At 37.9% G+C, this 279,841-nt stretch overlaps 36 protein-coding genes, 3 long non-coding RNA genes, 1 other non-coding gene and 3 pseudogenes across 61 annotated transcripts; 23 read left to right on the top strand and 20 right to left on the bottom strand.

Moving 5' to 3' along the window:
- The first annotated feature begins 7,636 nt into the window (after positions 1–7,636).
- Positions 7,637–10,708, top strand: LOC126782397 (uncharacterized). Its single transcript, XM_050507638.1, has 3 exons — positions 7,637–7,776; positions 8,833–9,330; positions 10,052–10,708. The coding sequence occupies exons 1-3, from the start codon at positions 7,704–7,706 to the stop codon at positions 10,582–10,584; spliced, it is 1,104 nt and encodes a 367-aa protein (XP_050363595.1). The 5' UTR covers positions 7,637–7,703; the 3' UTR covers positions 10,585–10,708.
- Positions 10,709–11,712: 1,004 nt separating this feature from the next.
- Positions 11,713–14,192, top strand: LOC126782399 (GTP-binding nuclear protein Ran1B). The gene is made up of 8 exons (XM_050507643.1): positions 11,713–11,805; positions 11,927–11,996; positions 12,552–12,608; positions 12,741–12,858; positions 13,025–13,114; positions 13,213–13,392; positions 13,470–13,547; positions 13,861–14,192. Exons 1-8 carry the CDS (start codon positions 11,803–11,805, stop codon positions 13,928–13,930), a joined length of 666 nt encoding a protein of 221 aa, XP_050363600.1. The 5' UTR covers positions 11,713–11,802; the 3' UTR covers positions 13,931–14,192.
- Positions 14,193–16,080: 1,888 nt separating this feature from the next.
- On the top strand, positions 16,081–18,424 carry LOC126782401 (GTP-binding nuclear protein Ran-1-like). Of its 2 annotated transcripts, none has more exons than XM_050507645.1 (8): positions 16,081–16,174; positions 16,266–16,335; positions 16,443–16,499; positions 16,593–16,692; positions 17,469–17,558; positions 17,658–17,837; positions 17,971–18,048; positions 18,187–18,424. In XM_050507645.1, the coding sequence occupies exons 1-8, from the start codon at positions 16,172–16,174 to the stop codon at positions 18,254–18,256; spliced, it is 648 nt and encodes a 215-aa protein (XP_050363602.1). In that variant the 5' UTR covers positions 16,081–16,171; the 3' UTR covers positions 18,257–18,424. The 2 variants fall into 2 exon arrangements, with proteins under 2 accessions (XP_050363602.1, XP_050363601.1); XM_050507644.1 differs by having other exon boundaries at positions 16,093–16,174; positions 16,575–16,692.
- Positions 18,425–18,847: 423 nt separating this feature from the next.
- LOC126782394 (uncharacterized) lies at positions 18,848–23,708 on the bottom strand. 3 transcript variants are annotated; one of them, XR_007670756.1, is made up of 4 exons: positions 23,446–23,708; positions 21,888–23,006; positions 19,181–21,005; positions 18,848–19,096 (listed from the first exon to the last, which is right to left on the bottom strand). XR_007670756.1 is itself a non-coding variant. In XM_050507635.1 (3 exons), the coding sequence occupies exons 2-3, from the start codon at positions 22,980–22,982 to the stop codon at positions 20,937–20,939; spliced, it is 1,164 nt and encodes a 387-aa protein (XP_050363592.1). In that variant the 5' UTR covers positions 22,983–23,006; positions 23,446–23,708; the 3' UTR covers positions 18,848–20,936. The 3 variants fall into 3 exon arrangements, 1 of the variants encoding a protein (XP_050363592.1); XR_007670757.1 differs by having other exon boundaries at positions 20,045–21,005; XM_050507635.1 differs by having other exon boundaries at positions 18,848–21,005.
- Positions 23,709–24,158: 450 nt separating this feature from the next.
- On the bottom strand, positions 24,159–28,400 carry LOC126782396 (tRNA (cytosine(38)-C(5))-methyltransferase 2). 2 transcript variants are annotated; one of them, XM_050507636.1, is made up of 10 exons: positions 28,254–28,400; positions 28,044–28,154; positions 27,478–27,571; positions 27,281–27,399; positions 27,061–27,183; positions 26,625–26,961; positions 26,240–26,334; positions 25,950–26,015; positions 25,797–25,861; positions 24,161–24,474 (listed from the first exon to the last, which is right to left on the bottom strand). In XM_050507636.1, the coding sequence occupies exons 1-10, from the start codon at positions 28,314–28,316 to the stop codon at positions 24,396–24,398; spliced, it is 1,152 nt and encodes a 383-aa protein (XP_050363593.1). In that variant the 5' UTR covers positions 28,317–28,400; the 3' UTR covers positions 24,161–24,395. The 2 variants fall into 2 exon arrangements, with proteins under 2 accessions (XP_050363594.1, XP_050363593.1); XM_050507637.1 differs by lacking the exon at positions 28,254–28,400 and having other exon boundaries at positions 24,159–24,474; positions 27,478–27,533.
- A 448-nt stretch (positions 28,401–28,848) lies between these two features.
- On the bottom strand, positions 28,849–35,301 carry LOC126782386 (pentatricopeptide repeat-containing protein At2g15690, mitochondrial-like). 2 transcript variants are annotated; one of them, XM_050507618.1, is made up of 12 exons: positions 35,157–35,301; positions 34,460–34,701; positions 32,035–34,345; positions 31,407–31,559; positions 31,110–31,159; positions 30,871–30,932; positions 30,682–30,747; positions 30,517–30,565; positions 30,259–30,418; positions 30,099–30,154; positions 29,270–29,624; positions 28,849–29,183 (listed from the first exon to the last, which is right to left on the bottom strand). In XM_050507618.1, the coding sequence occupies exons 2-4, from the start codon at positions 34,682–34,684 to the stop codon at positions 31,510–31,512; spliced, it is 2,586 nt and encodes an 861-aa protein (XP_050363575.1). In that variant the 5' UTR covers positions 34,685–34,701; positions 35,157–35,301; the 3' UTR covers positions 28,849–29,183; positions 29,270–29,624; positions 30,099–30,154; positions 30,259–30,418; positions 30,517–30,565; positions 30,682–30,747; positions 30,871–30,932; positions 31,110–31,159; positions 31,407–31,509. The 2 variants fall into 2 exon arrangements, with proteins under 2 accessions (XP_050363575.1, XP_050363574.1); XM_050507617.1 differs by having other exon boundaries at positions 30,259–30,425; positions 31,407–34,345.
- A 903-nt stretch (positions 35,302–36,204) lies between these two features.
- LOC126782392 (peptidyl-prolyl cis-trans isomerase CYP95) lies at positions 36,205–42,308 on the top strand. Of its 3 annotated transcripts, none has more exons than XM_050507632.1 (14): positions 36,205–36,248; positions 36,665–36,780; positions 36,898–36,952; positions 37,106–37,194; positions 37,463–37,487; positions 38,171–38,212; positions 38,623–38,740; positions 38,821–38,948; positions 39,085–39,433; positions 39,866–39,975; positions 40,370–40,553; positions 40,643–41,347; positions 41,428–41,496; positions 41,699–42,308. In XM_050507632.1, the coding sequence occupies exons 2-14, from the start codon at positions 36,703–36,705 to the stop codon at positions 42,006–42,008; spliced, it is 2,262 nt and encodes a 753-aa protein (XP_050363589.1). In that variant the 5' UTR covers positions 36,205–36,248; positions 36,665–36,702; the 3' UTR covers positions 42,009–42,308. The 3 variants fall into 3 exon arrangements, with proteins under 3 accessions (XP_050363589.1, XP_050363588.1, XP_050363590.1); XM_050507631.1 differs by having other exon boundaries at positions 40,346–40,553; XM_050507633.1 differs by lacking the exons at positions 36,205–36,248; positions 36,665–36,780; positions 36,898–36,952; positions 37,106–37,194 and adding an exon at positions 37,305–37,346 and having other exon boundaries at positions 40,346–40,553.
- Positions 42,309–43,663: 1,355 nt separating this feature from the next.
- LOC126784227 (cytochrome c oxidase subunit 5b-2, mitochondrial-like) lies at positions 43,664–44,832 on the top strand. Its single transcript, XM_050509708.1, has 4 exons — positions 43,664–43,883; positions 44,000–44,127; positions 44,323–44,389; positions 44,454–44,832. The coding sequence occupies exons 1-4, from the start codon at positions 43,664–43,666 to the stop codon at positions 44,543–44,545; spliced, it is 507 nt and encodes a 168-aa protein (XP_050365665.1). The 3' UTR covers positions 44,546–44,832.
- Positions 44,833–45,225: 393 nt separating this feature from the next.
- On the top strand, positions 45,226–46,185 carry LOC126784226 (U-box domain-containing protein 14-like). The gene has a single exon (XM_050509707.1). The coding sequence runs from the start codon at positions 45,226–45,228 to the stop codon at positions 46,183–46,185; it is 960 nt and encodes a 319-aa protein (XP_050365664.1).
- Positions 46,186–48,701: 2,516 nt separating this feature from the next.
- LOC126782393 (ammonium transporter 2 member 5-like) lies at positions 48,702–50,897 on the top strand. The gene is made up of 3 exons (XM_050507634.1): positions 48,702–49,313; positions 49,721–50,006; positions 50,193–50,897. The coding sequence occupies exons 1-3, from the start codon at positions 48,702–48,704 to the stop codon at positions 50,735–50,737; spliced, it is 1,443 nt and encodes a 480-aa protein (XP_050363591.1). The 3' UTR covers positions 50,738–50,897.
- Positions 50,898–58,022: 7,125 nt separating this feature from the next.
- On the top strand, positions 58,023–61,864 carry LOC126782398 (uncharacterized). 3 transcript variants are annotated; one of them, XM_050507640.1, is made up of 10 exons: positions 58,023–58,214; positions 58,410–58,486; positions 58,649–58,757; positions 59,492–59,528; positions 59,657–59,726; positions 59,870–59,974; positions 60,786–60,936; positions 61,044–61,141; positions 61,320–61,413; positions 61,490–61,864. In XM_050507640.1, the coding sequence occupies exons 2-10, from the start codon at positions 58,456–58,458 to the stop codon at positions 61,578–61,580; spliced, it is 786 nt and encodes a 261-aa protein (XP_050363597.1). In that variant the 5' UTR covers positions 58,023–58,214; positions 58,410–58,455; the 3' UTR covers positions 61,581–61,864. The 3 variants fall into 3 exon arrangements, with proteins under 3 accessions (XP_050363597.1, XP_050363599.1, XP_050363598.1); XM_050507642.1 differs by having other exon boundaries at positions 58,029–58,214; positions 61,059–61,141; positions 61,490–61,861; XM_050507641.1 differs by having other exon boundaries at positions 58,122–58,157.
- Positions 61,865–62,596: 732 nt separating this feature from the next.
- LOC126782389 (protein tesmin/TSO1-like CXC 2) lies at positions 62,597–67,559 on the bottom strand. 3 transcript variants are annotated; one of them, XM_050507625.1, is made up of 12 exons: positions 67,406–67,559; positions 66,842–66,996; positions 66,188–66,746; positions 65,948–66,094; positions 65,057–65,634; positions 64,892–64,966; positions 64,646–64,802; positions 64,467–64,565; positions 64,308–64,374; positions 63,617–63,785; positions 62,961–63,518; positions 62,597–62,874 (listed from the first exon to the last, which is right to left on the bottom strand). In XM_050507625.1, the coding sequence occupies exons 1-11, from the start codon at positions 67,472–67,474 to the stop codon at positions 62,990–62,992; spliced, it is 2,604 nt and encodes an 867-aa protein (XP_050363582.1). In that variant the 5' UTR covers positions 67,475–67,559; the 3' UTR covers positions 62,597–62,874; positions 62,961–62,989. The 3 variants fall into 3 exon arrangements, with proteins under 3 accessions (XP_050363582.1, XP_050363585.1, XP_050363583.1); XM_050507628.1 differs by having other exon boundaries at positions 62,961–63,491; XM_050507626.1 differs by having other exon boundaries at positions 66,188–66,719.
- A 699-nt stretch (positions 67,560–68,258) lies between these two features.
- On the top strand, positions 68,259–76,025 carry LOC126782390 (receptor-like serine/threonine-protein kinase SD1-8). Its single transcript, XM_050507629.1, has 9 exons — positions 68,259–68,682; positions 68,986–69,738; positions 70,666–70,776; positions 70,876–71,111; positions 71,294–71,504; positions 71,609–71,846; positions 71,948–72,101; positions 72,632–72,717; positions 75,696–76,025. The coding sequence occupies exons 1-9, from the start codon at positions 68,259–68,261 to the stop codon at positions 75,922–75,924; spliced, it is 2,442 nt and encodes an 813-aa protein (XP_050363586.1). The 3' UTR covers positions 75,925–76,025.
- A 21,547-nt stretch (positions 76,026–97,572) lies between these two features.
- LOC126782406 (uncharacterized) lies at positions 97,573–99,612 on the bottom strand. The gene is made up of 3 exons (XR_007670760.1): positions 99,511–99,612; positions 98,848–98,911; positions 97,573–97,609 (listed from the first exon to the last, which is right to left on the bottom strand). It is a non-coding gene; the product is annotated as an uncharacterized LOC126782406 (long non-coding RNA).
- A 1,570-nt stretch (positions 99,613–101,182) lies between these two features.
- Positions 101,183–118,468, top strand: LOC126782391 (receptor-like serine/threonine-protein kinase SD1-8). Its single transcript, XM_050507630.1, has 9 exons — positions 101,183–101,715; positions 101,949–102,677; positions 103,023–103,133; positions 103,312–103,544; positions 106,131–106,344; positions 106,455–106,692; positions 106,907–107,057; positions 107,147–107,664; positions 118,261–118,468. Exons 1-8 carry the CDS (start codon positions 101,292–101,294, stop codon positions 107,453–107,455), a joined length of 2,409 nt encoding a protein of 802 aa, XP_050363587.1. The 5' UTR covers positions 101,183–101,291; the 3' UTR covers positions 107,456–107,664; positions 118,261–118,468.
- Positions 118,469–122,906: 4,438 nt separating this feature from the next.
- LOC126782405 (uncharacterized) lies at positions 122,907–123,698 on the bottom strand. The gene is made up of 2 exons (XR_007670759.1): positions 123,540–123,698; positions 122,907–123,228 (listed from the first exon to the last, which is right to left on the bottom strand). It is a non-coding gene; the product is annotated as an uncharacterized LOC126782405 (long non-coding RNA).
- Positions 123,699–123,820: 122 nt separating this feature from the next.
- LOC126784224 (G-type lectin S-receptor-like serine/threonine-protein kinase SD1-1) lies at positions 123,821–126,816 on the top strand. The gene is made up of 8 exons (XM_050509706.1): positions 123,821–123,851; positions 123,992–124,720; positions 124,852–124,956; positions 125,217–125,359; positions 125,461–125,674; positions 125,766–126,003; positions 126,215–126,365; positions 126,457–126,816. The coding sequence occupies exons 1-8, from the start codon at positions 123,821–123,823 to the stop codon at positions 126,763–126,765; spliced, it is 1,920 nt and encodes a 639-aa protein (XP_050365663.1). The 3' UTR covers positions 126,766–126,816.
- Positions 126,817–132,752: 5,936 nt separating this feature from the next.
- On the top strand, positions 132,753–135,394 carry LOC126784223 (G-type lectin S-receptor-like serine/threonine-protein kinase At4g03230; annotated as a pseudogene).
- Positions 135,395–136,617: 1,223 nt separating this feature from the next.
- Positions 136,618–142,311, top strand: LOC126782387 (receptor-like serine/threonine-protein kinase SD1-8). Of its 6 annotated transcripts, XM_050507621.1 has the most exons (10): positions 136,618–136,942; positions 137,028–137,067; positions 137,470–138,549; positions 140,119–140,229; positions 140,464–140,693; positions 140,801–141,014; positions 141,120–141,185; positions 141,288–141,357; positions 141,602–141,752; positions 141,826–142,311. In XM_050507621.1, the coding sequence occupies exons 1-10, from the start codon at positions 136,706–136,708 to the stop codon at positions 142,129–142,131; spliced, it is 2,505 nt and encodes an 834-aa protein (XP_050363578.1). In that variant the 5' UTR covers positions 136,618–136,705; the 3' UTR covers positions 142,132–142,311. The 6 variants fall into 6 exon arrangements, with proteins under 6 accessions (XP_050363578.1, XP_050363577.1, XP_050363576.1 ...); XM_050507620.1 differs by having other exon boundaries at positions 140,467–140,693; positions 141,120–141,357; XM_050507619.1 differs by having other exon boundaries at positions 141,120–141,357.
- Positions 142,312–146,770: 4,459 nt separating this feature from the next.
- Positions 146,771–148,576, bottom strand: LOC126782403 (uncharacterized). The gene is made up of 2 exons (XR_007670758.1): positions 148,214–148,576; positions 146,771–146,976 (listed from the first exon to the last, which is right to left on the bottom strand). It is a non-coding gene; the product is annotated as an uncharacterized LOC126782403 (long non-coding RNA).
- A 987-nt stretch (positions 148,577–149,563) lies between these two features.
- LOC126784497 (transcription initiation factor TFIID subunit 15-like) lies at positions 149,564–150,777 on the top strand. 2 transcript variants are annotated; one of them, XM_050509959.1, is made up of 4 exons: positions 149,564–149,694; positions 149,817–150,232; positions 150,343–150,419; positions 150,529–150,777. In XM_050509959.1, the coding sequence occupies exons 2-4, from the start codon at positions 149,817–149,819 to the stop codon at positions 150,546–150,548; spliced, it is 513 nt and encodes a 170-aa protein (XP_050365916.1). In that variant the 5' UTR covers positions 149,564–149,694; the 3' UTR covers positions 150,549–150,777. The 2 variants fall into 2 exon arrangements, with proteins under 2 accessions (XP_050365916.1, XP_050365917.1); XM_050509960.1 differs by lacking the exon at positions 149,564–149,694 and having other exon boundaries at positions 149,714–150,232; positions 150,343–150,423; positions 150,533–150,777.
- Positions 150,778–157,096: 6,319 nt separating this feature from the next.
- On the top strand, positions 157,097–160,866 carry LOC126783661 (uncharacterized). 2 transcript variants are annotated; one of them, XM_050509165.1, is made up of 3 exons: positions 157,097–158,886; positions 159,023–159,082; positions 160,741–160,866. In XM_050509165.1, the coding sequence occupies exon 1, from the start codon at positions 157,298–157,300 to the stop codon at positions 158,552–158,554; it is 1,257 nt and encodes a 418-aa protein (XP_050365122.1). In that variant the 5' UTR covers positions 157,097–157,297; the 3' UTR covers positions 158,555–158,886; positions 159,023–159,082; positions 160,741–160,866. The 2 variants fall into 2 exon arrangements, with proteins under 2 accessions (XP_050365122.1, XP_050365121.1); XM_050509164.1 differs by having other exon boundaries at positions 157,097–159,082.
- Positions 160,661–161,941, top strand: LOC126784222 (putative UPF0481 protein At3g02645; annotated as a pseudogene).
- Positions 161,942–163,047: 1,106 nt separating this feature from the next.
- Positions 163,048–168,528, bottom strand: LOC126784221 (UPF0481 protein At3g47200-like; annotated as a pseudogene).
- Positions 168,529–169,586: 1,058 nt separating this feature from the next.
- Positions 169,587–172,481, bottom strand: LOC126783038 (alanine--glyoxylate aminotransferase 2 homolog 1, mitochondrial-like). Its single transcript, XM_050508419.1, has 9 exons — positions 172,069–172,481; positions 171,530–171,760; positions 171,262–171,432; positions 171,026–171,169; positions 170,747–170,926; positions 170,342–170,567; positions 170,107–170,220; positions 169,907–169,993; positions 169,587–169,751 (listed from the first exon to the last, which is right to left on the bottom strand). The coding sequence occupies exons 1-9, from the start codon at positions 172,270–172,272 to the stop codon at positions 169,708–169,710; spliced, it is 1,401 nt and encodes a 466-aa protein (XP_050364376.1). The 5' UTR covers positions 172,273–172,481; the 3' UTR covers positions 169,587–169,707.
- A 235-nt stretch (positions 172,482–172,716) lies between these two features.
- On the bottom strand, positions 172,717–173,876 carry LOC126784220 (UPF0481 protein At3g47200-like). Its single transcript, XM_050509705.1, has one exon. The coding sequence runs from the start codon at positions 173,874–173,876 to the stop codon at positions 172,977–172,979; it is 900 nt and encodes a 299-aa protein (XP_050365662.1). The 3' UTR covers positions 172,717–172,976.
- Positions 173,877–185,501: 11,625 nt separating this feature from the next.
- LOC126784431 (UPF0481 protein At3g47200-like) lies at positions 185,502–187,690 on the bottom strand. Its single transcript, XM_050509893.1, has 2 exons — positions 187,659–187,690; positions 185,502–186,986 (listed from the first exon to the last, which is right to left on the bottom strand). Exon 2 carries the CDS (start codon positions 186,942–186,944, stop codon positions 185,538–185,540), a length of 1,407 nt encoding a protein of 468 aa, XP_050365850.1. The 5' UTR covers positions 186,945–186,986; positions 187,659–187,690; the 3' UTR covers positions 185,502–185,537.
- Positions 187,691–189,095: 1,405 nt separating this feature from the next.
- Positions 189,096–191,248, bottom strand: LOC126782799 (UPF0481 protein At3g47200-like). Its single transcript, XM_050508117.1, has 2 exons — positions 191,099–191,248; positions 189,096–190,709 (listed from the first exon to the last, which is right to left on the bottom strand). Exon 2 carries the CDS (start codon positions 190,652–190,654, stop codon positions 189,296–189,298), a length of 1,359 nt encoding a protein of 452 aa, XP_050364074.1. The 5' UTR covers positions 190,655–190,709; positions 191,099–191,248; the 3' UTR covers positions 189,096–189,295.
- Positions 191,249–191,271: 23 nt separating this feature from the next.
- Positions 191,272–194,644, bottom strand: LOC126782798 (putative UPF0481 protein At3g02645). Of its 2 annotated transcripts, none has more exons than XM_050508114.1 (3): positions 194,227–194,644; positions 192,219–193,564; positions 191,272–191,493 (listed from the first exon to the last, which is right to left on the bottom strand). In XM_050508114.1, the coding sequence occupies exons 2-3, from the start codon at positions 193,526–193,528 to the stop codon at positions 191,406–191,408; spliced, it is 1,398 nt and encodes a 465-aa protein (XP_050364071.1). In that variant the 5' UTR covers positions 193,529–193,564; positions 194,227–194,644; the 3' UTR covers positions 191,272–191,405. The 2 variants fall into 2 exon arrangements, with proteins under 2 accessions (XP_050364071.1, XP_050364072.1); XM_050508115.1 differs by lacking the exon at positions 191,272–191,493 and adding an exon at positions 191,551–191,626.
- Positions 194,645–194,764: 120 nt separating this feature from the next.
- LOC126782800 (uncharacterized) lies at positions 194,765–196,596 on the bottom strand. Its single transcript, XM_050508118.1, has 3 exons — positions 196,428–196,596; positions 195,681–195,912; positions 194,765–195,194 (listed from the first exon to the last, which is right to left on the bottom strand). The coding sequence occupies exons 1-3, from the start codon at positions 196,544–196,546 to the stop codon at positions 194,898–194,900; spliced, it is 648 nt and encodes a 215-aa protein (XP_050364075.1). The 5' UTR covers positions 196,547–196,596; the 3' UTR covers positions 194,765–194,897.
- Positions 196,597–197,155: 559 nt separating this feature from the next.
- On the top strand, positions 197,156–199,325 carry LOC126783492 (protein OVEREXPRESSOR OF CATIONIC PEROXIDASE 3). Of its 2 annotated transcripts, XM_050508969.1 has the most exons (5): positions 197,156–197,499; positions 197,578–197,961; positions 198,148–198,456; positions 198,545–198,704; positions 199,193–199,325. In XM_050508969.1, exons 1-4 carry the CDS (start codon positions 197,314–197,316, stop codon positions 198,686–198,688), a joined length of 1,023 nt encoding a protein of 340 aa, XP_050364926.1. In that variant the 5' UTR covers positions 197,156–197,313; the 3' UTR covers positions 198,689–198,704; positions 199,193–199,325. The 2 variants fall into 2 exon arrangements, with proteins under 2 accessions (XP_050364926.1, XP_050364925.1); XM_050508968.1 differs by lacking the exon at positions 199,193–199,325 and having other exon boundaries at positions 198,545–198,773.
- Positions 199,326–204,299: 4,974 nt separating this feature from the next.
- Positions 204,300–206,684, top strand: LOC126783392 (transcription factor HY5). The gene is made up of 4 exons (XM_050508851.1): positions 204,300–204,499; positions 204,856–205,045; positions 205,145–205,301; positions 206,336–206,684. The coding sequence occupies exons 1-4, from the start codon at positions 204,400–204,402 to the stop codon at positions 206,396–206,398; spliced, it is 510 nt and encodes a 169-aa protein (XP_050364808.1). The 5' UTR covers positions 204,300–204,399; the 3' UTR covers positions 206,399–206,684.
- A 3,270-nt stretch (positions 206,685–209,954) lies between these two features.
- On the top strand, positions 209,955–216,139 carry LOC126783382 (cellulose synthase A catalytic subunit 1 [UDP-forming]). 2 transcript variants are annotated; one of them, XM_050508840.1, is made up of 14 exons: positions 209,955–210,122; positions 210,766–210,961; positions 211,046–211,227; positions 211,320–211,401; positions 211,488–211,674; positions 211,911–212,177; positions 212,293–212,638; positions 213,064–213,201; positions 213,289–213,414; positions 213,721–213,933; positions 214,023–214,287; positions 214,420–214,616; positions 214,753–215,103; positions 215,192–216,139. In XM_050508840.1, the coding sequence occupies exons 1-14, from the start codon at positions 210,042–210,044 to the stop codon at positions 215,777–215,779; spliced, it is 3,219 nt and encodes a 1,072-aa protein (XP_050364797.1). In that variant the 5' UTR covers positions 209,955–210,041; the 3' UTR covers positions 215,780–216,139. The 2 variants fall into 2 exon arrangements, with proteins under 2 accessions (XP_050364797.1, XP_050364796.1); XM_050508839.1 differs by having other exon boundaries at positions 211,311–211,401.
- A 564-nt stretch (positions 216,140–216,703) lies between these two features.
- Positions 216,704–218,153, top strand: LOC126783393 (uncharacterized protein At2g34160-like). Its single transcript, XM_050508852.1, has 5 exons — positions 216,704–216,915; positions 217,016–217,064; positions 217,151–217,213; positions 217,309–217,373; positions 217,853–218,153. The coding sequence occupies exons 1-5, from the start codon at positions 216,778–216,780 to the stop codon at positions 217,940–217,942; spliced, it is 405 nt and encodes a 134-aa protein (XP_050364809.1). The 5' UTR covers positions 216,704–216,777; the 3' UTR covers positions 217,943–218,153.
- Positions 218,154–218,287: 134 nt separating this feature from the next.
- Positions 218,288–221,244, bottom strand: LOC126783386 (adenine nucleotide transporter BT1, chloroplastic/mitochondrial). The gene is made up of 3 exons (XM_050508846.1): positions 220,377–221,244; positions 219,141–219,302; positions 218,288–219,064 (listed from the first exon to the last, which is right to left on the bottom strand). The coding sequence occupies exons 1-3, from the start codon at positions 220,917–220,919 to the stop codon at positions 218,594–218,596; spliced, it is 1,176 nt and encodes a 391-aa protein (XP_050364803.1). The 5' UTR covers positions 220,920–221,244; the 3' UTR covers positions 218,288–218,593.
- Positions 221,245–233,086: 11,842 nt separating this feature from the next.
- Positions 233,087–234,356, top strand: LOC126783390 (UPF0481 protein At3g47200-like). Its single transcript, XM_050508850.1, has one exon. The coding sequence runs from the start codon at positions 233,087–233,089 to the stop codon at positions 234,350–234,352; it is 1,266 nt and encodes a 421-aa protein (XP_050364807.1). The 3' UTR covers positions 234,353–234,356.
- A 3,570-nt stretch (positions 234,357–237,926) lies between these two features.
- LOC126783383 (uncharacterized) lies at positions 237,927–243,161 on the bottom strand. Its single transcript, XM_050508841.1, has 14 exons — positions 242,888–243,161; positions 242,670–242,806; positions 242,469–242,602; positions 242,208–242,353; positions 242,048–242,127; positions 241,654–241,911; positions 240,926–241,036; positions 240,534–240,662; positions 240,093–240,214; positions 239,919–239,988; positions 239,452–239,544; positions 238,946–239,073; positions 238,445–238,586; positions 237,927–238,221 (listed from the first exon to the last, which is right to left on the bottom strand). The coding sequence occupies exons 1-14, from the start codon at positions 243,012–243,014 to the stop codon at positions 238,096–238,098; spliced, it is 1,803 nt and encodes a 600-aa protein (XP_050364798.1). The 5' UTR covers positions 243,015–243,161; the 3' UTR covers positions 237,927–238,095.
- A 19-nt stretch (positions 243,162–243,180) lies between these two features.
- On the top strand, positions 243,181–244,993 carry LOC126783384 (pentatricopeptide repeat-containing protein At4g21065-like). Its single transcript, XM_050508843.1, has one exon. The coding sequence runs from the start codon at positions 243,227–243,229 to the stop codon at positions 244,991–244,993; it is 1,767 nt and encodes a 588-aa protein (XP_050364800.1). The 5' UTR covers positions 243,181–243,226.
- Positions 244,994–258,655: 13,662 nt separating this feature from the next.
- On the bottom strand, positions 258,656–259,792 carry LOC126783388 (probable sugar phosphate/phosphate translocator At5g25400). Its single transcript, XM_050508848.1, has one exon. The coding sequence runs from the start codon at positions 259,741–259,743 to the stop codon at positions 258,709–258,711; it is 1,035 nt and encodes a 344-aa protein (XP_050364805.1). The 5' UTR covers positions 259,744–259,792; the 3' UTR covers positions 258,656–258,708.
- Positions 259,793–268,726: 8,934 nt separating this feature from the next.
- TRNAG-UCC (transfer RNA glycine (anticodon UCC)) lies at positions 268,727–268,798 on the top strand. Its single transcript has one exon. It is a non-coding gene; the product is annotated as a tRNA-Gly (tRNA).
- A 117-nt stretch (positions 268,799–268,915) lies between these two features.
- Positions 268,916–271,101, bottom strand: LOC126784218 (probable L-type lectin-domain containing receptor kinase S.5). Its single transcript, XM_050509702.1, has 3 exons — positions 270,807–271,101; positions 269,930–270,679; positions 268,916–269,736 (listed from the first exon to the last, which is right to left on the bottom strand). Exons 1-3 carry the CDS (start codon positions 271,099–271,101, stop codon positions 268,916–268,918), a joined length of 1,866 nt encoding a protein of 621 aa, XP_050365659.1.
- Positions 271,102–272,273: 1,172 nt separating this feature from the next.
- On the bottom strand, positions 272,274–273,155 carry LOC126784217 (uncharacterized). The gene has a single exon (XM_050509701.1). The coding sequence runs from the start codon at positions 273,153–273,155 to the stop codon at positions 272,274–272,276; it is 882 nt and encodes a 293-aa protein (XP_050365658.1).
- Positions 273,156–276,972: 3,817 nt separating this feature from the next.
- Positions 276,973–277,555, bottom strand: LOC126784216 (probable polygalacturonase At2g43860). The gene is made up of 2 exons (XM_050509700.1): positions 277,433–277,555; positions 276,973–277,314 (listed from the first exon to the last, which is right to left on the bottom strand). The coding sequence occupies exons 1-2, from the start codon at positions 277,553–277,555 to the stop codon at positions 276,973–276,975; spliced, it is 465 nt and encodes a 154-aa protein (XP_050365657.1).
- Between the last annotated feature and the right edge of the window lie 2,286 nt (positions 277,556–279,841).

Below are 279,841 nucleotides of genomic sequence, written 5' to 3'. Positions count from 1 at the left end.
AACGGACACAAGGGTGTGCTCTTCTAATGCATATATTATACGTTGCATAAGATGTTTGTAATTCATGTGCATGCATTATCTATTTCCTACGGACTATGGTGGCAGTTGCATAAAATATGTTGTACTGTTGTAGGATCGTATTAGGGTTCCAAGTGTTTCATATAAGCATCTTGTAAAGAATTATCAGGATATATATATATATATACAATTCCTATCCAGAGTGAAGCTTCACTCTGAAATTTCAGAGTGAAGTTCCAATTTTGACACACTTTTCGGTCAAATTTTTTCAGCATAATCGATTCAATATTTAGGTATGCTATTCAAGATCATCTATACAAAATTTCATCCAATTTGACAATGATTTGAGCTTTCAAAATTGAGATTTACACGAACGGTTCACGTTGAACAGTTTTAATTCATTCATTGATTTAATCTAATTTCAATACCTTAACGATGTCCGAATTAGATGAAATTTTGTATAGATGATCTTGAATAGCATACCTAAATATTGAATCGCTTATGCTGAAAAAATTTGACCGAAAAGTGTGTCAAAATTGGAACTTCACTCTGAAATTTCAGAGTGAAACTTCACTCTAGATATGGACTATATATATATATATATGCATCAATTGGAAGCATAAGGGTCTGCATTTATATCCTTTCAAAAAAAAAGGTCTGCATTTATAATGTTTAATAGATGTGTAAGATAAGACTTTGGTTCGTCTGCTAGGGTGTGCAGTGTGAAGTTGCTGGCCTGTTGCATATTAGAAATACCATCTTTAGCACATTTACTCTTGATGTGTACGTAATTTGTAAGAATGCTCTGAGCCTCAAAGAATGCTCAAAGCCTCAAAGAATGCTCTAAGCCTCATCCATTGCAGAAGCTACCTCCAAGCCTCAAAGAATGCTCTGAGCTAGCTCCTATTCTCTGCTCCTTCTTTAGTAGTTGTTACGGGAGTTAAATCCGGGGGACCTAACCTAGTAGTCTTGTATTCCGATGTGTTAGATCAGTAGGACCTATACACAACGCAAGTCAAAGTCAAAGAGTCAGCGGTGCTCTGGCCTTTGGCCCTCCGAAGCTTAAGTTAGAATATGATACGGAATAAATTCGAGAGTTAAGGACTTAGGAATAAGGTACATCTTTTAAGTGGTTTAGGTGTCACATCCCGAAAAATAATGCAAGCATTATATTTGAGATAATTTAACGATTAACAAGCGTAATTCAAGTACTACACTCACTAAGATGATGAAAAACCTGTGAATAATTTTTTTTTACAAGAAAGATAAACGAAACTAACAACTGTAAACATTTCCGTGAATTCTACAAGTTTTCAGTTTACAAAACAAAGAGACGGAAGATGGTGATATGTCACTGGCCCAATTTTAAGCAAAATACAACAACAACAACCCAAATAGAGAATAACAAATACAAAATAGTGACAAAGTATTTTACACGCAACCTTGGAGAAAATTTAGGAATCTCGAAATTTCAAATTTATGGGCATCGTGAGGAGATTTTGAGATTCCGGCCGCCGTAGGCCGGCGTATAACCCGGCCAACACAGACAGGATCGCCGTGAGGAGGGGAGTACAGTTGTACTGGTCGGTGACGTCGTTGCGCGTCGCCAGTGGCATAAATCATCGAATTCGCACCGTACGGATGGTGAGAAATTTTGTATGTATATGTGAATGGTAAACATGTATTTAGCTATATATTTCTTTCAATGGAGCAGTTTAGAGCAGACTGGGCAGACCCACTTACACATATGATCGGTGGTGGCTCAGACTTCGCTTTCATGTATATATATACTAGCTACTCAATCCAAACTCTCATCCCTTTCCAAGTTTCAACAGAATCCTCAATCGATCTACATCCACAAAGCCCCCCAGCTCAATATACATTGTTATGTCTCCATAAATACGTCCATGTGCCCACGCCCCTCTTTGTTTCTTCTCCAAACAAGCACCAACTTTACTCTGCTGTCTTAACCAATACTATTGTATCCTCACAAATCCAAGGAAAACTCAGTCGATCCATGGTTCGATGTCGGTGCCGGAAATGACGATGATGATATGGAATAGAAAGCGAGATTCAGCTAATGACCCTTGTTACCTCCTTGCTTAATTAATCATCGATAGTCCAGATTTTCACCTTGTGGAATGCATGCAGAGAGTTATACAGAGACAACCGAGTAAAACCTACGTAAGTTATGATCACAAATTATGGAGTGATAACGAAAGCTCAATAGGATCTACTGAAAATTCTGTATACTGTTCAACATTCCATGTGATAGCATGAGCCCCATGCATGGCTCTGATTGAAGAATGACGTTGCAATATTAATAAGCTATCCTCCTCATTGTCCGTTGCTAGGGTTATATATCTTCACAAGGGTTCTTCCCAATCGATCTCTTTCTGTTTTGTCAATATCACCATGAGCTAATTGGCCTTTTGCATGTAGGCTCTTCGGCAAAAAACTGATTTCCCCCTCTTGCTATACGGAGAAACTCAATTACAGTGTATAATTAAAAGCATAGCCACATAGGTATTACATAAAATTAGGATATGGATAAAAATTGGTGTGATAAATCCATTTGGCGGGTCCATTAATTATTTCAAGTCATTGATCAAAAGTGGGGTTGTGTCTCATCTGCATGGATGTAGGTTGAAAAACTTAGATTTGCTGTGATCCATTGCAGATTCACTTCATATGTGTAGTTGCTTTTATCAAATTAAATTCAGAATCGATGTACAAGATACCCATGTATCTGTCTTCAATATTTTCGATTTGAATTCCCAAACCCAAAATGAAAGTGTACGTCATTTTCATGTTGAAGTTAATATATAAGATGTGTTGTCTGATGTATTGTTGCAATTTCACTTAGCATTTCATTTGGGATCTTCATCAATGGGAAAGATGATGAATCAAGTTCTCTAAGTTGAAGAAAACGCTACTGCTTGAAGTTACTTTGAACCCTAATTGCCAATGAAGTGATCAACATCATATGTTTCAATGGGGAGACAATGTTATAAATGCGGCCACGTGGAGGTTCGGCCGCCATCGGATCTGTCCCTTCAAAGTGCATAGGTTAGCATGTCATTTTCCACATGTAACATGAAGAAATGCATCCTTTTCAATTTAAACCTGAAAATGTATCCAGAACAAACTCGATCATATATATATATATATATAGACAACCCTTAGTGGCTAGGAAGGTCCGCACTACTGTTCTTGTGCGGATTTTTATTTTTTTACTATTTTTGATTGAATGTTTTCATCTCCACCGTCTAATATCTAGATAATATTGTGTAGATCATATCTGTAAAATTTCAGCCAGTTTGGTAATCGTTAAGACCCTCAAAATTGTGTTTTTCTGTTAAAACATGAACGGTTCATGTTTGACAGAATTCAGTCCGACCATTTGTTTTTCGATTTTGAGGACCTTAACGATCACCAAATTAACTGCAATTTTGCATAAATGATATACACAAATCTAGATATTAACCGGTGAATATGAGAAAATTCGACCGAAAATTGTTTAAAAATGGAAATTTGCATCAAAACTATTAATACAGACCTCCTTATTTGAAAAAATATGTATATATATATATATACACACACACATATAGTCATAGATCAACCACTGGCGGATTCAGCCAGGGCTTGTTTGGGGTGAAGCCCATGTAACATTTGTGGCTCCAATTTTTTTTCCTATATTAGTGTCAACAAAAAAAGTAAATATATATTATATATGTGTGTAAAATTAGACTTTTAGTATGCATTTTTTTCTACATGAAAGTATTTTTACGACATTAAAAATTATTAATTACAACTTTTCTAATTTTTTTTGTTACTCTACGTATTAAATCGAAAATTGCAAATATGAGTGATTAAGTTTGAATCTAATTAATTTGAGAGAAAAATTTATTCGGTATTTTAATTTGTCATTGATTTAAGAATATTCTTATATAATCATGAACACTTAATTTATTTTTAAAAGACTTATTAATGCCAAAAGGTTGCATGGTTATATACTTGTACTGACAACAATATTTTTGGCTTTCGGCCAAACTTGAAGCCTTCCTAAACTTCGAATCCTATATTCGCCACTGAGATCAACCATATCCATATGTAACTTCACAAAAAAAAAACCATATCCATACGTAGATCAAGGACAGAAGCCTGAAAATGCATCCCCATAAGAATTTAAGAACATGCAAATTAGGGGTTTACGTGCACGTACGTATGCAGTGCATATATACTTCCTGATTAACTTCATGTTCCTGAAACCATGCAAGAGCCCTAGGAAGTCCATCTCCGAATTCTTGGTTTTTCTAGCATGCTTAATCAGAGAGAACAAGGAGTATATATACTATATATAGTCACCTGAAATTATGGAGAAGCTAGAGTGAGCAAACGTGACCTTGTTATATATAGACTATGGAATCGAACATAAAATACCAAGTTTGCAGCTATCTGGTGAGTGTGTGACAACGACAGTGACTCACCATCATGAGCTTGGCTCCAAAGAACCGCCCAAAACGACACTGGAATAGCTGTCCTTTTGGGGAAAGGGTGATGTTTGATTATGTGAGAAATGTGAGATTCATTGGATATAATGGTTAGGGTTGTGTCACTTGTGTGTGCTTCAATGTCAATCTGTTAGGTGCAAATTAAAGCTAAATTGGCATTTTATTCAAGGGTGGAAGTTCCGAGTTCCTGCTTCTGTGCTTCATGTGCGTGTTTCGTATCTCATAAAATGCAGCTAAATCGTAAAATGAAACATTTGGACCTATTAAGACGTCCTAGCTTGTTCATGTTCACACTTTCCATCACCTCGTTATAATTAAATTAAGATTGTTTCAAAATAAGATTACTTATTAGTTGTTGATCGATCATTTTAATTGTGAGAATCGATCGTGATCTTAATGATTAATTCAAAGTTCAAGTACTTCTTAACTCCAGTTACATACAAAACCATCTAAGCTAGTCATAAGCTAGCTGAATTTGACTACCGAAAACTACTGTGTAAGAAAGGATTATGGTTTTGTGTAGGGTTGGATTTGTGATTGGTCACCCTTCTTATATCGGCCTAGCTAGGGAGCGTCAACATCGATAGATTTACTTCGAAGCAATACGCCAACTAGCTAGTTTATATTCATCCTAGCCAATGTAGGGCAGAATGAAATTTTTCTCGTCCACATTCTAAGTCTTGCTGTATTTGAGAGGTGATTGATTGGCAAACCTAATTCAAAGTAATAATCTGGTAATAATATGTTCACTTACGACATAAGGTTTCAAAGCTAGATTCTCTACTCTCGCTTATGGATTTTGAAAGATGTAAAAATCGAAAAGTCGGTAGTATAAGTTGTAGTATACTACGCTCGTCTATGATCATAATTTGTATAGAAATGAGGTGCTTTATGAGTAATATTGTCGATGTTTCGTACATATACAATCTCTTATACCAACCAAAAATTCACTTATGGTCAAATATTGTTACATGCAATGCATAGTGCAACGTTAGGGGGTGAAATTGTTAGGAAACCAATTAAGAACCTCCCATGTTCGAGAGAATCTCCATGTGAGATTACTACGATTGATGTTTTATATAATGATTTGACGTATAACCTAAATGCTTAGAAACTAAACAAGCACCACCCTCCTCCTCATTGACTCAAATTCACTTTTCTAAATTTAGTGATTTTCTCTGGAAAAAAGACTTGAAATTGTTACAATAAAGCCAAGAAGAGAAGGACCTAGGTTTCGAAAATGAAATTCCGAAGCAAATGACCAAATATTTTTCTCACAAAACAAGAAAATTAAATGGTTTTTTTTTTTTGGAAATGAAGAAAATTAAATGGTTGGTGGTCACTCAATCATGAAATTTGGGCAGCGTGAGCTAGTGCTGAGATAATTCCGAATCGAGGAAAGGACAGGTGTCCCTCGATACCCGTCTACTCTCGGTCGTCCACATGAGGACGATCAGTATGGATGAGGGTGAGGATGAAACTCGGCCCACTTCAGAAATTAACTCTATTTTAGATAAAAGGCCCACATGTTTCTCTCTTATGTCAAAGCCCAGAAACCAGCCGAGGATCATGGGGTGCTCTTCTCTGTTCCACCCTCTTAGATTGGGGTCGGCCAAGGGATTCAGGATCAATCTTGGCCCTTTCTTTTGCGGGTCCCATCTACATCACCGTCCCCACTCCCGCGTGATGTGTTCCCTTGGAGTTTTCCGGCGACCGAGCAGAAGAAGTTGCGGTGGTCATAGGGTTGTATTGGTCTTTTTGGCGATTCTAGGGGCGGTCAATGCTCGAATAATGTAGTGTTTAAGCTTAGGTAATAATACAATGTGAAATGTTGTCTGTACGTACGTAGTGAGAGTGAATTATGTTATGTGAATTATCGGAATTTGTGTCACTGATAAGGTTCGTTGCTTTTACCTTTAGAAGTTCGTAACTCGTTAAATTCAAGATGAGACATTGATTAGCATATTTGATCATGTGAAAATATGTTTGAGAGTTCAAAATCATGTTTTTGATTACAGGACCAACAATATTATCTCAATTAAATAGAGATCTAAACCACCCAAAAGCAATAGGCATTGTCAGTTGGAAGCATCACACAATAAATCATAATCTATATTTATTATATGAAAGCTATGATCTCAAATATTAACCTAGTTAGCTTGACCATCTTTGAAACTCATCATCCACAAGAACAATTAAAAAGAGACATAAAACACATGGAGAGCTCAATCTCAAAGTACCAGATTGACAGACCATGGAATCTCAACAAATTATACCTGCCTTTTTGGAGATCAGAGTTCTATTAAATATTCTGGTTAAAAATTCTTCAATAGATGATTCACTCATGTCGCTCATTAGTTTACAACAATAGTGAAAATTTAGAGCATAAGTTGCCATAATTCTCTCCATCACTCCACATGTTCTCCTCAATCTTTTAACAAACCAATAGAACCATGTATGTAATACTTAACACACATAGATTCAGTTTCTTCTTGTGGAAAATGTTTTGTTGACAAATAGTTGGGCAACATAAGATAACATGGATTAAAGTCGCAAGTGTTTAAAATTATTGGTGAATATGAGGTCACATGCATTGAATTTTTTGTGCAGCTATTATTATCATGTTCAACGATTCATATGACTATCTTGTTTTTAAAGTTGAATGGCTTTGTTTTTATTAACTTAACCGCTTTTAAAATTAATGAGTTTAATTCAATTAATTAAGTAATCCAAGCTATTATTTCAAGTTTTCGAGATAAGATGTTTGAAAAAACACACTTGAATTAGGGAAAGTGCGAGATTATATTGTAAATAAGGGAGAAGAGCATGATGTGAAAAGTGAAGCAATGGTGTCGTGGGCATGGCATGCTCTGCAGCAGCAAGGGGGAGTGAAACCATGTGATCTCGAACAGCTTTTGTCTTCAGTCCAAATCCCAGATTTAGTTCCAAAGAGTGAGACTAAATCCGTCATTTCGAAATCCCATGTGAGACGATAGAGCCAGCAGAATGGCACATTCGCAATATCTTCCAAATCCGAGGTCTCTTCAAGAGGTTGGCATGCATATAAACCAGTACTAGAGAGAAATGAAATCCCACTCTGCATTCTTCCGCATCATAAAAAAGAGAGAGAAAAAAAAGAACAGAAACCTCTACAGTTGAAGAGTTTCAAATATGAGAGGAGTTGCCTTATTGTTGGTGTTGCTACTCTGCGCCACTTGCCACCCAGCGCAGTCTGTTCTTGATGGTAAGCAAATTATATGCACAAGTCCCATACATACTGAAAGTTTAGATCAAAGATTGCATTTCTTTGAGGTTTCAGGCAAAACCCAGCTTAAATGTTGCATCTTTTTTCGTTTTCATGAGGTGGTTCTGTGATTTCTTCAAGTTGAACTTGCTCCTTTAGTTCATTGGCTTTGATGGTTATGACTTATGAGGTTCATTGCTTCAGTGTTTGACATGTCTTGCTTGTATTAGCCTAATGGTTCATGCCTTCATGGCTTATGGTTTATGTCATACCAATATGAACTCATCTTTATGCGTACTTAACTCATAGAAAGTGTGATCACTATTCGTATAAAAAAAAGTGTGATCACTGTAGTAAAGGTTCAGTCTTTCAGCCTTTGCTGTTGAACTTTCTGCATAGTTCTGCAGATGGGTTGGTGAAGCTGAACATGTTACTTACTCTTGTGCTTGAAAATTTGAATTCCATCAGGGGCATATAGGTCATTTGGAAGTTCTTCACCAATCTTTGTCACTTCTCACAGCTTTTGATGAGTTTAGCTTTTCTGCTCTAGAGGGTTTCTTGGAGATAAATATCATCCTAGCCATGTTATGGTAGGAGGCAAATAAATGGACCGTTGTGATTAATGATTTCTGGTGATACAATATTTAAGTAGATTTGCAGTGGTGCCCAGAAAACTCACATGGGTGACAAATGGTAGATAGGTACAAAAGTGTGATAAGATCAGATATTCGAATTTATTATCATCAGCTATTCTAAGTAAAGAAGTGTAACACGCATGTTAATTCCTTACAAAAATTCCTCTAGAAGGACCATCATTCTATTGCAAAGTTTTTCATATGAAATAAGGACAGTAAATATGTGTGGCCACTGGCCACACAATGACTAACATATTAGTACACTTTCGTTTTTAGCTCCATCTGTTTGTATGATGTTATTGTTTCCTTCCATGATTGAAATATTTGGCGTTTGTCTGTTCGGTCTACACAAATATGGTCTGAAAATTTACAGTGCGTTAGGCCTAGACATTAACTCTGTGTTACTTGATACCAAATTCAGGTTATCTTGAAAATGGAAATTTCGAGCTAGCACCAAAGCCCTCAGACATCAAGGGCACAGAAGTGATCGGCCGCTATGCCATTCCAAAGTGGGAGATTTCCGGGTTCGTGGAGTACATCAAGTCAGGCCAGAAGCAAGGGGACATGTTACTGGTTGTGCCTGAGGGTGCTTATGCAGTTAGGCTTGGAAATGAGGCCTCAATTAAGCAGAGGATCAATGTGACCAAGGGTATGTACTACTCCATTACATTTAGTGCAGCCAGGACTTGTGCTCAAGAGGAGCGCTTGAACGTCTCTGTGGCACCAGACTCTGGTGTGCTACCAATTCAGACAGTGTATAGCAGCAATGGGTGGGATTCATATGCTTGGGCCTTCCAAGCTGATTTCCCACAGATTGAGCTTGTTTTGCACAACCCTGGAGTAGAGGAAGACCCTGCTTGCGGTCCTCTCATCGATTCAATTGCCATCCGAACCTTGTATCCTCCTCGAGCAACCAACAGTAAGTCCTCTTACTTTACATGCCCTCAAATTTGTTCACTAAATGATGTGACCGTGTTTAAGATTCATCCTAAATACTATTTTGATGTTCCAAACATAATTAAGAATCATCGGATTTTCTAATAGGATTATGTATTTACTTGGACCTAGTGTGAGTGAGATACTGATCCTGATATCTATCCTAATATCAACTTTAGATTCTTCTTGTTGGACCACTCGCTTAGTTTTCTTGCTCAATTAGTGGCGAAAGTTGCAGGTCTATATACGGCAACAGTCTGCTTGTTAGTAAAATTATTAGGATCACTGAGTTTTCTTTTTTGCAGACAAAAATGCCATGATTGTTTTTGTTTAATTTTACCGACTCGATTTGGAGGTCATTGTCTAAATTTATATGGTCGAATTTTGTACTTGGGACCAACTACCACTCAAGCTGTGGCAAGCAAACCCAAAGAGTTAATGGAGCCTCATGCACTGCCTAATATTTAGGCCAGCGTCTTTGGGGCCAAATTTTCTTTCCCATTCCGTATTAAAATTGTGGGCTGTCCTGTCTCTCCTGCTTGTTCATAAATAAAGAAATCAATCAATCACCACCAAATCTAAATTTCACAGCTATGCAATCATTAAGAGTCGGATTATTATAGTTAGATACCAATCTTTGTGCTTAGCGGATATGTTATGTTGTCACGTTGTGATTAATATGTTTAACTTATGTGTTTGTGTAGAGAACTTGCTGAAGAACGCTGATTTTGAAGAAGGTCCATACATGTTTCCCAACGCATCATGGGGTGTTCTCATCCCACCAAACATCGAAGACGATCACTCTCTACCAGGATGGATGGTGGAGTCTCTCAAAGCAGTGAAGTACATAGACTCGGACCATTTCTCAGTCCCGGAAGGCAAACGGGCAGTGGAACTTGTAGCAGGCAAAGAAAGTGCAATTGCACAAGTTGCACGCACCATCCCCGGCAAGAGCTACGTGCTAACATTCTCCGTCGGAGATGCTAGCAACTCCTGTGAAGGGTCCATGATAGTGGAGGCATTTGCAGGGAAGGATACAGTGAAGGTTCCTTACCAGTCCAAAGGAAAAGGCGGGTTCAAGCGCGCCGTGCTCAAGTTCACGGCGGTTGGTACCCGCACTCGCATAATGTTCCTCAGCACATTCTACACCATGAGGAGTGACGACTTCTCTTCCCTGTGTGGACCTGTTCTTGATGATGTGAGGTTGTTAAGCATTCGCAGGCCACGAAGACTATGAGGACCTGATGCGAATTGGAGGGTTTAATATATGAATGTGAGGCTGTTTGATGAGGCCATTAAAACCAAGCTAATACAATGCGGGGTTGTTTGGATATGCATGTGAACATCTCGGTTCATGCTAAGGATATGGAAGGGGATGGGAAGGTAGTGTGGGTTTAGCATAATCCGAATAATAAGGACATGAATATATGTATACTTATGGGATCGGAGCATAGTGTATTATACTTTTGATTTTATTGAATGGCTAATGTACTTCCTACTTCATCATTGAGCAAAAATAAATGAGAGTGATTTCCAACAAAACCATGGAACTTTTACCTCAGGATTTTCTATCTTTCTATGGAATTTTCTTTGATCTCGGCCTATTATGAATGATCATTTCGGATTTCATGTCAAAGTAGACTATTGTAATCCTGTACCGCACCAACTACTACTTGAGCTCAATGTGCTTATTTCGAAGTTGTAGCCAACTTGTTGTGAAGATTTATAAACAATCATTTAATTAAGACAATCTGAAATTTTGTAGTAGTAATATGTATACAACTATTTTATTAGATAATTTGAATATAAGTGATTAACGATGTTATAATAGGATATATAATTTGTTTACTAAAAGAGTATTTCGTCCTTATTTGAGTTTCATATTTTTCAACCTCAAAATACGAATTCCTTATGTCCAATGGCATCAAATTGAGTTATGATTCTTTCGCATTAAACCCAATTCTCATGCAGATATGACAAACAATGTAGGATATTTCTTCTGTTACACAACCACAAGGTTTATTCTTATTTTTGTCATGCTATCTATTTCAGATCTTTCTAATTCAAAATCAATTATCAATTTTAGCACCTTCACCGGACTTGTAAATTCTCAAATAACAGAAACCGAAATACTTCACGTAACAATGACAACATGAGTTGTCAATTTCAAATGTACATCTAGTGAGAGTGACCAAACCCGATTTCGGGGCTCCAGCCCAAAAGCAAGCCCGGGAAGGAGACAGAACCCGTGTCACACTTTGCACCGTCATTAAAGACAACCACGTGTCACGCAAGAAGGAATCAGACGGTGGAGAATCCTGCGTTAGAGTGAAGCTAGCATAGAAAATACTAGGGTCTCTAGAAAGGCTCCGACTATATAAACCCTTGACAAATCTCGCAACCTTCCCTCTCTCTCTCTCTCTCCGCCACTCTCACTCGAGACCTGAACACAAACATGGTAAGTCTTCGCCTTCTTTTTCCTTGGCTCTTTTGATCTTCCTTTCATTGCTGACCAAATCGAATTTCTCTTTAGTTAATTTGTTGCTCTTTTGTTGTTGCTCTTGTTGTTGCATTTTTAGGCTTTGCCGAATCAGCAGACCGTGGAGTACCCTAGCTTCAAGCTTGTAATCGTTGGTGATGGTGGAACTGGTTCGTACTTTTCATCCCGATTTAGTTCTGTTCGTGATCTGTTTGATATTAGTGATTTTGTTTAAATATTGCTGTGGTTGAATTTTTTTTTTTAGCTGAAATGAGCCAAATAGAGCTCCATTTTGAATCTCTGCTGGAGAACTATAGTAACATGTTCTAAATAATTTTGAAAAAAAAGCTAATATTGGATCGAAGACAGATTTGAGCACTTTAATTTGTAGTCTTGTTTGGTGATCTTTTAGTATTAAGCAATGGAAATGAACTCCAATATAAGCAACTCGTTGTTGAGATTTAAGTTGTTGCTACTTATACATATGACATTGATGTTGAGGAATCTAGGACCTTGATACTGTTGTTTGTTGGTTTGCTCAGTAAGGACAAAGGAGGCATTTTTGTGTTTTCATAGTAATTTTGTAGGGGTGATTTATAGTGTTGAGATTGGAGTTTGAGGTTATACTTCCTTTACATTCTATTTTGTTCTTCGCAAATGCATTATTGTCATCTCTTGGCACTTTTATCATATAGCTTGTGGGAACTCACTATTTATTAATGCAGGGAAAACAACCTTCGTAAAGAGGCATCTTACTGGTGAATTCGAGAAGAAATATGAACGTAAGGCTTCGAAATCGTTTCTGAAGATCTGGTCTTTTTATTCTTTATATTTACTGATCGTCTCCCTACTTGAAAAGTAAAGATAACTATGAAAATAACTGATTAATTCACTGTCATTCTTTGTACTGACAGCTACTATTGGTGTTGAGGTCCATCCATTGGACTTCTTCACCAACTGTGGAAAAATTCGCTTCTACTGTTGGGATACTGCCGGGCAAGAGAAATTTGGTGGGCTCAGAGATGGATACTAGTGAGTATTCTTTCTGAAACAATATTGGCTGAATCTTATTTCCACATGCTGTATTTCTTATGCATTTTTTTTGTTATCTGGTTGCCGCACATATTTTGATCTATAGGTTATTTTCAGCATTATGTGGTTACTCTTTATAATATTTTTCAGTAACATCTCTGTGCAGTATCCATGGGCAATGTGCGATTATCATGTTTGATGTTACTGCCCGTTTAACATACAAGAATGTCCCAACATGGCACAGGGATCTTTGCAGGTCTGCCTTGGTTATGTTTCTTAGTATCCTCGAATAATTTTATATAAACTTTCAGGAGTTGGACTTACTCTTGTGCGCGCATGTGCTTTTTATTCCAGGGTCTGTGAAAACATACCAATTGTGCTGTGTGGAAACAAAGTTGACGTGAAGAACAGGCAGGTTAAGGCCAAGCAAGTCACTTTCCACAGGAAGAAGAATCTGCAGTATTATGAAATTTCAGCTAAGAGCAACTATAACTTTGAGAAGCCTTTCCTATACCTCGCCAGGAAGCTTGCTGGGTAAAATCTAGTAAAATGCTTATTGTTTCTCTTAAAGATTCCAGATCTTAGTTTAATTTAAGTGCTGCTTGTTCCAGGGATCCTAATCTGCACTTTGTTGAATCCCCTGCCCTGGCTCCTCCAGAAGTTCACATTGATTTGGCTGCACAGCAGCAGTAAGTCTTATTTCATACAGTAGTCTATGTTTAAACAGCTTTATCATCCTCTCTCCTTTTTGTTATGTATTATTATCTTATTCTTGTAGTCTTGTTCAAGTTGTATTGGTTTTAAAAGTCAAGTGCCGATTTCACTGAAAAGCCAAAGAATAGTTAATTTACTTATCTTTCTAGTGCTGTGACCGTATCTTTAAGTGGTGGGGATGTCTCGTTTCTTCTTTAACCACTTCAATTTCTATTTTATTCTTTTAAATCTCACTTATCATTTTCTATAATGAAATGTCCTTACAATGTTTTATTCTTGAATAAACAGGCACGAGGCTGAGCTTGCTGCAGCTGCTAGTCAGCCCCTCCCCGATGATGACGATGATGCATTTGAGTAGATGTGAAGATTGTCGGTGGGGTGTGTTGTGTGTGGGTTTCATTAGTAATATTTGTGGGTCTTTTGGGCTGTTTCTTCAAAGACGGAACTGCTGGTGTTGCTATTTGTAAGAGTTTCCTTGTGTTATTGAGGATGTGAATTTGCGGATGCCAAGTTCTATTGTTTTACTTGTTTGATTTCTATATTACAAATTGCCTTTGTATCAGCCTTTCTTAATGTTCACTACTGAATTGCTGGTATAATGAGTTCTGTGGTTCTCTCTACATATTGTGCTTTTAGCTGCAGAATTTATGCCCCTTCATGAAGAGCAGAAACAAATTGAAGGCATTCCAATGCTGATTGCCCTATTTTGTTCATACACTGAGCATCACTGTTCATGAGTGTATTGTCACCGACCTAGTCATCCGGTTGTCACATTTGGTCACTCCATCACTTAGGAGTTAGTCTTATCTAACGGGGTAATGCACTGGCTTCGCGACCCCGACCCGTTTGTGTAGAGCGGTCTATTCTTTTATTCGACGTTAAGTCCCTGATTAGTGACAAGTTCCTTAGATTTAACCAGGGCAGCATGTTTGAACCCTTAAGAAGGGCAACCACAATGCATCCACACTGATCGTGGAGCACTCACATATGTAGGGTTAGACTTTCTGACACCAAAAAAACCGAAACCAGTCATAATCGAACCGCACTGAAGCCGAGAAAGTGAAACCGGACGGAATTGCCGTGTCGGTGTTGGTGTCGGAAATCGAACCGAACCGAACGATTGATGTCGGTTATCGGTTTCATGTTTTCAAAAAATCGATGGAAACCGAACCGAATCGAGAATTCAAAGGTAAGATTATAACTTGTATTTGGTGAACATATATAATTGGGTGCTTATGTAAAGAATAGATTTGGTAATAAATATATATGTAGAGACAGTCCCTATCCAGAGTGAAGCTTCACTCTGAAATTACAGAGTGAAGTTCCAATTTTGCCACACTTTTCGGTTAAATTTGTTCACCACAAGCGATTCAATATTTAGGTATGGTATTCAAGATCATCTCTACAAAATTTAATCCAATTTGATAGAGACTGTATGTAGAGATATGTGATTTTGTACAAGGTAATATGTGATTTTGATTTTTGTATGTGTACGATCATGCATACAGAGATCTAATATAACGCTTGAGGATTTTGTCAACTAGTCCTCATGTTAAAACAAGTCTGAACATCTGGTGATGAAGCTCATGAGGTATAATATTTATTAGTTAACTTGTTGTGTTTCAGTAAAACATAATACATTTATTTAGTTAATATTAGAGTTCTTGATTATTTATTTGGTGAATGTAACTTTAATTAAAGTATTGAACATGTAGCTTATTCCTTCACTTTTAATCTTTTTATTTTCATTAGTTAAATACGAAATGTCAATAAGTATATTAGGTTTTGTAACCGAAACAAAACCGAAACCGAACCGAACTATAGGTTAATCGAAACCACAGTTTATATATATATTTTTCGGTTTCGGTTTTAGAAAACATAAAACCGAAAATTCGGTGTCGGTTTTCATTAATTCTCATAAACCGAACCGTCGACACCGAGTCCAGATCTACATATATGTATGAAGCTCATATAATCAGCGACTGACACTCTCGAAAACAGAAAGGGATAGTATGCTCTGAATTATACCTCAGCACAATTTAATTCTCGTGATAATCTTACTAAAAACGTCTCAATTGATCACTCTCACGCTCATAACCTTAGGAGTTTGGAATCCTTGATCAGCTAATAACATCTCATTGATCAGTCTCACTCAATTGATGGGGGTCATTGTACTTTCAGTGGCTTCACCGGGGAATAACTTCATCTTCACTGCCGCATGGAAGAATTGCACATTCAAACCTCATGGAAGAATGAGACATTCAAAACATAAGATTCCACTATTTTGAAATCAGGTAAAGCTCTGATATTTTTGGGTTGAAACTTATCGGGCCGGGAGTGGCTATAGAAAAGCCGGATTGCAAGTGCACGTGTAGGGTCTGAATTCAAGCGGGATTTTTAAAGCGGGACTTTGATCCGACGGCGCGAAACCTTGCGTTAAAACACAGACAATTTAGCTTGAAACTAAAGCCGGAGCTTGGGTCGGTGGCCCCTATAAATAAATACCACCAAGGCTCCAACTCGAACACTACTGTTCTTGTAAAATAGCAAATCTATCTTGAACCTTCGAATCCCGAAAACTCGAAATCTCGATCAAGCTATGGTAAATTATTCTCTCCTTGCTTCAGCTTCGGTAGGGTTTCGTCTCCATCTTCTTTCAATCACTGATCTCGTCATTGTTGTTATATATGCAGGCTCTTCCGAATCAGCCGACTGTGGATTACCCTAGCTTCAAGCTCGTCATCGTCGGCGACGGCGGAACAGGTACTTTTATGAAACTTCTCTCTGTCTTTATATCGCCGTGGTTGAGCTTTTGGTTATGTGATTTTGTTTCAAAACCCTAATGTTGAGAGTTTATTTATTTGGTGCAGGGAAGACTACTTTTGTGAAGCGACATCTCACTGGAGAGTTCGAGAAGAAATACGAACGTGAGGAATTCGACCTCTCTTTGCATTTTTGTGTGGTGAAACTTTTTTGTGAATTGTGGGTTTTGAATTTTACAGCGACGATCGGCGTTGAAGTTCATCCGTTGGATTTCCACACCAATTGTGGGAAGATAAGATTCTACTGCTGGGACACGGCTGGCCAGGAGAAGTTTGGTGGACTCAGAGATGGATACTAGTATGTGTTTTTTTATGCTGTAACTATCAATTTTGATTTGATTGATTTATTTTTTGTAGTGTATTAATATTCTGTGCGATTAGTTGTTTCGTGCTTGGAAGCTTATGATGTGAATGATCTGTTTTTGAATAGCGGAGTGTATATTCCTTTAGTTTCATTACAGATTACAATTTTAGCATCTAAATCCCAAGTTGTTTTTCAGGCCCGGGAAAAGAATGTTATGTTACTGGTACCAAAAACCTTAAGGGGAACCACAAAACCTTGAAATTAAGATCGATCTATTTCGATTCTCTGGCCGATAAAAGTTTGTTGTCTTTCTGTTGTAAGAATCAGAAGTCAATTTGTTTTATAATTCTATTCTCTGTTAATTTGGCTTTTGACTAATATTACTTCTAACAATTCGATCTGCCAACTCAAATTTATGAAACTTTAGTTCTTGTCTGTACTTATCTGCAACTTGCTTCAATAGAAACCAGGTCAGCCACTAAGAACTAAGAATCCTGAATACAAGTTAGATTGAATTTTGTAGCCATAGCTTTGTGTAACACACTCAATCCCACAGCTTCATGGAATCAAATTGTTTTTTGTTTGGTTTTGTTTCTTCCTTTCATGTGTTTTTTAACTTTTAAGATTTTCATAGTTCGTTGTTTTCCATAACATATCTTGATTACAAGTTACAATTGAGATGTCTATAGCCTTTTCTTGTGGAACATGCTCCTGGGGAGGGTGTGGTAGCATGCTGAGTTTGTTCTGACTTTGTATCTTTTCTTTTTCAGTATTCATGGACAGTGTGCCATTATCATGTTTGATGTGACTGCTCGTCTGACGTACAAGAATGTCCCAACTTGGCACCGTGATCTCTGCAGGTTTGTGTTACTTAAGTTTAGGGTTATTCTAATTTCTCTTGATGTAAGTCCGTATTTATTCTCAGTGGTATTCTAAATGGCTTTCGATCTTGCTTCCAGGGTGTGTGAGAACATTCCAATTGTGTTATGCGGTAACAAGGTGGATGTAAAGAATAGGCAGGTGAAAGCAAAGCAGGTCACCTTTCACAGGAAGAAAAATCTCCAGTACTATGAAATCTCTGCCAAGAGCAATTACAACTTTGAAAAACCTTTCTTGTACCTGGCCAGGAAGCTTGCAGGGTAATTTCTACAGCCTATATTACAGTACATTTACCCCTCTGAACACTTTGGTCTATCATTTCATCTGTTGCTTCTGTTAACTTTGTTATGAAAAGGTGTCAAATTTTAATGGCTTTTGTTTTGCTCCCTACAGAAATACGAATGTGGTCTTTGTTGAATCACCTGCTCTCGCTCCTCCAGAGGTTCACATTGACTTGGCTGAACAGAGAAAGTAAGTGATAGACAGTAGACTTATCAATTTCAATCACTTTGAATTCTTATGAGCAGATTTTACTATTTAGCATGGACACCTGTTTGTTCTAATGAATCTTCCGAGTTGTTAATTTATCTTATTACTGTGTGATCGTAGGATTGAAGAGGAAATGGACAGGGTTGTACACCAACCACTTCCAGATGACGATGATGATCTGTTTGAGTAGCTTGCTTGATGCTGCTTTCACAGTCAGCTAACCACCTTTTGTTAGTCGAGGGATGTTCTGGTGCTTTTGTAAAGGATGGAAATTAGTTGGTGTTAGCAGCGTCATATGTACTCGGCGTGTATGCATTTGTTTTGTGCACTCAAATATGAATGCAGTTTATGATTTCACTTTAATGCCTTGATATAAATTTCAGTTGGTTGTATCGAGCAAATTCATTGAAATTTAATTAGTTACGGTTTACAGTTAAGGTGATGTAACAAAAGATTTGCATACACTACAGCTTAGTGGAATAGAGTCCACTATACACTAAACAGTAAACAGCGGCAGAAAACAACCCAGCACTTCCTGGCTATAGTTTTGCAGAAATGAAGAAACTTCGAATACTGGTTAAATCTTCAGGCACCAAATACTCGTATTCTTATGTTTACTCTTCACATGCAAATACAGTATGGTTTACAATGAAATCACTTGTTTATGTTCTTAAAGATGACTGACTTATTACATGGAGAATTTGCAACAAGCTACGAAAGCTGAGATTAAAATGAAACAAAACAGTACGTACCACGCAATCCTCATTAACAACAAAGCTGAAGTTCCAAATAAATTTAATCGGTAATATCGAGCAAAATCATTGCCAATTGTATTATCTACTGTTTAAACCACCCCAACAATAGATTAGTACACACTACAGTATTTTGTTATCCAGGCTGTCACCAGAAGTACAGAAACAATGAACAAATCGAAACTTTCCTCAGTCTGGTTATGAATTTGCCTCAATTGGATTGCTCATAATTGTTTACTACTGCCTCTGAGCCTATTCTTCGTTCCTACAATTTGTCCCTACTCAAGTAAAAGTCAAGTTTAGCAAACACTGGTGGACTTGAGGGAGTAAATATTTCACAATAGAAATTTGCCGAGACACACCCATAACATCGTCGCTACATTTCCTTTAGGCAGAACAGAAAGGAATTGGTACCTTAAGCTTTCAAGATCCAAGGTTTGTGAAAAACATGGTCAGATGTAAAAACCAGATAGTAAACCCTGGTGGTGAAGGTGGAATAGCATAATCCAAAATCCCATTAAAATCAAACAAGACCAGAAATTATGCACCATTAGTCACAATGAGAACTTAATGATATTAGACCAGAACTTGCACTATTGGTCATGGTTGAAACCATATAAAGTAAGTAACCGAAATTTGAATTTATGACTAGATGCAATCATCCTGTTCCGGAATATATAGCAGCAGCCTTATTAATGAGCCTCAAACAAAAGAATCCTAGAATTGATTATTGTTTCTTAAAAGCACACAAGAAATCAAAGATCCCCACTCCCATTCAAGTTGCAACACCAGCAATCTAAGACCTATACACTTCTAAGATCAGTAAAACAATAAACTCAAATGTTCAATCCCATCAATGCTAATCCCACATCCGAGACTAGAGGACATGCTTCAAAGAATATATATGACAGCTAAGACTTGCATGGCTATGAGGGCATGTGACACTAAAATATTTCTCCCAACTATGGCACCCCGGACTATTTAGGGGCTTACTTGTGGTCAATGTTCTTCAGTACTTAATACTGCCCCACAAATCAGTTGGTAATAACCTGATTAACCTCTAAGAATCTCCTAATTCAGTTCATATGCATATGCCAAAAATCCAACGGAATCCACATCATGTTGTGTAGAAAACCAATCCCTTTAAGGGGAACAAATGAGATGTAGTGTCATTTTCTTACAAAACTGCAAACTGAGCCAAAATATTCAGAAAATTTGCATGTTACCTTAGTTAGATATGTTTATGCCGTTGAGACAAAGGCTTGGTTGAATTTGATGAACTAGCATTTGGCGAGCTGCAAGGTATCTCTCTTCCCTTCCTTTGGCAACACCATAACGCACATTCTTCTTCAACATAAATGTTAGCATTCCCCAGTTTAATGAGAGGCAAATAATACCACAATAAATTCCAACGTAGTATCACAAATACATCCAGGTATAAAAATTAACCACACAATTCCACCTGCTATCAACTATCCTGCTTTCCTGATACATGATCTACTTGAAAATTTCTTTAATGATTCACCTGAATCATGATGCACTTCTAAACCTCATATTTCAGCAACAAGTCTTGGAAAATTTGGCAGATGTTTTGAAAATACCTTTATAAGACCTAACCCCTGAACTGAACAGAGACTATAAATATAAAAAAGATTTTTCTGAACAACATGCTAAATAGCTTCAACCATTGACTGTACAATGCAATATTCAATGCGATGTTAAATGTAAGCGTGAAGATTTGTCTTTGTAACTTCCAAGATAGCTTCAAAATCAAGAAGCAGCCCACTGTATGTTTTTATTTATTTAAAAATTTTGATTTGGCAATCCAATTTAAAGATGCATGGAAATTGGAAATTAATCATAGGTCATAATCTAAACCAACATAAATTCCAAGAAAAACAATAGAATGGTTATTGGCAAGAGATATATCACTTAAAGGCATCAGATAAACTGCATGAAGTTTGTCTTGGACCCTTTTCCGAGTTCTCTTCTTTAATACAAGATGTGTCCACAGTCCCAGCAGACCTACATCAAAGAACCAGAGAAAACAACTCCAGAGTCCTGGTGATAGTTTTTCATAATTGAAGAAAATTGGAAATAGAAGTGGCACTGTAAACACTAAGATGGAATACCCCAGCCCCATCTTTTGACCTTTGGAAGCAAGGCAAGCAGCCTCCAACCTTGGCCCTGAAAATGCATCGAATTATCAATAAGATTTCTGAAATTGTACCAAGAATGCATCCACAGCATACCAAGGAAGAGAAGCTATCAACAAAAACATTGTTCATCAATCAAAAGAGGTAGAATGACAAGAAATTGAACACAGGAGCCAGAAAAGCACATTGCCAAAAAGCAAAAAGATAAAACAGCTAAAGAACACCCTTCTTAATGTATTATGTATGGAGTATGGTATACTTAGCTTCCAATACTTGTTTGCACCATTTCACTCGGCCAATAATGCAAGAAAGAACAGAAATGTGGTGCTTATCAATTAGCCAAAACCATTCGGGAACAAGTGTTCACAGGATAAAAAAATAATATGGAGCGTCAATAAATAAAATTAAGCCCCAATAGCATAATCATCCAATACAAAAGATAATCCAGTTATTCCACTACAAAGAACCACAAACCACATGGTCCAAATAAATTAGATGGTACAACAGCTGAAAAGAAAGCACCAAGATGAAGATGATACATGCAAAGCAAAATAACAATAATACTAGAGATCCCAAATCACAAATTTTACAGTTTAGCACAGCAGATCGCAACAAGAAGACTGAGCAATAACTCTGTTTCTTACAATGCATAAAGCTAAATATAAAGTACTAGTAGCAGATAAAAAAAACCATCGTGAACCTGGAAATATCCACTTCTCTATAAAGCTAAGTTACATAAATCCCAAATTACAAAGTTTTCATGTTTCGATCAGTACGGACTTGACAACTAAGCTGCAAGAAATCAATCTATGCTTTACAGTATAGAAAAGGCAGTAAAGCCAAGTATTGAGCATCCAAAAGATGAAAGTTAACTAACAGAAAGGTTTTTTCCAGCAGAAATTAAGTTCCTTACTTCCATCAAATGTTCATCATTTGAAATGTGCAAAGACATCCGGAGCGTTGTCAATAAGTCTTGTTGTTCCCAACTTAAGGACCCCGACGCATGCATCACCATCAGAGTCCGGCGATAAGCATCCAACTCTAACATATGGATTGCTGCTGCCGTATCGTGTTTCTGAAGAAGGAAAACATTTGCTGGCATATCTGCACCACTAGAAAAGGAGTCTGCATCACTAGAAAGGGTATCTGCTTCTTCACTATTACCTGCTAAACCATAACCAGATTTCTTACTTGAATTGTTACAAATAACACTACAACTACCAACAGACTCAATAGAGCATGCATCAGTATCACAATCACTAACTTCCGAGCTTCTTTCAAAACATGAGTTAGCACCACTTAAATTTCTGTTCTCCTTTTCAATATATCGAGTTGCAGGACAAACAAATGAAGTATGCATGTAGTTTTCATCCGGCTTTTCTCTTGGGTAAGCAACAGCATCTACCTTTTTGAGCAGTGAAGATGGAGACCTAGAAAGAGCTTGTTGGCGACCACACTCTCTCTCAGTAAGTCTCATCTTCCTGGGATATGCTTCAGTGTACAGACAATGTCTCTTTAATGATGGAGATGAAACAATATGGGAATCCTGACAACTTCTGTTTTCTACACAATCATTTCCCCACGACACCTTTATTCTTAAATTTATCTTTCCAACAACAATCCACTTATCATCTTTCAACAATTGACGCACCCTGATCCTAGATTTATGGATTCTAAACTCCTCCAATGATCCAAGTAGCCTAGCCAGGTAATAGTTTCCATCAAAATCCTTCACTACCCTGGCCATCTTCCAGAAACCAACATCAAAGACCTCAACAACATCGCCAACCCCCCAACTATCTTCACTATAAACAAGCGGAGGGCAAGGCCTAATAGCCTTTCTCCAGACTCTCTCCACAACCGCCTCACCTTCCACATCTGGAGACCAATCATACCTAACACTGTAAGTGTGCCCATTTCCCGAGACAATCACACCGCACTGCCATGCTCCTGAAGGCACCTCCTTCAAATTCAGCACTTCCACTTTGTCACCCTTCTTGAATCTCATGATGACTTTCTAAGATCGTAAAACCTGTAACAACAAAGAATTCAAATCTAATGAGTAAAACACGTCCATAAATATATATTACCGACAATCAGTACATTCAAATTTCAGATTTTAATATAACAAAACACAAGAACAAAAGAATGGGCTTTATTCACAGCAACTTGTATAGAAAACTATCAAAAGCAGAGACCAGACACAATTATACATCAAATTAACCACTAATCCTATACAAAGAACAAAACTTCAATCTAAACCATAATTATTGAAGTGAAAAACCAAGCTAAACCAAAAGCCCCAAAATTTAGTTCAAGATCACAATTGGATTTCTCGATCATGCTACAAACACTAAAATTGTTCAGAACCATGATCCGTTCGTATTCAATTTCACATCAAAGTAAGCAAACAAAGCAATAACGAAGGAAATCTGAAACCCTAGAAATCAAAATTGGGATATCAAACTGACCTGCTTTGCGATGGTACGGAATTCAAAAGCGCTTCAATAAGAAACTGAATCGAGAATCTGCTTCAATTGAGGATTCGGAGTCTCTGAGATTGAGACTTGCAAACTTCAAATTGGGAGGAAAAATTAAGAAAAGTTAGGGTTTGATAATGAGCAAAATAAATGGTTTTTATGAATTTATATGTTGGGCATCTTTTTTATTTTTCCCTAATGTAACTTTCAAGATCAGCTCTGGGCTTTTCTGGCAACTAAATTTAGGAGATTAAGTTTATCCTAAAATTAATTTTCTTATTATTTTTTCTTCTACAGACCAAGTGCTTATCTTGCTTCTCAAGTGTGTCCTATAGCTGTAATCTATAGGATAAGTTAATCATTATGTATAATTTTGTCATTTGGAAATTACACCACCTATAGACCGATATTGATTTATTTTTCTTCCTAATTTGACGCAATGAAGTAGCCAAACCAGGTAGAATGTGCTGGTTAAATCACCAACAATGTAACTGATTGTAGCCAACGCATTTGTTGATGAAATAATAGCATCATGAAACATACACAGGGTGTGTCGATTATTTTTAGCAACACACAATCTGTTTTTCTCTTCTTAATAGGGTAACGACTAATGACTAGCAAGTCAAGAATCACCCCCAACAAAATTCCAAAGGGTCGCTTGACTTCATCCATGCTGCATTTCAACCAAGTAAATAAATATGAGACCAAAAGAACGGATACTGATTTTAGTGCGTCAACTATGCAAAAACTTTCCCGTCTTCATTGGTAAACAACTGCCGGATCATAACAATTATGATACAAACTGGATATCGATAAGGATGAAAAGCCTAAAAAATCCAGTGGCACTATGATAATTGATACATTAAGGAACATTGTAGTTCATAGTACATGTCAGAGGTAAGGTAGTGAGTAACCAGAGTGACATATTTGTGTTGGAATAATCATGATGATTCAGCAAATAAATATCCGAGTAATGGAGCAACCACTGATATGCTCAAGCTGTTTCCCAGCAATGCGTACCTGCAGCGTAATAGAAACACACAAGATACATCAGTCTTGCATAACTACTACTGTTATAGTTGACATCAACACCACAAGGAAAGCATGAAGTTCATATTCATATCGGCATGCAATGAAGGCATACTAATTATTTGCGAGGAAAATTCACCAACAGTCTCTGAACTCATTTGGTAAAGACAGTTTGATCCCTGACCTTTAAAAATGATCAAAGAGATCTCTGAACTCTTATTCTGATATCAATAAGATACTTCTGTTAAAACTTTTGGAATATTCCGTTAAAATATTCTTTTTTCTGTTAATTTTGTCATTTTGTTAAAATTTTGACGGAGCATGGTGGACCTAATTCTTAAAATTTATTTTTCTAAGCAGTTTACTAATCTTTAAATCTACCTCTATACTCAAAGGTAAACAATTATTTTATCATCATAGCAATTATCATAGCTTCTAGACTTAGGCTTTTAGCGTTTGCTAAACTGTCTTTAAAAGAACTGCAACAAGAAAAAGAAAAATATAAAAAACTAATAAGAAATCAAGAAAGAACCTTCTAAGAAATACCAAAAATTATTGAGATATTATCTACAGAATACAGCGTAGAATCTACGCATACCAAGAAAATATCGAAGTTATTCAAGAAATTTTTGAAGAAGATCAGAAACCTCTTCACATTTTGAGCATCGGTTAGATTCGCCATAGCTGGTATCAGAGCTTGTTTCGCTCATAAACAAGTGAAGATCAGGCTTATGCCACAAAATTGGCTCATTTTATCCAATAAAAAAGAAGTCAGACCTAAAAATTACCAGTATTTTTTGTACTGAAAAAACTACTGATAAGTGTCAAGTGTGCTTTCATTCAAAACATATTCAAGAAAGTCAATACTCCATAGAATACGTTTGTAGAATATTAAATATCCTATACGACGAACATATTCATCTCCAAAAGGAGATTGGAGTAGCAGATATTGATCCGTTAAGATCTAGCCTGATTGAATTTCTAGATTATCTATATAGAGAAAAAGGCAATAACAAAATTGCAGAACAACTCGAAAGGTTTAATCTTCGATTAGATCTAACTCAAAGAAATAAATTTCCAACTAACAAATAACAAAATGACAAAATTAACAGAAAAAAAAATATTTTAACGGAATATTCCAAAAGTTTTAACAGAAGTACCTTATTGATATCAAAATAAGAGTTCAGGGATCTCTTTGATCTTTTTTAAAGGTCAGGGATCAAACTGTCCTTACCACATGAGTTCATGGGCTGTTGGTGAATTTTCCTCATTCTTTGCTAGTAGATAAAATCAATATATGTATATGCATTTACCGTTGTCTAAGGCTTATGTGCGGTGGAAACTGAAAGCTTTCCGGCAAAGAATGCAGATTAGCAACCTGCTTGGTTTTTGAGAAATGTATAAAATACATTAATAGAATAAGAACATGAAACCAAGAAGTGAAGCAGAGATGAAATTTAGCATACCTCCCTAGGGGTAAAGTATCTAAGGCTCTGTTCCTTCAGTGAAGATGCTTTATCCTTTATCTTTGGCTGCCCATTACAAATTTGGAAGTGTTAGGCAGTGACAATGTCATTGGATTTATAAGCATGAATGGAATGCGTAGGGAACTTGAAATAGAAGTGCAACATTCCAATCTACTATGTGCACGGAGCATACGGTTTCCTGAAGGATCAAAAGGGTGATCTTTTCAGATTTACTCATATGCCCAAATTTCCACACTATGACTTTCTGCATGTGTATATTGATGGCTTACCTGCCCAGTTGCCAAAAGGGAGCCAGTGCCCTTCACATATCGATAATAACTTTTTGTAAAACAACAACATCGCTTTGAATCAGGGTAGACAATATCTAAGCAGTATTAAGGATATCTTACCAGAGTTTCTAACAGAAAGAAAAAATAAAATCAAAGTATTATAGAATGATGCAGAAGCAGATCAAGGAGGCTAGTGTTCTATTCTAATAGGGCCGGACATTTCATTTTATATGAGAAATAGGAGCCTGCTTCATTGAATGAGTACTTGGACATTCATAATAGTTGTAAGTACTCACTCATAGATCCCACGGCTGGATTCCAGACCTAAGATACTCATGTAATTCCTATGAACAAATCAATCAAAAATATAAGAAAACAAGGATACCCATGGCACTTCCCCATCTCTCTATCAAGCTTGAGGGGACAGTGTACTGATCAAAGGTACAACACCCATTCTCTTCATCTTCCTCCAAAGCTCTGATGGTATCTGTAGGAACAGTGGTGCCATCCACAAAGTTGGGGAGATCACTGCAATTCTTGAATTCAAGAAAGCTTTCTATCGGTTGACAAGATTCAAGCAACTTATCTGAGCTTCCTTGTGGCTCATCAAGTTCACAGAGCACTTTGTCATCCACATTTGTATGCCCAAATAATGGCTCTGTGGACCAAAGAAGTTGATCATCAAAAACTTGACTTCGAAAGGTTGAGGGCTTCCTCTTTGCCTGTAAGAACATACAATTTATGATTAGTACATTTAAAATAGGACATGCGATCATTAAAGTTTCCTAGAACTTCTAAATAACTAGGAGGGATGAGACTACCAAACAAAAATAGCGTGGCCTGGAATATGGTACACCAAACTGCAAGGGACTCAATATGAACTCCTGTGTGATAAAATCACTGCTTCTCAATATCTCAATCATTTTTCCCTGTGTATCAGATGTCTGCATTCAAGAGGAGAAAATGAAAGCAAAGTAAAGCTAAATGATAAAAATCAATTTCTTTACTAGGATTAAGCATACACTTCCAAGAATAGACCACCTCAAATCCAACAACATTTTCCACAAATAGCATAGTTGGAGGTTGTGAAATGTGTGGTATCAACTCCAGAATCTGGAGAAATGAGAATGCCCGAGCATCACCAGATTGCTTTTGGAGACCTAACCATAAGTAGTTAGTGAAATTCATTGCAAATTAATGCTACGTATCTGCAAAATAGGACTTCAATATAAGCTAACCTTGTCTAGTGTAAGGTTGGCAAGGAGGAGACAGAAGCCATACATTTGCGCCATATCTATCAAGATCAGCAGCAGTAAGGCTTTGAATGTTACCCTATATGAACAAACGTATTCAGTAATGTACAAGATGAGCTCAAGTAGCCCTCATAAATACCGCGTCCCGGGACTTGAAAACACAAACATCAGTAACTCGAAAAACAAAAGCAGCTTAAAACCCAAGCAATGATTATCAGAAACATGAACGCACAGAATCCAATGTGGAAAACCATACAAAGATTCATACTTTTAATCCTTCACTGGTCAAATTCTCCACAAGCTATAAACTTGGATGTTTTATAAGTTATAGTAGTACAGTGAACAACTGACCGACTGTGAATCTGTGATACAAGTGCTCAAATTGGGAAGCACAAAAGACTTGAAAGCTGGATCCTTTACTAACCAAATTGAACTTCAACATGAGTCTTCAACTGGGTTACCATAAAGACTCAAACTTTTGATCTCTACCAGTCAAATTCACCGCAATCAAACACTAAACTGCAGTTGAAGTAAAGATGTTCTGTCCGAACCTGATAGGGACGATGTCCGAAGTTGTGCTGATAAACATCGTTAGCAGTGTCGTTGATGTCGAATGCTTCAACAACGTTGGCATTCACTGCCGCCTTCATTAACGAATACCTCTACCCAATTACAAATACACAGATAGACTTTGAGCGACTTGTGATGAAAGCTAAACGAAACAGAGGGTTTAGGGTTTAAGGTTATATGAGTATATTTACCATGCCACCGATACCACTGTAGAACTCGAGGACCCTCCATGGCTGCTCACAACCCTTCTCCATTGACACCCCGACTTGCACAAACTATCGTCGTGTATCGAGTGAGAGGCCGACCATAAGCTTTCATATGCAAACGACATGCGTTTTGTCTCAAATGTAAGTCTCTTCTTTATGCGTTTTGTTAGGAAAAAAGAGTCGGAAGACTTTTCTTCAGAAAACTTTTTATGATGAAAGTTTCTATGTTACGAACTTTCTTCATAAAACCCATTTATGCAAAAGTTCGCTGTGAACTTTCTTTAAAACCCATTTATGCGGAAAGTTCGCTATGAACTTCTTAACAAAATAAACTTTTTTTTTATTTTTCTCTAATTTCTAAATAATTAAACTTAAATACAATGACACCGGTGACATAGCTGCTTACAACTAACAATATAGTCTGTAATCGAACAAGTGATATTGCATGCATGTTCTCCAACGACCTTAAAAAATTTGAAATTAATGACGATTGACATTTTCTTAATAGCGGTGTACCGATACTTTTCATGCGGAACTAAGATATGAATATATAATTTTCATAAAATCTATTTATGCGGAAAGTTCGCCCTGAAGTGACTCAACAGCATCATTTATTTACAACAAATACAAACATGGCAGACTGCCATACATCATCAACTCATTTTCATTTAAAAGTACAAATCAATGATCATTAACTTTCAATTGAGATACAAAAAAGTAAAACTATAAAAGGGATGTTATTGGCATTCCAATCCTGTGTATCAGAAGAGTGCAAATGGCACAGCCCTGGCAAAATTTGCATTTGATATAATGTGGAATCAATAATCAGATCGTCTACTGCTGGCAGGATTTTTACCAGCAGCCGAGCGCAGACGCTTTAAAGCTTCTTCCTTGCGACCCACATTGGATAGAGCACTGAAACGGCAAGCTAGGATTAGTACACAGGTAGCTTATATAGATGCGTGATAGTTTCCTCAACTTTACTACTCTCATAACCATACCTATCAAAATAATGAGCCTTGTTCTTTGGTTTATCTGGCTCGTTCAATCCCTTCCGGGAATTTTCCCCAAGCAAGCACATGGGAAACACAAAATAAAGGTTTAGACTTCTTTGTTTTGAATCTACTGAACCAAGTACACTTCCATAGCTCAGTCAAGCGTAGAGAAGTTAAACACATTTAACAATGCTAATCATCTGTTCGGTACTTTTTCAATATTAGTAATGCTTTTGAAAATGAAAAACCAGTAAAGCAATGCTATCCTCACCTGCCGTATGTAAGCAACAGCAGTCCACCGGGATGTAAGAATTAGATTATCAATATCCTCCAGTTGTGTTGGGACACCAGTACTAACGATCTGATGAGAATATAAACAAGGGTCAGGTTGGTAAAATTCTTACATTAGCTTCTGATTAATGAGTGAATATGCAAAACTGATATAGAACATAGCACAGAAATTGACAAGCATGAGAGACTAATTAGTAACATGCCTCTGATGTATAATTTTCATTAACCTTTTTGTATTGCAGCAACACAGGTCTACACTCTACAGTGGATTCTAAAAATCTAATAATCACATATTGAGGTGCAACAGTAAATATTTACACCAAAAAATAACCCAATCATGAATGCCGGTATGAAAGCAAAAAATGAAAAATATTGACCTTAGTAAGAGCACGTTCCAAGTCTGACCAATTACTACAAGTGCTCGTACAAACTCAGGATTTTTCTTAAGAGCAAGTCTGTTTCAGTGAATCTATCATGACTGGTGCTGGAAATAACGATTTATAGCCAAGCAATATATGTAATTTGATGAGAAGAGGGAAACTACCTTAGCAAAGGAAGTGCTCTTTCTCTACCTCCTTCAGATAAGACTTGAACTGAAAGCTGTCAACAATAGGAGTGATCAAGATATGAAAATTACAAATAAATAGCTTGAAATGACATCTGACAAATACACAAATCAAAAGGTTCTAGTTCATAATACTTACATTAACAAGATCTTTAGGTAACAGGTTCTGTAAAGATATTTTCTTCATTTTAGTAGGAGAAGCTAAGGTGACATGCCCAACCTCTCAGAATTCACAGCTTTTGTGGGCTCATCATTGTCCAGCAAACCCAACTTTGCATGGATAGTAGGATCCTTCAGAGCTAATTGCTGAAAACACAGTGAGATAACATTATATATAAGAAAAGAAAAGAAAACAAAAAAGGGTTTAATATATATGTCTATATTGTTGCTAACACACCTGAATGACACTTAATGAGCTATTTGTAACCTAATAGACTTAGACTTCCCTACAAAAAAAATGTAGAAGAATAAGGACAATTTCCAAGACCACAATATTACACACATAATCCCTTATACCAAAGTCTATTTTCACATAATTTGATAAAAAATGAATGAGGTGTACGTGGGGAACATTGTAGCCAATAAAAAATAGAAAGAATGTTAGGAAATCCAGATAATGCTTGTAGTACTGCAGTAAGATAGAAAGATTTGATCAATTGTGTGAACAGAAAATGATTATAGCAATTAAATCATGTACTTTCACTCAACGACTCAAAAAACTCCAAAGATTTTCAGGGCTATGCAAATTCACTCGTGGTAATGTGCCACACTTGCCCTTCATTGTCTTCAGAGAAGATGTGTCTTGAAAGAAATCTGTTGTCAAAGATAAAAACATCAGCTACACGTGGGGCCATGGAGCATTTTTTATTCAGTTTTGAACATTCTTTGAACATATTTGACAATATAATTATCTAAAAAGTTCATATCAGCTCAAAACAGAAATAGGTAAATAATTCAAATCAGACAGAGACAAGAACATAAGCAAGTTACCTGAATATTGGTATAGTGCAAATAAGCAATCAGGAGAGGAAAGATGAGACCTGTAATACCGTGAGGTAATTCAGTCAAATTCTGGAACCACAGAGTACCACCCTGAAATGATATCACCGAAATCCATGTTCTTTTGCTTTTGGTACAAAATCAAAAACTGATTGAATGGTAGCAATTTTTCCAAACTTCATAACATAATTAAAATCTTGAAAGCAGTATATTATAGAAAGCATTCCAAAAGACATAAATAATTTAAACTATTCCAATAGCCAAGGAATAAACTGCATATGTTCTTACGCAATCAAAGCCAGGGATGATTATCCAGTGACATTCTGCGAAAGGTAGTCAACCACAGGAACGAAAGGTATCACTTATCAGGCATTCCAAAATCTTGAACTATTTATTCTACAAGATGATCATATTGTACAACATATCCGTCTGCCTTGTCTGCTAGAAGAGAAGTAGTTCAGAAAATAAATAGGAAAAGCATAGCAGTACACATGGAGGAGAACAGCAACCCCTCTGCAAAGAAGGTAACAACTAACAAGCTAAATTGGGAGAATTTATGCTAGGGGCCAGTAAGAATATATCTTATGCTCAACATTTGTAAGAGCTTTTTGAGCCTGCAGATAATTTCAAGGGTGTACATATCAGTGTCTTCTGTTTCACACAAACATTATATTCTTTGGAACTCTCAGTTAAAAGCAGGAAAGGCATTAAAAAAAATTACTCAATATTTCACTAGATCATGTAGAGGAAAGCGTTAAAGAGTTATTATTTTTCAGATGCAAGCTTAAACAGATCTGAATTATACATAAAATAAACAACAACTTAAATCCAGTTGTTCACCAGTAATCATTGCAAGAGCACTTGCCGTCTTTGAGATGGTGGAACCTCTTAGCATCTCGCATAATAAGTTCCCTACCTACAATTTTGGAGATGATCTTTAACGCAGAGTGGCAATCACCACATACACGAAGATTCTTGATTACCCTAATAGGTGAACGAGCTGAGCTGGCAAGGAGACCATCCGCAACAGCAAGTCTCTCACTATGGCTAAGCAAAGCATCTTCCTTGCCTTCCTGATCTATGTCATGCAACACAAATCTAGTCTCTGGGATGTAACCAGCCTCCTTCATTTGTTCCCTCAAACCCCTAAGTAGAGAGTAAAACTTCTCATTATCAGGATGAGATCTATCTCCTGCTCTATATTCGTGGACTCGACTTCTGACTTCTAAAAGATTTTTTGCGGCTATTTGTTTCTTCTCCTTCTTCTTAACAAGATCTGATTCACTCACAGGAATAAGGCCAGCCTTTGCTTGCTCATTTAAGCAAGAGGGATTCAGCTGATCAACTAGCTCAGCACAACGATCCCCAAGCTCTAAGAACCCATGAACTCTGCAATAATGCATCAAGGTTTTCCAAACATCAACATTGGGTTCCAATGTCATCTTTTCAATGAACTCCAAAGCCTCATCCAGCAAACCTATAGATCCGAGCATATCAACTACACTCACATAATGATCCGTGGTTGGGACAATCCCATAATCTTTCCTCATTGATTTAAAATGCAATAATCCTTCATTTGCATCTCCCACAATACTACAAGCATAGAAAACCCCAATAAACATTTGTCCATCGGGTTTCAGCCCTGCTTCCTTGAACTGAGTAAATAGATCAATGGCATCTTCCCCATGACCATTTTTAGCAGACCATGTTATCATAATGTCCCAAGACGTCAAATTGCGCTTCGGCATATTATCGAAAACCATTGATGCATCCTCCATGGAACCACATTTTGAATACATCTCTAAAATTCTGTTGTAGGTGCTCACTTCTAAAGGAGACAGTAACTTCATGTTTTCATGAACAGATTTTGCTTCTTCAAGAGCTTTAGCCTCCCCGCATGCATCCATCAACTGAATATACCGGTCCAAGTTCACATGCACATCCTGCCTCTGTAGCATGTCCAAGACCTTTAGAGCTTCCTTAACTTCCCCCTCCTTGCAAAACAAATCCAGCTCTTCAAGCGTACCCTTAACACTAGTAGGGTCACTATCAGAAGCCTCAGCTGGTTCTCCACCTTGTGGGCTTTGCTGATACTGTCCGACCTCCATAGCCTCCTTAACGTTCCCCTCCTTGCAAAACAAATCCAACTTTTCAAAAGTACCCTTAACACTATTAGGGTCACTATCAGAAGCCTCAGTTGGTTCTCCACCCCGTGGGCATTGCTGATACTGTCCAACCTGGGGGATTTGCTGATATTGTCCAATCTGGGGGCTTTTCTCATATTGTCTGACATGGGGGCTTTGCTGATACTGTCCAACCTGGGGGATTTTCTGATACTGTCCACTCTGGGGGATTTGCTCATATTGTCTGACATGGGGGCTTTGCTCATATTGTCTGACATGGGGGCTTTGCTCATATTGTCTGACCTGGGGGCTTTGTTCATATTGTCTGAACTGGGGGTATCTTTGATACTGTCGGACCTGGAAGCTTTTCTGATATTGTCCGACTTGGGGGCTTTGGTGATAGTGTCCGACCTGGGGGCTTTGCTGATATTGTTTGAACTGCAGCCTTTGGTGATAATGTCCAAACTGCGGCCTTTGGTGATAGTGTCCGACCTGGGGGCTTTGCTGATATTGTTCGAACTGCAGCCTTTGGTGATATTGTCCAACCTGTGGGCTTTGCTGATATCTTCTGGTATCAACACTGGGCTGGTGTAGTGCATTATTTCTGTAACAATCACTTAAAATTTGATTTTGTGCAGAAATGCTCCGTACATTATAATCAACCGTATTTTGCTGATATTCTGCAGAGTGTTGCATATAATTGTGGTTTATACTTCCCGGAGATCCTGAACTGCTTTGTGATTTAAAACCATGTGGCATCTGTACCAGTTCCCTCGGCTTTTCCTGGTGAGCCACATATGAATTTTGTTGGGTGGTTTGCTGCAACCTTCCATTTTCAGGCCCACAAAACCGGCTAAAGTTTTCACTTTGTTGAACTGGATTATTCACAATTTCAGTGTCTGTGCTTCCCTTGAAACCCCCACCGTAATTCTGACGAAACTGGTCCGAGCTCTGCCGGAGAGCCTTTAAACGATCTGGATGAATCTGGATAGGGTCCTGTATAAAATTCCAGTGATAATGTGGTATCTCCATAAACGACCATTTAATATTTTGACTGTGAAGCCCACTGTAATCTGCATTTTGCCCCAATGTATTGTTCCTTCCCTACATATAATGAAATGATACCTTTAAATAGCCTATTAATAAAAAATGATACTTCAAAACTAGTGAAGATTCTGGAAAAAGAAATAATAAACAGTATCAGTTTAAGCTGTTAACCTCAAGGTCAGATTGAACTTGGTCGTACTCGTGATTTATAGCAAATGCAGGTCTAGAAGAAAAAGCGATAGAAGCGTGAAATGATGACAGAGTAAATGACCCCTGAAACGGTTCCACTGCCAAGGAAGATGCTGAATAATTGAGGAACGGACGGGTGGATCTGCACGGGGCTGAGCCAAAAGCTTGACGCCTCCCTGGTGATGAGGGTACTAGTCTCCTCCACATGTTGTCGTGATCTCCTCCTGCCAACGCATAGATTACAAATTCATATAGGCACAACAAAAGACTGAGAATTTCCCATCTTGTAGTCATTAAAATCAAAACCATTCACTTTGCAGAACCCAACACAACACAAGAGCAAGCTGAAGTCATTCTAAACTGCTGGATCAAACTGGTTGGTAAATGCAAAACTATATGAACATTGTGTTCCAATAATGCTTTCCACAAAATAACTACAGAAAGGTGTTATCATTATCTTTCGGGTTTTCCTCACTGACCTCTGCAAACATGTGGACAACATAGTTCATACAAATATGTATGAATTGAAGTCACCAAAACACATAACTTGATGAGCGAAAACGATCAATACCCGGACATATTTCCTAGTAATAACGACGGACCCAAGAACCATCTGATTGAGAATTAACACCATTTATGTTCGTGCTATCGAAACAAGATCAGTAAAGAGAATACATACCGTCACAGTGAGCTGGGAAAGACAAAGCTTTCAACTTGTGTCAATTATCGGCAATTGAGTGGTGTGTCTTGCTCCGACGCAAATCTCAGAGCTCCGAGACCAAGGAGCGGCGGCAGAGAGAGAATGGAAAACCGGGTGGCTTTCGTTCTTTGTAGTCTCTACTATTCCGAGAGGAGCATTCTTTCTTTTAAGTTTTTAACTCCTATTTACCAAAAACCTCAAATCTTTTTCTTACTATTTTTATATTTAATCCCAATATTTCCATACCACATTCAATTATTCATATCATGTGTTTTCATGCTCGAAATCCAAAAGCAAAATTCCCCAAACAAATTATCATGTAATATTGTGTAACCAAAAAAAAAATTATCATGTAGTATTTTTTTTAAATCAATCGCCATATTGGGTGATTGTGGGTCCTCCGACACATGTATGTAGATGAATTTTGGTGGCCGAACAAACTACAAGTTGTTCAAATATTTCTTGTTCAAGATGGGAGGTTTAAACACATATTATACATTGAGCATTACCCTAATTACACCGCTTAGTAGATTCTATACAAGTATTGACGCTTGGTGGTGAGTCATGACTTGATATTTATCTAGGACAACTGACACCATGAAAATTATGAGTTCAAATCTCTTTACATATATAAGAGTGATTTGTGTTAAATAATTTATATTTGGAGCATTATAAAGACAATAAGTGTAAACTAGATTGATGGAGATTGGCGAGCATAAACAAAATTTACGAGATTGTCTATCATGACATTAACCTCATGCTTTGTATTCCAAAACATGATAGGACTAAAATAGTGAATCCTTTCACAAGTTGCCCGAGGTATAAAATGCATAAGCAACTCGATTTGCATACACATCGGTTATCGAGACAATAAAATGACGTCAGACGAAAACAAATAAATAATGGTTAAAAATACTTTCACCAGTAGGAGGGACAGTCCGGTAACTTCACTCAAGGGGTGAGTGTAATCAGCTGAGGCCCCGTATATATAAATGGGAGCTGCTGCTTAGGTATTCTTCGACCAACCTCACACTCTCTCTCATCTCGTCTCTGTGGCTCTGCGTTTCTCAGGTGAGCTCTCCCTCCCTTTAGGGTTTCTATACTGTTCATTTCTTCCTTTTCTCCATTTATCTTTTCCACTACTCTCGATTATTCTACTCCGCAATGTTTCAATCCTAAACCCTGTAGATTTTTATTATTTTTTTGCTTTAAATTTTGAGGACTGAAATTTTGAATCTCTCAAATTTGATGATGCAATCGTAACTATAGAGTTTTAAAAAAAGCTCAGATGCGCTGTTATTTCAGCTCGATGCTGTGATTTTCGTGTTCGACGCATGCATTTGGCCTTAGGGTTTGTGGATATATGACTAGGGTTTAAGGATTCCAGTGCATGATTTGGTTTTTGTGGCTCCAATAGTTTCGAGTGTCCGTATTCGTATGTACTTGTTGATCTGGCTACGATATTGAATTTGCGGAATTTGTATCAGTTGTTATGCTGGCTTGAGTTGTGTTTGAAGACGAAGGAATGTCGAAGAAGAAGAACCCCTTGGTGTTTATGGATGTGTGCATCGATGGAGATCCTGCTGAAAAAATGGTTTTTGAGGTATTGGTTCGAGATCTAGATTCTTTAGGGGGTATATGTTCTTAAAATGATGTCGTTCTTGTTATTTGTTTAATCTTGAAGTTTTCTGATGTGTCTTTGCTTGCTGATTGTTTGCAGCTTTTCTTTGACCGGGCTCCCAAGACTGCCGATAATTTCCGTGCTCTGTGTACTGGTAATGTAATTGTGTCATTGTCATTTGGCTCTTGAGTCATGACATTGCATCCTAATTTGTTCTGCAGGGTTAGTTGTACTTAATATTTAGGGAGTACAGTTCCACGATTTAGGATGTTGGGTTTCTGATATCGACTCTGTTTTGAATATTCAGGAGAAAAGGGAATCGGTCCAAAGAGTGGGAGACCTCTACACTACAAAGGGTCTTTCTTCCATCGCATTGTAAAAGGATATTACGCTCAGGTATGCCTCGTCTTACTCTTGATTTGCCTTTGTAGCGTGTTCTGGTTGAGCATGTCTTAGCACTGGTTTGTCTTTTAGCCAGTTACCCTTGTTTATGCTGTAGGATACAGGGCTGACGGTCACGACTGCTTTTCTTGTGATATAGTTTTAAGGTTGTACTTAGTTGTTTTTTCTTGAAATTTTACTATGCTTTGCCATGCTCAAACCAGTTTCGCCTACACATTCTTGCTTAACTGAGGAGGATTAATGACCAGTGTTCGTTTTGCAGGGTGGTGATTTTGTTAAAAGGAATGGTATGTATCATTACTTTTCTGCAGTCAATTTGATCGTCATTTCTTTCATCTGTATCTCCTGGTATATTTAGGCTGTTATTAGAAGATAGTATAGTTACTCTGTTCTCATGAAGCAATCCATTATTGAAGGGTGAAAATTTCTTTTGTGGACTAAGAATGATAACTTATATACTGATTTTATTTAGTTGTATATGGTATGAAGTCTAGAGAAATGGTGGTTCTAATGAACATTTGTTCTCAGTATCATTATTATTCTCAATTTTTGAAGCCTTGAATCCTAAACTGATTGAGAGGGTAGACTGGTTACTTAAAATTCATAGAAGGTACTGAAGATAACAGTTAAACTGATACCGACATAAGACAATACAATGACATCTGGAATAGTATAAATCCATTTGTGATGTATGCCTTTTGTCTCATTTCCAAGAATTTTCTTTTGAGTATAAAAATTGTTGTGGTGGAAGGTAGAAGGAATGATAGAATCCAATCACAACGTGCTGTTGTGAACCAATCATACGCTGTGGTTTTAGGATAGAATCCAATCTGACATGGTTAGTAAAATCAAGTAGTTAAACTAGATTGGCAGTTTGGATGGATCCGATAGTAATTTGAAAAACCCATGAGGTCCTTTTTTAACTTCACCTCAGCTTGAATTTTATTGGATTTGTATGCTTGACTTGCAGGCACTGGTGGGGAAAGCATTTACAGTGAGGAGGAGTTTCCAGGTAATTTATGCTCTCTCTCTCTCTCTCTCTCTCCTGTTTGGTGAAGGACTTAAGATCTGATGCTCACACAATTAGCACGTAATGAACTGCCTGTAAAATGATGACTTTCAATTTCTATACTTTTTATCCAGGTGGAATGGTGGATGATGACTTCCAATTTCCCGTTTGACTTCTATATATATATATATATATGTAGCTTAGTAAAATGACCATGTATGGTCTTTTTAAAAGTCAAAATTGAAAGATCTAATGTGCTGCTCTATTGTTTCTGGTCATGTTCTACTCAAACCTGAAACCTCTGATTGTGTTGACATGCCTAGTGTGTGAACTTGTAAAAATATATTTTGTGTTGGTATAATGGTATATGCTTGTAGTCATGCCTGATGATTGGTAGTTTTACTTTGATTCAGATGAGTCGTCCAAGCTAAAACACAATGAACCTGGACTTCTTTCTATGCCTGTTGCCACTCGTGACTCTTTAGGTTCTCAGTTTATCATCACCTTTGAAGCTAATCACAGTCTCGACAGGTTTGTTTTTTTACTTCTATTTCGCTGTTTCTATATGCTTGGTGCGTATTGTTTTTCACTACTGTATTTTTGGTGTGCAGAAAACATGTCATTTTTGGGAAGCTAAGACATGGATGGGACGTTTTGAAAAGAATAGAGAATGCAGGTGACATAGATGGGAATCCAACTGTGACAGTGAAAGTCATCAACTGTGGGGAATATAGTGAAGGTAGTTATTATGGTTCACTATTATCGATAATCTCAAGTTCTTGCGCAATACAAAACACTATTTCTCATTAGGGACTATCTAAAGCCAGAATATTCTATCTAAACTTGGCTTCTGGTTCTGATTTTTTGGTTTGCAGACAACAAGAAAGTAAAAGCAGTAAAGGAAGCTTCTTCAGATGCTAATAGTCTTGAAGTGAAACGTAAGGGAAAACACAAGAAATCTTCAAGAGATAGAAGGAAGAGGAGAAGGAGGAGATATGAATATGAATCATCAACATCTGAGAGTGACTCGGATTCTGAATCTGATAGTGATTCTGACTCTGATGTGTCCTCATCCTCTTATGGTAGCTCTTCAGATGATGACAGACGTAAGAAAAGAAAGAGGTCATATAAAAGAGACAAGTATAAACGTGTAAAAAGGAGGGATAAGGGACGGGACAATAAGCGCAGACGGCATGGTAAGAGATCTAAGATCAGATCAAGAAGGTAGATAGCTAAAACCTTCTCTGGTTCCAAATTCTGTTTGGCTTGCACCTCTTTTTACAGACATCATTTGTTTTTATATGTAGTTGTGCCTATGGTTGAAAACTTGCTTACGGACACTAGTGTAGTCGGTTTTTATGCTATCAAGCCTTATTATATTTGGTGTGTTGCGTGGTATGTCTTGAAAGTTGAATTGTTGCAAGTTTTGCTTGGTATAAGGTGCCGTGGAGTATAAACTTGATATAAGGTTCCATGGGGTATTACTTGTGTGTCTTTGTATTGTGTGAAATGTTTACATATCCTGTTTTTTTTGGTAGGGCTGTTTATAGGTGACACTGTCTTTATTGAGGAAATAATATTTTTAATATTTTTTTGTCATGATTTATGTTCGGAACTTAGGTTATGGTTGCTGACGTTTTGATTTATGTTCTGAAGGGCCTCGGACAGCCTTACAGATACTGAGGGTGACAGTAACCCTGAAGATGGTGGTCTTCATGCTGAGAGGAAGGATAAGAAGTCTAAAAAGGAGATATCTCAAAAAGCTGGTATTCTTTAGTCTTTTCTCTCTACACATAATAGTAGCAATTTGTAACATCTTGAGGGTGATTATGTTCCTTTAGAGTTCAAAATTTGTCACAATTGCAGTTTAATCTAATAAAAGATAAACTGCCTTATTTTTTCCAAAACCCTTTTTTGTACAAGCTCTTTAATTGCATCATCTGGAAGGTCTTTCCGGTGAACCCATAACAATTATTTATTATTTGTCTATTAAATAACTGGTTTTCAAAAGTTTACCATACGTATTGGCAGAATGAAACATGTATCTCTAAGCAGAACTGATTCAGAAAACACGGCTGATGTTTCTTGTATCCCTAGTGTCTGATTGTGCTGTCTTTCTCTTGGTAATGTCTAAAGCTGGGAACCAATCTTCTATTGCAGTGGATGGAGATGCTTTGTCAAATCACCACAACAACAGGGAGCAAGAAATTGTGCTCGAGAAAGAAAGTGAATTTCCCAAGGAGAATGGAGAGCAGCGGAGCAATGGCCTGCGAACAGAAGCTAAATCTGACAAAACTACAGATAGGCAACCGGACATAGTTGATGATCACCCAGGCAAATCTAGGTCTTCTTTTGATTCTTGTCACACCTCAGTTATTCTTTATGTTTTCCGATTCTTCCAGATCTGGACTTTTATTGTAAGTTGATGAGCAGGAGCCGAAGCTTGAGTCCTAAAAGGATCCTGAGTAAGAGTATGAGTATTAGTCCCAGGAGGAGTCCGGTCAAGAGTCCAAGTGTAAGTCCAAAGAGCCAGAGTTCAAGTGTTAGTAGAAGCCCTCCTCGCGCCTCTCAAAGGAGTAGAAGCTTCAGCAGGAGCCCTGTTAAGAGTGATAGCAGTAGAAGCCCAGCAAGAGATGTCAGCAGGAGTCCAGTGAAGAGTTGGAGGGGTAGAAGTGCAGTTAAATCCCGGTCTCAAAGAACTAACAGTGATAGTCCTGCATCCCTACCCAGACAAAGTGTTAGCCCAAGCCCTCCTAGAAAAGTATCTAAAAGATCAATGAGCAGAAGCCCTGTGAGAGCTTCAAGAAGCCAAAGCCCTGTTAGATCTTCTAGAAGGAGTGCAAGTAGGAGCTCCGGTAGGGTCACTAATAGGAAAAACATTAGCCAGAGTCCTGTCAGGCCTGTGAGTGGAAATCATCGCAGTTACTCAAGGAGTCGAAGCCCGGTGCGCCGAGCTAGAACTCCTCCATCTGATAGGGATAAGAGCTTGTCTAGAAGTGTTTCACCTGATGGCTCACCCAAGCGCATTAGAAGGGGACGGGGTTTCAGCCAGCGTTACTCTTATGCACGGCGGTACAGAACGCCTTCATTGTCTCCTGTGAGACCATATCGTTATGGAGGTCGAAGTGATCGGGACAGGTACTACATGCAGCAATTATTTTTTCTGTGTCTTGATTTTATAGTCCAATTCGCCAACTGCATGCCTTCTCCCTTTGTAGGTATTCAAGTTATAGAAGGTACTCTCCAAGGCGTTATAGAAGCCCACCAAGAGCAAGAACACCTCCAAGGTATGTGACCCACCTTGCTTAAATTTCTGTTCCTGAGCTGTTGTTTAATATAATTGTGGATATTTTCTAAGACCCTCATTTGAAATTCATATGGTACAAAGTGGTTTGGAAATGGTTAGGATTTGCACTTGCTTTTCGTTCTTTTTCGTTACTGCTTTTCCTGATATGCTTGTGGCTGATTCCTCATCATACTTGTCTGCAGATACAGGAGCAGAAGAACCAGGTCTCCCGTATCACGTAGCCCCCGTCGTGGTCGCCGCTACAGTAGGAGCCGTAGCCCCATCCGGAGCCGCAGTCCAATTCGAAGCCGCTCTCGTTCCCCAGTGGAGGTGGCTGCTCGGGTTGAGAGGCGCAGATCTCCTTCAAGAAGCAGGAGCCCATCAGCTTCAAGGTCCTCAGACTCACAATCTCCAAGGCTGGCGGGCAAGAACAAATCAAGGTCTTCATCAGAAAGTCCGAATGAGAAGAAGGGCCTGGTTTCTTATGGTAATGGTTCCCCAGACTCTGAGTGAAAGTTGACATTGCCGCAGCGGGAGATTTTTTTTCCACCGTTCCTGAAGCTAATGCTCAGTAATTTGGTTATCAGCCATAGCTTAGAATATTAATAATTGGCATGTTTGAGCGTATCTTTTGAGAAATGAATAACTTGGGTACTATGACTATATGAGTATGAGGCTGTGCGATAATGATGTGATATTATTGTAGCGGTTGGAATTTAGTTCTGAGAATGATGCATTGCAGGAATAGTCGTAATTCTATGTCTTTTGTAATTTGAGTTGCTTATATTAGACTCTGCAAGGTACTTTACAGAATGGTCTTTGGTGCTCATGTCCTCGTCTTTAGCAAAGGGTTGGTACTTTTATATGGCAATTGAAAGCAGTCTCCCAAGCTAGACTGATGTGTTCCTTTGAGTGCAATACTAAATTGTGATCTGATCTTTAGTTAACAGCTTAACACAAGCATTGAACAATGTTTTGTTCATTTTTTTTCCGGAGAATATTGAAACTGGATCGCAAAAGCTTCAAACCATTCCTGTGAAACTGTAGTATCAAAGATGCCGTTTGGCGCCTAACGCTTCAACCACCTCAGATTTGTTGACGATTGTTCGCTTCTCCTCTTGTTTGTGGCCAGAACAGATGGAGAGTTCTTGTCCATAACGAGCTAAGCTGCGCCTGTAAATGAAAGGAGCTATGCATTTGGTGGACACTATTAAAATTGTTGTAATACAAACTATGGGAACTATTTGGGGAATTTGCTCAATGTTATAAAAAAAAAAACTCCTAGCTTAAGAGGGTTAAGAACAACTCCAACAAGATAGTCAAATTTGACCGGAGTTGGAAATTTTGAAATTTGACCGTCATACCAAATCTACTCCAACATTACCGTCAAATCATATGTTTTAAAAAAAAATATTTGAAGTATGAGGAGGAAGAGAACACGAATCAGCCATAGAGAAAGAAAAGTGTAAAATCAATAAAATAATAAATGACTCTTTGCTTTGTCAAAGTCAAATTTGACATGAGATCCTAGAATGTCAATTACTCATGTAATTGACTACTTGGTTGGAGATGATTGAATGATGTCAATTATAGTCGTTTATTGTCCAGGTAGAATTTTGACTACATGAACAATAAATCGAGCGCTTAGGCAGAAGAATGAGTGCCCGGGCGGATGTTAGATGTTTTTTTGTTTATATATATATAAAGTCATCCAAACAGGGGCCTTATATTCATAACCCGACCCAAAAACACTAAATTTTGGTAAGAAAAGAAGAGCGAACGAACGCGCGTCACTGTGGCAAACGGGTCGAGCTGACCGTACATATTTTAAGCGGGTCAAAATTGTGCTCGTGATCGTGCCGTGCTCGAGCCGGTTTATTTATTTTTCATAACAATTCAGACCGGTCCATTTGATTGAATATTAAGTCCGACCCAGCTCACGGGCTGAGCTTGGGCCTATATCAGGCAAGCCCTGCCCATAAACATTGTAATTAGAATATTTATTTTTTATAATTATTTAAAATAATAAAAATAAATAAAATTATATAACACAGATAACCTTATTTAAACACAAACGTTGCGGACCGTTTTTTCGGCAACTTGCCACATCTAGTCGCTGGCGTCGCTGCAAATCGGTAACCAGTGGAAAAGTAGAGAGAAAGAAGAAAATGTGGAGGCGAGTGGTGTCTTCTTCGTCGGCGGCTCAGCTCCAAGCCCTAGCCGCATCTCGTTCTCTCACCCGTCGATTTCTTATCTCTTCAGCCTCCACGCCTTCCACCCCAATCTCGCCTCCACCTCCGGTGCCCCTCTCCTCCTCTTTCTTCTTTTCACATTTCAATTGCAGCTCATTGTTCTCTCGATCAGTATACAAACTGCGGATTAGAACGAGTGTGTTGAGATTTTCAATAAAATGAATAATCACAAACTGACATTTCTGAGGTTTGATTATGCATGAAGCTCTTAAAAATGAGGGAGGAAGGTGTTGATTGTGTGGATATGTGTAGGTCTGAAGAAGAAGGTGGAGGATATAATGCCCATTGCTGCGGGTCACGAGCGAGAGGAGCTTCAGGCTGAGCTTGAGGGGAGGGACATTCTTGAGATCGATTATCCAGTTGGTCCTTTTGGTACCAAGGTACACTCCTATTTGGGCTGCATTTTTGTTTTGATCTTGCCTATCATACACAAGTATGCCACATGGCTTTGGCTTTCGTTCTCATAGTACACACTACATATAAATTCCTGTATGCAGTTTGGTTTTAGATCATGTGTCAGTGTGTTTGATTTACGTTATCTTGTGAGTAAGGCTGTTGTGTTTTCTGTGCTGTAGGTTGCACCTGCTCTAGTCAAGTCCTACTTTGTCAAAAGAATAATTGGATGTCCTGGTGTTCAAGGAGGTAGACTCTTCCAGCATGAACTAACATCATTCCGCATCTGCATCTAACTGTAATATGTCTGCAGAGGAAGAGCACGATGTTGTGTGGTTTTGGCTGGAGAAAGGCAAGCCGCATGAATGCCCCGTCTGTTCCCAATATTTCAAGTCTGTATATTAGGATTGTCATTTTGTAGCCATCGATATGCATAGGTCTCTAATTAGTTGTCAATATCCTCCACAGCTGGAAGTTGTTGGCCCAGGAGGTCCTCCAGATGCTCATCATTGATGTAGCTGAGAACTTTTTTGGGGAAATAAGATTAAAGTCATGAGGAGTCAGTATGTTATACTGTGTAGCTTCACTAATTCTTTTGGCGAGTCTTAGTAATTCATAGATCGCTCTGCCAATGTTTGAGTTGGCGATAGTTTTGTTCGTTAGAATAGACAACTAGGTTCTTGCTGGCCTGGTTTATAAAGATGGATCCTATAAACATCAATAATGGATGGCAACTTTCTTCTTGCTTTGGCTGAAATTGATGTCCTTATGTACAATTACCACTGTTTAAGGTATTCTCCAAGTGTTCAACAAGATGAATCATTTTTGAATCCGAAATATGTTACAGCCAATTAGACACTGGCATTACCAATTGGTTCTATGGTTACAAGATAGTCCAGCATAGTATTTCTGAAACATGCTTCTAAACTTTTGTCATGGGACACCCGAAGACCAAATTTTGGAGTTTATTCCAAGAATCCGCAGCAAATGCATTGGAATCATCTACTACATGTTTGTCTTGGCTTGTGTGATCATCTTCTTGGTAAATTCATGACCACGTTTCTAACACCAAAGTCTGTCTAAGCATGGCAACCACTTCTCTGAAACCAGCGCCAGGAGCGATGTCAGCAGTTCGGATTCGTGAGTCTATTAGGGCATGCCTCTCTGATGCTCAGTCAGACTATGATGAGGTTCAGCAGAAAGCTCTTCAGACCTTAGCTTCCATCACCAAGGTGAGTCCCCAAAACAGAAACCTGCTTGCACAAACGGAAGGAGCCATCCCTGTCTTACTTGCCCTCTCAAAATCTCCATCCAGCATCATTCAGATTTTCGCATTGTCCATCCTCTTCAACCTTTCCTTGAATCTTGATCTAAAGCTATCGCTCGCAGATATAGAAACCATTTACCACCTCAATACCATTATCTCTAACCCGACAGAATCTGGCAAGTTAGCTTCCTCTTTGGTCTGCAGTTTAGCTATGCTTGACAAGAACAAAGCCAAGTTTGGTGTAGCAGGCACAATCCAATTACTTGTCAAGGCCATTTCAGGTCCCCGTGGTCCTGCTGCTCATCACGTCCTTAGCTCCCTAGCAGAGCTTGTTCGGTTCCATGGGAACTGCACTGTGGCAGTGAGAGAAGGAGCTGTGCCGGTGCTTCTCCAAGTGGTGGAAAGTAGTCAAAGTACTGATGATGAGGACCTAGCCGGAACATCTCTTCAGGTCCTAGGCCTTCTTGCAAGATTTGATGAAGGGCTGAGTGCTTTGAGCAAAACTGATCAGATTGTGAGTTCAATGGTACAAGTGTTGAAAGGGAAGTGCATGTTGAGCAAGGAAGGTGCAGCTGAACTTCTGCTTCTCCTCTTTGACGAGAGCGAGGGCTGTGTCAGAGATGCTCTGAGGCTTCATGACTTCTCCAGTTTGGTAGCTGATATTTCAGTCAGAGGATCAGCTAGAGCCAGAGAGAAGGCTGCTTTGCTGATGAAGAAGATGATGGATGCTGACATGGATTCTTATGTGGATGGAAACCCCATGTTTTCCCAGTGGTAACTGAACACCTTATTGTTCTAGCTTGTTTTACAGACTCTTTATGATGAATTTTTGCCTGGAAGAAATTAGTTTATTTATATAATTGTCGTTCATGACAATACTCCATACTTTTGTATCAAATATATTCCAGAGTGAAACATGAAGTAATAGTTAAAGTGTCTGTGTATAATCTTTGGCTAAAATGAGTGATCGGTACGGGGTAAAAGCAGCAAGAGCAATCTTGTTGAACAATGCTTCACCCTCGAAAGAGTGTGCTAGATTGATAAGGACATCTAAGCCTCCTTCGAACCAAAACCTGCTAATTTGTAATGGCTGAAACCAAAATCATAAGGGGTCTGACAAGGTTGCTAATCTCAAAAAATTAGTCTTATATAACCAAAATGGTTAGGAATGGGGATGAAACAAGCAATTCCACCAGTGACATTTCGTGTTTCATGTTGAGCACCAGTGACTTGATCAACTCCAGATTACTTGTTACTAGTCTGTTCTGCTTAGATTTCATCTACTCATAATGTCACACAAATATACTATCTGAATCGTCACAAGTCGAGTAATCCAAGAGAAACTATGATGGAGAACTACAAATATGTCGTCAGGACTCAGGAGAGCCACTGTGTACTGTGAATTTTTTTAATTTCATTTCTAACAAAATTAAAAACGGACTCTGAGGCAGTATGATCTTATAAAACTAATTTCTGTATAAATTCATCGAAATAATATTGTGTTCAGTTGCAAAGAAAGAACATAATTGATAGGCTGTGGCTGAATGTACTAATGATTTCTTTTAGAAACGAAAATTACGTAGAAAAAACAGAAGGTGTTCTTTTCTGACTGTATCATTCTCAATCGACCTCAGCAACAGCAGAAACATAACTCAAAGTCCCATTATAACCACGAACCATATGATATATCAAGTCTCTTCATCTCCTTAAACTAAATTACATTAAGCACAATATTCTTTTAACCCATTTTTGCTTTTGCATCTTGCTCAAGAGTTTCTGGACAACTTTTTTTTTTATACAAGTTTCTGGACAACTTTGTCTATATTCAACCCTCTAGTTTTCCGTCGATACTTTTACTTCCTTAACTATACACATAACTTTAATGGAAATGTTAGTTTCATGGGAATCCTATTTTCATAGGAATCTTATTCTAAGAATTGAGAATTCTTTGGTTTGGAAGCAAATTTGCCGACTACCTCATATTTGCCCACTCATACCCACCCACCTAGACTAACACCATGTGTCTTTTTTATTTATTATGGTTAGATTATAGTTATCTCTAAAAAATGAAATTTATTATTGATTTGTTTTAATCTTAAATTTAATAATTATAAATATATATTATATATATAAAGTTTAAGGTTTCGGGTTTCAGGTTTTAGGGTTTAGAGTTTTAGAATTTTTAGAGCTTATGATGATTAAAAAACTATAAACCCTAAACTTTAAACTATACATCCGAAAAATTGTAAGAAAAATTAAACTCTAAAAATTTAGTTAAATGTAAAATTAGAAAAATATTGAATTTATTATTAATAATTTATATGGATAACCATGGTTAATCTAGGACATGTGTCATTTATCTAGGTAGGTGGGCATGAGTATGGTCAAATAAAGGTGATTGATAAATTTTCTTCTTTTTTGTTTGGATACTATTCCCTATAATTTAAAAAATGGTTAAAATTGTATGTAAAAGATTGAGAATTGAAGATTAATGACACCTCTTTTTCATAGAAAATAAACAGGGAAACAAACTTCAAATTTCCCTTATCTTTTCCCATACAATTTGCACTTTCATAGAAATTTCACCCCAAACAGGATAAAGAATATCAAATTTCTGAAATTTAATTAAATTCTTCATTGTTTTCCTCTATCCAAACACAACATTAGGAAAGAAGGTTGCAATCCTAACTAATCTATCAAACCAATTTATCATATATTGTTGGATACATTCCAAAGTGCAGCATGTATTACTTGTTTGATACCTTTCAATTGTACAAACTAGACTTTGTTTGTCTTCTGGTGTTAGTAGTTTACCCCAAAATGTGATAGCTTTGGAGCTCCTTATGTCTTCCTGTCAAAGACAAGCTTCCATATTTTCTCTAATCCCTTCTGCATCTTACCTCATCCTTTCAAAATTCCATTACCAATATTGTATTCATGATTCTTTTCACCATTTTCTATGATGTGCTGCACAAATATGATTTGGAAGATATATACCTATTCGGCTGAAGATATATGATCCATGAATAACAAGTTAAGATTAAATGGTTGGAATACCCGCCAAAAGGTCCAGAACTATGTGTAATACAGTAGCAGTTGGTTGCCTAAGACAGAAACAACACATAGGAAGATCATAAATGGCAAATAATAACAAATACGTTGCAGCAAAGTGACAGCTTTTCGTGAGAATCAAAACCAAATCAACTAACATAAAAGCTTGATTGATGGGTGCTTGAGTCCACCACCATATCAAGCATTGCTTAGTTTGCAGTGCAAGTCAAGTTAGAGAAAAAAATGAGTAACACCACCTTTGCTCTTCCTCCTGGCCTCGCGTTCGATGAGGCCAGTCCAGATTGGATGAGCAAAGCTGACAACGCATGGCAACTGACTGCTGCAACTCTGGTTGGCATGCAAAGTGTTCCTGGCCTCATAATTCTATATGGTGGTGCGGTGAAGAAGAAATGGGCTGTGAACTCAGCTTTCATGGCATTCTATGCTTTTGCATGTGTTCTTGTGTGTTGGGTTGGTTGGGGATATCATATGTCTTTTGGGAGTCCACTCTTCTCATCAGCTCCATTTTGGGGGAAGGCAAATGTTGCATTGGAACAAAAGTTTCTTTTTGAACCAGCCTTTCTTGGGAAGTTTCCAAATGCCACAATGGTGTACTTTCAGTTTGTGTTTGCAGCAATCACTTTGATTTTGATTGCTGGAGCTCTTTTGGGAAGGATGAACTTTTATGCTTGGATGTTGTTTGTGCCACTCTGGATGACATTTTCATACACCATTGGAGCATATAGTATTTGGAGTCCAAAAGGGTGGCTTGCCTTGAAAGGAATTATTGATTATTCTGGTGGTTATGTCATCCATCTCTCTTCTGGAGTTGCTGGTTTCACAGCAGCCTACTGGGTAGGAGAAATTTTTTTTTTTTTTTACATTCATCTTTCTGTTTTTAGATTTTTTTTATATCTATTTCAAAATTAAAACTAACTTCAACCAAAACCACTTCCACCTCAAACTTTGAAGAGGGGTTTTCTCCCTCCAACAGACAAAACAGAATTGAAAACCTGCTTGCTTCAACTACCTAAACCGTTAGAGCTAATAATCTTACACACTACTTTTGCAACAAAGTTAAAATGTAAAAAAGGTTTCAGTGTCACCCTATTTTCTGTGTCACTAATCCACTTCTGGTATTTTACAATGAGTTTCTAGAAATTTGATTTCAGATTGCTCCTCTCTCTAGTAGTCAATTAGTACTAGACCCTCTAGCCTTATTGTTGAGCAACATGAACAGTTTTTGGTGCATTTGATGGCAGGTCGGTCCGCGTTCAACCAAGGACAGGGAAAGATTCCCCCCAAACAACATTCTTCTCATGATGACTGGAGCAGGGTTGCTCTGGATGGGATGGACAGGATTCAATGGAGGAGACCCTTATGTAGTCAGTATGGATGCTTCATTGGCCGTCTTGAACACTCATGTCTGCACTGCTACTAGCTTGCTCACTTGGCTAGCACTTGATGTCATCTTTTTCCGAAAGCCTTCTGTCATCGGAGCAGTTCAAGGCATGATCACTGGTTTGGTTTGCATCACCCCAGCTGCTGGTAAGTACTAATCACTAAGAGCTACAAAAACCAGCATAAATGTCTAAGGTTCTAAGCATTAAGATATTAGTACCAATGGTTATATCTTATATGCATCGTCTGCTAACAGTTACCGAACAGCTTAAGCTTAACATATCAGAGCTGGACTGAAATATTTACACTATCTTAACGTTTAACATCATGTAGGAGTTGTGCAAGGATGGGCTGCTATAATAATGGGGATTCTCTCCGGCTCAATCCCTTGGTACACAATGATGGTTGTCCATAAGAAATCTACTCTTCTTCAGAAAGTTGATGACACAATGGCTGTCCTACACACTCATGCCATTGCCGGAGCCCTTGGTGGACTCCTCACTGGTTGCTTTGCCCATCCAAAGCTCAATGACTTGTTCTATGGCTCCTATGGAACATATGTTGGTCTATTTTATGGTATTGACATGCGAAAGTACAAGGCTGGAGTTCGTCAAATAGGTATTCAACTTCTCGGGGTGCTCTTTATTGTCACACTTAATGTTGTGGTGACAAGCCTTGTATGCCTTTTGGTCCAACTCATTGTGCCTCTGAGAATGTCTGAAGAGGATATGGAGATTGGTGATGAAGCAGCTCATGGTGAAGAGGCTTATGCTATCTGGGGTCAAGGCGAAAAGCTTGACAATTCAAGGCATGGAGGATATGATATTGAATCATACACGAAGGGTGTAAAGTCTGCTGGAAATATTGAGATGGAATAAGGCCATCTACATTAGTGTCCTAGATGGTAATAAGCTCAAAGGAATTTGGGGGATAAAAGCTTTAACGCGTTTAGGTGAGCCAAGAACTTTGCACAATTTTCATTGAAATAATGTCTTAATACTGTAATTGAAATATCATCAAAGAAGAATTGACCTTTTATGATTATGCATGACAGTGCCTAGTAATGTTAGTCTTACTCTACTTTCTGAAGTTAAACTGAAATTGAGTATTTGCAATTACAGTATTTAAACCAAATAGCCAGAAAGAACATGTAACGACCCCAAAATTTCGAGCCTAAAAACTCAAAATCTCAAAGTCGTTAGAACACCAAAAACAATCTCAATGAAAATGAAATCATTTAACGTGCACAGCGGATCATCTCTGAGTTCCAAATACAACTCAGTCAAACCGATTATTACAAACCAAATTTATAATTCGACATTACATATGATGGAAAATGTAATAATCCTCACAAATAAAATCACTCCAATTCTCACACACAAAATCCACGCTAGAAATCTCACCACGAACGGACACGTACGACTTCAAATCTCCGGAGTCGTCACTCGATCTCCACTAATCAGTACCTGCGGAATTATCCCCTACACCATTGAATTGGTGCACCGGGATTGTAAACACAAACCCGGTAAGCTTATAGCTCGTATGAGTAAAATGACAATACAGTTCGCATATCAATATATACGAAAAATCACAATCAACAAATATAAATGCCCTCATGAGTCAATGGACGGCCCATCAGGTTGTCCCAAAGAAATATGAAAATAAAACGCTCATGAGAAATTAAGTAACCCTTCTGGTTACCCAAATGCATTTATAATACGGGTACCAAGAACGCTGGTACACATCTGTTACCCCTCTCGTAATACACCGCTGATATTGGATAGCCACCCGCTACCCAACATCCAAAACAATCTGAGTACCCATGAGCAGATAACCACCCGTTACCTCACATGCAGTACTACGCTAATATTGGGTAACCACCCGCTACCCAACATCCAAAACAATCTGAGTACTCATGAGTAGATAACCACCTGTTACCTCACATGAAGTACTATGCTGATATTGGGTAACCACCCGCTACCCAACATCCAAAACAATCTGAGTACTCATGAGTAGATAACCACCCGTTACCTCACATGAAGTACTATGGCTGACAGACTAGAGCTCTAACTGTATCGTAACTTTCGCTCGGCCAAAGGCTAGGTTCCGACTTGCCAAACACGTACAATAATCTCACATCATATTGTACCAAATCATGTCCGAAGACAAATCAACATTTTAACAATCTCAATGTTAAAATCACGTACAATAATCTCACATCATATTGTACAAATCAAAATCACATGCTCGATATATAAATCTCGTCATCAAAATGACATAAAACACGATAAAATCATAACAGTATATTATATAGCAAACTATATATATATGTACATATTTACCATTTATACAATATATATAATCCATTATATCATATACATGTCATATTTCATAACACGTCCGAAGACAAAACTCATTCGAAAACAAAACTCGTCCGAAGACAAAACGTTTTAACAAACACCATGTTAAAACCACGTACAATAATCACACCTCATATTGTATAAATTAAATCTCATGCTCAATATTTAATTCTCGTCATCGAAATGACAAATCCCAATGAATTTATAACAGTATATAATATAGCAAACTATATATATGTACTTATTACCATTTATACAATATATATATAATCCACTATATCGTATACATGTCGTAATTCAATATTAAAAACTCTTGTAAAATCTTGAATCTCCGCAAGGGTAGATTCATAAATATGTGAGATTTTACTCACCTTATTGACTTGAGCGTAATTCCACAATTCCCGATGATAATTCATTTTCCTGATTTAACGATCACCTTGAAAAGATAAGAAAAGAATTTAGAATCGTTTCGTAAACCTTTAAATGCCGAAACAGTAATAATCGGTTACTGTTCAGCAATTTTCGGTTTTACGAAGTTACTGTTCAGTGTTACTGTTCACTGGTACTATTCACGGTTACTGTACAAATACTCAAATAATACGTATTTCTGTACGTATAAGTACTATATACGTATTTCTGTACGTATAAATATTATATACGTATTTCTGTACGTATAAGTACTATATACGTATTTCTGTACGTATAAATATTATATACGTATTTCTGTACGTATAAATATTATATACGTATTTATGTACGTATAAATATTATATACGTATTTCTGTACGTATACGTACTGTTTAAATGTAAATACTATCTCAGTAAATAAAATTTACTAAATTACCCTTTTACAAATTACTTTTTACATTTACTGAAAGTAATTTATATTTACATTTACCGTAGTAAATAAAATTTACATTTACATTTAAGTAAATTACCAAAATACCTTTCTCGGAATCACTGTTCACGCGCCGCCGCACGTGGCGGCGCGTGGGGTACACGCGCCACCGCCGGCAGGCTGCGCGTGGGGCTCACTCGCCAACGCCAACCAAGGCGCGTGTGATGCCACCGCCGTGCCCAAACTCTCCCCCTCCTCCCCCTCTTTCTTTCTACGGCCTCCGACTACCCATAGGCTATCCCTAGCACCCTCACGCGCCGCCTCTAGGCGGCGGTAACCCTCTCCCCCATCCCACATCAAACTCCCACAAATCCATTCAAAAACCCAACAACATCATCACCACAACTCGATTCATTCATCCCTTACCTTGATTGAGCCGTGGGGAGCGCCGGAGTAGCTTGGCAGCGGCGGAGGGAATCTGCAGAAACTTTGCTGCGTCCTTGCGATCTCACGACGGCGAGGCACGAGCTAGTGGGCTGGAGGATGGCTGAGGGAGTCCTTGCGGCGACGTAGAGTGGGGCAGTGCACGTCACGGCGGCTCGGAGACGGCGAATCGAAGAGGAGGATTTCGGAGAAGGAGAAGAGAAGAAAATCGGGGAGAGAGAGAGTTGAGAGCGGCGGAAATGAAGAGAGAGAGAAGGGTTTCCTGAAATGGAAACCCTAATCACAAAAATGCCCTTTTATACTCGTTTTCAAAATCGGAAACTAACTTCCGACGTTAATAACTTTCACCTCCGACGTCCGATTCGGACGCGTCACATGTCCACGCACTCGTATCGCCGAGCTCTACAACTTTTGTGAAGAAAGTTTCCGCAACCGAGCGACGGAATAAAAGTCGATAATTCCGTTCGGAAACGTAACGTTTTTCTTATTAAACGTTCCGAAAACGTTTCCGTTTTTCGTTTCAAAGTATCGCAAACAATCAATTTCATTTAAACTGAAATTCATGTCTTTATAGAACTCAATTAATTCAAATAATGTGTTTGAAATTTAGGGTTATTACAGAACAAGTTTTATAAGCCTAAAAAAGGAACTGGCCTGGCTAGGCAGAAAAGCAGCTAGCAAAGGGAACAGAATCAACATATAGACCTAGCAAGAAACAAATCAAAATACCAAACAAGTAATAAGACACAAATGAAGCAGCTATATCAGTAAAATTAAAACATAAGGTCAAGGATCTCCATCAGCAGTAAGGAGGAAAAATCAAAGTGAAAACTTATACACAACAGTAAGTAAAGAAAAACTAAATGATCATATGATAACTCGCTTTTATAAAGTGATCTGAAGTTCACATTCAAAACTAATTGACAATAGATAGAAAGATCCAAATTCTTATAAATCCACATACAAAGTCTCAATTTTCAACTTGCAATGTATATTCTCAATAATGTGTACTTCTGCAACTTGCTCAAGCAGCACCCGCATGTTCAAATGTGCTTGTACTTTTCTATGATGGCTTTCACAAACTGGCATTTGGCACATGAATACGAGGATTTTTGGATCCTATGTTGGATACCCAAGTTTTTCCCTCGTTTTTCTTTGTTTAAACCTAATATTAAGAAGGAGAATAAAAATAGCACTCCATACATTACAGTACACTGTACACTGTTCTAGTGTGTTTTTTTATTACATTATAGTAGGCCACTAGGATAAAAACCAGAAAATAAAAGGGACTGCCAGAGAAATCAGAGAAGAGTGGTTCTATTTGCACATCAAAATTTACTATATATACCTCCGTAAATTTTTGTATGATTTTCATTACTATTTTATCCTTCCAACTATTCAATTAAAAAAAACTCAACGTACGTACATTTCATTTTATATTTTTATTCTTCTTCTTCCCTCTTCACTAGAAGATTTCTTCATAGATCCTTTTTAATTTCTCTTAAACACCCAGGTCGAAGTTCCAAAACTAATGAATATGTCATATATTTTCAATTGGTTTTGTGCTTATAGTTGCTGATAATTTTATTTGTTTTGTTTTAGTGAGATCTATCTGACCTTGATTTCTTGTTGTTGCTTTTCAAGGGTTTATGCTGTTGGAGATTTGGCGATGTTTACCAAGATGGAAGCTACTGTTGGTGTCTACATTGTTGGCTGAGTAGGACGATATATTTTGCACTCAGATTGGAGAAACTTGACCGATATGTCTTCATTGGAATGAAAAAAACATTTGGGTTGATTTGTTGTTGCTTGGACGAATCCAATATGATTTACTGGGTGAATGCTGATATATAGAGATATATACAATAGATGGAAAAGTGTGAAAAAAATTGAAGATATGAGATTCAGACTCAACGCCAAAGCAAAGAATATGCAACAATAACAAAATGGGCAAAATTGACAATTTGTGAGAAAAATAAAGATAGTGAGGTACACTTGGTAAAAATGGAGGTGCATCTAGAATCCCCATCAGAGAATCCATTTGCCGTTAAACCCTATAAAACCAGGTCTTGGAACTTGAATTAGACTAGTGGAGAACAGGTGGAATGTTTCAAGGATATAATTACTAGTATAATACCCGACAAGCAGAAATTGTATTCCTAAGAATCATTTAACTTTTGTCTAATCTCCATTTTGAGCCGTTCTTAAGCATTGATTACAATATTGAAGTGCTTACTAGATTAAATTAGAAAGGAATCAGCATATGGTGTTTGTATGCTTATTAGGCTAGAAATTAGTGAAAACTCTGTTCAAAGTACCATCCCATGTTTATTCTTAGGGAAAATTTTAAGAACGGTACATCAACTTTCTTTTATTAATAATTAAGCTTAACTTTCTCAAATAACACATTAGTACATGAAGTATCGATTCGATGTGTACATGACATTAACTCTTAACAGTGTTAAATGGAGGGTAAACTAGTATTTTGACTAATAATCTCATCATATTTAAGAGAATTCTACACGACATGTCAAACACCTTTCTCTTCTCTTCACTTTCAAACATGAATCTTCTCGTGAGCTTCATCTAGAAACTAGATATTGGAGAGAAAAACTTAAGGAAGAGAAGAAAACAAATTTGTGTAAAAGATTTAATTTAAAAAACTGTTAAGCTTAAAATTAAAATACTGGAGTTCTTTTCGATTTGATGGAGGTCCACAACCATATCCAGGCATGAAAAACATACTTTAGTTTTTCTGCTCCTTCCTTTTTTGTGGGTTTGTCTCTATACAGTATGCGGCATGCAAGATGATTTTTTTTTTTAGAATCTTTGAAAGTTTCATTGCAAAATTTGAGTTCTGAAATCTGAAGGGTGAGTATATATATTGTCATAGAACTGCGCGCTGCATATAATTTTCTGATGGGAAAATAATGTGGGTGGTTAATTGTGGTTTTGGAGGGAATTAAGAATAGAATGTAGGCTTGAAAAGTTTGAAGGACTTGTTTGTTTTGGAGGGAATTAATAAGATCAGGAGGAAAAAAGTTGTAAAAGTTTGAAAGACTAACTTATCTCTGAAAATATGAGATTTAACGAAAAATTTAATGGAGGAGTTAACGTCATGTACATAAATGATACCAAGAATGATACTTAAGTACTAACGCATTATTTTTAAAAGTTGAGAAACTTAAATTATTAGTGGAGCAAAGTTGACGTACCATTCTTAATATTTTTCCTTATTCTTAATGCAAAGATGATTGTGAACTAGTCAGTTTTGGGTATGAACAAACATTTCCTATAGAATATAGCATATTCTCCTTTGAATGTGGTGGGGAAGTAACAAAGAGTTGAAAACTTGAAAGCAACTCCTTAAGGTCATATGAAACCAAATCACAGAGTCTTTTAGGCCATTCTAAATTCTAAATGCATGTAATTGGATTAAGACTCTTGAATCACAACTGAAAAAACGCTAATGTAGCAAAAAGCAATAAACAAACACACAATCTTGATGATTTGTTTTTTCAAAAATAAAAAAGATTAAAGAAAGATTGTGCGCTTATTAAGAGTTTTTTTTTATATTTTTATTCCGTTGTGATGATTTAAATTTCAAATCTTTCATTTACTATTTTCATCACATTATTGTTCAAAATCACTTCAGAATATTATTGTTCAAAATGAAATGAGTGAAGTTGAAGTATCGACATGAAATACAATGAATGACACATGAGTTGAAGATTTGCCACTTCATAGAATCATCACAATTGTGAATACAGATGCCTGTAGCTAAATGATGACGCATGGGAGGGTTGGCATCATATATTGTTTGAACATAATGCAGTTGTGGAACTTCTTGAATTCACTATATTGTCCCCAACATCCGCAAAGGACATTCCTAGAGTTGGTAACATTACTGTTCTAAGTTCGTAGTGTAAAACATCACAGTGCTCTAAGATTTTTCAGATAGATGAAAATGGCAAGCAAGAGAATTTCTCCCTTTGGATATTTTCTTACAAAAGTTTTTACATTTTCCATAAAAAGGTTTAAACATTTTTACCATAGTGTACAGTAGTAGGTTAAAAAACAAGAAGGGCATTTTGGTCTGGGAAAGAAAGCCTGCAAGAAAATGATTAGTTTTCAGACCTTCTGACTTCTCCAGCCAAAAAAAGAAATAGAAATAGAAAAAGAAAAGAAAAAAAAGGAAAGAGCTTGAGGTTTTGTGGGTGGGTTCTGTGAAGTATGAACAAACCACAGAAAACAAGTGAGACTGAGAGTTGGAGAAAGTTGTGTGAAGCAGAAAAAGGCAAAACACAACACAGAGAGAGTAAGAGAGAGAAGAAAGACAAAAGCCCATATTCTTTTGAGTTTCTATTCCATACCAGGTTGGTACTAAAAGCTTAAACCCTCCCACTTCCGTTTCTCACTGGCAATATTCAATATTTTATACTTTTCCAGATCTTTTATATGTGCCTGAAATTTTCAATACCTCATAAAAAGATAAACTCTTTCTCAAACAATGCATTGTTTCCTTTGGAGGAAAAAATGGTTTCTTTGCAGAGAAAGATATATAATTTGTGATTGTATTCTGGGGTTGCTGTAGTTGAACTGCTTTACTTTACCTATTGGAGGCCACTAATATAGATTCTCAATTCCAGTCGTTGTGTGCGCATTGCAAACTCAAACTCTATCTTGGTTAAGTTTCTGCATTAGTTTGAGTTGGTATTAATGTGCCTTATGTGCTTATAAAGATTCCTAGCTTTTTCTGGGTGCCCTTCCCTTTCTGATAATCTTTTTTTTAAGGAGCTGTGTGCTAGATGTGACTTGTGCAGATTTATTGGCTTTATTACATTTTCATTACCACTCCCCACAGGGGTATAAATAGGTGTAGCCAATACTATTACTTTTCAATTGCAGGAAGTCATCTTGGGTGTGAATATCGGATATTGGGTGATCAAAGAGAATGAGCTACAATAATCCCAACACTGGTTCTGGTTAGTCATTGTTCAGTGCTGGTGTCTATGTTGCTTAGTTTATATTTATATAGAGTGTAAAGCTTTTTCTAAAGACTTCTTGCTTTGGTTCATGCTGGTGTCTTGGTAATTAAGTAGCTTAATGATTGTTGGTTTTGAATATTTGTTAGTTCAACTTGTTAGGTAGTAGAACTGGGAGATTGGAGTTTGGGAGGACCCATGTGGTCAGGCCAAAAGGAACTCACCAAGCAACTATAGTTTGGCTGCATGGCCTTGGTGATAAGGGATCAAGGTATTGCTATTCTTTTATCATATACGTTTGAAGATCTTTGTGCCGGTCACCATTGTCATTGTAGTATTGTACTTAGGTGAAACTTGTTCTTAACAAATTGATCAGGAGAACTGAAATTCATAGTATGATAATTGTACCTTGTCATGTCAAGTTCACGGTAGCAATACAGCTCTCATGTTTTACTCCCCTTGATTTTGTGGACGTCCATGTTTCAATAGTTATGACGGTGGAGTTATTAGCCCCCTTTGAGGATACGAGTTGTTTCCCTTCCCTTTTAAATGAGTATGACTGCAAGAGTAGGGAAGTTTTTTTTTTCTTTAACATGAAAAGTAAGATGGAGAAATGAAGAATGTCAAGGTTTTTGTCGTGTTATGGATAGGTCTGTTATTCAACTAGTCTTTTAGCCCTTTGCATTTGGAAGATTCTAACTCTAATTGAATGCGGATGCTACTGCCGTGAACCAAAGAAACAATTTCATAAATGTCCCTGTGATTCCTCTTTTGACATTCAAAGTCATGTTGGGGAGGTCTTGAATCAAGCATTTGAATATTCAGAGTCAACAATAGGGGACCATTTCATCACTAGCTTAGTTCCCCTTAGTTTTATCAATTTGAAACATATGGTTGGACAGAAATGTTGTGTTCTTCCAGATTTTTTTTTATGCTCAGTTGACAAGATAAATTAACCAGTAGTGGTCCTAAGCTCGATTTTCCACTTGGTTCTTTGTTTTGCAGTTGGTCCCAGCTCTTGGAAACCCTTCCTCTTCCAAATGTAAGGATAGTCATTTTAAGCTATAGTTTACTATCGTACTCATGCTTATGATTCTACCTGCACAATTAATCTTCTAATTAAGAGACTATAGTGCTAATTGTTTACATAAGTCACTGTCTAACTTACAGATCAAGTGGATATGCCCTACTGCTCCATCTCGGCCAGTAGCATTATTTGGTGGATTTCCTTGCACTGCTTGTAAGATTTATTGTTGTGGACCTATTCCCTTTGCTGAAAATCACCATCAAATTAAGGTGGTGTGAGTTTTAGGCATTTGGTTTATGATTATAATTTTTGTTGCTTATATCTTCAAGCTGATCTGTTTAAATGGTTCATGACAGGGTTTGACATGGGGGACATTTCAGAAGATGGTCCTGATGACATGGAGGGGTTAGATGCCTCAGCAGCGCATGTAGCCAACCTCTTGTCCACAGAGCCATCTAATAGTATGTTCCTTTATTGAAAGATTTCTGAACTCTTAAATCTGAGTTGTATTTTTCTGTTGCAAATGTTTTCAGCAAGTGTTCCTTTTTTTTTCAACAATGATTAGCGAAAGTGTTTAATACAGGATAAATTAGGGCCTGGTATTGTTTGATAGTGTGTAAAGAGGTATAAAGAGTTTTGGGCTAAAGGGTTCGGGATTCATGCAATTTCTACTTTTTAAATAAAAGGATTCAATTCAAAAGTGAAAATTCTCTGTGATTGGTACCTTTGCTTGTGCTCCACTGAATTGAAGTTATTTGCTTATTTCATTTATGCCTCTATTCAGTTTTCATGACTCATAATCTACTATAATAACTAATATTATGATCAATTAATGCTCCCTGTTATCTGTCGTCTTTTCTCATCAGGTATAGTGAACTTATTTTCCGTTCATGTAACTAATAGAAATTATAGTTAATGCTTCCTTTATACTCAATGCTCCGTTTTATCTGTAAATACAACATCAGACAACTTTAATTTTCATTTCATAATTGCGGCCTTCTGTGAATTGATTGACAGAACTCTCATTTGATCTTCAATATTGCTATAGAAATACCTAATTCTGTCAAGGTGTCAAGACTAGCAGATATATGAAATCCATAGTTCTTTTACAGCTAATTAGAAGAAAGATAATTGGTGATTCTGCATTGAAGTTGTGAATCACAGTATTCTTTCGAAAACATTGACTATGTAGGTGTTATTGACGTGATTTTTTTTATAGGAATTGTAGATGCTTTATATATTTGCTTAAGTAAATTGTGCTCTTTTGAACAGTAAAACTAGGTGTTGGAGGCTTCAGCATGGGTGCTGCAACTGCCCTTTACTCTGCCACATGTCGTGTTTTAGGACAATATGGAAATGGAAACCCATATCCAGTTAACCTTAGTGCAATTGTTGCTCTAAGTGGCTGGCTGCCATGTTCAAGGTTTAGCTTCTATCATGTGTGCACTGATATGGATTTGTTCATATGCACATCACATAACCCCCGCCACACACATCTATTGTTAATAATCATTCAACTCATGTCAGCAGCTATATTTCTTATAGGACCTTAAGGAACCGGATGGAGGGGTCATGCGAGGCTTCAAGGCATGCGGCATCTTTGCCCATTTTGCTGTGTCATGGCACAGGTAATCAAATTTTCTCATGTCCAGTATGATAATACACTTCTTCAGAAGTATGTTTGGAAACAGCGACACACTGTTACATTGTTTGTTTGGTTGATTATATTTATATTTTGCAATTTTAGAAACAAAAGGTATACGAAACACAGTTTAGTTAATCTGATGTTTTGGTTCTTCATTGCAGGTGATGACGTGGTTGCACATAAACACGGAGAGAAATCTGCACAAACCTTAAGTGCAGCTGGATTTCGAAATCTCATGTTTAGAACATACAATGGGTACGTGATTCTGTCATAAAGTTTCTTTATATTTTGTTCCTTTTTTTTTTTATAAATCCTACATTTGGCAATGCAGTCTAGGTCATTACACCATCCCTGAGGAAACCGATGAACTTTGTACTTGGCTGACTGTAAGTTTGGGGCTTCAGGGATCCCGATCGTACTAGTCAAAAAGCAATAAATGGTGAATGGTGAGATAGTATGCAAGGGGTTTACAAATATGGATCGGTTTATAGACAAAAAGGGACATGAAGAGGGCATACCGGCTAGAGTAGATGGTGGTTTGGGGATACATATATGTTAGTGGCAGTGTTCTTGATCGCTCTCTTTATTTTTCTTTTGCAAAATAATGTCTCAGCTATTGCAGTCGGGGGTGGGGGGAAATATGGTTCTCTTTGTTCACATTCACAGATATTTGTTGTTTTATAATGAAGTGTTTTTCACTGGCCAGAAAGAGAGATGATAATGAAGTGTTTTGTATTACTTCTCTAGTATTTATGTTATTCACTGTTCCAATTCATATCATATCAGTTCAAACACGATTACATGAACAAAAATAAATAAATCATTTGAACTGTGGAAACCGTAACAATGGCTGTGGTTCTCGTGTGATTGTAATCGGTGGTATACTTTCTACATTTCTAGCTATGAATGCGCTTATGATTCTGGACTTTCATGCTTGGGTGATGTACCACTATGGCTATCTCGAATAGTAAACCGTATCAACTGTGGATAAATCTGCTACTACTGTACTCCATATAAAGCGTCCCTAACTAGTGTATTGGAAAGTTGACCAGTGTTGGCAACAAGAAAAGGGCAGTACGCTTGGAGGCTGACGTTCGACATCAACAGTGTTCGCGTCTGCTGCCTAATAAGCTTTATGCTTTCGGCAACACCGTCTTTCTTCTCCGATATGCTGGCACTGCTCGGTGCTGTCGGCTGCTGACTGACCTAAAGTAGCTAGTATATCTGTATAAATCTGACTTGTATTCAATACAACTCTCTCAATAGTACTGGTATAACTCACTAGTATTTATATTTTTTATGACCAAAAAAGTAAAGAAACCGGCCATTGGAGAATTTTCCAATAATAATGACAAGGATTGAATTCATCCTCTAAAAGTTAAGAGTAAATATGTCAATGTAGGTATTTTTGTAGATTCAATTGAACAGTTGAGCAATGGAGGATTCAAATTAACAACGAAATGCAAACTATAATCATGAGGAAAAACATGAAGAAATGACTGCAAATAATGATGCAGTTATACTGTTTCCATTACAGAAACAAAGCCACATGGTACAGTAGTTAACTGTGAAAATCATACACGTAAGGAAAAGTTGTATACTTCAGACATTTGAGGATGTCACCATATTCGAACCTGACAACATTCGAACCACAGACCAATGTCTGGAAAAATCTTCTTTCTCAGCCTAAGTGCAACTATCAAAGACCATGGTTATCTGGAACAAGTAATATGCCAAAGGATTAGTAATGAAGCTTTAGTACTCTACTTTTAATAGCAAGTTGAGGAGCTGTAATGTCTCACCATGAATTCCAGTAGTCCCAATATTTCTTTTAATCCTTGTCTTGAAGGGGATCACTTATGTTCTGAATAGTTCTACCTTTTGAACCAATACAAGGGGTAAGAGGTGGAAAAGAAGGCACAGCCCTCAGTATGAACTTGCGACCACTTCTCAAGCTCCCTGAAGTGCTTGTACCAAGCTCAAGATTGAGGCTATGAGGAGGAGAAACACGCTTCTTATTTGGGGAACTCACTTTCACTGACTTAATGGGGTTTGAAGTGTCCTTCAATATCTCAGGTGTATCATCTTGCAAAACATCATGATGCCCCTTCTCAGAGTCAAAGCCCTGGAATGATTTCATCTCACCTAATGGATGCATCGGAGTGACTGGTGAACTACGCGAATGAAGAGAAATCCCTGACAGGCAGTGACTTGTGTCCATATGATTATCACTCTTCTCCGAGTTTCTCTGAGGAGATCTCGTTGATTTTTCGTAATGTGATATGATGGTAAGAGCAGATCGAGAGGATGAACAGCATATTGCCGGAAGGACCCTGGATTTTGATAAGTTATGTTTATCACTGAAAAAAAAAAGTATGTATCAAGAAATGAATAAGCAGGGATCAAACTATGAGATAGCATGTCAAGGTTACTGGGACTTCAAGATCTAGAATCTTACTCAAACCATTGCAATGATGGTGTCAACGGAGTGAGTTTGGGTGAATGAGCTGAATCTTTCCTTGTAGCCACAGTTTGCAGCTTCTTATCAAATATGCTTTCCCTTGTTTCCGTACCATCTTTTCCGGTGATCACTTCTCCAGCCACACCAGAATCCGCCTCAACAGACTCTATAACATATAAGCTTATGTTAGAAAAAAGATTAACTGATGTCAGGGGGTAAGAACACATTATGTAATGTTATTCCAAGAAATGCTACAAAGATTGAGTAGCTTCTTCCACCCAATACTGTGAAAGCATCCAACTTCACAGAATACTAATCTTTGTAGTGAAAAAAGCTAAATGGGAAGTGCCAGTAGTATCACCCTAAAATATAAGATAAACATCATAAACTACATAATATGGGATAATTTCCTATTCTGATAGTCTTGTGTGCTATGTTAACTAGATAGTGGTATTGGAAGATTGAGAGGAATCATGTCCGAAAGTGTGGTCCTGATTGCTGTTGATGAGTTAACGCAATAGCATACCAGAATATCTGGCAAGAAAATATTACTATAAGTTAACGCAATAGCATACCAGACTATCTGGCAAGAAAATGCTACTATTGAATATTACGCAAGTGCAAAGAATAAAATTAAAAATTTGTTGCACAAAAGTTGGAAGCATATTCTATTAGTGAAGAGGCTTACCTCCCCTCTTTCCGTAAGTGTTTTGACATCCTTCACACCGGCATCCATAGGAGCATCCTACATTAGCCTTCAAGAAAACACAGTTTGAGAATTTAGGATGAATTGAAATTAGCAAGATAGCAATAGTCAGCATAGAAATACAGAAACAATATTCAAGACCTGGTAACATTCACAATATTTTTTCAGACACATTGACTTTTTGCAATTGCACCCTCTTTTATGTCTGGCCGAGGCTGGTGTGACTTGTTTTTCGTCTTCCTGTCGTAGACACTCAAAAATAAATACTAAAAAATTTATTAATTCATAATTTAAAAATTTGATATAAAAGATACACTTACATGCTCTACAATCTTGGGAGCAAATGCAAGAGGGTTACGCAATTCTATTTTTTGTCTTGTCTCAAGAACCATATCTTCATACTGGGGTCTGTTAAAGCACTCTTGGCAAGCACAAGTTGTATCACAATAGATTCCAGCAGAAAAACAATCACAATAACTGCAAAAAGAGAAAAGAAGTGTATTACCAAGTGACATATATGTGCACTGCACTCATAGATTTTATTGGAAAAAGGTGGATTAACCTACAGTTTCAAGCATTTGGTCTTTTTGCATTTGCAGCGCTTACAGCCATCACTATCAATAGTTTTTGCCGCTCTTTTCCTGGAGACTCACAAACTAAAAGATGTTAATACCACAGATGAAAACAAAGAAAGAATTGTGCGACACCATACAAAAGAACATGACACAAACCTCTTTATGTATGGGCTAGATTGGTCGCACTCTTCGTTACTGTCTATACTGCGAGAATCAGATATCCTAACCTCATGCATAGACCCATGATGCTCATATTCCACAGAGTGGGGAGACTGGGTAGTAGCTGAACTTGCAGGAACTGAAGTCTCAGTTTCCTTCCTCCAATCTACTGCACCAACAGAATCTCTCTCAACCACATTCAATGAATTGGGACAGCGCCTTACACTAATAGATGCTGAGTTCATAACTTGCACACCAGTGTAGCGGTCTGCTAATCTTATGGTTTTTGCACCACTAACCACTGATGCAGCATTGACAATACTGTTTAGATGCAAGCCAATACCTGATGGCTTACAAACAGTTAAACAAGATTTTCCAGTACCCCGAGGTGGTAATGAAGTTTCCATTTGTCTCTTCGTAGAAGTTTCACTTAAGTTCACATGAGATGTTTCCACTATCTCAGATTCTACATTGCTGGTAGGTGGTTCTGAATTGCTAACCTCATTCGAAAGACTCAAAGACCTATCCCCTTCGGTACTAGCGTGAGGAACCTCTTCAAACCTAAGGCAACGTCTCTGCATGCCATATTGGTTATTACTTGAGTTGCCTGATTGATCTTATAACTATTCTAGTGTAATGAAAAGCATTCTTAACATACCAAACAAATGCCTTACTTTCAAAATATTGATAAAAAGCTTCATTCATACAAATAAATTAAAATAGATAAGGATGATGCAGCAATGATACTAACTAAAACACACATCTTGACATTTTTTTGAAAGATTATAGAGAAAAGGACGAGTTCAATAAAAGCTAATTCTTGAATCTAAAAAAGAGATCCATAAGAGACTGCAAGTTGGTGCACATAATTCAGGGGCATTTTCATACCTTAGGAGCATGCATTATAGCATTTTCAACCAGTCTGTTCGGAATTGAACCAGCATTCTCATCATCATACACCTGACCAATATGCAAAGCTCCAGCTAGAGATTGAGGGCTATAATCATAATCATGCTGAGATTCACCTCTTAGACCCTGTAATTAAAGCATGTGAACAGTCAAATCATTTTCTAATCAGATAAACTAAGTAATTTCACCCTACAATTAAAACAAACAAACACCGATTACCTGATCATGCAAATCTTGGTGATATTCACTCCTGAATGCATTATCAACAGGTAAACCAGATTCAATATTTTTGCATTTGTTAAATGGCAATTCATCACTCCTTTGATTTTCACTTGTACTCGGCTTTGCAATCAATGTTTCCTTTCCAAGATTGTACTCATGAGCCTGCTCAGATATCATACAAGGTGCCTGAGCTTCTGTTCTTGAGTTGGTTGCATCATCAATTTTGTTGCCAAGTGTTAATGTGAGTTCGTCGGACTTGCATAAGCCATATCTCGATGGCTCCAGCACACTGCTAGAATGTTCCAAACATGGATCAACGGATTGATCAGAATTCACACAGTCCCCATCAGCGGAATCAGCCAAGAACTCATCTACACACTCTGAGGAGCTAGAGGAATAAGTTTCGACAGATTTCTTAGTCCTGCAGTCTCCAGTGCCAGGGGTAATCAAGTGTGTCGAAGGCTTCACAGGGTCCACTGGACCATCAGCAAACTTCTTGCCTTCATCATGATCTTCAGTTAGTCCTGCACTGGATAATTCTGAGTGTTGATACCGCCTGATGAGAATCGCAAATTTCTAACGTTTTAAATACCAAGCAAACACAAATGATTCGATGAGATCATCATAACAAAACAGCAACTAAAGTCAGACCTCTTAAGGAAACTCGTTTCACTGTATGGATTGAGTCGCGGTGATGTAAACACAAGAGGCGGAGAGTTAAGTCCAGGGAACCCCGGTGCTATATGTGTAGCCTTCACAGTCTTTATTGGGGACAGATTGTTAATAAAACTAAATACCGGAGACTCCTGAGTCAATTAACCAAACAATAAATCAGCTATTTACAACAAGTTTTCGACAATGAAATCAATAGTCACAAATTCGACAGAATGACACTTCTCTACACTAAGGAAAAACAGTTACGCATGCAAGGCAAGCATTCAAGCTCTAACAACAAACACTTCCAGCCATTCATCTAAGCCAGTGAATCGAGTATCGCAATCACGAAAGCATTACTCATGATTCTAATTTCTAGAAATTACTACAAAGGACTCCAGTTCTCAAAACTCCAAACACCATAGAACAGTCGGATGCACAACCAAACTGAAACCCAGTCACAGAATTGCACAAGCATCACAGTTAAAAGTCTAAAATGGAAATAATCAGCAGGTAAAATTGGGATCGAATCGGAGAACTGAAGTGAAAGAGAGAGGTTACTTGGACAGGAGGAGAGTGGGAGGAGGGAGAGGGGGTGGGTTTGGGCTTGGGAGAATCAGGAGAGTTCATGGTGGTGTGAAGAAACCCTAACCGGCTGCATCTTCTGTAGTTAGTAATTTAAGCCTCTCTCCAGTGTTCTGGAACTGATGACTACGAAAATGAGATGAAAATAAATTTAGATTGTCAAAATGAAAATGAAAATGAATTTCTTTTTTGTTTGGGGATTTATAAGAGGGGGGACGTCAATTGGGAAGGGCGGGATTTTAAATCACAAGCGGGAAGTGTGTAATTTTATGGTGGGATGGACCACGTTTGGGCTGGGCTGATGTGGACATTTGGGCTGGGTTGTGTGAAATTGAGAGGTGCGTAGGCATTTGAGGAAGGCCGGGTTGACCAAGTTTCACAAGACCTAGTACAAGAGCATCTGCTTCCTGTACTCGGCTGCCTTCCAGCTAGGGGTTTTGCTTGACCAACTAAAAGAAAAATATGAATTATACGAAAACCATATATGTTACACGACAATATATCGATTGATCGATTCCCTGGAAAATCAAATACCTGGTTCTATCTGACTAGCTAGCCGACTTTATATACATTCTATTCTTTCATCCCTGAATAAATAACTGGCAAATACATAGTTGACTAACTTACATATATACACATGAACATTTATCAGGGTATAAATATATGTAAGAGGCTAGGGAATCCCTCACAATATTATATTGTATATATATATATATATATATATATAAAGTAGTACAAGAACTAGCAAGCTAGCTTGGTAGATCTTCTTCTTGATCATCTTCTATCTTGATCAGCTCATTTCCAGCTACATCAGAACTCTCTAATTGCAATGGCTCTTCCTCATATTATTATTAGCTTGATAATATTCTCAAGCTTCTTTCCATTTCCATTTCCATTTCCATGCCATGCAATCACAGACACGCTTACAATTTCAGAATCGTTGAGAGATAACCAAACGCTGGTTTCTGCCGGTGGTGTTTTCGTCCTCGGTTTCTTCATCGATAGCTCTTCAGGTAATCACTATCTGGGTATATGGTTGAAAGCTGATGCAAAGAGAGTTGTATGGGTTGCCTACCGTGAAATACCTATATTGGACTCTTCCGGCGTGCTTCAAATTCGGGCAGGGAATCTGGTTATCTCCGACCGCCGACAACTGCAGCTCATAGTCAACTCGGGAAACGTTGCCGCCACCACCAAAACAAGTGCAACACTTCTTGATACTGGAAATCTTGTGCTAAAGGATGAAAATACAGGTACATATACGTAGTATATAATTTACTTCCTGAACGACTTCGATCATCTCATGTTTTCAACTTCACATGCAATCACAAATTATCCGTCAGCAATAGAAGATAATTATCTATAATTGCAAGTTGTTATATATTGAGTTGACCCAAGTGACGAGCTACAAGGCTAATGGATGAGTTAGGGTTATATAAGATGGTCAGAAGTTCGGTCATTTCTCAAATTGGTATGTGTAAAAAAATAAAAAAAGAGCTAAATCTACAAATCCGCGATTATGTTTAAGATTCATTATTGATCTAACCGGATTGCAGGTAACGTAACATGGCAAAGTTTCGATGTACCGACTAATACATATCTTCCGGGGATGAAAATTGGGCTGTTTGACCTGAACACAACACAGCAAAGCTTTCAGATTCTCACTTCTTGGGCAAGCCCCCAAAACCCTAATCGTGGCGTCTTCACCTTATCAATAGACAGAATTGACTTCACTAAAATTGATGTTTGGCGAGGAGATGGACTCCAAATGCATATCGCTTTCTGGGACGGACATGATCTCCGGTTCATTTTCGAAAACACAACCGTAAACAATGACTACGACTTTAGCTACAAGTCAATTGATGGATATGAAGCCTACTACACTTTTAGCCACAGCAGGAAGTATGACCTCATGTGGTTTGTAATGGCTTCGACAGGAAATCTGGACCAGTACTTCATGGTGAATGGGAAGATTACTTCTGTGAGTCATGCCTTGTGTGAAGATTCAGGTGGTGGTAATAGTGGAAAATGCTTGACATCTCTACCGCCTATGTGTGGTGATACATTTAACGAGAGGAATGGTTCCACTGGTTCGTTGCCGTCTACGGTTGAGGTCGAGTCAATTGATATCGGGGCTAGTGATTGTGAGACCTTGTGCAAGAGCAATTGTTCTTGTACTGCTTATGTTTCAGTTCAGAGTGATCGATCGGTTTGTCAACTTTATTATGGGAGTCGACAGGAGTTGATGAAGATCATGGAGAAAGGGGGAGGGACTATTTATTATGTCCGTGGTTCTGCTAACACAAGTGGTATGTATCGATCCTTCAATCTCTTCAATCAAAATCACTGATTAATAATCCTTTTTTACGTGAAACCATTTCAAATATTTCAACTTAATTATATTTCTCTTTGGTTTAAAAGTTGAAATCTCTTGGAGTACTCTAGTCGACTGAAGCAGATTCACGACCAAAACTCATTTATTCGAATGCATCATTTCAAAAAAGATGCGGTATATATGATACGGTAAAAAAAAAACAAGTATTCTGCATATATTAAAGTATATTAGATTTTCCCATATATTCTAGTTTAGGTTGATATCTAATCACGTCAATGAAAGATACCCATTATTTTACTAGGTCTACATTCCTATTCTGAAATAAAACAGTGAAAGTGAGAGTTTTATATATCAAATGCAGTCATTTACTAAAATCAATGGTGACGATACACTACTGAATTCATATTCTTATCTCTCTGGTGTGTATAATTAGGTCAAACAGTACGTGAGTCAAGGTGCATATGTTATGTGCCTACAAATGAATAGCTTGTTTGATTTTAGATTTTTAATGACATTATGTGAATGAATATGCCCGTCTTATGTGCGACGACTATAGATAAACATTGCAACAAGAATTTGATTAACATGATTTATATGTATATACAAATTCTAGTTCAATAGCGTAGCTGCAGTTCTAATCTATTCTATATATCTATCTGAAAATACAGCGTGATGGCGGCCTCTCCATTTTATATATAAATTCGAAGTAATTAATCATAATATATATGCTCTCAAATAAAAATGGTCAACCAAAACTGTTAGGTCAACATTCAATTGATTCAAGACGTAGGGGTATTACAGTATATGCCTATTCCAAGTTATTACTTGACCTTTCTAATGAAGCAAGAAATTGTTACAATATTAACATACTGCACATTGTGCTGTTCGATCGATTCTTCAGGTGGTAAGAAGTGGAAAAGGTGGTTAACGGTCGTGCTCCCGGTGGTTTTCCTCTCGGCACTTATTTCAATCTTCTTATTCTGCTATCTACGTTGGAGAAGAGGACCTAAAGGTTTGAGTTTGAACATATCTTCAGTTCGGTTGATAAAGATCGATATTCTTAACTAATCTGTGTAATTAATGTATATATTTTTTTGCCATGATGTGACAGGAAGTAGACGAGAAGTGATAGTCATTTCGGATGAAGTGAGATTATTCCAAATTGGCTCCAGTAATGCTTCACCAATTCAGTTTGATCCAGCTAGGGTTGCAAATCTGATGGAATTAAACAGATCGCAGAAGGATCAGGAACTGCCATTCTTTACTTTCTCTGACATAAAAACTGCAACGAACGACTTTGCAAAGGCTAATAAACTTGGGGAAGGCGGATTCGGGCCTGTCTACAAGGTAATGCAAATTAGGAGAGTTGAACCCACCAAATCATATATGCATCTTTGTTCACTGACTTTGTGTATTTACTGGCATGCATGTATATCGTTTGGTGAACTAGTTTGTACGTATCACAGCTTTAGTGTGCAGTTTCTCAAAAAACTTAAGGACCAGGCTTATATATATAGTTGGCAATGCAGGGAAGGCTATTAGAAGGACAGAATGTCGCAGTGAAAAGGTTGTCCGAATTGTCGAGGCAAGGATTGGAGGAGTTCAAGAACGAGGTCTTAGTCATTTGTAAGCTCCAACACAGGAACCTGGTCAGGATTTTGGGGTGCTGCATTGAAGGAGAAGAAAGTATACTAGTTTATGAGTACATGCCCAACAAAAGCTTAGATTCCTTCATTTTTAGTATGTGAAAGTTCTCTTTTTAGGCTTTGAATCTCATATATCTTGCGTCTTGTTCTTGCATGCATTTCAATGTCATACATCTTTCTTCAATTGGGTGCATGCAGATTCTGCCAAACGGGCTCTTTTGGATTGGAAAAAGCGCATAAAAATTATTGAAGGGATTGCTCAAGGTCTTCTATATCTTCACAAGTACTCAAGATTACGAATCATTCACCGCGATCTAAAGACCAGTAACATTCTGCTGGACAGTGACATGAACCCGAAAATTTCTGATTTTGGCATGGCAAGGATTTTTGGGGACAATGACACTAAAGGAAAAACAAACCGGGTTGTTGGTACATTGTAAGTAAAATGTTTAGAAGCATGTATGTACTAGTATCTTTTTCGTATGGTCTTGTTTGATTCAGTATCTAATGCATATAGTACATGTTTCTGATTCGCAGTGGTTACATGTCTCCGGAATATGCCATGGGCGGCCTATTTTCTGAAAAGTCAGATGTGTTTAGCTTTGGGGTGATCATATTAGAGATCATTAGTGGGAAGAAGAACATTCCATATTTTGAGTCCGATCAAGATAGTCTAAACTTACTTGGCAATGTAAGCAATTAATCAATCGTAATAATCATTTTTCTTAACACAAGTGTGCATGCAGGGCCGGCCATGTGTATAAAGAGACTTAAGGCGGAAAATATTTTGAGGCTCTAAAATAGATACTTAAGAAAATCCTAAAAAAAATCATCTACTACATATTAATAACTCACAAGTTTAAATTTCAATAAATTACTATTATTTTATGATGTCTTATGTGTTTAGTAAAAATTTATGAATGAATAATGGTAACTCATTAGACTTATATATAAACACACTAATTTATAAAAAGTTAGACTTTATTTTATTTTAACCTCATGTTTGTTTAGTGGGTAACGCTAACTTTTCATTACTAAAAAATGGTAATTAGTCAATTTAACTCTCATTTTCTTTCTTTTTTTTCTTTAATTGAGGCCTCTTAAAATGTAGGGTCATAGGCTTGAGCCTACATGCTCTAGCCGCAGGGCCGGCAGTGTGTGCATATTTTGTCCTGTTACTTATTACGGTTTGTGAAATTGGTTTGTCATATATACTTTTAGGCCTGGAATTTATGGAATGAAGGCAAGAGCATGGAGTTATTAGATTCAACACTGGTTGCATCTTGTTCAAGTAGTGAAGTTACGAGGTGTAATAACCCCAAATTTCTCAAACGATATTTGATTTGAAGTAAATTCTATAAAGTTTTGAAATTCATTTAAATTGAATTTGATTGTTTGCATGTGTACGAAAACGGAAACGGAAACGTTCCGAGAACGTTTAATAAGAAAACGTTACGTTTCCGAACGAATTTATCGACTTTTATTCCGTTGCTCGGTTGTGAAAACTTCCTTCACGAAAGTTGTAGAGCTCGTCGATACGAGTTCGAGAGTATGTGACGCGTTCGAATCGGACGTCGGAGGTAAAAGTTATTAACGTCGGAACTTAGTTTCCGATTTGGAAACTAGTATAAATAGATAATTATGAGATTAGGGTTTCCATAATCAGAAACCCTTTCTCTCTCTTCTCTCTCACCCCGCCGCTCTCTCTTCTCTCTCCCTCTCTCGGGTTTTTCTCTCCTTCCCCGACTCACCCTCCCCTCCTCAGAAAACGCACGCCGATCTCCCTCACCGCTCCACCGTGTCGCCCACCGCCTATCTAGGAAGCATCACGCGACCCTTCTCTACCGACCCCAAGCTCGACACGCCGTTCACACAGCACCGGAGCTCCACCCGACCTTGGACTCGGCAGAAGAGACGTCCGCATCCTAAGCGCACCCCCGACGAAGCACGAGCACGGAGGAGGACTTCTCTACGCCGATCCTCGCTTGGTGCTCCCTGCCTTCATCTTGGAGACCATCGACGATCCAAGCCCTCCCGAGACCAAATCGGAGATTCAAACTTCGATCAAGGTATTAATGGATGTGTTGTTTGGTTTTGAGTGTGTGATGTTGAATTTGGGATAGTTTAGAATGATTGTGGAGTGAGAATCGGAGGAGGAGGAATTTTAGGAATACCGCCGCCTTAGGCGGCGCGTGGGGAGGCGTGGGGTGGTGTAGGGGCTGCTTAGGAGCGGAGGGAGGAAGAGGGGAGAAAGGAGGACGGTTTTGGGGTGGTGGTGGCGCCACACGCGCCGGTTTTGGGCTCGGCGCGTGGGCCCCACGCGCTGCCGGCCGGAGGTGGCGCGTGTGCCACACGCGCCGCCGTGTGAGGCGGAGTAAATAGTTTCGACTGAAAGGGTATTTTGGTAATTTACTGTGTAACGGTAAATGTAAATGTAAATTTTATTTACGTATGGTAAATGTAATTAAGTTTTACCTACGGTAAATGTAATTATAATTTACTTTCGGTAAATGTAAAAAGTAAATTGTAAAAAGGGTAATTTAGTAAATTTTATTTACTGAATTTGTATTTACATTAAATCGTACGTATACGTACAGAAATACGTATTAATATTTATACGTACAGAAATACGTATTAATATTTATACGTACAGAAATACGTATTAATATTTATACGTACAGAAATACGTAATTAATATTTATACGTACAGTAATACGTATTTAATATTTATACGTATAGAAATACGTATTAATATTTATACGTACAGTAATACGTATTTAATATATATACGTACAGAAATACGTATATAATATTTATACGTACAGAAATACGTATTAATTGAGTAGTGAACAGTAACTTCGTATAAACCAAAATTGCTGAACAGTAACCGTATATTACTGTTTTGGCATTTAAAGGTTTACGAAACGATTCTAAATTCTTTTCTTATTCTTTTAAGGTGATCGTTAAATCGAGGAAAGGAATTAGCATCGCGAATTGTGGAATTACGCTCAAGTCAATAAGGTGAGTAAAATCTCACTGAATTACGAATCTACCCTCTCGGTGATTCAACATTTTTGCAAGTGTGTTTATTAAATGAATTACAACATGTATATAATTTAGTGAGCTACATATATACAGTATAATGGTAATAAGTACATATATATATATAGTTCATTAAATTACTTACAGTTATTAATTCATTGAAAATAGTCATTTCGGTGACAGAAAAATTGTGCATGTGTATGTGATTTCAATGGTACGATATGATGTGAGATTATCGTACGTAATTTTTCAGGTGTTTATGAAATATGACATGTATAGGATATAGTGGACTATGTATATATTGTATAAATGGTAAATAAATACGAATATATATAGTTTGCTATATAATATACTGTTATGATTTTTATTGTGGATATATCGTGAAAGTTTTAAAACGTACAATATGATGTGCGATTATTGTACATGATTTTATCACGAAGAATGTGAAATATTGTGATTTGTCTTCGGACGTGATGTGTGGTACAATATGATGTGAGATTATTGTACCTGTGAGGCAAGTCGGAACCTAGCCTTTGGCCGGGCGAAAGTTACGATACAGTTAGAGCTCTAGTCTGTCTGCCATAGTACTGCATGAGGTAACGGGTGGTTATCTGATCATGGGTACTCAGCTTGTTTTGGATGTTGGGTGGCGGGTGGTTACCCAACATCAGCGGTACACTAAGTGAGAGGTAACAGATGTGTACCAGCGCTCATTAGTTACCATTTTGTGAAAGTATTAAAGTAACCAGATGGGTTGCTCGTTTTCTCATGACTTTCATTATACTGTGTTGATGTGGAGTTGTGTCTTTTATGAGACGAGAGTTATTTTAATATTTTACTCATACGAGCTGTAAAGCTTACCGGGTTTGTGTTGCAATCCCGGTGCACCAATTTCAATGGTGTAGGGGATACTTCCGCAGGTGCTGAGTAGTGGTGATTGAGTGACGACTCCGAAGACTCGAAGTCGATCGCATCCAGTCGTGGTGAGGTTCCAGCGTGGATTTTGTGTGTGATTTGGTGTGATTTTATTTGTGAGGTTGTTGTGAGGATTATACAATTCCATTTGTTATATGTTGAATTATCATTTGGGTTTGTAATAATCGGCTTGACTGAGTCATATTTTAAACTCAGATGTGATCCGCTGTTACGCTTTAATGATTTCGATTTATTTGAGATTATTTGGTGTTTAACGACTTTAGAATTTTGAGTTTTTAAGCTCGAAATTTTGGGGTCGTTACACGAGGTGCCTCCAGATGGGGCTTCTGTGCGTCCAAGAAAGAGCCATGGATCGACCAAACATGTCGAACGTGGCCGCAATGTTAAGCAATCAATCATTTCCTCTGCCTTTTCCTAACGAACCTGCATTTTGGAGCCAGCTAAGTTCTACTGATGCAGATACATCTTCAAGCAGGCAACGACATTACTCTACAATCGATTCAACTCTAACTATTTCAGAAGTGCATGCAAGGTAGTAATGTACGTAGAAAGCTCAAGCGTTGTAGGCATTGATCATTACCAAATCCATCATGCAAGTACTAGTACTGTAGTACTATGTTCCGTTTGTTGTGTGAGATAGTTGTGTAATAACCCTAAATTTCAAAACAATATTTGGTTTAATTTAAATTCTATTAAGTTGTGAAGTTCGATTAAAACGAATGTGATTGTTTGCGATGCTTTGAAACGAAAAACGGAAACGTTTTCGGAACGTTTAATAAGAAAAACGTTACGTTTCCGAACGAAATTATCGACTTTTATTCCGACGCTCGGTTGCGAAAACTTTCTTCACGAAAGTTATAGAGCGCGTCGATACGAGTTCGTGGATATGTGACGCGTTCTAATCGGACGATGTACGTAAAAGTTATTAACGTCGAAAGTTAGTTTCCGATTTGGAAACTAGTATAAATAGAGTATTTATGAGATTAGGGTTTCCATAATTGGAAAACCCTCTCTCTCTCTCTTCCCTCCGCCTCCATCATCTCTCTCTCTCTCTCTCTCGGTTCTCTCTCTCTCCCCTATCGTGCTCTCTCCCCGAGTCCCTCCCTCTCACCGATTCACTCTCTCCCTCTCCCTCTCACTGATTCACTCTCTCCCTCTCCCTCTCACCTGAAACTCTCTCTCCTTCACCTCAGAAATCGCCTACGTGCGATCTGCCTCCCTAGGCCGCTGTGACGTACACCGCCCATCTCTTCGACACCGCAAGGACCTCTACAGCCACCCTTCAGCCTGCCAGCCTGTACCTCGCCGCCGTGAGGACCCCCGACGTCGCCACAGTTTCTGCAAGTTTCAGCACCGATCTTCTTCGCCACCATCGAGCTCAAGGCGAGCTTTCCACCATCGAATCGAGGTGAGATACATGCTAGGAATGATTGTGTGATTGTTGTGATGATTTTTGGGGTGTTTGGAGTGAGATCGAAGTTTGATAGAGGGGAGGGTTACCGCCGCCTAGAGGCGGCGCGTGGGGGAGCGTGGGAGGAGTAGGAGGTGGTCTGAGACCGTAGGAAGGAAGAGGAGGAGGAGGAGAAGAGATTGGACCCGGCGGTGGCGTGATACGCGCCGTGTTTGGCATCGGCGCGTGTGCCCCACGCATTGCCACAGTGAGTGGCGCGTGAGCGCCACGCGCGGCCTGCCGGAGGTGGCGCGTGCACCCCACGCGCCGCCACGTGCGGCGGCGGTGTGAACAGTATTTCAGAAGGGTATTTTAGTAATTTACTTACGTATGGTAAATGTAAATTAAATTTTACGTACGGTAAATGTAAATATAAATTTTATTTACGTACGGTAAATGTAAATTAAATTTTACGTACGGTAAATGTAAATATAAATTACTTCAGTAATTGTAAAAAGTAATTTGTAAAAGGTAATTTAGTAAATTTTATTTACTGAGATTGTATTTACATTTGAATAGTATGTATACGTACAGAAATACGTAAACATTATGTATACGTACAGAAACAGTATGTATACGTACAGAAAATACGTAAATAGTATATATATGTACAGAAATACATAAACAGTATGTATACGTACAGAAATACGTATTATTTTGTGTATTTGTACAGTAATACATGAACAGTAACGTGAACATTAACCGTGAACAGTAACTTCGTAAAAACCAAAATTGCTGAACAGTAACAGTTTATTACTGTTTCGGCATTTAAAGGTTTACAAAACATTTCTAAATTCTTTTCTTATCTTTTCAAGGTGATCGATAAACCAAGGAAATGAATTATCTTCGGAAATTGTGGAATTACGCTCGAGTCGATAAGGTGAGTAAAATCTCACATATTTATGAATCAACCCTTGCGGTGATTTTAAGATTTTTGCAAGAGTTTTAAATATTGAAATACGACATGTATACAATATAGTATATTATATATATATTGTATAAATTGTAATAAGTACATATATATATGATTTGCTATAATATATACTGTTATGAATTCATTTGAAATAAGTCATTTTGATGACGAGCATGTGATTTTGATAGGGAGCATGTTAAACGTTTTGTCTTCGGACTTGTTTATAAATTATGACATGTGTATGATATAGTGGATTATATATATGTATTGTATAAATGGTAAATAAATACATATATATATATAGTTTGCTATATAATATACTGTTATGATTTTATCGCGATGATGTCATATTGATGACAAGATTTTATCGAGCATGTGATTTTGTTTGTACAATATGATGTGAGATTATTGTACGTGATTTAACATTGAGATTGTTAAAATGTGGATTTGTCTTCGGACGTGATTGGTACAATATGATGTGAGATTATTGTACGTGTTTGGCAAGTCGGAACCTAGCCTTTGGCCGGGCGAAAGTTACGATACAGTTAGAGCTCTAGTCTGTCTGCCTTAGTACTGCATGTGAGGTAACGGGTGGTTATCTGCTCAGGGGTACTCAGATTGTTTTGGATGTTGGGTAGCGGGTGGCTATCCAATATCGGCGGTGTATTACGAGAGGGGTAACAGATGTGTACCAGCGTTCTTGGTACCCGTATTATAAATGCATTTGGGTAACCAGAAGGGTTACGTAATTTTCTCATGAGCATTTCATTTCATATTCCTTTGGGACAACCAGATGGGCTGTCCATTGACTCATGAGGGCATTTATATTTGTCGATTTGTGATTTTTCGTATATTTTGATATGCGAATTATATTTTGATTTTACTCATACGAGCTATAAGCTTACCAGGTTTGTGTTTACAATCCCGGTGCACCAATTCGATGGTGTATGGGATAATTCCGCAGGTGCTGATTAGTGGAGATTGAGTGACGACTCCGGAGGCTCGAAGTCGTTCATATCCTGCTTGTGGTGAGGTTTCTAACTAGGATTTGTGTGCGAGAATTGATGTGGTTTTATTTGTGAGTTTTGTGAGAGATTGTGAGGATTATTACATTCCATCTTATGTAATGTTAAATTATAATTTTGGGTTGTAATAATTGGTTTTCTGAGTTGTATTGAGAACTCAGTGATGATCCGCTGTGCACTTAAATGATTTCGATTTCATTGAGATTGTTTTTGGTGTTCTAATAACTTTGGAATTTTGAGTTTTTAAGCTCGAAATTTTAGGGTCGTTACAAGTTGTCAAACAAATAACGTACGATAATTTTGTGGTTAAGCCAGAGAAGGTATCGTTAATTAACATGGCCTTTTTTGCAAACCACACTCCTTTGTAATTGTTTAATATTATTTCAATTTTCATTCTTAATTCACTTCCACAATTACCCTTAGTTCTGAGTCGTCTTCTCTCGCACCAAAAAATAACACCAATCACTTCAAGAACCCAGAAACTCCCACGAGACCTTTTCTTTGGCGTTGATTTTCTCCACACCACCAGTTTGAGTTCTTACAACTATCATACATAATCAAGCCAGGAACACGAGTGCCCAACCTTTAATTCGGATCTACCCCTTCGCTTGCCCTTCCGGCGTTGATTTCAGCCTAAGGACGAAGACTATTGCGGTGGTGAGGGTCCAAGTTCAGCCGATTAACCCAGATATTAGGAAAACCCAAGTGAAGGTTGTGGACATCGTGTAGTCTTTCAGCTCGCTAAGCCCCTCACTGCTTATTGCAGATGTTGTTAGAATTCGATTATCTTGTTTTTGAAACAGGATATGATTGAACCAAAATTGAACAATCAATCTCGTAGTAGCAAAATTAGTGTGAAGAACAAAATTATAGACTTGAAATAAAAACTGAACTTTGCAGTTGTTACAAATTCAGATATAAAATTCTCTTTATGACCTTACATATTGATCAAACATCTCTAGAGAAATTTTTATCAATCTAGGCAAAATTAAGTAGAATATATATACATATATAGGTAGGTTAGAGAACGGACGTCCGGATGGTGTGGATTCGCCCATTCCGGCAACTGGCGACGTGCAACGACAGCGCAGATGGTGCCCACCGCACTCTCCCTCCCAACGCTCTTCTCTGTGTCGGCCGGAGTTCCATCGCCAACTCACGGCAACTAGAATCTGCCCATTTCCAGAAATTTCAAGTTTTTAGGAAATATGCAGATTTCGGCCGTCGTAAATTGGCGATGGAGCTCCAGCCAAGCGCCGGGAGGGGGGAGTGCGACATGCACTATCCCCGCCATCATTGCGCGTTGCCGGTCGCCAGAACGGGCAACATCCGCACTTTTGGTGCACTACAGACGTCTGCTCTTGATCATCTCTCAATATATATAATAAGAAATTATAATGAACGTAATGTCAATCAATTGATCTAATCTAAAAATTATTTAGTAAGCACTAAATGTTATAATATCACATACGAAACCGGTAAACTCGAAAGCATATATAGTTGAATCAATTCAATCAAACGAACAAAGCATCGTCATTAAACATTGAATCTCAGACTAAAATATTTGCATCATAAGCAAATAACGCTAAAACAATAATGAAAAAGCTTAATATGATCAAATAGAGTTGAGACGTGTAGATTGAATCATGGTACATGATAGAACTAGAAAGCGAAATAGATCAATGAGGTTGGCGTCTCAAGCTCGAGGAGATCATTTAGAATTTTAGGGAGATCCTTTTTAATTTTTGCAAACCATGTAATCTAAAGATCTTGTGATAGAGCTTCTCTTTTGTCCTAAATACATTTGGGGTCGTTTCAAACTTTCAGTCTTGCTAGGACTGACCTTGCGTCCTTATTTTTCCGTTCCCTTATCCAATACGACGTTGTTAAACTTACATTAATTATAAACGACGTCATCTTGAGGTATAAGTGTATAACCACGAGAGAGAGAGAGAGAGAGAGAGAGAGAGAGAGAGAGAGAGAGAGAGAGAGAGAGAGAGAGAGAGAGAGAGAGAGAGAGAGAGAGAGAAAAGGACTCCTGCAACTCTGCATGTCATCTTCCTCCTCAAATTTTGCCCAATTCTGCCATTGAAATAATGCTTATCTGCAGTAAAACTACAAAATTCAAAGTGATAAACAAAAACTCTGCCTAGGCAGCTGCCTAGGCTTGCCCATGAATGGATCCGCCCCTGATCTCTTATATAGGAAGCAAATGAAATATTAAACCTACAAAATATTTAAAGAGAAGAATTCAACCTGAAATAAAATTACACAAAATATTTATTATTTTTAGTAGAGAATACAGTAAATACCCGTGGTGAAAAGTCTGATATTTTCACAGCATCAATTATCCTAGCTGCATCAGGAAAGCATTAACTTCACCACTCCCTCTTAATGCTTTGCTTCTTCACTTAGGGCTCGTCAACGGGCCAGGCCGAACTGGGCCTTAATACATTTAAATAAGTGACGAGTCATGCTGGGTATTTTCACATATATGAATATCAAAGTCCGCCCACCTAGAGCAGGTCTTCCGGGCTTTTGCGGGCTGGGTCTTGCGGGTTTTTACAGGCCAGGCATTGAGGACTTGTATTAGAAAAAAAACATAATACTCTCATTTAAGAATTTAGAACAATAAAAAAATTATTATAAAACATTCTAAAAAAACGTCACAAATAAATTCTAGTTTCGAAATATTATCGATCAATACCAGTAGATGTGATCGATATATATATTTGTGGACCCTGTAAAAATATCGTCCGTTTTGAACATGGTTTGACCGTCCGAACATACGGTCAACAAAAAAAAAGACGTTTTGACATAATAAAACCTCATTGACCGGGGCTTTGTCAAATGGGTTTTCTCGTTGCGACCACACACAATCAGTGACAAAAATTAGGTAATTTCAAATATGTAAACAACTTTCGACATTCGCATCTTGGTAATGGGTCCTCCCTTAGGGCATATTAGTGGTGTTTTTAATTTACCGGAAATTCCGAAGGTCAAATAAGATCCGAATTGAATGAAATTTTAAAATAGTTAATAAATATATATACCGATCACATTATATGGTGTCGATCGATTCTGAGAAATTTCCTTCATATAGTCGCTACATAATGCGATAGTTTTATTATAAACCTCATATAAAGGTTATGATACATTAGTGGACACTTCAGCGATCAACAACTCCTGTTTGAAATATGGTCAATCGACACCAGCAAATGTGATCGGTATATATATTTAGGGAACCTGTAAAAAATTATTCGTTTTGGACATGGTTTAACCGTCTGTACCTACGGTCAACAAAAAAAGAGGCGTTTTGACATATAAAAACCTCCATTAACCGGGGCTTTTCCACATGGGTTGCCTCGGTGCGATCGTGCATAGTCGGTGACAAAAATTAGGTGATTTCATATATACAAACGATTTTCGGTTTTCGCATCTTGGTAATTGGTCTTCCCTTAGGACATATTAGTGGTGTTTTTGGTTTACCGGAAATTCCGACAGTTAAACGAGGTCTGAATTGGATGAAATTTTTACAGGGTCACAAAATATATATACCGATCACATCGGCTAGTGTCAATTGATCCCAAGAAGTTTCCTTCATATAGTCGTTTTATAATGCGATAATTTTATTCTAAACCAAATATAAAAGTTATGATACATTAGTTGACACTTAGGCAATCGACAACCCTAGTTCGAAATATGGTTAATCGATATCAGTAGATGTGATCGGTATATAAATTTATGGACCCCGTAAAAATTCCGCACGTTTTGGACAAGATTTGACTGTTCGTACATATGGTCAACAAAAAAAAGATGTGTTTTGACATATTGAAACCTCATTGACCGAGGCTTTGTCAAATGGGGTTCCTCAGTGCGACTGCACACGATAGGTAACAAAAATTAGGTGATTTTAGATATGCAAACGGCTTTCCACGTTCGTATCTTTGTAATCGGTCCTCTCTTAGGGCATATTAGTGGTGTTTTCGGTTTATCGGAAATTTCGACGATCAAACGAGGTCCGAATTGAATGGAATTTTTATAAGGTCAATAAACATAAGTACCGATCACATCGGCTGCTGTCGATTAATCCAAAAACGTTTTTTTCATATAGTCACTTCATAATGCGATAGTTTTATGAAATGACTATATGACCGGGGCTTTGCCAACGGTTTTCAGTGTTCGCATCTTGGTAATTGGTTTTCTCTTAGGACATATTAGTGGTGTTTTTGGTTTACCGAAAATTCCGACGGTCAAACGAGGTCTGAATTAGATGAAATTTTTACAGGGTCACTAAATATATATACCGATCACATCGGCTAGTGTCAATTGATCCCGAGAAGTTTCCTTCATATAGTCGCTTCATAATGCGATAGTTTTATTCTAAACCAAATATAAAGGTTATGATACATTAGTTGATCGACAAATCTAGTTCAAAATATGGTTGATCGACACGAGCAAATGTGATCGGTATATATATCTAGGGACCCCGTAAAAATTTCGTCCATTTTGGACATGGTTTGACCGTTCGTACATACGGTCAACAAAAAAAGACGCATTTTGACATATTAAAACTCTATTGACCGTGACTTTGCCAAATGAGTTTTCTTGGTGCGACCGCGCACGATCAGTGACAAAAATTAGATGATTTCATATATGCAAATGACTTTCGAAGTTCGCATCCTAGTAATTAGTTCTCCCTTAAGGCATATTAGTGTTGTTTTCGGTTCACCGGAAATTATGACGGTGAGACGAGGTTTGAATTAGATGAAGTTTTAACAGGGTCCCTAAATATAAGTACCGATAACATCAGCTGGTGTCGATTAATCCCGAGAAGTTTACTTCATATAGTTGCTTCATAATGCTATAATTTAATTTTAAATCTAGTATAAAGTTATAATATAAATAAATATAAATTTTAAATCTAGTATTATTAACATATATAATATTTTTATGTATAATTATTACCAAAAAATACTTATAATTGATATATGTATAATATATTATATGCATGGATAATATTTTATTTTTTGGCGGGTTTTTACGGGTCGGTTCTTGCGGGCTTTTGACAGGCCGGGCCCACGAGCTGGGCCAGGTTTCACATCTCTAAACTAAGTCTGGCCCTCTACCCACGAAAGCAGGCTTTGGCGGGCTTTCTCGTGGGCCGGGTAAAAGCTCATCGGGCTTGCAGGCATCCGCGAGCTTTTCGGATCTGCGGGTTAAATGATGAGGCTTATCTTCACTCCAAGAAAACCTCTTAGATATTTGAACCTTTCTCTTGACAATGCCTTGGTGAAGATATCTACAACTTGGTCCTCAGTATTGCAATAAACCAACTCAACCGCATTCTCTTCAACTGTCATGGCAATGTGCTTGGCCATGTTGTGATAAACTGGATTCTTGCTCATAGAAATTGCAGACTTGTTATCACTAAGAATAGTTGTTGCAAACCCCTGCTTCTCACGAAAGTCCTTCATGACTCTTCTTAGCCAAATTGCATGTGAAGTAGAAATTGATGCATATACATACTCAGCTTCAGCTATAGATAACGCCACTGATTTTTGCTTATTTGAAGCCTAAGAGAATACACTAGTCCCAAGTGTGAAAGTATATCCAGATGTACTTTTCAAATCATCAACATTGCCTCCCCAATCACTATCACAGAAGCCAACGAGGTTTTGGTTCCACATTCCTTTCATACATAATTCCAAAATCCATATTACCTTGAATGTATCTCAAGATTCTCTTACCAGCTCCATAGTGAATCTTGGTAGGACTGTGCATAAATATGGACATCGAGCTTGTAGCATACATAATATATGCTCTTGTTGCAGTAAAGTATAGAAAGCTTCCCACTAGACTTCTGTATAAACTCTCATCTACACTACCACTTCCATCTTCTTTTGAAATTTTTTCATTGACAACTAGAGGAGTAGCCACATGATTACATCCTAGCATCTTAAATTTCTCTAAAATTGCCTTTGCATATTTTTTTCTGTGAGATAAAAATTCTTTCCATCTCTTGAACTATCTCTATTCCCAGAAAATAATGCAATATTCTCAAATCACTCATTTCATATTTCAACATCATATCAGACTTGAAATCAGAAATCATTTTTTCACAACTTCCAGTAAATACTAAATCATCAACATATAAGGAGACAATAAGTATACTTGAAGTACCTTTAGTTTTGGTGTGAAGAGCATACTCATTTTCACTTTTTTGAAAATCTCTCTATGTGAAATAGGAATCGATTTCATCATACCAAGCTCTTGGTGCTTATTCAGGCCATATAGAGCTTTATTCAACTTGTACACTTTCTGCTCTTTGCCCTTTTTGATGAAACCTTGCGGCTGTTCCACAAAAACTTCTTCTTTCTGCACTCCATTTAGAAATGCAAACTTGACATCTAACTGATGTAGATACCAGCCTTTTGTGAAGCAATTGAAATCATACCTCTTATAGTCTCATGCCTTACCACTGGTGCAAACGTTTCATTGAAATCAACTTCTGGTATATGTACATACCCTTTTGCCACCAAGCTTGCTTTATTTCTTTCCACATAACCATATGCATTCAGCTTGGTTTTATAAATCCATTTCAAACCAATGACATCCTTGTTGTCTGGTTTATCAACTAGCTCCCTAGTGTTGTTTTTCACAATCACATGTATTTCCTCCTTTATTGCTACTCTCCATTCATCTTCTTTCACTACATCTTCAAATTTTTCTGGCTCAAACAAGCAGCTATTACAGCTTGCATACACATCATTTAAGCTTCTCATCTTTATTGGTATTTAGCTTGGTGTAGATTGAGCCTCATAATTTGTAGGTTATGGTTGTTGAGGGCTGTGAGGTGGAGACAGTTGTGGTGGATCGGTCAAGTTCCAGCTCTTCTGTACCTTCTTGTTCATCTTCAAAAATTGCTTCTTTAACTCGGATTGTACCTTTTTCCAATCCCAAGATGAATTCTCACTGAAAACATCTTTTGCATCTATCAACTTTTCTTTTTCCAAACTGTAGAGTGTATAGCCCTTTGATTGTAAGTTGTACCCCATGAAAACACACTTTTTACTAGTCTCATCCAACTTGGTTGTCAATTTTTTAGGTATGTGAGCATAGCAGATAAATCCAAACACCTTCAAGTGATTTACACTTGGCTTTCTTCCACTCCATGCTTCAAATGGAGTCATGCCTTGCACATCCATTGTAAGATGTATGTCCATTAAATACAGAACAATATTAACTGCTTCACCCCAATACTCGAAAGGTACTCTCTTTTCAAATAGCATGGATTTGGTCATTTTCACAATTGTTCTATTTTTCCTCTCAGCAACTCCATTAGTCCATTTTGCTGAGTAACTCACTATAAGCTGCCTTTCCAAACAAATGTCTACACATAAATTCTTGAACTCATTTGATGTGTATTCACCACTTCTGTCTGATCTTAATTTCTTCAACTTCAACACATACTGTCTCTTCACCATAGCTTGAAACTTCTTTAAAATAGTGAATACATCACTCTTCAACCTAATGAATAAATCCAAGTCATTCTTGAGTAATCATCAATAAATGTCAAGAAATAGTTGTTACCTCCCTGTGTTGTTGTTTTCATTGGACCACAAACATCATAATGTACTAGCTCCAGTGGTGTTGTTGCTCTCCATGTCTTTCTCTATGGAAATGAGATAGTATGCATTTTCCTAAGTGCACAACCTTCACACACATCATTCACTTCTGTAATTTTTGGTAACCCCTTCACCGTTTCCTTTTCATGCAGTAGCTTGAGACTTTTGAAATTCAAATGTCCAAGCCTTTGATACCACAACCAGGGATCATCCTTCACTTCCATTCTTCTTGTTGTCTCAGCAGCATACTTGAGAGTTAGAGGAAAACTTATGTTCCTCTTCATATCTATATCCACCATGACTTTTTGTTATGCTCCCTCTCTCAAAAATTTGATAAGAGTCATCACCATAATGTAGATGATAACCATGCTCAATAAGCTGACTAACTGATAGGAGCACTTTATGCGACGTTCTTAACATATTTTTACCTCCAATTGTATTTTTCTTAGCTCTTATTGTTGTAGTATTGAGTCATTTAGTCAAATTATGAGTCTATGGTGGCGTTGGTTGCATTTTGGTGTTAAAACAGGTTGAAAACACATAAATTGTCTAGGATGATTATGTCTTTAAATGCATAGATGATGGTTTTGCATTCCATAAGAATTAATTTGTGAGTTTCATTGATAATGTGGATTTGGTATGAACATGTGAGATATAAATTGATTATAATATGACATACATGTTTGGTTAGTTTAAAGTTCATGACAACCTATGAGTTTTTGAGCCTATATGTATTTTCTTCATGAGATATAATAAGAAATTTCGTGGTTGTTTTTTAACCTCATTATTCTTTGCACATATTTAATAACTATGTGTCATACCTTTTAATGGACTCTAGAATTTACTATAACTCGCTTTGGTGATTGTTGAAACTTTTAAGTCATAAAATGCTATGACTTTTAAAGTGATTTATGGATCATTTCTAGGAATACCACCACTTTTGCCAAACAACCATGTGTCCCTATATGTGCCATGTTTATGACCCCTTAGTTGAACCCTAAGTAGCACGGACACGGACATGATTCCATACGTAGACACGACATATAGAAATTTTTTTGGACACAGACACGTGGTGGACACGTTAATTAAATATTATTTTTAATATATATATATATATATTTATTAAAAAATTATTTTATAAATTTGAAAGTATTTAGAATTTTAGATGTATATATATATATATGTGCCAAAGTGTGCATTAAAATAATGAAAACATAACTTGTTAGAATGGCTAAGGACTTGATAAGTACCTTGGATAACCAAGGTTCGAATCCCACCACAAGCATTCTTATTTTTATCACGAGTTTTTCTCCTTATATATATATATAAATATTAAAGTGTGCATAAATATAACAAAAACTAAATCTGTTGGAATTGTTGAGGAGTTGTTGAGCTCCTTGGATGACTAAGGTTCGATTCTCACCATAAACACTTTCACTTTTATTATGAGTTGGTGCGTATCCGTGTGTCTGATTCGGATACTTGCGTGTCCAGGCCGTGTCCAAAGTCAGTTTGCGTGTCCGTGTCGGACACGCAATACGGTGCCATGAGCACGTGTCCGTGCTACTTAGGTTGAACCTCATTTGAGCCCACATTGAGCATTTTCTTCCTTATCTATATTATCTTCATGCTTAGTATAGTAATTTCTACCTTATCCTATAGATTTGACAAAACTCGTTTTGAGATAATGTAGTGATGATGTATGAAATAAGTGTGGGGTGGAAGACATATGAAAAAGATCAAAAGCTTTTAAGCAAAGTGACGAAAAAAATGAAGGAAATTGAAAAAAAAATCGAAAAAAAATTTACTTTGTTTTTTTTTATTTTTGTAAAAGTGTAAAATGAAAAAATTAATAATACAATTAAGGGTAAATTCCTCCTATGGTACCTGATGTTTAGCTACTTGGACATTTTGGTACCTGATGTATGAAAACAGATAATTTGGTACCTAAAATTCTTAAATTTAGGCCATTTTGGTACTTATGTCAATTTTGACCATATTTTCAGGGTTATTTCGGTCATTCTATATCTAATTTATTTCATTTTTTCATAATACCTTCAAATTGCTTCTAAATTATCACTAAAAATTTGATAACTCATCCACTTAGTATTTGTGATGATTTACGTATATAATTTTTCATAATGTAGTTATCAATCGAAATTAATTTTAATTATATGTAAGTTAAAAATGTATTTAATAAAAATTTACAATTGCATAAAAACAATTTATTTTCCGTTGCAAAAATAATTAGGATACAATAAGTATATTAAGAAAAAAAATATTTTTGATATATGCAAAGTAGAGTAGATATATCAATTTAATTATCTCCAAAGAGAGTCAATTATAAGAAGAAATGAAGAAAAATGTGAATTTAATGAGTTTAGGGCTAGAATGACGAAAATAACCCTAAAAATATGATCAAAATTGATAAAGGTACCAAAATGGCTTACAAATGAGAACTTCATGTACCAAATTGTTCGTTTTCATACATCAGGTACCAAATTGTCCAAGTAGCCATACTTTAGGTACCATAGGAGGAATTAACCCTACAATTAAATTGTAAAAAAATATTATTATTTTTTATTTTTGTAAAGTGTAAAATGAAAAAAAATACAATTAAATTGTAAAAAAAAAGTTTCGTTATTATTTGCGTATACTTGTATTTCATTCTTTATACAACTACTAACATTTTTTTTATTTGTATAGTTTAGTTGTCAGTTGTGGATTTTAAAAAAAGAGTTGGAGAAATCTATAGTTAACAGTTGATTGAAACTCTCAATGAATTGGGAAGGACAACAAGAGTTACAAGAAGCGGAGTTCCACCACACTCTAACTTTTGATTCATGATTTGCAATTAATCTAACTCATACTAACTTTTACTTAATCATTAACATTTTACTAACTTATTCTTTAAGATCCTATCTCCAGTTTTCTAATTATCTTTTTTTATGCGATGCAGTTTAAGTATAGTGAACATGCATTGAGTGTTGATATAGTAAGGATGCCCAACTTGAATTTGGAGGTGTACAACTCCAAGTGGCGTCATTTAAAACTTGAAAAGAAGTGGAAGAGTTTAGGCTAAAGGACTATTGTCACGACCCCGAAATTTCGAGTATAAAACTCAAATTTCAAAGTCATGAAAAACTCTAAAACAATCTCAATAAATCAAAATCATTTTAATGTCACAGCGGATCATTACTGAGTTCATAGTACAACTCAGTCAAATTGATTATTACAAACCAAATTTATAATTCAACATTATATCAAATGGAAATGTAAAAATCCTCTCAAATCCTACTGTCACGATCCCAAAATTTCAAGTATGAAACTCAAATTTCAAAGTCATGAAAAACTCTAAAACAATCTCAATAAATCAAAATCATTTTAATCTCACATCGGATCATTACTGAGTTCATAGTACAACTCAGTCAAATTGATTACTACAAACCAAATTTATAATTTAACATTATATCAAATAGAAATGTAAAAATCCTCTCAAATCCTCACCACAAGAGAGAATAAAACAACTTAAGTCTTCAGAGTTGTCCGTCGATTTCCACTAATCCACACCTACGTAATTATGCCATACACCATCGAATAAGTGCACCGGGATTGTAAACACAAACCCGGTAAGTTTTGCAGCTCGTATGAGTAAAGCAACAATATAACTCGCATAAAAATATATACGAAAATCTACAAAGCATCAATTATAATTGCACTCATGAGTCATTTGACGGCCCATCTGGTTGTCCAATAATATATGAAAATATATATGCTCATGATAAATCGGGCAACCCCTCTGTTTACCCCAAATACATTTATAATACGGGTACTCATGAGCGCTGGTACACCTCTGTTACCCCTCATGTTAGTACGCCGCCGACATTGGGCAACCATTGCTACCCAATATCCAAAATATGGGTACTTATAAGCCGATAACCCATATGTTACCTCTCATGCAGTACACCGGTAGAAAAACTAGAGCTCTAACTGTATCGTAACTGTCGCCCGGCGAAGGCTAAGTTCCGACATGCCAACACGTCCGAAGACTGGTCTGAAGACAGAAAAACATGTCCGAAGACATAACACACGTCCGAAGACAGAAAAACACGTCCGATGACAGAAAACGTTTTAACAAAGCTCAATGTTAAAACCACGTACAATAACAATCCACTTATGTTATTGTACTACAACAAGCGACTCTTGGTCAAGTAAAATAAATATCAACGTTATAATGAACTCATTCACAAATGGAAATTATGACAATATATAATATAACAAACCATATATATGTACCTATTTTACCAATTATACACATACACAATCCACTATATCATATACATATCATAATTCATTTTTTTTAATTAAGCGTAATTATGAATCTCCGCAAGGGTAGATTCGTCACTATGAGATTTTTACTCATCTTATTTTCCTGAGCGTAAATTCCACGATTCCGAATCTCGAATCCTTAATTTGTTGTGTCGATCACCTAGAATAGATAAGAAGTGAATTTAGAATCGTTACGTAGAACCTTAAATGCCGAAATAGTAATAATATTTTATTGTTCAGTAATTTCTGGTTTTATGAAATTACTGTTCACGTAGTACTATTCACGTATTAATGTACAAATACATATAAATTACGTATTCCTATATAAGTATATACTATTTACATATTTCTGTACAAGTACATAGTACTTACGTATTTTTGTACATCCATGTACTATTCAATAATATATACTGATTCAGTAAATACTAATTACCGATTTACTATTCAGAAATTACTTTTACAATTAATGTACGTAATTTATATTTACATTTACCGTACATAGAATAAATTCACATTTACTGTACGTAAATTACTTTTTACATTCACCGTACGTAAAAACATTTTTACAAAAATTACTGTTGAAATCACTGTTCACGCGCCGCCGGTGAAACCGGCACGTAGCTTGCCACCACCACCCCAAAACCCTTTCTTTCTTCCTCCTCTACCCCTCCGCGGCCCAAGGCTGCCTCCAAACCTGCTCACGCTCCCACACCCGCCGCCGTAGGCGGTGGTACCTCCCTCCTCTCCTCTCCTCCTCCGAACTTCCCCTAATCACACCAAAACAACCACAAACAACCGCAATAATCATCCTAAGCTAACCCTCACCTTGATTGGATCTCGAAACGTCGAATTTGTCACCGGAGACACTTGAGAGGCCGGCGGTGTCGAATTGAGCAGAGGCGAGGGGCGAGCGGCGAATCGAGGTCTCAATCCTGTCGTAGATGGCTCCAGAGGTGAGGAGAGGTGAGGAGAAGTGGAGGCTAGCTTGCCTCAAGCACGGCGTCGCCGGAGGCGGAGTTCGGACGGCGGCAGGAGGCTCAGTTGATCATCCGGCTTCCCGGCAGCGAATGGGGATCTGTCGAGCTCGGGGTTGGTTACAGAGGACCATGCGAAGCTTCTAGGATCGGCGGTGAGGGACACGGACGGCCGGAGGTGGGAGATCGACGGCGAGTTTTTTTCTGAGGGGGGAGAGGTCGGGGAGAGAGAGAGAGAGAAGAGAGAAAAGGAGAAGGAGGCGGGGGTGAGGGGTTTCCGAAAATGGAAACCCTAATCCCTCAATTTTCCTTTTTATACCCTTTTCCAAATCGGAAACTAACTTACGTCGTTAATAACTTTCTCGTATGAAGTCCGATTAGAATGCATGATGCGTCCACGAACTCATATCGACGAGCTCTACAACTTTTGTGAAGGGAGTTTTCGCAAACGAACGACGGAGTAAAAGTCGACTCTCGTGTCGCGGAAACGTAACGTTTTTCTAATTAAGATTTCCGACGACGGTTCCGTTTTCGATTTGACAACGTCACAAAGCGAAACATTGTGGTTTATTAATAGTATGATGTTTATTAATTTCTACAAACTTAATTAAATCGATCCCGAAAAATCGGGTCATTACAATATCACTATGTGAGAATTATTCAGGATCCGATCAAGAGTTCAAAAGGTTCAGGGAAAAATGGTAATCCCAACAATAGCATTTTGTGGATGAAAGTCATGGCCATAATGTGCATCAAAAACATGGTTCGAAAGGATTATGTGTCCAGTCTTTTAGCTAGTGGAGAAAAAATCATAGTCACATGTTACAATCACCCTCCACCAGATGCTTGTGATTTGTTCTCTGACATCATGAGAAATGAAATAGATGAAACTCCAGAGATAACTGCATGACTAAAAAAGGTAGATAAAGAAAAAAGATACAAGATTCCTTATCTTTTTTCCTATGACTCAAATCTGGATGAAAAAGAAGACATAGAGTAAGAAAGTGACCATGAAGACTAAGATTCTTTGGCACATTATGACTGTGCAGATGAAGAATATTACAATGTCATAAACATGATGGACAAGTGAGCTGCCGACGCATCCAAACAAGGAACGTGTGCTGTCAACACATCCAAACAATAAAAATGTCTTTTTCTGTTTTTGTGAAATAGTTTGCCGACGCATAAGAACAGCTAGCTTTAAAAAAGAGAAGATTATATGTCGTCCATTTGCAAAAGCAAGTTCGGTTTGATGCTTAGAGTCTGAGCTCTATATAAGGAGGATGAACTTCTTTGGGAATACAGAAGTTGAGAGGAAGAAAAATCAGAATACTGTAGCATAAGTTTCAGAAAAGAATGGTGTCGTTATACTAAGAGTTCTGAGATTAAAAGAGATAGATAGTTTGAGTGAGAGTGTGCTTAATAATTGTGTAAAATATCATTTTGCTGTATAAATCCGGTGTGGAGTACATTTTTCAAGTAAGTTTGTATTTTAATTATGAGTAGCTAAACAGCTGTAACTGTTTACTTTACAGGAAGACTCTGAGTTTTATATTTGTATTTATGTTGAATAAATAAATTTTATCTAGTTTCCTAAAATCCGTCGCAAAAAATATTTAATTTTACTTAGATTTTTCTATCATTGCATAGGAGTATTTAAATTTTTCATCGGTGTTTATTCTGCTTTATTAGAACTCAGTTATTTGCTCTCTAAGACAATAGTGATTCTGCCAAAAAGTAACCGTTTAGACAATAAAGTCAATTATGTGAAAATAATTGACATGTTGAAAGCTAGTTCCTAAGAAAATAAAAATAGGTTCATAATAGAATAGTAATAAATTTTTACTATTCAATTTTTACATTTTTATCAACCGTTTATTTATTGTGTACGATTCAGTACTTTAGAATTTTCCCATTATTGAGTGGCAGTATTCTGGTGGGCAATATTTGCATGTGTGACACGTGGGCGGAGTCATTTCATCAAAAGACGTTTAGTAGCATTAACAAACAATCGCAGGAAAGCACTTTTGCTAAAGACTGTTTCAGAAATAAGTGCTTGACTCTTAAAGATGCTGTCTTTTGCGTTGGTTTCCCAGAAATTTTCCTCAATCGGAAGCTTCTTTAAAAATTGAGTGGGTGCTGCTAAAGAATAGCAAAGACTCCAAAGGAGAAGACGTTGAAATTTCAGATTTGGCGAATGATGGGTGTCTTTATCATTACCCTCTGCAATGGCAATATAGGGGGAATGGGGGATAGTTTGAACTGTGGAGATTCTTTCAAGCTTTCATCTTTACATCTGGGTTCTATCTCTTTTCAAAGGTAAAAAGCAATTTCTTTACTGTATAAATATTACATGACATATTTTTTAGTTTTGGATGTCCATTGTGTTGTGTAACTTGGCTCTAGGTAAATAGTTAGCTTTCAGAAGGACTGTCTCACTGTGATTTACATTTATGTTTATATAGTTTACTTGCCTGGATTTTACTGCACGTGTTCAGATAGTTAGTCTGGAAAGTGTGTCCAATTGTTTATAGACCTACTACATTACCGTGAGAAATTTTATGGTGCACCGCTACATGCGTGCAGCGCTTTTAATCCACCATTCATACATTTCACGAACTCCACATATATTTTAATACACCATCTATCCACTGTTGGATTCGATATGTATAATATGCAGCGCTACACCATAGACGAATCCCATCACCATACGTCCTATAAATCTTTCAGTGACATGTGTTTTTGATTCTCGAAGGGTTCTCTTATGACGGCTACCGTGGAAGATATGGTCATTTTCATCAGGAAAGATGTGATTAAGACTAAACTACTAGAGTATAATTGACTAAGGAACCTGCTGTGAATGCTATATTATGTCATTGGTCAATCTAGTCTTGCTTTAATCACTTGGACTTTTCACCTCTAATTTCAACTTCTTAATGAGCAAAATTGAGTTATGAAAAAAATTAACAACTCGATAGTTGGGACCCCTTAGTTCCACCAGTCTTTTGTAATTAAGCCATGTATAATTCATATTTGACTAACAATAGGCCCAAGGATCCACCGAACCAGCCATCTTTGACAAGTACACATGGGAAAATAAGAACCAGTTAAGCTCCATGCGGTTTTTTAAGGGGAGTAAATTTGTCAACCATATTTTTTGATTACTCATGTGGTCATGCCACTTACCTAGATGAAAACTACGTGTTTATTTATTTACTATAGTTATATCATAATTAACTCTTAAATTAATTATTGATTTATTTTTATCATGTGTTATTAATTTATATAAATAACCATAGTTATACCATAGTCAATCTAGGACACATGGTTTCATCTAAATGGGTGAACATGAGGGTGGTAAAAAAAATGGTCGGCAAATTTGTTTCCGTCTTTATATGGTATAGAGCTTGATTCAAATTGTGATCATCACTGCACTTGTGAGTTCTGAAGCCATGTTTGTTCTTCTAATTTGGTGGATATCATCATCTAGCTTCTTTACATTTTCATCTACAACAGACACTCTTACGAGAGCTTATTCAGGCACCAAGTTACACGTACACCACCCATGTGCAAGTCACGTGACCTAACAGATCTATTACCTATATTTAGTGTAAAATAAAATTTGACTGCAGTCAAAACCCAAAAAAAACATGCTTCCCTCTCCATCTCTCCAAACCCAGTCTCTCTATCTCTCTGAATCATCAGAACAATCTGCTAAAAACCCAGTTAAGATGGAGAACCCAACTAAGGACGAAGCGATGACGTCGGCGTTGTAGATGGCTGGAGTCGCGCAAATGACAATCAATACTACAAATTATAGATTCTCACTCTTCCCCTTATACTCCGAATCAATCAGATAAATCCTATAATTTAAGCTCGTCGGGTGGAAACTTAAGCCGTGACAGAGCTGCACCAATAGTGCGACTCCTGGAAATGGCCAAAATCGGAAGTGAAAATCGAGTCGGGTCGTGTTGTTTTGGATAGTGAAGACGGGTCTAAAGTTCTTAGATTTTGTTGTAGCGCTAGATCAATCACAGTACATTGCCGCCATCGCTAGAGGAAGAAGAACAAGTAAAAGTTAATTGAACTCAATGAAGAGATCCATAGAACAATAGTCATATGGGGACTGACGTGTTGGCAAATGAAAATAAAGATCTCTGCCTCCTTAGGCCATCTCAAATCCGAAAGGCTAAAATAGCCATAGAGCTAAAATTTTAGCCTTGAAAAGTTGAAATATTCATCGATGTGATATCACCGGTCTTAACTATCCAAATTATATATTAAGATTTGAGATTGTTATTATATGTTTAAGTAATATAATTTTGTATTAGATTATTATTTCAAGAAATTAAGTCATTTTCATAATTAAAAAATTAGTTCAAACATTTTATTATATATTAATTGAAATTATTATTGTTCCTCACTTCTCTCATTCAATCATATTTGACGTGTTAGTATATATTTAACAAAATAAAAATAAATGAAACAATGATACTGTGAATTCATCTACCTCTTATGTTGAATAACTTAAAGGCAAAAACGATCAATCAAGAGTGTTGTCAAATAGATAAATATAGTGAGGTTGATACACACACATGGATTATTTTCTTTAATTCATTCCTAATTTTAATCCTGAAAATAATAATTTATTATAGTAACTAATTTAAATTTAAATTAATTGTATTAATCATATAAAATAAAATAAAATAAATTTTATTAATCATATAAAATTAAAAGTAAAATTAATTATACTAATCAATTAAAATTAAAATTAATGGTACTAATTAACAAAAAATTCTATTAATCATCAAAAATAAAGTTAAATGTATTAATCATTAAATTGTAAATTAATTGTATTAATAAAAACTTATACTTAAAATTAAATGTAGTTGATAATGAGAATTAGATGTAGGGGTCATATTGAATAAACAAATAAAATAAAATCCCACTCAAAAGTCTAAAAGACATTACTAAGGGCTAAAATAGACTTTAACAATGTCTTTTAGCCATCTCATTATGACTTTTTAGATGAGTTGGAGAAATTAGAGCTAAATTTTAGCTTTTTAACATTTAACAAAAATGAGTTAGAGATGACCTTATATTCACCGTTCAATCATAGATCGAATGTTCTCCTGAAATATGGGTACTCGCGAGAGATGCACTCTCCAAATATCAATCAAGTAAAACAATAAATTAATTATATATTGATATGATGTCATGGGTTCGTCTATTATGCAGCACTGTATATGATGCAGATTAAATCATTACCATTCAATTTTCATCAAGTTGAATCTTGTGGTCCTTATTACACATTTTCTCTATTTGTTTGGTCTGTTTTTTTTTTCCACACACATAGAAATAGCACTGCATGTTAGAATTTTCCTGATGTCATGGGTTTTTACCATGTTTCACAGGTTTTTTGTTTCATTTTTCCTTAACGGTGTCAGTATGAGGTTAGATCGATTGAATGGCTGAGATTAGATATAAATTGTTGGTTCAGTAGCACGTTGGTGGCTAGAATAAGTTCCGCACTCTTACACCTATGGACTCATTGAGGGACGGTCAGGTGCTAGTTTCAACCGGTGGAGTATTTGTAACGACCCCAAAATTTCGAGTATAAAAACTCAAAATTTCAAAGTCGTTAAACACCAAACAATCTCGATGAAATCGAAATCATTTAAAATGCCACAGCGGATCATCTCTGAGTTCAAAATACAACTCAGTCAAACCGATTATTACAACCAAATTATAATTCAACATTATAACAAATGGAAATGTATAATCCTCACAACAACTTCACAAGATAGTCACACAAAATCCTCACATAAGCTGGAGATAAATAACTTCAAGTCCTCTGAGGGGTCCGTCAATTCCCGCTAATCCACACCTGCGGAGTTATCCACTACACCATCGAATTGGTGCATCGAGATTGTAAACACAAACCCGGTAAGCTTTACAGCTCGTATGAGTAAAATGAAAATATATAACTCGCATATCAATATATACGAAAATCCACAAATCAAACAAATATAAATGCACTCATGAGTCAGTGGACGGCCCATCTGGTTGTCCCAAAGAAAAAGAAGCGCTCATGAGAAATTAAGTAACCCTTCTGGTTACCCAAATGCATTTATAATACGGGTACCAAGAACGCTGGTACACATCTGTTACCCCTCTCGTAATACACCGCCGATATTGGATAGCCACCCGCTACCCAACATCCAAAACAATCTGAGTACCCATGAGCAGATAACCACCCGTTACCTCACATGCAGTACTAAGGCAGACAGACTAGAGCTCTAACTGTATCGTAACTTTTGCCCGGCCAAAGGCTAGGTTCCGACTTGCCAAACACGTACAATAATCTCATATCATATTGTACCAAATCACGTCCGAAGACAAATCAACATTTTAACAATCTCAATGTTAAAATCACGTACAATAATCTCACATCATATTGTACCAAATCACGTCCGAAGACAAATCAACATTTTAACAATCTCAATGTTAAAATCACGTACAATAATCTCACATCATATTGTACCAAAAATCAAGTCCGAAGACAAATCAACATTTTAACAATCTCCATGTTAAAATCACGTACAATAATCTCACATCATATTGTACAAATCAAAATCACATGCTCGATGTATAAATCTCGTCATCAAAATGACATAAAACACGATAAAATCATAACAGTATATTATATAGCAAACTATATATATATATATATATGTACATATTTACCATTTATACAATATATATATAATCCATTATATCATATACATGTCATATTTCATAAACACGTCCGAAGACAAAACTCATTCGAAAACAAAACTCGTCCGAAGACAAAACGTTTTAACAAACACCATGTTAAAACCACGTACAATAATCACACTCATATTGTACAAATTAAATCACATGCTCAATATTTAATTCTCGTCATCGAAATGACAAATCCCAATGAATTTATAACAGTATATAATATAGCAAACTATATATATATGTACTTATTACTATTTAAACAATATATATATAATCCACTATATCGTATACATGTCGTAATTCAATATTAAAAACTCTTGTAAAATCTTGAATCTCCACAAGGGTAGATTCGTAAATATGTGAGATTTTACTCACCTTCTTTCCTGCGTGCAACTTCCACGACCCTGAAAGTAATTTCCTCACTCGTTTCGTCAGTCACCTAATAGCACGATAAATGCTTAGAAAATGATACTTAAAATATCAGGTGACGAGTTCAGCACAGCTAAATGTTGTTCATAAAACATTGTTCACAGAACACTGTTCATGTTTACTATTCACTGTTTTTACTAAACCGCTGTTCACAATTACTGTTTTACCGAAACAATGTTCATAGTACTGTTTTATCACGCACTGTTCACATTTAATGTTACAGATCACTATTCACAGTTACTGTTACAAATCACTATTCACAGTACTGTTACATATCACTATTCACATTTACTGTTACAGATCACTATTCACAATAATGTTACAGATCACTATTCACAATAATGTTACAGATCACTATTCACAGTACTGCTACAGATCACTATTCATGCGGAGTTACTATTCACAGTTACTATTCATTCGGCGTTACTGTTCACCGACCGCCACCAATCATCACCAAATTTCACCACCACAACCTAAACAACATTTCCAACAACTTCCTAGTTGACACCAAGGTCTAAATCCGAGCCTAAATAGTCCAAACAACGAAGAACATAACATCGGCACTATTCACAAACCCTAGAAAATTGAAATTTTGATTCGGGTACTTACACTTCGATTTGGCTCGATTCCTTTTGTGGGAATGTTGCTGGGACTGAGACAAGCAAAACCCCCCAAGAATCTTGAGCCATGGTGGCCGGAGGAGGCGGCGCCACTACAGCAGTAACTTCCGGCGGTTGCTACACCGTGTGTGGTTGTCGCCGGAGTGCAAGGCGTAGCCCAAAAGATGGAGCTCGTCGAGCCCGTCAATTTGATAGGTGGCATGACACGAGGCGACGTCGGATGGTGGAGAAATCGGCCGGATAAGGTTTTTGAGTCGGGTGAACAGTACCCCGATCTGATTTTTAGAAAAAATCTGATTTTCTGATTTTTAATCTCATCTCATTCCTTTTATACTATTTCCAAAATCGGAAACGAACTTCCGACGTTAATAACTTTTGCATCCGACGTCCGATTCGAACGCATGACATGTCCACGAATTCGTATCGATGAGCTCTACGACTTTCGTGAAGGAAGTTTTTGTAACCGAGCGACGGAATAAAAGTCGATCTATACGTTGTGGTAACGTTACGTTTTCTAATTAAACGATCCGAGAATGTTTCCGTTTTTGTTTTGAAATGTCGCAAACCTCCAATTGTCGTCTTGAATTAATTTCACAAGTTTAACACTTAAAAAATACTCGACATTTAGTTTCTAAAAATTCGGGTTATTACAGTATTTGAGCTTGGTATTTTCAATGAAAGCTTTTCAGGCTATTACTATCTGGGATTTGGTTGAGAGCTGATGCAACCAAGGTTGTCTGGGTTGCTCGTGATAATCCAATAATAGATTCATCCGGTCTGCTTCAAATTCTGTCTGGGAATTTGGTTCTCAGTTCTCACAGACCGTCGACAAGTACAGTTGATAGTCAACTCAGGAAGTCTTGCCACGGCCACTTAAACCCATAAGAAAGGTTTCAACTCGGGTTGTTTTGATCCCATCCGGACTATGGAATTACCTACGCAAGCTCAAGAGGTACACACGACCTGCTCTGTTGGTCTCCCATTGTGTGTTTCCTCATCACTTTCATGTCATTTTCTCACTTCTGGATGTCAAAAATATACGCTTTCTTTGTCTCATCCAAGAGGTAAACTCATAGCTGCATTCATTAGCAATTTAGCATTCCGATCATTTACATAGTGGATTCTTAGTTGACTCAATTAGATTTAGATAATATGAATACTTGACTTTGACCATTAGGCTTCAGGAATTTTCGTTGAAATACATTTTTATAATCTATGTATTCATGGTTAGAGGATTCAACACGAAAGTGGGTGTTATAGACTAAAGAACTAGGAACTGGTGGCTATCAAACTTCATATTAATGAGAATTGATGGGCGTTGTTTCTCCTATATTAGATTTAGGCATATCTACAGATGGCTGATAAAATAGCTAATTTTAATTTATATGGGCGGTCAGCTGTTTTTGGCATAACTCCGAGTAATACCCTACCATTATGCGTTTATGCTCAAAGAGTTTCCATTACGTTCCAATGATATTTTATTTCTTGGAAGGATGGAATATCACAACACGTTACACAAAATAAATAAATAAATAAATAGTGGTCAATAAATTTGTTTCCAAATCTTTTCACACGTAGAACCAGTAAAGCACATCACAGTTGACTAACAAACAGAACATGTAGGATGTAGGATGCAGGAAAAACATATTATAATTTAAAAATCAAAGAAAGAGATACAGTTAGGTATCTCCCATCTGGTTGAGTCTTCATCTGGACATCTAGCCTGAATATTTATCAGCTTCGCTGTGCACATTGTCTCTGTTAAAGACAATGGCCAGCATCAAAAGAGAGTTTCTTCTTATTATTTGTTTGATATCATCCCGTACCTTCTTTTTGCTCTCATCTCATGCATTAACTGATACACTCACACCCGAAGAAACACTAACAAACAATCAAACCTTGGTTTCAGCTGGTAGGACTTTTGAGCTTGGCTTCTTCAGTGATGACTTTTCTGGCAATCATTATATCGGCATTTGGTTCAAAGCCGATAAGAACAATGTTGTCTGGGTTGGAAACCGTGAAATTCCCATGTCAGATTCCTCAGGTATTCTTCATATACGATCTGGGAATCTGGTTTACACGGATAGACGTCGAGTTCCTTGGCTACTCAATTCTGAAAGTGTTGCCACGGCCATAAACACAACTGCGACACTTCTTGATACTGGAAATTTTGTCCTTAAAGACGAAAAATCAGGTATGGTCTCAATTTTGATAATGTCTTAATAGTTTTTCTACTGTTTCTATTTCAAACTAGTATATTTTGATACAACATCTTCATGTTTACTTCAGAATATACATATATAAATTCTTCATGAACATCTTCATCTTCATGTTTACTACTCGGCAGAATATACATATATAAATTCTTTCGATTGCCATGACATGTTTACTTCAGACCTTCAACAGTTAAATGTCTTGTTTGTACAGGTATTGTTCTATGGCAAAGTTTTGATAATCCAACTGATACTTATCTTCCTGGGATGAAACTCGGTTGGTCTGCGCTAAACACTAACCAACCAAACTTTCACGCGTTTGTATCTTGGGTAGGCCCCCAAAACCCTGCTCGTGGCCTTTTCACCTTATCCACGGATAGGATCAATTTAACAACAATGCAGGTTTGGCGAGGAGATAATGTTCAAATGGATATTGGGTTTTGGAATGGACATGAACTGTGGTTTATTTTTGATAACTCATCAAGTGAAAATGACTACAATTTTAGTCGCCATTCAACTGCAGATGAAGCGTACTTTAATTTTAGTGGCAATAAGAAGTATGACCTGGTCTGGTTCGTGATGGCTTCCAGGGGAACGTTAGATCAGTATTTTATGGTGGATGGGAAGATTTCTTCTGTGAGTCATGCCCTGTGCGATAATTCAACAGGGAGGTGCTTGACATCCCTACCATCTATGTGTGAGGATGGTGATAGCTTTTCAGAAGTTAAGGGATCACTGCCTTCTACGTTTAACATTGGTGCCATTAATATGGGGGGTAGTGATTGTGAAACGTTTTGCAAGAGCAATTGTAGTTGCACTGCATTTGCTTCACAGCAAAGTGATCAAGAGTGCCAACTTTATTATGGGAGTAAGCAGGACCTATTGAAGACCATAGTAAAAGGGCCAGGGATTATTCACATCCGCGGTACTGTGGCTACAAATGGTATGTCAGTAAATAATTCTTTAAAAAAAACTTTGCAAATTTGCGAACAAAACTAAAGCTTTTTTCGGTAGCGTGGTTCTGGTTGTGAAGCCAATTAGTTGACTTTGGAAGAATTCTGGTTATGACCTCATCACTTGATTTGAAAAAAAAAAATTTGGTTGTTGTTCACGCAAATCCTTTTAATTTCTTAAATTTATTGTATTACTGAAACTTAGTACCTACAGCTCCTTCATGTGTTGTAACTAAAAAGATAGGTTATGTTTGTCAAAAAAAAAAAAAAAAGAAAGAAAGATAGGTTATATACAACTTACCAACAAAATGCTGGCCTCTTCTTCACTCTTTCAGGTAATAGGAAGTGGAAACTCGGGTTAGCTCTCGCAGTTCCTTTGGCTTTCCTCTTGGTTCTTATTGCAGTTTCCTTATGCTGCTATCTGCATTGGAGAAAGGGACACAAAGGTTAGAGTTAGTTTGATTGTTGGATCTAATGGGGAACTATTTGCACCCTCTTACAGAATTCATGTACACTATTGGATTCTAAAGAAAGTGTGCAGAGATCTCTCCTAAAATTGTCTGACACGTCATGCCTATCATTTTTTCCTATTGAAAAAGAGCAACCTCGTGTTAATGTCAACAGAAGATTCAGTACCAGAAGGCATTATCAATTTGGGACAAGTGAGCTTATTCCAAATGACAACTAATGTGTCACCAGTTCAACAGAATGCACTTAGAGGTGCACATAAAATGGAATTAGGCAGGCAGAAGGATCAAGATCTGCCCTTGTTTAGTTTTTCTACAATTCAGAATGCAACAAATTACTTTGCTGAGTCTAATAAACTTGGGGAAGGTGGATACGGGCCTGTCTATAAGAGCATCCGCAGCGGCGAGCAATTTTGCCGGCGTGCTCGAGCAGGAGGAGGGACCAGCCGGAGGAGCTCGAGCAGGAGAAGGGGAGGCTCGCACCGGCGAGCAGGAGGAGGCGAGCTGCTCGCCCAGTCAACCCAGCCGCGGTGCTCGTCCGATCGCTCGAGCAAATTTTGCTCCGGCGTTTGCTCGATCGCCTGGCGGAGCCCACCGCCCGTGGGTGACGTCAGGCGCGGGCGAATTTTTTTTATGTTAGGCGCGTGCAACGCACGCGCCAAAAAAAAAATCGAGCCAATGAATGGCTGCCACGTGTCAAGCAGATTGGCCAACGGTCCAATTGATCTGGGCCTTCCATTTTGAATCTGAAATTTCGATCCAACGGTCAGAATTAATTGGCAACGGCTACTATTTGATCATAACGGAAATAAACCCAAAAAATTGTAAAAAAATCCCCAAAATTTCAAAATTCTCCCAAAAAATTGCCTATAAATACTACTTCAATTTGTTATGAACTCACACCAATTTGTGCACAACAAATTTCACATCTTCCTCCATCTCCTCTCTCTTTTCGTATCTCCTCTCTCTTTTCGTTTAGCATTTTTTTCTCAAACAATGGGCACCCATTGGCTTCCTTCCGAAGATTTACAAATGTGCATTTCTTTTGTCCGTCATAGCATTGATGAATATGACGGTAACAAACAAAAGAGGGACAAATTGTGGGAGACAATTCATGGCGATTATATGCAAAATTGGGTGCTAGCACCGGGTGAGAAACCTCCGAAGGAGCCAAGGACCCGAATCGCGCTCGCTTCTCACTACAACAAGTTCAAGCTACTATTTTTTGCATCTAAGTTGATTTTTCTCCGTTTTAAGGTGTGTTATGGCCTTTAGAAATACTCTTTTTCAAGTTTAATACCCCCAGTAGAAGTTTACTACCTCTAGTAAACTTTAGTAAAAATTTTACTAACCCCAGTAAACTTTATTTTTTGCATCTAAGTTGATTTTTCTCCGTTTTAAGGTGTGTTATGGCCTTTAGAAATACTCTTTTTCAAGTTTAATACCCCCAGTAGAAGTTTACTACCTCTAGTAAACTTTAGTAAAAATTTTACTAACCCCAGTAAACTTTATTTTTTGCATCTAAGTTGATTTTTCTCCGTTTTAAGGTGTGTTATGGCCTTTAGAAATACTCTTTTTCAAGTTTAATACCCCCAGTAGAAGTTTACTACCTCTAGTAAACTTTAGTAAAAATTTTACTAACCCCAGTAAACTTTATTTTTTGCATCTAAGTTGATTTTTCTCCGTTTTAAGGTGTGTTATGGCCTTTAGAAATACTCTTTTTCAAGTTTAATACCCCCAGTAGAAGTTTACTACCTCTAGTAAACTTTAGTAAAAATTTTACTAACCCCAGTAAACTTTATTTTTTGCATCTAAGTTGATTTTTCTCCGTTTTAAGGTGTGTTATGGCCTTTAGAAATACTCTTTTTCAAGTTTAATACCCCCAGTAGAAGTTTACTACCTCTAGTAAACTTTAGTAAAAATTTTACTAACCCCAGTAAACTTTATTTTTTGCATCTAAGTTGATTTTTCTCCGTTTTAAGGTGTGTTATGGCCTTTAGAAATACTCTTTTTCAAGTTTAATACCCCCAGTAGAAGTTTACTACCTCTAGTAAACTTTAGTAAAAATTTTACTAACCCCAGTAAACTTTATTTTTTGCATCTAAGTTGATTTTTCTCCGTGTTGTGCTTCCGCCATGACCACCTGATTCACGAATGATTGCTCCATATCGTCATCCTCTTCTTGTTGACGTTGTCTCCGCCTGAAAAAATTGTGAAAGCTGAAAGGATTCATCAGAGTGATGAACAAGGAAATGTTGCTAAGTGTTTAGATTGAAGGATGAGTTATAATGAGTGATATTAGACGTTTTTATAGCAAATTGGTCGAAAATCTTATCAGAAATTTGGTCCAATTATTTTGCTGACAGTGACACGTGTCAATTCTCTACTAGTCGAAAATCTTATCGGAAATCTGCTCCAATTATTTTAGCGACAATGACACGTGGTAGTGACACGTGTCAATTATCTATTAGTCGAAAATCTTATCGGAAATTTTGAATAATATCGAGTCGATAATGACACGTGGCACATTATTATTGGTTGTAAATATATCTGATAAAAAAAATTAATTATTACACAACAAGACAAAATTGAATTGCTCAAACAAATTGTAAATGGGTGTGTGAAAAAATCGATTTGCTTGAGCAAAATATGAAATCGATTTGCTTGAAGCAAAATTTGCTTCTGGCCCTACCATTTGCTTGAGCAAATGCAATTTATGGGTGCGGATGCTCTAAGGCAAGGTTTCAGTTCTTCTTTTGTAAAGCTTTTTTTACCAGATAATGATCATGTTATGTTTTCTGAGATGTCAATCTGACACAATTTATACAAAAATGAGTTCACCAATCAATGACCAGAATGACATTGCAGCAATATTTATCACGGAAAAGTCTGTCAGGAAACAAATTCCCTGCACTTTATTTGTCGATGTGATTACATTTTCTTACCTCTAATATGTTTTTTACATTATGGAAACAGGGTAAGCTCCTAGTAGAAGGACAAGAAATTGCAGTGAAAAGACTGTCCAAAGTTTCCCGCCAAGGGTCAGTGGAATTCAAAAATGAAGTCTCAGTGATTTGTAAGCTCCAACACAGGAACTTGGTTAGGCTTTTGGGATGCTGCATAGAAGCAGAAGAAAGTATACTAGTTTACGAGTACATGCCCAACAAAAGCCTAGACTTTTTCATTTTTGGTTAGTACATGATCTCCTTTAGCATGCCACATGTACTATATGCTTCCTTTTCTTGTGATCCTCTTCCCATATGTTTGTTGAAGTTTACATTTTGGGAGGAATTTGTGCAGATTCAACCAAACGTTTAGTTTTGGACTGGAGAAAGCGCGTGCATATCGTGGAAGGGATAGCTCAAGGCCTTCTATATCTTCACAAATACTCCCGATTAAGGATCATTCACCGTGATTTAAAGACCAGCAATATCCTGTTGGACAGTGACATGAACCCAAAGATCTCTGATTTTGGCATGGCAAGGATTTTCGGAGACAATGACACTAGAGGCAAAACAAGCCGGATTGTTGGGACATTGTAAGTATATGGTTCTTGTATGTAAATTGTTCTGGAGACATACATACTCATATTGTTTGGTCTTAGTTTACAACAAAATCACCTCTACTGCATTTACCAACACATTACTGAGAGCGTCTCTATTTAAACTTGGATCCATCATAAGTTTAAAATTTTGTAAAATATATTAGTCCAACTTTCACTCCTTTTCTAATGCCTTTTGTCTGATTTTTAGTGGTTACATGTCACCGGAGTATGCCATGGATGGTCTCTTTTCTGAAAAATCCGATGTGTTTAGCTTCGGGGTGATCCTATTAGAAATTATAAGTGGCAAGAAGAATATTGCCTTCTTTGAAGCCGATCATACCCTGAACTTACTAGGCAAAGTAAGCAGTTCTTTTCCTGAACTTATCCATTCTCTAGTTCTGTGTTCATGCATTTATTTCTGAGACCCTTAGAAATTTGTTTATTTTAGGCTTGGACTTTGTGGAGAGAAGGTGCTGGCATGGAGTTGATGGATTCGACACTGCATGCTTCTTGTTCGAACAACGAAGTTATCAGATACATACAGATGGGTCTTCTGTGCGTGCAAGAAAGAGCTATCGATCGACCAACCATGTCTGATGTAGTTTCTCTGCTAAGCAATCAGTCATTTGCTCTGCCGTTTCCTAAAGAGCCTGCATTTCTGTGTCAGCTAAGTTCCACTGATGCAGATTCATCTGCAAGTAGGCAAAGACATTACTCTCAAAATGATTTGACCATTTCACAAGTGCATGCAAGGTAGCAATATTTAGACTTCACCCTAGTGAAGGCTTAATAGCTTGTTATCCTTATCTTAGAAAAAGAAAAGAGGTTGTTATCCTTGTACAGTAGAACTTGTAAGTTGTAACCAACACGAAAGAAAATGCATGACCTGAGAAGACGTTGAGATTTCAGATTTGCCGACTGATGTGTCTTTACTCTTTATCATTACCCTCTTCAATGGCAATATAGGTAGGTCTAGCAAAAATGAGCCAAACAAAACCGAACCAACCATTACTAGCCGAACCAACTAAGTTGGTTACCAAGTATATTGGTAACCGATATTTCGGTACGGTAATACCGAACCAACTTCCATAAGTTGGCACGGTAACGGTAATGATTTTGGCAAAAGTTGGTAATACCGTACCAACGAGTTTCTTATATTTAATTATTGTTTCAGGATGAAATAATTGTGTATTATTGAATGATATGGGGGCCTATATATAGGCATTACAAAACCACAATCCCGTAGGATTCGGAGTCCTTATCTATTACGGAGATGCTAATCTATCTCCTAACCGGAAACCTATTAGGCTAAGACACACACAAGGGTAGAATAGTAATTCTCCCAGAACACTCCCCCTTGTGTCGCATGCCTAGGTTGCATGGTGCACATATCGTTGCCTCGGTAAAAACCTTGTCAAGCAAAAAAAAAACCTCTTGGGTAAAAACAAAAGCTTGATCGAAGGGAAAAAGAGCACAACGCACCGTCTACATTTGATAGCATCATGTGAGCTAGACTCCCCCTGAAGTCTACAAAACAACTCCCCCTGATTAGTGCCATAATCATGGAGTACAAAGAACAACGTATACAACGTTCATTACATGCTTCTCAAACGTAGTCTTGGGCCAATGATTAATCATTAATCTAGCCACACATCCTTAGATCATACATGCTATACTTAGCCAAACTTAGATCTTAGGAAACAAGATTGCATAACAACTCAAAATGAGAGTTTGCAATGAAAATCAGATTCTCGGATAGAATGACCTTCACTCACTTAAATGGCCATAACTTCTTCGTCAAAATAGGTATTAGCGAACCATAAAATGTTCTGAAAAGTAGACACCCGTGGCTTTCCAGTGACATAAGATTCACAACCTCATCCGATCGGAGAAGTTCACAATACTCTGTTGAAATTGACTGACTTGCAAATTTCCGGACATGACTGTCCTACTTTGCTAAAACGGCCATAACTCACTCAATATGATAGCTATGAACGAAAGGTTGGTGTCCCTGGAAAGTAGACACATAGACCTTTCCAACGGTACCAATTTCACCATATTTCATTGAGAGAGCTGTCCTGTAGGTCTCGTTGAAGTTGACCTACGAAACTGGACAGATTCTGATTTGTCACATTTAATGTGTCTTTCGCGAAAAGAATGGGGGAATGGACCAATGAAGGACTGATTTTGGTCCAAGACGGAACCGTACGCATCCTCTACGCTACCAGTGTCGACTGCTATACCAAGGCGTACGTTGATGTTGCTGGAGCTGCTGGCGGCGTTGGTGCGGATAGGATTTGTGTTGGTTCATTAAGTGTAGAACTAAACCCATGTCAAAGAAGCAATGCAAGTCCAATGACAATGCATAGGCGCATAGTTAATCACGTCATAATGAAAGCAATAGTGTCCCAACAACACTAACATGTATGAATGTATAGCTCATTGAATCTCTTCATCATCTATACTTAGACGGAATAGAGAATCAAGAATTAGCTTTATATGAACACATATGGGTATGAGTTCTTGCAACCGATTGTACTACGTTCTCTCGAACGTCGCAATCTGATTACATAATCTCTCCGTGGTCTGAAGGCATTTAAAGTCCCTCGGGCACTCTCATATCTGCGTCAAGATCCCTTTACAGATATTCTATGACCACTATCATATGCTGCAAATCAGTTTTCATGGACACTACTACTGATCAATTAGCGGAAAGAAATTATGTCCATAACGAGAGAATATAACTCATCGTACTCAATACTAGGATAATGAGACAATCTTTGCGCCATAAGTCCTGCATATATTGCATGACCTCATCTTTCTCATTACACTTACGAACAACGACCAACATAACAAGTCTAGTTCAGCCTGTATTGATTCTTTCCACTTCGGTCAAGTTACTCATCGTTGATGATTTACAACGGAATAAGGGCATAAGCGAATACATCATCAATCATGGGAGATCAATACATTAAACAAGCGCGCGCGCTGTATACGATCAATTCGTGAGATTTCTATTCTTCTCTAACATCAACAAAAGGAGTCTGTAGCGTCCCACAGAAACTTAGTTGATACACATGTTTAGAGAATATCTCTTGATGATGGGCGAAATACTTGTGCCTACGCACTTCGCTTCTTTCTAGTTTTGATACCAGAGAATAATGGTCTCCCCCTCATCTAGGCAGGAGCCAAGACTGAAGCTATGACCCTTACTAGTCCATCTTTGTGTTTGCCGCCCTTGTTTTGTGGTACAATACCACGGGCGCCGACAACACCACAGCGTACGATGGTGCCATCGCCGGCTTCCTTCCCACTGTCAGGGATGGTGCCAACGGTGCTAGGACCAGGTCATATGAAATTCTCCCATATTCTGAGAGTCCCAACCTTACCGGTACATCACAACATTTATGTGCGATCTCGTCACTTTCGCAATATCAGTAAAGTCATTGAGCATCAAATTTTTGACTTTCTGGAGGTCGATAATGCGTTGCACATTTACTCACTTTGAGTAGTGCGGGATCTTAATGAGACATAGTGCCACACCACGTCAATTCCTGGTGTTAAAACCGGAATGGGAGCATTCCATATCTCCCCCTAACGACGGGAAGTATGTCTCATCAAAGTGACCGTCTGCTAATATCGCAGGATAGAGATCAACGGTTGTAGATTGGAAATAGCGGACAAGTGTTGGTGATTCATAAATCATAACCAACCAGAATACTTAATCGTTTCAAGTAGACCTATTGAGATAACTACAATAGAGGCACATAAACAACTTTAACCAAATAGGCGTTTAAGGAAAAGAACGTTGGGATCGTATCCAGTAACCATCTGGTACGCACTAAACGCTTGGCAAGTTGTGGGTCTAAAACGAATAAGTGTCGCTGCATGCAACATCATTACATATCTCCATGCAAAAATCGGCAGGTTAGTACCCATAACCAAGTCCGAGCTCTGCTAGATCGTGCAGTGAATGAACATGAGGAATAATATGTTCAACGACGATCCCAGTAGATATGCAAAACGAAATCATCAAAGTCGTGGAGGTGAACTCTCCAACGGTATCCAATCAAATAGATTTGAGAGGATGGGAAGGGTGGTGAGCCCTTAGTATGATGATCATAGCTAAAAACTTTAGCGAATGCAGCGTTTCTTGTGGAAAGAAAAGCGATGTGTGACCAAGAAATACGAGAAATTTTATAGACGACTTATGGCAAATAAAATTTTATAGACGACGTGTGACCAAGGCAAATAAAATTCTCACGAGTCAATCTTGTAAACAAGAAATACGAGAAATTTTATAGAATATGCCAATATTTAATACAACACAAACAAACTTCCAATTCCAATAGACGACTTAAGCTAAAGTCGAGCAATAATCATGGCAATGCCAACGTCATACTTGAAAAATAGTAAGCAGAAGACATAGTCAAAATAGATTGACTAATCAAAAGTCTGTAGCAACAAAATCTTGCATATCTGATTGGGCGGAGCCTTAGCCTGAGGCTCAAAAATGTGCTTACTTGAGAATGGAAGAATGTTACGTTTCCATCTCCAAAATTCCCTCAAGAAATAGATACAGGTGCCAATAAATGACATGTGTTTTTCGGATGTGGAGCATGTTTCAAGGTCAACTCTGGTAATACGTCGTCATAAACGTTCATTAAATCACTTTTAAGTGTGTCCCATAGAATTCGTTATTTTTGGGATCTTTTTGTCAACAAATAGTGCTGCATCAGAGTAATGAATCAACTCAAATAAATGAGTACGTAGACCTTGAGATTATCGTTTATAAACATGAGTTTAAGAAACTCAAACATTCAAATAACAGTCGCGATGACGACGCATCCATAAGAAACGAGGGTTGTATAGGTTTCGGATAATCGAAACTATTCAAGTATGTAACCGGAATTAGAAGGGTTGTGATGTATATGGTCACAAAATAATCGATGCATATCGGCGATTCTCATGATCGCACCCAAAACAGCGATGCACATAGGCGACTACACGAAATCGATATCTTCCTTTTTAAATAATAGCGTGACTCCCCCAGGACCGTTACACGAAAAACGTCGACCAAGAGGGGAATCATATCCCTCTTTGGTCTCATCGGCGTTATAAGAAAGGCCGGAAAAGAAGACATGAAAAAAAGGCTAATAGCGCCCGATAATTTATATATATATCTCTTCAAAAGCAGCAACTTTAAGAAAAACATACTTGTTGGTCTGCCAAATAGACCGCATATAATTAAATTGCACTGCAAATCGATTGTCATGCATGAAGTTGCTTGATGAATTCCTTTTCGATCTTCGTCCGATGACATAAAATCTTGGGAGGATACGATCAAAATCGTATGTAAATGACAAAAGTATCATCCATCTCGGCATGAATGTCATCACCATAGTACGACGAGTGATCACTTTTCCTATGCAAGCACGTGAAACATAGTTAGAAAACGAAAACGTGCAAATAAACGATTTAATAAGCAATAGGAAAATAAAAAGGAAAAAAGAGAAATAGTTTAAAGGCCCAAAAGGGTAGAGAAGACGGGAGTAGCTTCTCTTGAGCGAAGAGTTTGCTTGTGCAGTTCGCGTTCATTGCGTATATATGCGGGAGGAGCAATTTTGAATACTCTGATGCGGGGTTTTTCGGGGCAAAAAGATGTTTTTGCGGAGCGAATGCGGATGATACCCTGCGGGGCTGCGTGCAGGGGCAGCAGGGGCCGCAGGGCAGAATCTGCGTGCGGGGCTGGCTGCGTGCGGGGCTGCATGGGGCTGCGATGCGGGGGCAGCAGGGGTGCGTGCAGGGCTGCGTGCGTGCGTGCAGGGCTGCGTTGCGGGGCTGCGCGCGGGGCTGTGGGGGCAGTATGCAGGGGCTGCGCCCGGGGCTGCGGGGGCAGCATGCAGGGGTGTTGCAGGGGCAGCGGGGCTGCGTGCAGAGGTAGCAGCGATGGTGATCAGGGGCTGCGCCGATGAGGGACGTCGACGGGAAGATGTCGGAGGCCAAAGACGACTGTGGCCGGCGGTGGAGAAGAGAAAAAATTTCTAGGGCTCTAAAAGTTCAGGGTTTTAGAGCACGTGCTGATAACGTGTTTCAGGATGAAATAATTGTGTATTATTGAATGATATGTGGGCCTATATATATGCATTACAAAACCACAATCCCGTAGGATTCGGAGTCCTTATCTATTACGGAGATGCTAATCTATCTCCTAACAGGAAACCTATTAGGCTAAGACACACACAAGGGTAGAATAGTAATTCTCCCAGAACAATTATTTATTTTTTAATTAATTATTACATAAATTGATCTTAGCCATTGATATATCCAAACACCATCTCAATTGTCGAACATTTCAGCCCTACTCCTAAGTCCCCAAGTCCAAACTCGTATTCTTGTCTGCCGCATCTATCAATCTATCCCCATTTTGAAACTTCACCTCTCTTCTTCCACATCTCTCTCACACAGACACAATCACACTCACCCACCCTATCTTAATACCACACAGCCCACAATTGCCAACTTGTGCGCCTCATTCTCGTCGAAGACTCGAACACCCAGCCCCAGTGAAGACATAAACTCTTGAACTGAATCAGAGAGACATAAACTCATTCTCCATTTCTCCATATCAGGGCCCAGGTAAACTGAATCGATCTCTCATTCTCTTTCAATTTGTGAACCTGAAACTTGCCCAACCTCTTCCCTTGATTCAAGCAAGTTTGATTGCGTATCTGTAGTTGCATCAGCAATCCAATTATATTCATTGATTTCATTCAAGCAAGTTGTTTTGATTGCATTTATGTTTCTGTTGTTGCATCCAAGATCCATTTATCTTCATTATAATCAATTTGAAATTCAGTGAGTGGTATGATGCGTTATGTGTATGAATATATGCATTTAGAACTTGACCAAGAGAAAACATTCAGAACTTGTAGGAGAACTATCGAATTTTTATAACAAGGAAGAAAAATTGTTGTCTGAGGTTTGTATATGGCCTGGTTCCCATGTTTCCTGCATTGTATTGGCTATGTCCAAATCGTCTTTCAAATATTGATGCCATTTGGAGCCATAGTTTCGATTAAAGATTTTTTAGAAGATTATGTATGTATTGAGAAAAGGATCAAAGAACTGAAACTTACTAGTCATGTTGCACTTGCATATGATTAATCTTCAATAATTTCCCTGGTAGCTTTGCAGTCTTCACTTTGAGCATTAGATTTTCTTTGCATGGCTCTGTCATGTCTCACTTTCTAGGTTTTATCTGTGTCTTTGGGGATGGGTGCATGCTTAGATACTTCTTCTAATTTTTTTTGTTCTAGTTCTTTCCACCATCAACATAGGTTCACTCATTAAACATAAAAAGCTCATGCATTTAGGTAGAGACATAGATTGTTCCTCCCTGGCCAATATATACAACATTGTTTGATGTTCTTATTTTTACAACTTAACAGGTAGAGACAGAGATATCCTTATTGAAACAAGAAAAATTACAATTGCAATCACAAGTAAGTTTTTTTGTTTTTGTTTTAGGTGTTTTTATATATCTTTTTGTTCACTTTGCTCTACTGCATCACATATTTATTTATGGTTGAATATTAATATATGATCTAACAGCCAGTGATTGTAACTGTTAACGGATAGAGTTCTATAGTGATTATCATGAGCACATAAGTTCTACAAGCATAAAGTAAATTTATTCACAATTCAATGGAATCCTTCCGGAGCCTCTGTTCCCTGTAGTGAAAAAGTAGTTTCTTTGTTGGATTCTGATGGCTAGCTAGAGAATACAGACATGTACAAGCACTTGCTTCTCCTTCATAGATGATTTAGGCAGTAGTGCTTTTGTTGAAAATAAAAATTTCTACTAGTTCTTGGGCAGATATGCTTGGACCATTATGTGCCTTGGTTCTGTGTCTTGGGCATTTTATGCAAATTATATGTGTTGTCAGCTTGTTAGTTCTGTTACTATGTGGAACTCACACCTTAGTAATGTTGCTTGTCTAGCTAAACTGGTGTAATATAAGTTTTTTTTTTTCAGATTGATTACTATATCAGTATGCATTATAGGTATTTATTGGTTAGTTTTTTTTATTTGTTGGTTAGTTGGTGTTGATAGTATCTACAATTTGTAGCTTACATTGAAAATTTGCAATATGAAAGTAGGTAAGTGACCGTATCTGCATTACTGATAATTAGTGTTTTTATGAGAATCTACCCACATCTGTGTTTATTTTCATACTACACATTATGTTTAGTTTGTTTAGTTTTCTCTAAGTAGTTTCTTTGTTGAATTCTGATTGTTTGATCAGTGTAGTCCTACAACCTACAAGTTACTGGCACAGAAATAAAGCTATAAGAATGTACACTGTGCTGAATAGGCTACTTTGAAATGCTAAGCTTAAGACCAGAGATAGGAATGATGATAGAACAATATTACTGCAGTTTAGATATGTAGGATTGCTCTCTTGTTTGGTTTTTTTAGTGATTGAGATTGATGTATATAAATTATCCAGTTCGAGTGTAATCTTGTTATGCTTTTATGTTATGGTTCTATATTGAGTTTCTTTTTTCTGATATTGTTGTGCTCTTTTTGTGGCTGTTTATAAGAAAATGAAATGTTAAGTTAAAGTTATGTTTCTCAATGCCTATGCTTTATAATGGTATAATGCTTATGTTCATTGTGATGAATTGATGAATTGATTATTGTTACGAGGTTTTGAATGATATATCCAAATGTTTCAGGTACAAGGATATGGAGTGGTCACAGAGTGGTATGAGTCAAGCAAGTAGTTCAACCCCTTCAAGTCAATCTGTTGCAAATGCAGAGACAATTGCACCCCTGTCAGGGCAGCATCTACCACCAGCTGCACCTCCACCACCTCCATTTGATGCTCCAGCAACTTCTACACAAGTTTGTGCCAAGAAAAGGAAGGAACCTGCAACAAAAGCCCTCTTTGGAATCATTTTACGAGGTGCAAGCTCCCAGGAACATAGACCTTGGATCCAAAATGGTGCATATGTAACCATTGTAATGATAAAGTGTTGTGCGAGTCATCAAAAAATGGGACTAGCTCGATGTGGAATCATGCCAAGAAGTGCACTTCTCACCCGATGTATGAAAACAGGGATCCGAAGCAATCAAAGTTGAATGAGAGTAATGTTAGTGGAGGGAGTGGATACCACAAGTATAATAAGAAGAGATGTGATGATAGGTGCATTGAAATGATAATCAAGGATGAACTCCCATTTCGGTTTGTGGAGAAAGAAGAATTCCTGGCTTTTTGTAAAGAGTTAGAGCCTAATTGGACACCCATGGACAGAAAGCAAGTTGCAAAGGGTGTGCTAGACAAGTACAACTTGGAGAAGAGTATTCTAATGAGTCAACTGAAGGAGAGTCAATCATGGGTTTCTATCACTACCGATACTTGGACATCAATTTAGAACATAAACTATATGGTTTTGACTGTGCATTTTATGGATGTCGATTGGAAGCTTCATAAAAGGATTATTAACTTTTGCAACATCACTAGTCACAAAGGGGATGATATTGATAGGATGATAGAGCAATGTTTGAGGCAGTGGGAGATCAACAAAGTGTTTACAATAACTGTGGACAACGCTAGTGCCAATGATGTGGCTGTGGGATACATGAAAAGAAGGCTTAAAACTTACAAAACTTTGATGTTCAATGGAGACTTTTTGCATTTGAGATGTGCATGCCACATCATCAATTTGATAGTGAAGGATGGTCTAAAGGAGTTAGAGGATGGAGTTGCAGCCATATGGAATTGTGCTAAGTATGTTAGATCTTCATCTCAAAGACTTGACAAGTTCAGGGAGTTTGCTATTTTGGAACAATGCAAGGCAAACGCTAATGTTCCATTAGATGTCATTACAAGATGGAATAGCACATATCTTATGCTTGAAGCTGCACTGATGTATGAGGCAACGTTTAGTAGAATGGCTGAAGAGGACTCTGCATTCAAGAGTTATTTTGAAGAAAAAGACAAAGCTGGAAAGAAAAGGGTTAGACCTCCATGTTATGATGATTGGAGGAATGCAGAAGCATTTTGTGTCTTTCTAAAGAAGTTTTATGCAGCTACCTTGAAACTTAGTGCATGGAAGAGCATCACTGCAAACCTATTGTTTGTTGAAATGATCACATTACAAACTGAGATTGACAAGGCTGTGCTTTCAGAGGATGATGTTTTGAGGAGGGTTGCAGCTTCAATGAAGTCCAAGTTCAATAAGTATTGGGGAAGTTTCGAGTCAATTAACAAGATCATCATGATAGCGAATGTCCTGGACCCTAGATACAAGTTGCAGTGGGCACGGGTAGGTTTGAAAAAAGTTAATGCAAGTTATGCGACAATTCAGACAATAGAAGAGAACTTGAAAAGAATATTGATGAGGATGTATGAAGAATATAAAAGAGATGCGGGCGCCGATCAAGCTGAACAGTCTGCTGATGAAGATGTAGGATTGGAAGGGGATGAATTAGATGAGCTTGATGAAATAAGTAGGGAGATAACAAGGGAGAGGATGTCTGCACAATCACAATGCATTCGAAATGAGGTTGATCAGTACTTGTCGGATAGGTATGTGAGCCTTACTGCTAAAACTTTTGACATTGCTAAGTGGTGGAAGGGTAATGAATTTGTATATCCAATTTTATCAAAGTTAGCAAAGGATATCCTTGCTGTTCCTTGCTCAACAGTAGCTTCTGAAAATGCCTTCAGTTTAGGGTCAAGAGTTGTAGATCCTTTTAGAGCTTCATTGACACCTAGAACGGTCGAGGCTCTTGTTTGCTCTGCTGATTGGTTAAGGGCTGAACTTCCAAACTTTAGCTTGTACGATACTCCTACAGAAGATGACTTAAAAGTCTACTTGGAGTTGGAGGCAATTGAGAAGGGTAAGCTTTTTTAAATTTATATTACTGGAACTTGCTTATTTCTACATTGTGATATTTAGATTTGCATATCTAGCATTATATACATGATCTGTTGAACTAAATATATTGTATATCTAGCATTATACAAGGTTATGAGACATTCTTATGGTGTCTTTACCTGTTGGTTGAATATTTTCACAAGTTGATTCTAATAATTTTGGTTCATGTCAGAAAATGCTTTCAATCAAAGTTATGAGGCAGGAAGGAATGCCACAAGCTCCAGCTCAGTCCAAACCAATGTCTAGCACAAGAGGAGAGTGAAGTCATTGATGTTGCTATTCCGTATCAATCCTTGAATTTGTTAGCAAAATTCGATTTCATTTTGTTTGATCTGTAATCGTATTATTGTATGAACTATGAAGTTTGTTTAAATTTCTTTTGTCAGCAAAGAAATTAGGGTTGGGCCTTCGACTTAATTAGGCCGATATTATATCTTGGTAAATGCCCATTACCAACCGAACCAACCGAAAATATCGGTATACCGAAAACTTGGTACATAGGCTTAAGTAGTCGGTAATGGTACAAATTTTCTCATTACCAATTACAATTAGTTGGTAGATGGTAATGACAAAAACGAATTGGTAATGTACGGAACCCAGCCCTAAATATAGAGGGAATGGGGGATAGTTTGAACTTTGGAGATTCTTCTCAAGCTTTAGTCTAGAAAGTGTGTTGTTTATATACCTGCTACATCACCAATACGCTCTAGGAATCTTTCAGTGACCAGTGTTTTTGATTCTCTAAGTGTTCTCTTCTGACGGCTACCGTGGAAGATATCTTTCATTTTCATCAGGGAAGATGTGATTAAGACTTAACTACTAGAGTTATAATTGACCAAGGAACCTGCTGTGAATGCTATATTATGTCATTGGTCAATCTAGTCTTGCTCTAATTTCAACAACTTAATGGGAAAAATTGAGTTATCAAAAAAATTAACAACTCGATAGTTGGGACCCCTTAGTTCCACCTGTCTTTTGTAATTAAGCCATGTGTAATTCATATTTGACTAACAATAGGCCCAAGGATCCACCGAACCAGCCATCTTTGACAAGTACACATGGGAAAATAAGAACCAGTTAAGCTCCATGCGGTCTTTTAAGGGGAGTAAATTTGTCAACCATATTTTTTGATTACTCATGTGGTCATGCCACTTACCTAGATGAAAACTACGTGTTTATTTATTTACTATAATTATATCATAATTAACTCTTAAATTAATTATTGATTTATTTTTATCATGTGTTATTAATTTATATAAATAACCATAGTTATACCATAGTCAATCTAGGACACATGGTTTCATCTAAATGGGTGAACATGAGGGTGGTAAAAAAAATGGTCGGCAAATTTGTTTCCGTCTTTATATGGTATAGAGCTTGATTCAAATTGTGATCATCACTGCACTTGTGAGTTCTGAAGCCATGTTTGTTCTTCTAATTTGGTGGATATCATCATCTAGCTTCTTTACATTTTCATCTACAACAGACACTCTTACGAGAGCTTATTCAGGCACCAAGTTACACGTACACCACCCATGTGCAAGTCACGTGACCTAACAGATCTATTACCTATATTTAGTGTAAAATAAAATTTGACTGCAATCAAAACCCAAAAAAAACATGCTTCCCTCTCCATCTCTCCAAACCCAGTCTCTCTATCTCTCTGAATCATCAGAACAATCTGCTAAAAACCCAGTTAAGATGGAGAACCCAACTAAGGACGAAGCGATGACGTCGGCGTTGTAGATGGCTGGAGTCGCGCAAATGACAATCAATACTACAAATTATAGATTCTCACTCTTCCCCTTATACTCCGAATCAATCAGATAAATCCTATAATTTAAGCTCGTCGGGTGGAAACTTAAGCCGTGACAGAGCTGCACCAATAGTGCGACTCCTGGAAATGGCCAAAATCGGAAGTGAAAATCGAGTCGGGTCGTGTTGTTTTGGATAGTGAAGACGGGTCTAAAGTTCTTAGATTTTGTTGTAGCGCTAGATCAATCACAGTACATTGCCGCCATCGCTAGAGGAAGAAGAACAAGTAAAAGTTAATTGAACTCAATGAAGAGATCCATAGAACAATAGTCATATGGGGACTGACGTGTTGGCAAATGAAAATAAAGATCTCTGCCTCCTTAGGCCATCTCAAATCCGAAAGGCTAAAATAGCCATAGAGCTAAAATTTTAGCCTTGAAAAGTTGAAATATTCATCGATGTGATATCACCGGTCTTAACTATCCAAATTATATATTAAGATTTGAGATTGTTATTATATGTTTAAGTAATATAATTTTGTATTAGATTATTATTTCAAGAAAATAAGTCATTTTCATAATTAAAAAATTAGTTCAAACATTTTATTATATATTAATTGAAATTATTATTGTTCCTCACTTCTCTCATTCAATCATATTTGACGTGTTAGTATATATTTAATAAAATAAAAATAAATGAAACAATGATACTGTGAATTCATCTACCTCTTATGTTGAATAACTTAAAGGCAAAAACGATCAATCAAGAGTGTTGTCAAATAGATAAATATAGTGAGGTTGATACACACACATGGATTATTTTCTTTAATTCATTCCTAATTTTAATCCTGAAAATAATAATTTATTATAGTAACTAATTTAAATTTAAATTAATTGTATTAATCATATAAAATAAAATAAAATAAATTTTATTAATCATATAAAATTAAAAGTAAAATTAATTATACTAATCAATTAAAATTAAAATTAATGGTACTAATTAACAAAAAATTCTATTAATCATCAAAAATAAAGTTAAATGTATTAATCATTAAATTTTAAATTAATTGTATTAATAAAAACTTATACTTAAAATTAAATGTAGTTGATAATGAGAATTAGATGTAGGGGTCATATTGAATAAACAAATAAAATAAAATCCCACTCAAAGGTAAAATATCCTGATGTAGACCTTCTATCTGTAATATTTCCAGCCCAGTCTGCATCTGTAAAACCACAAACGTCAAGGACATTGTTGTGTTTAGAAAACATTACTCCTCTCCCAGGAGCGGACTTCAAGTATCTCATAATCCTCACAACAGCATCCATGTGATCCACACTGGGATTATGCATGAACTGGCTCACCACACTTACTGCATATGCAACATCAGGTCTGGTGTGTGTCAAATAAATCAGACGTCCAACTAACCTCTGATAACGAGGCTTGTCGGTAGGTACCTGGTCAGGATACTCTGCTAATCGGTGATTTTGCTCAATAGGAGTGTCAATTGGAGTACAATCCAACATACCTGTCTCTGCTAATAGGTCAAGTATATACTTCCTCTGACACAGATAGATGCCTTCACTCCCCCTGGCTACCTCAATGCCCAAGAAGTACTTGAGTGCACCTAGGTCCTTCATCTCAAACTCTGTGGCTAACTGGTTTTGCAAGCTATCCATCTCAACAGTATCATTACCAGTAACAACCATATCATCAACATATATGATCAGAGCTGTTACCTTCCCTTGTTGGTGTCGGAGAAATAACGTGTGGTCTGAGTTACTCTGCTTATAACCAATCTTTCTCATGAACTGAGAAAATCTTCCAAACCAAGCACGAGGTGATTGTTTGAGACCATACAAAGATTTTCTCAAACTGCACACAAAGGTACCTGAAGGAGTAGTTTTATATCCAGGGGGAAGATCCATATACACTTCCTCCATAAGTTCTCCATGAAGAAAAGCATTCTTGACATCAAACTGTTTAAGAGGCCAGTTTAAGTTAGCAGCAAGAGAGAGCAATACCCGGATAGTATTCATCTTTGCAACTGGTGCAAATGTCTCATCATAATCAATGCCATATGTCTGAGTGAATCCCTTAGCCACCAAGCGTGCTTTATACCGACTCACTGACCCATCTGGGTTATGCTTCACTGTAAACACCCAACGACATCCTACTGCCTTCTTTCCAGGTGGTGGGGATACAAGCTCCCAAGTATTGTTCTTCTGTAATGCTTCCATCTCCTCATCCATTGCTTTCATCCACTTAGGATCTCCCAACGCATCCTGCACTTTGTTAGGTACTGACACAGCAGATATTTGATTCACAAATGATTCATATGACTTAGACAACCTTTGGGTAGACACAAAATTTGCCACAGGATACTTAGCTTTGGCTTGGAGGGTAGGTTCATACTTTTTTGCTGGTTTACCCCTAGTAGACCTGTTTGGTAACACATATTGCCTACTATTAACATCACTAGTATTACCCCCAATGGAATTACTAACCTCAGATGGAAGATCTTCTATACCAGGGAGACATGAGTCAGGGGTACTAGTAACAGCAGGTGAAGCAGGAGGGGCAGGAACACTTTCAGCTTCTGGTACCAGAATCTCTGAAGCAATCACACCAGAATCATCTGGTGGTGCATGTCTGTCATCTTCCGGTCCCTGAACCTCTGGAGTGGCTGGTGCATGTGAAACTGGTGCATCAGTAACCTCAGCTGAATGACCTGTCTCCCCCTCTCCATGATACAGCTCTTCAAAATATGAATGCTCCCCCTGAAGAGCAGTATCAGAAGAGGTATAATAGCTCATGTCCTCAAAGAAAGTAACATCCATAGTGACATAATACTTCCCAGTAGGGGGGGTGATAGCACTTGTATCCTTTCTGATGTCCCCCATAGCCAACAAACACACATTTCAGCGCTCGGGCATCCAACTTACTTGACCTTTGACTCTTTGGGATATGGACAAATGCAACACAACCAAATACACGAGCAGGGAGATTATAAAAGGAAGACAAAGAGACATAAGAAGCTAAGACCTCAAATGGTACTTTTCCTTGGAGGACACTAGAGGGAAGACGATTAATGAGATGGGTAGATGCGATGATAGCATCACCCCATAGATCCTTAGGACAATGGGCACTAAAGAGAATACAACGAGCCATATCAAGTAAATGTCGATTTTTCCTTTCGGATACCCCATTCTGTTCAGGTGTATAAGGACACGTTTTCTGGTGGATAATCCCATGTGTTTTGAAGAAAGACTGAAAGACACGGTTGACATACTCCCCCCCATTATCAGAGCGAAAAACTTTAATTTTGGCATTGTACTGTGTTTGAACTTCGGAAAGGAAGGCTTCAAAAGCCGGAAAAACCTCATCCTTAGTTTTAAGAAGAACAACCCAAGTAAGACGTGTACAATCATCAATAAAGGACACATAATATCGCATACCAGACACTGTGGGTTCTTTTGAAGGTCCCCAAACATCAGAATGAATTAATTCAAAAGGAACGACACTTTTATTTGAAATACTAGGCAGATAGGTTGAGCGATGACTCTTGCCAAAAACACATGTTTCACAATGTAAGACTGACTCATCCACACCAATAAACAAAGAAGGCATGGATTTTTTCATAACACTAAAAGATGGATGCCCTAAGCGTCGGTGCCATAACCAAACTTCACTTAGCCTGTCAGAAGTTGACATTAAAGCGGTTCGTGGCTGTGCTCCTGGTTTATCCCCTGCGTATGTCTGGTCCAGACGAAACAGCCTGCCCCTCAAGTACCCCCGACCTAGTAACTCCCCAGTGAGAAGATCCTGAAAAATCACATACATGGGAAAAAAGGTCACAGAACATTTGGATTCAACATTCAACTGTGGGACAGATATCAAATGATGGGATAAAGCAGGTACATATAGCACATTTTGTAGGACAATAGTGGAAGTGACACGAACTGACCCCTTTCCTAACACAGGGAAGGCCTCACCATTAGCATTAGTAACATATGGTACTGGTGGAGATGATAACTCAGCAAAAAAAGATTTGTCATAAGTCATATGATCTGAAGCACCTGAATCAATAATCCATGTATCACCACCAACAAAGTTAGAAATATTTAAGGCCATACCTATCATACCTATCGATCTTGAGCACGGCGGCATCTTCTGGGCACGACGGTGATTTCTGGGCTGGGCACGGCTGGATTTCGGTTTGGGCACGGCTGGAAACAAACCAACTCCGTGAACAGTAACCCGGGAGCGAGAAACAATGATCGGAAAAACTTCGATCGGAGAATAGAAAGGATCGTTGGGAAAACTTCAACGAAAAAGTGCAGCGGAAAAACAAAGAGACAAAGTCCTTTTGGATCTTTGCTCTGATACCAAGTCAAATATAACGAGGTTTTAGAGAATGAATTTTCTGATATCTTATTCATCTCACAGTGGAGGCTATATATAGAGATACAATACGTACAAACCCTAACCCTACATGTACTACACATCTAGACTAGGAAAGTAATAACAATTTAATTTACATTCTTAAACTATATACATGACTCACGCTAACAGGAAGCAGTTACAGGTAATACTATATGGCAAAGTTTTGATGTACTGTGTGATACGTATCTTCCTGGGATGAAACTTGGGTTGTTTGGCCAAAACACTAGTAATATTGTTTCTTGGGCAAACCCACAAAACCCAGCTCGTGGCATTTTTTCCTTATGGATCAATAGCAACGATACCAGGAAGCTTTCAGTTTCGCGAGGACGTAATGACGAGAAAATTGATATCGGTTTCTGGGATGGAAATGGCATCCGTTTTATATTTGAAAATTCAACTGCCAATGCGTACAATTTTAGCTTCCAGTCTAATGCAAACGAAGTATTCTACACTTTTACAGCTAGTAAAAATTACGACCTTGTGTGGTTTGTCATGAATTACACTGGAAACCTGGACCAGTACTTTATGGTGGATTCGAAGATCTCGTCCGTGAGCCATGCTTTGTGTGTAGATTCAACCGGTGTTAATGCTCGGACGTGCATTAATTCAACACCTTTTGACTGTGAAGATGGTGCTGAATTTTCTCAGATCAATGGTTTGCTGCCATCTGCATCTAATACTACTGGCTCCTTTGATATGGTGATTACTGATTGTGAAACTCTGTGCAAGAACAATTGTTCTTGTACTGCATTTGCTTCAGTTCTGGATGGTAAACCAGGATGTCGATTTTACTTTGGGAGTAAACAAGATTTATCGAAGAACATAGAGAAGGGTGAAGGTCTTGTTCACATCCGAGGTGGTGCTCCAAGTGGTGAGTCCATATTAACCCAACTGATATAACTATGTGTATGGAATGCTTTTCTTAACATAAGGTTAACTTATGTTCAACACAACAAGAGATGTCTTCAACTTACATATAAATGATGGCCCTTGTCTGTCTAGATGCTAAGAAGTGGAAACTTGGGTTAGCTGTGGTGATGACTTCTCTCGGGGTTCTTATTCCAATTTCCTTCACCTGCTACTATTGCTGGAGAAAGCGACTTAAAGGTTAGTATTTGTAGGTCATTAGCTTGACTACACTTGTAAATGTAATTGTATTAGAAAGACAATTGGGGGAGTGGTATTGTGTGGAAATAGCGCATTCATTATAATTATTACCATGAGTAATATGAGAATAATAGAATTTCTCAATAATATCTTTCCCCTGATTTTTCAATTTGCTGTTTACTTAATTTAAACATCACAACGAGAAACTCAGCTTAATCAAGTTAGCTTATTCCATGCATCGCCAAATTTTCACAATGAAGTCAGGGGCGTGAATAACACAGGATTAGGCGTGCACAAGGATCAAGAATTGCCCCTTTATAGTTTTGCCACCATAAAGAAGGCAACCAATTACTTTGCAGAGTCTAATAAACTTGGAGAAGGTGGATATGGGCCTGTCTATAAGGCAAGCATCGATACCCTGCGTTACATCTGTGATTTTTTAATTTTGGCAATGCTAATCTTCTTAATCTTCTGCTAATTTGTATGTTCTACTGGGTTAAACAGGGTAAGTTGCTTGTTGAAGGGCATGAAATTGCAGTTAAAAGGCTGTCCAAGATTTCCAGGCAAGGGTTGACGGAGTTCAAAAACGAAGTCTCAGTGATTTGTAAGCTTCAACACAGAAATTTAGTTAAGCTTCTGGGATGCTGCATTGAAGCAGAAGAAAGCATACTGATTTACGAGTGCTTGCCCAACAAAAGTCTAGATCTCTTCATTTTTGGTTTGTCCAATAATCTTTTAAGCTATTAGCTATGTTCTTTTTCTTAGTTTGATGACTCTGTTGTAAGGTTTGTTATCTTTGTTGACAGCAGACTCAACCAAACAGTTACTTTTGGATTGGAGAAGGCGTGTTGTCATAATTGAAGGGATTGCACAAGGTCTTCTATATCTTCACAAATACTCGAGATTAAGAATCATTCACCGTGATTTAAAGACTAGCAATATCCTCCTGGATAGTGAGTTGAACCCCAAAATTTCTGATTTTGGCATGGCAAGGATTTTCGGAGACAATGACATAAGAGGGAAAACAAACCGGGTTGTTGGTACATTGTAAGTATCTTTAGAGAAAAATGTACTTTTTTCGAGATTAACATATATACTCATTTCTTATTAAGAAATTTGCTCCACATTTACTGATTAAATTGCTGATATCAGATTAACTGAATTAATTAATGACTTCCCAGCTCTGTAAAATTATATATAATAATCAGAGCATTACTTTATCTGTTCACTTTGTAATGCATTATCCTCTGACTGCCAGTGGTTACATGTCTCCTGAGTATGCAACATTCGGCCTCTTTTCTGAAAAATCCGATGTCTTTAGCTTTGGGGTGATCTTATTAGAGATTATAAGTGGTGAGAAGAACATTGCATTCGTTGAGGCTGATCACACCCTGAACCTAATCAGTAAAGTAAGCACCAAGCAACCTTGAACTGATCCAGTGACTTTTTTTTACATATGTGCATATCTGTACGTAGCTGATATTTGATTAACTACTATAGGCTTGGCATTTGTGGAAACAAGGGAGCAGCATGGAGTTGATGGATTCAACACTGCGTGCTTCTTGTTCGAGCAGTGAAGTTATCAGATGCATAGAGATAGGTCTTCTGTGCGTTCAAGATAGAGCCATTGATCGACCAAGCATGTTGGATGTTGTTTCTCTGCTAAGCAATCAGTCGTCTGCTCTACCTCTTCCTAAAGAACCGGCATTTTTCTGTCATTCTAGCTCCCCTGATGCGGATTCATCTTCCAGTAGGCGAAGAGATAACTCTCAAAATGAAGTGACCATTTCTGTAGAATGTGGCAGGTAGAAAATTAGAATTCACCAGTGTTTGCAATTAATATTTATTGTTGCCACTGTAGAGTTCATTATAAAGCTGTAATTATTGAGGTAAGATCTTGTCTCAGTAATTGTTACTTATTTTTGTCAAGTTAACTACTCAATTCGCCTTTCATTGGATCCAATGAGACATGTCAGTCTCTCCTCTTGGGTATGAGGATTAGTAGTTTGATGTTAGTGTCATAACCCCGAAATTCAAATGATAAAAATTCGATTTCGAATCAATGAAAATTCTAAAACAATCTCAAATATATTGAAATTATCTTATCATAACAGTACATCGAAATTGAGTCTACATCATTACTCAGTTGACTTGAATAATACACAACCAATGGAAATGTAAAATTCACTCAATCCTCACCACGAACAGCAGAAAGAAATCTTCGACAATCTTCAGAGAAAGCCCTCTAATTTTGCTAATCCGCACCTGCAGAACTATCTCCTACACCATCGAATAGGTGCACTGGGATTGTAAACACAAACTCGGTAAGCTTTACAGCTCGTATGAGTAAACTAACAGTATAACACATAGTATACAAGAGAAAATACTAAAAACATTTAATTATAAATGCACTCATAAGTCACAGGACGTCCCATCTGGATGTTCAATAATATCTGAAAATATAAGTGCTCATGAGACATTGGGCAACTCATCTGTTTACCCAAATTACATTTATAATACGGGTACTCATATGTTACCCCTCATATAGTACGCCGTCAGACATTGAGCAACCCATATGTTACCAATATCAAAAAATATGGGTACTCATAACCAGGTAATACATCTGTTACCCCTAATGCAGTACACCGGCAGACAGACTAGAGCTCTAATTGAATTGTAACTGTCACCCGGCCAAGGCTAGGTTCCGATATGCCAACACGTCCGAAGACAGGTCCGAAGACAGAAAACACATCCAAAGACAGAAAAACACGTCGGAGACATAAAACACGTCCCAAGACAGAAAACGTTTTAACAAACTCAATGTAAAAACCACGTAGAATAATAATCCATCCATGTTATTGTACCACAACAAGCGACTCTTGCTCAAATAAAATAAATATTGTTGCCACTGTATAATTCATTTGAAATAAGAACACAGCAGTATATAATATAACAACTCATATATATGTATCGTATTTACCATTTATACACATATACAACCCATTATATTATATACATGTCATAGTTCGATATTTTTAAGAAAACATAGATATGAGTCACCTTCAAGGGTACACTTGTCATAGTGAGATTTACTCACATTCACCACAGTCCATAATCACTAAAACCTTTTTAAAATCATTTATTAAAATAGCGTTTCACTTACCCATGAACCGTAGACGATCAAGTTCACATAATTTAAACCAAAACATATTTTTTAAATAATTTTTATAAACTAGAGATGCAACGACTATGGTGACAACTCAAACTAAATTCAATAATTATAATACTACTTCGATCATGATGATCATTGTGAGGTTTACTCACCTTATTTCTCGCGTGCAAGTTCCACGACACCGAAAGCGATTCTCTCACTCGTTTATGTAATAACCCGATTTCTCAAATTCAATTTGTATGAATTATTAGAACTGATTAAACTTGGAAAATTTAATAAATCGCATTTTTCGCTTCACGATGATGTCAAATCGAAAATGGAACCATCTTCGAAAATTTAAATTGGAAAAAAGTTACGTTTCCGCGACACGGGAGTCGACTTTTACTCCGTCGCTCGTTTCCAAAAACATTCTTCATGAAAGTTGTAGAGCTCGTCCATACGATTTCATGGACACGTCACGCGTTCTAATCGGACATCGTATGTGAAAGTTATTAGCGACGGAAGATAGTTTCCGATTTTGGAAGAAATATAAAAGGAACTTTTAGGGAATTAGGGTTTCTTAAAACAGAAACCATTTCCCCTTCTCTCTCTCCTTCCCCGCAGCCGTCCCTCCGGCGATCTCCACGGCTTCGGCCTCCGTGGCCCTCACCGCCTGCCTCAAAAGCTTTGCACGGTCCACAGCAACGACCCTCGAGCTCGACACGCCTCCCCTCGCCGCCGTGAAGCTCCCGCGACAACCCTAGACTCATGCGATTCCGCCGCCGTTCAAACTCCGCCTCCGGCGACGCAAGCACTCGGCGATCGTCCCTCTCCACCGCTCCTCACCCTCTGACGCCTTCTGCGATTGATTTGGGACTCGATTCAAGCCGCAGCACATCCTCCCCGAAAAATCGACCCCGCCGGCATCTCGAACTCCTCCGGCGACTCCCGGCCGTTCTAGGGCTCCACATATGTACGGTAATGCTTTAAATTGAAATATATGAGTGATTGCATGAAATTTGTGGAGATTTTGTAGTCAATCGGAGGAGAAGGTGGAGGGGTACGTACTGCCGCTTTAGGCGGCACGTGAGGGAGAGTGAGAGGGGCTCGAGGCGGCATTAGGCCGTGGAAGGGAGGGGGAGAAGGAAAGAAAGGGTTTTGGGCGGCGGTGGGCAAGCCACGCGCAGCTGCCGGAGGTGGCACGTGAACCCCACGCGTCGCCACGTGCGACGACGCGTGAATAGTCTTTTCCGAACAGTAATTTTTTTTGTAAGAAGTGATTTTTGTACGGTAAATGTAAAAAGTAATTTTGTACAGTAATTGTAAAAATAAATTACGTACAGTTATTGTAAAAGTAATTTACGTACAGTAAATGCAAAAGTAATTTACGTACTAAAATGTAAAAATAATCTATGTACAGTAATTGTAAAAGTAAATTCTGAAAGGTAAATTAGTGATTAGTATTTACTAGAACAGTAATACGTAAACAGTATGTATAGGAACAGTAATACGTAAACAGTACGTACATACACAGTAATACGTGAACAATACATACATGAACAATAAAATGTGAAACATTAATTACGTAAACACAGTAAATTGCTGATCGACTAAACACAGTAAATTGATTCGGCATTTGAGGTTTTACGTAACGTTTCTAATCAGTTCTTATCCAATCTAGGTGATCGACTAAACAAGTGAAGAATTTGCTTTCGGTATTGTGGAAATTACTCTCAGGAAAATAAGGTGAGCAAATCTCACTATGACGAGTCTACCCTTGGTGGTGATTCATAGTTACGCTTTATTTTAAAATACCGAATTATGATATGTATAAGATATAGTGGGTTGTGTATGTGTATAAATGGTAAAATCGACACATATATATGGGTTGCTATATTATATACTGTCATATTTCTATTTCCCAAATAAGTTTATTTATAGCACTGATATTTATTTTATTTAAGCATGAATCGCTTGTCTTTTTGTGCAATAACATGTGAGGAATGTATTGTACGTGGTTTTAACTTGAGTTATGTTAAAACGTTTTTCTGTCTTCAGACCTGTTGGCATGTCGGAACCTAGCCTTAGTCGGGCGACAGTTACGATTCAGTTAGAGCTCTAGTATGTCTGCCGGTGTACTGCATGAGGGGTAATAGATGAGTTATCTGGGTTTCATGAGTACCCATATTTTTGTGATATTGGGTAACATATGGGTTACCCATTGTCTGACTGCGTACTGCATCAGGGGTAACAGATGAGTACCTGGGTCTCATGATTACCCGTATTATAAATGTAATTTGGGTAAACAGATGGGTTGCCCAATGTCTCATGAACACTTATATTTTAAGATATTATTGGACATCCAGATTGGTCGTCCTGTGACTCATGAGTACATTTATAATTAAATGTTTTCAGTACAACACCATGTTATGCTGTTGTTTTACTCATACGAGCTGGAAAGCTTACCGGGTTTGTGTTTACAATCTCGGTGCACCTATTCGATGGTGTATGGATAAATCTGCAGGTGTGGATTAGCAGAATTGGAGAATTACTCTGAAGATTTCGAAGTTCATTTATTTTATTTTGTGGGGAGGATTGAGATGATTTTATATTTCCATTTGATATAATGCTTGAATTATAAATTGGTTTTGTAATAATCAATTCGACTGAGATGTACTATGATTTCAGTAACGATACGCTGTGCTATGAGATGATTTCGATTTATTGAGATTGTTTTAGAGTTTTTCATGCCTTCAATTTTGAGTTAACACTTGAAATTTCGGGGTCGTGACAGTTTCGTCGGTCACCTAATAGCATGATAAAATGCTTAGAAAACGATACTTAAAATATCATGTGACAATTTCATTACAACTAAATGTTGTTCATAAAACACTGTTCACATAACACTGTTCGTGTTTCACTGTTTTACAGAACACTGTTCATAACATTGTTCATGAATACTATTCATAATACTGTTCATGAACACTATTCACAGTTACTGACCACCACCAAATTTCATCACCACAATTTAAATGACATTCCTAACAACTTCCTAGTTCACAACAAAGTCTAAATCAAAGCTTAAAACTCTAATTTCAGAATATCCGAAAAATCCCAAATCAAGAACCCTAGAATTGAAATTTATTGGTTCGAGTTCTTACCCTTCGATTTAGCTCAAAACCTTTGCAAGGGTTGTTGTCGATGTTGAGACAAGGAGTTTGAGACCGGTGGTGAAGCCGAAACTCGTCAGAAAATTGAAGAACACAACCGGGTCACCGACGGGTTTCCGGGTCGACTTCCGCACTTTGATGCGTGAAAACCGGCGTGCTACTCCACGATCCACCACCACAGGGAGATGCACAAGGAGGAGACGAATCTATCTGGGTTGGCCCAGTCGTCTGAAACCGCTGAAGTCGACCGAAAAAGTCGGGTCTGAAGGAAATTTTCGCCTCTAAAGAAGCGAATGCGTAGAGAGGGGGAGAAAAAAATGGGGTTATTACAGTTAGAGTTATTGGCTTGTAGTTGTAATTCATTGTTGAGTGGTTGGGTGTGTGATGGTTTTATAGTTGTAGTTTATTGAAATTTCTTTTGATAACAAAAGAAAGTCAAACTAAGACTTTGAATGGTTCCTTTCGAGAGTTTTAAATCATTATATTCTTGACTAACGAGTACACAATGTATATGAATGCGAAGATAATTTCTTTAATTTCTTTTTGACCAGTAGCTGCATGTATAACTATACCCAGTTCGTTACTGGGTCTTCATCTACACTTGGGCATTGAAATCAGTTGATCAGCTTTGCACGTTCTCAGGCTCTGTGTTAAGGGCCACACTTGTAAGGCCGCAAGTAATCTTGTCCAAGGTCATGAGTCATGCCTATGGCCGGTTGCTTGCGTGTTAGTGGCAGTATTGTAATTTATATTTTCTGTAATTTCCTTTATTAAGTTGGCTCATGGTGGGAAGGTTCCATGTTTCCCCCTACCAAATCTAGTTTTGCAAAATATGCTATTATAGGGAGGCGTTCCTAGGCGGTGACGGTTGGCCTACGAAACTAGTCTAGGTAAGCACATGTACTTGCACCTCCCTTAACGTCTTACCATCAATAAAGAGAGGAATTATTCAATCATCTGTGCCTCGTGAGATCATTTCTTGTTGCCTACTCGATCATTCACTTGTTCATGAGATTGTCCCTTACAACTATATAAATTGTGTTCTCGCTTGTTGCTAGCACTATATTAATATCGTGTGGTTTCATTGTCCTTTGCAAGGTACTCATTTGGCTAACTTGCTTCTCATTCAACGATTAGCAAGTGTCGCACGGTCCTACTTGTGCTTTGCAAAGTCGGCCCGTGATAGTTGGTATTAGAGCCGGCTTGGCTCAAGGCTCTTACGATGACGGGAAGAATGACAAACCAACAACGATTCGATTTTTATGATTAGCAACTCGATGAACTTGCGAGAGTCCCGGATAGATTGATTGACATTACCTCCATGCTGGACCGTGTCGACCTAGAAAGGTTGGTGACACGGGTGGAGAACCTTGAGGGGTTAAGGGACCGTTGCGGCCCTAGAAAATGTTGAAGCTCCCAGGGGAGGAGCAGGAGAAGGTTTTGAAGAGTTGGAAGCACAGGTTACGGCCCTAGAGATGGAAACGCCCAAGAGAAGGGCAAGATATGAGGAAGAGCAAGGCGCTGCCTCGCTGGACCAATTGGGGGCGATGAGTGATGCCCTCGACACTTTACGTGTGACGATGGACACTATGGCGGATGATGTCCGAGCCACCATCAATGCATTCAAAAACGAGCTGATGGAGATGAACACTAAGCTCAATCTAACCATCCGTGTGATGGACAACCAACCTGTGACGGACTACAGGAAGGTCAAGATACCGGAATCTCAAGCTTATGGAGGGGCAAGAGATGCCAAGGAGCTTGAGAATTTCCTTTTTGATATGGAGCATTATTTCCGAGCCGTAAAAGCTGACTCGGAAGAGGTGAAGTTAAACATGGCAACAATGTATTTGTCAGGGGATGCCAAATTATTGTGGAGAACAAAATACAATGATATTCAGAGGAAGGTTTGCTCCATTGAAACATGGGAAGACCTCAAGAAGGAACTTAAAACTCAATTCCTTCCAGAGAACGTGGATTACATTGCAAGAAGGCAATTGAGGGAGTTGAAACACACCAACAACATCAGAGAGTTTGTGAACAAATTCTCCATGATCATGCTTGATCCTCCAGACATGTCCGAGAAAGATCGGTTGTTCTATTTCCTCAAAGGATTAAAGCCATGGGCTAGAACGGAGCTTCAAAGACAAAGGGTCCAAGATTTGGCCTCCGCTCAAGCGGCAGCTGAAAGGTTAACTGACTACACATTCGAAGAAAACTCTGCAAGAAGAAACTCATCCTTTGCGAATGTGAACGTCAATCAAAGTGTGAGACCAGGACAAAGCAAAAGTGGGGGAGGGGAGTCAAGATTTTCAAATTCTGGAGGAACAGATAAAAGACCATGTGTTGTGTATAACTGGTAAATATGATACATATATATGAGTTGCTATATTATATACTGTCACATTCTTATTTCCAAATGAGTTTATTTATGGCACCAATATTTATTTTAATTGAGCTTGAGTCGCTTGGTTGTGGTACAATAATATGTGAGGATTGTATTGTATATGGTTTTAACTTTGAGTCATGTTAAAACGTTTTCTGTCTTCGGACGTGTTGGCAGTATCATAACCAAGCCTTGGTCGGGTGACAGTTACGATTCAATTAGAGCTCTAATCTGTCTGCCGGTGTACTGCATGAGGGGTAACATCAGTCTGGGCCTGTCTATAAGGTAAGAAATGAGTTTTTGCTTTATATGGGTTGCTTATGTAAGTGATATTTGTCACGGCCAATTGGCGAGCATCTTAGATCTCAGCTGCCTTTAACAGGTTTGCTCAAAATGTGAGATTAAACAGGGTCAGTTGCTAGGAGGACAGGAAATTGCTGTAAAAAGGCTATCCAAAATATCAAGGCAAGGTTCAGAAGAATTCAAAAATGAAGTAACAGTAATTTGTAAACTTCAACACATAAATTTGGTTAGGCTTCTGGGATGCTGAATTGAAGCAGAAGAAAGCATTCTGATTTACGAGTATATGCCCAACAAAAGCTTGGATTTCTTCATTTTTTGTCTGTCCCTACTCTTGTTAAGCTATATAAACTGTGTATATATGTTTCCTTTTTTTTTTGACTACTTTCTTCCTATGTCATTGTATCATTTGTATTTTTTCATGATTTAATAGGATAAATGTGTGCAGACTCAATCAAACAGGTACATTTGGATTGGAGCAGGCGCTTGAACATTATCGAAGGGATCGCTCAAGGTCTTCCATATCTTCACAAACACTCGAGATTAAGGATCATTCACCAAGATTTAAAGACGTACGAGAAACATTTTGCTGGAAAGAGACTTAAACCCGACAATTTCTGATTTTGGAACGGCAAGAATTTTTGGTGACAATGACACACGAGGACAAACCTACCGGGTTGTTGGTACATTGCACGTAAATGTTCCACCAAATGTACCTTTCAAGAATTACTTTCTCATTCTCCTATGTCATCCTTTGCTTTACTATTTTTGTTACTATCTGTTCAGGGTTTATTTTAAGTAGCAGGTGAGACAAGTATAGCCTTTTAGCATTACTTCATCTGATGCATATTATCCATTGATTTAGTGGTTACATGGCTCCCGAGTACGCCATGGATGGCTTCTTTTCAGAAAAGTCAGATGTGTTTAGCTTTGGAGTGATCTTATTAGAAATCATAAGTAGCAAAAAAAAAAAAAAAAGAACATTGCCTTCTTTGAGGCCGATCAATCTCGGAACTTACTCGGCAAGGTAACCTGTAAATCCCTCAGCTTGCAAGCAATTTCTAACGTACGTTTGCATACATTTGTTGCCAACATTCTTATAGCTAGTTTATTTACTAGGCTTGGAATCTGTGGAAGAAAGAAAACTGCATGGAGCTGATGGATTCAACAATTCAAGATTCTTGTTCAAGCAACGATGTTACAAGATACATCCAAATCGGTCTTCTATGTGTGCAAGAAAGAGCTATTGATCGACCAACAATGTCGGATGTTATTGCTATGCTTAGCAATGCGTCATTTGCTCTGCGTGTTCCTAAAAAACCTGCATTCTTGAATCAGTTGAGTTCGATCACCGGTACAAATTCATCTCAAAGTAGGGAAAAAGAATTCTCTAAGAATGATATAACCATTTCAGAAGAATATGGCAGGTAAAAAAAAAAGAACTTCTATCTCAGGCTTTGGGGATAATATGTTGTGTTGTACGTGTACCTTAAATTTGTTTTGCTTGTATATTAAAACGTGTAATAGACATCAAACCAAATATTAAGCCAGTCAATTCCTCCTCAGTTTGCACATAATTTAGCTTATCGATCTTGTAAAATGTTCTTTTTCTTGCTCTGACATAAGTTTTAGTTCATCTAGTTCTAGTTACTTATTCGATCAACTCTCGTGGGGAACCAAAGTTCATCTAGTAGTGTCCGTTACATCAATTTTCATCTCCAAAGGTTAACTAACTTGAGAATCAACTCACTGCTAGATAACTGTTAAACAGCGACAAGCGTTGCCCGTTGACCAACTGTACTGATACTGTCCAAACTTAGCCACCTCACAGGTGTTGGGTTTTAATCACAAAAGGTCTCGGTACAATTAGTTATTATCCACCCACTTATAAGCTTTATTTTCTTTGTCATTTATTAGATATAAGATCTCTCCTCTCCAACACGCCCCCTCACGTGCAACCTAATTTTTAGGTTAACACGTGACATATTAACATCCCACATACTGGGACGAAATAAACCAAGGTCCAGTAACCAACGACACTTGGTGACCATCCAATCGGAAACTCTCCGATAGCATGATAATGACACCCATCTTGGGCCCATGACAAAGTGGCACCCAACTCGGGCCCACAATAAATTGAAAGCGCGACTGGAGAGGGACCCGTTCTGATACCATATTAAACAGCAACAAGCGTGGCTCGTGGACCAACTGTACCGATACTGTCCCAACTTAGCCACCTCACAGGTGTTGGGTTTTAATCACAAAAAGCATCGGTATAATTAGTTATTATCCACCCACTTATAAGCTTTATTTTCTTTGTTACTTCTTAAATCTGGGATCTCTCCTCTCCATCAGATAACATCGTCCATAAACCATGGATCAATCCCACACCCGAAATGAGAGAAAAGGCCAAGTTTTTCCTCGTAGTTGTAACTCTTAAACTGTAGCATATCTGTTGAGATGGGGTCTTCAAGTGCTGAGCTTAGTTGCTTCTTTTGTCTTTGCCCTTTATTTTATTTTTTCTAGTGTGGTTTTGGCCTAATTTCTCCATTTCTATTATACTTTTATTTTTTATATCAATAAAATTTTCGATGATTACAACGTCGTAGTGAAGAGTACCCGTGTCTTTTTATCTTCTTCTACCTGCTGTTTTATTTATTTATAGAGGCATCCGGTGCCGGCCACTTCCGGGACGGAAAAGTTGGGGAAGAAACAGGATGAGATGGATGGGGAGGTGAGAGAATGAGGGGTAGTTTTGGAAGAACAGTATTAAAATATTCAAATGGAGTGTTAGAGTGCAAATTTCAGCTCCCCTTTGAAAAACTCGCACAATTTGAACAGTCCTTCATGTCTGATGTAGTGTGGCCGGCCACCCAGATGAAGAACCCAGAACCACTTTTGAGTTTTCTCAGTCAGAGATTGGATTTCAGAAGTAACTGGCCTCTGTTTTACATCTGGGCTTCGTTTTCTCCTGATAAGGTAAATACCATCTGCTTATTAGTTCCCTATTGAAGTTTTATGTTTGTTGTTTTGGATGTCAAATTTTCTTTCTTCTTATTTGTAGGAAAGTTTCTGGCTTCACGGTCTTCGGCAATCTAGAAACGGTTGGTTGAATTTATTTATTTGTTTAACATTAAGTTATTTAACCACTAGGCTGTAGGAGTTTACATCATCATTGAACATTGAATCATTATTTTTCTAAAATGTGGCTTGAGGACTAAGAAATGGGCTAGTGGCCAGCTCAAGATTTCTCTTGGAATTATATTACCTGTAAATATTTGACTAATGAAGCTGCATCAGTGAGAATGAAAGCAAAAAATATTGCATTTACTTGGAAAATTCAAAACTAGCCAGCTCCAAAGCTTGGTAGTCATATGATGAACCAGTCTAGTTTGAGTTAGTTCATCTGCTTTGCACCTATTCTGAGTCTGCAATGGCCATGATACCTCCTATTATTTGCTTGATATCATTTCTTAGCTTCTGTTCATTTTCATCACTTGCAACAGACACACTTACACCTTCAGACACATTGACAGACAGTCAAACCCTGGTTTCAGCTGGTGGAGTTTTCGTGCTTGGCTTATTCAATAAAAGCTCTTCAGGCTATTACTATCTGGGAATTTGGTTGAAAGCTGATGCAGACAAGGTTGTTTGGGTAGAACGCGACAACCCCATGATAGATTCATCTACCCAGCTTCAAATCCGGTCTGGGAATTTGGTTCTCACAGACCGTCGTCAAGTTCCACTGATAATCAACTCAGGAAATCTTGCCACCAATACAACCAATACAAGTGCCACACTTCTTGATACTGGAAACTTTGTTCTCAAGGAAGCAGCTACAGGTACTACAATATGGCAGAGTTTTGATATTCCAACCGATACTTATCTCCCTGGGATGAAGATTGGGTTATTTGGTCTAAACAAAACTGAGAAAGCAGGCTTTCACATTCTTGTTTCTTGGGCAAGCCCTCTAAATCCGACTCGCGGCCTATTTACCTTAAGCGTTGATGTCAACGACCACACAAGGATTTTGGTTTGGCGAGGAGATGGAGCTAAGATGAATGTCGCTTTCTGGGAAGGAAATGGCTTACGATTTATTTTCCAGAACTCTTCTTCTGGGAATGTGTACAATTTTAGCTTCCAGTCTAATGAATCTGAAGCCTTCTACACTTTTAGCACCCCGAAGAACTATGATCTCATTTGGTTTGTGATGGCTTCCACTGGAACTCTGGACCACTATTCTATGTTTGATGGGAAGATTTCAAGTGTGAGTCATGCTTTGTGTGAAGATATTGATGATGGAAGTTCTAAGAGGTGCTTAACTTCATTACCATCTATGTGTGAAAATGATGGTAAATTTTCTGTTATGAATGGTTTACTGCCAACTAACACTAGTGATGGATCCATTGATATCTGGAGTGATGATTGTGAAACCCTGTGCAAAAACAACTGTTCTTGTACTGCATACACTTCACGTCATAATGGACAGCCAGGATGCCAAGTTTATTATGGGAGCAGACAGAATCTTTTGAAGATCGTAGAGAAGGGCGTGGGGGATATTTTCATCCGCAGTGGTGCTTCAAGTGGTAAGTCTAAAGTTCTAAATTCATATGCTTAATAGTGTACACACGCACAGGAACTTACTGTAAGGGAATTCCAATCTGATCACACAGCAGTCCCTCCTGCAATGTGGTCTAATGATTTGCAACTCTCAGTTTTTCAAGTCTTCACTCTAGTTAGATCATCCTTTTTAGACCTACATGCGATCTTTATGTGATCACCCTAATTGGGTGTTTCTTTACAGAAGGCTTATGTATATACTTTATACACATGCTATATGGTCTGGCTTTTACTTAAGCAGATTATTTACTTTTGGAGCAATCGAATCCTCTTGGTATGGCTTGAAGATGAGGTTTTGGCTCAGAAAATAGGTTCAAACTGTTCCCTCCAAGCCAAATCAAAAGGGTTGCAGTTGTGAACTAAAACCATGCGCATACATTCCATCGGTAGCTAGCTTATTATGAACATCCTGACATGATCGCAAATAAACAATATCTTAATTGTTTTAAAACTAAATTGTCAATGGAAAATAGATTATTAGAGTAAGTACGGTCATTTGCAATGTAGAGTGCGGAACTATAAAAGTATGAAATTCATTATACAAAGTCAGTTGATATGATTTCTTATCCTGGTACATAGTTTTATCTTTTTGTTTATCAAATGTTAGGTGGTTCGAAATTCTTTGGTTTGCTTGCTTGACTTTTCTGATGTGTGTGTTTTGATACAATATATATTCGGAAAGACTATATGTATACAAATATTAAGTGATTGTCTCTGTGCAAGAGCTCATTTGTTCTGTTGTGGCATCTTGATCAATAATTTAAAGCAGTTGGTATTAGTTATAATATGTTGACAAATAATAAGGGCTATGAGGAGATTGCAAACTGGGTCAAAACTCAAGCTAGACATGTTTACTTACCTGCTACTGGAATGTTTCCATTCTTCCCCCTTTCTTTTTGACATTGTAGAATGATAGGGTTGTATGAATCTACAAATAAAATATATATATCCTGGCTATTTATAGTTGTTACCAAAAATTCCTTCAGATTCAAACATATATACTCCTCTTTCATCACTAAAATAGTGTCTTCTCAGGTAAGGGCTATTCTTCCTAAAAAGATACAACATAGTCTCAGCAAAAATAATACAATATATATATTTTATATTCTCGACTACTGGAAATATATATGTGGTAGCTATATCTTACTAACATTATGCATCTAATTAAATCGCAGTCGAAAGTATCTTGACATTTTAGTACTCAAGCTTGATCAAGCCTGATGAGAATATCTGTTCTTTTATTCCTTTTACATACTCCTTAGCATTGTGATTACAGTTACAAAAGCAAAACTAGTCTACTTATGACATAGCACTTATTCCAATGGAATTAGTTTGGCAAGTTATGTTCCTACAATTTGAACTAATTGATCATGAATATCATATTTGCAACAATGAAAGTTTGGAAGCTAACAGCAGACCATGTTTTTCTATGGATTCTTGGAGGAACTCTGTACATTATCTTGTCAGAGTTAATTCTGCTTGTGTACAACAAGAAATGCGAATTTATACTTATGAACATTGTCTTCTTTCAACAGATGGTAAGAAGTGGAAACTCTGGTTGTCTATCGCAGGTCCTTTGACTTCCCTCTTGATTTCTATCTCCATCTTCTACTGGTGGTATCTGCGCTGCAGAAGGAAACATAAAGGTTTGAGTTAAAGTGTCTGGTATAATTAATGTAATTGTTTAAACTAAACAGGGGACTGCTATATACACTGTTAGAGTAATCCTACACTCAAGTGGGATGTTTTTAGATAAACCATTCTGCTCTATTGCAAGCATGTCAACAGCGATATCTATGTAGTACACTTGCATCAAATGATGTTTTCTTCATTTTGAATTTTATAATTTAGAAGCAACCTCTTCCATTTATTGTTACCAGAAGATCAAGTAACCAAACGAGAATCTGATCAAGCAAGGTTGTTCCAATTGTCCTCCAATAATGCATCACCAATACAGCTTGATGAAGTTAGAAGTGCAAATAACATGAAATTAGGTAGACAGAAAGACCAAGATATACCGTTCTTTAGTTTTTCTGCAATAAAGACAGCAACAGATCATTTTGCAGAGTCCAATAAGCTTGGGGAAGGTGGATATGGGCCTGTATATAAGGCAAGACTTCAGTTCCCTGCTTTGCATCGCCTAAAATCAGTGATTGTTCTTTAGTATGCCAAGATCTTCTTTATTATTTACCTTCAACATGTGCATGGAAACTGCAGGGTAAGTTGCTTCAAGAACGACAAGAAATTGCCGTGAAAAGGCTTTCAAAAATTTCCAGGCAAGGGTTGGAGGAGTTCAAAAACGAAGTCTCGTTAATATGTAAGCTCCAACACAGGAATTTGGTTAGGCTTTTGGGATGCTGCATTGAAGCGGAAGAGAGCATACTAATTTATGAGTTCATGCCCAACAATAGTCTGGATTCCTTCATCTTTGGTTTGTCCATTTCTTCAAGCTTTTAATCAATTTTTCCAATTACTGGTGAATTACTGTTAATCTGTTTTCTAGCTTGCATAACATAGTGTGATGAACTGGGTTCAGATTCAAGCAAACAGGTACTTTTGGACTGGGAGAGGCGCGTGAACATTATTGAAGGGATTTCTCAAGGTCTTCTGTATCTTCACAAATACTCAAGATTAAGGATAATTCACCGTGATTTAAAGACGAGCAATATTCTACTTGACTGTGACATGAACCCAAAAATTTCAGATTTTGGCATGGCAAGAATTGTTGGCGATGATGACATTAGGGGACAAACAAAAAGGGTTGTTGGTACAATGTAAGTTACATTCTGCAACATGTACTTATACAGAGAGATGACTTCATACATTCATATGGTTTTTTTTTTCACTATGTAGCCAGATGTTCTATGTTCACTGATCACATTACTAAGTATAGTCGGGACCCTTTTTTTTTAAGCGGGATCATCAAACATGTTTCACAGGTGTGACTAGCAAATAGGCATATAGCACTACTTTTTCTGAAAAATCAGTCTCTAATTCATTTTTCGTGCTGATTGTTAGCGGTTACATGTCTCCCGAATATGCCATGGATGGACTCTTTTCTGAAAAATCAGATGTTTTCAGCTTTGGGGTGATCATATTAGAGGTCATAAGTGGAAAGAAGAACATAGCCTTTTTTTATGTTGATCAGTCCCAAAACCTACTTAGCAGGGTAAGTAACTTCATTTACTTACAATATTAGACATATATTTGTTGCCAAAACATGGAATTTGTGGTTGTTTTAGGCTTGGAATTTGTGGAAAGATGGCAACTGGTTGGGGTTGATGGATTCAGCACTTCTTGACTCCTGTTCAAGCAATGAAGTAATGAGATACATTCAGATCGGCCTTCTCTGCGTTCAAGAAAGGGCCATTGATCGACCATACATGTCAGATGTGGTTTTTATGCTAAGCAATGAATCAATTGCTCTGCCTCATCCCAAAGAACCTGCATTTTTAAGTCATTTCAGCTCAGATACAGATTCATCTTCAAGCAGGCAAAGATATTACTCTAAAAATGATGTAACCATGTCACAAGTAGATGCTAGGTAAAATTCATAATTGTCTGGTGTCTACTTGTTTTGTCTGTATAAAATTTGTAATAGAATGTAACAGAAATGCACATTTGATTCAATTCTTTGTGTCCAACTTTATATTCATGTATTTAGAAATCTGATAAACCTCTGCTGTTGCAGTACAAAATAGATTTATTTCATCTGAACTATCTCGTTATACTCATATAGATTTATTTCATCTGAACTATCCTTACAAGTTCACCAACAAGGTAACTATCCTTACAAAATAGATTTATTTCATCTGAAATCTATATTGACACTGATATCGATGAATTGTTACAGTGCAAATATATGCACAAGTTAAGATTGTTCACAGTGAAACTTGTCGTATATGAAAAAGGTTAAAAAGAGAAAGTAAAGAGGGATTATAAGTTGGTCATGGTGTAATGCATGGAAGCATTTCCCAATGAGAATCGAATCAGTCCCCTCTCCCTTTGTTTTCGCTTTTTTCACAGTTTGCTACAGCCTTTCTTTACCACTCCCCAATAAAAACATATGCCCTGCTGCTTGTAATCTTGAATAGTAAATTCAAAACCAAGTTTGTGAGTGAGAGAGAGCAAGAATGTAGTACTATTATTACTACTACTACTACTAAGGGGGAAAAGGAACAATGTGGCAGTGAAAAAGCTAGGGATAGCAGTGGCAGAGAGCAGCAGTAATAGTACTTACTGGACTACTGGGCATGGTGATGAGAGAAAAGAAAAAGGAAAGATTATAAAGATGGTCAAAATTTGAAACCTCGAAGACTCGACTCCTCTCTCTCTCTCTCTCTCTCTCTCTCTCTCTCTCTCGAATCCGTCATCATCAGCTTCGACTATCTTTATCGAAACTCTACCAATTAATCTCCCCTCTTTCTTTCTTTGATTTTGAGCCTTCACGTCTCTCTGTTGATTTCGCATCACAGATTGTAATGAACCATGCAACAGCTTTTCTGTTTCGTTTTGGGCTTTTGGCAACGGTTAGCTACATATCGATCTTTCTTCTTTTTCTAAATTAGCTGACATGCACCAGTGTAAGCAACTGAGATAGCTTATTTTACTAATCAGATAGCTAATATGTAAGATTAGGGTTTATCATGTAAGATTTTAATATACTAAAGGGAGTAATTATTGGACGTTCTAGAATGAATTATGACAGAAGAGGATGCCTATATATATGTTGACTGATATGTACTCCGGTACTGATTAAAGTGATCATTGTTGGAAGTTCAAGAATGAACCTTATATTAAGCTGATGCATGTGGCCGGGTTTCATATTCGAAGCTTCAAGATGGCTTAAAGGTTCAAGAGGTAAGGTTGGAATCTTTATATAAGGCAATGGGCACAGGGGACCAATGCAGAATATAGAATTAGTCATGGTTTTGCTTCTTCTTCTTTTTTGGCTGAAAATGAGTGAAAAGGAGTAAAAACCCTTGACACTAATAGATTAAATAAAAATAAAAAAAAGAGAGAAAACAAGAGAGGGGTTTCAAAGTTCAAACCAAAACCTCTCATGAAAAACTAGCGAAATAACAAAATTAGGAAAACCGAAATTATGGGAGACCCATAAAGTCACATCTCACCAAACTAGTTGAGATAATGTCGTACCGTGACTAGTTAAAACATCTGCCACGTTATTCCCTCGTGAAAAATATGAGAAGACGGAAGGGTCATTTATGATATGTATCACAAACAATTAAGCTAACGAACTCGAAGTTGCCAATGAACAAGGATAGGGAACGCAAGTCTAGTACAAGTGACAAGTTAAACTTCTAACTAGATGTGCTTCCAATCCCGAACCCATGCAAGCTCAATAGCTATTATAACCGCCATCACCTCTGCTGCAATAGAACTTGAAATGTCAATGTTAGAAGAAAAGGCGCCGATCATGACTGTGGGCTTAATTAGTCATGGTTTTGCTTCCTTTTATTAATGTAGTTACATTATAAAGAAAATAATAAATGTACGATTGACAAACGAATTATTGTTCATTTCATAAATTATGATTTCCCTCCAAATTCATAAACTAATTGAGAAGAGCTAGCTCAAAGATTTAATTTGGGAAATGGAAGTAATTAAGTACACGTACAAAAAAGGAATATTCATGACAATTATAAAGCAACAACCATTTTTCCTTTTTAAGATGTGGGGTTCTCAAATTACAGAAAGCAGACTTGACCACTCCTTAGTTATAAACTTTGAGGAGTTTTGAGAGATAAGAACAATAGCGCAATGAAATCCCTTAATTCTCAGGGAGAGATTTTGCTATGACGTGTGAAGAATATTCATTTTGTCTGGTAGAAAACAGTGAATTTTGTTCCTACTTATCCAATCCTGTAGACTCCACACAAGAAAAACAAAAACCCTCGAACGAAAGTGTTGCTAGCTAATGCATATACATGGTAATACGGTTCAACATATGCGAGGGTCAAAAGAATTTCCAGAGCTAGGGTATAACAATAGTTAAAGAACATTGCTAAACGTTGAGTTTAGAGGTTACAAATCGTGCTATTTGCATTTTTGTGGGGACTAGGTTACAATTTATAATAATCTAGCAGCAAAGTCGATCAAATTCGTTATCAATATAATTTTCGATCTGACTTTCAAATTGCATGAAAATTAAGGAACTCATACTTTAATTATGATCACCTATATATCCAGGTGTGGAACCACATGTAAGACTAGTAAGGCTATAATCCTATCGAAAAACACCTGCAAATATTACCTAGTATATATGTTACATATGCAAATGTTTGAGTTAGTTGAGTTGACTAACTGTCAACTTTAAATTCAGTCATACTAAATGGTACTAGATTTAATTCACAACCTCCTAATTCTGATTTTTTCTTTCCTTTTTTCTCCTTCTTCCTCTTACTTCCCAGTTTTTTCACCTTTTTGTCTACTACAGAGTTTTATTGCTTTTTTCATTCTTTTTTTTTTCTTATTCCTCTTCCTTCATAGTTTTTTTCCCTTTCAATTTTTTTTCTCTATCCTTATTGCTTATACTTTACAACTTTGTCCACTATTTTCTATCTCTAACTCTATTGTTTTTCATTCCTTTTTTTCTTCTTCCTCTTCCTTCCCAGTTTTTTTTAATAGAAAAGTCAATCCATTTTATAGCTCAGCAAACAGTACATACAAGAAGAAACACACCCATTAGGGCTGACAAAAAAAGTTCATCCTCATAAAACTCATCACCTAGCCGCCCCTAGATCCCAAATTAACAAACATACATTCACCTTCTAAAGACTGTTTATAGCACATTTATTTCGGTAGGCTTGAAACAATTAGAAGAAAAGGAAAATGATGCAACCAATCAAAACAAGGCTACCATGTACTCAACATTAGACCAAATTATGGGCCATAAAGCCCAAATCCAACCAAATGAGCAATTCAACCACAGTCACCAGCCCATTCGAAAGGGAACAAGCCCACCAACCATAAGCCCACAGAGACCAAGAAAAAGCCTTTGCTAGAGGGGCCCAGCTCCACTCAAGCCTAAGACCTGAGAACGCCACCACCATCATCTCAGCAAGGTCACTATAAACAAAAAAACCGAGAAGCTCTGACTTCCCCAATAAACCAAGACCATCGTCGCCTTCAACCCAAACAAAGAAGCTTTGCCACAGCGTTGCCGTCGCATTCCAATCTTCATTGCCATAAACTGTTGTATCTACATTACCCTGCCCAACACCAGGCTAAATCTGCGACATCGGCCTTGTTAAAATATCGCCCACCTGCCGCCACCAACACGGCGACATATATAAATCGTCCTCTCGGAAAACTGCGCAACAACCATCTCTGAGATCGCGTCGTCTTCCACCTTCAAGAGGTCGTCACTCCCTTGACCCCGACAGTAATCGATCCAAGAAATCACCACCACCAAAGATCCAGAGATCCACCAACAATCCTCGTTACGCACATACTCAATCTCGCCTCTGATCTCACGACAAAACCACTGCCATAACTAACAGCCAACGCCTCTACCAAAAAGCCAAAAACCCACTGAGAAAGGGGACCAAAAAGGCCACCCACAGACCAACCAAAATGATGAGCAACAAAGGTCCATCGAATCAAGGATTCACCATTGCCGGCCAATTTTGAAAATTTTATCGAAGCGCCGCCGATAAAACTCTAGCAGAGCTAGCGTTGAGGGAAACATTTTTTTTCAAAGACAACTTCCTCCCCAATTATTTTTCCCTTTCAAAAAAATTTCTCTATCTTTATACTTTGCAATTTTGTCTACTTTTTCTATCTCTAGACTCTATAATAATTTATTTATATTATCTCCCCATTTTTTTCTCATTATCTTTGTTTAGTTACAACATATTATTTACATATTATTTAGGTATTTAGTTTTCTATAAATAATTGAATTAAAACTAACCCTACCCACTTTTCAATCATATTCCGTCCCTATATGGCTATATATATATATATATATATATATATATATATATATATATATCCATCTTGCTTTTGGATAGATGGAGCTATATATGATATCTTTGTAATGAATATTTCATAATTATATATTGTAACGACCCCAAAATTTCGAGCTTAAAAACTCAAAATTTCAAAATCGTTAAACACCAAACAATCTCAACGAATCGAAATCATTTAAAATGCCACAGCGGATCATCTCTGAGTTCAAAATACAACTCAGTCAAACCGATTATTACAACCCAAATTATAATTCAATATTATAACAATGGAATTGCGTAATCCTCACAACAAACTCACAAGATAGTCACACAAAATCCTCACACCAGCTGGAGATAAATAACTTCAAGTCCACTGAGCGGTACGTCAATTCCCACTAATCCACACCTGCAGAGTTATCCACTACACCATCGAATTGGTGCACCGGGATTGTAAACACAAACCCGGTAAGCTTTACAGCTCGTATGAGTAAAATGAAAATATATAACTCGCATATGAATATATACGAAAATCCAGAAATCAAACAAATATAAATGCACTCATGAGTCAATGGACGGCCCATCTGGTTGTCCCAAAGAAATATGAAAAGAAGCGCTCATGAGAAATTAAGTAACCCTTCTGGTTACCCAAATGCATTTATAATACGGGTACCAAGAACGCTGGTACACATCTGTTACCCCTCTCGTAATACACCGCCGATATTGGATAGCCACCCGCTACCCAACATCCAAACAAATCTGAGTACCCATGAGCAGATAACCACCCGTTACCTCACATGCAGTACTAAGGCAGACAGACTAGAGCTCTAACTGTATCGTAACTTTCGCCCGGCCAAAGGCTAGGTTCCGACTTGCCAAACACGTACAATAATCTCATATCATATTGTACCAAATCACGTCCGAAGACAAATCAACATTTTAACAATCTCAATGTTAAAATCACGTACAATAATCTCACATCATATTGTACCAAATCACGTCCGAAGACAAATCAACATTTTAACAATCTCAATGTTAAAATCACGTACAATAATCTCACATCATATTGTACCAAAAATCAAGTCCGAAGACAAATCAACATTTTAACAATCTCCATGTTAAAATCACGTACAATAATCTCACATCATATTGTACAAATCAAAATCACATGCTCGATATATAAATCTCGTCATCAAAATGACATAAAACACGATAAAATCATAACAGTATATTATATAGCAAACTATATATATATGTACATATTTACCATTTATACAATATATATATAATCCATTATATTATATACATGTCATATTTCATAAACACGTCCGAAGACAAAACTCATTCGAAAACAAAACTCGTCCGAAGACAAAACGTTTTAACAAACACCATATTAAAACCACGTACAATAATCACACCTCATATTGTACAAATTAAATCACATGCTCAATATTTAATTCTCGTCATCGAAATGACAAATCATAATGAATTTATAACAGTATATAATATAGCAAACTATATATATATGTACTTATTACCATTTATACAATATATATATAATCTACTATATCGTATACATGTCGTAATTCAATATTAAAAACTCTTGTAAAATCTTGAATCTCCGCAAGGGTAGATTCGTAAATATGTGAGATTTTACTCACCTTCTTTCCTGCGTGCAACTTCCACGACCCTGAAAGTAATTTCCTCACTCGTTTCGTCAGTCACACTTCGATTTGGCTCGATTCCTTTTGTGGGAATGTTGCTGGGACTGAGACAAGCAAAACCCCCCAAAAATCTCGAGCCATGGCGGCCGGAGGAGGCGGCGCCGCCACAGCAGTAACTTCCGGCGGTTGCTACACCGTGTGTGGTTGTCGCCGGAGTGCAAGGCGTAGCCCAAAAGATGGAGCTCGTCGAGCCCGTCAGTTTGATAGGTGGCACGACACGAGGTGACGTCGGATGGTGGAGAAATCGGCCGGAGAAGGTTTTTAGGTCGGGTGAACAGTACCCGAGCTCGTGTGAACAGTACCCGAACTATTTTCTGATTTGTAATCTCCTCTCCTTCCTTTTTATACTATTTCCAAAATCGGAAACGAACTTCCGACGTTAATAACTTTCGCGTCTGACGTCCGATTCGAACGCATGACGTGTCCACGAATTCGTATCGATGAGCTCTACGACTTTCGTGAAGGAAGTTTTCGTAACCGAGCGACGGAATAAAAGTCGATCTATACGTTGCGGTAACGTTACGTTTCTAATTAAACGATCCGAGAACGTTTCCGTTTTCGTTTCGAAATGTCGCAAACCCCCAATTGTCGTCTTGAATTAATTTCACAAGTTTAACACTTTGAAAATACTCGACATTTAGTTTCTAAAAATTCGGGTTATTATATATATATATATATATATATATATATATGTGGGAAAGTACATACCCATAGATCATCTTATTGATTGAATCGATACGTATACTGATGTGGAAAAATTTAGTAAAGAATTGTGTAGATTACTGATTGCAATGCATGCATGCATTCACGCTAGCTATTCAACTATATAGATATCAACTGTTTTAGCAGATCAAATGCATGAATTGTCGGACAGCAGATCTAGCTCCGATCGATCCTTAATTTCCCTTCGTATTCATTCGTACACTGCCCGTAATTATGCTCAAAACTAAAATAAAAATCCATTTCCTCCTTGATATCAATTGCTGAATCATAAAGAGGGGCATCGAACTGGAGAAATTTATGAACCTCAACAGTATATACATATATGCATGCACTAAACCCTAGAGGATATCGATATGTACCCAAGCCTTTAGCACTAATTAATTACTTTTTCCTTTTATATCATTGGTATCTAATTTCAATTTTCTCTTTATCTCCCTTTTCAGTTTACTTAATTTCGATTCCATTGTCAAGGAAGTAATTAAAGTGATGAAGATATTCTTCCCAAAAGGGAAAGAGAAAAAAAAACCACGTAACTAGCTAAACCTCTACACTGGATGCCTCTATCCACCATGCTCGATTTCCAAGGTCATCTTAAGCAAGTATAAAATGCCTCCCAAACCCCTTCACCATAATCACAAATACCTTCATTTCTATTCGATCAACTCCATCTAGCTAGTTGTGTACCATTTCTGAAGGTGAGCCCTAGATCTTATGCACTGCCTCAAACCCAAGTCGACTTTAATTTGGAGTTTTATAAATGTACAGCCATGCATATCACTGCAGGTAACTAATATTCTCTTCCTGATTCATTCCTCAGATGAATAGGCCAGGAGATTGGAACTGCAAGTCATGCAATCATCTCAACTTCCAGAGGAGGGACTCATGCCAGAGGTGCGGTGAGCCAAGGCCTGGCGAGAGAGGTAGTGACTATGGAAGCTTTGGTGGAGGAAGAGGAAGTGGTTCGTTCGGGTTCAGTACAGGCCCGGATGTCAGGCCCGGTGACTGGTATTGCAACGTGGGAAACTGTGGAGCTCATAACTTTGCCAGCCGCTCCAGCTGTTTCAAGTGTTCTGCGTCCAAGGACGAGTCCTCTAGTGGAGGTGGTGGCTTTGACGGTGACATGCCTAGGTCACTTAGAGGTGGTTTTGGATTTGGCGGCGGAGGCAGTGGCAGTGGTAGTGGTAGCAGCTCTGGTCGCTCTGGATGGAAATCCGGGGACTGGATTTGCACAAGGTATATATAATAACTCTTATATACCATCAAATCCGTCAATCTAGATCACATATTGGCCATATTTCTCCAATATTTAGAAGTCTAAGCCATTGATATAAACATATATACAGGTTAGGATGCAACGAGCACAACTTCGCGAGCAGGACAGAATGCTTCAGATGCAACGCTCCAAGGGAATCTAGTGCTGGCAAGTTTTCATACATTTCTCTTAAATATATCGATCAATCTATTCTGAATTCTTCATCAATTTATGTCTAAGTAAATATGTATGTTTCTGTTTGTTTATATGCGCGCAGGTAGTGCTGCGCTTTTCTGAAAGAACTGAGAAAAGGAACATTCGCTAACGATAATGGCTACTCCTTTTGGGTCAGAGACAGAGAGAGGAAAGAAACATCACCCTCTACTATTTTTATCAATTTTCCTTTTTTCCTTTTGTAATTTTTCTAGTGTCTAGGTTCTTTGCTAGCAAGGGAGCTTAATTTGAAATGTGGCTGTCACGAAGAACGTACTTAACAAAGCTTAATCACTTGGCATTTTGTGCGCTTAATTTCTCCCTGTCAGATGATATATGAAGTTATGAACTATAGCCTGGCATAACTCTGGTAGCATGTTTGATGCTTTTATCCAGAACAGTGGTCCCTGGAATATATAGATTAGATATGCGAAACCGAAGAGGCCGGACGTATATACAGAACATTTCCGTTGATTAAGCACTGCATGCATGAATATGAATATATCTACAAAAGTTAGAGCTGAGAAATAGATATTAGATCGACAAGATGATCGAGAAATGATATTATTGTAGACCAAATTAATCAACTTTATTCAACTATTCGATTCATGCATCCATGGACCAATATTTTTGGATAAAATACTGGTTACTCCTCAAAGTTTTATAAACTCGACAATTTACTCATTCAAATTTCAATTTCAACTGATCACTCCTTATACTTTTCAAATTCGAGCAAATCTGGTCATTTCGTCATCTTTCCATCTAATTTGGGTGTTAGGTCCATCTAATTTATGTTTACCTAAAAAACAACTTAACACTCAAATTTGATGGAAAGATGACAGAATAACTAAATTGCTCGAATTTAGAAAATATAAAGAGTGATCAGTCGAAAATTGAAACTTGAAATAGTAAACTGTCGAGTTTGTGATAGTTTAAGGAGTGGCTAGTATTTTGTTCTTTTCATTATATAGCTTTCTTCAATTCTTATTTTTCTTCATTTATTTATTTTGTCTTTCAGTGAAAGGATTCAATTAAGAATGTATAATACTGATATCTCTCATGCTTGATGAAACTTGATGGCCAGTTATAACTAAAGATCATATCTCCCTTACTTTGTTATGAACATCAAGTTTTTATCTTATTATTGTCACTGTATATTCTGAGTTTCTGTAATTTATATGTAAATAATATAATCAAAAGCACGGTGAAGTACTGGTGAACTTAATTTAATTAAAAATCAAAATAGTAGTACAAAAATATCAAAAATATATAGGACTCTTGAGACTCATATCAGGTCTTGCCCCGACTTCACTCTGGAATGTCAAATAATGCTACTCTCTAACTGATCAAATACAATGCGTATGCATATTCTTCAAAAAAAAAACAAAAACAAAAACAATGTGTATGCATAAGCCACTTCCTTTGGTCGTCATCTCTCACTTGTAGCCTAGGGTTTTGGTCGGGCTCTATGAAGGACGACATTAGAATCTGAGAGAGAAAACATGAAGGAAATGACAGCTTGTTTACAAAAGGGTATGTGGTCGTAATTATTGAGAAATTAGGACACCCAATGGTATTTTTAAAAATTCATTAATTCGCCGCTACAGTACCGCGTTAGAGAAGCAGAAATTGGCTTCTAAAAGGAGAGAGGGAGCTCATTCTGCTTATGACTTGAAAAAACCCTGACTTATTGGAAAAGCTCCGTGTTTTATAGTTTACCAAACACCAACAGAGGGCTTTGTTTATAAGCACAGAGCTGAAAACGACTTGGTGTTTCATTATATCTTAGATGTTTTATCGTTTGAACACGGCTTATGATTTCTAGATACGTACGTTGAAGATAAATCAAGCTTCGATATAAGAATATTCGAACTTCTGATTATTAATAGTAGTATTGAAGCCCAATATAAACTAAAGAACATGCTGAAACCGCGATTATGATTTCTCATATCTGATTTCTGTCATGCATGCATGGCCCTGCAATGTGCAATCATCTAAGATGTTCATCACTTCCATCGCATTGTATGTATGAGTATTAATGAAACAAATGACGAGCAGTCAGCCTAGCAAATGATCGAGAACCATACGACGTATACATCGATCACTCTAGCTTCTATGATTAACGCATGTATAATGACTATAATCAGATTGATAAACAATTCCTAACCATAGATGTTGATGATTGAACATAGTTTTAAACAATATACAAAACAAGTTCACATAGGATTCCCTAGCTTTTCAGAAGCACCTTTCATGGGTTCCCTCATTGACCTCATGGGTATAAGAACTGGAAAATGCAAATTTTATTGGTAAAAAAGAAGCCACACATGAATTAGTGTCTGCTACTACACTCCATTCTTTAGCTTTTAGCAAGATTCTTTGTTTCACTTTGAGCTCGGCTTTATGTTACTTCAGAGAATATATATGTGCTTTATATATTGTCTTCATGTCAGTGAGACGTAGAACTAATTAAGAAGAGTCATGAAGGTAGACACATATGAAGTACCTCCCATTTGATCAATCGTTCCCAGAGCACTGCCGCGGCAAGCTGTGGCTAGCTAGGTAATAAGTATTGTGGTTTCTGTGCCAATTATCATTTTTCTTCCATCTCGATCATCTGCATCCCATGATTCCCATCGTACCTATGGTTTTGTCTCATTGCATGCATGGAGAATCAGCAAATTAGAAGAAAGAAAGCATATGCTTATATAGTTATATATATATATATTGTTATGAACTTATGATATATATATGCATGGAGAATTAGCAAATTAGCCAACGTACGTATATATTCGTAATTAAGAAGAATATCTAGCTACTGAATTGATGGTACATTGGACTAGATAATATTTTCCTTCACACAAGGGCCGGATTGAGAGATTAGAACGATGAACAAATGCATTTTAACTCTACAATGCATGCCGGTTACGATCGAGCCCTCAAGTCACATTTTGAATGCGAATATTTTTAAAGTTCAAACGATATATATAGATAATGAGACTTATTAGTCAATTTGCATTCTAGATCGATGATAGTCGGAATCATATTTGAAGGTCAGAACGATAATCACATAATTTATTTCCCCACAACTTAATTTATCTAATTCGAAATAATTAGGTATAACGATCGATCAGATTCTAATTTCCCAACAAACTAATTAAATCAATGCATGTTCAACTCGGGTATTAAACTCTTATTAACAAAAGAACCAAAACTCATAATTTGGGACATGACATTTGATAGACTCATGCTCGTGAAAGAACAACATAAAAGCCGTTTTATGATGATTTACAATGTGGATTTGGGACCCAAAAGACACTAAAGACCAAGCAATACACCGGATTAAGCACACAAGTTGAAAGTTTATCAACACTGTAATGGTCAAAATTGGTAGGAAAAACAATGCAACTTTTTATCCAATTCAATGGATGAAAAAAGAATTTAACAAAATTATCTGTTTAAAGGTTCTTCCTTTTCCTTCTTTATAAACGCAACCATGTTCAACGCCCACTTTTCAATATCAGATTTTTCAGTTTAATTTTTTTCACCTTCCTTTAAGCCTTGAGTCCTTGACTACCGTTCAAGCCCTCAGCTTGGTACAAAGAACCGAAAACAAAAAACTTCACGTAGATACACTGGGAAATTAGAACAGTGGTGTTTAGGACGTCTAGTCAATCTCATTTAGAAATGCCTATCGAGATGTTTCCACGTAGACGACACATATATGACTTAATTTCCTATACATCAATATATGTTATACATCTCACATCCGACGGTTGACAATATATATTATTTTTCTGACCCCACTCACAAAACAATATCAATCGTCGTATATGAGATGTATAGCATACATTCATATATATTAGAATTTTCCCACATATAGTACATATATAGGTTATCTAGCCTTGCTCGTAAGTCATTTATTGATGAGTTTTCAGCAGATGATATGTGTAATGTCTTCATTGAATACAGTTGTACGTATGACATTATGATGTTTAGGCAATAATGTCTTGTACTATATAGACGATATCAGTAATAACATAGGTGTGACTGTGTGAGTCCCTCTCTCGCGTAAAGGGTATTCAGCCCATTATCAAACAAAAAAAATACAGTAGTATTCTTCTTTGGGTTCTTATAAAAAATTCTTTTTTTCATACATATATTTATAAAAACGCTGCGATTGGCCTTGATGAGAAGACTGCTAAGTCAAGAGCGGGCTTCAAGGTCTCGAAGTTGCTAAAGTCACGAGGTTGCTTCTCTTTACCACGTGATAGGTCGTCAGCGAAGCGTGAGCGGGTGCGTAGAAGGAAATGCCAAACACTTCGGCCTAACGGGAATGAGCAACGACGAAATGACAATTTGATGAGGTGCTACTTATCGAGAGATTTACCAATTGAGCTGCCCGAACATAATAAATTGTAGGAGGTTTTAATCACCGCGAAATAAGATTTGAAAATTAGAAAAAAGTCACTATTCTAAAAGTGTTATAACGTTGCCCATCCATTTTGTTAAATTTACAAAAATGCCACTGCATTCTTTTTCAATCTGCTACCTCGACAGACTCCGTCCTCGACTTGATTCTACCTTGCTAGACTCCGATTTTAATGTCGTGGAATTGAAGACCTCGTCAGACTCCAATCTCACCACATTCGTTGTCTTGGATTTGCATGTCTAACCGGAAGACTCAAGAATCGGAGCCTGGAGCTTGGAGATGAAATCCAATCGAATATGTTGACTGAGACAGGAAAGGTTCGGTGTCGGATGCAGTGGAGACTGGACCACCTAGTCCTTCGATTTGGAGGTGGCGTGATGGCACTGAGGACAAGATGGATGGTGTTGATGCAGATGTAGCTCGCTGGAAAAAAATCTCAGATCTGGAGAAGATGGTTAAGGGTGCCCAAAGCACTTTTTTTGGCTCTCATGATGTCGCGCCGGAGATTCCCTCCTGCCTCCGCCTCCACCTTCGTCGATTTTGGTTAGAGTATGAGCTAGCTTGGGTTGAGCTTTCGTGGCAGAGATGGAGCAAGTGGAACCGTGGAAGTAGTTGCTGGAAGTAGCCGTCGATCAAGATGGTCACCAATGGGTGGGCACAACAGCTTTCTAGGTGTCTACAACAAATTCTGATTTGAAAATATTATTGTCGATTCAATTATGAACTGAGTTTTGATGACTCTACTATCGCGTACCCTTGTGTTTCTGATTTAGTATCATGTCTCCAATATACCTATTACATTAACCGTCACACTACCTGTCACACTATATATCACATAACAAAATTAGTGTGACAAGTAGTGTGGATGGGGGTGTGACATCACATTAATGTCGATATTTGGATCGTATGAGTTGAGAAGTTCAAGCTCATATAACTATAAACAAAGGTTCGTTATTTCTAGTCATTTTTCTTTTTCTTTTTTATCACAACATAGTCACATAAAATAGTGTGACAACGAGTGTGACAGTTAGTGTGATAAGTAGTGTGACAACGAGTGTGATAGGTAGTGTGACAACATGTGTGACAGTAAATGTGACAAGTAGTGTAACAACGGGTGTGACAGTTAGTGTGATAGGTAGTGTAATATGTAATGTGACAAAAAGTGACAATTAGTGTGATAAGTAGTGTGACAACGGGTGTGACAAGTAATGTGATACGAGGTGTGACATGTAATGTGACACGAGGTGTGATAGTTAATGTAATAGGTAGTTCGATATAGAGTGAGACAGTTAGTGTGACAATGGATGTGATAGCGAGTTTGATAGGTATTGTGATAGCATGTGTGATAGGTATTGTGACAGCATGTGTGATAGGTAGTGTGGAAGGTAGTGTGACAACAAGTGTGACAGCGAGTGTGACACTATGTGAGATGCCGAGAGAAAATTTCTAAATATGCGAAATGATGTTAAAATTCAAAAGAGATTGGTATAAGTATGCTCAGAATGAAGAGAATAATTAGAATTAGAGTCTTAAGCTTCGATTTCGCCGGAATAGCTTGGAGCATCACCATAGACGGCGACAGCCCTTGTGAGGGTTGCTGTGCCTTGTACGGTGGTTGGTTCGGAGTAGGTATGGTATCAAATGAAAGAGGGGAGAGAGATATTTCCTACAATATCAACCACGCTCACATCCATCACCGGATGTGAAAGTTATAACCGGAATTCAAAGAAAAATGAAAAACAAGAAGAAAATGAAGAAGAATAGTTGGAAAAATGACAAAACTATTCAAAAAGTATTTTAAAAGTGACTATTTTCTAATTTTATTTTAAATTTGTTGGCTAATTTCTAATTAATTAAGATGACATTTTTATAATTGAAAAATAAGTGTTGATATTTTTTTAATTTATGATGAGACAGTATTATTTTATAATTTGTCATTCTTCTTTTTGCACCGATACAGTAGGACGCGAGGCCCAAACGGAGTGTCCGTGACTGTACAACACTACAACTACAGATTTCATGACAATGAAACATGTTCAAATGTTTAATCATCAATAAAATAATTTAATAAAAGCCCAATAGGCCCACTGAGACTAACGGATCCAAAGTCAGACCGAGCCCAAGCTCGTGCATAAAACGAATGTCCGACGACTCCTTTCAAACAAAGCAAAACCTTTTACCCGGTCATTAACGGCGGCAGTCGTCTTTCTTGTTCCGGTAATCTCCAACTTCAGCCGTCGGGGAAATCCATACCTGAGTTTTGATCCCAACCTTGTTATTGCTCGCATGATTTAAGCTCAAATAGCTGAGTCGTTGTTTGATATATTTGATCTTCAGTAAAGAAAGAAGTGCACACCAAGTGTTTGATAAAATGCCGCAGTAAAGAAGCAGCACTATAAAAATGGTCTTTAAGCTGATCAACACTGCGAACCGTGCGATGGGTAAGCCAAATGGCGCCCTGAAGTTGAATGTGATGCTGTACCATGGCTCAGAGGAGTCTCATGTGGAGACTCTGCCTGCAGAATGGTATAGAAATGCTTTTCCAAAGCTGTCGAAACTGACCCGGTTGCTTAAAGATGTGGACTTTGTCGATGGGAGGCTTTTTAATGTCGCTGATAGTTCGGTTATCGTGAATGCCCGTGTGGAACACAAGATGGTTGCTTTCAAGTCACTTGCTAGAGTGTTTATAGGGTCTCCATTGGTTCAGCAGAAGCTGTGGAACAATGTGGTGGGGTGGTCCGGCGGTAGAGGATGTAACCCTTTTGTGTGTTTTAGTAAACCAAGTGAGAGACAGCCCTTGGTTGTGAAATCAATGTCTGTAGTGGGTAGCATTATGAACATTACTGCGCAGCAGAGGCAGAAGGTGCGTGTGAAGATAGCTCCCCAGGTTACTCAGCATGGTATATGGACCGGCGCGCTTGAGGAGATACTTAATGGGTTGAAATGTGAGTTGGATTGTATGGATGGACAGTGCTCGAGCAGAGGGATGAGGATTGGTCAGCAGATAGTTTGTAGCTGTCTGAAGTTTTTGGCTGATGCATCAGTTTCATATGGTGATGACTCTGCTTCGTGGATGCGCCTTTCGACTGCAAAGATTACTGACTCTTCTAGTTTGCCAAAATGGGAAGACCTTCTTGAGATGTTTAATGATGTCATTGATTGTTTGAAATATGACGGGGAGTTGCTGCATTATTTGACAAAGGTTGAGGTCATGAAAGAGGGGCTGTCTCAAATCAAGGATGTGTTGGTTGATAAAAGTATCGGATTCAAGGAAGTACGGCATCAAGAAAGCCTAGTGCATAAGAAGCTGTCCAAGACATTGGGTCATTCATCCAAGTGTTTGTTCACACTATTGTTATATTATTTGTATGGGCATGTTAGAGATATTGAAGTAGACCTATCTGGTGGGCTGTATAGCATTAGTGACAAGAGTCTCTGTTTGTGCATGGGAAGGATTGTGACTTCAGATGAGGAGACGATGATTTGGAGTGGGGTGAAGCAGTTGGACAGGGCTCTCGGTCTTTTCAAGTTTGTTTGGGAAACTGCAGGAATGGAAGGAGGTTTGCAGTTGCAAGGCCATATATGGTGTGTGGGAGCTGAGAACAGAATACTTACGTATAGAGGAAACACATTCTTTGTTCATGGAATTCGTGTTTGAAGAACAACTCTTTCTGAATGTGTTCAGAAGATACTTACATGATTCGGTGATCATGCTACATTCAAGAATTGAAATGGGGCAAGCCCACTGAGTACAAATAGCTTGGTGTAGTTGTAGCAGTAACTGTTCTGAGTTGTTCTTAGACATTGAGTTTCACAAGTATATATATGATTACTGATAGCACCCAAGTACCATTCAGATTAGAACAGATGCTTTGATTGGAAGTGGGTACTAGGAGTGACTAGCCACAACACCCTTCAGAAAACTCAGGCCAAGCTGGATAGATTAATGTACTAGCTATACGAGAAAAAAAAAAGAGTTTCTGGATGGATGTAAGTTCTCATATTTCTTAGGAGTAGCTTGATCAGAAAATCATGTTCATGCTAATGGTTTGTTCTACTAATGCATTTGTTAGCTATGAGATAAAATGTAGCAATTAGCTGTTTGAAGATCTATATATTGCTGCAGCTTAATAGGAGTGTTTTGAATAATTGGTAGAGTTCGAAAGAAGATATGCGTCAAATTGAGGTATTGGTTTCTCCTTTTCTTTCGTTTTATTTTTTACATATTCACTTGACGTGATAGAGAAATTTGACATATACTTTTTGGTAATGGAAATAATTTGGAAATGTAGTTCGTAATATTACACTCTAGCCTGCTTCATCCATACTTCATTTTGATATATTACTCTGATTGATGGTGCATATTTCTATACAGTTTACTTTCTCAAACAGCCCAAAGTTTAAACAGTCCTAACTGCATATATTTGTCAGAAAATGAATCCCTTCAAACTTTGTTCCTTTAGTTTTGGAGGGAAAACAACCAAGACAGTAGATACTAAAATCTGCACTATTAGAAACCAGCGAATATTAGAAATTGCTACCAACCACGTTCAAAAGTAGAAAACAGGAAAAGATTGGACAACCAATTTAAAGGAAAGAAAATAATGATGGGGATCCAGATGAGGCCATCCAAGATTTGTAGTGTTGTCACTTGGTGCACATTTTCTATCATCGGTACCATGCGAAAGCATCTTCCACTTGCTGCATACACCATACAAATTGATTTTTATGGAGTTCATATATATCTCATACTTAATACACCATACAGAAATGAGTGATCGTTGGTGACTTGGTGTTCCTTAATAAGAAGTGCTGATAACAAATGCAAATTTATCTCTTCTTCATGTCTCTCGATCATTTCTCATCATAGACCTTCATGGCTGGTTTTGCTCTTAATGTGATCATCTGCTTTACGCAGTATATCATTGATGTATTAAAGATTCTTGTTTCAAATTTTTTGTTTTAGGCGTCTGAGAACGTTTTTCATGCTGATGATACTAAATCATTACTTAAGATTTCATAATTTGGGTTGTGCAAATTTCCGTGAAAATCAAGTTGCTGGAATATGCTTCAAAACCAAATATAATAAAAGTACTAAATATAAAATATCTCATTGCAAGCTAATGGTTAAACTTATTGCAGTAACCAGATGTCGAAAGTATGTCACTGATATACGAGTTTTCTGGAGATAACGAGCTCATTTAGGTATTTGAACTATGAAATGCTGAGGATACCACTATTATAATGAGTGTTTTGGCTTATAGTTGATGTAGGGTCTTCCCAAACAATCATTTCACATGGAAATCAAACCATCTATACCAAAAGGAAAAAAGAGAGGAAAAGGTTTGTTCATAGTTTGTTTTCTACAAAGAAGAAGGCAAGACTTGATAACTGACTAGCTGTTGATGTCACAATGGAATTTGTATAAACCTCCTTTCTGACAGGTTTTGGATGCAGATCAATCTGGTTTTTTTTTTTTTTAGAAAGGCGGAGCAAATGAGTTTATCTATAGTAGGTACTTCCTTAATCTGCTGTTTATAATTGAGCAATGATTTTGACATATTGTTCTTTACTTGAGGGTGCATTATAAGAGCAGCTAGTAAAGCTAGATAATTAGTTCTTTTTTGTGACTTGCAGTGTATCAATATGTTAGTAAGACCACAAATGCTTAGCAGACAAACTACATGATCATCAGTTCTGCATTACCTCGCTTGCTACTTATCTGACTATGACTACGAAATGCTTGCTTTCAGGCTATGAGAATATGGAAGAGCCAGATTAAGAAAAACTGAAAAACAAGCTGAAAGAAGTGTCTGTCCTTTCCACTGACTGTTGTATCTTCAGGGTTCCTAAGCGACTACGTGAAGGAAATGAGAAAGCTTACACACCCCAAGTGGTCTCAATTGGTCCTCTTCATCATGGAAAGAAAGGGCTAGAATCCATTGAAGAGCACAAAATTCTGTATGTGAGGGACTATGAGTTTATGGAACGGACCAAGGTAAGCATCAATGAGTGTTTCAATACATTAAAGCAGTGGGAAGCAAAAATTCGAGGTTACTATGCAGTGACCATGGAGTATAGTGAACATGAGCTTGTGGAAATGATTTTGTAGATGACATTTTTACCTTAGAGGTCCTTTTGAGAGGTTCGTTTGAAGCCTTACAAAAATGGCCGTATCTTTGGAAAATCATTAATGCATAGGGACATAATATATGACATGTTGTTGCTTGAGAATCAGCTCCCGTTCTTTGTTCTCGAGTATCTCTTATCCTTGGCTTATGCCACTAGTTTCTTTCCTATGGAACACGATACGGCTCATGTATCAGGGCTTCCCCTCATCAAGCTTACTCACAGTTTCTTCAAGGATAGGGTATACATTCGACCACTTGATGGGGTCATTTGTAAACTTGGTCAGTATTCTGAATCTAGAAGAATACTTCATTTTGTTGATTTTGTACTAAAATGTCATAAACCTTCCCCATTTGATCCTCCACCCAAGAGTAAACTCCAGACTCTAACCATACCAAGTGCAACCGAGCTGCACCAATCAGGAGTCAAGTTCATGATGGTGAAGGACAAAAAACTTCTTTGACATTCAATTTGACAATGGGATCTGAAGATTCCACAACACAAAATTCGCGGTTCGTCAGAAGTTTTCTTTCGAAACTTGATTGCCTAGCAGTGTGAGTTCTATGATCATTACATCAATGACTACATGTTCATCATAGACCGATTGGTTGACAGTGCCAAGGATGTGGAATTGCTTCTCCAGAATAATATTCTTGAATCTAAGCTCTCTGACAAAGAAAAAGTGGCTAATTTTATCAGCTCGCTTAACTCGGGGCCTGTGGTGTTCAGTAAAAAGTTCTACTTTACTGATCTGTGTGAGAAGCTGAATGAGTACTATGAAGTACCATGACATAACTGGAAGGCAAGCTTGAAACATGACTATTTCAGTTCCCCTTGGGCTGTGCTCTCTATTATTGCAGCAGCTGTTCTTCTTGTGCTCACTTTTGTTCAAACAGTGTGCTCTGTGATGAATTGATCAATGTGAAGCTAGTGGCTTATTGTGTCAAACTGTCAATTAGCTTTATGTGTGTTGTATTACTTCTTGTATTTGTAAAAAATAAAATGATGTGATTGTTTATGGTGTATTTGCTTATGGCCTTGATATCAGAATACTGATATTTCATCTGTCTTTTTCAATGAACTGCAATAAACCTCATACGTTTGCCTATATTGATACATAAATTCTGGAAAGCCTCAGGTTTGGGCCCCATATAATCAAACTTCAATCGATGAGGCCTTATCCACTTCATGAAGCCCACATAGAATCGATTCCTTCCCGGACCTGGTAACCTGTATGGACAAGGAACCTTATTCCCCTCAATCATTGAAAACCGATTGAACATAAAAACCTGAATATTTGAGTGATACTCAAATATATTATAATCAAAACTAAGATTCGAAAAAGCGTTAGGCGGTGGGCAGGCAGACAACTACCTCTTAGTGCTTAGACGACTAGGCAGTCTCTTAGGTGGCGCTTAGGTGGTTTCGAATTAGTAAATATTTATTTATTTTTATACATATATTTAAATTATTTTTATGATTAAAAATATATATAATGATGCTCAATATTAATTTTGAAAATAGTCTAAATTCACAATACATTAAATGCAAAGTTCATACAAAAATATTAAAATAAAATATAAATTATAAAGCAAATGCAATACTAAATCTCAAATTATTTTAGTTTTTTTTAGTTAACTAATTTTTGACCGTTTGGGAGGCCGTTTAATTCGCAAAACGCTGAGGATGGCCGCTGAGACAAAAATCGCGGCGGTTACCAACCTCCTAGCGCCTAGGCGGCTGTTTGTTTTTAGAACAGTGATCAAAACAACATCATTACAAATATTAGCAACACCAGAGGCTAGAATTACCTTATGTTTTAAACAAGACTAGAGTACTTCTAGTATTTGAAACACTAATATCAGTTAAAAGAACTAGAAATTCAACTTCCCTTATTTATTAAGAACAAGTTATAACTGTGAACAACACAGAGACTGAACTTAGAACAAAGTAACAATTGTGAACAACAAAAGGACAGAACTCAGAACAAAGTCACAACTGTGAGTAACACAAAGACTAAACTTAACCTTTAATAGCTAAAATAACATTGCACACTGCTTGTACGAAAGTGAGCAAGAGGAAAATAACTGCTGCAATCATCTTCTTAGTAGTCCAAGGTGAGTTGAAAAAATGTCTTATCAGACTCGCTCTCCATCTGTGCGGATACTATCTATAGTACTTTTGAAGGTATTCAAAAAGAGTAGCAAAACAGAAGTAACTAGGGTCCATGAAAACACCATCTGCAAGGTTGTTGATCAGAGCACACCCCTCTCTGCTGTCACCAAGCCTATTTTCAATAATTCCATGTCGCATAAGCAATTCCACATCCTTCTGTGTTCTCAGAAAGCATTTCATGACGAAAACATAGTCGTACACATAATTCTCGATGCACTGGCATTGTTCAAAGGCAAAGATGTTTCGAATTGTGATCCATGTTTCATCACTTAGAGTTAACTTGGGAATTTCAAGAACTCCATCAGTTAGCCTTATGCCAAATAAGTTTTTGCTCGATCCCACCTTGAATTTGACCACGGCACGGTCTAGTTCTCTCATGCTGAGAGTGGTTACAGTTTTCAGCGTGTTGAGATGGAAAAATTTAAAATTCAAACAAGCCAGTTCAAATCAATATGATAACAACTTGGTTCTTGGTTTAATCCTTATCTCCAAACCGAAGCATGTAGCAAAAGTCGGAGTTATCATACCTAACTGGATATTTGCATCTCAATTCAAAAGCATCAAGCTTGAGCAAAATTTGTGCATGCATATTTCAAAAAGAGAAGCATGCATGAATTAACGTCCAAGATGTTTAGTTGGACTTTTGAACTATGATAATCATCAAGATCAAGCTACTATAACCAATTCAAAAGAAGAGGACACAGTCGGTTGCACCGAGGCTTAAGTACACGGTCAAATCGGTTGAAATCATATCAAATTCAAATGGGAGATATCTTCGACTGTACCTCATCCCAAACTCCACTATATATACAAGCTATTGACACAAAGCAAGGACGAACGGAGAAGAAACAAAAACGAGAGCGGCAGAGATAGAGGAGAGGAAAAAATAGACATGGAAAAAGAGAGAACAAAGAGAAAAGACGACGGAAGCTCTATAACATCAAAGAGCAAGAGCCGGCAGGAAAAAGAGAGGCTTCACACATTCACGGAAGCAAATCATAGGTACAAAACCTTGGTTGATTATATTGCCTGAAGTTATTAATCTTCTTTTTCTTCATGGTGCAGACCAATATTTTAAAAAACGAATGCGTACCCCAATGCGTTTTCTTGAGAGCCTTGAGTCTTAGAACTTGAGGCGCATAAGGCGTGAGTCTTATATTATAAAAAAAATTAGTAGTTAAATGTGTAAATATATAATTATACACATACAAAAAGAATAAATATACATAAGAACTTACTAATTTATTGCATTTAGATATAATGAAATTCATAATCCAAACATTTTAGATAGTTTTCCTCAAATTAAAAATTACATAAATAAATATAAAAAGATACTTAAAAATATTATTTTATAAGGCGTAGTAAAATGCGTAAAAGGTGTAAAAAAAATAACATAAGACGTAAAAGGCAAGCCTCGGTGTCCAGACCGAAAAACAGAGGCGTTATGTAAGTAGTTTTAAGCTTTTTAAGCCTCAGGTGAGCCTTGAGACGAGTTTTTTAAAACATTGGTGCAGACCAAAAAAGTCGTATTCTTTCATGTTCTGCTTTCTCATGCAATGAAGCCAATCGCTACTCACGTCCTCAGTCCCTATCGATAATCAATGGTTTTTGGGAAAAGACACAAAGTCACTACCAAGCCCTTATTCACAGCCACAACGAAGTCTCTTTGTTTCACCTCCTAATACCGAGTTGTTCTCGCTTTCTCGTGTGATCAAGGCCACATAAAACACAAAAGCAGAAGCTTCTGCAAGTCGACAAAATCAAGCGCGTACAAGTCTGCAAGAAAGCACCTGCAAGTTTGCGATCGGCGCCTTCTCGACAACAACAACACCTCTCCAAATTGTCACAACTCAGTTTTGCGGTGGAAGAAGTGCTCTGTGTCTCCCAATACAAATCAGTGGCATGGCAATACAATTGTGAATTTTGTGGATGCAAGGTGCCCAGAACAAAAGACAGAGGAGCAATTGAACTTCTCAGTTTGTTTAAATGAAGAAGCGGAGGAGGTGTCTCTAGTGTCTGACGCTGAAGGAGTCACTCATAGCTCGGATATGAGGACACATGGTTTCAAGTGTGTCAAATACAAACCACCTGTGCTTCGGCGTATCAAAGGTGCATGATAATCAGAGTACAGAGGCTATGTGGACTTCCTCGTTCAAGGGCAATTAAAAGCAGGGTGCATGTACAAATGTCTCTACGAAGCCATGACGATTAGATGAAGCGGTGGAGATAAAGATAGGCGATGTCTTATGGTGCTAAACAAGAGGCAGCTGCACAAGAACTCAAGCAGGGCCGGCTTTGGGCTAAAGCCACTAAAGTACAAACTTTGAGCCCCCAAAATTAATCATATACACATAGTAAAAAAAAAATTGGGTCGGAAAAGAAAGAGGCCACGTTCTTATATCTCTTTCAGTTTTCTGACTTTATCTCTTTCTCTCTTTCTCTGATTCTCTTCTCTGTAAAAAAATTACCGTCATAGCTCCGGGACTTCTCGAAGATTCTCAACACTGCCAGCCCTTCGGCCAATCTCTCTCTGATACGTTACTGGTCTCCCCTTTCAATTTTTTTTAATTTTGTATATGTTTTTGTTTGGATAAAGTAGGAAGAAAGATTGGGAATCTGTGGTGTTTGGTAAAGTTAAAGATGTATGTGTGCTTTTCAATACAAATCTGAGCTTAGATATTAGATTGATAGATTCCATCAGTGTTTGGATTTCTGGCTCATTTGGTTTTTTCCGAAGCAATCTTCCAGTGAATGGAAAAGAATTCGCCAATCTTTGATTCATATAGGATGTAGAAATGTCTATAACTCTAAATGATTGAATGGATTGTAAGGAAAACGAATTTGCAGGAGATTATTGCGTGCTTGGCTTGATGAAACTTAGTTTTAATTGGATGCTTTGTTTACATAGTGTAGTTGTTAGTTATGGTAGCATTTCCATGTTATTCATATTGCATCTCTTCTTTTGTATACCATATTGTGCTTTCTGGCCGTCAAGAAATTTATATTGTATGAGCTTCTTAATTTTTGGAATGAAAAACATGGTGGCGAGGTCATGCTCATGATACAAATTGAACATTAGAATCTGTTTTCTATGGTTTTATCAGATTATGACAACAATTTTGTTATATTTTGCAGGATGCTATATGGCTACAATCAGGAAGTATCCTTCTGGGGCTAAAAAAAGAAAAGAGATTCAGATGAGGGAGGCGCTAAAGAAGGTTCAAGCAAGAATGTCAATTTTTGAGTAAAAGGTACTGATATTTGTAACTTTTATATTTTTGCTTTAAACATTATAGCATTTTATTATTATTGAAAGTTTTATTGCTATGTTTTGTTGTTTCAAAAAAATTATTGTTTCAAATTTTTTTGACAAAAGGCCCCAATTTTTCTCATCGCTTTGAGCCCCGAAAATCTCAGGGCCGGCCCTGAGCCCAAGCGGTGGAGTTTGAATTATATGGTGCCATATTACAATTGAGAAAGACATCAAGCTAATGGTGTACTCCATGCACATAAGACAAAATTCTTGATGGAAACATACGATTAATGTCAGTGGGTGGCCATAAAATTAACCACCATGGTCTTGATGCGCACCATTTTCTCAGAGGCACAAAACTCATCGATGGGTGGTGTCACTCAAAGGCCCACAATACAAAGGCCCAAGCCTCATCTCGAACTCAAGCTCAAAACGTCGACAACGTCAAAAAGTCAAATTGAAGTAGTGTAAAGACCATGTCAAGTCTCACATCCCAACTGCAAATATCGACGCGAGTGCCCAAATTAAATCAATCCACTATACTCTAAGGTCCGTTGTAAAGCCTGGTAAACATTCTACTAAATTAGGTGTCCAGCGAAATACGCTTGACGGATTCAAGTTTACATACATCCGTCGATCTCAAATGTCAATACAAAACTGAAAGCCTAAACCAATGAACTAAGGTAAGTTTGATCCCACAATGGGTACGTAGGCAATCTAGTGACCCACTAGATGCAACCATATGTCTAAACAGTATTCCTGACCACTAGTCAAATTCATCCTCAAATCCAAACAAAATATCTGACACTACTAGTCAAATTCGGCCAGTCCCAAATGAATCATTGACTGCAGTCACATTCTCCGTACACCAGAAAATCATATCCATTCTCAAATCACAAAATCCAAATCAAATTCAAGGGCTCTAAACCTGCATCTGAAACACAAAATCAAATCACTGGTTCACTTACACCAAATTGGTCACAAACACTACTCTCATTCCAAAATCATAGCATTTCCAAGTGTCATTCACACATTAGAACTCTTGAACTATGAGTGACTTGATCCCTCTCCTAGGGTACGTAGGCAACACGTACAATCAAATTTCTGCCACAAAAACAAACAAACAAACATCCCCCATATTTGGTTCTTCATAAATATAATCAAAGAGTATTTCCCTACAAATAAAGAATTGTAATTAAGAAACACATTTTGTCTTGAATGGGTCGAACCCGAAATAATTAAAACTTTATTCACTATATAAATGCGAGTGAAATTATGTTAGTGACATTTTCGCTCACTATGTGCACAATTTTACTCAATACAACGCTCCTCCAACTTTATGTGAAAACTCCGAAGGTAGACATAAAGTTCTTATGAAGTCAACAAAATGATCTGCTTTAGTGATCCTCTTCAGACCATCACCCACTCCCTCTATTTGCATTTGAGACCTGACGAATCGTTCAGACAAACTAAATATGAAAAGCCTATCACTACAGTCACTTGTAGAAGAAATCCCAACTTTCTGGGGCTCAAAAAAAATCCTCAAGAATGAAGAATGGCAATTGATTTTCAAGCAATTGCATGTCAGGCCTTACATCCTGCAGCATACATGATTTGTTAAAAATGCGGTCATTTTCGTCACGCAATTCAGGAAAGCTATATTTCAACAAGATCTCAATGATGAAAGCGCTGTCGACGAGAATAACTGTTACAAATTCATCACTGCTCAACTTGATTGGATAACAACTGCGCAGCCTTGCTTCCTGTCCCTTTGTTCTCTTCACATAATCGTCCAAACTCACTTGCGTCTGAACTAGAAAATCTTGAAGGTACCTTTTCTTCTGCTCTTCCATCCCATTCAAGCCTTCCTTACCATGGTGAATTGGGCCGATAGAGACTACCTTAGGAGTGTAGGCATCTTCACTTACTTGGCGTAGCCGCTCTGGAACTCTGTATATACAACATTCAGATGACAGGGGAGACAAGCTAGTCAAGTCTTTTGCTATGGAAGTTACTAGGGGAATGTAGGGGTTTTCTATGTCATACGGAGCTTCATCCAAGCTTGCTTCTCCCATTTTCTTCCTGATCGTTGATAAAATTCACAAGGTTAAATGATAACGACCTTAATACTTGCAAGAATGATCGAGAAGCTAATTACTGAGTATCATGGTATCAATCACTATCGAAACTTAACTAAAGTATACTATACCTACCAGAGTACCAGATAAAGAAGAAAATTTAAAGAACCGTGATGAACAAAGGAGAAGAGTACAAGTACATACCTGATAGAGAGACGGCGCAATTGAAGTGTAGTAGACAAATCGCGCACACACGTATATACACAGTATTTTCAGATCATTGATCGGTCGCTTAATACGGTGTAACAGTGGAGCATTTCTAATCAACTTTGCGGTTGTATCATACTAGCTTTGATTTCTTGTCATGCTAAGTTGTACAGGGATAGGGTTTTGTCTCATAGTCTTCATTCACCAAGTCCGAACGTGGCGCAAAAGACGAATACATAAGTCATACTATGCAGCATTGCAGCATATGAATTAAATGATACATCACAAATCCCTTCGGCATTAAGATTTCAAGGAAATGGAACGGAAAGGCAACAGTGTCATGATCCTCTTCGAAACCAGTTAAGATTACAGAATCATCGTTCCTTTAATCATATCAATTAGTCTAAAGTGTAAGAGAAAGACACAGATCAAGGAGCAAAAACAAAGGTGGCCATCGAATTATATGACGTTTAATAGTTCGACGTCACAACTCACAAAATACAAATATGAATCATATTATTACAACACACAAAGACAACACAAAACTAAATCTCATTAACACAATAGATGAAAGAAAACTAATTAGAGCCCAGAGTCTTACTGGAAATAGGGAACTCAAAATGATTTAAACTAGCCAGTCAGTGATAAATTGTATCAGTGTGCTTTGTATCTGCATGTCTGAGTACATTCTGTCATTCTCGAAGAACATTTAAGTTAATAATCTAAAGGTGGTGCCATATTGGAGACGAGAAAAACAAAACACAAAACACACCAAAGATTATATCAGAGACGAGAGGGGTCCTAATTTAGATAACACAAGAATAACTAGAGAAAAAATTGTTTTATTATTATTATTATTATATTGCTGCTTTGAAGTAATACATCCTGAGGTCAAAGACACACTATATTGCCAATCAAAGACACTTCAGCTTTAGCAATCTGGCCCATTCCCTTAGAGGTGCTAAACCCTCACAAATTTGACATTGAAAAGTCCAAAGCATCAACAAGAAAATCTGCAGAGGCACACAAGTATGCAACTCAACCATTTATATCTAGCAAAGGAAAAGATAACCACCGATCTATAAGGGGTATGATAAAGTGTGAATATGTTGTCTATTTATAGCATTTTGTGTACATTGGTACCTAATTTAAGAAAAATGACAAGTACCTGCGTCATCTTTGGTGAAACACAGTGGAGGTTTTATCCTGAAAACATTTCCATGAAGTCCACCTTTCCCAACTAGAACTCCAAGCTCTTCAATGAGAACCAGATTATGATTAGTATGTAAACAGGTAATGGGTGGAGAACAATTCCCTTAAACTAGGGACCTTATAAATCTATTGATATGAGCTGTGGATGAGGTGTACCTCTGAGTTTCTCAAACAACACAGCAGTTTCTGCCTTGGCAGGTGTCTTCTCGTTTCTGTCTGTCACAAGTTCTACACCAACCATTAGGCCTCGGCCTCTCACATCTCCAATTACTGATACACATTACATTCAAGAATCCTTGCATCAATATTGGACCAATTTGCAGCAAAATTATTACTTGAGATAAAATGTGAAATTAAAAAAAGACCCAGTGGAATGAATTAAGATATTTACTTTCATATCTTTGCTGAAGGTATCTCAACCGCGCAAGCAAGTGTGAACCAACATCTGCAGAATGAACTTGACGTTTCTCTTTATCAATAACTCTGATCACTGCAAGTCCTCCAGCTGAGCATACGGGGTTTCCACCATAAGTGTTGAATTGTGTTTTCTGAGCTAAAACACTAGCTATTTCTGGTGTTGTTACCACTGCTCCTAATGGCAACCCATTACCAATTCCCTGTAAAATATGTAAACCAGAATACATTGTTTACAAGTTCTGTAAATAAACTAGTTTGCTTCACTAAATCAACCTTTATTAGGCAAATGCTTTCAATGAAAATATGCACTTTCTGTAAGCTGATGATATAACAGTAGAACCCAAAAAAAGGTTCCTCTCAAAATTAAACGAAACCTGACCTTCGCCATGGTAACTATATCAGGGATGACCCCCTGTGTTTCAAAGCCCCAATAATGACTCCCTGTGCGGCCAAATCCAGTTTGAACTTCGTCCGCTATGCAGACACCACCCGCCTTACGAACAATTTCGTATACCAATTTTAGGTATCGCGGAGCTAATTCAACTGCTCCTCCAACGCCCTGTAAATGAAAAGGAAAATTACTAATCAGATGCCTCATAGCAGTGGTTATGTTTATCAAATTAAGTTAGGCAGCATAAAAATGAAATTTGGTGCCGACCTGAATTGTTTCGGATATGAATCCGGCCACTTTTCCTGAACTTCCATAATCAATGTGGTCTTGCACATCTTTCGCGTAGCTTTCTGCATCCGAGCCAAAGATTCCACGATAAGGGTCTGGATTCACAACATGGTGAATTTCACCCTGCAATATTGGAATGGCCCTTAAGCGGATAATCATAAAAACATGACTGGAGATACAAGTTTTGAAATAACTAGTAAGTGGTTATTACAAACCTGCGGAATCGGGTACTTCCATGTGTTGAGTGCAGTCAAACTCATAGTACTAGAACTGCCACCATGATATCCATTTCTCAGAGAAATCATTTCAAGATTACCAGTGTATAAACGAGCCATCAGCATTGCTAACTCATTTGCTTCTGACCCAGAATTGACAAAGTATACTACCTGCATCCCATAATATCCCATAATATCATGAAGAACATGTTTCCCACTAACTATACACAAGGAAAGTACCAAGTAAAAAACAGAAAAGAACTTGAACCTTTAGATTTCCAGGCATTTTCGAAGCCAATGCCTCTGCAAAATCAGCTATTGCATGGTGCAAGTATATAGTAGTGGCATGCTGCAGAAGCTTGCTCTGTTCAAAGATTGCATTTAAAACATCTGGATGGCAATGTCCAGCAGAAACTGTCACTATCCCAGCAAATGCATCAAGGTAACGCCTGCCATTCTCATCATACAAATATTGCATCTTCCCTTCAACAATATTTAGCTGCATACACATTAACAATTTCAAAGCAGATATCAATTATAAACTGGGATAGCACAGCATTGGATTAAGCAACCAAGTATCTCAGAACCAACCAAAGATAAAAGTATACACAAGTATCATCATATAAAGACTGCAACTTTCTACTGGTAAACATGAGATCGAAACTTTATATATCTCAATGTGTTCATCATAAATCTACTGTTTGAAACAGTAACCCAATTCCCAAAAAAATTCAGGTCTTAACCAAAATAACCTCTGCAAAATCTACTCAATGGTAAAAGAAATTAACTTGAGGGAGATTAACATACCGGCTTCTGATAAAAGTGAAAAAGAGAAGGACCCAGAAACTGCTTTCGCTTCTGGAAGACTTCATCTGCGCGTGGACCATTGTAAGGCTTTGGCTCATAATCAAAAGCCGGCAATGAAGGTGGTGCTGTAGAGAAGAAGCAAGACAGAGACTTGAGCTTAGCTTCTCCAAAGGCCTTTTTCAAGAGCAGCCTCTGCAATACCATAGCAGCTGCTACTCAGAGAGACCAAATGAGTTGGAACTAGAAGTGGGTTGAGTTTGGGACTTGGGGTTGAAGACGGTTTGTATTTGTAGGAGTACTGTGGGGTTGTGATGTGCTGGTAGTGACTAGAGTTTCCATATTTGGGGAGAGACATGATGAAGGTGATTACAGGAAGCGGAGTCAGCAGCAGAGGACGGTTTCAGGTACATTGATTCCAAGATTCACAAGTGATGAAGAATTGAAGATTATACTGAAATTAAGCGAAAAGTAATCAACATAATCTTTTTTCATTATCACTATTTACTTGTTATTTATTAACCAAATGAAGTTACTGCCTTATAGGTATGGGAATGAAAGATTCTATAAAATTGTGCAAGAGTGTAACTAGTAAGATGACGTTACATATGAACTGGAATCTGTTATATCTTGGTCAGATGAGTAGGAGAGTCTCATAAATTTCGAATTTATCATGATATGATTTACTTGCTATCACAAATTCACAATAACCTTACTGGATTACAACAAGTTTTTATCATGATCTGATTGTTGTATTAATCTGAAGTCGGGATCTAACTGTCCGTTTGAGTTGGTAGAACCGCACATTGGTGCTATGAATATTCTCCGTTAAAAGGAAGATACAGAACGGTGAAGCCTCTCCAAAAACAAATGACACATAATGGTACAAGTAGCAACACAACAAGCCAACTCTAATTTTTACTCTTGAGGTCGTGACAATAGGACAAGACAGAGATCACAGTCTGTATGAGAGTAAAAATGAGGAAAATAACTGCGGCAATGATTTCCTTAGTTGCCCAAGGTGAGTTGAAAAAATGTGTGACCAAGTATTCCTTCCATTGGTGCCGACTCATATTGTAGTAGCTATTCAGGTCATTGCAAAGACTGGTGAAATAGAACGAGTCCTTGGAGTAGTCCACCACACCATCGACGAGGTTCTTAATCAGAGCACAACCCTTCTTGCTGTCACCTAGCTTATTGTCCAGAATTCTATGACGGACTAGCAAGTCCACATCCTGAGGGGTTTTCACGAGTCCGTTTAGGAAGAAGAAATAGTCGTTTATGTACTCCTGGTCTTTGCATTGGCTTTGTTCGAAGGCAATGAGATTAGTGATGGTAACCTCCGTTTGATCACTTATAGTGAGTTTTGGCATTTCCAGAACCCCGTGGTTTAAGTCGAACCTGACGTCGAACATATTTGTAATTGATCCAACCCTAAACTTGACCCCTGCTCGGGATAGCTGTGTCATGTTCGGGGCTGCCAGGTTTTTCAGTAGCCATCGATTTTCGGTTCTGACTGACTGCCATGGTGGTAGTGGATATAATTTTCTAACAAAATCAACAAAATGTACCACTTCTTGAGGATCTATAGTCGCTAAAGTTGTATCTGCTACATCTATATGCATTAGGATTTTGAAGAAATGGTGAGAAAGATCGATAATTGAAACCTCCAGAGAGAGTTTCATCTTGAGTGGGTGGAAAAGCTTGTCGAGAATGAAGAAAGGCAGCTGATTTTCGAGCATCCGCATGTCAGGCCAGACATCCTGTAACATAAATGGTTTGAAAATGCAAAAAGTCAAAACCCATAACATTTCCACATATGGTTTGACTTCTCAAATATATGTAACTTTTCAAATATATTTGACTTTTCAAATATATGTAACCATTTAAAAGTCAAATATATGTAATCCATAACATTTCCACACATGATCTTTTACTTTTAGTTCTGAAATACAAAGTTCCATTGCATAGATATGTGCAAAAAGTATATGAATCTCGTTCTTGTAATTTAGCTTATCCAACTGAACAAGATTGGTTGATTGCTGAACTTACTTGCGGTTTTCTTGCAATTTTTAACTCTTCTACAACAATTTACTGTGGTGTTTATTCACATACTTCTAGTAGAGTTATAAATTGTCTAGTTAATATTTACCAAACATTTGCTGCATAATCTCATCTCAATATTTTCAAAGCTGCTTTAGAGGCAATGAAAACAAAATTTGATAAGTATTGGTCTAAGATTCCGATGGTTTTTTGTCTTGCTAAAAAACTCAAATTTCGAAGTCATGAAAACACTAAAACAATCTCAATGAATCAAAATCATTTTAAATGCCACAACGGATCATTACTGAGTTCACAATACAACTCAGACAAACCAATTATTACAAACCAAATTTAAAATTCAACATTACATCAAATGGAAATGTAATAGTCCTCACAAGTTCTCACAAAAATCCACAAATAAATCCTCACCACAAGCTGGAAATAATAACTTCAAATCCTCTGAGCGGTCCGTCACTTTCCGCTAATCCGCACCTGCGGAGTTATCCCCTACACCATCGTATTGGTGCACCAGGATTGTAAACACAAACCTGGTAAGTTTTACAGCTCGTATGAGTAAAACATAAATAAAACTCGTATGTCACCATATACAAAAATCCACAAAAACATAAATTATAAATGCACTCATGAGTCAATGGACGGCCCATCTGGTTGTCCGTAAATAATAAAATGAAAGTGCTCATGAGAAATTGGGCAACCCCTCCGTTTACCCAATGCATTTATAACACGGGTACTCATGAGCGCCGGTACATCTCTGTTACCCCTCATGTAGTACACCGCCGACATTGGGCAACCTCCTGCCACCCAACATCCAAAAATATGACTACTCATGAGCCGATAACCCATATGTTACCTCACATGCAGTACTCCGGCAGACAGACTAGAGTTCTAACTGTATCGTAACTTTCGTCCGGCCAAAGGGTAGGTTCCGACATGCCAAACACGTCCGAAAACTGGTCCGAAGACATAAACACGTCCGAAGACAACAACTCATCTGAAGACATCAACACGTCCGAAGACAAAACGTTTCAACAAACTCCATGTTAAAACCACATAAAATAATCATCGCCTCATATTGTACAATTATATCGCCATGCTCAATATATAATCTCATCGTCAAAATGACATATATTCACAACGAAATCATGACAGTAAATTATATAGCAAACTATATATATGTATTTATTTACCATTAATACGAATATATATATTCCACTATATTAAATACATGTCATATTTCACTCTTTAAACTTTTGCATAATTTTGAATCACCGCAAGGGTAGATTCGTAATTAAGTGAGATTTTACTCACCTTATTAACTCGAGCGTAATTCCACAATTTCTGAAGGTAATTCCTTTCCTCGATTTATCGATCACCTTGAAAAGATAAGAAAAGAATTTAGAATCGTTTCGTAAACCTTAAATGCCGAAACAGTAATAATAAGTTACTGTTAAGAAATTTTTGGTTTTACGAAATTATTGTTCACGGGGTTACTATTCACGATCTGCACTTTCAACTCCTTGAGTTCGTTTTGCCCCATTCTATAGGGTGCCTTTGACACAGGTACCGTACCAGACACTACATCAATGCAGAAATCTACTACTCTTCGAGGAGGTAGCCCTGGTATCTCTTGGAACACCTCACTATACTCAGATACTACCACATTGTCTGCAATAATTACTTTCTGATCCACCGATTCCACATGTGCCAAAACTCCTAATCTCATGGCATTAACTGACTTGAGGTAACGATAATGAAACACTGGCTCCCCAGGTCTATGAAAGGACACCATCATGTCAAAACAATCAATCACCGCATGTTGCGGTCTCAACCAGTCAATTCCCAAGATCACATCATAAGTGTGGTCTGGAATCACAATCAACGAAGCAGAGAACTCTCTACTTCCAATCACAATCGGACAAGCCTTGCAGATTGTCTCTAACTAAAGGGACACTCTAAGGGATGAAGTGACACATAAAGCGTTCCCAAGAGGTGTAGGAATTAATCCTAGCATCTCTACTACTGAACTAGCAATAAATGAATGTGATGCTCCCGTATCAAACAGTACTCTAGCAAGGTAGTCAAAAAGTGATAATGTACCTTCCACTCATGTGTCTCGCTGACCCACTGCAAACCCCCTAGCTTGACCAGCTGGTGGCTGTCTCTGCGGACGTTCCTTCTACCCTGAAGGGGTCGGGTACAATCTCTAGCCATGTGTCCCACTTGCCCGTACCTGTAGTAGCTTGCTCTCTTCGGTTTCAGACATGTTGTGGCATAGTGCCCCATTTCATTGCAGACAAAACACCTCACTGATGCCAATGGTCTAACTGGTGCAGTCCTAATAGATGGAGATGCTGCCTTTGCCGGAATCTAGTAATAGGGTCTTGGCCTCTTCCATGACCTACCCGTCGGCCCTGAGTGCTCGCTGCCTGAACAGATTGCCGTGCTTTTTCCCTTTGCATCTCTACCTCCCACATCTCCTGCTCGAATCTTATCTGCATGTTCCAAGCTCATGGCACTCTCAAACATCAACTCCTTGATAGATAGACAAAGAGCTGACATGATGTTCTTGTACTCCTGTTTCATCCCTCGTAGATACTTCTGAGCTAAGGAGGTCGCACCCATAGGCCTGACATACCGGTACAGCTGCGAAAAACGAGCATCATACTCTCTAACGGTCATATCTCCCTGTACCAGCGCAAGAAACTCAAGCTCTAAGTTCTCCTGTACTGAGGCTGGAAAGTACTTTTCTCGGAAAAGAGTCGTGAAACCATCCCATGTGAATGTAGACGCATCCACTGTCTGTCTCATGCTCTTCCACCAGTCTAGAGCATCATCTTTTAGAAAGAATGTAGCTATCTTTCTCTTCTCTATCTCTGAGCACTCTATCATCTCAAAATAAGTCTCCATACCCTCGATCCAATGGTCAGCTACCATATGATCTAGTCCTCCATGAAAGGATGGCGTTGACAGTCCACTGATATCCTTGATCAGCTTTAGCACTCAACCATCATCTCTAACATCAGTAGCAGGCTCAACCTGTTCTTCCTGTGGAGCAGCCTCCTCATAAAGGTTCTCCACGTTGCGGACTCGGCCTACGGCCCTACCTCGACCTCGGCCTCTCGCCCGTCCTCGGCCCTTATCTGAATTCATCACCTTCAAACAATGAAACACTTAATCAATATATGTGAAGTCTCGAATTCAACAAAATAGATCCAACAGATATCAACATGAAATTTCAGAATAAGGTGAATCATCGAAGTATCATCACGATACTCCCTAGAGGACCAATTATTACAAACCAAATTTATAATTCAACATTACATCAAATGGAAATGTAATAGTCCTCACAAGTTCTCACAAAAATCCACAAATAAATCCTCACCACAAGTTGATAATAATAACTTCAAATCCTCTGAGCGGTCCGTCACTTTCCGTTAATCCGCACCTGCGGAGTTATCCCCTACACCATCGTATTGGTGCACCGGGATTGTAAACACAAACCCGGTAAGCTTTACAGCTCGTATGAGTAAAACATAAATAAAACTCGTATGTCACCATATACAAAAATCCACAAAAACATAAATTATAAATGCACTCATGAGTCAATGGACGGCCCATCTGGTTGTCCGTAAATAATAAAATGAAAGTGCTCATGAGAAATTGGGCAACCCCTCTGTTTACCCAATGCATTTATAACACGGGTACTCATGAGCGCCGGTACATCTCCGTTACCCCTCATGTAGTACACCGCCGACATTGGGCAACCTCCTGCCACCCAACATCCAAAAATATGACTACTCATGAGCCGATAACCCATATGTTACCTCACATGCAGTACTCCGGCAGACAGACTAGAGCTCTAACTGTATCGTAACTTTCGCCCGGCCAAAGGCTAGGTTCCGACATGCCAAACTGGTCCGAAGACATAAACACGTCCGAAGACAAAAACTTGTCTGAAGACATCAACACGTTTGAAGAAAAAACGTTTTAACAAACTCCATGTTAAAACCACATACAATAATCATCGCCTCATATTGTACAATTATATCGACATGCTCAATATATAATCTCATCGTCAAAATGACATATATTCACAACGAAATCATGAAAGTAAATTATATAGCAAACTATATATATGTATTTATTTACCATTAATACGAATATATATATTCCACTATATTAAATACATGTCATATTTCACTCTTTAAACTTTTGCATAATTTTGAATCACCGCAAGGGTAGATTCGTAATTAAGTGAGATTTTACTCATCTTATTAACTCGAGCGTAATTCCACAATTTCCGAAGGTAATTCTTTTCCTCGATTTATGGATCACCATGAAAAGATAAGAAAAGAATTTAGAATCGTTTTGTAAACCTTAAATGCCGAAACAGTAATAATAAGTTACTATTCATCAATTTCTGGTTTCACGAAAGTACTGTTCACGTATTTACTATTCACGTATTTCTGTATAAATACACATCAATTACGTATCCATGTACATATACATACTGTTTACGTATTCTTGTACGTATGAATACTATTCAAATGTAAATACTGTCTCAGTAAATATTAATTACTGATTTATCCTTCTGAAATTACTTTTTACATTTACTTAATGTAATTTACATTTACATTTACCGTATGTAAAATAATTTTATATTTACTATACGTAAATCACTTTTACATTTACCGCACATAAAAATAAATTACAAATTTACCCTTCAGAAACACTGTTCACGCGCCGCCGCAGGCGGCGCGTGGGGTACACGCGCCACTCATTGTGACAGCGCGTGGGGCACACGCGCCGAGCCTAAGGCTGGCGTGTAGCACGCCACCGCCGCCCCCAAAACCTTCCTCTCCTCCCCCTCTACCTTCCCACGGCCTCACACCGCCCCTAGCCTCCTCCATGCTACCACACGCGCCGCCTAAGGCGGCGGCATCTCCTACAACTTCAATCTCCTCCGATTCTCCACAAAAACTTCCAAAATCAATTCAACAACATCACAACCCATTCAATTGCACAACCCTTACCTCATTCACATCGTGGGAGCACCGGAGAGTCGCCGGAGTGCTTGGACCAGTCGATCTGGCCTCGGTGAAGTGCGGCAAGGCTCCACGACGGCGAGAGACGGTGCGTCGACCTCGGGTTCGACTTCGGGGGGCCGCGCGATGCTCGCTGTGCCGGCGGTGTGGTTCACGGACGACCGGTGATGGAGATCGTCGGTGAGGGAGTGAGATCGGGGAGGGAGAGAGGAAAAGAGAGAGAGAGGCGCGCGGGGTGAAGAGAGAGAGAGAGAGAGAGAGAGAGAGAGAGAGAGAGAGTGAGGGGTTTCCAATTTTGGAAACCCTAAACTGATAAAATTCATTTATATACTCATTTTTAAAATCGGAAACTAACTTCCGACATTAATAACTTTCACGTCCGACGTCCGATTCGAACACGTGATGTGTCAACGCGTATCGACGATCTCTACAACTTTCGTGAAGGAAGTTTCCGCAAACGAGCGACAAAATAAAAGTCGACATTCACGTCACGAAAACGTAACATTTTTCTAAATAAACATTACTAGAACGTTTCCGTTCTTGTTTCGTAATGTCGCAACCAACTAAATTTCACTTTAAATGAATTTCACAACTTTATAGAATTTAAATTAAACCAAACATTGTTCCGAAAAATCAGGTTATTACACGTTATGTCAGATGCATTGTGGGTTTTAATTATGCAAGCGTTACATAATTCTTATGCCATAAGCATTTAGACTATTAAATTCAAATGTAAATGTCATAAGCATTAATGTGACTTGAAGTCATTCCCTTATTTACATATGATATTTATTTGGTAAGTTATACTATTAATATTTATATAATGTCGGTTATCAAATTCAAATTGGAATGGTTTTATTTCAATTAATTATGAATTTATGAATATGTAACGAGCATTCCGGAAGCAATCAACAATGCGAAAGAAATTAACTATGCACGTAATTGTCGATTGATTCATTTATTAGCTCAATAAATACCAATATTAATTTATTTTATTTCGATTTCATTGATTATTATATTTGCATTGATTCGCATTTGTTGTGGTTTGATAACATAAACTTTATTTATGTTATATTAGTAATATTAAATGTGGTTGTGTCAAAAGCTCTAAAAAGATTCAAAATTGAATTAATTAAATTGAGCCAGAAGCTCAGACTCAAGCTATAAGGCTAGCATAAAAGCTCCCAATTAGTCGCCATGACAATACTTATGAATGTTCTTAAACTAGACTCATCCAATCAGATGCGATATCTAAGCCGATGAGGTTGTGTACTTAAGCGACCCTCACTCCACCTCCTGATCTTCTACATGGTCGTATTCAGTTGAAGTTACCGAAAGAGGTGACTAATAACTCTTTTTATTAGTGTACGTATTATTCCGAGCCCAGTAGTCCCATTTTCATTATGTTGGACATACCCTCCTAAAACCAGCAGTTTGTTATGTATTCCAGGTAAAAGATGAATTGAAAACGCTTTAACTCATGCATGAAAGTCTGAGTCACGAATTCACAAACTAAGCCATGTAGGCATTAATGTCTCGTTGTTAAGCCGACTTACTTTTCGATCCAGCAGAATCAAATAAAAATTATTGATTTGATTACAATATATAGTTTGAATCGATAGTTCATAAACGCATATGTACGTAGTTCGTACATACATAAATCAATCTTGTAGTTATGATAAAGTCATTTAAGAAACTTGAAGTTTCCTTCACTTGTTCACCAGTAGATTGTACATGTTTAAATTTTTTTTCATACTATGATATAGAACTTAAATTTGTCATTAGTTACTTATGAATTATTGCTTAAAAGCACTTACCTCGATTATTTATTTTTAAATACCAATTGTAAGTTTTTAGAAGAAACTACATGAATTCGGTAATTTAATTGCCAGAAATAAGACTAAGCAGTGATGTTGAACGAGCTTGTTGCCCATAAAATTCAAATTATAATTCATATGTATTATCGACATTAAGATTTTGATTATTGTTCACACCTGATGTGCAAATATGTAAACAAAAGAGTATTATGCTAGTCGCAAAACTCGAAATATTAATTTCACTAAAAGATTATTTCAACATGAGTATGATTAACATTTACACCACGATTATTACGAATGTAATCTTCTAATTATATATTGTGATTTATGAGGTTATAGTTATGTTCAATTATATTTAATTCAATAAACTACATTATGCATGTGCTCCATTGATTTAAATGGATGAGTAGACACTGAGGAATATTCTTACTCATACCTCTATGACAATCATATCTGGTCAATTGAATTTGAGAGTCATGAAAATACTCCCCTTTATGTTGTCTAATGATAGTGAACTTGTCATTTAGGAGACATAATATCTTTACATTTCAGAAGAACGTTATTAAGTATTAAATATATTCGAACTAATATTTATCATGTTGAAACTATTAAAGAAAATGAGTAAATTATCTTTGCATACTCCAAGTGTATGACCAGAAGCATACATTGGACTAATATAAATTATCCGGTAGCTAGAAGCTAATTGATTCGAGCAAATTCTCACTATGACATCCACATTTGAGACTCCCATGTATAAATGTGATAGGTCATATCCTCAATCTATCACACAAGCATCCCCTTCTAAATAAGGGTATTTCCATTAATTTCAAAATATGTCGAGTTTGCTCATTACGAATACTAGACCATCATATGCAAGAATAGTATATACACTACCTAATACCGCACATAATGGGAGAAAAAAATTGTGGACATATCCAACCAAAACACATACCAGTTATATAATTTTGGTTGACACATCGACAAAGTGATCACATGTTACAGTACATATTGTCCACTAGAATAGTTGCCACTGCTAAACTTTCACACTGATCATGAAATTCAGGATTCACCAATCGGATTATCCCATAAAATCATGAAGGCTTGATAATATTGAAAAGTTTACATCAAAGTCATTCGATAATTATTGTATGTCCCTTGAAATTGATGTTAAATATATATTTTCTATGTTCACACCCACGATGGTCTCGTATATAGAATATTGGTTGTGCGCACTAAGTTTCTAATTTCTACGTGGGATTATGCAATATTGCATGCATCAATGTTGGTCCAATTGAGGCCCACTACTACCATATCATTGCGTTACAGCTGGTGACTGGGTATTAATATGATGTTTCGTACTTACGCATATTTGGGTTTGTCGTTACAGTGCCAATTGTGCCGCCACAATGTATAAAATTGGGTCCTCAACAAAGGTTGGACATACATGTCGATTATAAATTGCATCCATTATGTGCTCTTTAGAGCCCTTGACAGGCGTCTCTCTAATGATGTATTTGCGAAGTGTCACCATAAAGAGATAGTCTTCCCGCTGTTAGGGGAAGATAAGAACGTCACGGTTCCTGATGAACGGCATGAGTGAAACGTCGCCACAATGTCTCATCTTGATTCCCAAAATCGCACATGTAATATGGAAGTGCAAATAATTCTAGATACATAGTGGTGCACAAAATATGTCTGACGCATGCTTCATCTGATCTATCTAAAGTGATGAGATCATATACTTGCTACAAATGTGCTTGCAATGATAAAATGTCCCAGTAGGATGATGTATGTCCATGACGGCTAACCAGTCTTATGTCCCTGCCCAAAAGAGTGGTTGATCATAAGGTTTGAATCAAGGACTAAACTTTTCGGTGAGAACGGAAATATCGAGGATTTGAAAATTAGAAATTTAGATTTAAAAAAATAATTAAGTAAATTGATGGAAATTTATATAAAAACATGGAAAATTTGAATGAAACTTTGAGAAATGTTTATTTGATCAATTATCTACTATATGTTATAAGAAATTATTACATATAACTATTAGTTTATAGTGAGTTATAGTAATTTTAGGTGAAATAATCGTCGACATTATTAAAAATCTACTTAATATATATATATTTATTTATTTATTTATTTACCCAAAGTGAGACTAGATAATCACGCTTTATTTACATATGATATATAAAACATGAAATTACATGAGTGGTTTAGAACCACATAAGGATATATGAGATACACAATTTTCACTATCTTCATCATGTCCTTGAGTAAAACCCTGAGTGTATTGTGAAGAATAGTCATTAGATGATACCGTCCCTTTATAATTTTGCATATAATGATGACTTATATGCCAACATAAGGGTCGTGGGTGATTGACTATGGGTTATGATACTGGTAGTTCCCGTTCGGATCAAACATTTCTTGACTTTGGCTATAACCATAGTTTTGTGAAGATTGTGCATTAGATTTTATCCATATGTTTTCGCTTGATTGCATCTCATTAGAGAATAAATATGGTGGATAAAGCATGTTGAATTTCCCCCTTAAGAGTAAGGTCCATCATTGCTTCTTCATAGACCAAAAGGGTTCGATTCCCCTCAACAACTAGCTCGGTTTTATTTCAATTTAAGGGAATGTTGAGACATTGAATGCAATATATAATAAAAAGAGCCATATATAACAATAAGTTAGTGTAATAGAGTTGACTATAACTTTGTGCTTACAAAAGGATGGATCGGAGGTTCGATTCTCTTAATCAGTGATTTTTTATTTTTTTTAAGTTGCCTGACACGTGGCGATATTATGAAAATATCGGGAAATTTCGAAAATTTCCATCGAAAAATGTTTGGTATGTATAAAATATATCCATATACTGAAACTTTCGCAGAAATATCGAGAAAATTATGAATATTTCAGTCCTTGGTTCGAATGGTTCTTACCCCCATAAGAGTGTAAATTTGACACAAAATGAATCTCTTTAACATCGCAATCTCAAACCAACTCATCTCACGAGATAAATCCGGATTATGGGTCCATCTTAGAAGAGACGATGTTGGGGGACACTCCAACATTTAAACCCACTCACAAGAGTTGAAAATTCTTGATAAATTATGTGAGATTGGTATTGGAATGAGATTATCATCAATGAGTGTATATATTTGTGGTGGCCATTGAAACCATAACAAAGTGATGATGTCGAATCTTACTCTTTTGATGAATGTCAACAAAGAGATAACTGGTAAATAGGAAACAAAAAACAATCCAGGTCTAGTTATAATAATTAACTAAGAGAAAGGGGGTTTTGGCCTGTTGTCCGTACACCTTCCCATTTTATACCTGTAGAACTTAAATGGGTACTTATAAGGAAGCGTGGTGAGAAAAATAAGATACTGATAAACAAGTCTCGGATAGTGGGGCAAGAATTTTCTCAACGCCCTATGATTAGTTACGAGGAAACATATTTTCCCGTAATAGACATCATAATGTTCTGCTACTTTATCAGTTGGTAGTTTTTTGAAAAACTAATTATGCAACATATGAACGTAGTCATATTTTATCTCTATGGGGATTATAATACATAGATACAAATGAAAGTTCATGAAGAACTTATGATACACGATGCAAATAGTTATTGACCACAGAATATGCTCGGGATAGAATATTTGAATAAGAAGCTATGTCTATGCACTTTTATTAGAAAATATATTTTGGGTTTGCTAATTGTGTTTGTCTAATGATGACATAGAATTAACTGATACTCCAAAATATATCAAGAAAATCACAAAGCACGTAAGGTCAGAATTTTATTGAAAAGTCTTAGGATATCAAATGATTATATCGACTTGGAGTTCGAGCAAAGTGTAGGATAAATTTTGGATTCATCAATCAAATTACATGCATAAATTTAATTGAAATATAAATATGCATTTGCTCATTTTTTTCCCTTCGATTACGGGTTTTTTCCATTGGGTTTACCGGGAAAGGTTTTGGTGTGACAACTATATATTATGCATTTATCTCCCACAAATGCATAGCTTATGGTCCTATTAAAACTACTTTACAATAATTAGAGGTCTTGTTTGTCATCTCTACATGTGCGTTGTACTATTTTTCTTCTTCGACCATGATTGTTTTTATCCCACTGAGTTTTTATTTCCTGGCAATGCTTTTGATGAGACAACAGTGGACCACACACATCAGAGAAGACTAATGACGAAAAATACCTAAGAGAGAGTGTTGTAAATAGTTATTATTAGTAGGCATTATTATAATTAGTCTACTAGAGTATTACTGTAATTTATATCATAATCTCATCTTTATATAAAAGAGAGTTCTTTACTCAATAATACACAATTTATTCTCTGTGTCAATCATCTCTTTTCTCGATCTCTTTTACTTCATTTTATAACATTATACAGATATTAGGAATCTTTTTTGTATTATTACAATTGTATATAACCGACCTTTTAATTTACAAACAAACTTTTCAATAGACTTAATTTACCACTGAGCTAGCTATCTGTATGAGAATAATGAGATCTCATCGGCGAGAATGATCATCATGAATAACAGATATAACAGAGCACACTGTCTGTATGAGAGTGAATATGATTATACAAGCAGCTGCAATGACTGAAATAGTTTTGCAAGGCGTGTTGAAATAATTTTGCCTCAAAATTGCCTGCCATTTGTGCCTCGACTTTGTGCAATGCTCGTTCAGTTTTTCGCAGAGTGGAGCGAAATGGAACTTGCTGTAGTCCACAATATTGACCCCGTCTCCCATATTCTTAATCATAGTACACCCTTTCTTGCTGTCACCTAACTTGTTCACTAAGATTGCATTCTTCACAAGCAATGTCACATCCTCTGGGGTGTTGACAAGAATGTTCAAGATGCCAATGTAATCGTTTATGTAATTCTCAGTTTCCTTGCATTGGCTTTGTTCAAACACCAGGAGATTTGTGAGATTTACCTCTGATTGATCACTAAATGTTATCTTTGGAATTTGCAAGGTCCCATCTTTGAATCGTATGTCAAACATGTTTTTTCCTGATCCCACCTTAAACTTGACTCCAGCCTTGTATAGTTCAGTCATGCTTGGTGGTGTAGGAGTTTCAGTATGCCCTCGAGCTTGTGGTACTTCTGGTATAGATAGCTGTCTCATGCTGGCACCTATTGGAGGTTTGGAATGCACTCGAGCTTGTGCTTCCTTTGGTGGTGGTGGTGGATACAATTTTCTGACAAAATCAACAAAATGGTCTATTGTAGATGAACTTATTGTTTCCAAAGTGTCTTCTAGATCCTCTATGTTCATTAGAGCTCTGAAGAAAGTGTAAGAAAGGTTGATTATGGAGAGCTTCTCCTCCTTATAAGGTATTTGAATCCTTTCAGGGTCAAAAAGATCCTTAAGGATAAAGAATGGAAGCTGATTTTCAAGCATTCTCATATCAGGCCATACATCCTCAAACATCCTAGGTTTCTTGAAAATGCGATCATTCTCATCCTGCAGCTCATGGAAATGGTACCTCAACAAGACCTCAATGATGAAAGCAGCATCCACTAGGACAATTCTTACAAATTCATCACTGTTGAACTGAATGGTTTCTGCATAACAACCACGCAATTCTGCTTCTCTTGCCCTTATCTTGTTTATGTAATGCTCCATGCTTAGATTGGTTCGGACTAGAAAATCATGGAGGTATCTATTTTTGTGCTCTTCCATAGGCTTTAGTCCTTCCTTTCCATGGTGAAGGGGGCCTATAGAGACTACTTGAGGTGTGTAAGCCATTTCACTAACACGCCGAAGGCGCTTAGGAACTCGGCAGATACAGCAAGAAGAGGATAGAGGAGACAAGTTATACAGCATACTTCTCATTGAAGTCAGTAATGAAGTGTTTGGATTTTCTATGTCATGTGGAACTTCGTCGTAGCTGCTCTCAGATTCCATTTTGCTCCTCTTGAAGAATGGTTGTCAATAGATTGATGATCACTGAACCCACAATCAAAAAAGCATTCATCAGATAAGATCCAAGATGCTCCAATTGAAATCAAAACACATAAGAGAATATGTGCCAGATAAACTTCATTAGATGGTTGAGAAATTCTAAAGTTTTTGCAATGATGCAGTTTGGCAGTTTGCAGACCTCTAACGGCGTCTATTTTTTATTTATAGGAGACCAAGCACAGAAAACTCTTGCAATATATGCACCTAATTAATTACTAAATTATTTATATTTCATGTTCCATCACATCATCTTAATCAATTTTTTTTTTGGGAAGACACGAGAACAATTTTATTAAATCAGAATTGGGACCAAGCTAGAAAGCAACCTTAATCATACAATCATGATCTATTATCAGAAAATATGGGGAATACGTGTTGATACAATATATCTTATGGTTCTAGTTCATACAATCACACAATTACTTATATGAACTGCAGTACATATTTTCCCTGGGTGGCGGAATCCGTGCATAGAACATGCATGAAGGCCAATAGAGAGAATTATATATGCCAGAAAAAGGGTACAAGTGCTACTCTGAAACCTTCAACTCTTCAAGTCGTTGTATACTTGTATATACAGACATGCATATGATGAACCAATAAACAAAATGAATCAGGAGAACAAAGAAAGGCTAAGAGAAGAGAGCGAATTCGAACCTGCAATGCTTTTGTAGACGCCTCAACTCAGATCAACCAGCTTTTCTCAACAGTAGCCAAATGATGGGCTATTTATAAGCTTTCGATCAAGACGTTAGGCCACAACTTCCACGCCTTTTCTCTTTAATATGTTTACGCACGTCATTGACATTTTGAGCCCAAAACAAAATCTAAGATTACGTAAAAGATTCCTGTACGTGTCTGTGTTCTTCATTGAAGCTTCTACCAACCAAGGTTCTGTGTAAATCTGGAGGTTGTTTCTCCAACATTACATGAGCCAGCAACTTATATAACAGGGACACATTTGTTCTCTAATATCGTGTTTTTAGACACGTTGTTGTGTATAAAAGCTTCGGTTAGTGTCAGCTTATGTCAGGAGCTATTAGCCTAATACTAATTCACATATGAATTGAAACATATCTGACCATGAAACTTATGAAACTTGTGGTTCAAGAAATTTGATGTGTAAAAAGTCGGATAACTACAAAGCCAGAGCATTCGTCCTCATCACTGATGTGACTGTGATGTGATAGCTATACTCCAGTCAGCTCCATCTCAGGAGCTGATTTACATAATTTAGATTATTAGATAGTGTCAACAAAATGTGCATCATCTTTATTTCAGAACTTTGTAGTCTTTGCATTTTGGTTATCGATTGCCTCTAGTTTCTCTGTTTCTGGGAATTTCGTCCATATTGTTGACCAATGCTAAATCTTATACGTAGGCGGCAGAATTTCATTTACATAGACTGATAGACCCCAAATTATGTTGATCGGTTGTGATCAATGTTCTAAAAAGCGGCCGTCTAGATCGCCTAGGCGCTAGGAGGCGGGTCACTACCACGCCTTTTGCTTATTCGGCCATCCATGGGGTTCAAGGGATTTGACGGCCACCTAGGCGGTCCACGGCTGTGTATGGTGGTAAAAAACGGTGGAATTAAAAATATATATATATATATATTAAAACGCAGTGGAAGTAAAAGAACTTCATAATGAAGATTTTATTTCAGATGATGACACGGAAGATGAGGAAATAGAAATAGATATTGAGTTTGAGTTCGGTATCATAAGAGTTAGGAAATGATTTAGAGAAGAAGAAATTAAGATTTAGTATTACATTTGTTTTATCATTTAGATTTTGTTCTAATATTTTTGCATGGACTTTGGACTTGAGTTATTTTGAGTATAGATTATTTTGAAAATTAAGATTGAGCATTATTATATATTTTTAATCATATAAATAGTTTAAATACATGTATACAAATAAATAAATATTTAATAATTTGAATCCGCCTAACCATCTAGGCGTTAGGAGGTATCTATCCGTCTGTATACCGCCTAGCGTTTTTTCGAACTTTGGTTGTGATCTGAGTTGCATTTAATCAGCATGATTGAATTAAAAAAAAACAGAATTTGTAAACTTAATTGAAATGTTGGATAATAGGGTGGAAAAGTATTCCTAATAATCTTTCTGTTACACAACTTACATTGGTAGTCTCCTGATAAACACTACATTTCAGTTGGTGAACCAACTGTAGAACTCCCTCAGGGACTAGATCTCATACCTTTACGCTAGTACAAAGCATGTATGGTGGCATGGAGATGATGTGAAATGTTAAAGGGTAGGAAGAAACCAACTTACTGATGAGTTTGACGAACACCAATAATGGAGCACACTGTCTGTATGAGAGTGAGTATGAGGAGAACTACAGCTGCAATGACAGAAAGGGTCGACCAAGGTGTGTTCAAATAATCATGCTTCAAATTTGCCTTCCATATGTGCCATGACCTACTGCAGTGCTTATTCAACTCTTCACAAAGATCTGCATAATAGAATTTGGAGGCCACAATATTAACCCTATCACCAAGGTTCTTAATCATTGTACACCCTTTTTTAAAGTCCCCAAGCTTATTCTCAAAAATGTCATACTCAACTAGCAAAGCCACATCCTTTGGAGTGTTGACAAGAATGTTTAAGAAGCCAACATAATCATTTATGTAATTATCTGTCTTCTTGCATTGGCTTTGTTCAAATACCAGAAGATTTGTGAGGTTAACTTCTGATTGATCACTTATGGTTATCTTTGGGATTTCCAAGGTCCCATCTTTGAATCCAATGTCAAAAATATTTTTGCTAGATCCCACCTTAAACTTGACTCCTGCGAAATATAGCTCTTTCATGTCGAGTGTAGCTAGAGTTTCATTTTTCCCTCTATGCGAGCTTTCTAGTCCTTCCACTGGTATCAATGGCCTATGCGAGGTTGCCGGTCGTGATGGTGGCAGCGGGTATAACTTCCAAACGAAATCAACCAAATGTTCCACCGGAGAAGATCTTATTCTCAGCAAAGTGTCTTCCATTTCCTCTATATGCATTAGAGTCTTGAAGAAATTGTGTGAGATATTGATGATCGAATACTCCTCTGTAGCAACAACATTGAAAAGTTTTTCAAGTATGAAAAATGGCAGCTGATTTTCAAGCATCCGCAAGTCAGGCCATACATCCCCCAACATCCTTGGTTTTCTGAATATGTGGTCATTTTCAGTCTGCAGATTCTCATAATTGTACCTCAATAAGACCTCAATGATGAATATAGCATCCACTAGGATAATTCTTACAAACTCATCACTATCATACTCAATGGTCTCCGCATAACAACTACGCAGCAATTGTTCTTCTACCTTCACTTTCATAATACAATCTTCCAAGCTTGTGACAGTTTGATGACGATGCAGAAATTCTTTCAGATACCTATGTTTGAGCTCTTCCATTGCTTTTAAGCCTTCTTTCCCATGGTGAAGTGGACCAATAGAGACTACCTGAGGTGTATAGGCCTTTTCACTTGCATGACTTATCCGCTTAGGAACCCTACAGATGCAACAGGAATGAGATAATGGAAACAAGTTATCCAACACCTTTCTCATTGAATCTGCTAATGGACGAATGTTTGGGTACTGTTCAATGCCATTTGAAGCTTGACAAAGGCTTTCAGCTGTCATTTTCCTCTCGATGTATTGTTATTGTATCAGATGGATGACAATGCGGTGGTGATTACTGGAATTATGGATCACAATCAAGAAAGTAATCATTAGCATTTCAAGATGCCACTTCAATACAAAAATATACTACATATTCCCATTTCAGTTCTTGAAAAAACTTACATTTTTCACTGCAGATGGAGTTTGTATTCTTTGTGAAATATACTTAAATGTATACAAAATTATTGGAATATTCTAGATTGGAAAACTATGTAATAGTCGTATGATTCACATCTGACAATACCAGTAGCCCAATTCATATCAGTGAATTTGAAAAAAATATATATTGCAGATAGTGCATATAATCCATCATTTAGAGTAGATGCCATGTGTCTAATTGGAAAATGCCTCCAAGAAAACAATAAATAACTGCAACCACAGTAAACTAAGGAAGTGAGTTCGCACCTGGTATGTACAAATTGCTTGCTCCCCTGATATAGGAAATGGAAGCTTTCTCATACAAGGACTGATTATCACATACTAAAAAGATTTCTTGTTATAAATGTTTGTGTGTTTCCCTGAGCGATTTATTGCAGTAGAATGCTTGCATCCCGGTCCTTTATTGCAGGATGGGAGGATAAGGTTATATGCAGAAGACTTCCTTTGTAGACTCATGGTCGACTTAATTGATAATCCATCAAGTTGACAAGTCCAAATATGCGGGATGGGAATATAGTGGCAGAACATGGCCATCTAGAGACTGAAGTTGACACTAACTTGTATTTATGTAGGAGTTTATATCCAGTTGCAAGTTGGAAGCAAAGATAAACCACACATACCAGCAGCAACATACTGTCAGTCTGCCACAATATATTTTCCAACATAATTAAAAATTGTTTCAAAGTGCATAATATACATAACTTCCCGTATAATTATTGGCAAATAGCAGCTCTGCCTTTTCCTCTGCTTTGAAAGCAACCAGAAGAAGGTACACTGGTACAGAGTGAGGAATTCAACATAAATATGGAACAAGAGCAGCGTAGGCACAATTTGGGTTCACAGGCTTAGATTTTTTAGTGTCCCTCGTTAATGAGGCCATAAGTACTTGAACCAACTCAATGAGTGATGAACAGATAAGATTCCTCCTGGATACTGTAAAAGACTAATAGACTGTCTTTGTAAAGTGGGATTTTGACTCGATATATAAGAGTTTCCAGTCAGAATTGTTGCTTACATAATACATATTACAGGTAAAACATGATTTAATTAATTTTCTATATATTAGAACATAATTGCTGATATAGATGAATAAACGACACTGAATGATGCCTAACTGTTATTCACATACCAAGCAGATGCACAAGGGTTTGGCATTTCTTATTGGCAACAACAAAGTTACAAACATAAATCTCTACTATTCTGGCATAATCCTGCAATCTCACACAACACTAGCTACCACCAACAGGAGAGTGTATATATTCTTACTGACCATCGGGTCAGTTCATAACTATTTTACACATTTCAATAAAGTTGGGAGCAAAAGGAAACGATATGGAGAAAGAGAAAGGGTAGCAGATACACTTACTTTCTAGAATTATCTTGCCCAGCAGAGACAATAGAGCATACTGCTTGTATAAGAGTAAGTATGAGAAGAATAACAGCTGCAGTGAAAGAAATCACTGCCCAAGGAGTGTTGAAATAGTTTTGTCTCAAATTCGCCTTCCATTTGTGCCATGTCCAACTGCAGTAATGGTTCAGGTCTTTACAAAGAGTAGCATAACAGAAGTCTTTTGAGTCGACGATGACCCCATCAGCAAGATTATTAATCAAAGTAGACCCTCCAAAGCTGTCACCTAGCCTATTTTCAACAATTCCATACTTAACAAGCAACTCCACATCCTTTGGGGTGTTCACAAGACGATCCATGACAACAACATAATCATTTATGATATTCTCCAGGCAATGACATTGTTCGAAGGCAAGGATATTTCTGATTGTAAGCTCTATTTCATCACTTATTGCTAACTTTGGAATTTCAAGCGTCCCTCCTTGAAATCGTAAATCAAATAAATTTTTGCTCGGTCTCACCTTAAACTTGACTCCAGCTCGGTGTAGATCTGTCATGCTTGGTGTGGTTAAGGTTTCAAGTTTTCCTTTGGTTGGCCTTTTTGGTGGAGGAGGTAGATATAAGTCTCTACAAAAATCAACAAAATGATGTACAGAAGAGGAATGTATGGTCTCCAAAATGCCTTCTGTGCCCTCTATATGCATCAAACTTGTGAAGAAAGTGTGTGAAAGATCAATTAATGATTTTCCCTCAGTAACATTAGAAGAGACTTTAGCATAAAGTTCCTCAAGAATGAAAAATGGCAGCTGGTTTTCAAGCAATCGCATGTCAGGCCATACATCCTGCAACATCCATGGTTTGTTAAATATGCGATCATTCTCATCCTGCAATGCATGGAAACAGTACCTCAATAAGACCTCAATAATGAACGCCGCATCCACTAAAATGATTTTCACAAACTCATCACTTGTAAACTGAACAGTTTCAGCATAACAATTCCGCAGTTTTTCTTCTTGGTTCTTCATTTTCACAACATAATCCTCCAAGCTGACCCTGGTCCGAACAATAAAAGCTTGCAGGTACCTCTTTTTGTGCACTTCCATTGATTTTAGGCTCTCCTTCCCGTGGTGAAGTGGACCTATAGAAACAACCTGAGGTGTGTATGCCTTTTCACTCACACGCCGTAGCCGCTCAGGAACTTTGTAGATACAACACAAAGGGGACAGAAAAGGCAACTCGTCCAACTCCTTTTTCATTGAAGTTATCAATGGAACATGCTGGGCTCGCTGGCTTTCAATGTCATCTGGAGCTTCACCGTTTCCTGCCATTCTTCACTGATGTGTTCTTTTGACCAATGACGATCACTGCACCAAAATCAACAAATCATTATTGTTATTCGAAAATTCCATGAAATGCAGATTTATCATTATTTTTATCAATTCCTCGATTATCGACCTCAATACTTGCAACTCTTTCATTCTCACCGCAAAGGCCTTTGGTCTAAATAATGCCCCAGAAAGTGTTTACTACTTTGCTTATACACTACTAGTGGAAGATCCATTCCACTTGAATCCTTCTGAAAGTTTCTGGGATTACAGTAACACAGACAGAAACAGCCTTTCTTACTTCGTTTTAAACTTTCTTTATATCCCTCCACATTTTGAAGCAGTTAAGCAAAAACGTGTACAGAATTTTCTCAAACTTTTGGTCTTCTACAAAGCTAAAATGGGTGTCTAGCTATTCCTTTTCTACATTATTGCAGCATATTATTAAACAAATCTTATGTAATGATACGGTTGTGAACTTGTGATTCAAACTCATTTAGGTATCTTATGCTTTTCAATCAAAACATACAGAGACGAAGCACAACCGCTTTGCCCAATTTCCAACTAAACTGAAACATTAGGAACAAATTAACAGCCTCATATCAAAGGAGAAGGTTAAACAAAGACCGGAAGTCCAGAAGGACCAGAACTATACATTAACACCAAATATAGGACAGAGATATAAAGGAAGTGAATCATACCTGCTATTAAAGCCTTTAAACTTCGCTGGAGGCCCAGAAGCTCAATCAAGAATGCTTATTTCATCTCAGGTTGATCTAAATTGATAACCTTCCTCAAATTTTCTCACAGTGATCGAGAAGAAGTCAAAAGTCAAGTCAACTCAGAGCTCTGCTTGCACCCGTTTAAGATATGTGATATGTCTATGCGCGTGGCGAGTTTTAGAAGTTTATCGCAGGCCCCCACAGAAACTAGAAGGACCAATAATGCAAGGCTTTCTCTCTGACTTACAAGTGAAATACCTTGTTTTCATTTTCGTCAAGCTTCTGCGACTCTGTCGACCCTCTTCAGAGTTGTCCTCAATGCCCTATCTTGCGGCATTTGTTGTGGGAAAATTGAGGTTGTTTCTTATGATTTTTCAACAAACCCATGTAGACCTCTGATATGTAGTTATATCAAAATGACGAAGTACAGACTGTTTTCGTATCTAATATTGTGCAGTTGTATTCATGTCACTTCCTCAACCCTCATCCTACTTTACAGTATTGATGAGAGATGAAATTCAGAAACAACTGGTGATTGAAGAGAAAGATGACAACAATATTTTTCGGAACAAATCTTGAACAGGTTATGCAGTTTTGAACCCGCCAACTGTCAAAAGCATTACACAAAAATTTGATGGATACAGTTCAACTCATTTCAGCTTAGATTTTGAAGACCTCTGAACAGGCTTTGCAATAGGCCTAGCCGGTGCAGGTCTAGCAAGCTTCTTGGTATCATACTTTACAGATGAGAAGGCGGCGATCAATGCAAGCAACATAGTTGGGTAGACATACACGGCTTTAGTAGGATCAGTTGTTACAGGCTTTCCTAGGATACCTTCTTTGATGAGGCCCCAAATCAACAGAAGTGTCCCAAACATGCTCATCCTCCCTGATTTCAGAACACCTACAAGGGCTCCAGCCACAGAGAAGTAGCTCCCTGTAAGAACCTGGTGAATAAATGAAAAACATGGATTAGATGACTGGTATGCTAGATACTTTCAAATGAGAAAGCCTAAATAGACTGCTACTCCCTGATACGGATATACAGGACATATCATGATAATATAACGGGAAGCATGAGATAAAATTTCACATAGTTTGAGATGAAATTGGATCCGACATATCTGCTGTAAAGTACTCACCTCCCTTAATCGTTTTGCAGTCAGTATGAAAAGAGAATACTTACTATCTTATATTATTTGTTTACATTACGCAGCTTCCTATTCAAACACTAACAGTGTGCAATACAATTGCAAAGAAAGTTAGGTTTTAGAAGTAGACGATTTATGGATGAGAGTTTAGCAAGATCAAAAATTTAATCCAGCAAGCGAACAGGAAGATACTAAATAAGAAAAAAGATCATAGGCTTCCTTTAAATAGAATATTTATGTTTTAAAATAACAGAAAAGGAAAATTGGTGGAAAAGCGCAAACCTCTAAGCGCTGGAGATCAGTAACTGGACTGGCTTCCTTTGCATTGGTCAAGTTATAGATTTCTAACAAGTTATCCCAACTTGGAACAGTCATATTTTTTACAAGGCCATTTGCCAGAGCCCCAGGGTAGAGAAGAGCCTTTACTACCGGAACAGGAAAGATCTCACTCGTAATCAGCTGAGAAGATGTGAAATGCAATGGTGTGGTGCACATACCAGCTCGGCATGGAACTCTGTGACAATAACCAAAGAAGAAACAAAATATACACATTAAAGACTTCTGCGATTTGTTCAAGAAAAGCTAAAGTAACAAAACAGGGACGCAAGAGATAGATTCACAGTACTACATGGAGGTTCAACATAGTACAATGATAAGTACATGACTTTACAATAGCAACACAATGCACAGATGCACTAGTCAACTGCTACTAAAAAAGAACTCATCTTTGAGCTTAGTTGATTTACTAGTCTCAAATTACTGATCCAACTGCCAAACCAAACATGTTCTGCAGATCGAAACAGCCCCAGTTAAATCTAAAGCAAAGGATCAAGATTCAGTCTTTTTGGAAAATCTAGCATTAACAACATGATCCAAACCAACCCAGATTCCACAAACCCAAAACAACCTACCCAGATGCTGAAACACGAAACAGAGCCAGCAATAACCACAATCCATATAGACTTCAAAGGTTGCGAGCTACAATTATAAGAACCAAAATTTCGATAGTTCTACAGAATTTTAAAGTACCTAAAAAGTGGGACCTGAAAAACGATTAGGACAAAAAAGATGCGAGCAGCCTTCGTTTGAATATTGCTCATCCATCCTTTGGACGACGACGACGACGAAGAAGCAGCAGCAGTCGCCATTATTCGTTTAGCTCAAATCCAGACTCTTCTGAGATTTCAAGGCTCTACCTGCAATACGAAAAATTGTGTTTATAGGCATTCGTGGAATAGGGGTACAATTGTCTTTTCATCAAAACATTATATCGTATCCAACCATCTTCGACGCGGTTCCGACGTATCCATTTCCTCCAAAGGTATGATGAATTCAATTTCTTGTCGGATAAGCTTCAAAAACCCTCGAAAACATGCCAGAGACCGGACGGAGATGTTCACAAAAGACTATTTTACCCCTACATTGTTGCATTCTTTTTGCATCATTGACAAAGGGATAAAATTGTCCTTTCAGTCAAAAATATTGGAACGTATTCAACGTTTGCAGCTCGAATCCGACCATCTCTAGCGCGGTTCGGAGTGTATCCTTCGTCCCAATGATATGAAGCGCTCAATTACTTGTCGGAAAGGTATCGGAAAACCTTGAAAACATGCCGGAGACCGGACGGATGTTGTTGAAAAGACAATTTTAGCCCTACGTTGTTTCTCACGTGCAGCGCACCAAACGACGTCTTTTTCATCTGTGACTCCACGTCGTTTGAGTGTTCAAAGCTTCAGCCTCCAAAAGGGCACCGAGGCCAGTCGTTTAAGTGCGGCGAGACTTGAAAGAGTGGAGTGAGGAGTAGATAAACCCAGAACCACCGAAAAAGGCGCCGCTTGTTGTAATCGGGATCCTCGCGGCCGTTGGTGACCTTCAAAACGCCGCCGTTTTCATTCCAGGCCCATTCTTCCGTTAAATGGCTTTCAACGCTCCTAACTGCCTCCACCGTCTACCGTCTTCCCGCCACGAAATTACCCGAATCACACCCGCCACTGTCGTCCTGCCACGTCACCTCCCGACTCGCTTATCCTCCACGCTCGCCCTCGCCCGCCGTAAAAACCACCGCGCCGCCGTGACGTCATCTCCGCCGAAGATAAAGAAGGTAAATTTTTTTTCATTTTTCTGAGGGTGGATTAATTTTCTGGCTGCGGTAGTTTAGAATTTCGGGGTTGAAATGTAGAAAAGCGCGGCGAAGAATGAGGAGGAGGAAGTGGATGGCGATGCAATCGACGCTTTGTTTTCGCTGCTGGAGGAGGACCTCAGAAACGACGGCGTGTCGTTGGAGGATGACGGCGACGACGACGAGATAAGTGAGGAGGATCTGGCCAGGCTTGAAGAGGAGCTGGCGGAGGCTTTTGGTGCGCTCGATGAGGATGAAGACGAAGACGAAGACGAAGACGAAGAAGAGGAGGACGAAGCCGAACACGGCGATGATGACGTCATTAAGAACGATGCGGCTGGAGAAGAAGATGAGGACGATGAAGTCGAAGTTGCTGTGAAGCTCAAGACTTGGCAATTCAGGAGATTGGCTTCGGCTTTAAAAGTCGGTCGCCGCAAAACCAGTGTGAGTTTATCATCAACCTGGCTAATTTGAATTTGAGTGGAAATGATTCATATTTATAGCTATATTTTCAAATTTGATTTCGCTTTTGTTGTACAAGTTCATGTTTGTATCAAAATTTTCGAGGTAGCTGATTATTGATTGTCATGTCATATTGATGAAACTTATGGTCAATTGGTTGTGATGCAGATAAAAAATCTTGCCGCTGAGCTTTGTCTTGACAGGGCTCTTGTCCTTCAAATGCTTCGTGATCCGCCTCCGAATCTTTTGATGCTCAGTGCTGCTCTACCTGATGTGCCTGCTCCTAAAAAGTCTGTGCCTGCACCAATGCCTGAAGAGACTATAGTGGAAGCTGTTGAGGAGACGAGTACAGATGCTGCCGTGGTAGAGAAGGTGCCGGTTCATGTCCGGCAACAAAAGTTTTCTGCGCAGAAGAGGCTGAAGAAAGTGCATCTTGATACCCTTGAAAGAATTTATAGAAGAACAAAGCGCCCAACAGTAAGCACGTCATTTTGATGGTTTGGTTTAGTTATAAGAACTTGGGCATCATTTTCTGATTCTTTGTGTGCTTTGACTTGTGCTGCAGAATTCAATTATCAGCAGCATTGTGCATGTGACTAACCTGCCACGCAGAAGAATTGTGAAATGGTTTGAAGACAAACGTTCTGAAGAGGGGGTTCCCGACTCTCGGCGTCCATATCAACCATCTGCTCCTACTACTGTCAACTAGAGAATATGTTAATCAGGTACCTAAATTTGTAATGATGTGTGAGAAGAGTTTTCAAGTATTTAAGAGAAATGGCCTGCTTTCTAGATTTTACTAACAAACATGGAAAAGGGATAACCACCTTGAAAATGTTACCAACCTAACAGTGTCTGCCTTTTCTTATTAAGTATTAGTTTGTTTATCAGTTGGATGATTTAGGAATAAGTTAGAGCTGAAGGTTAGTTAACTTTCATTTCTGAAATAATTCGTAATTGATTTCTCTAATAAGTAATAACAAAGAATCTTTGACCTCAATTATCATCTCTTTCCTTGGGAGGCTTAAGAGAACATAGAGCTGGATAATTATGGACGGCAACAGTATAGTGGTACTTTCCTAGAACAATAACTTCAAACATGAGACAAATTGGAAGCATATGTTATTTATTAGATGCCATCTCCCGACTTCTTCTCCTTGCATTCACTTCTAATATCCTTTCCTCTGGTATTTATAATTGCCTGCTCACCTAGTATCATACATCACAACTGAAGAATCAGATTGAGAGACTATGGCAACATTACCTAGGTCAGTGACCTCATTTAGGAGGCAAGGCTCTTCAGGGTTGGTATGGGATGAGGTATTACAGAAGGACGTAGGCAGGACAGAGTTTAGAGAGCTAAGACTATGCCACAGTGCCAAACCCCTCGGTATGGTGTGTAGCAATTCAAATGTAGAAGTTACCTTTTGCACCCGCAGTAATTCTACCCCAGCCACAGCCAAAAAGTCTAATAATTCATTTAAAGCCAAATTCTTGAAGATGCTTCCAGCTGTTTTCAGGAAATGGGCAACCCGGAAATTCAACAATGGAAAGGAGATGGCATAGTTCATTTGGATACATTCTATCATTTGCGATTCACGCTTCTTCTATTCATCTTTTGGCCATTTAAGTTTGTTCATGTATAAACATTCTTGAAATCTGACAGTATAGACATATGATGCAAAAGAGTGTCATCCAGGCTTTTTCATTCTTGTTTTAGCCATTTAAGTTTGTTCGTGTATAAGGCTATAAGCAGTCTCGTATCGTTCAGCATTGATTTATGATGCTAAAGAGTGATCGCATTTTCTTCATTACTGCATGTAGAAAAAATCCCGTATCTTAAATTCTTGCAACTGTTGTGTTTTGAGGTTCTTGGGGAAACTGTGCCGCTAGTGTGCTATGTTGTCTCTATGGACATCCTAATGACTTGAGAGTTTCAGTTCTATGTATTAATTTTGTGTATATATTTGTAATTCCTTGACTCCGAGCATAGGTAATCACGATCTTAGCTCCTTTGTCTTGTCAACCGAACATATTGACAAATTGGTATTTTACCAGATCACTTTCATGTAAATGAGGAGAAATTGTGGTCAGGAAACAAATCACATCTCCATTCCCTCATGATTTAGAGTGGAAGAGACAAAAGTGTTGGTCAAGAAAGGGGCACAAACCCATCTCTGGCCATCTTGTATCTGTGGCTGAAAGAGACCATTCCTCCAAGTTATGGAGGATTAATTGAAATGGATTGGCAACGACCTTTTGGTCACCACAAATATCAGTCTACCTACAAGTTGCAACATTTTATGGCTGCTCCAAGCATCACATCTTTTCTCTGAAAACGAACTAGTCTATCTTTACCTCAAGGGGTTGGAACTACCTAACATCTCCATTTTGCAGCAGAGGAAATCGATATTTTGAAGATGATATTTAGAGTCTCAAGTCTTTGTGTGATGCTAGATTCACAAGGTTGCTTGGTACATAATCATTGTTCTTCGTACCTATCCAAAATTCCAAACCCTGTTCATGTTAGGTTGCCTTTCGGGTATTCACCTCCACAACTTGCAGTTGTGCAGAAGAAAAGAAATGTCTTCCTCTGTTTTGATGATACTTAATAAGCTTGTGCAATTGTGCTTATCATGGTTATTACTCCTAATCTTTAACATACAGTATGAAGTTGCGCATGCAACACTTGTACTCAATATTAACATTCACTCGCACGTCGCATGTTAGCGTCTTAAGTAATTGAATCTCAACACAAAAGACACTTATTTTTGATAGATTAAGGTGAGATTCCACAAACCCATCATTTTCTCATGAAGAAATTTTAAACAATAAAGAAAAAAACATTATAGCCTCTAGCACAGCTTAAATTATGAAAGTTACAATTGAAGGCACTTATTATTTATTAAAGATAGAGCCATAGAGGGAGTTCATCTACCCGCCATTAACCAAAGTTAAAAGATCAAAATCTACAATTTACAAAGAAATCTGCTTCTCGTACAAGTATGAGCTTTTTCTACATTCAATTTACAACGTGTTTTCGAATGTTTTTCAAATCCAGATATTGACCAGTGCCAGTGGATCTTGTTTAATTTCTTATTTTTCATTGGTCATTAAGAATAGATTGAGATTTGAACTCCAATTACATCGATAGAATTTGTACCTAGGTATCACGCCAAAACTCTCTCCAACTCAACCACATGTGGTGGTAGGGGTGGAATTCGGTCCAAACGGTTCAGTTTTGGGCTAAAACCGGAAACCGAACTGAAATTGAACTTTGGTTTGGCTCGGTTCGGTTCACGGTTCTCCAATAGCCTAAATTGAAAACCGAACGGTTCAGTTCGGTTCGGTTTTTCGATTTTTTTTTCAAATTTTTTTTAACTGGACTGAATCTAGGGATTGTCAACGGGCCTTGCGGGCTTGTATAGGAAAAAATATATAATACTCTAATTTAAGGGTTTAAAATAATAAAATAATTACTTTAAAACATTCTAAAAAAAGTCACAAATAAATTCTAGTTTTGAAATATTGTCGATTGACACTAATAGATGTGATCGATATATATTTAGGGACCATGTAAAAATTTCATCCATTTTGAACATGGTTTGACCATCCGTACCAACGGTCAACCAAAAAAGAGACGTTTTCACATAATAAAACCTCATTGACCGGGGTTTTGTCAAATGAGTTTCCTCGTTGCGATCACGCACGATCGATGATAAAAATTATGTGATTTCAAATATGTAAACAACTTTTCGCATTCCCATCTTGGTAATGGGTCCCCCCTTAGGGCATATTAGTGTTATTTTTGATTTACCAGAAATTCCGACAATCAAACGAGGTCCGAATTGGATGAAATTTTAAAATGATCACTAAATATATATGCTGATCACATTGGATGATGTCGATCAATTCCGAGAAGTTTCCTTCATATAGTCGCTTCATAATGTGATAGTTTTATTATAAACCTAATATAAAGGTTATGATACATTAGTGAACACTTGGGCGATCGACAACTCCAATTCGAAATATGGTCTATCGACACCAGTAGATGTGATCGATATATATATTTAGGGACCATGTAAAAATTTCATCCGTTTTGAACATGGTTTGACCGTCCGTACCAATGGTCAACAAAAAAATGCGTTTTCAATAATAAAACTTCATTGACCGGGGCTTTAACAAATGAGTTTCCTGGTTGCGACCACGCACAATCGATGAAAAAAATTATGTGATTTTCAAATATGTAAACAGCTTTCCGCATTCGCATCTGGTAATGGGTCCCCTCTTATGACATATTAGTGTTGTTTTTGGTTTAACAGAAATTCCGACGGTCAAACGAAGTTCGAATTGGATGAAATTTTAAAATGATCACTAAATATATATATTGATCACATCGGATGGTGGCGATCAATTCCGATAAGTTTTCTTCATATAGTCGTTTCGTAATGTGATAGTTTTATTATAAACCTAATATAAAAGTTATGATACATTAGTGGACACTTCGGTGATCGACAACTCCAGTTCGAAATATGGTCGATTGACACCAGTAGATGTGATCGGTATATATATTTAGGGACCCGTAAAAATTTCGTCCGTTTTGGACATGGTTTGACCGTTCGTACAAACGGTCAACTAAAAAAAGGCGTTTTGACATATTAAAACCCCATTGACCTGTGTTTTGCTAAATAGATTTCTTCAGTGCGCCCCCGCACAATAGTTAACAAAATTAGGTGATTTCAAATATGCAAACGGTTTTCGGCGTTCGCATATTTGTAATAGGTCCTCCCTTAGGGCATATTAGTGGTGTTTTCGATTTACCGAAAATACCAACGGTCAAACGAGGTCCGAATTAGATGAAATTTTTATAGGATCACTAAATATATATACCGATCAGATCAGATGGTGTCGATCGATCCTGAAAAGTTTCCTTCATATAGTCGCTTCATAATGCGATAGTTTTATTTTAAACATAATATAAAAGGTTATGATACATTAGTTGACACTTAGGCGATCGCCAACTCTAGTTCGAAATATAGTCGATCGACACCAGCAGATGTGATCTGTATATATATTTAGGGATCCTGTAAAAATTTCGTCCGTTTTGGACATGGTTTGATTGTTCGTATTCACGGTCAACTAAAAAAAAGTGTTTTGACATATTAAAATCGTTATTAACCGGGGCTTTGCCAAATGTGTTTCCTTGGTGCGACTGCACACAATTGGTGACAAAAATTAGGTGATTTCAAATATGCAAACGGTTGTTGGTGTTCGCATTTTGGTAATGAGTCTTCCCTTATGACATATTAGTGTTGTTTTCGGTTTACCGGAAATTCCGACGGTCAAACGAGGTCCGAATTGGATGAAATTTTTACAGGATCACTATATATATATATATCAATCATATCGACTGGTGTCGATCGATCCCGAGAAGTTTCCTTTATATAGATACTTCATATTGAGGCGGATTTAGTAATTACACATCCGCTTATATATATATATATGTTTGTTTGAGCAAACTTATTTGAAACATGTATATAGGCATACATATATATATACATAGATGATTATATATACATATATAAGACTACAAAAGAGAAATATATAATTATATATGATATAAATCTAAAATCATATTAATCAAATCAAATATTCGGTAAAATAAACGTAAAACAACATTGTTTTATGAATAGTTCGGTTTTTCGGTTCGGTTCGATTTTTTATGTGTCCAAACCAGAAACCAAACCGATTGATTCGGTTTGGTTCAATTTTCTAAATTTCAGTTCGGTTTTTGTTCGACTTCGGTTCGGTTTTTGGTCGGAAGTGCCACCGGTATGTGGTGGTTGCGCTAAGTATTGAGTTGAATGATAAATTAACTGCTTAGTCAATTGTCTGATTTCTTGGAAGCCTAGGAACCCTGATCACTAGTGAAAAATTGAAACCTCTTGCTCAAACACATTTTAACAGAATCTCACTAATGAAGCTCTCTCATTATCAACACGCACAATGCAGGTACCAAATTAACATGCTAAAAGTTCCATATGATCACTCTACTCTATTGTCTCTCCGTATAGTTTATGCTTTACCGAAATCTAGAATTCTAGAAACACATGCACTTCCATCCAGCACATACCGTGGTCCCAATTCATTGCATCTCCCACCCAACTTCCACACCATCCCTTAGGTCTCAACCCAATCCAACGCTCCCCATTCCTCCACGATCTGACTCTGCAAACCTTTGATTCATCCTCCTCTATATGGCTCAGAGTGCTCCACGACGCCACTTGCAGAGCCCGCCTCTCTTATTTACTCTAATGAAACATTAAAGTCCCGCTCTTTCCATTTTCTCTCACTTGGAACTCAAACAAAGATCTATTCTTTCCATTTTCTCTGTCGATTATTTATTCTGTTTTGGATCAAATGTTACAAGACCAGGCGACGAGCTCCCTTGCCGCGAGCTCTCTGCCTTCCAGTAGCGAGAGGTCGTCCAGCTCTGCATTCCAGCTCGAAGTTAAAGAAGGTAATTAAACTTGTTAGATTATCACTCAATTCTGTTACTTCTGTTAATTAAGAAAGCTGTAACCTGCTTAATTTTCCATCTGGGTTTGTTCAATTGGTGTTTGTTCGCGGCAAAGCTCAGTTCTTTCTGTAACATGCTTGAACTTGTTTCTAGCTCTTTCATTATGAATCTGGGTTTTACAGAATGCGGATTTAACTCTACTGAGTTTTTGATTGTTTACCGGTAAACGGTAAGGAGATTGTTATTATATTAAAGAATACAGATTGGTTCTTTTGAGGCAAAGATATGGATGAAGAGTTCAGGGTTTTAAATATGAGGTCCTGAAAAAGATGCGACTTTTTTTACATGGATGCTAGGCATGGAAAGTGATGAGGAGATCAGGAGAGTGCCGGAGATTGGCGGCGAGTCGGCTGGAGCATCCGGAGCTTCGGTCTCTGGCAGGGAAGCCGGTTCGGTAGCTGGTCCAGACCGGGTCCAAGTGGCAGGTGAGAGCCAGAGAAAGAGGGGAAGAAACCCAGCTGATAAGGAGAGCAAGAGGTTGAAGAGGTGAGCTCAGCTTTTGCACCGCTTTCGTAGCTGATTTTACTGTTCTGCCCCTTCTCGAACTCATTGGCATTCTGGTTTTTGTATTGCAAAACTAAACAGGTTGTTAAGGAACAGAGTTTCGGCTCAGCAAGCAAGGGAGAGGAAGAAGGCATACTTGAGTGACTTGGAAGTTAGAGTGAAAGACTTGGAGCAAAAGAATTCCGAGCTTGATGAGAAGCTCTCTACTTCGCAGAATGAGAATCAGATGCTTAGACATGTATGCCACATCTTTCTCCTTACCCTACTTCATATTCATCATCATTGTCTATCATTATGGTAATATTAATTCTTGTTGGAAAAGTGCATTCGATTTGGTAGCATTTCAATATGTTTGTGTTGCTGATGACACAGAGACTTAATGTTTAACCGATACAAAAAGAAAGGTTTGCATTTAGGGGTATTCTAGTAAAACATTGTTGATGTGATCGGAACAATGGGATGATTGTTGGGGCCTTGAGGTATGCACTTATTGAGTGTGGAAAGCTTTAAGGACATGTATGTAATTATGGGCCTACTCCACCTGATCCATTACTGCATAATTTTCTCTTCAAGGGGAAAGGTGATGTATGAAATAAGGGATAGAGGTGATGCATGATTAATCAAAGTTTGCATATGTGAATCTTGTCATTATAAGGGATTCATTATGGATCCCTTTTATATATGATCCTTCTTAACATTTGCCATGTATGCAGTTTTAGTGTCCAACATGCACATGATACCACCATGTGTAGCAAGTTAGTAATGTACCAATGTACATGAGCAAAGTTTTACTTGTTTGGATTTGTCGCAACGTTCATACTATTATTGCTTATATGTGTTGTCAGCATAACTTACTTGACTGTCTGATCATTAAACGGCCCCCATGCTATGTACTTTATCATTTTGTTGAATGGTGAATGCATACTAGTTAGTGTAGTCCTGGAACTTCACAGGCCTTTGTCCTTGGAGACTCGACAGTGTTGGAAAACATGTTTTAAACTGGTCTCTGGGCCAGTTTAAGTTTATGCCAAAAGCCTTGATTTCTTGTATTATGCTGCACCTCTAATGTAACAGTAGCTATAGATTTCCTAAATATAATTGCTCCTGAATCGGTTACTGTTTCCGGCACTGTACGTACTTATTTACGGTTGTGCCATCGGGTGTAGCTGTCAAGTATGTAGCAAGGTTTTGTTCTATAGGTTGCTATATACTGCTTCCCGCCACTTGTTTATTAATTAGCTGGTGACATCTGTTTATGTATTTTTGTTGCAGATATTGAAGAACACAACAGCAAGCCGGCGAGGAGGTAACGGTGTGAATGCTGAGGGGTCCTAATGAGATAGGGTGTGATAGGAGGGATTGAGAGGATGCAAGGATACAGCTACCGAGATGAACATATGGGAGGCAATACAACTCTTAACATGCTAAGCTGAAACCTATCGCTAGAGGCCTTTGCATGCTTAATTTTAGATTAGCATTTCCTTTTAAGTTATCTTCACTAGCTAGTGTTGCTTCATTTGCTTGCCACTTTCTTGTTCTTCCTAAATGCACTTTTTTTTTTTGCCAATTTTGGGGACAAATATGTGCAGATATTACAAAAAAATCTAAGACACATCGTGCATAATACGAATTACTAGTGAACATTAAAGGATTGAAGAAGGCGCGCATGGTGGTGTGAATATAGCAGCTTAGGGTGGAGGAAATTAGTACCCAGTACAAATGTGTTTTGAGTTTGCCTACTAATTCTTCTTTGAAGAAATGTTGTAGAAGCGTAATGAAAGGAAGTTGAGTGCATCACTAAATGAAAAATAATAGCATTATATCTATCTTCTTTTAGACATGGATTATAGTTCATGAAGCTGAGTATGATTTGGAAGCAAGGCTGTTTTATTTCCCAACTACCAGTTATGATGTCCAGTTTATTAGCTTTCCAAATACACAATTGGAAAATTGTCTTGAAAAATAACTAGACATGAAAGAACAAGGAACCGATGATTAAATCGTCCATGTTTCTCTACACCTTTAATCATGAAGAGCCACTATTACAGATTTACAGTGTTGTTTTATCATACCAGAGCTGTCCTTGATATTGGATGAACATGAGCACAACATATCTGCAACATGAAAGAAAATGTCGATTGTTGTGGTTAGAGTTGAGTATGTAACTGACTTGTAGCCTTACTATATTAATTACAGAGAATAATATCACTTCTCTTGGTAGTATGGTTAGTCATATTGATTCCCGTAGTTGTTAGGAGGTTTTAGAAAGACAATTTTCTAATGAATGAGATGAAAAATAGCGGGTGAGGCACCGACAGAGGCAAATGGCTTGTTCATATGCCGACGCAGTTGGTACACAGCTTGATCACAGCAAACTGCAAAATCAAAAGCTTAATACTATTTTATTAACAAATTTTTGCTGCTTATTGATAGATACCTTCAACCGGTAAACATGTACTTGTCTATATTTAACCGGATGTCATGGTTTCAAACCAACTCAATTATGCACAACAACTGCATGCTTTATTATTGCTGGATGACATGTCAGTGATGTTATCATCTCATAGGAGCTGAGGTTAGGGAAACCATAATCCAATATGCGTGGGGGAAGAAACAGAGAGAATACATATATGAGGAGGGGAAGGTAAAACCTTCCTCCTATACTTGACGTCTTAACCAAACTGTCTTTTAAACATTAAACAAAAGGCATAAATGCCGATTTGCACCTTAAATTTAGCTGAAATTGTCAATTTCCACCCCGAACTTGCATTTGAGTCAATTTACCTCCTAAACTTGGTAAAAATTGACGATTTACACCCCGAACTTGTATTTGAGTCAATTTACCTCCTAAACTTGGTAAAAATTGCCGATTTGCACCCTATCCGTTAAATTTAACTGTTTCTATCCAATTTTGCGTCACATGTCATGCACATGAGAGTAATGTCGTCATTTTCTATTTATATTTTTCTTAAAAACAAATAAAAATATTCTTTAAAATGAGGATTATTTTGTTAATCAAATTATTTATTTACATCTTTTTTCTACCTAATTAACCCTACTTTGAATTATATATTCAATATACCCACTCATTCAAATATAATGTGTTGTGTATAAATATATTTTTATATGTACACATTGTTGGAGGATGAACAAAACGAGAATAATAGAACATAACGTAACCCTTTATTGATTGATAATGAGGCCAATATATATGCATTACATAACCACAATCCCGTAGGATTCAGAGTCCTAATCTATTACAGAGATGCGAATCTATCTCTAACAGTAAACCTAATAAGGCTAAGACACACACAATGGTAGAATAGTAATTCTCTCGGAACACACATTTATTTTTAATTTTCAATGTATTTATTTATTTATATTTTTTCTAATATCTTTTAACATACCATATTACATAAAATAATAAATATATAAATCAATAACATGTTTCGCAAAAACAAACATTGTAGCAAGTGTTCCTCTTAAGTAATGTTATTAATTATTTAATTATTCAATATGAATAAAATATATAATGACAACATTACTCCTCATGTGCATGACATGTGACGCAAAATTAGATAGAAACAGTTAAATTTAACGGATGGGGTGCAAATCGGCAATTTTTAGCAAGTTTAGGAGGTCAATTGACTCAAGTACAAGTTCGGAGTGTAAATCGGCAATTTTTATCAAGTTTAGGAGGTAAATTGACTCAAATGCAAGTTCGGGGTGCAAATTGACAATTTCAACCAAGTTTGAGGTGCAAATCGGCATTTATGCCTAAACAAAACCATTTTCTATAAACTTTGTGTGTTTATCTTTAGAATGTATATACGATCGCTTACCCAAAAAAAATAGGGGGCTACAAGTAAGAGTTATTTTAAAGAATGTAAAAAACATGTCAATTATAATAAGATATTGTGAATTTATATTCTGTAAGTCTATTATGTATCTTTAGAATCTTGACTAAATATTTAATTTTAAGTAAACGGACTATGAATAATAGTGTTCGATCTTCACTTCCCTCGAGGAATACTAATATAATCACATAGTCACTTATGTAATTTATCCAACGATAAGTACTATGATAAGAGTAGAAGACGTGACCAATGTTCTAAATATCCCGATATATCCTCGATATACTCCCGATATTAAGAAAACGATACGATAAGTTGCTTATCGGTCCATTATATCGGTCAACCCGAAAAATCAAGTCAAATGACGATATATCGAGTCAAACCGAGTTTGACCCGATATATCAGTGTTTTTTTTGTTTTTTTTTTTAAAACCACGTCGTTTTGAATTTTTTTTTAGAAAATGAAAATTTCGTCGATAACATTCGATGACAAAAGAGTTTATGATAAATGATCACCTCTATTTTTTATTAATTAATACTATTTATGTATTTTAATTGTCAAAACAATCAAATATTTTTTTATGAAGTTTATTTAGTACATTTACTTCAATAAGTTTTAATTTCTCAAGTTTATTTGGTATATTATGATGTATATGTTTATAAATATATTAAATTTAATTAAAAATTAGCAAAAACGATAAATCCGATATATTCTCGTTATATCCTTATTTTACAAAACCGATACGATGCCGATACCCTCTATTTAGACCATTTGACGTGATTGAATGATAATATTCATCTGAAAAAAAAAGTAAAATGAAAAATACTGCAAGTTGTAGACCACTGAGTGATACGTATTCCGAAGACGCGTATAAACCAACCAAGGGAGAGTGTGACTGTATGACTACTAAAAGCGAGCTGGATAGCGGGCAACCGGGTGAGCCGGTTAATAAAGAAAATAATTGATAAAAGAGAAAGCTGTCGATGAGTAGAGAGATAGAGAAAGAGAGAGCCAAAGATCTCTCACTTGCTCATCACACCTTCCACACCGACACTCTCAGATCTCTCTCCTTCTCTTCCCTGATTTCCAATATTTCAGAAACCTCAAGGGACTGAGAACCAGTCATGGAGGCCAATGCCGGGATGGTCGCCGGCTCTTACAAAAGGAACGAACTCGTTCGGATTCGTCACGATTCCGATAGCTCCGTAAGTTCATTTACCTATTTGGATTTTCTGTTGGAATCGTGATTTTTGGGTTTAATTTTTCTAGTGTTGTGTGTGGATCTGACTGTCGGCAGTGTCATTTTCTTTTTCATTATTTTAGTCTCTTGTTTAATTGATGATTTAGTTGTGCATTTACGATCAGTGATTTGACTTTGATTTCACAACTGCTTGATTAGTGGTGTTTGGATTGGGAGTGTGAGTTGTGATCATGAAAATGGACTTGGATTTGACCAGAAAGCCTAGTTGCAACACATTTTGAAATAGAGATTTGAGTTTCGATTCGCCAACTGAAATTTGCTCTCTTTGTTTTAACAATAATGAAATTGCTGATATGATTTCGCATATGCGAGGGGAATGTGTCTACTAAAGGTCAATGTCTGATGTGTGTATCTTGATTGAGGACACTTGTGGACTGATCGAAAAGGATTGCTTAACCCGGTCACTCTAAAATCTTGATAGTTTACTCATCTCAGCTGATTTCAGATCAATTCTCACTTAACTAAAGTTACTAACTTCCCTTACGAAAATTTGAGCTTTGACGGGAGATCTGTTTGGAAAGAATGGCTTAGCCAGGAGCCTCTCTTTGCTTTGACTTGTCTCTGAACGTTGTCGTTTGTTAATGCAGTCGAAGCCGTCAAAGAATCTGAACGGCCAGATATGTCAGATCTGTGGTGACACTGTTGGACTTACAGCTACTGGCGATGTCTTTGTTGCCTGTAATGAGTGTGCGTTCCCAGTCTGTCGGCCTTGCTATGAGTATGAGCGGAAAGATGGCAACCAGGCTTGTCCGCAATGCAAGACTAGATATAAAAGGCACAAAGGTAGGCTTCTCTTTTCATTATTCATGTTGAACTTATTGCTTACTTCACAGATTGCAACCATGTTAACTAGAGTTTGAACTTTAGGGAGTCCTCGGGTGGACGGAGATGAGGATGAGGATGACATTGATGATCTTGAGAATGAGTTCAATTATGCTCAAGGAACTAGCAATGGAAGACGACAATGGCAAGGAGATGATCCTGACCTCTCATCTTCGTCTAGACATGAATCTGGACAACCGATTCCCCTTCTCACAAATGGACATTCGGTAGGCAACTGAGCAAATAAGAATCTTGATAATGCTTATATATCAGAAAACAAAATCTGTCTTTTAAACTAACATTTTCATAGTCCCTCCAGGTATCCGGTGAGATTCCATGTGCTACACCTGACAACCAATCTGTGCGTACTACATCAGGTCCTCTGGACCCACGGCAGCCAGGTAAATTTATTTATGTTCATTAAGAAAGCCTTCTGACAAATGGCTAAATTGAGTTGTCTATTTAATCATGTTATATATTGTTACAGTTCCAGTGAGAATAGTAGATCCTTCAAAGGACTTGAACTCCTATGGGCTTGGAAATGTTGACTGGAAAGAAAGGGTTGAAGGATGGAAACTCAAACAGGACAAAAATATGATGCAGATGACCAGTAGATACACTGAAGGAAAAGGAGACATGGAAGGCACTGGTTCAAATGGAGAAGAACTCCAAATGTGAGTCGAAAAAGGCTGTATTTAACTTGCTGATTGGGTTATAATTGCTGAGTTGAACATCTGTTATCACTGTTATAAGATTCAAATTTTTCAAAAGCTACAGACATTAATGACTATTGGAGAATGCATTGCATGATAAGCAAGAGAAATGAAAACATGTAATTCCTTGTTGCATACAATTTTTCAATATGGTTCAGTTTTCCGTTGTATATGACATTTTTTTGTTTTCATCCCAGGGCTGATGATGCTCGACAGCCTTTGAGTCGTATTGTTCCTATTTCTTCATCTCATCTGACACCTTATCGTGTTGTGATCATACTTCGGCTTATCATTCTGGGTTTCTTTTTGCAATACCGTGCAACTCACCCAGTGAAAGATGCGTATCCATTGTGGCTAATATCAGTCATCTGTGAGATTTGGTTTGCATTTTCATGGCTTCTGGATCAGTTTCCAAAATGGTTTCCCATAAATCGTGAGACTTATCTAGACAGGCTCGCACTGAGGTTGGTCAACTACTTATCATCAGTGGCAATCTACAGTTGATATGGTTTCTTTTTTTTCTTTTTTTTTACAAATCATTTTGAAATTATCTGAATACTGTTCTTTTTTATACTGCAGGTATGACCGTGATGGAGAACCATCTCAGTTAGCCCCAGTGGATGTGTTTGTCAGTACAGTGGATCCCATGAAAGAACCGCCACTGGTTACAGCCAACACAGTTTTGTCCATACTTTCTGTGGACTACCCTGTGGACAAAATTTCTTGCTATGTGTCAGATGATGGATCCGCAATGTTGACATTTGAGTCCCTTTCTGAAACTGCGGAATTTGCTAGAAAGTGGGTGCCCTTTTGCAAGAAACACAACATTGAGCCTAGAGCTCCCGAGTTTTATTTTGCTCAGAAAATTGATTACTTAAAAGACAAGATTCAGCCTTCGTTTGTAAAAGAGCGCAGAGCAATGAAGGTGAGTAATGTGCATAGATTTCTCAAAGTCAGTACTTTCTCTCAAATGTTCAATTTAAACAATGGGCATTTTGGTTCTTTGCCCGACAGCCTGCTTTATACATATTTCTTAATTTGTATCTCTATTATCATGTGCATGTGTCACAAGACATCATCATTTAGTATGTGGATGTAGATTAGTATAGGCGTGCTAAGACATCATCTCTCTGGTTCCTTTGCATATCCAACTCAAAAGGAAAAGTGTTCAAACTTGGTTGCTGTAATAAAAGTAATAGTCTTGTAGCTTCTATCTTTAGGTGTTCTGTAAGTGATAAGTTTTGGTTACTTTCACAAGTGCTCAGAAAAAGCCTACAGGGTAGATTGTGGTAACTTTGTATGTTGGTAGCACTTCAAAAGGAGAATAATGTGTCTCTGTCTGACCCACAGAGAGAGTATGAAGAATTCAAGGTAAGGATCAATGCCTTGGTTTTCAAGGCACAAAAGATGCCTGAAGAAGGTTGGACAATGCAGGATGGGACTCCATGGCCTGGGAACAACTCCAGGGATCATCCTGGAATGATCCAGGTACTCTTATTCTTCCTTCAGTGTATTGGGTTTCTGCCTCCTCATTTTTGCTGTTACAGTTATTTTAACGCTCTTGTGATAATGCAGGTCTTCTTAGGCCACAGTGGTGGCCTTGATACGGATGGCAATGAGCTGCCACGACTTGTTTATGTCTCTCGTGAGAAGAGACCTGGCTTTCAGCATCACAAGAAAGCTGGAGCAATGAATGCCTTGGTAGGGTCCACTGTGAACTTGTTTATTACTTTTGTTTCATTTCTGAGTGTGATAACCAAAGTTTGACTGACTTGGAACTATAGTTTGATTATTCAATCACTTTTTATTGGTATGCATTTGTGTAACTGCATAAATGCTCAGCACTAGCTTCTATTTATGACCTCTCTCGAGGATCTTTCTATGCAACATGCCTGATTAAGATCCTCAATAATTCCTTGACCAAGTGGACCATTACACATTATGCATCAGTAATTGTATGTCCAAACCATCTCAACTTTCTGATGTGATATACCATGTGCCTTGTAGATTCGAGTTTCAGCTGTCTTGACAAATGGTGCCTATCTTTTGAACGTCGATTGTGATCACTACTTCAATAACAGTAAAGCCGTCAAGGAAGCCATGTGTTTCATGATGGACCCAGCTTATGGAAAGAAGACCTGCTATGTACAGTTCCCTCAACGTTTCGATGGGATTGATATGCACGATCGATATGCCAATCGTAACATTGTCTTCTTTGATGTGAGTCCTACTTGTTCTGTAATACATTTAGCATATCATATTATGCATCTTTTCGGCAAAATAATATTGTTGTTTCTTCTTATTTGCAGATCAACTTGAAAGGTTTGGATGGCATCCAGGGTCCAGTATATGTGGGAACTGGTTGCTGTTTCAACAGGCAAGCTCTATATGGGTATGATCCCGTTTTGACTGAGGAAGATTTGGAACCAAACATCATCATCAAGAGTTGTTGTGGTTCAAGAAAGAAGGGAAAGACCAGCAATAAGAAGTATATTGACAAGAAGAGGGCTGTCAAAAGAACTGAATCTACCATTCCCATTTTCAATATGGAAGACATTGAGGAGGGCGTTGAAGGTAGATTCCTCTTTTGAATTAGTTCAGGATCCTTTACCAGCTTCATTAAAATTATTCCATTTTTGTGATAAACCAGAATAGTGATTTACTCAATACATATCATGCAATGTGAACTAGATTCTTACCCTGCAGGTTATGATGATGAGAGGTCCCTTCTTATGTCTCAGAAGAGCTTAGAGAAGCGTTTTGGTCAATCTCCGGTTTTTATTGCAGCCACCTTCATGGAACAAGGGGGCATTCCACCAACAACAAACCCTGCAACTCTTTTGAAGGAAGCAATACATGTCATAAGCTGTGGATATGAAGACAAGACTGAATGGGGAAAAGAGGTTAGTTATTGTAGCACTTTGATCCTAGTCATCCTACCAGTTTTCATTTCGTAATATAAATAGTAGCCTTCAAGCGGAGGATATTGAATGGAGTTGCAGTTGTATTCACAATAGTTGAATTCTTTTTTGTCACCAGATCGGATGGATCTATGGTTCTGTGACTGAAGATATTTTAACTGGGTTTAAGATGCACGCTCGTGGTTGGATATCAGTCTATTGCATGCCTCCCCGCCCTGCATTTAAGGGGTCTGCTCCCATCAATCTTTCTGATCGTTTGAACCAGGTGCTTCGGTGGGCCTTGGGATCTATTGAAATTTTGCTCAGCAGGCATTGTCCCATATGGTATGGTTACAATGGAAGAATGAAACTTTTGGAGAGAATTGCATACATCAATACCATTGTTTATCCCCTCACCTCTATACCACTGATTGCATACTGTATGCTTCCTGCGTTTTGCCTTCTCACAAATAAGTTCATCATTCCTGAGGTAAGTACATAATTAGGTTGATCTTACTTTTACTGAATTTAATGCACCAACTTTTACTGTGCAGTAAGTATGTTAAATTCTTTTGCAGATAAGCAACTTTGCTAGTATGTGGTTTATTCTTCTCTTCGTTTCAATTGCCGCAACTGGAATTCTTGAGCTTAGGTGGAGTGGAGTCGGTATTGATGACTGGTGGAGAAATGAACAGTTCTGGGTCATTGGTGGAACATCTGCTCATCTTTTTGCTGTCTTCCAAGGTCTCCTAAAAGTTCTTGCTGGGATTGATACCAACTTCACTGTCACATCTAAGGCCTCTGATGAGGATGGGGATTTCGCAGAGCTTTATGTGTTCAAATGGACATCACTTCTCATCCCTCCGACCACAGTTCTCATTGTGAACTTGGTAGGTATCGTGGCCGGTGTTTCGTATGCCATAAACAGTGGGTACCAATCTTGGGGGCCACTTTTTGGTAAACTGTTTTTCGCCATGTGGGTCGTTGCCCATCTATACCCATTCTTGAAGGGTCTGTTGGGTCGCCAAAATCGTACCCCTACTATCGTCATCGTGTGGTCTATCCTCCTTGCTTCCATATTTTCCTTGCTATGGGTGCGCATTGACCCGTTCACGTCCGACGCCACAAAAGCTGCAGCGAAAGGTCAATGCGGAGTCAATTGTTAGTTCACTAGAGACAGTCCGAACGCCATTTCTCTCCACCTTTGTGTGTATATATCAAGATGTGAAACAAAGTTGTCTACAGAACATTTTCTGTAATCTCTGCGCGGTCCAAGTCCCAAAAGGGAGTCTGGTGGATACCATAAATGACAGGAAACCTCCTTACCTTTTTGTTGCTCCTTTCAAAAGTATTTATGTTTATTGAACTTTGATGTTAGTGATTGTTGTGCAGTATTGTTGTTAAGAAGAGGATGTAGAAGCTATTTATTGGTCTGAATTGGACACTGTTTTGTGCGATGTAAACTTATCAATGAGATAAACTTATTCATGTTGGAACCTTATAATTCAATACAGATTCTTTGTTTCTTTCCTGTGTCTGCACAGACTTCTATCTTCAAGTCTTCACCTTCAAAATCTTAGTTACTGGAATTGTGAGGACTAGTAATCTGGAAGCTAATGCCAAGTTGCCAACATCAAAAGCGACTTCAACATCAGACAATCACAAACTTGCTCAGTTTCTATCTACTAAAATGTAACAATTGAAGCACCTCTCATAAAAAGAAAGTACATGAGTGCTTCTAATGAGTTTCACTAAAATTCTTAACGTAATAAACCAAAGTACGAAACACCTCTTATAAAAGGGAAGTTTAAGAGCGTTTCTAATGAGCTTCACTAAAATGATGACTAGTTTTGGAGTTCTAACGGTTTATGAAACCTACTATCAATCACACTTTTGGCATCTCAACCGTAATGCTACTAATGATCTGGTGCGTTTATGTTTAGACTCTCTCTTTTTTTAAAGAAAAAAAGAAAAGAAAAGAAAATTGACTGATATGTATGTGAAACGACGTGGCGTGATTGCCCCAAACGACGTAGTTTTGTCCAGTGGAGTTGGGGAGTTTTAAATACTCATCGACTCCTTGAGCCTGCTCACTCCGTTTCTCGCAGAGCTTTAGGGTTTAATAACGCAAGCGAGACAGAGAGAAAGAAACAAGACGAAGCCGATGGAGGGACTGACGGAGGCAGTGAAAGACATCCACATCACCGACGCGGCGGCGAACAAGAAGAATCACCGCATCCAGAACCGCATCCAAGTCTCCAACACCAAGAAGCCCCTCTTCTTCTATGTCAATCTCGCCAAGGTAATACCTAAGCCCTAGGCCTTTCAGCACTGATACGGATCTTCCAAACGACATGTAGTATTATTGTACTCATGGTTTTCGCAATCTTGGGGTTCTGCAGAAGTACATGCAGCTCAACAATGAGGTCGAGCTCTCCGGTCTCGGAATGGGTATTTCCCTCAATTGAGATTCAGTATTGTTAAATTTGAGAGCTGCGTTGACAGTTTGTTGTGGTTTTCTTTTTTGTATCGAACAGCGATTGCTACGGTTGTTACAATTGCTGAGATTCTCAAGAACAATGGATTGGCTGTTGAGAAGAGTACGCCTCTGTTTTGTAATTGTTTGTCCGACTTTCGGTTATAACTCCGGGGCTGGATTGAAATGTGTGTTGATGTTGATTTAATTTGTTTGCAGAGATCATTACCAAGACTGTTGACATGAGGGAGGATGCTGGTGGGAGGCCAATTCAGAAAGCCAAGGTACATTTTATATGATGTATTAGCTTAATAACATGCGGGTGTACATTTTATATGATGTAGTAGCTTGATGTAACTTATAAGTTAGTGAAGCACGGAATGGTACCCACATATGAGCACATCTAGCTTCTATTGCTTTGAAGGAAGATGCCATAGATGTGCTTTATGTGTAAAAATGTTTTGTGTAAGGAAACTAGGCATCATATTATTCCAAGTTTGCTTGTTTCTGAATGACTTAATATGATGGTCTCAGCTTGAGTTTTGGGGTTCAGTGCCTGGCTGTTCTAGCAATTAGATGCCAGGCTCTTAATAATAGCTGTGGGGGCAAAAGGTTGCTTCATGTTTGGTCATTCTTCACTTAACCTTCACACAACATGTGATGATCAAAATTGAGTATTCATTTCCTTTGTTTCATGAAGTAGTTTACTAATGTTATTCCATCTCAGACAAGCTGATTGTATCATCTGATTTTTGTTGTTTAGATTGAAATACTGCTGGGAAAGTCGGACAAGTTTGATGAGATGATGGCTGCTGCAGCTGAGGAAGCCAATGAATATGAAGACCAGAGTTGAAATGTGTGTTTCAGATTGCAGTAACTGATAACTTCTCTAAAGCTGTGGATTTCTAACTTCTGTTCGTAGATTGGCTTCTCCAATTGGTTCTTGTTTAGCTATAAACTTCCATCTAGGAGTTGTTGTAATGCAATTCTCCCTGCTAAATTTGGATCTATTCAGTGTTTGACAATCTTATGATATGAAGACTTCTAGTTTTTCTTTGCTGGTAGATCATCCTTGTTCTTTTCAAGCTTTTTAGTGCTATAGTGAATTTTGTTGTTCAATTGCTTTCTTCTACCAGATCACCAACGAGCAGCTTAGTTCTCTGATTTCATTTGCATTGATTGAGTTTGTCAAGTAACGTAACTGCCAACGTTGAGTAATTTCATTTACAGACAGTATCTAAGATCATACACTGCAAATAATTCTTTCAAGAGCAAAAGACTACATGGATTTAAATCAATTGTCAATAACATCAAAATTCTAACCTCAACCCAAGGCTCCCTGAACTGAGTCGCAAAAATATCTGAGTCGCAAAACTAGATCGAAAATTATCCAACATTAAGAAAAGGGAAACATGCCCCCTATCATAAAAAATAACCTATCCCACTTCTTTCCTCCCTGGTACATCCGATGTGTGATATATAGTTAAAACTTTTTGTAAGTTTCCTATGCTTCCTCATCCTCCTCTACTAGTATCTTCTTCATTGCTTCGTAACACATAAAAGAAATCCCAGCTGCAGGGACCAATTTCACGCAGCTAGGCCCGAGCCCCCTGTATAAACCAGGAATACCTTCATGTTCAAGTATGCTTGTAAGGGCGTGAATCACACCAGTATACTGTCTTCCACCCACAGCCCCCACCTGCATATGCTTGCGAGCCACTTCGAGTGGGAAAGTCGCAGTACTTGAAATAGCACCAGCTGCTGATCCAATTAAAAGGGTCTGAATGTTCCCAATCTTCTCCTGCTTGAAAATCTTACGATAGGCTTTCCGCAATGTGTCATAAGCACAGTAATTTGCTGCAGCATAGGGAATGACTCCAATAAGACTGGGGGCAAGACCTCTATAGAGCTCTGCAGGTCCCTCTTCTTGGACAATTTTTACAAATGCATCTAGAAGACCGTTATATACGCCTCTCTGCAAATTTAGCAAACACCATCATGTGAAAACTATAGTCAAAGATATGAACAGAACTTCTGCGTTTTCACAGTACCTGAATGGTTAGCCGAGTCTTCAGTAACTCAAGGGGGTATGTGATAAGAGTGGAACTCACTCCAGCACATGCTCCTGCAACTAATGAGGCAGGAATTGGAAGTTTAGACTGTTCTCCAGCTTTAGGTGACAAACGCTTGTTAACCGTGTCATAAGCAAACAGCTGCAGAAAAGAGAACAAAAACTTAGCCAAAAAAAATAAAAGAAAATTGATATCTTTAAAACCCTATCAAAAATTGGATTCCCATATTTCATTAAATGTGACAAGTGTCCAACACAACTAATTTACTAAACATGCACTTATATTGTATAAAAACCAAAAAAAAAACACACACAAACACACAAAGTCCTCATCCCATAAAAAGCAAACCTCAAAATTTTCTGTAATTTGAACTGAAACCAGAAAGACCATTTCCTCAAACATAAGTTCCATTCTTCAATGATGAGAAGTACCATAGCTAAAGAAAGCTAATAGGAAAAACAAACAAGCAAGTCAATCAGAAATTGCAGCAGTCTTTCCCCCTTCTAAGACTAACAAAGAGCAACATGCAAACAACTCAATTTCTTTGATGCAAATTGTCTAATGAACGCTAGGTGAGTTAAGGACCTGGAGTGACAACAATCATGCAAATGTTTATGAACGACATGAGGAACGGCAATTTAACATTTCCTGCAAGACTAAAGTTCCTTGACAAGCCCACTGCAAGAGCATATGTAAAGAACGAAAACATCTACTAACCTAAGCCATCTGCAATGAATATTTACTAAAAAATTGACAGGCGGCAACCACTAATTTCTAACACAACAACCAGGGGCTGCCTACGGTAGAAAAGTTTTGTAGCATCCATATCAGGTCATTGGTGTGAAGGGTTTTAAATGAAATATATGACAGCAGAAGCAAATGGGTGAATAAAATGTAACTCAATAATTTCACTGAGGGCAAACAAAGTACTCTTAGTTTCAGGCATCCCTGTTGTAAGAATTGAGTCAATTGACACAAATAAAGTGATGACATAAGGATATGTGTTGAAATGTATGTAATGGCAGAAAAAGTAGCAAAACAGAAAGCGCAAGATCAGTTAATAAGCAATGCCAACAACCAACAGAACCCATATCTCAATCACACAAATGGTCAATAGCCATCAGCTAACAACCAAATAATTCAACATCATCAACCTAACCAAACAAAATGACCAATGCTGCTAAAAGTGTACATGAAACGACCAATTTTCCATACCTCTATAGCCTTGCTCGGCGCAACCCGAATCACATTGACCAAATTCCCCCTAAACAATCCAGTCCACCCATCAACCTTCATAATATCATTAAACACCTCAGCACTCGAATTCCCACTACTCCCAACCATCAAATGCGTCCTTATAGTCTCCAACGGCGCCACCGCCGTCCTCGACACCGCTCCGGCCACGGCGCCACTAATCAACCTCCTAAGAGAAGGATTAGCTATCTTAATCTTCAACTTAAGACCACCCTTCTTCTTCACCACCACCCCTCCTTCCCCTACTACCTCCTCCTCTCTCGCCCCGAAATTCTTAAAGCCCTCCACATACTTCATGTACAGGTCCGCATACGACAGCTTCACGCCGCCTCGCGGGTTCTGCGGCTCCGGCGACGGAGGCGAGACACCGAACCCCATTCCGACCTGGGAAACACTGGCGAACAAGCCGCCGGGATATTGGGGAGTGGAGGGAAACCCCAAATTGCAAACGGAGAAGAGCCCATCGCTCCGGTCATCGAAAAGCTGAACCTCGTTCCGGCCCATTGATTAGTATTACGATATGATTACAGAAACCAATTCAGAAAGATTCGATTTTGATCAAATGGGTATGCAAAGAAAGCATTTTCAACACATGGGCATGGTGAAAGGTTGGAAATTTTGCTTGTTTTTGAGAGAAAAGGGTTGGTGGAAATTATGGGTTTGGGTTTCTGAAAATAGACGAGGAGGCGATGAAAACGAAAGGGCGAGAGAGAGAGAGAGAGAGAGAGAGAGAGAGAGAATGTAAAGGAAAACCTAGGGAGGGAGAGAGGGGTAGTCTCTCTCTCACAAACACAGATTCGGCGTAGGTCTGTGTCTGGGAGTGAGAGTAGGCTTTAAATATGGAGAGGTGTCTCTTAAGGTTGGTGAGGGAAGAGGGGAGGTAGGTTTCATATAGTCCAGGGCTGAGATGCCTGTATAAAACGACCCTGCGCCATTCATATTGTACGCATTGTCGTTTTGTATGGGTGGAAAGCTCACATTTGGTTTGGGTTGTTCGGGGATTATAAAACTCGACCACTAAATTAACATCCTATGATTAAGGGATTTAAGGATTTTTAAATGGAAAGGTGTATACTTGTAGGAGGAAAATCAAAACGATTCAAGTGTAATCTTGCAATATTGATAGAGATCAAAGTTGGGATGCATTTCTTTTGGGAAGATTATGTGATGTATCTATCTATACGATGAGATCTTCTATCAGACGATCACGTACGTTCTATTTCTACTCTAGTCTTGTTTATATATAATATTCATCTTCTCATGATATCATAATCCTTTTAATAAAAAAAAATGAAGTCGATCAAATCCATTTTGATCAAGTAATTAGCATATATATACCTTGTTTATCGTGGACGTAAGATATGATTTCTTCATTGACAAGGAAAGATGGATCTGATGGCTTTAATCAAATTATATTCATTCATATATGATTAATATGAGAAATGATGGAAACCCATAGTGAACATACCATATAATGCTGCCCTTCCTTTTAGCTTTAGCCTTTAGGGGTTATTTGTACAAAGTATCTTGCCAATAATCATGGATAGTAAACATGTTGGCAGTAACACAATTTAGGAGGGTGTACCATATCTTTGTTCTTCTAAAAACAATGATTACATTGTGCATGAGCAAACCAGTGCGCTCCTTAGATCTTAGAGAAATGAACGAGAAAGGATTGAAAGTTAAGTGAACCAGTTAGGTAGCTTGCTCGATTGTTGACAAACTGCTTCAAATTCAATTAAAAATAAAGAGGTCGATCACTATGCATATGTTGCTGGATATGCTGATTCTGAACTGGAATGTTAGCTAGAGTTCTGTTGGAACGCAAATAGAAATCGAACTTTTAGTGTGTTTCATCAGTATAATTGAAATTCATCAGCTAGCATCTGCCTTAATTTATCGAGTACATAACCATATTGCTAATCTTATTATTGATCGATGCCGAAGAATCTAATGAATGCAGAGTATGTATATATACGAGGAATCCAAAGTCATAGTAAATGCAAATTAACAAAGTATATATGTAGCTAACTTAAGTTTTGTCGGGCTTTGATTTGTATGCGTTCACGTACTTGGTGAAATTTTCGTTTCAGTTGTCTTGCATTTTTTGCTTGGATGCATGTGTAACTTCCTATATTTCATAATCACGATCATAGTGACTAGTGCCTAGTGAGTCTTACAAAATCAAATTGTTACACGAGCTATAGCCTCAGCTAATTACATTAATTCTTGTTCTTACTTGAATGACGTATAATAAGACTCTTTACTTATAAAATGAATACGCATACGTACAATAATGGTCGATGATATATTTAAATAGTGGTCCGGTAGTACGTAGCCACTGTTAAAAGAATATATTTGACATATGTTTTGGGTGCATCATATGATTCATATCAATCATCATTGTCTGTCAGAACGACACAACGAGAGTGAAATGTATGCGATATTCAAACTAACTATTGACTAAAGGACCACATCACCAATTCAGTATGTCACCGTGGTAAGGATGGCTTGAAACTTGAAAGAGAAAGCTATATATATAGTTCCTTTGAGAGCGGAGTCTCGTTATAAAATTAAAGTGTATAATTTCTTATTTAATTCATTTTTCAGTTATATTTTCAAATCTTTATCATTTAGTATGTAGGTATATATATATGTATAGATCATTTATACAAAAATTTAATTAATTTAATAATTGTTTAAGCTTCCATAGTTATGATTTACAAGAACAGTTCTGATTGAACATATTCAGTTAGTTAATTTAATAAAAAATTTATACTTAAACATTAACAAATCAATTAAATTTTGTATAGATAATATATATATACTGAATGGTGGAAATGTAAAAATATGACTGAAAATGAGTAAATAAAAAACTCCGCACTTTAATTTCAAAAAAGTAACTCCACTCTTTCTCTTACTAGAGGAGCAATGCACATGATTTCGGCAAAGATCTGAGACTACGTACTTAAACAACAAACCAATGAGATAGGTTGGATCAACCTACAAAACAAAAGCAATGGGTGGTAACAATATTATATTAGGGTTGTGAGACATATTCGGGACCAATAGGTAGAGGGAAGCTCGATTCATACTAGAATTTCTCCCAAGTATTAACTTGTTCCCATCCTCAACAGCAATATTCCTGCTTGCTCAGCTTCCTTACCATGCATATCTGATAAAATCATAATCGACTTGTTCACCATCTGATGATCTTCATTATCATGAGAGACGGGACTTATACCTCTGATTAACATCGTGAAAGGCAGCAACTTGGTTGCAATCGGTCGGAAATTGAAAACCTTCCGGTGTCTTGGTGGTCAAGAAAATCGTAAATTTTCTCACAATAAAAAAATTAAAAAGTGATTGTGTGATGACTGATGAGTAATTCTAGGCCAAGCTAGCACTGGAAAGTGTATCACTAATTCTTAGTTTGCCAAAGTGTGACACTCATCGAACCAGCCACGACATGATCGAGGTTCGGTTAGAATGATGTGGTTAATTGTGCTCAGACTTAAGTGTGACCTCACCGAGGTCAACAAACCAAGATGAACACAATCCCATGACTCGGAACTTCTTCATCACCAATCACTATAATGCCCTGCTTAGTAACAAGTCCACGTCCACGCTACTAGACTCGGCAATATTTAATCATAAGTTTCACCTTCATAAACAATATTACAATTTAGTGATTTACCGTATTTCCGATGTGGGAGTAAATTGCAAGATGACTTGTTGATATGTCGTCACATATAATATTACACGTGGGTTTTCGAACCATTTGCGGACCGCAGCTAGACTCGGGGCAGTACTTAATTACTGCATAGTGCATACTCATTACAAGCTACGCCCTCAGAATCCAGTGGGTAGGGTTTGCTGGTTTTGGTACCAATGTCGATCTCGTCGTCTGTCTTTTCTCTCCTTATATATATATGAACTCAGATACATACTTCATTCATAGTTGTTTATGATCATCTATGGCACCTACAGCAGCAATGCTCCTTCTCTCCGATCACCCCCACTCTCACCACTTTAAACCATCTTTTGTTTCTGATCTTCCTCCTCTGCCACCACCTGTAACTAGCTTTCTGGGCAATCAAGTCTCGCCGCTGAAATGGGTTTCCGGACTGGCAACCAGTATTGCCCGCAAAGCAAGAGCAGATTCTGATCACCATTGCCGGGATGAGACGTGCTTGGATAGTGGTGAAGAATCCCAGGCATTGGTGGAAAAGAGGTTTGAAGAAGCGCTTCGACTCAGTTGTTGGTAGAAGCCAAGCTTGGAAGTCCTCTACTCCTCTATGTCCTTTGGGTTATTATTATCTTTCTGTTGCTTTTTACTCTGTATTTCAGTATTTCTGCTATAACTTACCTGTTGTACAATTGTATAGATGAACAATGCAAACATTTCACAGTTGCAACATACATGTCCGGTGGTAACTGTTAGTTGTTACTTCAATTCAGTTTCACCAATACTAAAAGCACACAAGGGTTGGGTTTGCTTGTGTGCTCAATTTTAAGGGCTAGCTTAAACTGTTTGATGCAAGACATTGAATGATTCACTAATTGTTGCTCAACTAGAACCTCATCAGATTTCCGATGATTTGTAGTGCTAATGAACAACTTTTCTTAATTTGGAATTGTATCTGTCACTGCATTATAGCAATGAAGCCAATGATAGTCTGGCTCAATAATAGAATCGAAGCATAAACGTTGAAAGCATAAATGTTGATACATTGCATTTTGCATACTGAATAAACTTGTTCTACTACACTGGTAGAGTTGGTGCAATCTTTATCCACTCTCTCACTATGGAGTTTATTGATCGATCAATCTGAATTCTGAAGCGGTAAAAGAAGTTTTAGTGCTTCTCAACTAAACTGCACATAGTACGTACTTGACAGCTATATGAAGGAGAACGAAAGAAAACCAAAAGAGAAGACCTTCTACTGTTCTACACATGCGATGGACTAGAAGAAAGCTAATTCTGAGTTGACTAGTCTCCTTCTCTACACCTCGCAATCATGGTAAATTAAACTAACTTAGGCATCACTTTTTAGGTGATTTCATGAATTCTAATAGTCTCATGGACATTGGGTTCAAGGGTCAGATGTACACTTGGGTGAGAAAAGAAAATGGTGTGGTGGTTCTTCAAGAAAGGTTGGATCGTGCCTTAGTTAGTTCGGAGTGGCTTCTACCCTGGCCGGACACTTCCCTCACACATCTTCCTCGTGTGGGTTCGGATCACACTCCCCTGCTATTCATGACATCTAGGGCTGATGAGCCGGAAGTAAGGACACTGATTGATGATAGCTGGTTGAGTTATTGTACTATTGGGCCTGCTACTACTTGGAGGAGGAATATAAGCCGTTGCAGATCAAAACTGAAGGCCTGGGGTAAGAATAGATTCCCAAGGAGCAATAAAGAGATGATTAAAGATTGTATTTTAGAACTTGATGAGCTTCAGGGGCAACATCCTTGGAGGCTTGGACCAGTTCAGAAAAACAAATGGAAGTGTATTCAAAATTGAATGAATTGTGGATTAAAGAAAAGAAGTACTGGCATCAAAGATCAAGAGTCAAGTGGCTGAAAACTGGAGACTCCAACTCTCGCTTTTTCCATCCGACACACTTCAACACCGCCAAAGGAACAAAATTTTGAGGATACAATCTGCTGATGGTACCTGGTTGATGGGGGAGAATATGATTAGGAGAGAGTTTGAGACTCATTTTCAGAATCTTTTTACTAGTGCCGGGCCTAGAAATTGGGGAAACTCTCTCATTGGTGTTCGTTCCGGAATTACTGAGGATATGAACTCCACTCTCTTGGCGCCAGTGACTGAGGAAATAAAAGTAGCAATTGATCAGTTGGGGCTTTGTAAGCCCCGGGACCGGATGGCTTTCCCGGCTTATTTTACCAAAAATATTGGAGTATTGTGAAGGAGGTGGTTTTTAATACTAGCAAAGCTTTTCAGAATGGGGGTATGGCTACTAGCTCTATGAACTTGACAAACATTGTTCTCATTCCTAAAGTGGAGAGCCCGGTGTCGACTTCTCACTTCCGGCCGATTAGCCTTTGCAACAACTCATACAAGATTCTTTCAAAGTTTCTTGCTAACCGCCTTAGGGTTGTTTTGCCGGCTCTCATTTCTCCTAATCAAAATGCTTTTGTTCGCGATCGGCAAATTCAAAATAACCTTCTCTTAGCTCATGAGTCATATCACTATTTGAAGTCAAAGGAGGGTGGGAAGCATGAGTTAGGGCTCAAACTTGATATGAATACGGCTTATGATAGGGTGGAATGAGATTTCTTGGAAGGGGTCCTTTTTCGATTTAGGTTTGCCTCTGATTGGGTGCCGCTCATTATGTCTTGTGTAACTTCGGTAACTTTCTCTATTATTCTTAATGGTATACCGGGGAAGACTTCTCGACCTAGTGGGGGGTTGAGACAAGCTAAGAAGCACGGAAGCTTGCCTGCAGTTGCGCTTCGCGCTTCCGAAGCGGAAGCCCGTCGGAAGCGGCCGGAAGCGCGATTCTGAGAAAAAGGTGGTTTGGAAGCGATATGGAAGCGCGAGCTTCTAAATTGGAAGCGTCAAATAGGCCGGAAGGAAGCGTGTGCAATTTTGTAATATTAATTAAAACCTAATTTCTTTCTTACCTCCCTCCAGCATCCCCGTCTCTTACCTATTGGGATGGAAGTTGAATTGGGAATTGAATTTGTGTCACTGGAGCTGCTTCTAGAGTTTCTGGGTGTTATTGATTCTGCAGAGCATTGAGGATTTTGCAGTAGGTACTTTCCTAACTTCCCTTTGTATGTTTGGTTTTGGTGTTTCAGTTCTGCTCCAAAGTTACGAGCTTTGGTTCCGAAGTTGTCCTAATAGTTTCTGTTTCTCTGTATCTAATTACATAATCGCTACGGTTTCATTGTTTCCAGTTTGAGTTTGCTAATGAGCTCTGTTTTGATTGAGAAAAACTAATACTTGTTAGTAGGGTTGATAATGTGAGCTTTGGAATCAATCAACGGAAGATGTCTTACTGAAGCTTGTGCTTTGTATTCATTATCAGTTTATCACCCTTGTGCAGGTTTGTTGGTCTTGTTGGTTAGGCATGTCATGTTTGTGCAGTAAGTATGGCACTGGCAGTTTCAGCTGGCATAGTATGTTGTAGTTGGCTCCTTGTCTCCACCCGAATGCCCCATCTTTTTGTGATTGAAAAAAAAAATAAACTAGGGAATGTGATTTTGGGAATATGTATTTCGAGTTTTTTTAGTTTCACTGATGTTCAATGAGATTTTACGATTTTAGATATCTAGCAAATTGATGTTTCCAACTTTTGGCTTCCAGTGTTTCAGTGGAAATGGATTGAGAAGTGCAATAGCTTTTGAAGCTGAGAAGGGATATCGGAATGCATTGGGTAGCAAAATGAGGTTTGTTTGTTCTTTACAATTCGATAGTCTGATGATAAAAGTATGGTGAATGATTTTGTGATCCATAATTTGCACTGGTTGTTTTGGTTGCAGGTTCACCACTTTTCTCCTTTCCAAAGTATTGAAATTGTGTTCTCGATCAAAGCATACTTTTGGTAAGAGTATTTTAGAGGAGGCAGATAGTTATGGGATGTTGGAGGTCCGTATCTAGATGTAGTGACTCTTACAAGGAAGGTCCGTTTCACATGTGGGATGTTGGAGGTGATCAATTTGATTCATTAGATGAAACTAATCTTGGAAGGCTTGAGTTTGAGGATTTTTCTCTTGATGAACCGACTTTGGAGGCTGTTTTGTTTGATAATGTTCAGGAGAATGTTCATGAGGATGATGTCGTTGATTTATAAGTAGTATTGTCTTTATTTTTATTGAGTTTATTTGGTTGTGTAACAATAACATTGAATTTGCTATGAATCGGATAATGACTTTGAATTTGCTATTTTTGTGTTTTTGTAATATTATATATACAGATTGATATCTTTAATTATATATTATTTTATTCCGCGCTTCCGAAACGTCCCCGCTTCCAAGAAATTTTGAAAAAAACACTTCCGCGCTTCTAAACGCTTCGCTTCCAAGTCCCCGCTTCCGATTCCATACAGCCTAGGAGACAAGGGGATCCACTCTCCCCCTATTTATTCCTTCTAGTCAGTGAAGAACTTTCTCTCCGAATTACACCTGCTGTGAAAGACAAGGTTGTGATTGGTATGAGAATTTGTAGGGGCAGCCTGGACATATCCCATTTGTTTTTTGCTGACAATGCTCTATTCTTTATAAGAGCGACCCTCAGCAATATATCACACTTGACTCATTTTCAAGGAATATTGCCACGCTTCGGGGCAGGAGATCAACGGCTCTAAGTCCAGCGTTTTCTTTACTCCCAATACCCCTGATCAAATGGCTATACTTTTCTGTGTACTGGGCTTTATGGAGGTACATGATCCCGGTACATATCTCGGTCTACCGACTATTTGGAGTAGGTCAAAGAAATCAGCTCTGAGCTTTATCAGGTTAAAGGGAAGATTGAAGGTTGGAAGGAAAAGTCGTTATCCTTGGTCGGTAAAGAGGTACTAATCAAATCGGTTGTCATGTCTTTGCATGTTTACCCAATGGCATGCTTTAAACTTCGAAAAGGTTTTTGTAATGACCTCAATTCGGCCATCAGCTATTTCTTGGTGGGGAAGTAACGAGAGAGGCAACAAATTACATTGGAAGGCTTGGAGTCATCTTGGGAAAGCTAAGAGAGGTGTATTCAATCTAGATTTCAAATGATTTTGTTTAAATTTTTATAATCCGTGGAGTTTTACTGAATTGCAGAATCCATAGATTATTTAAACTCTGTATGAATTTAAGAAAAATCTATTGTATTGTGTTTGGAAGATTTTACTAGATTTTACGATGATATGTTGACAAGATTTACTAGTTACTTACATCCTTATAAATTTTATACATACATGTTAAGCAATAACAAACATCTATGTATTATTAGAGATTAATATCTCATTTTTACATAATCCTAAAGTCACATGAGTGATTCAATTCTATAAACTTTCATAAGCATCGATAAAACAAAGGTACAAGATCAATATTATAAAGGTACAACTATCTTGAATGAGGATCAAAGATATAATAACAATTTTATAAACTTTCACCCAATTAACATTCAATAGTATTCTAAAATCTAAAATTTGATTTTTATATAATTGATTTTTTTAGCAAAACAACAATTAGTACAATTATAAAAACAACCATCATTTCTTTTTTGCCTACAAGAATTGTACCAAATCATAAGAAAAACCCAGAAAATTGATTTGAGCAATTAAAATAAAACACATGATTAAGAACATAAAATTTTTCGATCTTATTGAGAGAGAGAGAGAGATAGAGAGAGAGAGAGAGATACAGAGAGAGAAAATACATCAAAATCTCATGTCTAGATGATTGATTTCTAACAAGCATGATATAGTGTAAAAATACTTCAAAATCCAACAAAATCAACTAATAAATGAAATCATTCAAAATCAATTTATTTTTGAATACCACCAAAATTCATAGGAGTTTTTGAAATCTTAATTGAATACCTTGAGATTTCAATTAATTATTTAAAATCTTAATTGAATACCACAAGATTTCAAAAGATTCTTAAAATACAAGAAAATCCTATAGAATCTTAATTGAATACACCCTCCTAAATGTGAAGGAGGTATGGATTTCAAGGATCTTCATCACTTTAATATGGCTCTTCTAGCCAAACAGTGTTGGAGGTTACTTTCAGAGCCGAATTCTCTATGGGCTAGAGTCATGAAGGCTCGTTATTTTCCCAAATGTCGATTTATGCAAGCTATTAAATGAAATCGCCCTTCTTGGAGCTGGGCCAACCTTCTTGTAGCTATAGATGAGTTACTCACTGACAGCAAATGACTATCATATGACTTTGATAATCTCTTAGTAGACATATAGTTGGCGACTTGATATTTTGATTTGGCCTGTAAACTAGATTCATGTCTTTTGAGGGATTGACTTCTAGTAGACCTATTTGGTAACACATATTGCCTACTATCAGACTCACTACTAGTACTAGTGAATGGACATACCTCAGATTAGTGATCTTCTGCACCAGTGAGTTGTTGGTCAGGGGTATAAGTGATGGCAGGAGGGGTAGTTATTCTCTCAACTATTGGTTCTCCTTCTAGAACCTGAGTATCTGATGCTTCTACCTTTGGTGGAGCTTCTGCCACTGGTGATACCTAATTATCGGAAGTTTCCTCCTCAAAATGAGTTTATGATATTGTTGGTACATGATTATCTGAAGTTTCCACCCCAGAATGAACTGCTACTGGAGTCAAAGTATCTCCAATAATGACTCTAGTTGATTCCTCCCCTCGCCATGATACAACTATTCAAAAAATGAATTCTCCCCCTGAAGGGCTGGATCCGAAGAGGTAAAATACCCATGTCTTCAAAGAACGTAACATTCATAGTGACATAATACTTTCTATTGGGTGGATGATAACACCTATATCATTTATGATTGCTTCCATATCCAACGAACACACACTTGATCGCCTAGGGATCCAACTTCGACTTTCTCTGGCTTTTAGGGACATGAATAAAAACCACACAACCAAATAGCAACAAGCATAGTCCGTGGACTAACTGTACCGATACTGTTCCAACTTAGCCACCTTACATGTGTTACATTTTAATCACAAAAGGCCTCGGTATAATTGGGTATTATTCACCCACTTATAATCTCTATTTTATTTGTCACTTCTTAGATGTGAAATCTCTCATTTCCAACACGCCCCCTCACGTGCAACCTAATTTTTAGATATGCACGTGAATGATTAACATCTTGCACACTTGGACGAAATAAATTAAGATCCAATAACCAACAACACTTGATGACAATCCAATCAGAAACCTTCCGATGACATGATAATAGAACCTAACTCGGGCCCATGACAAAGTGACACCAAACTCGAGTCCATGACAGATTGGAGGCACGACTAGAAAGAGACCCGCTCTGATACCAAGTAAAATATGCACGATTTGGAGAAAGAATTTTCTGATATTTATTCATCTCACACTAGAGGCTATATATAGAGAATACATTGTACTACAACTCTACGTACTACGTAGTACCATATACATAATAAGTAAGTACTAACTACATGATGTACATTCCTAAATTACATTTTATGACTTACGCTGACAATTTTATCTGTGAACTTAATTTTATAGGCCTAAACTGTGTGATGAGATGGAAATATGGATTATGTGAGGAAAAACGATATTGTATATCATAACAAGGCCATTATTGATTTATGAACTTGATGGGTTCTGATGTTTTTAGGTTCGTATAATTTAATTGATCATATCAATCTCATACCAATATAGATGAACTCTTTGAACAGAAGTGAGAAGGGTGAGGTTGCTAAATTTGTGTGAGGAAATCCAGAAGGTAATTTTTTTTTGTAAGTATTTGTCATGTTTAAGTTGTAACTTTGTATTACTTTGGCAAGGTTTGGCCTAGTAGTTAGATTGCTATGTCAATTTTGGGTGATTCTCTGATATGTGATTGTGGCTAGATTCAATGTCAGATTCGAAGTGAAAGCTGCAGGGTTTGACAAATTTCAGTGTCTAATAATGTTGAGCAATTTTTCAGTGTAAAAAAAAAAAATATATATATATATATATATAAGGCTTTTTCGGTACGGAAGTCCGTACCGTGCGGATTCGCCGAATCAGGCGACGACGAGCCGCAACGGTACGGTGGACCGGCACAACCGCACTACTCATCTCCCGGTGATCCCATCTGTGCCGGCCGGAGCTCTATCGGCGACCCACGGCGGCCGAAATCTGCAAAAATCAAGTTTCTGGGTAGATTTTGCGATTCCGGCCACCGTGGATCACCGATGGAGCTCCAGCCGGCATAGATGGGACCGTCGAGAGGTGGGGAGTGCAGATGTCCTGATCCGCTGCGCCGTTGTGGCTCGCTGTCACCAGAATCGGTGAATTCGTACCTTACATACGTCCGCATCTGATCACCGTGTGTATATATATATATATATATATATATATATATATATAAACTAATAAACTTGTACAGCCGGCCGGCATTCTTAATGAATTAGCTATTCTAGGTTGATCTGTCATTTCGCATTGGAGTGAAGATCTTCAATGTTGGTAACAACTGATTTTCTAACTATACATTCCGGCACATTGTGTTGTCGATCTTGTTGATATCGTGAAGACTTTGGTTACTTAAGCTGTGCCATTATATATACATTAAGAGCAAGTTTCTATTTCACATTACTCTTCATATTGCATGCACTGATTTGGAGCAACAAGCACTTATCTGTAGTTCTAAACTAACGAAGGCAAAACTAACTTGGTGCAGCCCCGTTCTATAACAAAGGTAAAAAAACTGACCCTTCTCATCTTTCTTCAAGAGTTGAGGAGAACGTGTTCGATTTCATTCTTCGTCATTATATTATGGTGCTCATTTCATGACCGAGGTTAACAACTACTACCCTGGTCTACATCGTTATATACGAATTTGTGTGAACATGATATATGCATCCTGCATTAGTTTCAAATCTTGTTATATACTGGCGCGGAATGTTAGTAACAAAATGTTTGTTGCTTGTGGCTGTCCTAGGATCTTTAGCATCCATCATTCCAGCAAAATGGGAGGAAGTAAACATTTGGTAAGTTCAGTGAGAGAGGAGCTGGATGGTTTGCTTCCCCTGTATCCGCTGTGCAGTATCTACAAAGTTCCCGAGAGACTAAGGCGTGTAAGCCAAAAGGCTTATGCACCTAAGGTTGTCTCTATAGGTCCACTACACCATGGCAAAGAGCATCTCAAACCCATGGAAGAGCATAAGATGAGATACCTGCAGCAGTACTTACGTCGGACGCAAATAAACTTGGAGGATTATATACGCAAAATAAGGGAACAAGAAGCAGGATTACGCAGTTGTTATGCAGAAACAATTGCATTTAGTAGTGACGAATTCGTAAGAATTATTCTTGTGGATGTGGCCTTCCTCATCGAAGTCTTACTGAGATTCCGATTTCGTCAGTTGTCGGAGGAGAATGATCGGCTATTCAACAGACCGTGGATGTTCGAAGATTTATGGATGGACTTGCTTTTGCTTGAAAATCAATTGCCTTTCTTCATTCTTGAGGATTGTTTTGACGCTGACATAATGCAAAGATCTTCCAACCTTTCTGAGAGGCTTTCCCTAATTGATCTCTCTCATTTTTTCTTCACAAACAAAATACAGATAAAGGAAACTGAAGGCAATTTGGAGATCATACGCTCTTCTCAAGTAGCACATCTTGTTGATTTTTGTAGAAGCATATATCTACCACTGAAACCATCAGCTACAAGAGGTCCGGCACCAAAAACCACCCCTAGAATCACAGAGCTAAATCGCGCTGGAGTCAAGTTCAAGTTGGGATCGAGCAGTGACTTATTTAACATACAGTTCAGTAGTGGCGTACTCGAAATTCCAAAGTTAGCTATAAGTGATCAATTGGAGATAACTATCAAAAATCTCATTGCCTTGGAACAAACTGACTGCATGGAGACCATCGTAAGTGACTACGCTTTTATCATCAACCGTCTTGTGAAGACCTCAAAGGATGTGGAGCTACTTGTTAGCAATGAGATTCTTGAAAATGGACTTGGTAGTATCTCTGCAGCTGCTGCTGTGATTAACAACCTTGCTGATGGATTGACTGTGGATCCCGAAGACTGCTGTTATGGGACAATTTTGAAAGATTTGAACGAGCACTGCAGCAAGCCATGGCACCAGTGGCGGGAATACTTGCGTAAGCATCTTCTCCACTCTTGGGCAACCAAAAAAACTATTGGGGCTGTTGTTTTACTAGTACTCATTTTCATACAGACAATATGTCTTCTTATCTTTATAGGCTTACTCGGCTAAAAAACAATCCTCACTCTGTACGTCAATAACTCAACTATGTGGAGTATTCCTCCACTTCGGTTTTGGCAATGTTATCTCTAGTTGTTTCATTGTTAGTATTAGGGGTGGACACGGGTCCATTCGGTTCGGTTTTGGACAAAACCCATAACCCAACCCAAATTTTAAATTCGGTTCGGTTCGGTTCAGTTTTTCTATTTTAGAGACTGTGACCCACAACCCAACCCAACCCGTACGGTTCGGTTCGGTTCGGTTTTTTTTCAGTTTTACCCATATGTAAAATACGTAATATTATATATTAATTTTAAAAGTATAAAATTTAACATAAAGATGAAAAACTAATAGTCTAATGATTATTTCATACCTAATTGACTTATGCCTCATCATTTAGCCCGTGGATCTGAAAAGCTCGCCGAGGCCCGCAAGCCCGATGGGTTTTTACCCGAAAACAACACTATTATGTCATAAGGGAAGACTCATTACCAATATGCGAACACTAAAAGTCGTTTGCATATATGAAATCACCTAATTTTTGTCACCGATTGTGTGCGGTCGCACCAAAAAATTCCATTTGGCAAAGCCCCGGTCAATGAGGATTTTAATGTCAAAACGCCTTTTTTCTTGACCATAAGTATGGACGATCAATCAATATCCAAATCGGACGAAATTTTTACGGGTTCCCTAAATATATATACTGATCACATCTGCTGGTGTCGATCGACCATATTTCGAACTGGAGTTATCGATTGCTGAAGTGTCCACTAATGTATCATACCTTTATATTAGATTTATAATAAAACTATCGCATTATGAAGCGACTATATGAAGTAAACTTTTAGGGATCGATCGACACCATCCGATGTGATCAGTATATATATTTAGTGACCATGTAAAAATTTCATCCAATTCGGACCTAGTTTGACCGTCAGAATTTCCGGTAAACTGAAAACACCACTAATTTGTCCTAAAGGAGAATCTATTACAAAGATGCGAGCGCCGAAAGCCGTTTGCATATCTGAAGTCACCTAATTTTTGTTACTTATCATGCGGGGTCGCACTAAAGAAATCTATTTGGCAAAGCCCCGGTCAATGAGGTTTTATTATGTGAAAACGCCTCTTTTTTGGTTGACCGTAGGTACGAACAGTCAAACCATGTCCAAAATGGATGAAATTTTTACGGGGTCCCTAAATATATATACCAATTACATCTGCTGGTGTCGATCGATCATATTTCGAATTAGAGTTGACGATCACCTAAGTGTCAACTAATGTATTATAACCTTTATATTAGGTTTAAAATAAAACTATCGCATTATGAAGCAACTATATGAAGGAAACTTCTAGGGATCGATCGATACCAGCCGATGTGATCGTTATATATATTTAGTGACCCTATAAAAATTTCATCCAATTCGGACCTCATTTAACCGTCGGAATTCTTGGTAAATCGAAAACATCACTATTATGCCATAAGGGATGACCTATTACAAATATGCGAACGCCGAAAGCCATTTGCATATCTGAAATCACCTAATTTTTGTTACTTAACATGCGCGGTCGCACTAAATAAATATATTTGGCAAAGCCCCGGTCAATGGGGTTTCAATATGTGAAAACGCCTCTTTTTTAGTTAACCGTAGGTACGAACGGTCAAACCATGTCCAAAATGGACGAAATTTTTACGGGGGCCCTAAATATATATACCAATCACATCTGCTGGTGTCGATCGACCATATTTCGAATTAGAGTTGACGATCACCTAAGTGTCAACTAATGTATCATAACCTTTATATTAGGTTTAAAATAAAACTATCGCATTATGAAGCGACTATATGAAGTAAACTTCTAGGGATCGATCGACACCAGCCGATGTAATCGGTATATATATTTAGTGACCCTATAAAAATTTCATCCAATTCGGACCTCATTTAACCGTCAGAATTTTTGGTAAATCGAAAACACCACTATTATGCCATAAGGGAGGACCTATTACAAATATGCGAACGCCGAAAGCCGTTTGCATATCTGAAATCACATAATTTTTGTTATCTATCATGTGCGGTCGCACTAAAGAAATATATTTGGCAAAGCCCCGGTCAATAGGGTTTCAATATGTGAAAACGCCTCTTTTTTAGTTAACCGTAGGTACGAACGGTCAAACCATGTCCAAAACGGACGAAATTTTTACGGGGTCCCTAAATATATATACCAATCACATCTGCTGGTGTCGATCGATCATATTTCGAATTAGAGTTAGCGATTTCCTAAGTGTCAACTAATGTATCATAACATTTATATTAGGTTTAAAATAAAACTATCGCATTATGAAGCGACTATATGAAGAAAACTTCTAGGGATCGATCGACACCAGCCGATGTAATCGGTATATATATTTAGTGACCCTATACAAATTTCATCCAATTCGGACCTCATTTAACCGTCAGAATTTTTGGTAAATCGAAAACACCACTATTATGCCATAAGGGAGGACCTATTACAAATATGCGAACGCCGAAAGCCGTTTGCATATCTGAAATCACCTAATTTTTGTTATCTATCATGCACGGTCGCACTAAAGAAATATATTTGGCAAAGCCCCGGTCAATAGGGTTTCAATATATGAAAACGCCTCTTTTTTAGTTAACCGTAGGTACGAACGGTCAAACCATGTTCAAAACGGACGAAATTTTTATGGGGTCCCTAAATATATATACCAATCACATCTGCTGGTGTCGATCGATCATATTTCGAATTAGAGTTGGCGATTTCCTAAGTGTCAACTAATGTATCATAACATTTATATTAGGTTTAAAATAAAACTATCGCATTATGAAGGAAGCAAGACGGCTAAATAATGCGCCTCTTATACATTAGGCCAATTAGGTTAGAAATTATGTGCGGCTGTGAGACCGACCACACTATTTTTTTTATTAAAAATATAATAATAATGTAAAATTATAAATATGACAAAATGATGTCGTTTCGTAACGTTGACCATTGACTTCGGGTTGTTCGGGTCGGTTCGGTTTCTAAGGGACTGAACCCAAAACCCAACCCAAATAGAATCGGTTCGATTCGGTTTTTTAATTTTCGGTTCGGTTTGATTCGGGTTTCGGTTTGTTCGGATTCGGTTTGGGTTCGGGTCCGGTTTTTTTCGGTTTTCGGGTCAGTTTGTCCACCCCTAGTTAGTATGTTTCGAGAGGTTACGGTTTTGTCCTCCTCTCTTGTTCACTTTTACTTTGATTGATTCAATAGTATTAGGGAGATTACTCCTCTCTTTCTCTTTCTTATTGTGTATCTTGCTTGTTATTCTGTTACATCAATGATAGTATTTCAGCCCAGTTGTGTTTACACATGCCTCCTCCAAATATTTGGGTTCAGCATTTTCATCCTTATGTATCTCAGCTTATCGGGTTTCTAATCAGCTAATATTATGGCACCAATTGCTCTTAGAAAGCTACTGCAGTTGCAACTCATCCGATATCTATCTGACTTTAGTCTCACCAAAACTTATCTACTACTTATACTTCAGAAAAAGGATTGTGCCTATTGCCTAAAACTGCTATCTAAAGAGAGATTTAAAGAATAATTTCTTGTATTACTATAAGGAATCTTACAACATCTTATTGATTTTCAGTTTAATGCCAGATTGCTATCTTATTACAGTTGAAACCTTTTTGAGATACAAAAATTGAACAATCATAAATATACAGGAAGGGTTGATGTTGGCACCACAATTCTGCTTCTTAGAAAGATAACTGAGGTTGCAAGTTTTCTGCAGTAATATTTTGACGTTGCCTCTGAAAATAAGGATGAAGACTATGAACTCCCTCCAAGTATAGAGGCGTCTGCATTTCAATCAGTCGTGAAACCTACAAGGCAAACACATATCTTCAGCATACAATTCCTTCAATTTTTCAAGCCTACAGGCCTAAGAAATGTTGGGGCGTGCTAAGAAATTACGGTGAACAAATAATAAACAAGAAATAAAATCATCATATAAGCTTTACAGGCCCACATTCATCTGACGCTCAGACGTTCAAGTGGCCACAATAAAAAAAAAACCAGTGTTTAAGCGACAAGACCCCCACTTACTGCTCGGCGGAAAGCAAACATTTCTTCTTGACCAGATAGCATGGACACTATACCAGTTGGGGCACCTCCTGAACTAATATTCCCTTCTGCTAAAACATCACGCCGAAGTTTTGCACCTTCTGTCTCTGTTTCAAACTGGAAACTGGAAGCAAACAAGTACACAGTTCAATATGTCACATCATAACAGAGAAAAACTAAAAGAGCCCTTAGGTCAGTAATTTCTACTAGCCTAGAACTAGTACGAAAGATATACACAAATATATGTGTAGATGTGCACGATCATGTAGATGTGCAGATCATGCTGAAAATCAGATAAGTACTATTATTTCCCTCTACAAAACAACTTTCTGACAGGAATGAAATTAAGAAACAGATTGACCAAAAAAAAGAAATTAAGAAACAAAGCAGTCGGCTGCAAGTCCTGGCTATAATGGCAATCCCGAATCATTTGATCTCATGAGATTATAAAAAAACATTCAGAGAAAAAAGAAAGAGGAATACCTCTCTAGATCAAAAAGTGCACCCTCTTCAGTTCCTTGAAACAAATCATCAATAGAAGAAGCTGCAGAACAAAATACGCGGCAGTGATGATTGTATAATTCATCAATGAGGGTAATAAATCTCCGTGCCTGAAAATGATAAAGAAAGTTTGGTTTATAATGGGTGCATACAGAAAATATACTAGGCACAAAATTAACAGACATATGGTAATGTGTACAAGTACATATACTTTATTTGCCTAACCCTCCTCCATTTTCTCTTTTTCTTTTTTTCTGAGACCCTAAGTACCTATATGCATTACCAAATGCTAGTAAGTTTATAAATAATAGAAAGTACATCCTGAAATCTTATTCTTCTTCAGCTGTATCTTATGTGCACTCAACGACCTATTAAGATATATGTACACCTAGTTCATATATAAACTATTTTCAGTAAATCTTTTTAATTAAAATGAAGCATCAGAACATGAAACAGACCAAAACATAGTATTTTAGTAGTGATAGTACCTTATCACGGATACGCATACTCATAACTGGAATGCCAGATATGAAAACAGTATGATAATTTTCTGCTACAGCAATATAATCTGCTGCACCTACCTGAAGTGAAGTGACAGAAAAGATTGTTATTCGTCAGATTCAAGAAAAAGTCCCTAAAGGGTAACACCAAGAAAGAAAGTGCCTAATTGAGCTTTCTTATAGGTAGCTCTATATTGTAATTCAGCAGCCAATAAGCAGCCTTGAGCAAAATACTATGGAACACAATGTTTACTGATCAAATAATTTTGAGAAAGAAATAACACATAGCTCCATCAAACCATTGCACTTAAACAAGCATCAGATAATAATGATAATTTTATTAGGAAAAGAAATATTTTGAATTAACACAGCTACACCAAACCATTGCATTTAAACAATTGTCAGATAATAATGAATGAGAAGAAACTTAAACAAAACAGAAACCACACGCTTACCGGCTGGCCACATAGGTACTCAAATGTGAATCTCGCCACTCCATCACAGCATTCAGGAACCTCCAATTTTCTAAGTTAAGAAAAGGGTCCGGAAATTTATAAGGTAATAGTAATACCAACAAATGTATGTCTTTAGTTTTGAAAGATGTACAGTATAAAAATAAACAGATGTACCTTCCGAACATCACCGAAATAGTACTTGAGGTGATCTGTTCACCTACTTGGTTTGTGACTTCCTGCCACTTCCTCTCAAACTTCTCATGAGCAATGCTGTCAGAGGGCCAGAAGTAGTGCTCCTGTATGTTAAGCAGGTAATAATTTAACCACCTAATTTCTTATTTTGTACACAAGTAAAGTACCAGAGAAAAATCAAATAATGAAAGGAAAATATTTGAGCTTGACTTTGAACTATTTAGTAAGGTACATATTTTCAAATAGATAGATGTGTTATTGATCCATATCCATCACTAAAAGATAATTCAAACCGATACACCACGTCACCATTAGGATATGAATATATATTTCAGACTTGGGCAATTATTCAAACTATTAGAACTTATAGTTCTTATCCAAATTCCAACTAGAGAAAGGAATTACTAACATGTTCAACCTCACCTGGTCCTTAGATCTTTGATTTTCAGCTATAACACGGCGGTAATCTATCTCACTTCCAATCAGAACGTTCTCACAGTGCTCATTCAATTTGGCAACAAACTTTTGGAAGATCTCCTTCTGCATACCATCCTGCATGAGGAATTTTAGTTTGAAAAAAAAAACCATTAATCTTACGCAAAGTGGTTTCCCTTGTACATTTAATGAACTGCTGTTATTGACAGAGAAATGAATTAAGTTTGCTAAATAATTTGGAGAAAAAGAATAAATGATAAATTTATGATACTTCTGTCCGTAAGTCCTTACCCAAGAAGTTACATGATGAAAGTAAAGACATGATAATGCCAATACATAATCGATAAGTAAAGCCGTAGGGTTTAAACACAGATGTATACCTGATTTAAGTCTGTTGGTGCTCGATTACTAGTGGCCACAAAAACAGTTCCCGTACTTAACAATCTGCTAACAATTCCAGATAAGGCCACAATAGCAAATACATCAACAGTCTGTAATGAAAGAAATCACAAGTCATAAAATGAGCTTCACATTCTATAAGCTTGTTTTCATTTCTTTTCCCCCATTCATGACAGGTTTAAGAGCTCAATCCCATGCTAAATCTATAGCTGTAGAAATAACTGAAATGTAAATTGTTTTAAGACGCATCTGACTGAGATCAATATAACTATGAAACAGAAAAAAAAATGATCATGAACAGTAATAAGAGATTTTGAATGGATAGAAAGGGGCCCGGGAAGAACATTTAAGAACATATATATCTTGAATCAACTTCTAACAGATCAACCGTTTGTTTTTTCAGCTATTTGTCTAACATATCACTAGATCATCATATGATAGCATTCTAATCATTGAAAACCTCAGCATACGTCCATGAATTAACTTCTTCCATTCAAAGTGACTATCATTAATGAATAGCAATAACATTATGAGTCAATAGATATATTAACCACACATTCCACTGATTAAAGTGACAGTATTTCAGTTTGTAATGATGATCCTTTCTCATATTATAATGTATATCATCATATTCCTGTCTGGTTCGGTATGGAATCAACTTGTCACAGTATCAAAAGAAAAAACTATTTTGGCACACATTTAGGCTGACCTGTATCTCATCAAAACAAAGAATGCTTCCCCCTTTTTGATTAGCCTGCCGGTCTACGAGAAGCTTATCTGCCACAGCTGGAAGGATGTTTTGCATCTGAAACTGTTGTTTGTAGTTCTCTTCTGCAGCTACCCACTCCTTGACCTTCAAATCAAAGGGCAGACTCATTATCCAATTGGCAATGCTGGACTGCAACGACTTATCCGCCACTTGGTTTTTCCAAATATTATGCATCTGTTCATTAATTTTCAACATAGCCTGCAAACAGAAGTCAAGGATTTAACTTAGATTATCAATGACCAGCTTGGATAGACGACAATCCATATGCATCCACATCTCAAAAACACAAAAATTGGTACGTGCATTATCAGTTAGGCTTCATACAGAACCCCACCTCATGAAAATGGTATCGCTTTCTATGCTTAACAATTCCTTCGGTGGCACTATAGAACATGTCCATAAGCATTGTCTTTCCTGATCAAAATACCAAACCTCAATTCATACATCCACATATTCACTTCACAGATAAACACACACACAACACAGAACCATACCACTCCCAACATTGCCATAAATATACAATCCTTTCGGAGCAGCAGGCGCAGTCGGCCGGCGACCAACGACCGAATCCAACTTCCTCTCCCGATTAAGATACGACACCCATTTCCCAACTCCAGGCTCCACATTCTCAGGTCTTTTCCTGAGCCAAACCACATTCACATGTCATAACTCATAACCAACATTGATCCGCATTGCAGACCAGTACAAAATTCTCTAAACCCATTTTCGACAAGTTACAGTACAATGTAGCTTACTTGGACGTCCACCTCTCGAAAAGCCCATTCCCTTGCTTGCCCCCAGCATCATCCTTCTGCTTATTCTCAGCTTCCTCCATCAAAATCCGCCGCCTCTCATTCTCTCTCCTCTCCTCCCAATCATCCAGCCTTGTCTGCATTAACTTGAGAACATTAAACTACAATCTCTAAATTTACGAAATTGACCTCGAAATTTCTTACATGATAGTCCTCCATATCTCTCTCGTACTTGTCTAACCTCCCCAGCAGATTCTCCAACTGAAACGCCACCGCCTCTTGGTTCGGATCATGCCGCAGCTTCCCTTCCTCCACTAACCTCTTGTACTGCGTCAACGGCCCTGAAAATCCACGTGCCTTATCGGAATCCAAAATTTTATTCTTCATTTGAAAATCTACATAGAAACCAAAGAAAAAAGAACCTGCAAGCTTTCTGGAGCTGGGAACAGTTCGGTCACAGTAGCAGCGAATCGCACTGAAGCCGGAAATGGGCTTTGGGCCGCGGAGAAGCCCATACACGATCGCCGAGATCGTCGTCGCTTTTCTCATTTCGTTCGATCACAATTTTCTGCAATGACGTCTCTTTTTTAAAAGCGTTCTGGAAAGTATGGAGGTAGACGAAGGCGCGACGTGGCCGGTCTCCCCACCATCCACCTGGAAAGAGCGGGAGGTAGGTTGGGGAAAACGACGCGTCGTTTTGGGGGGAGTCTCCCTAATTTTTAGACTCTTCTGTTTTGATTAGTGGGAGGGTTTTAAGAGAAATGAAGAAGCTGATGAAGCCCAGAGAAGCAGAGCAGAGCTGCTTAGCGCTACTCCAGCTCTGCGACGTCGTTTCGAAGCTGACGCAATGCCAGGCCCACATTGTGAAACTGGGCCTCGGGAACAACCCCATGGTGCTCACCAAGTTCGCCGCCACCGCCTCCGACCTCAAAGCCGTCGACTACGCCTCCTCCGTCCTGTTCTCGCCGGACTCCTCCACGCATTTATACGACGCATTTCTCTTCAACACCGTCATCCGAGCTTACTCTCAAACACGTCACGCAAAGCATGAAGCTTTGCGGTGTTACCGAGTCATGGTAAAAAGTAAAGTCTTGCCTAATAAATTCACCTACCCTTTCGTCCTCAAGGCCTGCGCCGGCGTCGGGGAGTTGAATTTAGGGAAGACGGTTCACGGTTCGGTGGTGAAGTTCGGGTTTTGTGGTGATAGTCATGTGAGGAATACAATGGTGCACATGTACTGTAGTTGCAGTGGAGGGATTGAGAGTGCACGGAAGGTGTTCGATGAAATGCCGAGCTTAGACTCCATTGCGTGGAGCGCGATGATTGGCGGGTACGTGAAGGTAGGGTCGTCTAGTGACGCGGTGGAGCTGTTTAGGGAGATGCAGATGAGGAGAGTGAGGCCGGATGGGGTTACTATGGTCTCGGTTTTGGCTGCGTGTTGTGATTTGGGTGCGCTAGAGCTAGGGAAGTGGGTGGAGTCCTACATTGAGAGAGAGGGGATTGGGAAGAGTGTGGAGCTTTGTAATGCGCTGATTGATATGTTTGCGAAATGTGGGAGTGTTGATAAGGCTTTGAAGCTGTTTAGGGGGATGAGTGGGAAGACGATTGTTTCGTGGACTTCAGTGATTGATGGTTTGGCGATGCATGGGAGGGGAGAGGAGGCAGTTGGTTTGTTTGAGGAAATGATTGGAGATGGGGTGGTGCCGGATGATGTTGCGTTTATTGGACTGCTTTCGGCATGTAGTCATTCCGGGATGGTTGATGAGGGGAAAAGGTACTTCAGTATGATGGTGGAAAGGTTTGGATGTGTGCCGAAGATAGAACACTATGGATGCATGGTGGATATGTTATGCAGGGCTGGACAGGTCAAAGAGGCATTGGAGTTTATTCGGAAAATGCCTATTCAGCCAAATCCAATTATTTTGCGAACGCTGATCAGTGCCTGCCGTGCGCATGGTGAGCTAGAGCTTGGAGAGAGCATCACCAAAGAGTTGATCAGGGCTGAACCTTTGCATGAGTCGAACTATGTCCTACTTTCCAACATATATGCAAAAATGAAGCATTGGGATAAGAAAACCAAGACTAGAGAGGCGATGGACAAGAAAGGGATGAAAAAGATCCCTGGGAGCACTATGATTGAGCTAGATAACGAAATTTTTGAATTTGTGGCGGGAGATAAATCACATAAACAGTCCAAAGAGATTTATAAGATGGTTAATGAGATGGGGAGGAAGATGAAGAAAGCTGGCTATGTTCCCAGTACATCAGAGGTTTTGCTAGATATTGATGAAGAAGATAAAGAAGATGCTTTAAATAGGCATAGTGAAAAGTTGGCCATTGCGTTCGCCCTCCTGAACACGCCACCGGGAACTCCTATTCGCATTGTAAAGAATCTTCGGGTTTGTGATGATTGCCACTCTGCTACTAAGTTCATCTCTAAGATCTATAATCGAGAAATAGTGGTGAGGGACCGAAACAGGTTTCACCATTTCAAAGATGGTATGTGCTCTTGTAGAGATTTCTGGTGACAAACTGATTATGGAGTATCAATTCATTTTTTGAAACTCACTTGTCTGGTTACTGCATTTGCTTGACATAAGTTCTGATTTGCTTTTTCTTGAAAATCGACTCTCATTTTTCATTCTTGAGGAGCTAATTTTCGATCCAGAAAAGGTTAATCTGAGGTATCATGGTGAGGCTGAGAAAACTTCTTGCAATTTCTGTTGTGCTGAATTAGAGAATGTTGGAGTGGGGAACAATATGGAGACCTCTACTGAAGTAGAAGCACAACATTTCGTTGATTTTGTCAGAATATTATGTCTACCACAAGAACATCTAGTTGGAGGGAAACGCAATGCTGCAGCCACTTTTGTACCAAGCATCACAGAGCTACACTGAGCTTGAGTCCAAGTAAAAGTGTGATCAACCAGAAACTTATTTAGCATACAGTTTGATAATGGAATCCTAAAAATTCAAAAAATAATTATTTCTGATGATTTGGAGCTTACATTAAGAAATCTTGCCTCATATGAACAATGTCATTACTGGAATAGAAGGATAGCTGATTATCTTGATCTCTTGGATAGTTTTTGTGAACACCCCTAAGGATGTGGAGTTGCTTGTCAAGTACGGAATCACTACAAATGTTTTGGGTGACAGCAGTGAGGCGTGTTCTTTGATTAACTGCCTTTGTGAATTATGATGACTTCTATTTTGCTTCTCTTTATGAAGACCGGCACGAGCACTGCAATAGGCCTTGGAACAAATGGAAGGCAAGTTAAAGGAAAAATTATTTGAACACACCATGGGCAATTATACTGTTATTGCAGCTGCTTTTCTCATCATACCTACTATCTTACAAACGGTGTGTTCTCTTGTCTCTCTCTGAGTTAAGTATCAACGATAACTACAGGTCATCTCAAAGTGTGTAATTGAGTAGTCTAGAAGAAACTATGTCACAGGTGTGAATGGCAAAAATGTCTGTATGTTGTAGAGTCGACATTTAAAATTTGCTTAGATCTTCCTTTTCCATTATTGTTAATTGTTTGTGAGTGTGGAATGTAGATATAATGTTCATTCTCTGGTATCTCATTTTCTTGCTTTCAAGGTTTATGACCCCCTTGATTTATTCTTTTTTTTATATAAATAAATTTCCTCTTTTCGTCTAAAGGTTTGCCGGAAGGAGTAAGCAGAGTTCTCATAGCAGCTTTACATAAAAATTAGTAACTGATGACTGATGCCTTTTGTCAGTTGTACGTAGATTTTGAGAAACAACATGAAAAGTTTTGGGTGCATTGTTCAAATCAATGACAGATGTTAGTTAGAGAAAGAAATTCTGAATCTAGCTGTGGCCAGTTTTGTTTTATTTTGTCAAATAATTAACCGGAGGAATTGATCGAAGCATAACTGCATAGGAACCTACATGCTTTGATCATTTTATTGGAATTTTCGTAGAATTTCAAAATACAATATTATTTTCAGTAATATTAAATCTAAAGTTGAATATCCGTTTTATTTCTAAAGCATTCAATGAGGATTACAAGCTCATGAATTAATTATATTTATTTATATTAATCAAGGCTCATTATATATATATGATATTTATGTGGGGGTTATAGTAGTTACAATTTATTTATTTCTTTGTAACATCTATGATGTTATTATTGTCTTTATGATTTACAAATTTCTATTCCTATATAATCTTGATATCTCTTGCTCATTTTATGATATAGAGAAATACATATACACATAAACACATTCTATTATCTATAGTTAAAATTTTCTTAGTTGTTTTCCTATCATGCCAAAAGAAGAACCAAATAATTATAGGATCCAAGTCTGTGAGTGTACGTTTACGAGAATCAACGGTTGTTATATCCTAGAGGGTAGATGTCATTAACCTGTTATATCGAGACATTGTCTCAAAGAGGCGAAATTTACTCTTAGGAGCAGTGTTTACACACCTTAAACTTAAACATCTCTTCATTCAAGTGTTAGTTGCAAGTCTCGTTGATAAAAGATAAGTATTCGTATGATGTTATTTTCTATTGATTTCGACTTAATAACTACTAATATTATTTGTTAATAATATTTTGTATTTGCATGTTTTTGTAGGAGATGAAATCTCGGTGATTAGAGGAGCATCTATCAACCAAATTTACTGTAGCTATCAGCCTAAGTAAATGTTATTGCTCACTAGTCACTAGCTAGCTTCATAAATATGGACTTTTGAGTGTAACATCAGTCTGCTGCTAATTGATGAATCAGCCAAGAGCATCCAACTACATCTGGTGACTACTTATTACAGAGTATTGATTAGTCCTCTTTGTGAATCACACTTGGTCTGGCCGTGACTGCAACAGCTGTTGTTAGTTGTTAGTTGTTACTGTGATAATAAAACTTTGGGGGCCTGCGAGGACGAAGACTTTGGTCACTACTTGTATCTATAGGCTATAGGCTATAGCCCATGCCTTGATTGAAGTCGATTGTGCTATATCTCTCGCTATTTGTTATTTGAGAACAAAAATTAATCTGTCAAATCTGGGCCTCTGGGGCCGTTCCATTAATATCAATAATTGCTATATTCAATTATATATAGAGTAATTGCAGAACTTAGAATAAAACAGAACCGGAAAGAAACAAAACTTTTACAAATAGCCAAATAGGGATCGAGTCATACCTAAAAGCCAATTAAGTCCCCAGCTGTTCATACTGTGATAAATAAAGACTTTGGGGCCTGCACGACGACGACTGCGATGACCAACAATTTCGTTATTAGTGATCTATATAGCACTATATGTGGGTATGTGTTTTCTGAGAACTAAATACCAGAGCCAAAAGCGAGCGTTAAACACTAATGTATGTTGATCCAGCTTAGCCGGTAAAAACTTGCTTCCTGTATCACATACAAGGTGCTTACTCCATCACTCACTTGGTTAGTTGGTTAATTATCTCTGTTATACTTTTGTTTCCTCTCGATCTGTACACTTTTAGATGCATTTTACAGTGTTTAGACAGTACTAATTAGTAATTACTATCTAAAATAATTGAAATATATGTGTGCGTGTGTGTGTGCTGTTAGAGTGCTAATCGTTTCATATATTATCATCTCAACTAGTTGCTAATTGCTTGCAGTGCCAGTAATTGTCATAGTCAAGAGCAAAATGAGCGACAAGAATGGAGCAACTCAAGATGACACAAAAAAAAAAACCGTTTATTTGGTATCCAAAAAAAAAAACGTCTATTCCAATAGAAATTGTGATAGGAGAGAGGCTGGAACAGTTGGCTCCCGTGTCTGATTTCTACTGTATTTACAGAGTTCCAGAGAGATTAAGGTGTCTGAATCCAGATGTCTACACACCAAAGGTAGTCTCTGTTGGCCCGTTACACCGTGGCAGGAAAACCTTACAATACATGGAAGAGTACAAATATAGGTACCGAAGAAAGTTTGGAGTATTATATACAAAAAGTAAGGCTTCAAGAAGCAGAATTGCGTGCTCATTATGCAGAACCCATTGAACTTAGTAGTGACGATTTCGTAACTATTATTCTTGTGGACTCTGCATTCATCATTGAGCTGTTGTTGAAGATCCATTTCGGCGAAGCTTGCCGTGGAGACCGTGGAGATAGGATAATGAGTTACACTAATTTATTAAGTGATATAAGTCTTGATTTAATGTTGCTTGAAAATCAACTCCCACTATTCCTGCTTGAGGATCTTTACGATCCAGAAAAGGCCCGTGTTAGAGAGAAGCTTTCAATTGTTCAACTTTCTTGCAAGTTGTTTAGCCTTCGGTTAGGGGAAATTGGAGTGGACTACGATTTGGAGGCGGTAAATTCTTCTGAAGTTAAAGGAGTACATTTTCTTGATATTACAAGAAATTTATGTCTGCCAGCTGAACCTCCCCAAGTTAAAAGCAGTCGCAACACTGCAGCTATTGATGCACCAAGCATCACAGAGCTACACCGAGCTGGAGTCAAATTGAAAGTGCGATCAACCAGAAACTTATTTGGCATACGGTTCCGTAATGGAATTCTGGAGATTCCAAAGGTAAACATTTCTGGCGATACAGCGCTTATATTAAGAAATCTTGCTGCCTATGAACAATGTTGTTACTCTAATGCAAGGATTACCGAGTATCTTGGCATCTTGGATAGTTTTGTGAACACCCCTAAGGATGTGGAATTGCTTGTCAAGTACGGAATTGTTACAAATTATTTGGGTGACAGCAGTGAGGCGTGTATTTTGATCAACAGCCTCTGCAAAGGGCTTTATTCGGATTACAGTAACCTTTATTTCGCTAATCTGTATGAAAACCTGCACATGTACTGCAAAACTCCTTGGAACGAAAGGAAGGCAAGTTGGAACGAATGGAAGGCAAGTTTCAGGCAAAAATATTTACACACAACATGGGGGATTGTTTCTGTTGTTGCAGCTGCTTTTCTCATCATACTTACTACCATACAAACGGTGTGTGCTCTTGTCTCTCTGAGTTAAAATCATCAATAACTACAGGGCATCTCAAAGTGTGTCATTCCGTATTTTCCGAGAAATTATGTTAGGTGTGAATGACATAAAAGTTGGTTTGTTGTTGAGTGAGCTAGATCTTAAATTTCTCCGTTTGAATTTGGTTAGAACTTCCTAATTTTCATTTCTTTGTTAGTTGTTGTAAGCTTGGCTTGTAGATGTATTTTTCATTCTCTGGATATGATTGTTCTTGCTTGTTAAGATTTATGACCCCTCGTTGTATTCGTTTCTTTTTTATAAATTTCTTCATTTCATCGAGGTTTACCTTAAGGAATGAACTCTGTTTTCATACCAGGGGCTCTTAAGTGATGGCTGATTGCTTCTGTTAATTGTAGTTTTGAGAAAGCACATGAAAGTTTTGGTTGCATTGTTCATCCCAAACTTGTAGTTTCTTTTGGCAGAATGGGCTTAAGTTGGGCCAAATTTTTTTTTCTAGTTGACCCTAATAACCCAAGTCCTCGTTGTGTCACCAACTTATAATATTGGTTCTCCACCAGCTTAAATGGTGGAGTTTGAACTCTGAAGTTTGAATTACACACTGATAAGTGAAAGGTGATCCCTTTTCTAATATATCGATAACCAAATAATAAACTATTCATCACACCCGAATACCCATTTGAAAACCGTAGTTACTTGCCATATTGCCATTATAAAAAAACAAAAGACTTCTTATAAAAAAATCACTTTTGATAGATGTATTTATAAAAAGATCAAGTAAGATTTGAAAATTATAAAAAAGTTAATTTTCTCAATCTCTTATACCGTTGCCATTGCTGTTTGTAATATTTACAAAATGCCACCGAAATTGTTCATCACCCAAACTGCACATCTCGTCGGAGGAGCCATCTTCTTCCTCTCATCTGTAATTTTGATCTAACGAAGGCTGGCCTCTCCTTCCTCCTTCTCCGGCCAGAGACTCCAAAGATCACCTCTATTTTCCTGCAAGTTTGCTACCTACGTCTCTTTTCCGGCCTTGTTCCCTAGCAGTTCGTTGACGCCGTCGAAAGTCCAAATCGATCTCAATTTCAACAAAGTCGTCGACGACGACCATGGAAGTCTTCTTCATCGACGATCCAACCCGACTACAACCCAGAGCCCCAAGGCCTTGATCTCAAACCCATCACCGACGAAATATGGCCGGAACCGCTGCAATTGCTTCCACAGGATCAACGATGACAGCTTTGACGACGAGCTCGACTTCTTTGGCGCTGGCACTACTGGAAGTGCTCAACGTCGGAGGACGAGGTCCTCGAGATTCTTGGAGAAAGTAGCCAGAGTCGATTTGAGCGTCTGAGAGAGGTTGGTCGTGGTGGTGTGAACGAGTCTTCATCGAAGATGTAAATTCTTGGGTGCCCAGAGTAAATTGTACTATTTGTGTTGGTTTTGATTTTCAATAAATTAGCTGCAAGAAATTACCCGTCACACTACTCGTCACATTACCATCATAAAAAAAAGCTAGTGTCACGGGTAGTGTGATAGGTAGCGTGGCTGGGGGTGTGACATCACATTAATGTCGATATTTAGATTGTATGAGTTGAGAAGTTTAATATCACATAACAGTAAACAAAGGTTCGTTACTATAGTCATTCTTCTTCTTCTTCTTTTCATAACATAGTCACATAAAACAGTGTGACATGGGGTGTGACAGGTAGTGTGATATGAGATGTGACAATTAGTGTGATAGGTAGTGTGACAACGGGTGTGAGAGGTAGTGTGATAGGAGGTGACAGGTAGTGTGATAAGAAGCGTGATAACTATTATGATAGGCAGTGTAATACATCACATTAAATGTCGATATTTGGATTGTATGAGTTGATTTAAGAAGTTTAAGATCACATAATAATAAACAAAAGTACGTTATTTCTAGTCATTCTTCTTCTTCTTCTTCTTCTTCTACGTGATATTGGTTGTGACATGGGTTGTGACAGAGGTTGTGACAGGGGTTGTGACACGGGGTATAGTGGTTGTGACAGGTAGTGTGATAGAAGTTGTGACATGAGTTGTAACAGGTAGTGTGACAGAGGTTGTGATAGGGGCAATGTGTGTGATAGTGGTTGTGACAATATGTGTGACAGTGGGTATGACAGTGGGTGTGACAGTTAGTGTAAATAGATAGTGTGACAGTCTTTGTGGCAGTGGGTGTGATAGCGGTTGTGACAGGAGTGTGACATGCCAAGAGAAAATGTGGAAATATGCGAAATTTTGTTAAAATTCAAATGAGATTGGTATAAGTATGCTCAGAATGAAGAGAATAGCTAGAATTAGGGAACCTTGAGCTTCGGTTTCGCCGGAATTGCTTGGAGCACCGACATTGATGGCGGCAACCCTTTGCGATGGTTGTTACGCCTTGTACAGTTGGTCGAATCGGAATGGGTAGTATATCAAATGAAAGAGGGGAGAGAGATCTTTCTAAAGGTACCAATTTCGTCAAAATCTATTGCCGGACGGGAAAGTGATGACCGAATTAGAAAAAAAAAGAAAAAGAAAGTGAGAAAGGGCAAAGCAGTCCATACAATATTTTTAAAATGACTTTTTCTAATTTTGTTGACATTTTTCTAATTTCCACTTAAATGTGATGACATTTTTATAATTAATTCATAAGTAGTGACTTTTTCTACTATAAGTTAGGAGATGTACCTTTTTATAATTTGCCAAAAAAAATCAGCCATAATATAATACAAGTTATACAACACAAGCTTGTGACAGCTTATCTCATTTGGTATCATGTCAATTTGTCTACTAATAACGCATTTGTAGGGATTTATCTACTATACATCCCACCTCTGACGATTGAAAATAAATATTATTTTTCTGATCTCACTCACCAAACAATGTCAACCGTTGGATGCGAGATGTATAACATGCATCAATGTATACTATAATTTTCCCATTTGTAGTTGGTCTTTTGAAAATCTCAAAAAATTCTTCAATCAATATTGTAACTAGTTTACATTTGTAATCTTATGTTTGGTTTTTCTCTCCACCAAGCTTCTGGGTAGTTCATCAATCACAATATTAGAGGTGGCAAAAGGGTCGGGTCAGGCTGGCCCGGTCCATTTTATGTGAGCCAAAACTGTGTTTGTGTCGTGCTCGGGCCGACCTATTTATTTATCGTGTCGAACTCGGGTTAGCCCATTTGCTTAAACATCAAGCCCGGCCCGGCCCATGGTGTATGCCTATGCCGGGCCGTGTAGGGCCAAGAAACGGGCCGGCCCAACCCATTAGTATTATAAGACACAATTACAATAAAAATATTATCTAATTAGAATATTTATTTAATATAGCTATTTAGAATAGTAAAATTAATAAAATACTACAACATATTTTATAATTTTATTTTTAAAACGTTATGTATTTCCAAACAATTACGTTTTCTTCACTATTTAAATAATTGTGAAATACTGTAGTTAAAATAATGAAATAATCAAGATATTTTAATTTAAAAGTTCTAATATTCAAGTCTAATAATGATAATTATTTAAATATTTATATAAATAATATAAACTTATGTGTTTAATGGGCCGGCCCATGAATTTATTGTGTCCGGGCCAGGCTCAAAACAGGCTCGGGTCCATGGGCTCAATATCTCGGCCCAGCTCAGCCCATTATATTAACGGGTTTGTGTCGGGCCGACTTTTAACGGGCCGAGTTCGGGCTTTTCGGCCAATTTACCACCTCTAAATCACATTTGACATCCCTTGTGGATTTAGTTTTTTAATATACAATATCGTGCTACCAAAGCTGTTTTGAGTGGAAGGAATTAAGGAATTGAGTCAACCCATCGAAAGAAACACATATTGGAAGTTTCTTCTTGAAAACAAGACCATTTGCTTAAACAATTTTAGCAGAACAACCTTGTTAAACCTCATGCCGGAAGTTAATGGGGGTCATAGTTTCGGGTGCAGTTTGCTCAGAATGCGTGGCGTGAAGGTTAGATAACAAAGACGAAGTTCAATAGTAGTTCAGACCTAAAACTCTAGATACGCGAACAACTAGATTAATCAATGTTAGAATTAGAAACATTTGACCTATTTTACTATTTTAGAAACCGTCTACTTGAGTAAACTGATGGATAACCCTCATGAGCTTAAAAGGGAAGTGAGCATGAGCAAGTATAACACGGCGAGTTCTGGAATGCACCGTGACCATACGGAGCCCTTAATTTGTCTTATTACGTGTCGCTCAACAATTGGTGTAGAGGCCTGGTCCCGCCATTTCCCTCTCTTTCCCTCATTTTCTTCCAACGCGCGCGTTGGGCAATCTATCGCATTCTCTCGGCTCAGTTGAGTTGTATTGAGCCGAATGGAGCAACAAATTGATTTTACCAGTATCAGTTAATTGCTTTGATTTATTTGCTTAGTTATTTTTTTCTCTGTTATATCTTTGAACATTGCTTAGATAAGTAGATGTGGTGATGGAGTGATCTATTAATGTGGCCGCGGGTTTTGGTTGGGATGAAGTTCCCAGATTTGTAGATTGAAGTTCAGCAGCTTCCTTGCCCTCGACTTCGTGTTGTTTTCCTCCTCCAAGGCTCACTGGTATAGTAGTACTCCTTAAATGCTTCGATCCTTCTCCAGAACCTCGCTCAACATCGCCTAACCTCTGTATCGTCAATTGGGCTTGACATTGGGGTCAATGGAAGTAACATGGGGGAAGAAATAGGAAGAGAATTAGGTTAAATTTTTGGAAATTGAAATAGATTCAATTAGATCTCGAATTGGGTTTAATGGAGGAAGAATTTAACTTACTACAAGGAACTAAATTAAGCTTGCCGAAGCCTTGATTGAACGCCAGAGTTCCTCTTTGGAGTGCTACTGTTTCAGTCACTCACTATTTGTATCAGTCATTGAATCTGTTGGCATGTTTGAGACGCGGAAGATAAGGGGATGATGGTGGTGTCGGTGTTGACTCTGCCAATCGGTGGAGAATATAGTGTCGGTGTGGAGCAGTGCGAATTATGGTCTCGGGTCTCGATTTGTTACGGACTTACGGGTTCCATTCGGCTCAATACAGCTTTAGTGAGCTGAGAAGATAAGATCTGAGGTGCTACACGCGCCAGGAGCCGAATAAATGGACATCAGCTGGGTTATACATGGGCCATGCCTCTCCACCAATCAGTAATTGACACGTAATAAAATAAACAAGGGGCTCATCCGGGTAACGGTGCATTCCAGCCGTTGCCGTATAACACTACCCAATGGTTTAAATAACGGTTATCAGTATCGTATCGGTTTTATAAAATAAGGATATAACAAGGATATATCGAGATATATCGGATTTATCGTTTTTACTAATTTTTAATTAAATTTAATGTATTTATAAACATATACATCAAAATATACCAAACAAACTTGATAAATTAAAACTTATAGAAGTAAATGTACTAAATAAACTTCATAAAAAAAATATTTGATTGTTTTGACAATTAAAATACATAAATAATATTAATTAATAAAAATAGAGGTGATCATTTTCATCATAAACTCTCTATTCATCGAATGCTATCGATAAAACTTTCATTTTCTTTAAATAATTTTTCAAAACGACGTGGTTTTAAAAAAATAAATAAAAAAAACACCGATATATCGGGTCAAACCGAGTTTGACCCGATATATCGCCATTTGACTTGATTTTTCGGGTTAACCGATATAATAAACCGATAAGCAACTTATCGTATCGTTTTCTTAACATCGGGGATATATCGGGATATTTAGAACATTGACACTACTAAATCAAGCTAAAGCTATTTATCTTTCTTGGTTTGAACTGGAGCTAAAACTGTTGATCAATTTTTGAAAATGGATGATATGAGCACTTTGTGCGACGTTCTTAACATATTTTTACCTCAATTTGTACTTTGCTTAGCCCTTATTGTTGTACTATTAAGTCATTGAGTCATAGTAAGAGTCTCGGGCGGTATTGGATGCATTTTTGTGCTCACGTGCGTTAAAAACACATAATTGGTCTAGAGTCATAATTTGACTAGGAATATTTGTTAGGTTTCGAAACTAATTATCTCTTACTTATGATTTTATTTTCTTATTTTCAGATTGGATTGGAGAGATAATTAAAGAAAAAGAGATGGAGCCAAGTCATGCAACAACTAAATAGAAGATGATCATTAAAGACATAAAACATGACATGATTTAGGGAATAAAACATGACATGATTTAGGAAATAAAACATGACATGATTTAGGGAATAAGACATGACATGATTTAGGAAATAAAACATGACATGATTTAAATGATTAAAACATGACATGATTTAAAGGATGAAAGCATGACATGATTTATGGAATAAAACATGACATGATTTAAGGGATTAAAGCATGACATTATAATATGAGGAAAGATGCAACTACCCTCCTTTTTTCCTCTATATATATCTGGTTTCACCTCTCAAATAATATCACTTCTCATTTGCATTCAAGAGCCAAACCTTTGCCAAAATACTACCTCAAACATCCTTCACCAAAACAACAAGTCATTATGTCTCATCTCCACCGAAATCACCATTGAAGACACACCTCCAAGGTTCATACAACGTGTGATTCTCGCAACTCTTCTTAATGAGTTTGTTCATTTTTGATTTTCTACGATATTTTGTCTATGAAGATTGTAGTATGATGTTTGTGTGGGATTATTGTTTTGTATTAAGAATCAAAATTTTCAGATTGTTTTATTGGATTTTTGGTTCTTTGTTGAATTGATGGTTTCCTATAATTAATGATTTTGTATTTCTATTGTTGTGTTCTAATCATCTTTCTCATATTTTTAGATAATTTTCTGATATGTGCATATGAATTTAGTATTTGAATGCAGTCCTTAAGATTGTGTTTAAGTGCTAGATTCATCAACCATATTGACACAAATCGAATCATGCCCTAAGTAGGTTCGGTTTGTGTCTATGAAGCACGGACACGGACACGAGTGTCCGTATTAGACACAATACGATACGTGGACACGCCAAATGAAATTTTTGTTGGACACAGACACGTTTTGGACACGTTAAATATTATTTTAAATAAAATTAAATTTTAGTTTTCGTGTTCTTTAAGAAAAAGGTGACTGCCAATGGGTCTGAGAATAGTCATGGCCGCACGGCGGATATGGTTTTTAAGAGGAACAAGTCGACCACGACGCCGAGGATGGGTCATTTCATGGATGTTGCTGATGAGTTTAGCCCCAGAAAGAGAAATGGATTCTGGTCGTTTCTCTACCACCACCACAAAACTTCCAAGAAAATAAACAACAAGAGCTTCCGAGACAACTCCAAGATATATTCTTCCTCGTCTTTCGCATCTTCGGCGACAACAACTACAACAGCTGGGAGGGACAAGTCTTTGGGTTCTTCTCTGAGGAATAAAGCTGAGACAGAGGTTGAAGATGACAGTAGCCCCAACAACCAAGCCACAACCTCAGCCTCTTCGTTTGAACGGAAGGTCTCCAGATCCAGATCTGCGGAACTCGACTGGTTTCGGCGACTGCACTCTCCAAAGATTTGGTCTCGCTTTGGTGATCTTCTTCGATCTTCGGTTTGGTCTCGCTTTGGTGATCTTCAAGATTTGGTCTCGCTTTGTTTTCTTGCTGCAGAACTAAGCAATTCGTGTGATTATTCTCCTCTTCGAATATCTGCATCGATGATCGAAGCTTGGAATCAAGATTTCGCCAGACTCGTGTCCTCAAGTTTCGTGTCCAATGTGGACAAGCTCGTGTCCCTTATGTATCCGAGGCGTGTCTAATTCCAGTTCGTGTGTCCGACCGTATTGGCGCGTGTCCAAGCATGTCTGTGTCCGTGTCCGTGCTACATAGGTTTGTGTTGATTAAAAGTGGTAAAAATTCTGGAAATTTGCATGTGAAATCATGGTGGGTAACGCCATTTATGAAACATGTCTTCAACAAAGATTTAGTGCTTAAATGTTATCTTATTTGATTTCTACTCTAAGTGTTATTGAATTCGATTGCATACAAATTTAGATTAGGCCCTAAGTCAATCTAAATATTAATTGAAATCTTACATGATTAGATGATCCCCTGAGGCTCTAATTGTATTGGTGTCTAAAAAGTATGTAATTAGTCAAATTAGAATGCATGTTATGTTCGAACTTGTAATTATGTGGTGTAATGGTAAATTTGGTTTAAGTTTGTTAAAGAAAAGTCGATAATGTAAATAGTAATTTATAATTTATTTTCATTAGTAGTTAATAATCAATCTAAAATCCCTCATTATTTGTTAATACTAAAAGTTTAGAGTTCTCTTCAATTCTCCGGACTGAACGATCCCTGCTTATTCTATACTAACGATGGTGTTTTACATTATTTATTATAGACGTTTTAATTAACGTTTATCAATGAATGAGATGGTAAAGTTTTATAATCATGAGAGATAAAATCTTGTGAATTCAGTAACTTCATAATAGAAGGTAAAAATAAGTTGGTTTAATTATTACAGTAAAAGCATATAGGAAATGGTCCTAGTCAAAGACACAAGTCTGTAAATGCCCATAATTTGAAGTAGGCAATTTCAAAGTGCATTTAGCAAGTTCTTCTTTATGGCCATGATGATTATTCTCAACTCAAATTAAGTCCCGCTAGCTACAACTTCTGGACAATTGACTGAAATGAGTATCTGTCCTTTTCGCTTTTACATTTCACAACTATGTCCAATCTCTAAAGTCTCAATAATCTTATTGATAGTATTGACAAAGATGAATCCAGTATGGACTATGGTGGAGAAGAAACACTAAATGATGATCGAGTGCCACCTTCAAATTACCACCAACAACAATCCCATAGACACAATGATAATGAATTCATAACAAGGAGTTCTACAAAAACATAAATGAAAAGAGGAACCCAAAAAATAAGGCATATGAGATTCTTCCTCTTCTAAAAACACATGATTGGCACTATAAGCAATAGTTGTGTATCTCAAATCCTCAAGCATTACTAGAATGGGAGTACTAAAAACAAGGACAGCCACAGCTAGCATAACAAATAAAAACCAAAATCTAGAACAACGTACCAAAACCCGAATTTTCATATCAAGAAGCAAAAGAAAACCGAACCAAAATCAAGTTCCTCTCGCCCCGCAATTCGAACCCATTTTATGCTCTTCCACCTTCTAACCCAACAATGCTCTTATTATCGTAAAATCTACCTCAAATATGTTCCCAACTCAACTAGGAACAAATGAAGCTCAAATTCTTGGGACTCATTTCTCTTCCCGGCCATCACCTTCAGCCTCCAAGAGCCTATTATTCGCCTCTTCATCCGCCTGAGGCACCTTCTTCTGCGCCTCCTTCGCCTTCAGAGCCTGCAACTTCGAGTGATTGTAATAAGCAACCCCCAAGAAAGCAAGGCCATAACCCACCAGATTGATCGGGGTCACAGTGTCCTTGATCACCGACCATGAGAAGGCGATCAAGAGCCAATCTTTCACCACACCAGCCACATTCATCGTCAAAGCCGAGGTCTTCCCCACGAGCAAGAACACAGCGAGATTCAAAGCAAAAGCACAGAACGAGTTGGTCCCGAAGATCACGTAATCGAAATGGAAACTCGACGTGTCCCTCAATGTAGGGTACTCCACGTAGATCCAAGGCACCAAAAGAAATGCCAAACAACATGGTGCAACGTAGTACAAAGATGTGATTGGGTTCAACGTGATCCCTTTAGATGTCAGCAAGATTTGGATCAAGACAAGCCTGGTGGCCTCGAACACAACCGCGCCGAGTTGCAGAATGACACCCCACGTGTCGAACCTGGCCTCACCGTAAGCGGCAATGGCGACTCCGATGGAGATGGAGAGCATGTTGACCATGGTGTCAGTCTTGAAGGTCTCCTTTTTTAAGGAGACGCCGATGGAGTAGACGGCGACGGGCATGAGGGCCTTGAGCATTTGGATGAAGGAGACGGAGAGGTAGATGTATGCGGAGTTGGAGAGCCAGAGGGAGAGGGAGTAGAGGGCGCCGATGGGGACGACGGATGAGAGGTAGACGTCGCGGGACATGGTGATGGGGTCGACGAGCTTGAAGACGCGGACGAGGAGGAAGGCGAGGGCGGCGCAGAAGGACATGTGGATCATGGTGAGGGAGACGGGGAAGGGCCAGTTGTACATCTTCTTGTCGAGGATGTACTTGTTGTAGACGATGACGGTGAAGCTGAGGAAGATCCATATGGCGACGTAGGTGTAGGAGAGGAGGATCTTCTTGATGACGCCTTCGCTGAGGGAGCCACCTTTGCCCATTTTCTGGGGAAACGGAGGTGGAGGAGGAGCGGTGGTGGGAGGTGAGGGGAGGTTTAAGGTGAGAGAAGGGTGGAGGAGGAGGAGGAAGAAGGGGTCAGAAAGAGAGACTGTGATCAGAGAAGGGGGTTGAGTTGGGAGTGAGAGCTGGATTGTAGTGATGTGGAGGTTTTTTATGTGTGGAAAACGGGGAAAGTGGGCATTGTGGGGGTTTTTTTTATGGGTATTTGGGCTTCTTATAGGGTTTTTCCAATTTTCCATCATTTTTTCTTAAATTCTTAAAGCTTTTGTCTTGTTTGATCATATTGTTAGAGAATTTTTATATGGACCTTCTATTCATATCTTCTAAGATGTTACTTGGACCTCTATTTTTTTTAAATAATTTTGACTTAGTCAATGCATATAAAATAACTAAAAATATATATAACAATAAAAATATAAGAAGAATTATCTTTTATATTTATTGCTAGACAATCCAAAATTGGATATCAAATTGCATTAAATGATTTAATTGATTACCTTCTTTTTTTATAAACATCATTAATTAAAAATTTCATGTAATTGATAAACATTAAATTGAATGTGGACGATTTAATGTATAAACTATATAGAATTTCTCATAAACGTCGATTTGAGCCAAAAAAAATAAAACTCATTCATTAGAGGTTAAAATATTTCATATACGTTGATAAAAAAAACTCGTTAATTAGATGTTAAAATATTTATATATGTTGATGTTACTATCAATGAATGAAAAATATAGTTTCTAAATTTATTATAAATTTAGAAAACGAGTGGAAGAGTGATCAAATTAATTTGAGAAGATAGTTTGTGTGATTATTATGCTGCATTGTTCGAGTTATATATAATAAATGAATTTGAAATTGAGTATGAAATAAATTAATAGATAATAGTATGATTTGACATATCAAATTAGATAATGGGCATTTTAAGAAAATTTTGGAGGTCTAAATAGTATTTTATGTATCTATAAAAGTAAAATGGAGGTCTATTAAGTAAAGAGATCTAAATACTGTTTTAGAGGTATGAATATAAAATGTAGTTTATTTTTCTTTACTTTGGTAGGATTTTGTGGAAGGACTTTGCATAATTTGCAATGAGGAGTTAGTAATATGGGGATTTTCTTGTGTGATTAGCGTAATTCTGTGTGGTCTAATTCTATGTATAGTATTGGTTTTGTCTAAATTTAACCACTTTGATGTTCACACTCTAACGCCTTGATATTATTAGAAAGAGTTGAAACACTTATATCTCTTATATTGTTGTGTCTTTTCTTTACGTGAAATTTTCATCATTTCAACGTTTTAATCCATGCCGAGCCATCAACACACCATATCCTTACCCCCCCCCCCAAAACTTTCTGTTTCAGGATGAAATAATTGTGTATTATTGAATGATATGGCATTTACAAAACCACAATCCCGTAGGATTCGGAGTCCTAATCTATTATGGAGATGCTAATCTATCTCCTAACAGGAAACCTATTAGGCTAAGACACACATAAGGGTAGAATAGTAATTCTCCCGGAACACTCCCCCTTGTGTCGCATGCCTAGGTTGCATGGTGCACATATCGTTGCCTCGGTAAAAACCTTGTCAAGCAAAATAAAAACCTCTTGGGTAAAAACAAAAGCTTGATCGAAGGGAAAAAGAGTACAACGCACCGTCTACATTTGATAGCATCATGTGAGCTAGACTCCCCCTGAAGTCTACGAAACAACTCCCCCTGATTAGTGCCATAATCATGGAGTACAAAGAACAACGTATACAACGTTCATTACATGCTTCTCAAACGTAGTCTTCGGCTAATGATTAATCATTAATCTAGCCACACATCCTTAGATCATTCATGCTATACTTAGCCAAACTTAGATCATAGGAAACAAGATTGCATAACAACTCAAAACAAGAGTTTGCAATGAAAATCAGATTCTCGGGTAGAATGACCTTCACTCACTTAAACGGCGATAACTTCTTCGTCAAAATAGGTATCAGCGAACCGTAAAATGTTCTGAAAAGTAGACACCCGTGGCTTTCCAGTGACATAAGGTTCACAACCTCATCCGATCGGAGCAGTTCACAATGCTCTGTCGAAGTTGACTGACTTGCAAATTTCCAGACAGGACTGTCCTACTTTGCTAAAACGGCCATAACTCACTCAATATGATAGCTATGAACAAATGGTTGGTGTCCCTAGAAAGTAAACACATAGGTCTTTCCAACGGTACCAATTTCACCATATTTAATCGAGCGAGCTGTCTTGTAGGTCTCGTTGAAGTTGACCTACGAAACTAAACAGATTCTGATTTGTCATATTTAATGTGTCTTTCGCGAAAAGAATGGGGGAATGGACCAATGAAGGACTGATTTTGGTCCAAGACGGAACCGTACGCATCCTCTACGCTACCAGTGTCGACTGCTACACCAAGGCGTACGTTGATGTTGCTGGAGCTGCTGGCGGCGTTGGTGTGGATAGGATTTGTGTTGGTTCACTAAGTGTAGAACTAAACCCATGTCAAAGAAGCAATGCAAGTCCAATGACAATGCATAGGCGCATAGTTAATCACGTCATAATGAAAGCAATAGTGTCCCAACAACACTAGCATGTATGAATGTATAGCTCATTGAATCTCTTCATCATCTATACTTAGACGGAATAGAGAATCAAGAATTAGTTTTATATGAACACATATGGGTATGAGTTCTTGCAACCAATTGTACTACGTTCTCTCGAACGTCGCAATCTGATTACATAATCTCTCCGTGGTCTAGAGGCATTTAAAGTCCCTCGGGCACTCTCATATCTGCGTCAAGATCCCTTTACAGATATTCTATGACCACTATCATATGCTGCAAATCAGTTTTCATGGACACTACTACTGATCAAGTAGCGGAAAGCAATTATGTCCATAACGAGAGAATATAACTCATCGTATTCAATACTAGGATAATGAGACAATATTTGCGCCATAAGTCCTGCATATATTGCATGACTTCATCTTTCTCATTACACTTACGAACAACGACCAACATAACAAGTCTAGTTCAGCCTATATTGATTCTTTCCACTTCGGTCAAGTTACTCATCGTTGATGATTTACAACGGAATAAGGGCATAAGCGAATACATCATCAATCATGGGAGATCAATACATTAAACACGCGCGCGCTGTATATGATTAATTCGTGAGATTTCTATTCTTCTCTAACATCAACAAAAGGAGTCTGTAGCGTCCCACAGAAACTTAGTTGATACACATGTTTAGAGAATATCTCTTGATGATGGGCGAAATACTTGTGCCTACGCACTTCGCTTCTTTCTAGTTTTGATACCAGAGAATAATGGTCTCCCCCTCATCTAGGCATGAGCCAAGACCGAAGCTATGACCCTTACTAGTCAATCTTTGCGTTTGCCGCCCTTGTTTTGTGGTGCAATGACACGGGCGCCGACAACACCACAGCGTACGATGGTGCCATCGCCGGCTTCCTTCCCACTGTCAGGGATGGTGCCAACGGTGCTAGGACCAGGTCATATGAAATTCTCTCATATTCTGAGAGTTCCAACCTTCCCGGCACATCACAGCATTTATGTGCGATCTCGTCACTTTCGCAATATCGGTAAATTCATTGAGCATCGAATCTTTGACTTTCTGGAGGTCGATAATGCGTTGCACATTTGCTCACTTTGAGTAGTGCAAGATCTTAATGAGACATAGTGCCACACCACGTCAATTCCTAGCGTTAAAACCGGAATGGGAGCATTCCATATCTCCCCCTAACGACGGGAAGTATGTCTCATCAAAGTGACCGTCTGCTAATATCGCAGGATAGAGATCAACGGTTGTAGATTGGAAATAGCGGACAAGTGTTGGTGATTCATAAATCATAACCAACCAGAATACTTAATCGTTTCAAGTAGACCCATTGAGATAACTACAATAGAGGCACATAAACAACTTTAACCAAATAGGCGTTTAAGGAAAAGAACGTTGGGATCGTATCCAGTAACCATCTGGTACGCACTAAACGCTTGGCAAGTTGTGGGTCTGAAACGAATAAGTGTCATTGCATGCAACATCATTACATATCTCCATGCAAAAATTGGCAGGTTAGTACCCATAACCAAGTCCGAGCTCTGCTAGATCGTGCAGTGAATGAACATGAGGAAAGTGAATGAACATGAGGAATAATATGTTCAACGACGATCCCAGTAGATATGCAAAATGAAATCATCAAAGTCGTGGAGGTGAACTCTCCAACGGTATCCAATCAAATAGATTTGAGATGGTGGGAAGGGTGGTGAGCCCTTAGTATGATGATCATAGCTAAAAACTTTAGCGAATGCAGCGTTTCTTGTGGAAAGCAAAGCGACGTGTGACCAACGCGTCGATGCTCTTAACCTATACCATAAAAATACCAAAAAATGTCCGTATTCGGTTGGATAGGGTCCACTAATGTCACTTTAAATACTTTGTAAGAATGGAATGTTCTCGGTTGGAGCCTTAGTAAATAAGGACTTCCTTGAAATCTAGCAAAAGAACAAGCTTTGCAAAATAAGCGATTGGCATCAGAGATTGTCATGGAGGCATTAGAAGACACGGGAGGCATCACAAGCTCCTGTGAAGGAGGGGATGCCGCCACCAACGGCCTTAATGCCATGGAGCCGCCGAAATAGGCAGGCTCGGCCTCACCGTGTGGAGCATGGGTGAGGTGGTCCTCCAATCGCTTCGTGAACATGAAAAATAGATGATAATGTGAATTTCAAAGAACTCGAATCATCATATCTTGTTCAAAATGACCAAAAAACGATCATGTCAAAACCGAGAAGACAGTAAAACCGAACCCATGATTCAAAGAATCTTGAGTTACATAAACTACTGCTGCAGGCAAACAAAACTATGTCTGCAAGCTAACAAAGCTACTGTCGAAGCTTGAAAAAGATACTGTCAATGAAATCAAACAGATTTATTCCTCTCCATTCTTAACACATATATCAAGATGAAAATCCATCATTGGCATGAATGGCCTTTAAAACTTAGCAAGGCACGAAGATATACAACACAATCTCCGCACGAGATCCGTAAAACAACTACCTGCGCCGTAGGACAGTGTGGGTGGTTACGCAATTAGCAAGACACTCGATTTCACGGCGGACATTCTCAAAATGAAGATTAAGAGAGTCAACGACGCGGTGAACTTCTCTACACAATACGCCGTAGGATATTGTAAGAGAGGGGATTGAAACAAATGGCAATCCCATCGAATGTATCACATGGCAATAGAACTACATTCTTCAACTTAAGAGTTGGAAAAACATGGTATTAGAGCAGTTGAATACCAAACAATTACGGTGGAAAACCTTCCATTTGGTGCGGGTGGTCACCAATAATAATAAAATCATTTGAGCTATGAAACGACTTGGAGAAAACCGGAAAACCATGTCAATATAACTCAAAACCGGGTGAAATTTTGGACTAGGAAAACATGGCAGCAAGAACTGCTGAGATATGCCGGAAAAATGACGAGAAACGACGAAAAAAAAAACGTCGGAAAAACTCGTCGGAAGCCGGCGGCACCGATTGCCGGAAATCCGGCCGGTATGGAGGTCGTAACTTCCGGTCTGACAGGTAACGCCGTCCGGAACCGGATGGCGGTGTCGGAAACGCCGGCAAATGGCCGGAAGGCGGCGAATACGCCAGTAAAACGCCGGAAAACGTTTCGGAAACGCCGGAACAGTAACTGGGAAAAACGACGTCAATTTTGACGTTCCGAGGTCCGTTTTCCAAATTTCAAGGTCCAAAATCACAATGTAGTGCTATTGGGGTCCCATGTAACCCAAAAGCGGCCAATTTAAAAACCACGTGAGTTGCAAACGTTGACCGTGCATGCTAAGCCAAGGCAAATAAAATTCTCACGAGTCCAAGAAAGACGAGAAATTTTATAGAATATGCCAATATTTAATACAACACAACCAAACTTCCAATTCCAATAGACGACTTAAGCTAAAGTCGAACAAGAAACATGGCAATGCAAACGTCATACTTGAAAAATAGTAAGCAGAAAACATAGTCAAAATATATTGACTAATCAAAAGTCCGTAGCAACAAAATCTTGCATATCGGATCGGGCGAAGCCTTAGCCTGAGGCTCAAAAATGTTTGCTTACTTGAGAATGGAAGAATGTTACTTTTCCATCTCCAAAATTCCCTCAAGAAAAAAAATACAGGTGCCAAAAATGGGATGCGTTTCTTGGATGTGGAGTATGCATCAAGGTCAACTCTGATAATACAACGTCATAGACGTTCATTAAATCACTTTAAGTGTGTCCCATAGAATTCTTTATTTTTGGGATCTTTTGTCAGCAAATAGTGCTGCATCAGAGTAATGAATCAACTCAAATAAATGAGTACGTAGACCTTGGGATTATCGTTTATAGACATGAGTTTAAGAAAACTCAAACATTCAAATAACAGTCGCGATGACGACGCATCCATAAGAAACGAGGGTTGTATAGGTTTCGAATAATCGAAATATTCAAGTATGTAACCGGAATTAGAAGGGTTGTGATGTATATGGTCACAAAATAATCGATGCATATCGGCGATTCTCATGATCGCACCCAAAACAGCGGTGCACTCAGGCGACCACACGAAATCGATATCTTCCTTTTTAAATAATAACGTGACTCCCCCAGGACCGTCACACGAAAAACGTCGACCAAGAGGGGAATCATATCCCTCTTTGGTCTCATCGGCGTTATAAGAAAGGCCGGAAAAGAAGACATGAAAAAGGCTAATAGCGCCCGATAATTTATATATATATCTTCAAAAGCAGCAACTTTAAGAAAAACATACTTGTTGGTCTGCCAAATAGACCGCATATAAGTAAATTGCTCTGCAAATCGATCGTCATGCATGAAGTTGCTTGTTGAATTCTTTTTTCGATCTTCGTCCGATGACATAAAAATCTTGGGAGGATACGATCGAAATCGTATGTAGATGGCAAAAGTATCGTCCATCGCGGCATGAATGTCATCACCATAGTACGACGAGCAATGATTTTTCCTATACGAGCATGTGAAATATCGTTAGAAATAAAAAACGTGCCAATGAACAGTGAAATAATGAAATAGGAAAAAGGAAAAGGAGAAGAAAATATAGTATGAAGCCCAAATGGCTATTGTGCTCGGCAGGCCATAGGCCCAAAAGGGTAGAGAAGACGAGAGTAGCTTCTCTTGGGCGAAGAGTTTGCTTGTGCAGTACGTGTTTCTTGCGTAGATATGCGGGAGGAGCAATTTTGAATCCTCTGATGCGGGGTCTTGCGGGGCAAAAAGATGTTTTTGCGGAGCGAATGCGGAAGAGACCCTGCGGGGCTGCAGAGGCTACGTGCAGGGGCAGCGTGCAGGGCTGCGTGCGGGGCTGCGTGCGTGCATGCAGGGCTGCGTTGCGGGGGCAGCATGCAGGGGCTGCGCGCGGGGCTGCGGGGGCAGCATGCAGGGGCTGCGCGCGGGGCTGCAGAGGTAGCAGGGGGGCTGCAGCGACGGCGAGCAGGGGCTGTGCCGACGAGGAACGTCGACGGGAAGATGTCGGAGGCCGGAGACGACAGTGGCCGGCGGTGGAGAAGAGAAAAAATTTCTAGGGCTCTAAAAGTTCAGGGTTTTAGAGCAACGTGCTGATAACGTGTTTCAGGATGAAATAATTGTGTATTATTGAATGATATGGTGGCCTATATATAGGCATTTACAAAACCACAATCCCGTAGGATTCGGAGTCCTAATCTATTATGGAGATGCTAATCTATCTCCTAACAGGAAACCTATAAGGCTAAGACACACATAAGGGTAGAATAATAATTCTCCCGGAACACTTTCGCAATTTTACAAAATTTTATTATATTACACTTTAAAAAAAAATGTCTTACGACTAATCTAGGGGATACAAGTACAACGATAAGATGAACAACCATTACGTATCATTTCGCCCACTATTTACAGGCATGTGAAGAAGTTGCGAGAATAGGCTCCCATAACTAGCCCCTATGTATCCAAGCTTTCCAAAATCAAATAGTGTCAATTAGCGAATTGACTGTTTTCCCTGGTGGTTGGCTGCCTACAAGTCTACAACAAAAGCAATTTTGCTTCAATTCCTTGTTCATGTTCAATTTGACTCGAAGCAGGGTTTGGACAGCTAAACAACTCTGCGGTATGATCAATGGGTTTACCAGCTAATTCCTAAATCAAACAGCAGCAGACATATATATGCATGGCAAAGTAAATACTCGATCGTCAGCTCTTGTAAACAGAGGCCAACACATAAGAAAAGGTGAAAAAGATATCTCATGCAGCTACAAGTGTACAACCATGCAAGCAAAGATGACACTCGCATTGAAAGCCCCGAGTATGCTACCTCTCTCTATATCTTCAAATTAAGCATTTTGATCAATCATCGTCTGGTCTAAACACAAGAGTTTTAAGGTGAAAAACGAATCAATTCAAATTTAATCACTAATCGACCATGGACAATAATTCATGCATCAGAGAACCCTACTAACTATACATACCAAACAAAAGGGATTAAGAACTAGATCATGCTTCTACTATATATTGGTTTTGTTATGCCACCCAACTATTATCCGAAAGAAAAATGTAGCATGGTCCAAGCTGAACCAATAGCGCGCTTCATCAGAAGAAAGTCCTTCACCATGGCCTCCCCCTGCATCCTATTCATGACCGTATCGATAATTCATGTGTTGATTCTCCAAACAAATAATTCATGAGTTATGGTACAACCATATATTTGTCTTTGATTGATGGTGTTACCTTTCACAAGATCTTTAAGTCTCTGTTTCTCACTCCAATCATTTTCAATGCAAGCTTTCTCTTGACGCTTTTAGAATGATTCTATAATGGGCAACTAGTTCTTTTTAGCAACTAGTTCTTAATAATGTCTCTGTTTCTCTATGACTACATGCGTCTGTAGTCCAACGGTTAGGATAATTGCCTTCCAAGCAATAGACCCGGGTTCGACTCCCGGCAGACGCATCCATTATTTTTCACGACCTTACTTTTACACTTCCACTGTTCGTTACACAGTTGCACACTACAGTAATTACAGCATTTGCAAAAAGCAACCTCAATAATCCTCTTATACAAGGAATTTTATGTCATGGTGATACTAGTTGAGGCATCAGAGCCAAAACTAGTGGTTCTGGGAGCAGATGAAGATACTGATAGGTATACTGAACTAGGCCTTGGCCTTGAATCTGGCAGATCCAGTAGAGGCTCATTTGGGTTCATCAAAATCTGCACCACCTTCCTTATCTTTGGCCTGAGCATAAAATCTGTGTGCAAGCAAGCAAGGCCAACTATCAATGTTCTCTTCACTTGTTCCTCTTCAAATTTCCCATCAAACACTACTTGGTCCACACACTCTAGCAGTTCGTCTCTCGCGTACAAATTCCATACATTTTCGACTAAACTATAGTCGTCGAAGATGCCCTTTGATCTTCTCCCACACACCACTTCCAGCACTACCATTCCGAAGCTATAGACATCCGATTCCGGGGTAGCTTTTCCAGCAAACCCTAGCACCTCCGGGGCCAAATACCCGGGAGTACCAGCTAGGGGAATTGAAAACTTGGGATCTTGTAGTATTAGTCTTGCAAGTCCAAAGTCACCTAGATGAGCGTTGTAATCAGAGTCCAACATCACATTGTTGGGTTTAATGTCTCTGTGAACCACAGGGTTGCCACATTCTTCATGGAGGTAGAGCAATGCGGATGCCAAGCCTGTTAAGATATTGTACCTTGTTTTCCAATCAAGGATGCCCTTTCCAATGTAACGGTCGAGGCTTCCATTAGGCATGTATTCATAGATTAAGCAGCGATTTTCGTTTTCGTTACACCAGCCTTGGAGTTGTACTATGTTCTTGTGCCTTAGCCGCCCAATTGTGCATATTTCTGCAAAGTACTCTTTTTCCCCTGTAATGCGTTTGAACAAGTTAGTAGGCACAATTTGATAGTGAACTTTTTTGCACTGGAGGACCTGCATACTTTAAAATTTGACCGATACTAACTATATGATTATATTCATGATTACTGAAAAGATGGTTGATTAATGTCTGTTTCAGGCAAAGAAAATTGCAGTAAGAACTCAGAACAGAGCTGACTATACCTTGTTTGGAGGTTGCTGTGATCCTCTTGACAGCAATAGTTTTAGGAGGAACATCCAGGCCATCTGGTATGATGCCTTTGTATACAACTCCAAATGCACCTGCCCCGATTAGATTTTCCTTGCTGAAGTCCTGGGTGGCCCTTGAAATCTCCTTGTAACTAAACATTTTAGGGGCATTTACAGCTTTTCTTGTCCTGCTTTCTATGTCATCTCTCTCGTTCCCACCGCAGCGATTTCTCTTCACAACTCTCATAATAAAAGGGTAAGTAAAGGCAATCAGAACCAACACGCACAGAAAAGCAGGAACATCAACAACCCAAATGTTCCTGGTCTTTCTCTTCTGCCCATTGTCATTCCTAGGAGGGCTAGGATTCGGCAACGGAAGGGAGGTAAAAACCCAATCACGGACTTGGTGGCTCTCAGGCAGAGTTCCAGTAGATCCTGTGAAACCAACATACACGGAGCTCGGAACAGTGCTGTCAAGCATGGAGATTGAATAGTTTAAGATGGTGACCAGTGGGTTCTCAGAGTAGCCAGCTGAAACATGGAGGATCTGGTTCCAACCATCATACTCAATAGTGAACTTGATGTCTCTTCCACTCTTGAGGTTGATGCCTGAACTAGTGAGACTCTGTATTGCAACTGGGTTCATAACGCTTGTTGTGTCGATGGCAATGTGATTGTCATCTGGATCAAACTCATGGTTCATGAAAGTGTCCAGCTCAATTCCCAACTGCTTAATCACCCCACCTGATATTTAGAAAGTTTCAAAAATTTGAGAAAAGATCAATGTAATGGTCACATAACGTGATTACGATTTACGAAATATCGTCCTAAAGAGCTAAATCCAGAACAATGTTAATTTGTAAATAATTACCTTCTGTTGATCTGTCTAGGAGTCCAAGAAAGGAGCCATAGCTATCAGGTGGAGAAGGACGACTATCCTGAGCAAAAACAAAGGCCATTCCATCTCCAGAGCCAGTTGTATTTGAGAAAGCTGAAATCCTGATAGTGAAGGTTGTGGAGAAATAAGAGGACCATACCGGAACTGGGTGCCGATACAAAACCCTCCCAACTTTGTATAACGGTAAATCCGTTGGCGAACTTGTGTTGCTCTCTTGTTGCTCTGGTGTGAGACTCAAATATCCTTCACCTGAAGTCACTGATCCCATGCATAGTAATTTACCTTCACTGCTGCAACTTTGGGGAGTGAAGGTGGGGAAGGAGAAACTGATGGAATCACTCAGAAATGCTTGGTTATTGTGAATAAGAAGAAATGTAGAGAAGAGCAGTGGAATAATAAGCATGGTTGTAGTCTGTAGATGAGAGCAACAACCTAAATTAAACAAAGCGGATTATCATATGTGCATATATATAGGTGATGTAAACAAAGGTTACTCTTGTATAAGATATTCTATGTCTCATTTGACCACTACTACTGATCTGTTTGAAATTTAGGTTGTTCTTAGTTGCTGTTTTTTTTTTAACTTAATTTTGTGTCAACGTACGCTAATCTTTGACTGGAGTTTTGGGTAATGGATATTATGGATTGTTGTAAATACGGATGCCATGGTTTGTATTGTGGTGGCCTTATCTAGCAGGAGTTGACTTGCATTATGATGTACATGTTTAGAACCAAGGAAAATTAGTGCAACTTTGTCCAGCGAGACAAAACTCCTTTCTAATCTTACTAAGAAGTAGAACAAGTTAACAATCAAATTATTGTGATTGCAGCTGATCGAAAAGAACATCCCCCCAAATTCACCGTATGCATAGTGATATATACTTGACTTGTATCAGAATTCAAGATTAAAGGCAATATAGATATGAGTACAAGGGTTACCACATTGATATCAAACTTGAGTTGCAAGTCATGACATCAAAACGATGTATTAAAAAAAAAAGGAAAACGATTTCTCATTAGCTCTTGAGCTATGCATAATACAGTTGTCATTATGTGGAATAATAGAAGATTCTATCCTCATTAAAAAGTGGAGATTCTTTTTTTTTCTTGAATCAACGGATAAGGTGGAAATTCCTTTTATAAATATTCCGGCATTAATAATTTATTATCGTCCAGCAAAGTTAAGATGCACGAAGACATGCATGCACACTATTAAATGAGAGCTGCTAAATATCGTAAGTTATCTTCGTCCAGAAAATGTATACGAGCGTAAAATAGGAAACACATCTCAGAAAAAAAAAAAGGCATTTTAAAGACTATCTGTAGTCCATATTATTCATTCTCATCTGAATGTGTCTACATTAGTACTTCTCTATTGACAACCAAACTCTTACATTGTTGAAGTCAGAGTAGTACTGGATCTTATTAATCATCTTTCATCTAATCTCGGCGTTCATATTTTCGTGCCCAGATGTGCTTGCCATTAATCCGAAACTTGGCGACACGATTCCCTTTCAATATCTTGTCAACAAGTGTGACAGAAGATAACACCATTTTAGCATACAGTGGTTGTTCATCAGAAGGAACATCTTCCATGTCCACATCTTCAACACACTTCTCCATCCCAAGAACATTTGAAAAAAGATGCTTCACTTCTTCCACTGTCACATGAAACCCCCTTGAGAATGTTAGAAACATAGTCTTGTCATCAACAGATAATTCAATAGATGGCTTCCATCCCCATATTCCCCCTGTGGGAGTGAAGTTTGCAACAGATCCCGGAATTATATTGAGGGCACCAAACACTGGATGTGGAAATCCCGGAATCAGAAGGGGCTGCTGTGGATGAGTAAACTGTGATAGTATTGGATTTGTACCGAGCAAAACCCTCTGCAAAATATCAGTGAAAATTCGAGCACAAACATTAGTGAGATAATTCTTTACCCCACATATTATTGTGTATCTGTTTTGAATGAACATTTGGAGTGAGATTTCCTTCTGCATGAGCCTAGAGCTGAGGACCATTGCACCGTTATTTGACACTAGACATAAAATAGTACTGTTACTAATACTGCAGTCCAGACACCTTAAACAAAGCACAGCTTCATCAACCAGGGCATTGACAATGATGTTCCCAAGCTTCAACATCTTGACTATGATGTTGGGGCAGTCCTTTTCCATCCATAGCCATAAGGCCATCACTAGAAGGGATTCAGCTGGGGCACGCATGAGGCTCAAGACCAATTGGGAGAACATCTCTCGATCGATCTTGTGAAACATATGAAGCTCCCCTTCAGTGACAGTATTAGTGAAGGTACTCATTTTGGGACTAACAGTGTGTTTGAAGAACAGACAATGAGAATTAGTAAGCTGTTGGGTGGGCATTTATATAGTGGATAGATTTTTTTTTTTTTTGCTCAAATCACATAGAACTTACAATTAGATTCTGTGTATACAGCCAATTAATTGATCATCACATAAGGTAAGTTTTCTGGCACACAGAATCACATCAGGCAAAAATTTGAATTTCAACTTTTCAGATAATGTGCCTATAGGAGGTTATTTATTAACACTTCCTGTGAATTCACCTGCCATTATGGTATCTACGCCAGAAGGTAAGTGTTTATAGATTTTGCTCTTACGGTTTTCCTTCTGGACATGCGTTTTAAGAACCTGTGGTAGGAAGTTAACTTTCATTTGTGCCATTAGTTTGGTTATTTGAAAAAGCAGTTGCATTTCCCTCTAAATGAGTCTATTCACAAGTTTAGGTGATATATAAATTTTATTAGTTAGATCTTCTTAATCTTTATGTGTAGCTTACTAGATTTTAGTGTGTGATTGTCTCCGGTCATATTTTAGCCGTCAAAATTATATTTTATGTACATATAGATTGAAGTCTTGTCTGCTAGGGAAACTATCGTTAGATACAATTATTGTAAACTCCCAAATTTGAAGCATTGAATTGGCACGCTCATATATAGGATGTTCAAAAGGTGTTTTAAGGAAGACGATTGTATGCACCACGGTGCTTGAGCACCGTCTAATATTTTAACCAAATCTAGGCAATCCCAGCCATCAATCTATGAAGACTTTTCACAGCCATCAGATCGTTTTCTTTACTAAAGAATGTCATCAGTTTGTTTAACTGTCAAACCTAAGTTGACATTCACCCTCGCGAGCATCGTTCTTCTCTCTACACTCAGACGAACCGCCACGCCTTTGTTGCCGTCCGTCGACGCCGCCCGGTCACCCTAGGCCACACAACCATCATAATTTAATAGAAAATTACTTAATGGTACTAGACCACATTTGGATTAACTAAAAACTCATTTTTCATATTTTCTTATACAAATCAGGACATAAGTCCAAACCTAAAAAATAAGTATAAAAAAACTAATTAATTAATGCAAAAATATCTAAAATACCTTTATTTTTCGTGAAAAATACAAAATGTCACTCATAGATCTAACAAATTTCTCTCCTCATTTTTTAGTTTTTTCTGGTAAATTTAAGTTTTCCGGCCAAACCACCAGTAATTTGGAGGTGTGCCAATATATAAAGTTATTCATTATGTCATGGGCTTTCATTTAAGTATCATTTGCATATGTTTCAAGAAATTTTGAAATTTCAAACTTTACTCACCAAAAACCACAGTAGCAATTAGTTTTTCAGTCGACAGTAGCAACTAGATTTATAATCGACAGTAGTAGATACATTCCAAGTCGACAATAACAGGTGTCTTCCAAGTCGACAGTAGCAGCTAGTTTTTAACTCGATAGTAGCAGTTAGTTTTCATAATCGACAGTAGCATATAACATCTCCATTGATAATAGCAAACACTATGGGTCAAATAGGGGTAAAAAAGTAAAATATTTTATGACATGTGACAACTTGCCATCATTTGGTTCTTATTTGTTTTATCAAATTTAGTGAGTTATTATAAACTAAATTTTTGTTTGGTACTTTTTAGTAGTTTGTTAATAATTTAATTCTTCTCTTTTTCCTCTTTAAAACCCATGCCATACATGTATGATTTAAACAAGTTTCAGAAAAACTTATTTAGATGCAGATTGGAAGATTCCAAATTCTCGGCGACAAAATGAAATTCCGGCGACCTTTTTCCATCCTTCTTGGTAATCTCTTGACTATCCTCTTGGATTCTGGATCTTTTTGCTCTTTAATTTCTCAAATCAGAGCTCTAATCTAGATTTTTCTCTTTTTGTGCTTTACCAGCACCGCACTTAGGTCGTGAATTTCTTTTTCTCTCGGCTAGATTTCGGGCATTGATTTTGCTATATTCTCTGCCGGAGCACAAACAGTCGTCGCTTGAAAGGAGTGAGTGGGTGGTGAACTGGCGATAAGATGATGGAGCAAAGATGGGTTTGAAGCCATGGGTTCTGTTGGGGGATGTTCGGGTCTAGGTTTACGGTGGCTGACGAAGAATTATAAAGAGTCACGTGTCTGAGCACGTGTTGTTGGTGCTCAAACACCGTTGAAACACGGAATACACTCTCGTGTTTTAATACTTAAATTAAGGAATAATACATGTGTTGGGCAAACGAACCACGTGGTTGGTAAAGAAGAACCGTTAAATGTATACCAAGAAGCTATGTTTAAAAGGAGATAACTATCTAACGGTTCTTGCCTACCAGCCACGTGGTATGTTCGAGTGCTCACTTTAGAGCTAGAGACAATTCTGTAGGGGCCGGTAGCTCCACCACGTGGCGACAGGTTCAGAACTTAAAATGGATGTTTAGGTATATGTTAAGTAGCACATACATGGATACGAGTGTCCGTATTGGACACGATTTGATACGACACGGCATATAGAATTTTTTTTAGACACGGACACGTGGTGGACACGTTAATTAAATATTATTTTTAATATATATATATATATATTTATTTAATTTTTTTATAGGAAAGTATTTAGATATATATATATGTCAAAGTGTGCATTAAAATGAAGTAAACATAACTTGTTGGAATGACTAAGGACTTGATTAGTACCTTGGATAACCAAGGTTTGAATCCCACCACAAACATTCTTATTTTTATCACGAGTTTCTCTCCTTATATATATTAAAGTGTGCATAAATATAACAAAAACGGAATCTGTTGGAATGGTTGAGAAGTTGTTGGGTGCCTTGGATGACCAATGTTTGAATCTCACCATAAGCACTTTCTCTTTAATCATGAGTTGTTGTGTGTCCGCGTGTCCTATGCGAATACTCGCATGTCCGATTCAGATACTCGCGTGTCTATTACGTATTGCATCGTGTCCGAGCCATGTCCAAAGTCAGTTCGCGTGTCCAAACGTGTCCGTGCCCGTGTCGGAGACGCGACCCAAATGGCGCGTCCGTGTTTCATAGGGTATATGAGAAGTAATCATGTCAGAACATACCGTAAGCTACATTAGAAGTAGCACACATCTCTTGGTTGAGCACATCTTGTATAATATTAAGCTCGTCAAACTAAACATCATCAAGAACACCACACATCGTTTCACCTTAATAAAGGACAATGTTAGAAAACATGAAGTTTTACAAGTTTTGATTGGTTTGCCTAGAGGTATTTGCCTTAGGGACGGAGAGCCGGGAAGGTAATAATGACATCATATAATCTGGACGTGCATTTTGAGTATCTCCCTTTCAGATTTAAAGTCATTATCCCCCTCCAGGATATCTCTCTATAGTGAAAATCGAATCCATGCATGACATCCAGTGGGTTTCTGGATTCAAAAATATATAACTGGCGCAGCTCAAAAATGCAATCTTTTCTTTAATGTAGGATTTTTCAATTATGAAGAAAAAGTAATTAAGCTACGATAACAAACTGACTGATCATGAGTAATTAGTGAATCCAAAAATATCGTATCATCAGATATTTTTTTTCAAACAAGCACATCAAATTTCCCTGTTAGCATTTGTTCTATCAGTACGGTATTTCTTCTTCTGCATGTCTCGCCTTATAATATATTTACTTATTAATAAAAAGGGGAGGACAAGGTTACAACTTACAATAAAACAATGCCATGCACTACCAAAACATGGAAGCAGCCAAATTAATAGCACATGTGCATATCAATCATGTATTCTCCATATTAACAAGAAGCTAGCATGTATATAACAGATCTGCATCAGTGCTTGTGCAGGCAAGGAACATCAGGAGTAGTAAAGCTTGATCTTCCATCGGCGAATTCACAGTAAGAGGAGGTTCGCATTCCGGGAATCATTGAAGATATGTTGACATGATCCATTACAATGTTGGTGCACCTCAGGTTAGAGCACTTGAGTATTATTGCTTCATTTGAAGCTGCAGTTCCTCGGAAACCACTGAATGTTATATCACTCACTTTTATTTCTCCGTTACTACCATGCCGGTCACTGTAGTAGTGTTGGTCGATAATGATCGGATTTCTAGTCTGCACAAGTATGATATTGTTGAACGAAATCGCTCTAATATGCCCATTTGATCTTCCCTGCAGCATATTTCAATTACAACAAATGAAAGAAATAAATATATCTGCCATACATGATACATTGATCCATCTGATCTTACTTGACATAATAGATTGTTAGCAAGAGGGTATTAAGTACCCCAAATGTTTTGATTCTTGCACCATTCTGACTTTTGTAAACGACAATGTTCCTAACGTTCACTTCTTCAACTTTATCATCAGGATGGGTTCCCAAACTTCCCACACTTGGAGGCATACGCATGAACACATATATGAAGAAGTGTCATTCGATTCATAGCTTATATAGAGAGAAATGCTAACTATTTTCACTTTCACATTTCATTGTATACGACTAATTTTCATCAGTATTAACAGATACAAGATTCTTTCAACTTAAATACATACGAACATACCTTATACCATGACCTGGTCCGCATGCCACGCGAGATATATTTACAAAAGAGCAGCCGCTTTTAAGTGCAATGCAGTCATCACCTGCAGAATTCGGTTACAGTCAAGTAATCAATCAGATCCATGCATGAAAATAGAACAAACCAATTTATTTTTTTATAAGTTGTAGCTGACTTAAGAACAGGAGAGTACTTTAGATTACCAGTTCTAAAGACAGAGTTGAATATATTTACTCCAGTAGACCCAGAGAGAACAATTCCATCAGTGTTGGGGCTATCTTGAGGTGCATTTACATGAATGCCTGTGATGGCTACACCATTGGAACCATGAATCGAAATATGCTTGTTTGGGCTATTGAGACAAGTAAATCCACTTAGGACAAGTTGGTCACAGTATAGGAATCGTAGAGCCTGCATCAGATGTGTTATTTATTTCTCAAAATGTATTATGCCATGGCATTACTTATGAATTCATTAATTCTCTATTCTTTGTCTTTCAGCAGAGAATCTCTCAGTTTTTCTTAATCCACTGCTGAACTTGTGAGGAAATGTTCTCGTGTTTGATTCTACCAATTAACCAATGAAATTGGGAAAGAAAGCAATTCAAGAACACATTATACTGAAAAGTTACATACCGTAGGTGCTTCATTTTGAGTCCCCTGGATGCGAGAAGCAAATACACATGCACAAAAGAAGAACTTCAGATGTGTTATAAGGGTATTTTATTTCTTTCGTTAAAGTATTAATACGATAACTGATTGCCTTACGTTTGTGTAGTTGGTTATTTGAGGCTTGTGACTCCACCAAAGTGAACCCTTGCCATCTATAACTCCTGCTCCCGTGATGGTGAGACCTTTCACATTATGAAACTCCAGCCAGCTTCCCGATTCGCATCCAGTCCACTCACTAATCGTTAAAGGAGCTTCAATCCTTCCGTCGAACTGATTAATATTACAGTTTACATAATAGGCTAAATTTTATCAAAAACCAAATCGATCGGCATATATAACATGACCATTTCTGTGGGAAAAAAAAAACCAGATTGAAAGCCATAAACGTACCTGAATTACAATATTTTTTGATATACAAGGACCGTCGAATCGCACTGGTTTCACCTTGAATATCCTCCCGATTGGGATGTTTAGGGTCTGTCTTTCTCCAAAAGCACCACATGCAGTTTGCCAAGCCTCTAGAAAAGCCTTCATGCAAACACATATAGCATTATAATGACTCCAGTATGTTGATTGTAACTAAAAAACTATTTCCGGACTCGATACTTCATGGCACAAATATACTGCGTATGTAAATTTTATCAAGAATTAGAAGCTAGAAAGAGATGGACAAGAGATGGTCAAAATATTTTTACTCGGGAATCATCATCGAGGCCATTCCCAGTCGCACCAAAATCTAGCACATCAAATGTGCCATTTTGGTCATCTCCAATGCCAAAAGTAGATGATGAAGCAATAACCAAAAACAGAAAGGTAAATGAGGATAGCTCCTGCACAAGTTATACAATGTTAAGATCATTAATAGTAGTCCTAGCTAGCTATAGTAACTGATGATCGACTCACCATTCTAAATAAATATGCAGCTGATGGGTGAATATCAACCGAGTTTTGATTAGGATTACTCAACTCAGACAGTATGAATTAATCTTCCTATATATAGCCTCGCAAAACTGTATTATGGATTTTCTTTTGCTTAATGACGATAAATGGTCAGGATTTATAGATACGAGGTATAAATAATGCATGATTTGTGCCTTCTGCTGTTTTACTTGCTTTCTATAGTGGAAAGAAGATGATTAAAAGAAAAGAACAGGAAAAATGAAAGACTAATCTGTACTTTCCGCACGCAAGATCAGAGTCTTGATACATTTGGATCATATTCTGCTTCATTCCAATAAATGGTTGCAGACTCGTTTTTAAATACAAAAATTAGAACCCTGCAGGAAAAAAATGGCCTTTTCTGTGAAGGATAGGAACCCGGCGCTGTAAGAACAATTTAACCTTGACAGCAAGGAATTCCTGTCTCACTGAAAAACAAATTAAGATTGATTTGGAAAAGGGAACCCGCTTGGATTTTAGCACCATAAGATTTCGCGGAAGTTTTACGTCAGAAACTATCAATACTGG

This window comes from Argentina anserina, chromosome 2 (assembly GCF_933775445.1).
Source record: "Argentina anserina chromosome 2, drPotAnse1.1, whole genome shotgun sequence".
Classification (NCBI taxonomy): Eukaryota; Viridiplantae; Streptophyta; class Magnoliopsida; order Rosales; family Rosaceae; genus Argentina; species Argentina anserina.
The sequence above is the reverse complement of the archived record's forward strand: the minus strand, read 5'-3'. Positions and strand labels throughout refer to the sequence as shown.

Bases quoted from the DNA above. Each gene is read 5' to 3' on its own strand.
- LOC126782397 (XM_050507638.1), top strand. From the start codon at position 7,704: ATGAGAGGAGTTGCCTTATTGTTGGTGTTGCTACTCTGCGCCACTTGC. The intron at 7,777-8,832 runs GTAAGCAAATTA...TACCAAATTCAG, and splicing joins AGCGCAGTCTGTTCTTGATG to GTTATCTTGAAAATGGAAAT. The intron at 9,331-10,051 runs GTAAGTCCTCTT...GTGTTTGTGTAG, and splicing joins TCCTCCTCGAGCAACCAACA to AGAACTTGCTGAAGAACGCT.
- LOC126782399 (XM_050507643.1), top strand. The intron at 12,609-12,740 runs GTAAGGCTTCGA...TTGTACTGACAG, and splicing joins ATTCGAGAAGAAATATGAAC to CTACTATTGGTGTTGAGGTC. The intron at 13,393-13,469 runs GTAAAATCTAGT...TGCTTGTTCCAG, and splicing joins CTCGCCAGGAAGCTTGCTGG to GGATCCTAATCTGCACTTTG.
- LOC126782401 (XM_050507644.1), top strand. The intron at 16,336-16,442 runs GTACTTTTATGA...TATTTGGTGCAG, and splicing joins CGTCGGCGACGGCGGAACAG to GGAAGACTACTTTTGTGAAG. The intron at 16,693-17,468 runs GTATGTGTTTTT...TTTCTTTTTCAG, and splicing joins GGACTCAGAGATGGATACTA to TATTCATGGACAGTGTGCCA.
- LOC126782394 (XM_050507635.1), bottom strand. From the start codon at position 22,982: ATGAGATTCAAGAAGGGTGACAAAGTGGAAGTGCTGAATTTGAAGGAG. The intron at 21,006-21,887 runs GTAAGGAACTTA...ATGCATTTTCAG, and splicing joins ATGATGAACATTTGATGGAA to GGCCAAGGTTGGAGGCTGCT.
- LOC126782396 (XM_050507636.1), bottom strand. From the start codon at position 28,316: ATGGAGAAGGGTTGTGAGCAGCCATGGAGGGTCCTCGAGTTCTACAGT. The intron at 27,184-27,280 runs GTGGTCTATTCT...TCTTGAATGCAG, and splicing joins AAAATGTTGTTGGATTTGAG to ACATCTGATACACAGGGAAA. The intron at 26,335-26,624 runs GTATCCTTGTTT...AATACTGCTTAG, and splicing joins GAGATGGGGAAGTGCCATGG to ATATTGTCTACCCTGATTCA.
- LOC126782386 (XM_050507617.1), bottom strand. From the start codon at position 34,684: ATGTGGAGGAGACTAGTACCCTCATCACCAGGGAGGCGTCAAGCTTTT. The intron at 34,346-34,459 runs GTTAACAGCTTA...CATTATATGTAG, and splicing joins AAGTTCAATCTGACCTTGAG to GGAAGGAACAATACATTGGG.
- LOC126782392 (XM_050507631.1), top strand. From the start codon at position 36,703: ATGTCGAAGAAGAAGAACCCCTTGGTGTTTATGGATGTGTGCATCGAT. The intron at 37,195-37,462 runs GTATGCCTCGTC...TTCGTTTTGCAG, and splicing joins TAAAAGGATATTACGCTCAG to GGTGGTGATTTTGTTAAAAG. The intron at 37,488-38,170 runs GTATGTATCATT...CTTGACTTGCAG, and splicing joins TGATTTTGTTAAAAGGAATG to GCACTGGTGGGGAAAGCATT.
- LOC126784227 (XM_050509708.1), top strand. From the start codon at position 43,664: ATGTGGAGGCGAGTGGTGTCTTCTTCGTCGGCGGCTCAGCTCCAAGCC. The intron at 44,128-44,322 runs GTACACTCCTAT...TCTGTGCTGTAG, and splicing joins TTGGTCCTTTTGGTACCAAG to GTTGCACCTGCTCTAGTCAA. The intron at 44,390-44,453 runs GTAGACTCTTCC...ATATGTCTGCAG, and splicing joins ATGTCCTGGTGTTCAAGGAG to AGGAAGAGCACGATGTTGTG.
- LOC126784226 (XM_050509707.1), top strand. From the start codon at position 45,226: ATGGCAACCACTTCTCTGAAACCAGCGCCAGGAGCGATGTCAGCAGTT.
- LOC126782393 (XM_050507634.1), top strand. From the start codon at position 48,702: ATGAGTAACACCACCTTTGCTCTTCCTCCTGGCCTCGCGTTCGATGAG. The intron at 49,314-49,720 runs GTAGGAGAAATT...ATTTGATGGCAG, and splicing joins GTTTCACAGCAGCCTACTGG to GTCGGTCCGCGTTCAACCAA. The intron at 50,007-50,192 runs GTAAGTACTAAT...AACATCATGTAG, and splicing joins TTGCATCACCCCAGCTGCTG to GAGTTGTGCAAGGATGGGCT.
- LOC126782398 (XM_050507640.1), top strand. From the start codon at position 58,456: ATGAGCTACAATAATCCCAACACTGGTTCTG. The intron at 58,487-58,648 runs GTTAGTCATTGT...TCAACTTGTTAG, and splicing joins TAATCCCAACACTGGTTCTG to GTAGTAGAACTGGGAGATTG. The intron at 59,727-59,869 runs GTAAGATTTATT...GGTTCATGACAG, and splicing joins TGGATTTCCTTGCACTGCTT to GGTTTGACATGGGGGACATT.
- LOC126782389 (XM_050507625.1), bottom strand. From the start codon at position 67,474: ATGAACTCTCCTGATTCTCCCAAGCCCAAACCCACCCCCTCTCCCTCC. The intron at 65,635-65,947 runs GTATGAAAATGC...TATGGCATGCAG, and splicing joins CTATAATGCATGCTCCTAAG to AGACGTTGCCTTAGGTTTGA. The intron at 64,375-64,466 runs GTCTTGAATATT...GTTTTCTTGAAG, and splicing joins AATATTGTGAATGTTACCAG to GCTAATGTAGGATGCTCCTA.
- LOC126782390 (XM_050507629.1), top strand. From the start codon at position 68,259: ATGGCTCTTCCTCATATTATTATTAGCTTGATAATATTCTCAAGCTTC. The intron at 69,739-70,665 runs GTATGTATCGAT...TCGATTCTTCAG, and splicing joins TGGTTCTGCTAACACAAGTG to GTGGTAAGAAGTGGAAAAGG. The intron at 71,847-71,947 runs GTAAGTAAAATG...TCTGATTCGCAG, and splicing joins AACCGGGTTGTTGGTACATT to TGGTTACATGTCTCCGGAAT.
- LOC126782391 (XM_050507630.1), top strand. From the start codon at position 101,292: ATGGCCAGCATCAAAAGAGAGTTTCTTCTTATTATTTGTTTGATATCA. The intron at 101,716-101,948 runs GTATGGTCTCAA...TTGTTTGTACAG, and splicing joins CCTTAAAGACGAAAAATCAG to GTATTGTTCTATGGCAAAGT. The intron at 107,058-107,146 runs GTAAGCAGTTCT...TGTTTATTTTAG, and splicing joins CCCTGAACTTACTAGGCAAA to GCTTGGACTTTGTGGAGAGA.
- LOC126784224 (XM_050509706.1), top strand. From the start codon at position 123,821: ATGAATTTTCTGATATCTTATTCATCTCACA. The intron at 124,957-125,216 runs GTTAGTATTTGT...TTCACAATGAAG, and splicing joins CTGGAGAAAGCGACTTAAAG to TCAGGGGCGTGAATAACACA. The intron at 126,366-126,456 runs GTAAGCACCAAG...TAACTACTATAG, and splicing joins CCCTGAACCTAATCAGTAAA to GCTTGGCATTTGTGGAAACA.
- LOC126782387 (XM_050507619.1), top strand. From the start codon at position 136,706: ATGAGGGGTAGTTTTGGAAGAACAGTATTAAAATATTCAAATGGAGTG. The intron at 137,068-137,469 runs GTTGGTTGAATT...CACTTGCAACAG, and splicing joins TCTTCGGCAATCTAGAAACG to ACACACTTACACCTTCAGAC. The intron at 138,550-140,118 runs GTAAGTCTAAAG...TTCTTTCAACAG, and splicing joins CCGCAGTGGTGCTTCAAGTG to ATGGTAAGAAGTGGAAACTC.
- LOC126784497 (XM_050509959.1), top strand. From the start codon at position 149,817: ATGAATAGGCCAGGAGATTGGAACTGCAAGTCATGCAATCATCTCAAC. The intron at 150,233-150,342 runs GTATATATAATA...ACATATATACAG, and splicing joins GGGGACTGGATTTGCACAAG to GTTAGGATGCAACGAGCACA. The intron at 150,420-150,528 runs GCAAGTTTTCAT...ATATGCGCGCAG, and splicing joins TCCAAGGGAATCTAGTGCTG to GTAGTGCTGCGCTTTTCTGA.
- LOC126783661 (XM_050509165.1), top strand. From the start codon at position 157,298: ATGGTCTTTAAGCTGATCAACACTGCGAACCGTGCGATGGGTAAGCCA.
- LOC126783038 (XM_050508419.1), bottom strand. From the start codon at position 172,272: ATGGTATTGCAGAGGCTGCTCTTGAAAAAGGCCTTTGGAGAAGCTAAG. The intron at 170,927-171,025 runs GTCGGCACCAAA...TTTCATTTACAG, and splicing joins TCATATCCGAAACAATTCAG to GGCGTTGGAGGAGCAGTTGA. The intron at 169,752-169,906 runs GTACTTGTCATT...GTGCCTCTGCAG, and splicing joins TTTCACCAAAGATGACGCAG to ATTTTCTTGTTGATGCTTTG.
- LOC126784220 (XM_050509705.1), bottom strand. From the start codon at position 173,876: ATGTTATGGGTTTTGACTTTTTGCATTTTCAAACCATTTATGTTACAG.
- LOC126784431 (XM_050509893.1), bottom strand. From the start codon at position 186,944: ATGGAATCTGAGAGCAGCTACGACGAAGTTCCACATGACATAGAAAAT.
- LOC126782799 (XM_050508117.1), bottom strand. From the start codon at position 190,654: ATGACAGCTGAAAGCCTTTGTCAAGCTTCAAATGGCATTGAACAGTAC.
- LOC126782798 (XM_050508114.1), bottom strand. From the start codon at position 193,528: ATGGCAGGAAACGGTGAAGCTCCAGATGACATTGAAAGCCAGCGAGCC. The intron at 191,494-192,218 runs GTAAGTGTATCT...ATATTGTGGCAG, and splicing joins GGGCAAGATAATTCTAGAAA to ACTGACAGTATGTTGCTGCT.
- LOC126782800 (XM_050508118.1), bottom strand. From the start codon at position 196,546: ATGGCGACTGCTGCTGCTTCTTCGTCGTCGTCGTCGTCCAAAGGATGG. The intron at 195,913-196,427 runs GTACTTTAAAAT...TTATTGTCACAG, and splicing joins TTTCAGGTCCCACTTTTTAG to AGTTCCATGCCGAGCTGGTA. The intron at 195,195-195,680 runs GTTTGCGCTTTT...TTTATTCACCAG, and splicing joins CTGATCTCCAGCGCTTAGAG to GTTCTTACAGGGAGCTACTT.
- LOC126783492 (XM_050508969.1), top strand. From the start codon at position 197,314: ATGGCTTTCAACGCTCCTAACTGCCTCCACCGTCTACCGTCTTCCCGC. The intron at 197,962-198,147 runs GTGAGTTTATCA...GTTGTGATGCAG, and splicing joins TCGGTCGCCGCAAAACCAGT to ATAAAAAATCTTGCCGCTGA. The intron at 198,457-198,544 runs GTAAGCACGTCA...CTTGTGCTGCAG, and splicing joins GAAGAACAAAGCGCCCAACA to AATTCAATTATCAGCAGCAT.
- LOC126783392 (XM_050508851.1), top strand. From the start codon at position 204,400: ATGTTACAAGACCAGGCGACGAGCTCCCTTGCCGCGAGCTCTCTGCCT. The intron at 204,500-204,855 runs GTAATTAAACTT...CATGGATGCTAG, and splicing joins CCAGCTCGAAGTTAAAGAAG to GCATGGAAAGTGATGAGGAG. The intron at 205,302-206,335 runs GTATGCCACATC...TTTTTGTTGCAG, and splicing joins AGAATCAGATGCTTAGACAT to ATATTGAAGAACACAACAGC.
- LOC126783382 (XM_050508839.1), top strand. From the start codon at position 210,042: ATGGAGGCCAATGCCGGGATGGTCGCCGGCTCTTACAAAAGGAACGAA. The intron at 212,178-212,292 runs GTTGGTCAACTA...TTTATACTGCAG, and splicing joins CTAGACAGGCTCGCACTGAG to GTATGACCGTGATGGAGAAC. The intron at 213,202-213,288 runs GTACTCTTATTC...GTGATAATGCAG, and splicing joins ATCATCCTGGAATGATCCAG to GTCTTCTTAGGCCACAGTGG.
- LOC126783393 (XM_050508852.1), top strand. From the start codon at position 216,778: ATGGAGGGACTGACGGAGGCAGTGAAAGACATCCACATCACCGACGCG. The intron at 217,065-217,150 runs GTATTTCCCTCA...TGTATCGAACAG, and splicing joins GCTCTCCGGTCTCGGAATGG to CGATTGCTACGGTTGTTACA. The intron at 217,374-217,852 runs GTACATTTTATA...TTTGTTGTTTAG, and splicing joins GGCCAATTCAGAAAGCCAAG to ATTGAAATACTGCTGGGAAA.
- LOC126783386 (XM_050508846.1), bottom strand. From the start codon at position 220,919: ATGGGCCGGAACGAGGTTCAGCTTTTCGATGACCGGAGCGATGGGCTC. The intron at 219,303-220,376 runs GTATGGAAAATT...TCTTTTCTGCAG, and splicing joins CGCCGAGCAAGGCTATAGAG to CTGTTTGCTTATGACACGGT. The intron at 219,065-219,140 runs GTACTGTGAAAA...CTAAATTTGCAG, and splicing joins AGACTCGGCTAACCATTCAG to AGAGGCGTATATAACGGTCT.
- LOC126783390 (XM_050508850.1), top strand. From the start codon at position 233,087: ATGGGAGGAAGTAAACATTTGGTAAGTTCAGTGAGAGAGGAGCTGGAT.
- LOC126783383 (XM_050508841.1), bottom strand. From the start codon at position 243,014: ATGAGAAAAGCGACGACGATCTCGGCGATCGTGTATGGGCTTCTCCGC. The intron at 242,128-242,207 runs GTATGGTTCTGT...TATTTTGATCAG, and splicing joins TTATGGCAATGTTGGGAGTG to GAAAGACAATGCTTATGGAC. The intron at 241,037-241,653 runs GTCAGCCTAAAT...CTTTCATTACAG, and splicing joins TTTGTTTTGATGAGATACAG to ACTGTTGATGTATTTGCTAT.
- LOC126783384 (XM_050508843.1), top strand. From the start codon at position 243,227: ATGAAGAAGCTGATGAAGCCCAGAGAAGCAGAGCAGAGCTGCTTAGCG.
- LOC126783388 (XM_050508848.1), bottom strand. From the start codon at position 259,743: ATGGGCAAAGGTGGCTCCCTCAGCGAAGGCGTCATCAAGAAGATCCTC.
- LOC126784218 (XM_050509702.1), bottom strand. From the start codon at position 271,101: ATGGGATCAGTGACTTCAGGTGAAGGATATTTGAGTCTCACACCAGAG. The intron at 270,680-270,806 runs GTAATTATTTAC...TCTAAATATCAG, and splicing joins CCTAGACAGATCAACAGAAG to GTGGGGTGATTAAGCAGTTG. The intron at 269,737-269,929 runs GTATAGTCAGCT...AACGCATTACAG, and splicing joins CACAGCAACCTCCAAACAAG to GGGAAAAAGAGTACTTTGCA.
- LOC126784217 (XM_050509701.1), bottom strand. From the start codon at position 273,155: ATGAGTACCTTCACTAATACTGTCACTGAAGGGGAGCTTCATATGTTT.
- LOC126784216 (XM_050509700.1), bottom strand. From the start codon at position 277,555: ATGCGTATGCCTCCAAGTGTGGGAAGTTTGGGAACCCATCCTGATGAT. The intron at 277,315-277,432 runs GTACTTAATACC...AATATGCTGCAG, and splicing joins CAAGAATCAAAACATTTGGG to GGAAGATCAAATGGGCATAT.